The sequence below is a fragment of the Erpetoichthys calabaricus genome, chromosome 3 (genome assembly GCF_900747795.2).
Source record: "Erpetoichthys calabaricus chromosome 3, fErpCal1.3, whole genome shotgun sequence".
Lineage (NCBI taxonomy): Eukaryota > Metazoa > Chordata > Cladistia > Polypteriformes > Polypteridae > Erpetoichthys > Erpetoichthys calabaricus.
In genome coordinates, this window is record NC_041396.2 from 86,359,304 (window position 1) to 86,605,007 (window position 245,704).

The window sequence follows — 245,704 nt, forward strand, 5'->3', positions numbered from 1 at the left end:
GCCTCATATTTTTGTTGTTTGCAGGAAATGTTATCAATAAAGTGCAAGGAATTTAAGCAAAAACGATGTCTTTATCATTGGGTGTAACTTTAATTTCCAGGTGTATTTTGAACCATGCACGTGGCTGATTCCATACAATTTTACATAGCCACCATGAATAAAAGGGATAAACTGCGTTCATATTTCAAATGAACATAAATATTTTGACTGAAACAACATTTTGTTAGTATGCATCATTAATCATTTATATAATGTCCAAACTTTATTCCAATTAATGTTATTCATTCATTCATTTTCCACAGTTTATCCAAGACTGGGTCGTGAGGGCAACAGTCTTAGCAGCGAAGCCCGTACCATCTGGAAGATATAGTGCTTCCAGTAAGTCCTTGGTCTTCCCCTGGGTCTCCACTGTTGGCCCACCGAGGCGTCAGGGAGGCAGCCATATCAGAGGCCCAAACCACCTTAGTTGGCTCCTTTCGATGTGGTGTTACTGAACTCAGATTTCCAGTTCCTCATTATGGAAGGAGTAATATGGTGATGGAGTGCACACTGCTGTAGTTGTTAGCACTGATGCCTCAAAGATCCATCCTTGAAGTTCCAATGCTGTGTGCAGTCATTGTCTTTTTGGAGATTTCACGTTCTCCATCTGTCTCTGTGGGTTATTTTTCTGAGTAGTCCAATTTTGTGATGGCTGGAAACCCACTGAGGATTGGTTTGTACCTTTCACCAAATTCAGCATGGGGTACACTCCAGCTTGCACGTTTAAGACTGGTGCATTTCCAGACACGTTTATTATTACATTTGTTATGCTATAGCTTGGTACCAGTAGATACCAGTAGGTACCAGTACCTGCAGGGATCACATAGTGAGAACATTGAGAACATTGAGGAAGTTGTTGACTGCACTACTGACTACATCAACTTCTGTATGGACATTGTAGTTCCAGTAAGAACTGTACGCTGCTATGCTAACAACAAGCCATGGATTACAAGTGACATCAAGGGCCTTTTGAACCAGAAGAAAAGGGCTTTTAAAAGTGGTGATCAGCATGAGCTCAAGCGCATGCAGAAGGAACTCCGAGTCCAGCTCAGGGCAGCGAAGGAGCAGTACAGGAGAAAGCTGGAGCAGAAGTTGCAGAATAACAGCATGAAGGAAGTGTGGGATGGGATGAAGATCATCACTGGCTGCAGCTCGAAGCGGGGTACCACCATCGAGAGAGACGTGAAGAGAGCAAACCAAATGAACTTCTTTAACAGGTTTGACCACCCTAACCCACTCTCACTCTCACCTCGGAGTACTGCACCCTCCACACATCCTTCTGCTGATACCAGCATAGGAGAGACATCCCCACCCACAATTACAACAGCGCAAGTGAGCAGAGAGCTGAGGAGACTTCGTGCCAGCAAAGCAGCAGGTCCAGATGGAGTATCGCCACGACTGCTGAAGGTCTGTGCATCGGAGCTGGGGGGTCCTCTACAGCACATCTTCAACCTGAGCTTGGAACAGGGGAGAGTCCCGAGGCTTTGGAAAACATCTTGCATCACCCCAGTCCCAAAGGTATCATGTCCTAGTGAGCTGAATGATTTCCGGCCTGTTGCTCTGACATCACATGTGATGAAGACCATGGAGAGGCTGCTGCTTCACCACCTGAGGCCACAGGTTCAACACGCCCTCGACCCTCTGCAGTTTGCATATCAGGAGAATGTGGGAGTGGAGGATGCCATCATCTATATGCTACATCGACCCCTCTCTCACTTGGACAGAGGCAGTGGTGCTGTAAGAATTATGTTTCTAGACTTCTCTAGCGCCTTCAACACAATCCAACCTCTGCTCCTTAGGGACAAGCTGACAGAGATGGGAGTAGATTCATACCTGGTGGCATGGATCGTGGACTATCTTAAAGACAGACCTCAGTATGTGCGTCTCGGGAACTGCAGGTCTGACATTGTGGTCAGCAACACAGGAGCGCCACAAGGGACTGTACTTTCTCTGATCCTGTTCAGCCTATATACATCGGACTTCCAATACAACTCGGAGTCCTGCCACATGCAATAGTTCGCTGATGATACTGCTATCGTGGGCTGCATCAGGAGTGGGCAGGAGGAGGAGTATAGGGACCTAATCAATGACTTTGTTAAATGGTGCGACTCAAACCACCTACACCTGAACACCAGCAAAACCAAGGAGCTGGTGGTGGATTTTAGGAGGCCCAGACCCCTCATGGACTCTGTGATCATCAGAGGTGACTGTGTGCAGAGGGTGCAGACCTATAAATACCTGGGAGTGCAGCTGGATGATAAATTAGACTGGACTGCCAATACTGATGCTCTGTGGAAGAAAGGACAGAGCCGGTTATACTTCCTTAGAAGGCTGGCGTCCTTCAACATCTGCAATAAGATGCTGCAGATGTTCTATCAGACGGTTGTGGCAAGCGCCCTCTTCTACGCAGTGGTGTGCTGGGGAGGCAGCATTAAGAAGAAAGACGCCTCACGCCTGGACAAACTGGTGAAGAAGGCAGGCTCTGTTGTTGGCATGGAGCTGGACAGCTTGACATCTGTGGCAGACTGATGGGTGCTCAGCAGGCTCCTATCAATTATGGAAAATCCACTGCATCCACTAAACAGTGTCATCTCCAGACAGAAGAGCATCTATCTATCTATCTATCTATCTATCTATCTATCTATCTATCTATCTATCTATCTATCTATCTATCTATCTATCTATCTATCTATCTATCTCAGTATCAGTGCTTGACTGTTAACTTGTATGTTGTCATAGTCAAAAATATAGTTTTCAAAATGTTTAGTAAAACCTGTGTTCACAGAAAGAAAGTCTATAATGACAAAATTATTTTTCTGATCTGATTATGATTAAAGTAAGAAATAATTAGGCATAATTTTCAAATTACAATTTCATTTTAACAAAGTGCCAGAAAAAAGTTTCAAACAAATAAAACAATTCTAAAAAAAAATATTGCATAAAATGGAAACAACTACATACAATTGAAGGAATGTTCAAACAAAACATATTTACCTGACCCAGGTGTCCCCTTTGTAGATTTTTTGCACTCCTAAGGTGGTTCGAGAAGAGACTCCAGACCAGAGAGGCAAAGATGGGTGGGTCACATTCAAACATAGGTGCAAGGTAAAGGGTGCACACTGTCCAAGGACATCAACCCCAGAACTGTAAGTGTTAAATGGTTTTCAGGACCTTTCTGGATGATGAATCTGAAATCTCTGAGGTGGTGAGCAAGTATGAGTAGCTCCAATGTGTAACCTCAAAACCAGTCTCCAGAATGAGAGAGGTTGTGATAATGGGGACTCAGTCTTTAGCAGGACTGAGATGCAGATTTGCTCCTGAGACAGAGAGTCTCACACAGTGTATTGCCTTCTGAGTTCACAGGTGACCTACTTGGGAGGATGGATGGCTCCTGGTTAAAGTAGGGGTGGATCCAGTAGTCATTGTCCATGTTGGAACAAATTACATAGAGTTAGGTCCATAAGTATTTGAACAGTGATACATTTTTTATAATTTTGTTTTGGTGCTCACCACAATGGTTTTGAAATGAAGCAATCAAAATGTAATTGAAGTATAGACTTGCAGTTTTGATTTATGGCCTTTAACAAAATCATTGTATGAGCCATTTAGAAAAGATAGCCATTTATACACAGGGTCCCCCATTTTCAGGGGCTGAAAACTATTTGGACAAACTAACATAATTATGAATATAACAATAATTTTCCATACTTCGTTGAAAATCCTTTGCAGTCAATGACTGCCTAAAATCTGCTTTTTCTGGTTTTCCACCCTACTGATGCCAGGCCTTTACTGCAGCTGTCTTTAGGTACTGCTTGTTCATAGTATTTTCTGCCTTCAGTTTTGTCTTCAGCAAGTGAAATGCATGTCCAATTGGGTTGAGGTCAGTTGATTGAATTGGTCATTGAAGAATATTCGACTTATTTGCCTTGAAAAGCACTTGGTTTGCTATCACAGTATATTTTGGCTTATTGTCCATCTGTACTGTGAAGCGTTGTCCTATCAGTTTTGCAGAATTTGTCTGAATCTGAGGAGACAGTATAGTCCTGTACACTTCAGAAATCATCCTGCAACTTTTGTCAGCAGTCATTTCGTCAATAAACACCTGTGACCCCCTTCCATTGGCAGTCACGCATGCCCATGGCATAACACTGCCTCCACCATGTTTCAGAGATGATGTGGTATGCTACAGATCATGAGCCACTCCTTCTCTTCTCTATATTCTTTTCTCTCCACTATTCTGGTACATATTGATCTTAATTTCATTTGCCCACAGAAAACTGTTTCAAAACTGTACTGCTTTTTAAAAATATTTTCTAGCAAAGTCTAATGTGTCCTTCCTATGCACCTTGTGGTAAACCCTCTGTATTTACTTTCATGAAGTCTTCTCTCGATTGCAGACTTTGGCAATGACAGGCCTACCTCCTAGACAGGGTTCTTGGTTTGGCTTAGTTTGTCATGAATTGTTTTTCTTCACCAAGGAAATAATTCTGTGATCACCCAGCACATTTGTCTTCCATAGCTGTCCAGGCCTTCTGGTGTTGCAGAGCTCACCAGTGCAGTCCTTTTCTTTAAGAATAAATCAGATGGTTGATTTGGCCACTCCTAGTGTTTCTGCTGGCTCTCTGATGGGTTTGTTTTGTTTTCTCTGGTTAATGATGGCCTGTTTTTACTTGTACGGACAGCTCTTTGGACCTCATATTGAGAATTCACAGGTTTCAAATTTAGATTCCACACTTGGATTCAACTCCAGACCTTCTACCTGCTTAATAGTTAATGAAATAATGAGAGACCTCCTCACACCTGGCTATGGAACAGCTTATCAGTCAGTTGTCCAAATACTTTTGAGCCCCTGAAAAGGGGAGGGACATGTATAAAAATGGTTGTCATTCCTAAATGGCTCATACAATATTTCAGTTAAACCCTTTGAATTAATGCTGTAAGCCTTATGAAAACTGTGTCACTGTCCAAATATACATGGACCTAACTGAACATATTGTAAGTGCAGACTATCAGTTCTGCAGTCCAACTTTGAACAGTTAGGTGACAAGCTGAGGAGCAGAACTGCAAAGGTGCTTTTCTCCAAAGTTCTGCCTCTGCCATGTGCCAATCCAGTTGAGACTGAAGAAATTAGGAGGTTTAACACATGCCTCATATCTTGGTGTAGGATAGATGGGCATAACTTTATGGCACATTGGGACTCAGATTGAACCTGTTCCTCCATGGTAGGCTACATTTAAGCCAGATGGGCACCAATGTATTAGGAAAGTGTATGAGCAGATTAGTTGAAGATTAGGAAATAGAAAAAACTAGGAAAACTAGGAAATAGGGGGTAGGGAGCTTAGGTTAGGTTTAGAACTTCACATGAAGGCACAAACAGGAGTGTAATAAATAATACACCTTATAACTTAGCTTTTATCCCAAAGTTAAAGTGCCAAATAAAAATGAATGATACATCAAAAATTGCTTAATTGAATTCTAACAATATTAAAAATAAAATAAATGACTTGGAATTGTATGTAGTTGAGAATAATTATGATATTATAACAATAACAAAAAACCTTGCTAAATATCAGGGATGTAACCATCAGTAGATGGTTACACATTTTTAAGGAAGGATAGATAAACAAGAAAAGAAGGGGGGTTGCTATTTATGTAAAAGCAGAAGTTAAATGCAAGTCTTCTTCACTCAGATGATGAGTCACATCTTATTGATGATGTCTGGATTCGGCTAGAAAGCACTAAGGAAAGAGGCCTTAATTTAGGAGTGTGCTACAGTCCCACTAATGTGGATAGTAAAATGTGCATCTTGTTAATAATATTAAAAAGGCAAGTTTTGAAGGGGATATTATAGTCATAGAGGACTTGACTAAACTTACAAATAGCAGAGTACAGGAGCAGGAGTTTTTAGACAAAGTGACTATTTTTTTAATACAATATGTTAAAAAGGACAAAGATGACCCAAAGTGATTTTTTCAATATTTTAATAGTAAAAAAAAAAATCATCAAGGAGGAGGTGAAGTATATCAGGAATACTAAGAGTACAGGTAAGTCAAAATATAAAGACAGTGAAATAGTGAATGCTCTAAACTTGCATTTTTCTTAAGTTTTTACATGTGAAGGAATGCATAAACTTCCAGTAGTAACAGGGGCTACTATGAAGGTACTTAGTGATTTGGAAATTGTAGAGGAAGACTTACTGCCTAGATCAGGGCTGGGCAATGTTGGTTGGTTGGTTTTATTCCAACCCAATTACTTTATTAGAAACCAATCCTTGCCAATGTCAGGCCTTATTTAATTTTATGGCTTGTTAGTCTGCAATATAAGGTTCTTATATTGTAGATTTTTCCTTTCCAAGGATAATATCATTGAAATGATTTGAAGCCTAAAATGGATAATTTTCAGTCTGACGCATTTTGTATTAAGTGTTTTATTAAATCAAACAGTGCATGATGAACACACACAGATATAAATGAAAACAAACTAGATGGAGAATTGCTGGCTGCTTTGTAATTTACATCTTATTGTTAATAAGGAGCCATTAAAATAGTGAATGCAGCTGTTTAAGATTGAAATAAGCAGTTAAGGGTGGGAAACCTTAACAAGCGAGACCACTAACATGAAGGATCAAAATGCCATTTAAGCAATAAGTGCTTCATCAGCATTAATTGACTTCTCATTAAGAAACTGGGTTAGAACAAAAACCTTCTGCCACTGCGGCCCTCCAGGACTGACATTGCCCATCCCTGGCCTAGACTAAGTAGGCTGAAATCTCACCAGGACTAGATAACATTTATCCCAAAGTGGTTTCAGGTGGTTAGTAAGTACATAAATAAACCCCTGACACGTATTTTTCAAGTCATTGCACAATGATAAAAATCCTGAAGGACTGAAGAATAATAAAATATTATCCCATTATATAAAAGGGTTATTAGGCAGATCCAAGAAACTACAAAGCTTAAATTGCATCATGGGTAAATTAATAGAAGGAATTATTAAGGAAAAGACTGAGCAGCACATGGTAAGAAAAGGAGCTTTAGGGAACATCCAGCATAGGTTCAGATGTGGGAGGTTGTGTTTTACTAACATGCTGGAATTCTATGAGGAAACAAAATAAATCACATACTGTATGACCAGAGAGGTGCATATGATATTATTTATCTTGATTTTCAATAGGCAAATGATAAGGTCCCAATGTGAAGCTAACAATAAAACTGAAAGAAGTGGGAGTTCAGGGCATTCTGTGTTCTTCTTCTTCTTTCGGCTGATCCCGTTAGGGGTTGCCATAGCAGATCATCTTCTTCCATATCTTTCTGTCCTCTGCATCTTGTTCTCTTACATCCATCACCTGCATGTCCTCTCTCACCACATCCATAAACCTTCTCTTAGGCCTTCCTCTTTTCCTGTTCCCTGGCAGCTCTATCCTTAACATCCTTCTCCCAATATACCCAGCATCTGTCCTCTGCACATGTCCAAACCAACACAATCTCGCCTCTCTGACTTTGTTTCACAACTGTCCAACTTGAGCTGACCCTCTAATGTACTCATTTCTAATCCTATCCATCCTTGTCACATCCAATGCAATTCTTAGTATCTTTAACTCTGCTACCTCCAGCTCTGTCTGCTACTTTCTGGTCAGTGCCACCATCTCAAACCCATATAACATAGCTGGTCTCACTACTGTCCTGTAGACCTTCGCTTTCACTCTTGCTGATATCCGTCTGTCACAAATCACTCCTAACACTCTTCTTCACCCATTCCACCCTGCCTGCACTCTCTTTTCCACTTCTCTTCCACAATCCCCAATACTCTGCACTGTTGATCCCAAGTATTTAAACTCATCCACCTTCACCAACTCTACTCCTTGCATCCTCACCATTCCACTGACCTCCCTCTCATTTACACACATGTATTCTGTCTTGTTCCTACTGACCTTCATTCCTCTCCTCTCTAGAGCATATCTCCACCTTTCCAGGGTCTCCTCAACCTGCTCCCTACTCTCGCTACAGATCACAATGTCATCAGCAAACATCATAGTCCACGGGGACTCCTGTCTAATCTTGTCTGTCAACCTGTCCATCACCATTGCAAATAAGAAAAGGCTCAGAGCCGATCCCTGATGTAATCCCACCTCCACCTTGAATGCATCCGTCACTCCTACCGCAGACCTTACCACTGTCACACTTCCCTCATACATATCCTGTACAACTCTTACGTACTTCTCTGCCACTCCCGACTTCCTCATAAAATACCACAACTCCTCTCGAGGCACCCTGTCATATGCTTTCTCCAGGCCCACTAAGACGCAATGCAACTCCTTCTGGCCTTCTCTATAATTCTCCAACTGTGTTGATGGGTACAAAATTATTTAAACTTCGGAAGCAAAGGGTTATAGTAGTGGTGTCCTTCTGGGATCAGTGCTGGGACCACTGCGATTTTTAATATATATAAATGATCTGGACAGGAATATAAGAACAAGCTGGTTAAGTTTGCAGATAATCTAGAATCAGTTGAATCATTACAGGATTTAGATAGAACACAAGCTTGGGTGGAAGTAAATGTAAAAGTTTTATACATAGGAGGTAGAAATGTTAGATTTGATTACACAATGGGAAGTCTAGAACTTGAAAGTACCCCTTATCAAAAGGATGTAGGAGTCATAGTGGACACTTACTAGCAATGTCCTGACTGTACACGGAAGCCATTGCAGTAGAAATTCAAAGGAGGTTATGCTTAAGCTTTATAACACTGGTGATGCCTCACCTGGAGTACTGCATGTAGTTTTGGTCTTTGGGCTACAAAAAAAGGCATAGCAGCACTCGAGAAAGTCCAAATGAGAGTGACTACACCGATTCCAGGACTGCAGGGCATTAGTTATGAAGATAGATTAAAGAACTTCAATCTTTTCAGTTGAAGAAAATGTAAATTAAGCAGTGACATGATTGGAGTTTTTAAGAGTATGAAAAGAATTAGTATAGTGAATCCAAGCCGTTACTTTAAAATTAGTTCAACAGGCACACAATTGGAAATTTGTTTAGGGTAAATTTCACATATACATTAGAAAGTTTTTCTTAACACAGTGAACCATAAACACATAGAATAAATTACCAGATAGCGTAGTGGGGAGTAGGACTTTAGGGATATTCAAATCTCAACTTCATGTTATTTTGAAGAAATTAGGTGGATAGGATTGTCAGGCTTTGTTAGGCTGAATGACCTGGTCACATCAAACATTTTCTAATGTTCTAATAATAGTAAAAAAAAAAAAAACATTTTTTGCTTTTTTGGCAATTTGAGTGATTGTATATAGTTGGAGAAAGTATACTTATCAAATGCAGCAAATAATAACTTGGACTTCAGTATTTATATGTATGTCAAATAAATAAAAAATTTGCTCAAACTTTACTTTAAGTCAGTCATACTTGGCATGCTGCAATGTCTTGGCAAAAATAGAATTAAAAATGATCAGAAGTTTCAGTTGTTGCTTTAAAATACAGCAATTCTTATAATAAAAGTTAACTCTTATTCTAGAAATTAATTCAAAGAATGTACATTTTTGGTTTTAATATGTATTGGTCACACTGAATTGAACAAGCTGGTACAGTTTGTGGACGGATGGAAATAAATATACACCATTTTCTAATTACAGATACTGTATTTAATTTTGTAAATAGGCCTGTGTAAAGGCATACCAAATAATAATAGTATAAATTTTATATTCCATAACCAGAATGGCAAACAGTGATGCTGCAGTACTAGACAAATATAAACATCTTTCTTAAAGAAGTTAAAAGGAACTACAAAATACAAAGACCAAGATACTGAGACTGATGAAGAGCAGTGCCCATCTTCACTGTAATGCTTGGAAACATCAAAATTGGCTTCAACAACCTTGCTTGGCATCTCTTAGGCAACTAAATCTACTCCAAATCTAGGAAATATACTTTATATAGACAGAGCATAGTGTAAAGAATTTTTTGAACAGTCTCATTTTAACAGTCCTCTATGTGTTGTCTGAATTTCTGAAATTGTAATTTTTGATTTTCCACAAATTTCATATATGGAAGAAGTATTGTTTTTCAGGAAAAAATGACTTTGGATTTTCAGCAGAAAAATATGTTTTGATATCCCCAGAACATGTTCTGAACATTTTTGAAAGGATGTACGTCAGTGTGTTTTTGTGCCTGTGGTAAAAATTGTGTGAACGCTGTAACTCGAGAACATATGAACAAGCTCTTATGCAATCTTAAAGCATTAGTCTGAAGAGCTGATTACATTTTAGGTGAATTCCAACTATTTAGATTCCAGATTTTAATGTTCAGAGTTTTTAAAGCCAATTCCAGCAACAGCCTAACCACAGCTCAGAGATTCACAAAATTTGGCATAAGCCTTTAAAAGAAAGCCCTTTCTTAATTTTGAATTCAAGCTTTAAGTTTTTAAAGTTTGAAATTTTCAGATGTAGTAGTCATAGAAGCTAAACTCAAATTACAAAAAATCATCACATTACACATCTTTACTATATTACCATGATATATTTACCTTTAAAGTGGACTAAATGTGAAAAAAAACCTCAGGGGTGTTGCATCTTGGGTATATTTTGCTAATTTCATGCCATAGACTGTACTCATGTTGTAAATATGAAGAATGGCATGTACTGGCCCCATTAGATTTTTGTGTGTTTTATTTATATATTTGTTTCCTACTTCACATTAGACTTTCACTTTTTAATATCACAATTGCTTTTGAATTAAATAATGATCTTTACTCATAACAATATATAAGTAAACAGTTTTAAGTAATTAAGAAGTATTTTGTTGCCAATAATTCTTAAAAATAATAAGTTTGTTTCATAACCTATTACTAACTATAAAGTGAGAGCCATTTCAAATATTAGAGAATGATCCCAGTTCTCTTTAGTTTAGGATGACCAGCTCTGTAAGTGGAGCTCAGAATTTTTGGACACGAGGCCATCAGACTGCATTTTAAAAGCGTGCTTGATTTGTTCTTAGAGGCACCCTGGGTCTGGCAGTCATTTGATGCTCAGCTTGACTACCTATGTAGTTAAAGACTAATTCACTTGCTGGAATAATTCAATTTATTGTCAGCTTTAGTTGGTAGTTATTTTTTGTTGAAAGTACTCCCCTCGAATAAGTGAATCATCCAAAAGGATGTGCCTTTTTCAATAAACATGTTATAAATATTTTTAAATCATTGTCATAAAAAAGTATTCATACCAGATTACTGATTTATATGGTGGGGCTGTGATTAGCACTACTACATCACACATCCAGGACAGGGGATTCAAATAAAGGCCCACTCAGTGTCTTGTGGAGTTTGGATGTTCTCCCTGTGTCTGTGTGGAGTGTTCCTCAGTACTCCAGTTCTGTATGTGATTGTGGAATCTAATTTGGTCCTGTATGAGTGTTGATGTGTCCTAGAGGGTGGGCTGTGATTGACTAACACACCGTCCAGTGTCGGTCTCTGCCCAGTATATGCTCCAGCTCCTGGAACTCTGAAAGAGGAGGAGGATAATAAAAAGGTGAATATTTTAAAGAGAACTGTAGGACTGATTTAATAATATTTGTATTACAACAAAAATATGTAGTTTGTTTGGGGATTCAATATAACACATTCTTTGTGCTGTTGATGTTATACAGCTGTTTTAAAAAAAATTTATGGATGTATAATGGTTGCAATTAATATTTGAACACACTGTATCTTTATTTAGTTATCTCAGTTTCTTGTTTTTCTTTGCTTTCACCATGCTAACACCCTATAGTTGTTTTGTTTTTGCTTATATAGATAGACAGGTAGAACTTTATATATCCTCAGGGGGAAATTTGGCTTTGTAGAGAAGATAGATAGATAGATAGATAGATAGATAGATAGATAGATAGATAGATAGATAGATAGATAGATAGACTTTATTTCACCAATAGGGAAATTAAAACTTTAGAGAACTTCAAAAAAAATATTTACATACCTAAAATATATACAGCATATAAACATTTGTAATACAGTATATAAAATATATATATTTATAAGGAGAAGGGTGATATTCAGGATTGTGGAAACTATAGAGGGATAAAGCTGATGTCACACACAATTAAATTTTGGGAAAGGGATATAGAGAGAAGGCAAGGCTTAAGGAAGAGACCATCAGAGGGAAAGCGCAGTTTGGTTTTAGCCAGTAAGAGGAACAACTCATGCAGTCTTTCCATTAAAGCAGCTCATCGAAAAGCATGAAGAAAAACAGAAAGATTTACATATGGTGTTTATTGATTTGAAGAAAGATTATGACAGAGTGCCACGTCAAGACGTCTGAAGAAGCATGAGAGAGAAAGGAGTACCAGAGAAGTTTGTGAGGATTGTCCAGGATGTCTGTGAGGGAGTGAGGACTTGGGTTAAAAGTGGTGTTGGGTAACAGACGAAATTGCAGTTAGAGTAGGTCTGCACCAGGGATCTTCTTTAAGTCCTTACCTCTTTGATCTGGTTATGGATGAGTTGAATCATGGAATAAAACACCAATCCCCCTGCTAAATAGTTAAGGTAGGGTTTTTAAGGCAGTCGTAAGACCAGCAATGGTATATGGAACTGTGACATGGGTAGTAAAGGGAATGCAGGAGAATTTAGATGTGTCATAAATGAGAATGTTGAGATGGATGTGTGGAGTTACAAAAAATGACAGAATAAGCAAAGAGACAATGAGAGGTACAGAAAATGTGGGAGAGATATGTAAAGTAAGAAAGTACAGGAAAGTAGGTTGAAGGGATTTGGACATGTAACGAGGAAAGACAATGAATACGTGGACAAAAGACTGATGGGAGTTGAAGTACAGTGGAAGAGGAAGTGAAGGCCAAAGTGGAGGTGGATGCATAAAGTAAAAGAACACCTGAAGGAAAATGGCTTGACTGGAGAGGAGATGCAGGACAAACAAACAAACAAACAACGACACCCCCCAACACAAATAAGAACTTCTTCCTTGAATAAGATTAAGTGTATTAAATTCATTTATTTATTTTGTTTATTTATTAACTGTACTTTTTATATAAAATAAATACATGTTGCTGTCATGTGGTTAAAAATGTGTTTTCTGAGAAATATGCCCATGACACCTGAAGCAACTATTGCTTTTGACAAAATCTTTAGGAGTTGCTTGAAGAACAAGCAGCAGATGGCGCCATTTTTCTGAGGCTTATTAAAATGTAAATTTTGTTTTTCAATATTCGTATTCAGTACTTTTATAAAAGTTGCTGATGATTGGCTCATTTGAAACAACAGAAAGGAAGCTGATGAGTAATTTAGGGAAATAATGAAGTTTCCTTTCCAGCACAATTTAAATATGTAGCAGTCAGTTCCTGACAGTGAAAATGAAAAACAAAACAGCCAGACAAGGCCGCAGCCATCAGTCCGATCTCCTAAACTTCTGTAAATGATACTAAAAAATGTGTGATCCATACAGAGGCGATAATGGGCATATTGATGGTAGGGTGTTGTAAAAGGCCCGAGTTTTAGTAACTTGCTAGTTGAAACTGCTCACCATGTCAAACGTATGAATCTGAATGTGCCTTTCATAGACTTCTTTTGTGCTAAAATGTGAATGTACCTGGCAGTGAACTGTAGGGTTGGGTTCTTGCCTTGTGCACAGGACTGCTACAGTTTGTCATTGTCCTATTAAAGAACAAACAGCTTCAGAAAACAGAAAATAGCTGAATGTTGAGTTTTTTTGCACATGGTGGAAGTGAAAATGCAGTTTCGATTTTACAGCCTGTGTATAGACATTTGTAAAGTCGAAATCTGTTTAAGGCATTAAATTTAGAAAGAAACTCAGAGCTTGTTGTTTAGTATTAAGAATAGATGATGTCATCTCAAGGATCTAAGCTAAGTTTTCATAGTAGAAAAACATGGAAGCTAAGTCTTGTTTATGTGTGTGTAGATTTAATGCTGGATGTTAAATTTTGATTTTTTTTCTCCTGTCTTAGATTTCTGAAGGGCAGTCTGGTGGCACAGTGATTAGCACAGCTGTCTCACATTCCCAGTTCAAAACCCAACCCAATGACTGTAAACTGCATTGGTGACATGCACAGGTGAGTGTGTTATATGAAGCACTAATATTTCATCAACAGTGGTTTTTTTTCACTGATGCTGCAGTAATACACAGAAACTCTCCTTAATTCTGAATGGGATTAGAGAAGTTTAAAAATGAATAGATGGATCAATGGCTAGATTTCTGAAAAAGACTCCACAAATGTCTGCATGCAGTATGCACTCATCCACTCACTTTTAGGTCCACTTTATCCAATACTGGGGAGCGCATTGATGTTGTTGATATAATATGTGGAAAGATACTTTTAACATTTCTCTGTTTTACTGGCAATCTGGGCAGTGTTTGCAATGAAAACTCATTTTCTTTCTCTCTGTGTATAGACACAAGGTCCAAGCACATAGGCTTTTATTGAGAGGTGGGAAACTCTTTCCCTTCATTTCCCACCTGCATAACACAGTACAGCAAAGGTAAATACACACAGCACTTTCTTTCTCTTCTACTCTCTGTCTCTCTCACTACTTCCATCTCCACTCCTTCTACGGCAAGCTTTGTCCCTCTTCCTCCTGACTCTGGCTCCCTGAGTGAAGTGAGGTGGTCCCCTTTAGGCTGCACCTAAGAGCAATTCAGGTGGCCCATCAGCATTATCAGGATGTACTCCCAGGTGTGGTGGAAGCCCAATGTTGTAGGGCTCCAATGCTCCTGCAGCACCCTCTGGTGGCACCTACAGAACCCAACAGATCTGTGCCGAACTCCAGCTCCCCTGTAGCCCTGTGGGAATCTGAGGCACCACTGCAAACCTGGGGGCTGCCATCTAGCACTCCAGAGAAGGTAGTGCCCTGAGCAAAACTACTTCCCCAGTCCTTCTATTAAGGAGGCATCCCGCCTGGGAAAGAGCCCAGCCTCAGTCACAAATATATTTATATATATATATATATATATATATATACAGTCATATGAAAAAAGTTTGAGAACCCCTCTTAATTCTTTGGATTTTTGTTTATCATTGGCTGAGCTTTCAAAGTAGCAACTTCCTTTTAATATATAACATGCCTTATGGAATCAGTAATATTTCAGCAGTGACATTAAGTTTATTGGATTAACACAAAATATGCAATATGCATCATAACAAAATTAGACAGGTGCATAAATTTGGGCACCCCATCAGAGATATTACAGTACTGTGCAAAAGTTTTAGGCAGGTGTGAAAAAATGCTGTAAACAAAGAATACTTTCAGAAATACTGTATAATGATTGTTTATTGTTATCAATTTACAAAATGCAAAGTGAGCGAACAAAAGAAAAATCTAAATCAAATCAATATTTGGAGTTACTACCTTTTGCCTTCAAACCAGCATCAATTCTTATAAGTTCACTTGCACAAAGTCAGGGATTTTGTAGGATTATAGTTAGGTGTATGATCAACCAGTTCTACCAAACAGGTGCTAATGATCATCAATGTCACACTTAGGTTGAAACACAGTCATTAACTGAAACAGAAACAGCTGTGTAGGAGGCTTAAAACTGGGTGAGGAACAGCCAAACTCTGCTACCAAGGTGAGGTTGTGGAAGACAGATTCATATCATGGCAAGATTGAGCACAGCAACAAGACACAAGGTAGTTATACTGCATCAGCAAGGTCTCTCCCAGACAAAGATTTCAAAGCAGACTGGGGTTTCAAGATGTGCTGTTCAAGCTCTTTTGAAGAAGCACAAAGAAATGGGCAACATTGAGGATCGTAGACACAGTGGTCGGCCAAGGAAACTTAGTGCAGCAGATGAAAGACACATCAAGCTTATTACCCTTCGAAATCGGAAGATGTCTAGCAGTGCCATCAGCTCAGAACTGGCAGAAACCAGTGGGACCCAGGTACACCCATCTACTGTCCGGAGAAGTCTGGCCAGAAGTGGTCTTCATGGAAGAGTTGCAGCCAAAAAGCCATACCTCCGACGTGGAAACAAGGCCAAGCGACTCAAGTATGCACGAAAACATAGGAACTGGAGTGCAGAAAAATGGCAGCATGTGCTCTGGACTGATGAGTCAAAATTTGAAATATTTGGCTGTAGCAGAAGGCAGTTTGTTCGTCAACAGGCTGGAGAGCGGTACAATAATGAGTGTCTGCAGGCAACAATGAAGCATGGTGGAGGTTCCTTGAACGTTTGGGGCTGCATTTCTGCAAATGGAGTTGGAGATTTGGTCAGGATTAATGGTGTTCTCAATGCTGAGAAATACAGGCAGATACTTATCCATCATGCAGTACCATCAGGGAGGCATATGATTGGCCACAAATTTATTCTGCAGCAGGACAACGACCCCAAACATATAGCCAAAGTCATTAAGAACTATCTTCAGCGTAAAGAAGAACAAGAAATCCCGGAAGTGATGGTATGGCCCCCACAGAGCCCTGATCTCAACATCATCGAGTGTGTCTGGGATTACATGAAGAGACAGAAGGATGTGAGGAAGCCTAAATCCACAGAAGATCTGTGGTTAGTTCTCCAAGATGTTTGGAACAACCTACCGGCCGAGTTCCTTCAAAAACTGTGTGCAAGTGTACCTAGAAGAATTAATGCTGTTTTGAAGGCAAAGGGTGGTCACACTAAATATTGATTTGATTTAGATTTCTCTTTTGTTCATTCACTGCATTTTGTTGATTTGATGAAAATAAATGATTAACACTTCCATTTTTGAAAGCATTCTCTGTTTACAGCATTTTTTCACGCCTGCCTAAAACTTTTGCACAGTACTGTATATCAATACTTAGTTGAGCCTCCTTTTGCAAATATAACAGCCTCTGGACACCTCCTATAACTTTGATGAGTGTCTGGATGGAGGTATTTTTGACCATTATTTCATACAAAATCTCTCCAGTTCAGTTAAATTTGATGGCTGCCAAGCATGGACAGCCTGCTTCAAATGATCCCATAGATTTTCGATGATATTCAAGTCAGGAGACTGTGACGGCCATTCCAGAACATTGTACTTCTTCCTCTGCATGAATGCCTTTGTAGATTTTGAACTGTGTTTTGGGTCATTGTCTTGTTGGAATATCAAACCCTACATAATGTCAACTTTGTGACTGATGCTTGAACATTATCCTGAAGAATTTGTTGATACTGGGTTGAATTCATCCGACCCTCGACTTTAACAAGGGCCCCAGTTCCTGAACTAGCCACACAGTCCCACAGCATGATGGAACCTCCACCAAATTTGACGGTAGCTAGCAGGTGTTTTTCTTGGAATGTGGTGTTCTTCTTCTACCATGCAAATCACTTTGTTATGACCAAATAACTCAATTTTTGTCTCATCAGTCCAAAGCACTTTGTTCCAAAATGAATCTGGCTTGTCTAAATGAGCATTTGCATACAACAAGCAACTCTGTTTGTGGTGTGAGTGCAGAAAGGGCTTCTTTCTCATCACCCTGCCATACAGATGTTCTTTGTGCAAATTGCGCTGAATTGTAGAACAATGTACAGATACACCATCTGCAGCAAGATGTTCTTGCAGGTCTTTGGAGATGATCTGTGGGTTGTCAGTAACCATTCTCACAATCCTGCGCATATGCCGCTCCTGTATTTTTCTTGGCCTGCCAGACCTGGGTTTAACAGCAACTGTGCCTGTGGCCTTCCATTTCCTGATTACATTCCTTACAGTTGAAACTGACAGTTTAAACCTCTGAGATAACTTTTTGTAGTCTTCCCCTAAACCACAATACTGAACAATCTTTGTTTTCAGATCTTTTGAGAGGTGCTTTGAGGACCCCATGCTGTCACTCTTCAGAGGAGAGTCAAAGGGAAGCACAACTTGCAGTTGACCACCTTAAATACCTTTTCTCATGATTGGACACACCTGTCTATGAAGTCCAAGGCTTAGCGAGCTAATACAACCAATTTGGTGTTGCCAGTAATCAGCATTGAGCAGTTACATGCATTCATATCAGCAAAATTACAAGGGGACCCACATTTTTGTACAGCCAGTTTTTCACATTTGCTTTAATTTCATACAACTAAATACTGCGTCACTAAAAATCTTTGTTCGGAAAACACCCCAGTACTCAGATGTTCCTAGGAAATGAAAGAAATACCACTGTTATCTTTTTTTTTTTTTTGAAAGTAAATTATTATGCAGGCTGGTTGGGTTCCCAAACTTTTTCATATGACAGTATATATATATATATATATATATATATATATATATATATACACACACACACACATATAAGTATATAGTAAAAGTATACACTACATGTACATTATTCAATTTGTGGAACCCTGCCTTATCAAATTTTAGGGTCAGAGAGAATAAAAAACTAACCCAGGAGCATCAAACTTTCTTTCTTTGCAGTATGTGCACATGAACAAACCCAGAGTCACTCCTCGTGAGCCACTTAATCTAGCATGCATGTCTTTGAGTTGCCTTTCTACTTCTGACCCTGACTTGGAACCCCTACCTGCTACGTCATCAAATTTGTCATCTTTTTTCACTACAAAGAATGTGACCTTTGTGGCACTGTATCAAAAGCAACCAAAGGATTGTGCTGTCTGTGTTTTTTGTTTGGTAGGCAATGGTTTCACAGTAACACAAGAGATTCACTAGAGATGCCAGTTATAATGCATCTCTTATTAATTAAAATAGGAGTTTAAGATCCCGTGTAGTGCTCAGTTTGTTTCTTTCCTTGCCTAAAGTGACTAGATTTGAGTTGTGAATGATTGTTGGAAGCAAAATTAGTTTCCTCCCAAGCACTTACTACCCTGTATGACAGCATGAGAAGCTGAACAATATGGGAAGATGTCAGAGATGACCGACTATTGACTATTGAAGCATGTTAATATATTTGGTAAGGATTCCTCTTTGGTGTACGGTGTAAAAATACACCTGTCAAGCTTTAGTCTGTTTGGTAAGATGTAGTGTGTCGCATGGCAGCAGCTGTAGTTCTCCTCAGAGGGATGAAACAAATTGAGAATTTTTCATGAAAGTACACAAATTTTATCAATAGCTTTCTCATTCCAGAAAATGTTTGTTTTTCATCTTTCCCTGAGGAAAAACATAACATTCTTAGACTTGCTTTTATATATTATACTGTATATATATATAAAATACTGGATATAAGATAATGTGATAGCTACCAGAGTACTTACCTTACATTGGTATTTGATGTCCGGATTTTTCCAATGTGTTTGTTATGATGATGAAGCATCTGCTTATTTCCAGGCCCACCCTCCCTTAATCTGCATCTAGTCATTGGCGGTGTGACTGCAAAAGGATGTGTCCTTAGTTATTATTTATCACCCATAAATGGCTGCCTTTTTAATCAGGACCGGACACAATGTCATTTACATTTGAGGCAGGATACAGTTTAATGCCCAAAGCAGAGTGCAGTTTTGATCACACCCATGCCCGTGACAGGATGCACTTACAGTTTCAGTTGGGAGTAGTGACATTGCAATTTACAATCAGAGCCTGGGGGCAGTTTTGGTCACTAAAAAAAATGGACACTGTACGGCTTCAGTCACCACCAGTATCAAACAGAGCCTCATTCAAGACATGATGAAGTTTAATTTGCGATCAGCATTGGGCCCAGTACATGCTTGTTTGTGGGTGGGATACATTTGTCAGGGAAATGCTGCCATCTCAGTGAACTGAAAGCAGGCCTTCAAAAAGCAGGAACCCGTTGCCGAGTGTTCTGATATCTCCTTGTTTATGTTTTGACTAGCAGCAAGCACAAGGCCGGCATACTTCTTCATGTCAAGTCAGATGCTAGTGTCTGAGTCTTGGACTTCCAAGGTTTGTTATTGTTGTTACCCTGTTCTGTTCACATTTGCTCCCAGTGAATCACAGGTTTCTTTATATAATCCAGAAAAACTTCAAACACAACAAATATAAAGCTGAGCTTGCCCAAGACTGTCTGCGGTGTTTTCCTTTCTTTTTTTTTTGGCATATAAATCAGCAACATTCAAGAAAGGTCCTTAGTGCACTCTCCTTATATAATAGTTTTTCTCAGAGTACAGCAAACAGGACTACTTCAGTGAAGGAGTTCAATTTACAGCACATGTAAGAATTAAATTGAAAAAAATGCTCTGACCAGTATTTAATCACAGCTTCATTAATCTGAAGTGTTTTTTCTTTCTGATTATGACATATCTTGCTTATTTGCACAGATGATCTGTGGCAACAGAAAGAGCAGCACCCACCATGACCACACACTCAAAACCTACAGCTTACAGAATAAGGCACAAAATTGTGACCTTATTAGAAATGACATGCAAATAGCTTGTCTTCTTATCAGCTGCTTTCCTGCTTTGAAAGATGCCTCGTGCTGGTGCCTCAACTTCCTGCCAGACTTGCTGTGATCTTTCTGCACTGAGGTGGCCACATTTGTTAATACTCAATGACAGCTATTTAGTCAGTCATTTTCTGAAATTGTCTTTTCCATTACAGGGATGCAGGGAGACTTGGAAGGATGAGGCATTAGGTAGGAGACAGCCCTGAATGGGATGCCAGCCTATTACTGGGCACTTTTATGCACATACTGCTATGTTCATCCATCCATGATTGGTTTTGCTTAATCCAGTTCAAGGTCATGGGCACCAATGCCCCACTTAACATGTACAGTTTAGTCATCTGGGATAGAGATTAGGCCTGTTAACACATGAATTGTATCGCTATCTGAAATGGTCAAGTAGGACATCTCACACTTGCACTCATTCTCCTCTGGCCTTTTTTATCAAGTACAGTCATTTGCACCTTTATACACATTGTATTCTGTTGCTTTGTCTTGCACCATCATGTTGATATCACATTGTCAAGCACCTTATGAATTGCCCATGGTGACAGGTGCTGTATGTTCTGTAAAATGCAGTAGACTTCCACTAGTCAGTTTTTTTTTACCCTGGTTCCATTCTCTCTTAATCTCCTCAACACCATCTTGGCCTTAACTAATACCTTGTTTGAATCCCTGGTTGCGACGTTGATTCCTTGATGCCTGCACTCACATCTGTCATATGTATAAGCTGTTGAAAATCAGTCAGTTCACAAGCACACTTGCACTCAGTCTAAGCTCTTTATGTCACAACTCACAATGGCAAAGAAGATTTTGACACATCCCTAACCATAAAGAAATCCTCAGCCAGCAGAATCACCCATCTTCTGATATACTTAATCCAATTTAGGAGTGAAAGGGTGTGGGGATTTATCCTACCAGTATGGGAAACAAAACAGGAGGATCTGACCCTGGCTGGGACAACTTTTTAATGTCTGCATTTCTCTAACATGCTGTGAAGAACAAATTATTTAGCCTAGCAAACCTGGCACTCACTATGGGTGAACCTATGCCATAACTGTGCAACCCTCATTCCATCTTCCCTGTTCTCTTCTACTGGAATTGTGTGCTCATTCTTGGACTGACAAGTTCCACTCTATATACATTATGGCACTGCTCACTGACATTGATACTGTTTAAGGCTTATATCTCATCAACCAGAGTATGTCAGCAAGCATTCTAGTTTTTATAAGTTCTCCCAAACATGAACTACACGTTTGGCTCAGCGTAGCCATCTTCACACATTCCTGTGGAAATGAAGCCCAATGAGAATTTAGTTTGTCTAGATTTAGCAATGTTTAAATAAATTGTAACACTGTATGGGAATTGCTCAGGTAGGAATTACCAAACAGATCATCTTAAGTGAGAGTACACATTGAACATTGTTTTGGGTAACGGCAAAGTAACATTGCTTATTTAGTCAACTACCTGTATCACTATGCATGCCATTTCTAATAATAGCAAATCCGTTCTCTCTTATTCCATCTGAAAAATAAATCAGCTGTTAATGGCTCAAGACACTTTTACAGGAATATGCTCAACCATGGCACTGTCCTGATTCCCAACTCCAAAAGCATGTTCTAATTTTGCCTCCATCTCTACACCAGTTTTGCCTTAGGAATATTGCCACCAACCTTACAACTAGTTTTCTGCTGAAGTCTATTCTCTCATATTTAAGAATGCACCTTCTAGTGCCGGATTAACATTTTAGAATCGGTCTGGGGCAGAAATTCCTGTGGAGCGGATGATCAGGGAAATTTTGACCCTGTCACTAACTCTTAATGCACCCCACTTCCATAATAAGTTATAGTTCTCTCAGCTAAATGACAGCATGTTGGTATAAGCATGCCCAGGAATCAATTATATACTGACCTACTCATGAGGGGATGTGGAAAGGGATGAGTTTTGTCAAACCCCCCAACTCTATGTACCAAAAGACTTCCTTTTACTCAACCCAATTCAGTCCCACCCTATCCCACAATTGACCTTAAAGACTACTGACAATGTCACTTTTGCAGGAGGATAAGAAATCTATAGACAGAAAGGCAGACATTAAGGTGTGTAGCGTCTGTTGTCTTTTTTATAAGAACATAATGGAAATTTAAACATTGTGACAGAGGCTTATATGATTTGTGTATTTGCACATCACTGATGTTTGCTTCTTTTCTTGCTGTGCTGATACCTGTCCACATAAAATGGTGGGAATAGTAAAAGTCTCCTCTAGAAAAACATCTGTACGTAAATGTATTGGAGAAATGGGCTTCTGGTGTAGAACCCCTGCTTCAGATGAATAAACATGTACACCACAATATCTGGTAAAGTGAGCCCCCAGAGTAAAAAGAGATCTCCCCAAGTATGTTCTTCATGTTGATTTCAAAATGCTCAGTGGAGGCTCTATGGAGGGTGCAGTCCTGCGGCCAGATGAAAGGCCAGTCCAGAGGGATCTCATGAGAAGTTTTAGGGTGTCGAGACTCAAAGGTCCTGGACGTTTATTTCTTTGTCTTAGTTTGTGTCCATTACCTCCTCTGATGCTTGGGAGAAGCGCCGAGCCACCTCACGCACTATGTTTTCCTTGCTCTCACTCTCATTTTCCTGGGATTTCTGACGTAGCTTCAGCCCAGGGTCTTTCTGCATGGGGACACGAAAACTTCCAATGCTTGGGGACTTCTTGTCTATATTAAGTAAAAAAGAAGAGAAGAAAATAAATAGAAGGAATAAAATACATAGAAGCAACCAGAATAAAATTGGGTGTTCCCTGGAAGCGACATTAACTGTCTGTGCCGCAAAGTGGCACCTGCTCCCTAGAACATTCACTCTGTGCCAGATTTCTCCAGTCAAAAATATAAATATCCTGGGCCCACCCCAGTGTGCTGTGTCCATATGAAATGCATATTTAAACACAAGAAGAAAAAAATGAAAAATAACACCTTTTATTGTTTCCAATGGTAAATGTATAAATAACTAGGATTCATTTATTTCTGTAGGCAAAAAATAAATAATATGTGTCATATTATTTCTGAATATACCATTCAGTGGAAAATTAATTTGACCACATAACTCTTGTTTTTTAGCACAGAAAGGAAAAGGTGTATTTTTGTGTGTTTTGAGCAGTTATTGCCATTTTGTGAACACAATGATATAGGATACAATGACACCCCCCAGGCCCACCCCATCCTGTCTCTCCACTACCGGAGGCTCCATTGTCATCCTTAGGCAGTGACGCCTAGTTCACCTTCTGCCTCTGCTGTATTTACACAGAAATCCCTAGAGATGTGGGAAATTGTGCTGTTAGCGTATCTTTGTACGTGTGTGTATGGTGGGGGGAGTAAGGATGGTTTATGAGTGCATGAGGTTGCTTTTGTGTGGGTGTTGTTAGTGTGTAATTGCATACATGTGTGTAGTTGTGCGTAAGTATAAGTGTGTGTGCTTGCATTTGCATTTGAAAACTTATCATTCATTGATTTTCTGAGCCCATTTGCAGAGACACAGGGAGTGAAGACAGTTTCAGGAGCAACATGTGCAAGGATGGAACCGACCCTGGATGAGATAGCAGTTCACCATAGAACACACCCTATATATGATGTAGATTGTGTATCTGTGTGTTGAGGGGCCTGTATTAATGTGTGTATGCTGTTTGCTATATAAAGGTGGTGTTGCAAATTAACCTAATATGGACATCTGTGAATTGTGAGAAGGAAGCCAAACAGTATAACTAGCTCCTTCAAGTCTTTATCCATCACATAGTTGATGACAAGTAAAAACTTTTCAGCAAGACTGGACACAGAGCATGCTACAACCTGGGTGTATATAGGGTGGTCCAGATCTAACTATGCAACTTTTAATGCAATGCAATAATTGCATAATTAGATCTGGACCACCCTGTACATTTTGTATTCGTATAATGTGTGCCAGAGATGGAATGGGAAGATTAGAGTATGAGTGTGTGCTTGTATATCTGCACATTGTTATGTATTTGTTTTGATGGTAAGGGATCCTCGTAGTAGACTTCTGCACCAAGAATAACATTAAGCTGGTCAAACAATAAATACATATAGTGCTTTAATTAACAAAATTGTAAAGTTGGGGGCCAAAACAATATACTGGCTAACCAAAGAACAAAACAACACATTTGCTGTCTTTTTGGGCTTTACAGTGAAGATGCTGAACCCTTTCTACCAGATGAAGTAACTGAAATGTACTGCTACACTCCCTTCTTTTCTTTCCAACTGTCACTCCCTCTCTGTCTTTCCATGGATGCTAGCTTCTCTTCCTCTTACCAGCTGATCCCTCTCCAGAGGCCAGGAGTTGTGACCAGAAAACAAAATTGCCAAAAAGGGACAGGCAAAAATCACAGGCAAAGGGTCAAAACACCAAAAAACTAAAATTATAGTCAAAAAGTCATTAAAGCTGTCTTGTAGTTTTTCTCTTCTAATGCTATGCAAATGTACTTGCTTTTTGTTAAGCATTGAGATAACATACTGGAAAAGGTCACTCTATATACCAGTGCTAAAAGAGGGAGATATAAGAGTATGCACATTATCACACAGAATTTCCAGATATTCATGCTGGATTTAGGAAAAGCCAAGGCATAAGAGATAATCATTTCTGATGCACGCTGGTTAATTGAAAATGCCAAGGAATAACAGAAGGAAGTTAATATGTGCTTCATTGATTACAGCAAGGCTTTTGATTGCATGATCACATCAGATTATGTAACATCCTCAAGAAAATGGCTATACCTGAACCTCTTGTTGTCCTCATACAGAACCTAACACTAGGCAAGAAGCAACTAACTGAGGATGGAGAAAACGACTAGTTCCAAATCAGCAAGGGAGTTAAGACAATGTTGCATACAGTTGCAATATCTATTCAAATTATATGCTTAACCTATAATGAGAGAAGCTGGGCTAGAAGAAGATGAACATGAATTTAAAACTGATGGAAGAAACATCAACAACCGTTGATATGTGGATGATACCACACAGATAGCGGAAAATGAAGAGGACTTACACACCCTTATAATAAAAGTAAAGGAACAAAGTGAGAAGATGGGACTACAGCTTCAACTTCTTCTAGCCCAACCTCCTCAATGTTCTCACTATGTGATCCCTGCAGGATATCCCAGACTGTAGTTCCAAAGCAGTCTCTCAGAGCATGCTCTGCCTCAGGGGACCACTTCCTGAATGAGTGTGTGGTTGTAGGTAGCTCCCTCACTCTTGGTTTGTAGTGAGGCTGAAGCAGAACCAGGTTATAATCTGCTTTCCCAAGTGCAGGCAGCGGGGTGGCGCTGTATGCATCCTTAACGTTTGCATGCAGTAGGTCAATAATCCTATTTCCCCGGGTGTTACAATCCACATACTGGGAGAAGGCAGGTAATGTTTTGTCCAGTGTCACATGGTTAAAGTCTCCAGCGATTAGCACAAGCGCCTCAGGGTGCTGTGTTTGTAGTTTAGCAACAGCAGAGTAGATAATGTCACCCGCTATCTCCACGTCCGCACGAGGAGGGATGTAAACAATAACGTGTCCAAACTCTCTGAGCAAGTAATAGGAACGCAGACTTATGGCCAACAGTTCGATGTCCCTGCAGCAAGTGGAGATTTTGACATTTACATGTCCAGGATTGCTAGTAGGTTATGGCCAGGTCTCCCATGTACTCGAACATCCATGTTGCCAGTCTCTTCTTTAGAGGGGCATCTGTAGCTATGTAATGGATGTTTTAAAAAGGCAACATTGTCCCATTTCTTTATTTTTGAGACAATGTGATTACAACACCCTAAAACCTCCCCACCCAACTGTGGTCAGGATATGTCCAACCTGTCGTCTTTCCTTTGTGACCTTCCATTCATTACTAACAGAGGGTCAGGTATTTCTATAACATGCTGAGTTACCTACCCTTAGTCTGCCTGAGGAACATGGAACTTCTGCTCACATCACATCTAACTTGTGCGGGTACTCCTGAATATCACCCTTTAAGGGCTTCCTACACCCATAAGGGGCATTCTACACTCTATCGGCTCCCTTGTTTCTTCACTGGCATGACTACATCATCTCCCACTATCTGTGCTGTTTTCAATATTTTAAAAAAATGTACATACTGTAAACAGTATATCTGTGTTTGAATGTGCGTTACTGTTTGTTTATATCTATGTAGGATTGTACATTGAACTTTGTATATGACTGTGTAAGTGTGTATGTCCATTTATCTAAATGTTTGGGTATATACTGTATATGTGTGTGTGTACTTGTGTAAGTGAGACTTTATCACAGCCTGTGTATGATAATCAATGTTTCTGTATATCCATTATTGTACATATGCATATGCATGTAACATGAATGTTTACTTGTTCAATATATATATATATATATATATATATATATATACTGTATGCAGGTGTCTACCTTTGTGTATGCATTGTTATATATAAATGTGCACCAGTGTTTGTATGAATCAGAGGCTATTTACGTAGGAGTGTGTGTACCTATTTTTATAGGACTGTGACTGTATTAGTGCATATTGCTCAACCTGGAAAAAAAATGAGCTTCTTGTGATCCCAGGTAGCCAGCCTGTTTCACTGTCACTAATACCTGCCAAATCTATATACAACCTTGGGGTGGTAATTGATGAGCAGCTATCTTTTTCTGACCACATTTCTACTATTTCTCGTTCATGCAGGTTCACGCTGTACAACATCCGCAAGATCAGGCCTTATCTGACAGAGTACGCAACACAATTTCTGGTTCAGGCTCTGGTCTTGTTGAGGCTGGACTACTGCAACTCACTTTGGCAGTAGTACCCGCATGTGCTATCAAGCCACGGCAGATGGTTCACAATGCAGTGGCCTGTCTTGTATTTAACCAGATGAGACGGGCATATGTGACTCCTCTCTTCAAGTAGCTACATTGCCTCCATGTAGCAGCACACATTAAGTTCAAATTCCTGAATCTTGTCTCCAGAGTCATCAATAGGTCAGCACCTGCATATATGGAGACACTGGTGAGTTGCTGCGCTTTTTCTCGCCCATTCAGGTCTGCCAGTAAACGGCGTCTGGTGATGCCATCTCTGCGTGGTATCAAGTCTCAATCCAGACTCTCTTCCTGTGTAGTTCTGAACCGGTGGAATGGGCTACCCACCTCCATCCGTACTGCTGACTCCCTCAATGTATTAAAGAAGCAATTGAAAACCTACGTGTTCTGTGAATATCTGTCTAATTGATTGAAGAGAAGAAAAAATCTTTTACAGGGGGTCCTCGGGTTACAACACAGTTTTGTTCCTACAACAGTGATGTAACCCGAATTTTGGTGTAAGTTGAAACACTCCCTAGCCTAAGTCACTTACCTATCCTAACACATTTGCAAAATCATAATCTAGAACATAACAACACAACTAAGCCACAGAAAAAGGAATAGGACATAAATATACTGTACTGTACACTGTACTGTAGTAACAGAAAAAATGACAAAAATGAGTGTAAAAAATATTCCTTACATTTATTTCTTCTGATCTCTTTACAATGTCTAATTTCACTTCCATCGTGATGGCTTTCCTCTTCTTCGAAGCACTACCATCTGAAGACTCTGACTTTCATTTAGGAGCCATGATAAGGGCCACAAAGTCGCCAAACAAAGTAACACAAATGGAACACTTCCGCTGCACACAACCAAACTAGTTCGACCACATAGTCTGTAAGTATGACTCTAATGGCATAAGTTGAAACACTCACATCAAAGTTTTTATGGGAGTGAGCATTGTAAACTCGAAACGTCTTATGTTGAGACGTTGTAACTCGAGGACCCCCTGTATATTGTTTGTTAACTTTCAGAGTAACAGTAACAGTTCAGCCACAACCTCTGGAAATAAATTTGGCTCCAGATTAGTCTTAGAAGAGCAGAATTCTTTGAAATACAATTTTAGGTAAGTCAAAAGCAAAAAAAAACTTTCTCAAGCTCTGCCCCTTTACTGACATCTAAACAATGGTTTTAGTGAGGGGACAATGCCATGTTGTGCCACTGACTAAGCTTTCCTGCAATCACAGCAGAACCTATTGTTCATAACAGACAGGGCGAGTTGAAAGTGAGTCTGCAAACTCAGAGAAGTAGTGGTTCACAAAACAAAAAAAAAATCTTAGTCCTACTGGGAAAGTCAATACAGGGTGTTATTACTCATCGTCTACATGAGAGCTTAAAACCAGATACCAGTCTCTTCATATCTTCAGAGGCAGCATCCATTCTGAAATCTCAGCCAATGTGTGAATGGTGTCTGTATGTTTTCCTCCCATATCTTAACCTAACAGGTGAGTTAAAATTGACCTTATATAAGTATGTATGTGGGCATGTGTGTGTATGTATGTGTATTCTGATTTGTGGGTTTTGCAGCCTGAGATGCACATAGAAATGTATATATGTACAGTATGTAGGATTACCCAAAGACATTACATTGCACTATGTAAGGAGATTTACTACTCCAAATGCTGCAATGTAAAATAAAGACTAAACTTAAGGGATTTTTAACATACCCTGTTGTATGTTATTATTATTTGGGAGTTTTGGAATATTCAGATTTCGATTCTTTGTATATTTTTGGGGATAACTTAGCTTTTAGATCATTATTATTGTTATATTATGTAACTTTCGATCCCACTTAATCCAGATCAGAGTTGTGTTTGGGGTTGGTTGGTCTTGAGCCTTACTCAGCTAGCATAGACGCAAGACAGGAACAAACCCCGAACAGGGTGCAAGTCCATCTCAGGGTGAACACACACACACTGTGGCAGGCCGCTGGGGGTAGTACCCAGCCGGGATGCCTGAGAGGACCGCAGGAAGGCTTGCGCTTCCTCCAGACCACGAGGGGGCGACCGCCCTGGTTGTGTTGGGGACCACGGGTGCAGGGCTTGGAAGCCCAACCCTGTAGGGGCCTGTGGTCACCGCCAGGGGGCGCCCCGGTGCCTAGATAGCCCTGGACCTCAGCACTTCTGCCACATCCGGAAGTGCTGGGGGGAAGAAGAACGGGGACACCTGGAGTCCTTCTGGGTGCGCAGCCGACACTTCCGCCACACAGGGAAGTATTGATGGAGAAGTGTCGGGAAGCACCTGGAGCCCATCCGGGTGTGCATAAAAGGGGCCGCCTCCCTTCAGACAGGGACTGGAGTCGAGCGGAGGTGGACAAGAGTCCTGTTGGAGAGGAGTGGAGGTGGCCTGAAGAAGGCAGGCACTGGAGAGAGAGGCCTGGACTTTGGGGGATTGGTGCTGGAGGCACTGGGTTTGTGCTTTAAAATATTGTGCATACTGTAAATAAACGTGTGCTGGGTGACAAATTGATGTCCGTCTGTTTGTGTCCAGGCTGCTTGCCACAACACCCATACACCAGACACACACTAAGGCCAATTTAACATCACCAATTCACCTAACATGCATGTTTATGGACAATGAGAGCACCCAAAACCAGCCCACACAGACACTGGGAAAACAAGCAAACCCCAAACAGGGAGGACTCGGGACATGAACCCAGGTCTCAATACTATGAGGCAGCAGAGCTACCACTGCACCATCATTATCGTTTAACGTCATATTTTTGGTATTACTGTATCACCATTCTGTTTGTTGTTTCAAACTGTGGCTCCTACCATTTTGTATATTTTTGAGTGGACACGACATACCAGTGCTACTACATGGTGATCGGAAGTAAGAAAAAAAAACAAAACAAAAAAAAGACTATTAGCGTTTCTTGTTGATTTCAAGAATTAGAGCAATCGTGAATCTCTTTTTTAAATTTTTTGCATTCCATATGGACTTTTGACAATCACATTTTTCTTTGACTTCCTGGCTATTTGATCACTTTTTCTGTTTTGACTTTTCACCCTCTGGCCCAACACCTAGCTGCCAAAACTTTTGGCTTGCAGTTTTCCCAATAGGCAGAACAATGGACAGGTTCAAAGAAAGGGGTTATACGGTATAAAGCGAAATCTGGTTGACTGTTGTATAAAGCACATTTTAGTAGTTTTAACTAAGAATGCATTATATACAATGCAGACTGACTGATTTTTTCTAGTAGGTTATGCTTGTGCATAGTATGAAGTGTTCTTTATAAAATAAAAACTGCATGACTGATTTTGTAAAGCATTTTTAGACAATGTCCACTGTAAAAGGTAACGTAAAGAATGATTTCTGGGCAACTAGTGAGTACTTCTGCCAAAATCTTGGTATTTAGATTTAAAATGGAGACTGGCCAGTAAAAGTCTGAATTTAAAAGAGTTTTCTTTTTTTAAGGTATATTACTTGAGAGGTCCAGAAAATCATGTATGGAAGTGAATATTCCCCAAAGCCTCACAGAATATTAACAATTTAAGTAGTGAAATTTTGGAGGATTTTTTTTTATATAAAATTCTATCAGATATACATGACGTAAACTAATTAAATGTGCTAATAATGGTCACCTGTTAAAGGCACTGTAAAGATGAAGACTAACAAATATGATTATTAAAGCATTTTGTTGTAGAGATCAATATGAAATGAACTATGTAAAAAGGGTTGTCTGACTTGATTTTTTAAAGTACTGTAGTTTGTAACCGTTCATTTTTTGATAGGCTCAGTATAAAATAAAGACAAATAAATTTAAATACAATAGATTAATTGGATTTGTATACAGCTCTGTGGCACTTTTAACTATGAAAGGCTCTATAGCAGCGGAGTCAGTAGAGTTTTTATCGCCCGTGTCACACATGTGTGCATGGGAGGCAGCTAAAGGGCTTGAATGAGGGCAATTCCAAATCAGACCGGGATGTGGCAGAGTGCACTGATTCTTTTTCTTGCATTTCTGCAGACCGTTCACGGGAAACTCTGCCTGACCCTGTTGACGTCACTTCCGGATCTAAACCTGTGGATGAAGACCTTTCTGGTTCCCGGCCCCCTTGATGTTATTTCTGGGTCTGAGCCTATGGATGAAGATCCTTTTGGTCCCGGCCCTTTTGATGTCACTTCCTACACTGGCCTTTAAAAGCCTCCACCTTTCCCCTATCCCCTCGGTTAGTCTTAGTCTCAGTTAGACTCTGATTTATGCACATCAGTTCTATCACTTATTTTAATTTTGCAGCCAGGAAAATAATATACAGGTGGCTGTCCCAAACCTTACTATGGCTCTTGGTCGAGTTTGTGACACCCGGAACAATCTTTGAGTTTGACACTCCCCAGCCCCCTTATGAAATAAAACAGAATATATATACAAAACATGAAAATGATTGAAATTTTAACTGTGTTTTTAATTATTAATTATGATTGAGGTATTTCAATAATATCCCTCCATTCTTTTTTAATACATCTTCCCTCACCTTTTTCTTTTTTCTAAAAGCAGGACAGCACTCTTTTGTTTGCTTCATCTTGAGACTGAGAGAATAATAAAATATTAATAATGAGATTGAAGGGTTCGTCCCTTTCGGTTGGAATAAGTCAATGGAGAGAGTCTTCAGTCAGAGTAAGTTGGCAAAATGGTCAAGATTTGCATTTGTAAAATGTGACTTTGCAACCTACGTTTTTGTAACAGTTTTTAAACATTACAAATGGTGTCATTTTGACATAGATAACACACATTAGCTTGCCAAAACCCTATCAAACAAAATTGTCAAAAAAGTCTAAAAAGTATAGTACTAAAGTTTATTAAAAAATACCACCCATAAAAAAGTGTTGCCCAGTGCGGACTGCCCCCTCCACCCCTCACTAGCTATGCCAGTGCTCTACAGGAAATACAGGCAGCATGATTTGAAATACAGAGGACCTGGCAATAGTGCTTAATGTGACAGGTAATGGATAAAATAAATACTGGCCGAAATGTTTTGTAAACTTATTGTAATACTGGTAATAGTATGAAATGCTCCATGTAATTTTCAGTCAACAATTAATAGTGCATTTCCTTGTTAAACTAACCCAGTCTCCACACTGCTGTACTCCCTCTCTGCTTTCTAGCAAAAAAACAATCACATCTGAGTGACTAGTTCCTTTTTTATTTTTCATGAAAGCATATAAAAAACACAGTCAAAGAGGAAGAGTCTGGTTATTAACCTACATGAACATTGTTTGGTTTATGGGTTTTCCTGTACTAGCAGCTTAAATCTAAATGCAGTATTTATCAACTGCATGCAGTCAGTACAGCAAAGTAAATCAATGAACAGAAGATGGCCTCTGTCAAAAATGGTGCCACTTTTGTTTAAATTCTGCTCCACAAATTATTCTGTAATGCCATATCCCTGGAAGTACTAAATTCATGCATGTATTTTTATGTGCGTAGCATCTAGCTTTAGTGTTACAACCCTGCAGGCCCAATCTCTAATCGGGACTCACTTCTACGTGCACATCCTTCTCATATTCACAATATTTTAGATTTTTCTTTAGACTTTCTTCATCTAACTTTCCAAGAAGGTGGAACATGTCCCCACCTTTTACTTCAATTTCATAGGATTGACAGCTTCTATTGAAGTGGATAAAGTCCCAAACAATATCCAATCAACATAAAGTCATGTCCATTTTCTCAATGAAACCTTCATAAACACCCACTTAACTACACAAACATGGGTCTCTACTACATTTTAAATTAAAGTTATGCCCCTGCACCTTGAGTCCAAAGACTGGCATTTACTTAAGCTGGATGTTGTAAATAGTTCAGGTGTGAATGAATGTGACCCATTCAGCATCTGGTTCTAACTTGAATACGTTTCTCATTTCTTGAACTAAAAAACAAAAAGGAACATATATTCTTTTTTATCGTAGAATTATTATTATTATGTTTAAAGATAGCCTTTGTCAGGTCCATTCATTCATGACCATATCAGGGGAGTCCTTATACAAATTTGGCTGCATCCCAATCAAAAAGTAAATGATTTAAGGGAGAACCCATGCAACCTCAATCATTTAGTCATTTAACTACATCTAATATGCCCTGCATAAGTAATATCTTCATGAGGACCCTTACTTATTACTGGTGTGACTGTATGACATGGATGTGTAGAATTCATGAAAGACTTTGCAGCACTCACCTAGGCTATACGCTCCCTGCTCTGTAACAATGCCTACTTGGTCTGTACTTAATTTGTCTTTACATATGACCAACTGCATTTTTCCACTTTGGATAAATAAAGAAAGGAGATTTACATGGGCATACTTCAGTTTCTAAAATCAGCTTTTTTCTTTTACGAGTTTGTCATATTTTCAGCATTTATGCCTCTGAAATACTATAGGATATCAAGCCTGTGACTCCCCATTCTCCTGTTCTCTATTATTCCACTCAAGCATTCATGTACACCCAAAAGAAGCAGTGGCTTCTCAAGCAGCGTTCACTCTTGTACTGTAATTCTAATTCACATGACGTTTTCCAGAAAGCAAGACTGAGTTTACCTTTATATTTGCACTTAGTCATGTCCATTTGAACTAATCCATCACTTTAAGAATATAGTGCAAGCACAACATAAACATGCACACTAGCAAATGTAGGATGCAAGAGAGCCTAGTACTCCACATTGAATGATGGTGCTGTATCTGAGACAAAGTTGTAGACTTTGTGTATCATTTCTTTTAATGGGAAATGCTTATATTCTTATGATTTTGTAACATGCTTACCTCCTGGGCCTATGGGGTGCATTAGTCTGTTCATTTGCACATTCCAGTGTTTGACGTTGGTACTGGCTTGGCGAAGTTTCCTCTGGGCAGCCTGGGTACAGGTGCAGAACAGCAACAGAAAAAATAAAAAACAACAAAGTAGGAAGACATAAGGGAAGAGGTAAAAGTTGCACATTATAAAACAGTGAAGGTGTCAGCTTTTATAAGGTAAAGCTAGAGCAGGGGTGGGCAATGTCGGTCCTGGAGAGCCGCAGTGACTACAGGTTTTTGTTCCAGCACAGTTTCTTAATGAGAGGTCAATTACTGCTGATGAAGCACTTATTGTTAAGTGACATTTTGATGCTTCATTTTAGGGGTCTTGCTTGTTAAGGTTCCTCACCATTATTTGCTTATTTCAATTTTAAACAGCTGCATTCTGTGTTTTAATGGCTCCTTATTAGCAGCAAGATGTAAATGACAAAGGAGCTAGCAGTTTTCCATCTGACTTGTTTCCATTTACATCTGTGTGTGTTCATCATGCACTGTTTGATTTAATAAAACAATAGAAAAATGTGACAGACTGAAAATTATACTATTTAGGCTTCAAATCATTTGGATGATATCCTTGGAAAGGAAAAAACCTACGATATTAGAACCTTACATTGCGGACTAACTAGCCATAACATTAAATAAGGTCTGAGATTTGCAAGGATTGGTTTCTAACTAAGCAACTGGGTTGGAATGAAAACCTGTAGCCACTGCAGCTCTCCAGAACCGACAGTGCCCATTATTGAGCTAGAGTATGAATTTATTTGAGAAGCTACTTCTGTGAGCATATGGTATGGCAACTGAGGACTCTTCTGTGTTGAGGACTTTCTCACCATGACATCCATGTCGACTCTCTGTCTGTTCACTCTCACTTCCTCTAGCTGCCGCTGAGCTTCCTCCAGAGCTCTGGTTTTGGTTTCCATCTCCTGTTTCAACTCTTGCTTCTCACGCTGAGTTTTTAGGATATATTCCTCCTGTTCTTCCTTCATCAGCATCAACTGCTTCAGCTTCTCCTCCTCCTCAGCTAGAAGCCTTCAAAGATAGAGATGACAATATGCTAATTAGGAGTTTTTTTCATACTTGGTACTTTCATATACTGTCCCACATCAAATTGGTATACTGTATCAAACCAAAACATCTTCCTGGCACTTTTCAAAACAAATACACTTGCTTCGGCCTATCAGAAAATCTCTGCATTGTCCATCGACATGAAACTTTTTTTTGCAGGTTCTGATCAAAAAAAAAGGGCCACCACTAACTTTCACCTTAAATAGTAACTTACAGTTAAGTGTACCTCCACAACTCTAGAAAATGATATTTTTTATAAATATATGTCCAGATGAAGACTGTTCAGTTCAGGGCCTGCAATATATATATATATATATATATATATATATAGATATATATATATATATATATATATATATATATATATTTTCAATGATTTCATAATGGAAACAGTAAATTCAGAGACCTGATGATTGTATACAGTATATTAGACCTCCAATACAATCTTTAGGGGATACTTAGGCCATATCATGCAGCAGAGCCGGCGCTAAGCTAAAGGCTAAGCAGCTAGTGAGGAAGTGATGATACAAGCCTTCGGTGCCTTCTGTGATCCTGGGAAATGTGAACTCACTACCAAATAAGATTGAGGAACTGGCTGTGATGGTGAAAAATGTCAGGACCTACAGAGAATGCAGTCTGTTGTGTTTTTGTGAAGCGTGACTAACAACTAGCATCCTAGATGCTAACGTGGAGCTACCCGGGTTTAGCACAGGTAGAGTTGACAGAGACGCAAATACCTGCAGGAAGCGGAAAGGAGGAGGACTCGCTCTCTATGTGAACACAAGGTGGTACAACCCTGAAAATGTAAACATCAAAATCTCCACTTGCTGCAGGGACATCGAACTGTTGGCTGTAAGTCTGCGTCCCTATTACTTGCCTAGAGAGTTTGGACACATCATTGTTTTTATTGTTTACATCCCTCCTCGTACAGACGTGGAGACAGCGGGTGACATCATCCACTCCGATGTTGCTAAACTACAAACACAGCACCCCGAGGCGCTTATGCTAATCTCTGGAGATTTTAACCATGTGACGCTGGACAAAACATTACCTGCCTTCTCCCAGTATGTGGATTGTAACACACAGGGAAATAGGACTATTGACCTACTGTATGCAAACGTTAAGGACGCATACAGTGCCACCCCGCTGCTTGCGCTTGGGAAAGCAGATCATAACCTGATTCTGCTTCAGCCTCACAACAAACCAAGAGTGAGGGAGCTACCTACAACCACACCCTCATTCAGGAAGTTGTCCCCTGAGGCAGAGCAGGCTCTGAGAGACTGCTTTGGAACTACGGACTGGGATATCCTGCAGGGATCATATAGTGAGAACATTGAGGAGGTTGTTGACTGCACTACTGACTATATCAACCTCTGTATGGTCATTGTAGTTCCAGTAAGAAAAGTACGCTGCTATGCTAACAACAAGCTATGGATTACAAGTGACATCAAGGGCCTTTTGAACCAGAAGAAAAGGGCTTTTAAAGGCGGTTATCAGCATGAGCTGAAGCGAGTGCAGAAGAAACTCCGAGTCCAGCTCAGGGTGGCGAAGGAGCAGTACAGGAGGAAGCTGGAGCAAAGTTGAGGATAACAGCATGAAGGAAGTGTAGGATGGGATGAAGATCACACTGGCTGCAGCTAGAAGCGGGGTGCCTCCATCGAGAGAGACATGGAGAAAGCAAACCAGATGAACAACTTTTTTAGCAGGTTTGACCACCCTAACCCACTCTCACCTCAGAGTACTGCATCCTCCACCCATCTTTCTGCTGATACCAGCATAGGAGAGAGTTTTCTCCCACCCACAATTACAGCACCCCAGGTAAGCAGAGAGCTGAGGAGACTTCGTGCCAGCAAAGCAGTGGGTCCAGATGGAGTATCGCCACGACTGTTGAAGGCCTGTGCGTTGGAGCTGGGGAGTCCTCTACAGCGCATCTTCAACCTGAGGCTGGAACAGGGGAGAGTCCCGAGGCTTTGGAAAACGTCTTGCATGACCCCAGTTCCAAAGGTATCACATCCTAGTGAGCTGAATGACTTCAGGCCTGTCACCCTGACATCACATGTGATGAAGACCATGGAATGGCTGCTGCTTCACCACCTGAGGCCACAGGTTCAACACGCCCTCGACCCTCTGCAGTTTGCATACCAGGAGAAGGTGGGAGCGGAGGATGCCATCATCTACATGCTACACCGATCCCTCTCCCACTTGGGACAGAGGTAGTGGTGCAGTAAGAATTATGTGCCTTCAACACCATCCAACCTCGGCTCCTTAGTGACAACCTGACAGAGATGGGAGTAGATTCATACCTGGTGGCATGGATCGTGGACTATCTTACAGACAGACTTCAGTATGTGCGTCTCGGGAACTGCAGGTCTGACATTGTGGTCAGCAACACAGGAGCGCCGCAGGGGACTGTACTTTCTCCGGTCCTGTTCAGCCTATATACATCGGACATCCAATAGAACTCTGAGTCCTGCCATGTGCAAAAGTTCGGTGACGACACTGCTATCGTGGGCTGCATCAGGAGTGGGCAGGAGGAGAAGTATCCATATTACTAACCGAGAATGGTAAACCGGATATGGACGCAGGTACATTCCCGTGGACACAGGAGACATAGTGCGCAGGCGCCTACAGTCACGGCTCAAACTCAAAAACGAAACCGCGCGATCCACCGAGAACGCAGGAGTCATGGCTCAAAGATGACACAGCTCAACTAACGTGCGATCCACCGAGAACGAAGGAGTTATGGCTCAAAAACGAAACAGCTCCACTAACATAAATAACAAATGAGGCAACGCGCCCATAGGCAACGACACCGCCACACAAAAAAGAGGACTCATCCCCCCCACCCCAGAGTGAAACGGGAAAGCGAATTGTAGTACAGAAATCGCCAGATACTACGAAAGGCGCATTCGCCTACAACGCGCAACTGAAATAAACGTCCACACTACACAGCAGAATACACGCACTTCTATAAAACCGCAAGCAAAGACCCGACATCATACAGAAACAACACAAATACAAACAGAACAACATATTTGAATCACATTACCCCCGAGTGAAACGGGACAGACTACGGACTCCACAAAGGTTCACAAATCAAGCACGAGATAGTACGGAAAGCGAATTGTAGTACGGAAATGACCAGATACTACGAAAGGCGCATTCGCATACAACGCGCAACTGAAATAAACGTCCACACTACACAGCAGAATCCACGCACTTCTAAAAAACCGCAAGCAAACACCCAACATCATACAGAAACCCCACAAATATGGACAAAACAACATATTTGAATCACATTACAGGAATACAATATTAACAGTACAACCACAGATAACAAGGCGCAACACCTGATGGGTAATACGAATAAACAAATGATCCGTAATAAACGTACGTCATCCTCACACGTACAAACTATACAGCATAGGTGAATCTCATTACAGTGGTGCATTATTAACAGTACAACCACAGAAAACGCTCCATATTAACAGTAAGTGCAATCATCCATATTACTTACCCATATTACTAACGGTAAACAACGGACAAGTAATGGAGTCACGATCACGGGTCAAAAATGAGTAACGGAACTACAAAGACGATCCCGCAGGGAAAAAAACAATAAACGTAGGCGCCTACAACGCGCGTCTGAAACCGCGGAAACAAAACTGACTCGGCTACAAAACCGAACAGCTCAACTAACACAGCTACAGAAACGAGCCCGCATGGACAGATACAATGAACATAGACGCCTACAACGCCAATCTCAAACTGAGGAAGCGAAGCAGGCACGGGTTCAAAACGAAAGAGCTTGAGTGACAGAGATACAAAAACGGGCAAGCCTGGATAAAATCAATGAACGCAGGCGCCTACAACGCGCGTCTAAAATGCCGCAAACCAAGCAGGCACGTCTCCAAAAAGAAAGTCAAACGGACCTCATTTAAAAGATTCAGCACATTGGGACTCGAAAGATACCAAATATTGTTTTTACAGAAGTTCAGAAATAACAGTGAAACTAATGAAATACCAACAATTCAAAGACAAAAAAAGCAAATGTGGGTTGGCGAGCGAAGCCCCCTAGTAGAAACCTAATCAAGGACTTTATTAAATGGTGCAACTCAAACCACTCTACAACTGAACAACAGCAAAACCAAAGAGCTGGTGGTGGATTTTAGGAGGCCCAGGCCCCTCACGGACCCCGTGATTATCAGAGGTGACTGTGAGCAGAGAGTGGAGACCTATAAACACCTGGGAGTGCAGCTGGATGATAAACTGGACTGGAATGCCAATACTGATGCTCTGTGCAAGAGAGGACAGAGCCGACTATACTTCCTTAGAAGGCTGGCGTCCTTCAACATCTGCAATAAGATGCTGCAGATGTTCTATCAGACGGTTGTGGCGAGCGCCCTCTTCTACACGGTGGTGTGCTGGGGAGGCAGCATAAAGAAGTGGGACGCCTCACGCCTGGACAAACTGGTGAGGAAGGTAGGCTCTATTGTAGGCACGGAGCTGGACAGTTTGACATCTGTGGCAGAGCGACGGGCGCTGAGCAGGCTCCTGTCAATCATGGAGAATCCACTGAACAGTATCATCTCCAGACAGAGGAACAGCTTCAGCAACAGACTGTTGTCACTGTCCTGCTCTACTGACAGACTGAGGAGATCGTTCCTCCCCCACACTATGGGACTCTTCAATTCCACGGGATGTAAACGGTAACATTATACAATGTTATTGACTGTTATACCTGCCTTGCACTCTCCACCTTGCACTGTTTAACTTGCACTGTGTTTTTATCACTCTTTAATTAATATAGTTTTTATCAGTATGCTGCTGCTGGAGTATGTGAATTTCCCCTTGGGGATTAATAATGAATGAATGAATGAATCAATAAATCTATCTATCTATCTATCTATCTACTTACTTTATTCAGTCTTAACTGAAAGCTCTAAAGTAGCAGAGCTAAGTGGAGCTGACCGATAGTGTCTCATTTTTCTATGAGTGGTCATTGAGGTTTTGTTTACTTTGAAGTCCCACACACCACTATTCATTTTACTTCAATGTCTAAAATACTTTCAATGACTTATTTTTTAATTTAAAATTTCTACTGCATGTGCTTGTTTTTGTCAATGGACTACCTAAATAGTTTCTCCCATATTTTCTGCGGAATTGCACTTTGTTGTTGTTGGCCTGTTTAATTACTTCTCCAGTTTGTATGGATGTTTAAAAAGCAGTTCAGCCAATTCGAAGATAATTTACTGATCAGAATCAGAATCAGAATCAGCTTTATTGGCCAAGTATATGTACACATACAAGGAATTGGACTCCGGTTTTACCTAGTATTGATGGTGATTACTTACTGTGTGTTTGTATTCTAACATCTTACAAATGAGGAAAAACTATAACAGAGCATCTAGATCTTTCCTAATTACAGTCACATTCAGAAATATTCAACCCCCTCACCTCAAAAGGCATTATAGTGTGTTATGAAGCAAGGTTAATGAACATATATGACAAAGCCTCATTAAATAACAAAAAATATTTATTGACACATTTTTAGAGTAATTTTGAGAACATAAATTGACATAAGTTTGAATTCAAATGAAAAATTTAACTTTTTTCATAAATGTGCAGGTGAACTATTATTCAACCCTGAGCTTCAGTACATTGTGGAGCATCCTTTAGCCTTTATAACTTCTGATAACTATTTTCAATAAGTGGTGACAACCATCTTACACCTCTCTTTTGGAATCTTTGCCCATTCTTCACGTGCAAAAGCCTCCAGCTCAATGATGTTTGATGGCTTTTGTGCTGCAACTGCCTTCTTTAAATCCCACCAAAGATTTTCAATATGAAAGATTTTCATCTATTTCTCAACCAAACTTTGGTTAACTTGGTGGTGCGCTTGGGATTATTGTCTTGCTGGAAAGTCCAATGATCATCAAGATTCGATTTCTGAAAAGAAGGCATCAAATTCCTCTTTAAATTAGCCAGGTATTTCTGGGAATCCGTGATACCAATTGCACAGTCAGCATTGCCAGTTCCTGCAGCTGAAAAATATTCCCACATCATCAATGACCTACCTCCATGCTTGACTGTGGGGATGGTAATCTTTTGAACATAAGCTTGGCCTTCCTCATCACAGTCATACTGCTGGTCTGTGTGTCCAAACAGTTCCAGTTTAGTTTCAAAGTACTGTTTCCCAAAACTCTGCAAGCCTATCCAAATTTTCCTGTCATATTCTAGTCGACCTTTGATGTTCTTTGTGGTCAGGAGTGGAGTGCGTCTTGGAATGTGGCCATTAAGTCCTTGTTTATTTAGTGCTCATCTTACAGTTGCCACTGAAGAACTTGTCCCAGTCTTCGTCAGGTCATCCTGTAGGTGTTCTGCAGTATCACAGGGATTTTTCTTAGTTGTTGAGACTAAGTTGTTGAGTGTTCCTGATGAAATTTTAGGCTTTCTTCCTCGGCAAGTCAGGTTTGCAGATGTGCCATAAGTTTTAAACCTTAAAATGCTCCCAATGGTGCCTCTTGGTATGTTCAGTTTTTGAGAGATCTTCTTATACCTGATGTCCTTCAAGTGCAATGAAATAATTTCCACTCTCAGCTTTGGTGAAAGCTCCTTAGTCTTACCCATGATTGCAACTCACCTTCAACATCTTCATGGGTGGAGGGTTTATACTGTATATGCATCACAGTCAAAGCCAATTAAGTATCATTACTGAATTCCCAAAGACAATCATGTGTTAACTCCAGTTTAGACCATAAAATGTTAGTTCCGGCACCGCCGAGAGTGGCAGCCTTTTCAGCAGCTCCATGTATGACTGTATGTGTATGTGTACTTTTCTACTTTTATTTTTCTATTTTTATTTATTGATCACTCCTATCACTTTATTTTATGTGGATTTGTTCCCTGGACACACTTACTTTTACAACGTGGGCATGGATTTTTACACGCCGAGACTTGTCTATTCAAGTACTCAACTTCGAGCGCTGAGAACAAATGCCAGTATCGGTGTGGTTCCCTATTTACCCGACGAGGTAAGAAGGTGGTATCGTGGCAGCAGAGCTGGCACTAAGCTAAAAATGAGGCAGCTTGCGAGAAAGTGGCGTTTTAAGCCTTCGGTGCCTTCTGTTATTCTGGGGAATTTGAACTCAATCTCAAATAAGATCGACGAACTGGCTGTGCTGGTGAAAAATGTCAGAACCTACAGAGAATGCAGTTTGTTGTGTTTTTGCGAAACGTGGCTACTACCACCATCCCAGATGCTAACGTGGAGCTACCCGGGTTTAGCACAGTTAGAGCGGACAGAGATGCAAGTACCTGCGGGAAGCACAAAGGAGGAGGACTCGCTCTCTATGTTAATACACGGTGGTGTAACTCTGGACATGTTAATGTCAAAGTCTCCACTTGCTGCAGGGACATCGAACTGTTGGCCGTAAGTTTGTGTCCCTATTACTTGCCCAGAGAGTTTGGACACGTCATTGTTGTCATTGTGTACATCCCTCCTCGGGCAGACGTGGAGACAGCGAGTGACATCATCCATTCTGCTGTTGCTAAGTTACAAACGCAGCACCCTGAGGCGCTTGTGCTAATCGCTGGAGACTTTAACCATGTGACGCTGGACAAAACATTACCTGCCTTATCCCAGTATGTGGTCTGTAACACCCGGGGAAATAAGACTATTGATTTACTGTATGCAAACGTTAAAGACACATACAGCGCCACCCTGCTGCCTGCGCTTGGGAAAGCAGATCATAACCTGATTCTGCTTCAGCCTCACTACAAACCAAAAGTGAGGGTCCTACCTACAACCACACGATCATTCAGGAAGTGGATCCCAGAGGCTGAGAAGGCTCTGAGAGAATGTTTTGGAACTACAGACTGGGATATCCTGCAGGGATCACATAGTGAGAACACTGAGGAAGTTGTTGACTGCACTACTGACTACATCAACTTCTGTATGGACATTGTACTTCCAGTAAGAACTGTACGCTGCTATGCTAACAACAAGTCATGGATTACAAGTGACATCAAGGGCCTTTTGAACCAGAAGAAAAGGGCTTTTAAAGGCAGTGATCAGCATGAGTTCAAGCGCATGCAGAAGGAACTCCGAGTCCAGCTCAGGGCGGTGAAGGAGCAGTACAGGAGAAAGCTGGAGCAGAAGTTGCAGAATAACAGCATGAAGGAAGTGTGGGATGGGATGAAGATCATCACTGGCTGCAACTCGGAGCGGGGTACCACCATCGAGAGAGATGTGAAGAAAGCAAACCAAATGAACAACTTCTTTAACAGGTTTGACCACCCTAACCCACTCTTACTCTCACCTCGGAGTACTGCACCCTCCACACATCCTTCTGCTGATACCAGCATAGGAGAGACATCCCCACCCATAATTACAACAGCGCAAGTGATCAGAGAGCTGAGGAGACTTCGTGCCAGCAAAGCAGCGGGTCCAGATGGAGTATCGCCATGACTGCTGAAGGTCTGTGCATCGGAGCTGGGGGGTCCTCTACAGCGCATCTTCAACCTGAGCCTGGAACAGGGGAGAGTCCCGAAGCTTTGGAAAATATCTTGCATCACCCCAGTCCCAAAGGTATCACGTCCTAGTGAGCTGAATGACTTCCGGCCTGTTGCTCTGACATCACATGTGATGAAGACCATGGAGAGGCTGCTGCTTCACCACCTGAGGCCACAGGTTCAACACGCCCTCGACCCTCTGCAGTTTGCATATCAGGAGAAGGTGGGAGTGGAGGATGCCATCATCTATATGCTACATCGATCCCTCTCCCACTTGGACAGAGGCAGTGGTGCTGTAAGAATTATGTTTCTAGACTTCTCTAGTGCCTTCAACACAATCCAACCTCTGCTCCTTAGGGACAAGCTGACAGAGATGGGAGTAGATTCATACCTGGTGGCATGGATCGTGGACTATCTTAAAGACAGACCTCAGTATGTGCACCTTGGGAACTGCACGTTTGACATTGTGGTCAGCAACACAGGAGCGCCACAAGGGACTGTACTTTCTCTGATCCTGTTCAGCCTATATACATCGGACTTCCAACACAACTCGGAGTCCTGCCACATGCAAAAGTTCGCTGATGACACTGCTATCGTGGGTTGCATCAGGAGTGGGCAGGAGGAGTAAAGGGACCTAATCAATGACTTTGTGAAATGGTGCGACTCAAACCACCTACACCTGAACACCAGCAAAACCAAGGGGCTGGTGGTGGATTTTAGTAGGCACAGACCCCTCATGGACCCCGTGATCATCAGAGGTGACTGTGTGCAGATGGTGCAGACCTGTAAATACCTGGGAGTGCAGCTGGATGATAAATTAGACTGGACTGCCAATACTGATGCTCTGTGTAAGAAAGGACAGAGCTGGTTATACTTCCTTAGAAGGCTGGCGTCCTTCAACATCTGCAATAAGATGCTGCAGATGTTCTATCAGATGGTTGTGGCGAGCGCCCTCTTCTACGCGGTGGTGTGCTAGGGAGGCAGCATTAAGAAGAAAGACGCCTCACGCCTGCACAAACTGGTGAGGAAGGCAGGCTCTGTTGTTGGCATGGAGCTAGACAGTTTGACATCTGTGGCAGAGTGACGGGCGCCAAGCAGGCTTCTATCAATTATGGAAAATCCACTGCATCCACTAAACAGTGTCATCTCCAGACAGAAGAGCAGCTTCAGCGACAGACTGCTGTCACTGTCCTGCTCCACTGACAGACTGAGAAGATCGTTCCTCCCCCAAACTATGCGACTCTTCAATTCCACCCCGGGGGGTAAACGTTAACATTATATAAAGTTATTGTCTGTTTTTACCTGCATTATTATCAATCTTTAATTTAATATTGTTTTTTGTATCAGTAAGGTGCTGCTGGAGTATGTGAATTTTCCCTTGGGATTAATAAAGTATCTATCTATCTATCTATGTAAAAACCAAAAACAGCAATATTATATAGGGGTTGAATAACTCTGATGTGGCTATATTAATAAAATATCCTGTTACTCATGAATACTACATTATACACTTTATTTGTTGATTTTATGAATAACTCAACTGATACAGAAGTCATCCAATGCAAAATCTAAATTGATTACAATCTTTGGGAGGTTGAATATTTCTGACTGCAACTGTAAGAAGCTAAAAACCCCTAGAAGGACCTCAAATTATTGACTCAGAAATAACACAAACATTGTAGAGCATCATGAGTCCATGTATCATGCCACTCAAAGATTTAAATTATTTATAATTTTGGGTTCAGGCTGAGTAAAGTATCCCTTTTTACAGTCATGTTTGTGGAATAATTTAGAAGACATGTTGGTAGGGTGAAGATATTTCTTATTACCTAACGTAGGAACTAGAGATGAATTCTGAACTGCTCTTCTTCTCAGCCATAATCTGAAAAGATCTACAAATGAACTTTTAATGCCTCTCACCAATGTGAACTCTTTCTTGGCATTGCAGTGCCTAAATTACTTTTTGCCTCTCAATGGAAATCTCTAGAACTTCCCTCTTTTGACAAGTGTCAATCTTTATTTTTTTATATAATTCTTTTCGAACAGTCTAGCACTTGGATTAATACAGCCTACTTAGAATCCATTGAGAACCGATTCACCTCCGCCTCAGAAGTGAACACTCTATTATTTGGGGCCCGTTTACATTGCTGCTACCGCATATTTAGGTACATTTGCTGATGAGCATAATGCCTTTGTTACCCAATTATTTCCCTCTTCTTCCTCTATGTATTTTGTTGATTTTGACTCTACTCCTAGGCTCTGCTGCTCCACCTTTTTAACTGATGCTTTTTATGTGTTTGTTAAGTTCTTTGAATCAATAAAAATTCAATCACAAAAAAAGATCTAAAAATCACAGTGAACAACAATGTGATGACCTAAAAGGAAGGGTTTTCAGACTCACTCAGAGATGACTTGATTGGAGATAGAGGTCAGTGAGAGAGGGAGAGAAAGAGAGAAAATATAAAGTGGACAGAAGAACGAGAGAAAATGAAATGACACAATGAAATGACAAAGCAAATAGTACATTCAAATGTACTACTTAGAACCTCAACTGCAAGCAATTATGCATGATTTCAGGTACCTTGCTTGATCATATCTGAATGTTTCCTCATCCTGTCTAGCCTTTCTTTCTTGATTGAGGGCATCTTCCAGCCGTTGCTGCATGTCTTCCAACTCCTGAATTCTTTTCCTCTGGCGATCTGCTTCTGCCTCCTTTAGAGCCATCTCCACCTGCATGGTTGCTCTTGCCTGACAGGTAAACAGGTAAGGGAATTGGAAAACAACATGATATTTATTTTATGTTCTTTATTAAAAAACAATTTTTCATTAAAAAGAAGTGAAGAAAAACACACACACACAAATATATATATTTAGATATATTTATGCATGCATGCTTAGAGACCCTCCAGGGACATCAGTTAAGCTGAACAATCCCACCATCAAACAGAAGGGAGAGCGGCAGCTAACTATCTTTGGTTTCCTCCACAGCATCAACCCATCACTAGGAGATGATTCCTACCTCAGTCCCCTCTAGGAGCCACAAGTCCCACCTCTTCCAGGACCGGAGGAATATAAGTGGGGTTCCTGATTATGGAGGTTGCCTTTTAACCTGCTGAGGATCATGGGGGCGGACAGCTTCTGTCCAATGGCATTTAGCTGTTTGAAGAGCATGTTAAGCTTTATTAAACTAGTTGCTGTGGGACTGATTTTTGTTTGAACTTTTTATTTTGTCATTAAATGGGTGTGGCCATGTTGGCATCCCAAAGATTTCTGAACCCTCAGCATTCTTTGCTTCACAATAAATATATATATATATATATATATATATTACAAAAGGAAATCCTGAAACAAGACTTTCTTGGAGATAATTTCAACTCCCGCGAAAGAGAATTTCAGGTCCTGCGAGACAAGATTTTTTGCCAAATGATTTTGACAAGTCCCACCCTCCTCTCAAACATTTACAACCACGCCCACGGTCCACTCACTTCTCATTCGTGTGAATGCTATTGACAGACACAGTTCCTACGCTCTCAGCTCCAAGCGGGGTCGGAAATAAAAAACAAGGAGTAAAGGAAAAATAGAACGTCATAAAGAGGTTCAAAAAACATTGGTTCGATACACATGCAGTGCAGGTTAGAGATTATGAAAGTACTAAAATTCGAAAGTCTCAAAAAACTGATAGTAAAGATCACATTAGCGCTAACAAACGGAAATTATTATTCAGTGAAATAACAGAACAGCAAAAAGAGATTGAATATATGGACATAGGTGAAATGACAGAAGTATGTAGATATTGTTTGGCTTTAAACTTTAAGTTGGGGACTTGTAGATCGTCTAATTTGTGTTGCCAAAAGGGAAAAGTAGAGTTTCTTCCCAATGAAGAGACCTTTCCACGAGAATTAAAAGATTTGTTTGATGAAAATGAAATCCACATACGTGAGCGGCAGATACGTGAAGTGGTGACGTTGCCGAGTGAAGCCCCCTAGTATGTACGAGGGTTGTCTGGGTTCCGCGCGGAATTTTATCGTTTGTCGAGTGTCAGCCTGTCAAAACCTGTTCTGCTGTGTAGAGGGATTATTCAAGTGGTTGCATGTTTTTGTTCAGATGTTTTACTCCCTCTCTTCCTTCAGAATGAACACGACAAGCAAACGAACTGAGAGTGCGCAGCCGGCGCTAGCGGCGAAGCTCCCAACTCTGTGCGTGCGCGACTTTCAAGTGATGATTTTTTACGACTTTTCTGATGGTTTAATCCGCTCGGTGGAACGCACCATGTTTGCCATCTTTTTCAACATCAATGGCATTGTCACGTCAATTCCGCTGATGGAGAGGACAACTGTGACCACCACTCAGTGCCTGCCTGACGTTTTTTCTGCGATGGCTAGAGGCCGGTCCAAGAACTTGCGAAGGCACTTTTTGCATCATGACAATGCGCCAGCCCACACGGCTAATGCGACGAAGCATTTCATTGAAGACAGTGGTGTCAACGTTTTGAACCAGCCACCCTACTTGCCTGATCTTGCACCATGTGACTTTTGGTTCTTCCCGAAGGTGACAGAACCCCTGCGAGGCCACAACTTCGAAACTCGAGAGGAACTGATTGCAGCTGTCAAAGAACAGCTGGACAACCTCCCAAAGACAGCCTTTCGCGAGTGTTTTGCGGCATGGGTCAGAAGAGCCCAAAAGTGCATTGATGTTGGCAGTGAATAAAAAATCCTTGGCTACTTATTTCGAGTGATTCCGCGCGGAACCCAGACAACCCTCGTGTGTGTGTGTGTGTGTATATATATTATATATATATATATATATATATATATATATATATATATATATATATATATATATATATATATATATAAAACTTATTAAGCAAGAAAAATGAATTTGCCAGTTTGTATGTTTCTCTTATTTTTTTATGATTATATGTATACTACATAACTATTTCCTATTCAGTTCAATACTGATTTAATATTGTCTTCTTGAGTGGGACAACACTTTATTGCACCTCCATTATTTATTAGAAAGTAATCAATGAAATATCATGAAAATGTTCCTTTGCAGTGAACACACCTGCTCAGCTTCACGCAGTTGAATTTCAAGAGCCCTCTGCATCTCCTCATGTTGTGCGCGCCTTCGCTGCTCATCTTGCTGAAGAAGAGCCTCGGCCTGCCGTTGAGCCTCCTTCAGCAACTCCAGCTCCTGTAGCTTCCTTTCCTTTTCCTCTTGTAGGGCCTTGAGCCTCTGCAGCTCCTCTTCTTTGGCTGCTTTGCGCCTTTCACGCTGCTCACGTTGCTCTCTGCGCTTCAGTTTTAAGTCTCTATGGAGTGACTTCTTTCCCTCTGCTTGTAAACGAATGGCAGTCTGGATGGCTGGATAAACAAATGAAGAGATGTATAATGAATAATTAAGTAAGCAGATTTAATCTTGAAACCTTACTACCTTTCTTCTTGCCCAGTCCCATTCAGTAGGTTAATATCCTTTTTATTTGTTTGCTTAGTTACTGCAGAGTATTTAACTATTATTCTTGTGGAATGTTAGATTTATTAGTTTGCTCTACATAACGTTTCTTAATAGTGGAATAATGTGGTAAACTGAAATAGACAGCAGAAGCTAACTGAGCGTGAAAATGTGTTTGACCACATAAATGTGTGAGCACATAAAGACAAAAATGTGGCAAACTTTACATCATTTCATCCTGTCTGCTGCATCTGTATAGAAGATCTTCAGGCTAACAAAGGGTAAATGCTAGAGAAAGAGTTAGAGAAAGTGGGGCAAACTATCAGTTGGCACTTAGAGTGTCTAAAATGTATTATAAAAGTACACCAAGGGGGGTTTGTGTAGTGCAGTGCAAATGTTTATATTATATATATATCTGCCTTTTTTCCCCCTTTATTAATTTCTGTTAGCAGTAAGTGGTATGCAACTCAGCCAAACAACACTACTTTTAATGCTTCATGACTGAGGATGATTTAAAAATTTTTATAAGCCTTATTCAAGCAAATAGCATTGTCTAACTAAAATTCAGAATGTACGATATTTAGGCTAAAAAATGAGATACTGGATAACTGTTGCTATTCATTCATTTTACACTTGCATAGATTACTCCAAATTACTCCATCTCTGTGCATAAAAAAATAACTTTTTTACTAATTAATCTAAAGCTTAGGTTACATATCATTGCACTAGTGGCGACTTCATTTTAGCAAAGGCGTAACATCAGTAGAGGTATCCTCTAACATGACCTCCATCCATAGTCAAGTACCATCTATATTAATGTAGTTCTCCTTCATCTGCAATCTCAAATATTAACAGACTTTGACAGGCTCAAAATATAGGTGTTAGAGCCCTAGTGTCAAGAGCAGGTGGAAGCTCAGGTTTGAAATTGGGTTTTAAGAGGCATTTAGTCTGGTAAATGAAGTCATTAATGAAGATCAAAGGAAAGAATAGTAAAGTTAGAAAAAGGAAAGGTGAAAACCAAAAAGATAAGAGGCGCCAAACCTCAATGACAAATATGTAAGAAAAAAAATAATAGTCAAAAAATGATGTAGCAAAAATCCAAACTGTCTAAATATCTTTTTCCTTAGAGTTCACAAATTAGATTTGTATAGTTAATATTCTAAGTCAAAACTTGACTGCTCACAATACTATAATGCCCTTTTAAATAAGGCTAGTCTCATGGGGTCAGATGTGATTCTTGGACTGCCAATCCACCTCTAGCTAAAAATTGGTAAAATCTTATCAGAGGATAGCAGCAGAATCCAAAGCTAAAAGGCCATGCCCATAAGAACACACTCCAGTTTCCTGCAGTCCATGCACTGTAAACAATCAGTGTTATGTTTAAGCCAGTGTCACTACCCTGGCTTACATACTGTTTTTATGTGCTATTTTTCATTTTGGGTCCTTTGCTTTTTATCATTTATATTATGTTATCTTATTTATGTTATTACAGTAATCCCTTGCTATATCGCGCTTCGCCTTTCGCGGCTTCACTCCATCGCGGATTTTATATGTAAGCATATTTAAATATATATCGCGGATTTTTCGCTGCTTCGCGGGTTTCTGCGGACAATGGGTCTTTTAATTTCTGGTACATGCTTCCTCAGTTGGTTTGCCCAGTTGATTTCATACAAGGGACGCTATTGGCAGATGGCTGAGAAGCTACCCGGCTTACTTTTCTCTTTCTTTTGCGCTGACTTTCTCTGATCCTGACGTAGGGGGATTGAGCAGGGGGGCTGTTTGCATACCTAGACGATACGGACGCTCGACTAAAAATGCTGAAAGATTATCTTCACGTGATCTTTTGTGCAGCTGCTTCCTGAAACGACATGCTGCACGGAGCTTCGCATACTTAAAAGCTCGAAGGGCACGTATTGATTTTTGATTGAAAAACAAACTCTGTCTCACTTTGTCTGTTCCTGACGGAGGGGGTGTGAGCTGCCGCCTTCAACAGCTTACTTTGTCTGCTCCTGACGGAGGGGGTGTGAGCTGCCGCCTTCAACAGCTTTGTGCCGCGGTGCTTCACATACTTAAAAGAAAAACAGCCCTATTGATTTGTTTGCATTTCTCTATCTCTGTGACATGATCTGCTCCTGACAAGCACTCCTTTGGAGAGGAAGATATGTTTGCATTCTTTTAATTGTGAGACGGAACTGTCATCTCTGTCTTGTCATGGAGCACAGTTTAAACTTTTGAAAAAGAGACAAATGTTTGTTTGCAGTGTTTGAATAACGTTCCTGTCTCTCTACAACCTCCTGTGTTTCTGCGGAAATCTGTGACCCAAGCATGACAATATAAAAATAACCATATAAACATATGGTTTCTACTTCGCGGATTTTCTTATTTCGCGGGTGGCTCTGGAACGCAACCCCTGCGATGGAGGAGGGATTACTGTACACCATTTAAGTCAAATGCAGATTGTAGAGTTAATTTCTTCATGGACGTATCTGCCAGTTCTTTCACCCTCACATACTGTATATGCTTTAACTGTGTCATTGTAATATGAGTGACAGAGATGACACACAGCTTGGGGCAATGCAACATTCACTTTTATCACAATACCAGTGATGTATTTGAATGCCATTGGATAATCTGGTGTTCCAGGATGTTACCCTTGAAACCTGTTTATTTTAAACACAGGCCTATGTATTGTGTTCTCCTCACACAAGATGTGCATTCATATGATTATCGCTGGTGTTTTTGGGAGACTTTTCATCCATAAATGGTTTAACCATCATATCCACAGGACTGCTATCAGGCAAACAATGTATATAGGAGCACCATTGTTCTTTTCTGTTTATGTCACAATTCCTACTTCAAGCTCTGCCTTCATGAAGTGTTGGATTAGTTTAGAAATGTGACACTCAGTGAACCTTCTACAGCAATTGTTCTACCCACATTTAAGCCAAATTCATTAACAGACATCTAATATATACATCTGCCTTTGCAAGATTAAAATAAGGCAAGTACAAAACCATCAATGATGTAGTGAACACACATCCTTGGGAATGGCATCATTGCTTTGCAACAACAAGGTCGTGACCAAGCTGTGAAAATGTCAGGAATTAAATAACAAAATATAATCATAATGAACGATATGAATCAAAGTAAATGAAAATTATACAAAAAAGGAACTGGGGCTGAAAAATGTCAGTTTATAATACCTAGCCCTAAACGCACCTAGTGATCACGTCTTAACCTTAAAGTATAAGTTTGGTATTTTTCAAGCTGAAGTTATTTCTACACAGTTATGGTATACAGTACATTAGTTTCATTTTAGAATGTAATGTAGCAAAAATATTTTACAAATTTTTAAAAATAAGTAGCCCGCTCTTGCATTTTACATTGAAGTTTATGGGTACCACAGAATCATTATAAAGAAAAGTCTTAAAGCTTACCAAATATGTTCATTTCGCAAGCCAAAAATATTACTGAATATTGATCTACATCTTGAGTTTACGCACTGTCACACGTGCGCATGGGAGGCAGCTACAGGGGCTAAATGAAAATAATTCCACGCCAGACCAAGGTGGTGGCAGAGTGCACTGACCTTTTTTCTCACTTTCCTGCAGACCGTTCACAGGAAATTCTGCCTGGCCCTAGTGACGTCACTTCCGGTGAAGAACCCATGACCGAAGAGACATCCTGTTTTGGTCCTTTTGATGACGTCATGTCCAGGTCTGAACCTATGGAAGAGGACCCTTCCGCTTCCACCCTCGATAACTTCACTTTTTTCTGGCCTTTAAAGCTGCCATATTTGACTAACCTAGTCAGTTCTGTTTTGGACCCTGTTATGAGCACATCAGTGCTTGCAATTTAACCATTTGCAGCCAGAGAGTATTATATGGGTGGCTGCCCCACTCTTATGACTCTTGTGTCTGCTTTTTGTGACAATACATATTTCAAAACATGGTATCCATGTTGTTTTAAGACGGTAAAAAAGCAAAAAGCAAACTATTGTTGTGAGGTTCAGCCATTTTAGCAGGTTGTGCACTTCATTTCACCAACTACACCATTAGTCTTCCACGGCAGCACTGCTGCAGTCCATGGGAGACCATCCTCGCTGCACCTCACAGTATGGAGAGGACGTACTTAGCCTAGGGGTGTAGAATCATCTTGGAAAGACATTACTAAATGCTGTTATTGGCATTATTGACATTGAATGGGGATGCCGACGTATGAATTTCTGTCTCAGTTCTGTAGACAACTAGACAATACAATTGCTTATATTCTTTCACTATATAGAAGCTTATTTCTTAAAATCGCAAAGATCATTGCCGGTAAACTGACAAAGCACACATGTGCTTTAGTGAGAGAAAATATTAAGGAAGCGCGTAGCATGCAATCAAGTGACAAGAACTGAACAGTTGTTACAGGCACAATGTACATTCACCCTTTCATCTGTTTTTCTAATCTGATTATCCAGGGTGGGGTTTGGGAGCAGTTGGAGCCTATCCCAGCAAACATCAGACACAAGACAGGAACAATCCCTGGTCAAGGCACCAGTATACTTCAGGGCAAATACACACACACACACACACACACACACACACACACACATACATAGAAGAGACATTTTAGCAACGCCAATCCACCTAACCTGTATGTGTTTGGACGGTGGGAGGAAACTGGAGCACCTGGTTAGAACATGCAAACTCCATGCAGACGTGAATCCCAGTCTCCTTTACTGCCACCACTTCACCACCTTGCTACCCAATAATATTATTAATTGCTGTCCATAACATCTTCCATCCATTAAACTATTCATACATTTTCTCCACTGTAGACTCAATAATAATAATTCATCCATCTTCCTAATCCACTCTTCCAGAGCAGGGTTGTGGAGCAGATGGAACCTATCCCAGCAAGCACAGGGCACAAGGCAGAAGCAACACCTGGGGCCTCATGTATAAACGGTGCGTATGCACAGAAATGTTGCGTACGAACGTTTCCATGCTCAAATCGCGATGTATAAAACCTAAACTTGGCGTAAAGCCACGCCCATTTTCCACGGTAACTCATACCTTGGCGTACGCAATTTCTCCGCTCGATTTTGCAGACTGGCGGCACCCAGCGTCAAAGCAGTGCTACTATTCCTGTGTGGTCACCCTTTCTTTCTTAACTCCACATTCCTGACGCGGCTTTATAAATACACTGAAACTAACTGCATATTGTTTATTAGTGTAATGCATCTGATTGTAATTAACCTGCAGCAATATAATGGTCCAGGGAATAGCCATAGTATTCCAAATACCATAACTGCTTTAGCGTTGTAACTCTCACTGCATCTTCTTCTTCTTTCAGCAGCTCCCGTTAAGGGTTGCCATAGCACATCATCTTTTTCTATATTACTCTCACTGCACCACTCTGAGTATTTATGTCACTGTATCTGAGTGGGGAATCACAGCAGCAGCTGATCGGAAAGAGAATTATCGGTACACAGCATGAAGCAGACGCTGCCTGAGCCATGGCAAAACGCTTCAGAGACTTCCCTGTACGGACTTCGCGGTTTAGAAAAAGTTTCATCCCAAGAACTATAAACGCACTCAATCAGTCCATCAAGTGCTCCTTGTAGAACTGTTTGTACTTATAAGTACAATCCACCTCACTGTAAACTTGCACTACAGTTATAATATTGCACAACCTGCGCCACTTTATGAAGTGCGTATTTACATATGATGACGATATCATTTTTAAGATGAAATGCAGCAAAATATGTTGATTATATTATACAGATAAAACTTTAACTTCATTTAAATAATCTTTATTATTAATAATTAAACATGTGAGGACACGGTGCCGCAGCACTAGCTAGTTCAGGGATTGTTCCTGCATTGCATTGTATTCTTGCTCATGCTGATGCGACACTGGAAGGATAGACGGATATAATAATTAAACATGTACTACGAAGATATTTCAATGTTCCTTAAAAGTTTTGAAGAATCGGCGTGTTAAGCTTACAGATGCCTTCACGTCTATATAGCTGATTGTGTGGTGATTGGGTTTTTGGAGAAAGAAAAGTAAGGACAGGAATTGGAGGTTAGTACGTTTGAAAGAGACAGTACTTCTGTAATAAATTATTTCATCGAAGTTCGCGCATGGCGCTGCAAGCCTCTTGCGTGAGACATGAACAAGCACTGCACCACCGTGTTCCCATGTTTAATAACATGCTTTCATTCCTATCATCATGAAAAAGATATCACGTATACATCTCAGTATTTTAATTATTCAGAGAGCTGTAATATCACGAATGTAATGGATTATGTGTCCTGTCGGAGAAAGAGAAAGCCCGTTTAAGAAGCAGGTAGTGATTCACACACAGAGCACATAGAAGATCAAATACAGAACAAAGCATTTAATGTGCCACTTTAGTTACAATGGGATTTGAGAAACTAGTAAATTAAACAATTTTAAGATGAAGTTTATGATGTTCTACTTTTAATGGCAAAATAAACTACGTGATTAAAGTGGAAATTTCAAGATTAAAGTTGACATTTCGTGCTTTTTTCCCCCACTGTGTGCCTATTTTTTTTTGTCTGTACCCTAATAAGCTTTCATATGACACTCAGACGTGGGCTACGACTCGCCTTTTCACAGTGACTTTGATATGTGATTTTTATTTTATTTCGGGCACTGTGTGACTTTGTGAACTTGAGCCTTCGAGTTTCTCTGACACTCTGTCACTCGATCAACTTCCTTTTGTTGATTATACCACTGTTTAAACCAACAAATAGTATGTTTTTCCTTTGCCTCCACTTGGTATTCGCTGAAATTCTTATATTTCCCCCCGTGCTTTTCCCATTGTCTTTTCACAGAAGGCTATTTATATTGATTTGCATATTTAAAGAGGCGTAATTCTGGGAGGAGTTGGGGTGGGACAGAAGGCGCGTGCACATACGTTACTTTTCACGCTGATCGGGATTTATGTAGTGGAAGAACGTGAAAGTTTGCGTACGTACAGATTCCTGCGTCTGGATTTTTCTGTGCGTACGCACATTCCCGCTTTTGTGCTTACGCCATGTTATAGTGTGAGTTCTACACACGGCGTTATACATGAGGCCCCTGGAAAGGGCGACATTCCATCAAAAACTGAACACACACACACACACACACATGGACCACTTTTGCAATGCCAATTCATCTACGTTTAGCAAGGCTGAAATTTAGAAAGTTCAGCACAGATGTTTTAGCATAGATATAGTGGTACTGCAGAGCTGTCACTCCTGCCTCATGGTACCAGGTTTGACAAGGAGTTTGTATGTTCTGCTCATGTATTTACTGACTGATTGGCATCAGTATCACTGAATTTACTCATTCAAAAACACTTTGCTCCATTTTTAATTATCATATCCTCAGAAAGAGTGACTTATCATGCATTAAAAAAAATTGACAATTGGCTTTGGTCACATCAATCAGCTCTGTCACACACTCTTACTTTTTTTTTTATTGTGCACATGCAAGACACACTATGGAAAATGTGGCTTAGTTCTTTCAAAAATCTAAGGCTTTCATTAAAAATCTATGTGATGTAATCAGTTCAGATCAGATTTTCTATTAAGTGTACAAAGTACAATAAAACTTATATGTGCTCTTTTCACTGCGCTGCAATTCAGCGTGCATCTCACTCCATAGGCCATGTAAAATTACAGCAAAGACTATAAAAGGAGGGTTTTAGTATTGTGTTGTCATAACTCCACCGATGACAGTTGTGCTAAGCAGACACATGAGCAAGATACATATACAGTGGAACCTCGGGTCACAACCGTAATCCGTTCCAAAGCTCTGGTCGCAACCCGATTTGGTCGTGACCCGAACTAATTTCCCCCATAGGATTGTATGTAAATACAATTAATCCGTTCCAGACCGTACGAACTGTATGTAAATATATTTTTTAAGCACAAAAATAGTTAATTATTCCATAGAATGCACAGTGTAATAGTAAACTAAATGTAAAAACATTGAATAACACTGAGATAACCTTGAAAAGAGAAAACTAACATTGCAAGTTCATGCTACAGCCTTACGAACCGCTCGCTGTAAACATTTTTTTTTTTTTTTTTTTTTTTTTAAGTTTTAAGCACAGGGAAAAAAATGAAAATTTGAAAAATCCTGAATTTATACAAAAACTAACCATAAACAACCAAGAAAACTAACCTTGCATGAGTCGAGTTCTGGCATGAAGGAAGTGAGGAGGAAGAACTAGCCACTCGTAGAAGGATAGTTTTGCAGCAAATCGCCATGAATCTTCCTAGCTTTCTCGCATAGCATCGCCTCACTATCCCCTGCAAGTTGCTTCTCGTTCAACCACACTAGCAACTGCTTTTCCACCTCTTCCAGCACTTGAGGCCTCTGCTTGGTTAACACTGTAGCTCCTTTTGCAACATCAGCTTCTTTAATGGCCTCTTTCTGCTTTAGAATAGTCGAAATCATAGATTTGGACTTCTTGTACTTGGCGGCAAGATCAGTAACACAAACGCCACGCTCATACTTTTCAATAATTTCTTTCTTTAATTCGATTGCAATTTTCTTCGAACCTTTCTTCTCACCAACACTACCACTCTTCACTTGCTTAGAGGCCATGGTTAATTGCAAAATTAATGCAAAAGCACACGAAATAGAGCACAAAGAGTTCACAGCGAATGCAAGCATGTCTGACAGATAACAATGTACTGTACAGGGAGAGACTGAACACGTGCAGAAATCACCGGCGCATACGAACCAGAAGGGAAACTGGCTTGTTCGTCACCTGAGTGTGTGGTCATGAACAGATGCAAAAGTTTGGCAAACGTTTTGGTCATAACCCAATTTGTACGTGTTCCGAGACGTTCGTGACCCAAGGTTCCACTGTATATAGATGAGTTAAGATACATAACCTTAACTCAAGAAAAGAGGGCCAAAAATCTCTGATAAAATGTATTATTTTCAGTTTACTTTTGTTGTCAAAAGGATGACTCAGAAAAAATGAAGGCATGTTTTCTTAAATCAAATCCTTTAAGTGGAAATATTTGGTAAGTTTAAGGGTTTTCTTTATAATAGGACTCTTAACCTGTATTATAAAACACAAGAGCGGGCAAGTTATTATTTTTTTTAATGTATAAAATATGCTACATTTTATAACGTAGTTTCATGAGGCAAACTAATACATACCATTATTGTAAAGAGTAACTTGTTTTGAAAAATACTGAACCTATCCTTTAACTCGCTTCAGTACAGTGACTTCCAGTGAAGTAATGACTGGTCTATAAAACTTTGTTATCAGCTTATAAAGCTGACAACACCAGAAAACCTGCCTGCATTGCTTCCTTTTGTTAACTGGAGACACAACTAAAGTCATCTATCTCTAATCTTACTGACATCCTAAAATCTTATAATAAAATTCTTTGTGAGCTGACCTTTAGTTTTGTGACTGCTACTTTTCACTAAGGCAAGCAATAGTGTCACATATACATGTATATGTATATGTATATGTATACACATATACTATGTCACTGTCCTGCTCCACTGACAGACTGAGGAGATCGTTCCTCCCCCACACTATGCGACTCTTCAATTCCACCCGGGGGGGTAAACGTTAACATTATACAAAGTTATTGTCTGTTTTACCTGCATTTTTTATCACTCTTTAATTTAATATTGTTTCCTTATCAGTATGCTGCTGCTGGAATATGTGAATTTCCCCTTGGGATTAATAAAGTACCTATCTATCTATCTATCTATCGTGTGAATACAAGGGAGCTGTATGGACCAAGTGAGGGTAATTCTACGCCAGGCCAGAGGGTGGCAGGTTGTGCTAAACTTTCTTCTGTTGTCTCTGCACACAAAAAATGGGAAAACCAGTCTGATCCAACTCTGAAGACACCACTTTCCGGTTCCGGTACTTAGAAAACAGGTCACTTCTGGTTCTGGCACCCAAAACCATGTCACGTCTGGTTCTGGTGCCCAGAGGTATGTCACTTCCGGTTCTGGTGCCCAGAGGCATGTCATTTCTGGTACGGCGCCCAGAGGCATGTCACTTCTGGTTACAGCGCCCAGAGGCACGTCACTTCTGGTTAAGGTGCCCGGAAACTTATGCTTCTGGGGTCACCACCAGAAGTGACGTCACTTCTGGGTTCACTATGCCACTTCCTGTCTGGACATTTAAAATAGCCATCTTTTCCAACCATACTCAGTTCAGTTACTGATTTCAATCCATGCACATCAGTGCTATTTTCAAACGCTTTTTGCAGCCAGGGAAATTATACGGGTGGCTGCCCCAAACCTTTTTGAGTGTGTCGAGTCTAATCATTTCACAGTGGTGTAGTCGGCAGGATGATGACCTCCTTATTAGGCTGGAAGTCAAACCTCATCAAAGCCTCGAGACACTATCCAAACCTGCAAACAAAGAAAAGTCAGATGGGTAAGTACCCTTCCCGAGTTGTCAAGCTGGGGTCAGTCGGTGTGTATCGGGGAAAACTGGAGTGTGCTTCGACCCACCAATCTTTCAAAGGCACCTGGGGGTATAGAAAGGGGACCTACAGGATACAGCCCGGTTCAGATGGGAGCACATTGGGAACTTATTATGGACTCTTGAGGAAGGGGACTGTTCCCAAATACCCCACAAAAGAGTAATCTTTTGATAAAGGTGGGGGTGCCTTTTTGAATGTGCCGAGTCTAACCATTTCAAAATAGTCTTGATAACAGGTCTTTTCTAATCAAGGTCTTTTTTTTTCTGTCCTCCCTGGCCATTGGACCTTACTTTTATTCTACGTTAATCAGTATTGCTTAATTTGTATATTTTTTCTTTTTTTTCTTTCTTCATCCTGTAAAACACTTTGAGCTACATCATTGTATAAAAATGTACTATATCATATGATAGTTATAATTTGTTACTAACCCTTACCTATTCTGTTTCTCTTCTTGGTACTCAAATGTGGCACTTGTTTGCCACTGCTCACCTGCCAAGTTGTTTTGCCTGCCTAAGGCAAAGTCATCTCTGATGGAGGATCGCAGGAATCATCGGGTAGAGGGGTTCTTTCATCGGATTGGCTGGCCCAGCACTGAGTCAGCTGTGGAATAGCCAATAGGAGGAGGCAGCTTGATGGCCAAGGTCTCTCAAGGGTGCTTTACATGGCATACAATATATGCATGCAAGATAGCACTAAAACCACACCAAGCTTTGATTATTTACTGGTAGTCCAGTTTCTTCCTACATGTGCATGAATGAGAGGGAAGGTGGTAGAAGGGGGCAACTGCAAGGAAAATACATGGTAAAGGTAAAGCGAGGTTTGGAACATGCACTGATAGAGCATTGCCGCACCTACCACACAACGAACCTCCTGGATTAGGACTCGAGTGCAGAAGGTGATACCTCAGCACCACACTGGAACAGTGTGAGGTTTTTTTTTTTTACAGTGGCCAGAGTGCCAATCGTGCCACCAACCCCCAAGTTTTCCCTGTAAGCGCTGGATGCAGATTAAAGTTATACCCAGGACAAAGCAATTGCAGGCTAAGGGCCTTGCTCAAGGGCCCAACAAAGTAGAGTCACTTCTGATGTTTACGAGATTTGAACTGGCAACCTTCTGATTGCCGGCACTGATTCCTAGCCTCAGAGCAACCACTCCAGTAGTGGTTGACAAATTTAAATACTTGTGTTCAACAGTTCAAAGCAACAGAGAGTGTGGCAGAGAGGTGAAGAAGAGAGTGAAGGCTGGGTGGACTGGGTGGAGAACAGTGGCAGGAGTGATCTGTGATAGAAGAGTATCTGTAAAACGATAGTGAGACCAGCTATGTTGTATGGTTTAGAAACTGTGGCACTGATGAAAAAACATGAGGTAGAGCTGGAATTGGTGGAGTAAAAGATGCTACAATTTTCACTCTGAGTAAGGAAGGTAGACAGGATTAGGAATGAGTATATTAGAAGCTCAACACAGGTACCACAGTTTGTGACAAAGATTGATTATTTGGACATGTGCAGAGGAGAAATGAAGGGTACATCAGGAAAAGAAGAGGTCAAACAGGAGGAATATGGATGTGGTGAGGGACAACATGAAGGCAGTTGGTGTGGCAGAAAATGATGTAAAAGACAGGAAGTGATGGAGATGGATGATCCACTGTGGTTAAACCTAAACTGGAGCAGCCAAAAGAAGAAGTCATCCATTTTTTTTCCTACAGTCTCAAGTTGTACTGTCCTTATGAGTGGTGACTCTAAATTGGACTAGTGAGAGGGCGGGTGTGTGTGAGTGTATTGTCACAGCAATCTTGCGTTGGAAAATTTAGTATACAAAGCAGAAGGATTGAAATCCATACATTTGTTTAACTTTCCATTATCTGCAATTACAAGCATTATTTGGAGATTTCCAAATTTCATCAGTCCAACATTTTACAATTTGGCACATCTTTGAGGGTAAGATCTATTCATTTCTTGTTATTTACTACTGCATAAACTGCAGACTCTGATCTACTTCAGACTACATCCTTTCCACTTTCAACCTTACACTTATAGTAAACTCTTCTTAATTTGTCAACCTTCATCTCCTCTTTTCCATGTCAGCATAATAGAACTCAGCATAACTCTGTTGCCATATCATTTCATTTTTTTCTAGCTCAGCTCTCCTCTCTTTTAAGAACATGTAACTCCATATCTCACATTGTCATCCTCATTTTCTTTCTTTCTAACTGATGTGCCCACAGGGTGCCTCAAAACTGTGGGGAACTGTATGGAATTGATACAGAGACATTTGCTCTCCAACACCTGTGAGTGTTTGGCAAATGACATCCTCTCAAAAAGTCATCCTCTCACTCCCTCACTCAATACCAGCCTGCCATCTTTAATTTCTACCTATACACTATATTTCCCATGTTCTAAATAGCACATTAGGTCTACAATATGCTAAACAAGTAAGCCCGCGATTCGCTAGCGAATCGGAAATCCAAGAATGGCAATCAGTTTCTGTTCCGTCCGATATTTGGATGGATGACATATCATGGAGGGTGGGTGCGTCTGGGGAAATGTCATTTAATTAAATAAGCATATCTGTACTAAGGCGGTTTCGTTTTGTGGAGACGTGATTCCGTTGCCTTTGCTGACACCGACTGCTGGCAGAGTGGAGCACAGCAGGTTTAGTTTACAGGTTGTGGTGTTTGTGTGCCAGCCACTGAGTCTGGGAAGCCGCTGGGTTAGAGTCTGTGACCGTTATGTGATGTATATTACTGGCACAGTGGATTAGAGCAAGTGTAGTGCGCTACGTTTGACTCTGGACTCTGGGGTGGGGGCACTCACAGGTTGTGTTGTTTGGTCGCCACCTACTGACTCTGGGAAGCCACCGCGTTTTGGGAAGCCACTGTGTTTGACTCTGGGGCGGGCGTCACGGCGCAGAACGTTGTGTTATTTGTGCGCCACCTACTGACTCTGGGAAGCCACTGCGTTTTGGGAAGCCGCTGCGTTTGACTCTGGGGTGGGCGCTGCCCCGTTTTGGGAAGCCGTTGCGTTTGACTCTGGACTCTGGGGTGGGCGCAAAGGCCACAGTGCGCATGCGCCTCGGTGTGTCTGCCGTGCGTCCGCCATGGATAAATTAACTGTGGTTTAGTAAGATAGATTGCTAAAATAGATCCAATCCCATTACAGTTTTATTTGCATACAGTAAAATATTCATACATTAAAACATCATGCCATGAACAGTTTTGTAGTTCCATATAGGCAAACAAAAAATAAGTAAAACCACTACTATTGATTGATATTGTTCATTTAAATTAATGAGGCTAGGTTTACACTGAGAGTCCCTTCTGTGCATTGCGGAACTGTAACTTCTGCTTAGCATACATTCAACAGTCAGCTCAGGTATGACAAAAGTTAGAGGGAACACTTTTTATGCCTGTTACAGATTAACAGCTGAATGACTTCCTGCAATCAGTCCAGAAAATTCCATTTGTCACACTCTACTAATGTTTTGGATATTTAAGAAAGACAGCCATGTATGAAGAGATGGAGAAAAGGTGTTTGATATTTAGATTTTCCCACTTAAAGTTATATAAGTATTGTGGCCAAGCAGGACAAATGGTTTCTAATAAAAGTGAGAAGTCTTTTGGATGCAAGCATTTGTATCCAGCACAGATACACTATGGATGCATTAACTAGTGGTGCAGGTTGCTGTTCAATGATTAAACTTTGATTTTAACCCTAGAATTACCAGATCCTACGAGAAAACTCGTAAATCTGGCCCACCTTATATCCGTTCGCACCTCTCCATCAGCGTCTTTTGTCCTGTAAATGTGCCGATTAAGACAAGCAGCAAGCAGCCTGCTATTCCATCCCCCCACCATCGCAGAACGTTCACAAAGTTCTCCCAGCTCATGCCTTGATTGATTATCTGGGAGTGAAGTGCTGGAGTTTTAGAGTGGAAATAATAGATAGTTATTTGGAACACATGCATTTCATGTGTGTTCCGTTTCTACAGTAATCTGTATAAACACATTGTTAAAACAGAAACTTTTTCATATTTTAGTAATAAATGTTACAAAATGTTGGCATAAACTATAGAATGTGTGAAGGCTGAAGTCCAAAGATCAAATAAACACTTTCACAAAAGGTTCAAGGACGATACAGCAGCTTCCGTGGCGTAGCGGTAAGATTTGCTGACTTGTGACCAAGAGTCCTTGGTTCGATTGCGACTGCCTCCTATATTTGTCGTTTTCAGTAGTGAGCTGCTCTTATTGTTAATATTATACAGTACACACATGCATTTGGTTTGTGTCTGTAACAGCCGCTGTACATTTATAGGACTTGTAAAAGTTAGTTTTTTTTTCACTTTTATTCTCTCAGTCACGATCATGCTGTACACCCCCTCCTGATCTGACTCCAAGTAACAGTGCCAGCATAAATTCACACCCGATCTGACGCTGTTCGTTTTCAAATAATATTGCATTAGTGCGATGATGTTTTCTGATTGGTACTAGTCACATATATTGTCTTTTTCTTTCAGGTGTGTAATAGAAACCACAGTATAGAGAGAAGTGTGCAACTTACAACAGGTACACATGTCGTAATTGTAGGAAGGACGGTTCTTGCGTGTGTGTGAACTGTTAACATTGAAGCTGATGAATGCATATAGCGCTGAACTGACCTCTCTGTACTATTCTTTATTCTGCATGTCCTGGAGTACAAAAGAAACATCACCATACAGCAACATGTGGAGACTGGCAAGATCGGGAAAAAAAAAAAAAACGCGGTCAGTGATTACTACCGCAAGATGCTATGCGAATGAATATGAATAATATGAATAATGTTGCCTCCGTGCCACGATGTTTTCCGAAATGTACTATACAGGTCATAAAATGAGTTATTCCAAATATCATATATACCTATGTCTTTTATCCATCCAGATCAGAGAATGTCCAAGTCCATTGCCTCAAAGCACCACTCAGATCTACAGTTATTCTCAGTTTCAGATAAAAAGTAACAGCGTCAGGTACCTGGGTGCAGGGGGCGGTAGTATGCATCGTGGTTGTGACTGAGAGAATAAAAGTGGAAAAAAAAACGGTAACTTTTACAAGTCCTATAAATGTACAGCAGCTGTTACAGACAAAAAACCAAATGTATGTGTGTATTGTATAATATTAACAATAAGAGCGGCTCACTACTGAAAACGGTAAATACAGGAGGCAGACAGGATCGAACCAGGGACTCTTGCTCACAAGTCAGCAAATCTTACCTCTACACCACGGAAGCTATTGTATCGTCCTTGAACCTTTTGTGAAAGTGTTTATTTGATCTTTGGATTTCAGGCTTCACACATTCTATAGTTTATGCCTACATTTTGTAACATTTATTACTAAAATATGAAAAAGTTTCTGTTTTAACAATGTGTTTATACAGATTACCGTAGAAACGGAACACACATGAAATGCATGTGTTCCAAATAACGATCTATTATTTCTACTCTAAAACTCTAGCACTTCACTCCCAGATAAACAATCAAGGCATGAGCTAGGAGAACTTTGTGAACGTTCTGCGATGGTGGGGGGATGGAATAGCAGGCTGCTTGCTGCTTGTGTTAATCGGTTATTTTACAGGACAAAAGACGCTGACGGAGAGGTGCAAACGGATTTAAGGTGGGCCGGATTTACAAGTTTTCTCGTAGGCACTGGTAATTCTAGTGTTAAAGAGTACAAATAAACATGGCTGAAATGAGGATCTTGGGCTGGGTTGCTGGGCTCACTTCAGAAACATGAGAGGACCACGGAATAGTAACCACTGATTCTTTTGATCACTAGGAGCCAGTTGTGCATGTTCTTAGTATGTTCCCCATAGCGGGTGAATCAGGCGTGTCTCTCTCTGGGAGAAGACAGTGGTAGTCTCAGCATGTGGGATGATATCTCTCGGGTGTTTTGGAAATAAATTCTCAGGAGGATTTGCAGATTATTGCTGGGGATATGGTGACCTCCTCTGTTTAGCACATCGTGAAGCCAATCCCATCCAGAAAAGCAAATGGAAAATGAGTGAGTGAGTTAGTCAGTGGATTTTCATCTTGTTGTAAGAGAAAGATACTCACAAAACTGAGTCTGACTTGTCTGATGCCACTAACACACACCAAGTATCGAAAAACAATGAAATATGTGATGGCTTGTTATACACAGAACTACAGGCCACAAAAACTAGACACTAATGTCAAACAGTGAGAAACAAAACCTTTTGTCTCCACTAACCTGAGGTCCACTCTTGTCTCTGCTTAGTATCAGAAGCACTCATTTCATACGTCTTGTTTGGCGTCTTCACACAAAACATGCACCTCTTCCCATCTTTATCTGGAAGCACCTGTGCAAAAGAAAGTTACCCTTTAAAACTCCCATCTTTTTCTAGTAGAAAACATGATTCATATCTGGTCTATTGAGGGAAGAACAACTTTTACTAAGAGATTTTATTTAACAAATGTGCTGTTAGCTGTTCTTAGCTTGCTCAGAAAATTTGTATCTTTACTGGTGGAGTTAGGAAGCTTAGCATTTGTGCAGAACAACTGTAGGACTCTCCAATTCTCTTACCCACACAACTTGTTTTTATCCTACACACCACAATTGTCTAATATGTTTGGATGCATTTCTTTGCAGGCTACAAAATTGGCTTCTATATCTGTTACGATGAACCTGTGTCAATGGAGGTACAGATGGGTGTCTTAGGTGCTTCTCAATGGCAGGAATGCAGAAACATGCAATCAATTTATGACGCAGGAAGTGCATGTGGCTATCAAGTGTACACGTTTGGCAGGATGGCTCAGACAGAGCAACAAGTGATTCAGAAGACCAATTGTACAGTGGAGCTGAAGTAACGAGAGAAGAAACCTTGCCCTTTTGCTCCAGGATGCAGCAGTAAAGAATCAGTTGTGCAAGGACAGATAGATGAATACAGCAGTAGTGGCTTGATGATGAATGTTTGAGAAGGGACACCTGGTCAAAGTAATTATACCTTGGTAGTTTGTCCATACTGTGACTAGAGATGACCATTTATGATACATTATATTTCCTCCATTTCATCTTTTGGGGTTATGTTTACACATAGAACTTTTTCTCATTGAGGAACAGTTGGCTTGCATTTCTTTGGCTGCCATTCTAATTTTAATTTAGTCCACTCTATCTTTGTGTTACAATTTGGAGATCACATTGTTACTTGCTTTTCAGTTAGTGTTTCATCACCATACATCTATCTTTGAAAAAAATAACACTACAAAAGAGATGCCCTGGTGAGCTAATGAGAAATGTAAGCATTATGTGGCTCCAATATGACCATCTGTGCCACTGTGACACTCCAATCTTGGTAGAATTAGGCATAAAGCAGAAATCAACTCCAGACAGACCATCAGTCCATACATTCCAAAGACATGTTGTTGGGTTAAATGGCATTGTAAGTTAATCTGCTATGTCTGAATTGGACAGCGAGGTTAGTTTAAGTGTTCCTTAAGATGGATTAGTACCCAGCACAGTGTTTCTTTATGGCCCACATCCACTGCTGTTGGCTTAGACTCTTGCTTTCCCCAACCCTGTCTTGCACTAGAGTACTCAGAGAATGGATAGATGAATGGGTAGGCAAATGGACCACCATCTGGCTAGTATTTCTGTGCGTGTTCTTTTTAAGACCATTTAATTTACTGTTAAATTCACCCTTGACTGTAAAGTCTATCAGTGAGATTTGGCAATCCAATATCCTGAGAATACTCTTCACTGACTCTTCACTGGCTGACAAGTAGTGAATTGTTCAGGCAAATAAATCCACAAGTAGGGTAATTGATTTTCTACTTTTAGTAACAAGTAAGTTTTATCTTTACCAGCAGCAGAGTCTCAGAGAACTGACCTAGAACCACATAGCAGGCAAGTGAGGAAAAGGGAAAATGTGGCCAGTTGAATCTTGATTCAGCTAGAAGGAAATAATATGGCAGATATTGTTGCTGATAACAATGTTTAGTTTAGGCCTTACTACATGTTCATGGTAGTCATACAGAACAGCTATTTATTTGTCCTTGAATTTCAAAGTCTTAACATTTGAAAAGTGTAAGCGACATTAAAAGCTAAGTGCAGGGACCACCAAAGGGTGCACAGTATTACCATTCTAATGCTGCCACCTCCAGGCTTTACTCCACAATTTCCCAAAGGCATGAAATACAGTATTAGCTTGATTGGCACGTAAACTGGCCCAGTATAGTTTAGTGTGAATGTGTGGGAGATTGTGCCTTGTGAGAGGCTGATGTCCTGTCTATACTTGGTTCCTACTTTGAGCCCACTGCAACTGAAATAGTCACTGGCTCTTCACTATGCAAGACATAAGTGGGCTGGAAAACAGAAGGCTGGGTAGAAGAGTACTAAAACATTTCACAACCTGAGGTGGTAAACGTAGGGGTATAAGTCTCAGATAAAGCATGTATTAAAGCAAGAAAGCATGTGATAATATTAATACATTGCCAAACATCATCATTAATAATGAAGACTATTTTTTAAAACCTCACTCTTACCCAACGCCTGTTATTATATTCAGATTTGTTGCTATACTAAGTGTATGTGACAAATTCAGCTGAATATACAACTAATAATTAACACATTTTCAGTATACCTTTTTTTGCTCAAACTCAAAACAAATTTGATAAAGATAAAGAAAGGACAATACTCATGGCCCAACAAACTGAATGCTCTTGTCATTTTCTATAAAGGTGATTGATCTGGGATTGCCCTGAATGAACTGTTTGTTTGCTTATTGATTCTCTTATAATCACAACAGATGAGCTTTTTTTCAGCTCTTGCATAGACAGCCCAAAGTGATGAATCCAAGAGTTTTTATTTTAAAATAGTGTACGTAGTGATGTCAGGTTTGCCAAGTCAAGTTCTTCACTTCATGATATCCAGACTGAGTGGGCTGCCTTAAAACAGGGGACAAGCTGGTCTTTAAGCACATGCCCGAGCTCTAATAGGGTTTAAAAAGAGTCGAGAGGTGAGGTAAAAGATGTTAGTAATCCTTTGCTGAAAAGGAAATTTGAAAGAAGTACAAGCTCTGCACAGCAATCAGAGATGTGGGCACGTAAGTGGCTGCCTTTTTAGATTTTGCATTATGTAAGCAAAACATTAACAGCCAAACGTACTACAAAAAATAAATCACAACCTCATAAACTCTGTTCATATTTGTAACCAAGGTTAACCATCCTACGAATTTGTTGTGATTCATTCATTTGCACATATCAGAACAACCCAGCAATTTCATAGGATGACAGCATCCACACATTAACCTCATATCCCAGCTAAAGCTGTAGGAATCCTAAAAAGCATACAACAGGTCCACAACCCTCTATTGCATTTTCTGAAAGTAAAACACTCCAGTGAACAACAATGGGCCACTAGTAAATTGAAACTGAAAAAAACAGAATATGCATTAAGGGTATGAAGACATTTTTTAAGAAGTTAATGTACACAGTTCTACAAATGGTCAAGCAAGACTTTCTTACATTATCACCTGCGTCTCCTTTGATTGGTTCAGCATATGTACATGAGGTCAGTGTGGTGGTCTGCATGCATTAACCAAAACATGTCTGGTTTGTCCATGTACACATCAACCCAGAAAATTATGTGAATTATACTATGTTTTACACTTGGAAAATGTCAGATCAACTTTCCTGAGCGTTTTGATGTTGCTTTGTTCACATCTGCTCGAACCAGCTGGCATAACCTACATGGGATTAAAGCGTTAACATACCTTTGATGATTTTATTGACCTACATCTTGCCAAGTCAGAGCAAATGCTGCACAATCATGACTCTCATTTACCTCTACACAGCAGTTTTTGTCTAGAAGGATGCAGCCCTTCTTCTCTTTGCGATCTTCACTGACGTAATAAGCCAACACGCTTGGTCTTAGAGTGAACCATCGTTCTGTCCAGTTCCTCCTCAGCTGACCTTTTTTCCATAAATATCCCTGTGAAGGAAAATAAGTTTATTGCTCAAAAACCAGAAAACCCATTCCATAGTTGAAGAAGCAAAACATGTAAGGTATTGTTAACATCCTCATCCCATATTCTCCAGTTAGCACAGCTTTCCAGCTGCCCAGCTGGTCTTTGCTTAGGTTATTATACACTACTGTGGGCTACAAGACCTATGATTAAGAAGATATGGGTTAGGAAATGAAAATTATTTAAAATAAGAGCCAAGACTTGGGGACTAATCAATAGTGAGAGATGCATGTTGCATTACTGTGACAACTAGATAGATAGATAGATAGATAGATAGATAGATAGATAGATAGATAGATAGATAGATAGATAGATAGATAGATAGATAGATAGATACATACATACATACATACATACATACATACATACATACATACATACATACATACATAATTAATTAATTAATTAATCAATCAATCAATCAATCAATCAATCAATCCCAAGGGGAAATTCTCATTGAAGGTCAAAGGTAAAATGTGTACATAGATTGGCCATTTTCAGACATTGTGTTATCACAGCAACATGAACAAGAAAAATCAGAAAACTATACGTCAGATTGCCATTATACGCATTCCAAAACTGGGTGAAAAAAAGTTGATATTCATTGTGTGCATTTACCTGCTTAAGCATATCCTCAACCATCTCCTGGTATACTTCTTCAATTGCCATGCTGAGCGTATCTCTGTCAATGCCTCGCGTTAATCTTCCAGAGTTCATAAGCTCCAGAAACTGCCAGACTGTGAGGCCATTCTGCGGGGAGGACTCCTGAGCAAAGTAGTCGTCCAGTTCTCCAATGTTGAGCTCCACACTCATGGATGTGCATATCTTCTTTAGCAAGTACTCCATCTGCCAGCAAATAGAGTAAGTTTGAAAGAAATAGAGATGAAAAAAAAAAATGAGCAAAAAGAACAACTGCTTATTTTCTAAGAGAAAAAGAGCAGGGACCCCAGTCTTGCAGCACTTCTATACCATTCATTACCCAGTTTTCCTGCAAGAAAGAAAAACTGACAAAATCTCTAGGAGTTGCAGAAATTGCAGACTAGGCTTGAATTAAGTGCGCTGGTAATGATATTTTATTTTGAACCATGAGCCTCATACAACTTCCTGAGCTGTGAAACCAGCTACCCGCTCCCAGCAAAGAGTAGTATTTTTGTTTATGTCTATCAGAGTGTCATTCAAGCCACAAAAATGGTTTCACCAAAAATAGAATTTGAATCGTTATGTTAGACTCTAACCACAGATGAAAGATAAAAAGTCTTCAACTTTGGGTTACATGATCCTCATAGCCCTCTGAAAGTCCCTCCCTGTATATCCTCCAGATTCTTTACAAGGGTCACCACTGCATCCTGACTATCTAAAATGATTTTACAGTGGCACTACCTGACCTGCAAAAATGGCTAACAAACAAATAGCATTTCTCAAAATAAAACTGAAAGACTCTTAAGTTTTCTGTAAAAATTGATACAGAAAACCTTAGATAATGGGTAACGGAAATGAAAAAGCACTTAAACTTCGATGGATGTCCACAAGGCCAAAGTGGAATAGCACCAAGCCACATCTCCCCTCACTTCCCACCTTCTTAGTGAATAATGCCTGATGGTCCTTTTTATCTCTGATTATGCTGATCCATTAGAGTAGGCTTTTGGTATGCAGTAAGCACTAATTTATTGCATCACACTTGCTTTTTGTTACTATTCATGTGTTTTGAATCACTTTTGCTTAGCCTCAAGATTACACCTTTTATCTTTTCTTCTTTCTATTGATTTTAACAGTTTTTACCTATTCTTCTGCACCATGCAACATGGTCTCCCGCATATTTTGCTTTTGTTTTCCATTCATCCATCTATCCATTTCAAGTTCTCTGTGGGCTAGTGTGTATACTGGCAGCACTGGATGCACAGTAGGAGCCAGTTATTACAGGAGATATTAGTGCACACACCCACACTCACTCACAGTAGGCCAATATACAAATTACTGCTTGATCTTGTCCCCACACTCTTACATTTTCCTTTAAATAATACTTTGAGCACTTCTCATATGCATACAAGACCACTGTGTTCACTTAAAGTCATAGCAGAGTTCTGTCTGATGTGATCTGACAGGTAACATGACTACTAAGCATTCAAGTGTTGCCAGCTTAGAGTCAGTGAGGCTTCTACAGAGGTGATGACTGAAACTGGCTGAAGAAACTTCATGGAGATGGTGGTTAGGCAATTAGTGGACTGCCATTCTTGAAGTGTTTCTTAATTTTTTAGGGTGTTTCTCAAAGAAGTTGCCATTAACTGTTGTATCGTTCTACAAATTCCCCTATGAAGAGCTTCATCTTAATTTTCTTTCCATTTTTCCTGGTGAGGGTCATGACAACAACATGCCGAACAGGGCTGACTGCAACTTCCTATCCTCTGCAATTTTCTTCAAGTCTTCCTGGGGACTGGCCAGATTCTCCCAGGATAATCAAGAGATATAATCATTCTAGTGCATCTTGGATTTGCCCCATCAGGCTTTTCCTAGTGGACTGTACCTTGTACACCTAAAATTAGAGGCATCTAGTGGCATCCAAACTACATGCCCAAACCATCTCAACTGACTGGTTCCAATGCAGAGAGGTAGTGGTTCTACTCCAAGATCCTCATGACCAATGAATCCAGCAACACTACAAAGGAACCCCATTTGGGTCACTTGTACTTGCAATCATATTCTTTCAGTCACTAGCCAGAGCTCATGACCATGAGTGAGTATGGTATGCAGACCAGTAAATCAACAGTTTAAATTTCATTTGTCACTCTCAACATCACGTCTACCTTTACTCATTAATAAGACCTCAAGGTACTTAAAGTCCTCCACTTGGAGCATCTGTTCAACACCTTACCTGCAGAAAACAAGTCACTCTTTTCTGGAGAGAACCATGACCCTAGATTTAGAAGTACCGTATTAAATCTCATCCCATCTGCAAATGGCAAAGATTCGACTCCTCAGCTGTATTTTTATATCCCGTGCATGAAGATCGTGAAAAGGAGAGGACACTAGACGAGGCACATTGAACAGTCTCTACTTAATACCAACTGTGCTAACACAACTCTTGTTCCACATTTACAGGGAAAAATTAGTACACACCAGCAGGCTTTGGGCAACATCGACAAAATATCATGGGGTGCATGGTTATGAACTTTTTCAAGTCCATAAAGCAAATGTAGAAAGAATTATCAAACAACCATTACCCCTTAAGTATCTGTGGAAGGAAAAAAACAGTTGATCCACTGTTCTATAGATAGGATGAAACCTACATTGCTCCTCATGAACTTGATGATTAACTACTGGACATATTCTTCATTCCAATACCTCAGCATGGGCTTTCCCAGGAAGGCTGAGGAGTGACATCCCTCGGTAACTGGAACATCCTTATAAAAAAATAGGCACTGCCACCGCAGTCTGCTAGTCCCCTGGCACTGTCCCCACCTTTCATGCAAAAATGAAGAGACATGCTCAGAGCTTTGCTTCTAGTAGGGTTACTCATAGCAAGTTTGTCTAAAGGAAGAGGTAAGACAAAAAAGAATCCTTAATTTGACCCTCACAAATGTTTTAATAAAGTCTAAGTGAATTGGGTTTGGAATGGGATACTGAGAACAGCTTTTTGAGAACATTTGGTAAGTCAGGTAGCACAAATAGTTTGGCTGAGCACAGTTCAGAAAAGCCGTGTTGAGCTGCCCACAAGACAAAGGGTGAAAGTCAGGTGTTATACCAGTCAGGTGATGGGCAAGAGTGGTATGAACACAGGTATGTTAGACCTTAAGAAGAACAGTTTAAAAAATACATTTCCTTTATAATTAGTTTGTCTCTATGTTCTCAAACTCAGTTCAGCTTAGAGCTGTGAAGGGCTATACTCCGGACATGGTACCAGTCTGCTGCCAGGCCTACTCTTTCTTACACTTAAGAAAACTTAACCTAAAACATGTTGAGATATGGAAGGAAAAACGGAGAACACAGGGAAAGACAGGAAGCCAAGCGCAAACTCTACCATGACAATGACCAGATGCATGATTTGAACTCACAAAACTGGATTCGTAATGGATAACCATAAAGCACCACACCATTTTGCTACTTTTATTTATTTATTTAAACCTTATTTTATTTATGAACCAGTAAACCCCCGATTCTCTAAAGAATCGCAAATCCAAGAATGGCAATTACTTTCTGTTCCCTCCGATCTTTGTAGGGATGAAAAATCATGGAGGGTGGGAGCATCCTGGGAAAGTTTTCATGTAATTAAATAAATATATTTGTACTAAAGCTGTTTCTTTTTGGAGCCGTGACTCCTTTGGTTCTGGTGTTTCAGAAGCGCGTTGTAGACGCCTTCGTTCATTGTTTTTATCCATGCAGTCTCGTTTTTGTTTTTCTATGGGTGTGTTGTTAGCTAGAAGTCGTTTGCTTTTACGAATCATAATTGAACTTACTTTTAACACTGAATTACCTTAATGTGATTCAAATAAGCCACACTGACAGCTGCCACACTGAGTGCTGGCACAGTGGATTAGAGCACACTGACTGCTGGCACTGTGTAGTGGAGTACTGCTGGCACTGTTGAGGCACACTGACTGTTGGCACTGTGTAGTGGAGTAGCTGCTGGCACTTTGGTGCGGAGAACACTGACTGCTGGCAGTGTGGAGTGGAGCACTGGTGGCACTGTGGAGTGGAGTACTGCTGGCACTGTGGAGTGGAGAACACTGACTGCTGGCATTGTCAGTAGTCACCACTACCTCAAGTTTAAATACATAGACATATATAGATAGACGGCGCATTCACTGTGTTTCCCAGTCGACACAATACGTCAGAGCGTCAGCCTTATTGCGAGTGGCAAAAGTGCCATTTAAACTAATGCAGGTAGACGTGGAAACCGGGTTTTCTGATGAAAAAACAATAACGTTTAAAACAGTATCGTTTACATACAACAGATTTTGGCGAATCGTTTAAATGCAATTATTTATACCCATTTATACCCTAATAATGGCAATTTTTAAATAATTATAATTATTATTATTAAATAATTCTTCCCATATAAGTAACATTTCGGGGACTGCCTTCTTTTATCTTCGAAACATTTCTAGACTTCGTCCTGTTCTTACGCAACACAGTACTGAAGTATTGGTTAATGCTCGAGTCAACTCACGTATACAGTTAGGTCCATAAATATTTGGACAGAAACAACTTTTTTCTAATTTTGGTTCTGTACATTACCACAATGAATTTTAAATGAAACAACTCAGATGCAGTTGAAGTGCAGACTTTCAGCTTTAATTCAGTGGGGATTACAAAGCGATTGCATAAAAATATGAGGCAACTAAAGCATTTTTTTAACACAATCCCTTTATTTCAGGGGCTCAAAAGTAATTGGACAATTGACTCAAAGGCTATTTCATGGGCAGGTGTGGGCAAGTCTGTCGTTATGTCATTATCAATTAAGCAGATAAAAGGCCTGGAGTTGATTTGAGGTGTGGTGCTTGCATGTGGAAGATTTTGCTATGAACAGACAACATGCGGTCAAAGGAGCTCTCCATGCAGGTGAAAGAAGCCATCCTTAAGCTGCGAAAACAGAAAAAACCCATCCGAGAAATTGCTACAATATTATGAGTGGCAAAATCTACAGTTTGGTACATCCTGAGAAAGAAAGCAAACACTGGTGAACTCAGCAACGCAAAAAGACCTGGACATCCATGGAAGACAACAGTGGTGAATGATCGAAGAATCATTTCCATGGTGAAGAGAAACCCCTTCACAACAGCCAACCAAGTGAACAACACTCTCCAGGGGGTAGACGTATCGATATCCAAGTCTACCATAAAGAGAAGACTGCATGAAAGTAAATACAGAGGGTGCACTGCAAGGTGCAAACCACTCATAAGCCTCAAGAATAGAAAGGCTAGATTGGACTTTGCTAAAGAACATCTAAAAAAGCCAGCACAGTCCTGGAAAAACATTCTTTGGACAAATGAAACAAAGATCAACCTCTACCAGAATGATGGCAAGAAAAAAGTATGGAGAAGGCATGGAACAGCTCATTATCCAAAGCATACCACATCATCTATAAAACACGGTGGAGGCTGTGTGATGGCTTGGGCATGCATGGCTGCCAGTGGCACTGGGACACTAGTGTTTATTGATGATGTGACACAGGACAGAAGCAGCCGAACGAATTCTGAGGTGTTCAGAGACATACTGTCTGCTCAAATCCAGCTAAATGCAGTCAAATTGATTGGGCGGCGTTTCATGATACAGATGGACAATGACCCAAAACATACAGCCAAAGCAACCCAGGAGTTTATTAAAGCAAAGAAGTGGAAAATTCTTGAATGGCCAAGTCAGTCACCTGATCTTAACCCAATTGAGCATGCATTTCACTTGTTGAAGACACCTTTTATTGGCTAACTAGAAAGATTACAATATGCAAGCTTTCGAGGCAACTCAGGCCCCTTCTTCAGGCAAGATGTAATCAGGCCTGAAGAAGGGGCCTGAGTTGCCTCGAAAGCTTGCATATTGTAATCTTTCTAGTTAGCCAATAAAAGGTGTCATTTTGCTTGGCTTTTCTCTACATTCATAATGGCTAACACGGTACAGCACCCTAGTACTACTTGTTGAAGACTAAACTTCAGACAGAAAGGCCCACAAACAAACAGCAACTGAAAGCCGCTGCAGTAAAGACCTGGCAGAGGATTAAAAAGGAGGAAACCCAGCATCTGGTGATGTCCATGAGTTCAAAACTTCAGGCTGTCATTGCCAGCAAAGGGTTTTCAACCAAGTATTAGAAATGAACATTTTATTTCCAGTTATTTGATTTGCCCAATTACTTTTGAGCTCCTGAAATGAAGGGATTGTGTTAAAAAATGCTTTAGTTGCCTCACATTTTTATGCAGTTGTTTTGTTCAACCCACTGAATTAAAGCTGAAAGTCTGCACTTCAACTGCATCGGAGTTGTTTCATTTAAAATTCATTGTGGTGATGTACAGAACCAAAATTAGAAAAAAGCTGTCTCTGTCCAAATATTTATGGACCTAACTGTAGATTACTGTAATGCTATTCTATCTGGCATCCCACAAAACCTTATCCATCGCTTACAACTTCTTCAAAATTCTGCTGCCAGGATAATAACCTGCTGTTCTAAATCCACTGAGCATATTACACCGATTCTCTCTCAACTTCACTGGCTCCCTGTTAACTACAGAATACAATACTAAATACCACTCTTAACATTTAAAGCTCTCCACCTCACTGATCTCCTACAGATTTAAACTACGTCTCGCTCACTCAGATCCTGTAATTTGAGAGTATTCAGTCTGGCAATATGGTGCAGCCTTAGTTTGTGGAAGACAGACACAACTAAAGACATAAGCATAAAATGAAGGTTGTCAATTTCAAACTGTGTTTCCTCAATGTGCTCCTTGAGAAAAAACATCATCAGGTTTCACAAATGTTAACAGCTAACAACAATCTACATAGGTAGTGACTAAATACGTTTAGCCAAAATGTTGTTTGGAGGCTCACTTGAGCACATAAATGCATAGCTTTGCTAGATTAGCCTGGTTTAGCTAAAGATTATAAAACGGGATTTTCTAATGGCCAAATATAACCAAAACAATTGTTCAGCCTTACCTATGAAATGTAATCCCCCGGGATCTGGTTTGGAGCGTACAGCGGTGTGTACAATCCCAAGCAGCACATTATTCATTACTTCACTCCACAGCAGTGCCACTCACAATATGGTGGCGACGTTGACGTACGATTCTGCTGGTCATGAGGCGTCTAGTTATTCTATGTCTATGTTTAAATATGTCACCATGGCAACTTGTTGGCATGCACGCTTTACCTCAAGGTTAGTTTACAGGTTGTGTTGTTAGGGCGCCACCTACTGAGTCTGGGAAGCCGCTGGGTTTGACTCTGGGGCGCTTCGGTGCAGTGCGCATGCGCTTCGGTGCATCTGGCCTCTGGCATCCGTGCATATATACAACCTTCGTTTAGTAATACAGATGACTGCATTGTCTGATATTTGGTAATTCTATTAACAATCCATGTTTTATTACCTGGTTTCATGTATTGTCTAATTATTTACTTATTTAGTGTTCATGTATGATTGTACTACATAATTTCATCACAAATATATTTTTATTTATTTATTAATATTTATTTGCAGTTTACTTCACTCTTAAATTTTATGTCACCAGCACGGTGTTTTAGTCATTTACAGTATGAATGTATTATTTCAATACTTACTTTTGTCCTATTATATCCTTTGGCTAATCTACATTTTATGGTGTTCTATTAACTCTATTTTTATTATTTGTTTATTTTGCATTTATACTTTTTGGCACTGGGATGGCATGGTGGCATAGTGTTTATAGCACTGCTGCTCCATAGCTAGAGACCTGGGTTGAATTTCTAGTCCAGTCTCTGTCTATGTAAAATTTGCATAGCTTTTTTCCCCCAGGCATCTCTGTGATTCCATATCTTGGGTGCAGATAATCCCAGGATGAAGTTCAAAGTTGCCTCATAGTCTCTTGTGTCCAGAGTATCATTAAAAATTACCAAACACCCAGCTATGAAGAGGAAACAAAAGTGGCCAGCGTCTGGACAGAGAAAAAGACAAATAAAGAGAGGCCAGAGGTAGGAAATGGAGTGTTTAGGTGTGATTCCCTACTTATGGCTAAGCCTCAAAATCACTTTTAGGGTGGTCTTCCATTTACTTCAGGGACAACCATGACATTTCTGGTTTCCCTGCAATCTGCACATATTCTTTATCCTTATTCTTTGGCCTCCAAGACAACTTCTCATTGACCTACACTATTAGAGGGACATCACAGTCCAATACACTCCTTTCTAGGACCATGTGGCCCGCAATTCCTGCTCACTGCTGGTTCAGCTACCACTGAACAATCTAGCAAGCAACCCTGGCCATTTTTCTCTCCTACTTGTGCTGGTATTCATGCCTAAAACCCTCCTAGGTTGCAAAACACATCAGCTATACAAGGTCTACATCTCCTCACTGACACTTGCAGGACCTAAGCCTACATCTTATGAACCTCTACCAGCTTGAGTACCCCCAGTTAATACACAGAAAACTGCACGGAATTCAATTAAAAGAAACTATTAGATTAAGTAAAACATAAATGGAAATTTCCTACTGCTGAAACTCAATTTTAAAGTAAGAGATAAAACGCTTAAAAGATGCTCCTTTAACATTAAAATTGAAGTATTATTGTGCGCAAGAAGAGATCTGCATGAGGGAGCGTTCTCTTGCTGTGAAACGCTTTTTTTGAGTTGCACTGTGCTGCTGGGTATGATGTGTCATATTGAACAATTATACAATGACATATGTTAGGTGGTAAATGGTGGGAATAGTACAAAGTTTTTAGTTTCTAGTTGGCTAAAGAAATGTTATATATAGGCTTTTGACTGATGAGAGGTTGTAGTTTTCATAATGTTTACAATTAATAGTTGACAACAGAATCTCAATTAGTATATTCAACTATTTTTGAAAGACAGGCAAGAAGAGAAGCCACTATTCTCTGGAACTCGCCACAAATAACCACCTAGAGCATATAAAAACTCTAGGCCTGTCTCACAGGAAAAGGGCATAGTTAGGACAGTGCCATATAAGATGGGAAAATTCTATTTTATAGTTAAAGAAATTTATTTCGTTATAGTAGGCCCAAAATCTACATCATGGACCGAGTTTATAGCAACAGTGGAATTTAATACAAAGGCACATCAGTCATATAAATCCCAGGGGATACAACAAGCCACATTACTATCACCAAACAGCTCATCTTTTATTACAGAGTGTTGGTCACATCTTGCATTGCTACTTTGACATTCTGTATATGCAAAAACCACAACGGTCTGTAAATGTCAGAACATGTCGGGCATGTGCATCCACCTCCACTGAACAATGTGTCTGTGTGCTCCTACTTTCTTGCACTAACTAACCTTCCACCTCAAAAGGAAGGAAATATAAAAATAATTAATAACTAAATAAATCAATGGCTTATTTTTCTGATTCAATTCCCACAGTCCCAAGATGGTCTAAAGGAAATGCTGTTAGAAAGTGGACACAGTCCGGCAACTCTGGCTTTGCTCACCAAAAACCTCCTGCAGAGTAATGGTTTGACAATGGCTGTGTGCCATCTCTCTTTTGTGCTGGTCGTTTTTTTAAGCTTAAAATCTCACCACAAAAAAGCAGAACACGTTTCAAAGGTACAAAGTACAATATTCCAGAAAATTAACATAATCAACACTTAACCCTCCACCCCAACAAATTCAGAGAGCTAAATATGTAAACCAAAAACTTTTAGGTTCTCCGACATTACCTGTCAGTTAGCTTTCTGATGTGTGCTCCGCAGGCGAAGGCACAGGAAACCACCAACGCTTCACCTCAGGAGTGCAAGAGAGATGCAGCTTGTGTTAGTGAGACATTATGCCGAGTTTCTATTAATGTGAGGACATGTTTGACACAAATACTCTCTTAAACACCTGCAACAGCAAGCTGGTTGGAAACTCCTCATTGTTGTGTAATCATTCTTGTGACAGTTTATCAATCATTTCAAAGAAAATGAAATACAGCTTTTTACATAATTGTTTATCTATTGCAGGATTTTTGGTAAGGAACCAAATTGTGAATAAAGGAGAGCCAATGGGTATTCTCTATATTTACAGGGGTACAGTTGTATACATTTTATACCCTGTGTTATATGAACAGTGGAATGGAGACTCTTATACGCTTAACAACCCTTACTGCCATTACTGAGATACCTTCATTAAATATGTGCAGAAATTAAGAAGAAATGCCCCTTTGTAAAGATGCGGGCAGGACTCTAGAGACAATGTCAGCCATTTTTCTGGGAAAACCTAGCTACAGTATATCTATACTAATAAAAGGCAAAGCCCTCACTCACTGACTCACTCATCACTAATTCTCCAACTTCCCGTGTAGGTAGAAGGCTGAAATTGGGCAGGCTCATTCCTTACAGCTTACTTACAAAAGATAAGCAGGTTTCATTTTGAAATTCTATGCGTAACGGTCATAACTGAATCCTACTTATGTACATAGCCTGCAGCTCAGTCGCTGTGTGAGGCAGAGTTGTGTCCTGCGTCCCCCGGCCTCCCACGTAGTTGGCTGCCTGCCTATTTTACACGTTTGGAGAACCGCCAATGCCTCTTAAACATCTTAGACTCACAGGTGACGATTTGAGTAGTGGACACTTTGATGTTTAGGAATGTTTTAACTCTCAAAAGCTGGATACGAAGTTATCGATGAAACCAGTTGTATGCTTACAACGCTTGACAGATGCCGAATGTCACTTCAACACAACAAGTCCTGCAAATACTAACGTAATTGAAACAAACCATGAAACTCAAACCGATTATGACAGCAGCAATCCAAGCTGTGAGAAAACAGTAAAAAGGAGGCATGTCAGACGTCGTGGTACATTTTCTGATGCAGCTAGACGGAAAAACTTTGTGACGCTGCCGCCAAATACTCACAGGCAAATCCACAAGTTCATAGAGACGCTGTCGCTAAATACTTGCAGGCAAATCCACAAGTTAATAGAGACGCTGCCGCTAAATATTCGCACGCAAATCCACAAGTTAATAGAGCTTCTGTTTCTAGGTACGATCCCAATAATAAAAAGCGGCTCATACGAAAACAACAGGTTTGACTCAAAAAAGCCGACTGTGGATTTGCGTACAGCCACCGAAACATTGTAACGGCACGAGACTTCAGGTCACGTGTCTGCAAAAGAACCTAATTGAGGCAACTATTTTTACTGGCATTGGCTCAGGGGAGAGAGTTTTTATTCCTCACATCCCCGTTATACCCTCTGATCTCCCATTTCAATTCAAACGCCTCCAATTTCCAGTCAGGCTCTGCTTCGCAATGACAATTAATAAGTCTCAGGGACAAACCCTACAAAAGGTTGGCATTGATTTGAGGCAAAATTGCTTTTCACATGGTCAACTGTACGTTGCATGCTGAAGTGTAAGCTCAGCGCACAGCTTGGTCATATTACAACCGGAGGGCCGAACTGACAACGTGGTATACAAAGAGATCCTTAACAAATAATGATTTGTATATTTTCACTCAGTTTAAAAATGTTTACTTTTCTTCATAATAACAATTTTAAGGCAGTACTTCGCCGCTGCGAAGCGCGGGTATTTTGCTAGTACCAAATAAATGAGATAGCCTGAATAATTTTATAAACTCACTGAACTAGTAATCTTTCTCTCACTCTCGTCAATACCTGCTCACATGTTAGCTTGTGTCTAAGTGCATGTAAAATGTTAGTGGAAAGCAATAATGTTAGATGTAATACGCAATGGGAGATTTAAAACATTTGAGAAACACTTATGAGCCGTTGCAGATTCTTCACAGTCCACATCTAAACAGCCTTTAAGAAGGTTACTGGGATGTTAGATTACATAGAATGAAGGATTCAGTAAAAATCAAGAATCAATCAAGGTTATCCTTAAGCAATACAATGCACTAGTGAGACCTCATCTGGAATATCGTGTGCAGTTCTGGTCTCCATATTACAAACAAATACAGCAGCACTACATAAAGTCCAAAGAATAGCAACTAGGCCAAGACTATGAATTATTGGTTATGAGAAAAGATTGAATCTTTTCAGTTTAAGGAAACATTAAGAGGAGACATGCTCTTTAAGGGGAAATTTCACATAAATGTTAGATTTGTTTTTTCTTCACTGAGAGAATCAAATATCTGTGGAATAAATGACCAGGTTACAGTGATAGACAGTTGTATTATGGGGACCTTTAAAACTCAACTGGATCGTATTTTGCAAGTTAGGTGATTGGAGATTGATAAGCTAAGTTGAGCTGAATGGACTGTCCTCATCAGAATTGTTCTTATATATTAGAACATACAGCTTATACACTTTTATGTTTTTCCTGTTGAGTTTTTACATTCAGGAAATAGATTGTAAGTCATTTTGGGACCACATTTGTGGAGATGGATGCATGTGTGTATGTGGGCATTTGACATACTCATACTTTTATACAAGAATGAGTGTGGGAACTCCAGTGGTTGTGCAAGAAAATGTTCTTGTAATGGTTTATATAAAAAGCTACATAACATGAATGTGTATGAACTTTGTCTTGTAATACTATTTGTAGCTGTGGATTGGTGTTTATTGTTAAATTACCTTAATTAAGTATACATTACATACTTAAATGCAGAAATTTAATTGTCCTTATTCAGAAATTTGAAGTAATTTAAAAGGGTGCATTACTCACTGAAAAGTTTATGTTGGGGGAATTTTTTGTGTTTATGGTTTGCCACAAATGCATTTATGATATTTTGCACATGTGAGCTGTAGAGGACCACTCATGTTTCTTGCGTGCCTCCACATTTGCATTTTGTATTAACATCAAGTTCATCATCCTCCAAGGCAAGAATGACAACCATGGAAAACTATTTCTAATTTTATCATTTTTAATTTTACACTTTTTTGTTACCCTTAAAACTCTATCGATATATTATATATATATATATATATATATATATACAGTGGAACCTCGAGATACGATCACCTCTGTATACGAGAAATTCAAAATACGAGGAAAGTATGAGCGAAAAATTCAGATCTAAATACGAGCATTGGCTCGCGTAACGAGCCACGAGCCAGGCTGTGGGTATAGCTCGCGGCTTAGCGAGGGGGCGTGGTAGCAGTTGCGAGCCGCGATCTGCGGTGTCTGCGTTTCTCACTTAAGTGCACAGGTGGGAAACTGCCCACATCCATGATTGTTCCTGTGGCTGATGGGCTGCAGCTATATAGAGAAGCGCGAGCCGGTTAAGGGGGAGAAGAAGTAAAAGAAAAGAGAGAGAGAGAGCGCGCGAAGGCAGGCAGGCAGGCGGTGCGGGAGAGCGAGCGAGCGAGTGCAGGCTCACGTGTAGCAGAACAGTGAGCTGAACAGGCGAGCCAAACAGCTGAAGCAGGACGGTGCAGAGAAGGTCAGCTGCATTAAGAGTGTCTCGCCTGTTGCAGAGCCCGCAGGTGAGACGCTAACAGAGAAGAAGCACCGGGGATTGTCATCTGTTTTTTAAAGACTGCATCCTTTTGACGTTTTAACCTCGTGTTAAAGGATTGTTATTCTTGTGTATTTTAAACCTCCACTTCACAACTGTTTTAAGGATTATTTATTTAAAGATTTATTGAATGCTCTACTGCACTTTGGACACCTGTTTTGATTCTTTTAATAATCAGTTATATTATTTACCAGTGTTATTTATTAAAGGTAGACTACAGTATATATAATTTATCAGTGTTATTTGTTAGGAAAATTGATTTTTATGTTAATATATTTGGGGTGCGGAACGGATTAACTGGATTTCCATTATTTTCAATGGGGAAGTTTGTTCTAGATACGAGAAATTCGCTATACAAGCTCAGTGCTGGAACGAATTAAACTCGTATATAGAGGTTCCACTATATATATATATATATATGTCCAAGTGTCTGTTGATGGCATTTTCATCTGATAGCCAAGACTCGGCCAACTCTCTGGCGCTTTTTGTACTGGCCTTAAATTTTACTTTCACGTTGTCCCAGTTGAATGTGTGTCCTGTCGATTTAGTATGTGCATATATCAAAGATAGTGCGTCCTTTCTTCTGACAGCGTTGCGATGTTCCTGTACACGTGTTGAAATTCTTTTTGACGTTTGTTCTATGTATACAGCTGAGCAAGAATTGCATGGAATACTATAAACTGCGTTTCGTGTTTCGGCTGTCGATTTCTTGTTTTTAGCATTAAACAGGACCATGCGCAGATTGTTGGTGGGTTTATGTGCTATTTTGATGCCCCACTTGGTCAGGGTGCGTGCCGTGCCTTCTGACACATTATGGTGGTATGGGAGTGAATGCCAGGTGGTGTGGGGGTTCTGATGTACGTCGCTTGTATGCTGATTCCTTTGGCGCCTGCTGTGTAGACTCCGATTAATGAATGAATATATATATATATACACACACATATACATAGACACACACACTCTGCTAAAAAAATCAAAGGAACAGTTTTTAATCCGAGTATAGCATCAAGTCATTGAAACTTCTGATCTGGTCAGTCAAGAAGTAGAGGGGGTTGTTAATCAGCTTCAGCTGCTTTGGTGTTAATGAAATTAACAACAGGTGCACTAGAGAGGCAACACTGAGACGACCCCCAAAACAGAAATGGTTTAACAGGTGGAGGCCACTGACATTTTTCCCTCCTCATCTTTTCTGACTGTTTTTTCACTAGTTTTGCATTTGGCTATGGTCAGTGTCCTCCTGGTAGCATGAGGCGACACCTGGACCCTACAGAGGTTGCCCAGGTAGTCCAACTTCTCCAGGATGGCACATCAATACGTGCCATTGCCAGAAGTTTTGCTGTGTTTCTCAGCTCAGTCTCAAGGGCATGGAGGAGATTCCAGGAGACAGGCAGTTACTCTAGGAAAGCTGGATAGGGCCATAGGAGGTCCTTAACCCATCAGCAGGACTGGTATCTGCTCCTTTGGGCAAGGAGGAACAGGATGAGCACTGCCAGAGCCCTACAAAACGACCTCCAGCAGGCCACTGGTGTGAATGTCTCTGACCAAACAATCAGAAAAAGACATCAGGAGGGTGGCCTGAAGGCCCAACATCCTCTAGTGGGCACTGTGCTCACCGTGGAGCTTGATTGGCAATGGCCATAGAATACCAGAATTGGCAGGTCCACCACTGGCACCCTGTACTTTTCACAGATGAGAGCAGGTTCATTCTGGGTACATGTGACAAACGTGAAAGGGTCTGGAGAAGCCGTGGAGAATGTTATGCTGCCTGTAACATCGTTCTGCATGACCAGTTTGGTGGTGGGTCAGTGATGGTCAGGGGAGGCATATCCATGGAGGGACACAAAGACCTCTACAGGCTAGACAACAGCACCTTGACTGCCATTAGGTATCTGGATGAAATCCTTGGACCCATTGTCAGACCCTATGCTGGTGCAGTGGGTCCCGGGTTCCTCCTGGTGCACGACAATGCCCAGCCTCATGTGGTGAGAGTATGCATGCAGTTCCTGGAGGATGAAGGAACTGATACTACTGACTGGCCCCCACGCTCGCCTGACCTAAATCCAATAGAACACCTCTGGGACATTATGTTTCAGTCCATCTGACACCACCAGGTTGCACCTCAGACTGTCCAGGAGCTCAGTGATGCCCTGGTCCAGATCTGGGAGGAAATCCTCCAAGACACCATCCGTTGTCTCATTAGAAGCATGCCCCGACGTTGTCAGGCATACATACAAGCACGTGGGGGCCATACAAACTACTGAGTATGATTTTGAGTTGCTGCAATGAAATTTCACAAAATGGACCAGCCTGCCGCATCATTTTTTCACTTTGACTTTCAGGGTGTCTTTGAATTCAGCCCTATGTAGGTTGATAATTTTCATTTTCATCAAATGATGTGGCATCCTTCCAGTCCATATCGGCATAGATATCCAGCATGATTTTTTTTCCCTATTGAGATGTGATGTTTTTTCAAAGTGTTCCTTTCATTTGTTTGAGCACTTTATTTTATATATATATATATATATATATATATATATATATATATATTAGTCATACATGTGAGTCGGAGAGCACCTTCTGCATTCATCAGAGGTATGTCATACCACCACAGGACGAGAAGGGGCCATGTTGCTCACCATGTAGTCTCCCTTTCCCTCCAGAGCTCCAAGAAGACATCCCATGAGGGCAATTGACTCCACCCTTCCCAGCTGGAGCATTATACAAATTGAGCTCCCAGACAGAAAGTGCATCTATCTCAACTCTGAGCTGACCAAAGGATGGAGCTCTGTCCTGAACAGGACACTCACCAAAAATATGGATAAAGCCTGCCTTCCAAGGCTGTTTTCTTTGCATTTAATACATTCTATTTTGATCATGCCATTGTGCACTGTTTTTTTCATTTTGTTAATTAAACGGGACAACCCAGGAAGAGTACTAATATTTTGAATCTCTATGCTGTCTTTCCTTATAAAAAGTATTCATCACCTTGGAGGTTTTATTTACATTTATTATTTTACATTGCTTAACATTTTATTTTTCTATAATAAAAATAAATATAGCATTGAAGCACATTGAATTTAATTTGGCTTTTTTGACATATTTGTAATTAATTTAGAGATCACTTTTTAGAGATCTATTTTTACTTTGACAAAATAAAACCACCGTGATTCAATGTTGTATAACAATAAAATGTGAAAACTTCCAAGGGGGTGAAAATATATAGGTTGCTTTTGTTTGTCAGTGAGTGGTTGAAGTGTTGGCCCCTGCTGTTTACAAAAGGCATTATTTTGACACAAAAAACTGGGGTAGTACAGTGGGAGTATATTTATGTCCACACATGTGCTTCTGAAGGTTCAATTTTGAAAACATGTGAGAGCTGGTGAGCATTCATTTGTTGCTGTTTGGATTTATGTATCTGTGTAAATACGTTTTTGTTTATGTAGTCTCAAAATTTACCTCATTTTTAAATGCAAAAAAAAAAGCCAGGATATCAAGGAAACCATAAGTGAAATTCAGGAGAATGCTCTGAGTATCTCCTCTAGAGGGTCCTAGAAATCAATGGGAATCTGACTTATTGAAGTCAACAGCAAGAACTGAAATTCCACCCCTTCCAATTAGTTGACCAAGGGGCAGTTTAAATGGGGACAGGAATCAAGAAGGTCAGTTCACTTCTGGAGATCATTGATGAAGACAACTCCACCTAGGTGTGGCCAAAGGTGTACCACTGAATCTTCAGGATGGTCCCTACACTAAAAACTAAGGAGGAGGCTTTCACAGAGCCTGAGCTTAAAGAGGAATAAAGACAGAAATTCAAAGAATTAGGTAAATTAGGACTTTGAATGAAATATTTTACATTTATTGCCGTGTTCGTGTTACCAGAAATTCACTACTGAAGGAGTTTGTGTTTTGGTTGGTTGAGCCCTCCATAGGAATCAGAATATATGTGACATGTATAGGTATGCTCATGTGACAGTGGCTGTATATGTTATCTTCATGAGTGAATGCATTTACTGTATGTTACTTAGTTTGTGGTACATACATAAGCTGTGCACACACCTATAAACTTTATTTCAGGTGTGTGACATGTGCCCATGTGTCACACTCTTTCATTTACACATTTGCATGTACAGATGAACGAGTGTGGATGTGCATTTTCAAGCTGGATTACAGAGTTGCAGGAATATAAATTAAGGTACTGTACAAGAGACAAGTAAGAATGGCACATATTTACATGCATGTTTGTGTAAGTCTTAATTTGCGGGTGTGTGTATGTATTTGTGCCTAATCATTTATCAACTTATAACATGTATATGGGTATATATATTGTAAGTAGAAGCATCCGTTTATGCAGAACATTTATGTCTGTGTGTTCATGGGAGAACATATCCTCATATTTATGGAAATTGAAAATGTTTGATAACTGCAAGCTATTTTTACTTACATGTATCATTCTTCCACAAATGAAGCACATTAAAAATACAGAAGTTTCACCTGCTGACAAAGCCAAAGTTTTTTTTCTAAAGAAAATGAGTCATTGAGTCCTGAGGGGAGGAAGTAGGAAGCAACAGAGAGAGCACATTACTTCTGTTTCTTTCCCTTCAAAGCTTTTCTCTTGAATCCACTCTAATTTCAAACATCATTGACATAGTTCTCGTTCCATTGCTTCTTTATTTTCACTGAATAAGTATAATCAAAACAATAAGTTTCATTCAGTTTCATATGTTCACATTTCCCATGATCATGAATTCCATCTTGTCAAAAACCTGCTGTTTCACTACAGTACATCAGCTGTCAAGGAATCTTCTGTTATAGAGTGTTTCTGTCTCAAAAGACAGCCTGTGATTCTTTGTGATTAAGTTTGCTAAGTGGATGATTCCAGTTTTCTGGATACCTACAAAGGAGCTCTCAAGTCAAGAAGAAATAGTCTATAATGGATACCAAAGCAAGGCCACTGTCTATCATTTTTAGCGTAATGTGCCTTCCAATACAGAGTGCAAGAGCCATTCTTTAATTCAGGAGCAACAAATCATTTTGCTTCTGTCATTTGACAAGCCAAATAGTGTAGCATCCTTTTAATCTAAACCAAGTGCATTTCACAGCTTTGTAACTTGATCACAGATCTATTGGGTTTTCATTCTGTGACTAGCTTGTGAGCCTGTTTCATTAGCAGCCGCCCACAAACAAATTAATCATATAAATCACGAAGGGTCCAATGCACTAGAGCAATCCCCCTCATGGGGATTTTCAATCTGAAACTCAATCTTCAACTAAAGTGACAGGCATTTGAATTTCTAGATTAATTAGTTAAAAGGAGTTTGACATTCTGTCAAACACAAAACAATATGCACATGTTGGGAGTTTTTTTTTTATTACTTTGCTGCAAGGTGTGGAATCATAATGTTAAACTCCATATTTAATATCCTATATTTACTTGACAATCTACTTCTCTCTTCTGAGCCTCAACATAGTAAAAAACTCTCCACTACACTCAGCACATCTCTTCACAAATTCAGTCCCTTCCTTCTTTCATTCTTTATACAAATGACAACAGCCACCTCTATGTCACTAGCTATGCGACTAAATGTCTCATTCAGGCTCTCGTTTGGTGTCTCTTGTTGTCTTCCTGTTACACCCAGCAGTTGAGCTACTAGTAGTGCTGGCTATCTGACTTGTCCAACTCCTCCAGAATGCTGATGACTGCTTGATTATCAGTAATTTGTTCACTTGATGCAATTGCATTTCACAGCTTTATGCTCTTCATTGGTTTTCCATTACTGTTAGGATTCAGTTCAAAGTACTTAGTTTGATTGACGTGTATCTAAATGGCTCCTGTCTAACTCTAGCCTCTCATCTTTCCACATGTTCTTCCACAATGCCTCCATTCTGCTTGAGCTTATATATGTGTCAAATGTGGCTCTTTTTACTATGCTAACTCCTTCTACCGTCTTTTTCCGAAAATAAGACACTGTCTTACTTTCTTTTTTGGTCCAAAATACGCACTAGGGCTTATTTTCGGGGGAGGACAAAAATAAAAGTATTTTTATATATTTTTATTTAATATTTATTTATTTTACACAGAATACAGAAATTAAAATTGATTCAATTACAGTCATGTCATCTTCTTCTGGAACATCGTCATAAATCAAGATTTACACCCCTGGAGTCTTCCACAATTCCCTTTTTGTACTCGACGGAATAGCTCTTTCGTTTTGTACTCATTTTAACTGCAGTTAAAAATTATTCACTTTATAAAAAATAAAATTACGTATGAGGAAATAATCAGACTTACAAGACTGAAATGAACAAACACTGTATCTGCACTGTCGCTCAATGTAGACTGCTGCCTTAACGAACAATTATTTATAGTGTGCGCCAACGACGCGTTCCGTCGCATTCCGCATATGCATGCCCCCCTCCCCACCTCATTCGACTATACTCTGCGATACGCGCGACGCAGTACAACACAGCAGAGCAGAGCGGACACAATATTTATGTATTCAAGCTGCCTTATGTTGTATTTTTAAGATAAATTCCAAGAATTAATTTGAAACGAACTGTAGAGGTAAACAATGAATTTCTCGGAATATTTTATTTCAAACATTTCTCTGAAATACGAGTATTAGGGAAGCTAAACATACTTAATAAATCAACAGCATTTTTTAACAAATTCTTTTTTTCACATTATTTTAACTAGGGCTTATTTTCGGGGGAGGGCTTATATTACAAAAAGTTCCGAAAATCTCGATAGGGCTTATTTTCGGGGGATGTCTTAATTTCGGAAAAAGACGGTATACCATGAATGCTAAATTCTTCTTTCACTACCTTGCTACTGCTTTTTTCTACCACTAGGTTTATTTAAACCTCTTCCGACTCTGCCTGTAATCTCTAGTGGCCCACATAAAGTCCACACCTCTGTCTTCTACTGTAGTCCTTCTGTTAACTGACGTATAACATTTGCAGTGTTTTGCTACATTGGCTGCTAACATTTTAGAATTTTGCCAAAAAAATAATTTATTATATATACTATGATTTTTGCAAGTTATCTTGGCTAAGGATCTATAATATCTATAGAGAACACAAAGTATTTTGATATACAGATTCATAATATAACAGTTATCATTATAATATGTAGTATTATAATATAATATTTCTATGAACTAAATTAAAATGCACAAATAGTAACTTTTATAAAGTAATACAGGCAAAACCGTGATGAAGGTTGAACACTGATTGCACAATTATAAAAATACAATTTTATAAAAAACACAAACTGGTTTATCTAAAATATTGGCAATAAGATTACAGTAACTAAGAAATACAAACTATATACACAGTCATATGAAAAGTTTTGGGAACCCCTCTTAATTCTTTGGATTTTTGTTTCTCATTGGCTGAGCTTTCAAAGCAACTTCCTTTTAATATATGACATGCCTTATGGAAACAGTAGTATTTGAGCAGTGACATAAGTTTATTGGATTAACAGAAAATATGCAATATGCATCATAACAAAACTAGACAGGTGCATAAATTTGGGCACCCCAACAGAGCTATTACATCAATACTTAGTTGAGCGTCCTTTTGCAAATGTAACAGCCTCTAGACGCCTCCTATAGCCTTTGATTAGTGTCTGGATTCTAGATGGAGGTATGTTTGACCATTTTTCAATACAAAATCTCTCCAGTTCAGTTAAATTTGATGGATGCATGGACAACCTGCTTCAAATCATCCCATAGATTTTCGAAGATATTCAAGTCACGGGACTGTGACGGCCATTCCAGAACATTGAACTTCTCCCTCTGCATGAATGCCATTTTAGATTTCAAACTGTGTTTTGGGTCATTGTCTTGTTGGAATATCCAACCCCTGTGTAACTTCAACTTTGTGACTGATGCTTGAACATTATCTTGAAGAATTTGTTGATATTGGGTTGAATTCATCCGACCCTTGACTTTAACAAGAGCCCCAGTCCCTGAACTAGCCACACAGCCCCACAGCATGATGGAACCTCCACCAAATTTGACAGTAGGTAGCAGGTGTTTTTCTTGGAATGTGGTGTTCTTTTTCCGTCATGCAAAGCACTTTTTGTTATGACCGAATAACTCAATTTTTGTCTTATCAGTCCAAAGCACTTTGTTCCAAAATGAGTCTGGCTGGTCTAAATGTGCATTTGCATACAACAAGCAACTCTGTTTGTGGTGTGAGTGCAGAAAGGGCTTCTTTCTCATCATCCTGCCATACAGATGTTTTTTGTGCAAATTACGCTGAATTGTAGAACGTTGTAGAAGTACACCATCTGCAGATAGATGTTCTTACAGGTCTTTGGAGGTGATCTGTGAGTTGTCTGTAACCATTCTCACAATCGTGCACATATGCCGCTCCTGTATTTTTCTTGCCCTGCCAGACCTGGGTTTAACAGCTACTGTGCCTGTGGCCTTTGTGAAGAAAAATAAACACTTTGTTTTACATGTGCCTCCGTGTCAATCTGTGTCGGGTCGGGTGCAATATAACGCCTTTGCTTACACTGGCATAGCCAGCAGGATTCGTCTTTTGGGCCGGGACCTGTATCAAAAATTGTGTAAGGACCCGGCGCAGCAGTGCGAGTTACACATGCAGCACAGCCACGCAGAAGGTGTGACCCTGAGACAGTGCACTGAAGCGTGCACATGCGGCAGGGAGCTGAAGGATAACCACCTTAGAAGCCCAAAGGACGCTGTGCTGATGGGGAAGAGAAGGTCCGGGCACACTCAAAGGTTGGCCGCCCAATGCCGCCAAGCTGGCTGGCACCACAGGTTGCAGCAAGAAGTAGGTGACGGGCCCTGGGGATGGGCCACTTTCGGGTGCCCAATAAAGGGAGCCAGCGATCACCACTCAGCAGCCAGAATTGGGAGGAAGAGGACGAGGTTGCCGGGGAGGAGTGGTGGAGGAAGAGAGAGTGCTTCGTGTTACTTGAATACTGTGTTTGGGACTGTGTTGTGGCTGGAGGGATTACAGGGAAGACATGCCCTCCAGCTGAAGAAAAATAAACACTATTTGTTTTACACGTGCCTCCGTGTCAATCTGTGTTAGGTCAGGCGCAATATAGTGCCTTTGCTTACACCTTCCATTTCCCGATTATATTCCTTACAGTTGAAACAGACAGTTTAAACCTCTGAGATAGCTTTTGTAGGCGTCCCCTAAACCGTGATACTGAACAATCTTTGTTTTCAGATCTTTTGAGAATTGCTTTGAGGATCCCATGCTGTCACACTTCAGAGGAGAGTCAAAGGGAAGCACAATTTGCAGTTGACCACCTTAAATACCTTTTCTCATGATTGGACACACCTGTCTATGACGTTCAAGGCTTAGCGAGCTAATCCAACCAATTTGGTGATGCAAGTCATCAATATTGAGCAGTTACATGCATTTAAATCAGCAAAATTACAAGGGGACCCAAATTTTTGCACAGCCAGTTTTTCACATTTGATTTAATTTCATACAACTAAATGCTGCGTCACTAAAAATCTTTGTTTTCGGAAAACACCCCAGTACTCAGATGTTCCTAGGAAATGAAAGACATACCACTGTTATCTTTTTTTGTTGAAAATAAATTATTATGCAGGCTGAGGTTTCCCAAACTTTTTCATATGACTGTATTTGCACTTTTAGAATCCCTTGCCATACTGTACACTAGAAACATGCACTACTCAAAAATGAACAGATGCTGGAGTAAGTTAAAGTGCAACACTGTAGCCTTTATAGGTAGGTCTGAGTCAATCCTCATTCTCTTCCATTAGCATATACTGTATATTGAATGAACTGAATTTTGTGCTTAGAAATGCAAATCTTTGGGATGAACTAAAATTAGCTACAAAAATTATACTAAGAATCCTTCAACTGTGAGCTGATGGACCTTAATCTATAAAAGCTCTAAAACAAGAATTCCAAAAAAAAAAAAAAAAACCTAAAAGGTAGGTGTAACCACTGTAGCATATAGAAGACCACAGTTCAATCTACCAATAGAAAGTGGATGAAAGGTTTGATTTTTGAGTAATCCCAGGTCCTCCTTGCATGGATTTTGCATGTTCTCATTATATCCATATAGGTTTCCTCTGGGTCCTCCTGTTTCATCCCACAGTCCAAAGACATGCTAGTTAGATGGATTGACAATGTTACCAAAATATATGTAGTATTAGACGATGCTACCAAAACATATGTAGCATTAGGCTATAACAAGTTTCTAAACAGATTAATACTTTACAATGTTACTATAAGCCATCGGAATTGCAGATTATAAAACAGCTTTATCTGATAATACACCTAACTGGCATTTTTAATTCTGTAAATAAAAAGCTGTCAATATTGTTCATCTTCATTGTTTTCATTTTTATGTATAGCATCATTCATTTTTAGCATGACTCCTTATAAAGCAGTTTAAACAAACAGCACCAAAGACACATATGTCTGCTGCGGCTCCATTGTAATGTACAGAAAGGGACAGATAAAACAACTGTTATCGGAATGATGTAACATACAGATGCGTGGCAAGAGAGTCTCAGGAAGATTTTCAATAGAGATCAATATGTAAAAACTAACTTCTTCTGTGAGACATTATTGCCCATAAAGATGCCTATATGTTTCAGTGTGAAATTAACCTAATTGTAAAGACCAGGCTGGTTAAGTGATATGCTTGTTCGTTTAAATTGCACTTGCATCACATCATGTCATTAGATCAAGTTAAGTTACAAGTGTGAAATGTGTACTGTATGTCCAAATCTGAGACATTGATTAAAGTGGACTGAGAGAGAAAAAAAAATCCCACTTGGCCATAATAATGCACCTCGGTTATATTCAGATGTTAAATCTAGAAAAAAGAGATGCAAACAGTAATCTGTTTGTTATTTTTGATTGAGCATCTATCTGTGAATCACTGCTTCCGTGGCGCAACAGTATCAGTCACTGACTGGGAATTAGAAGGTCATGAGTTCGATCCTGCACAACTCCCATTAAGGGCGGCACGGTGGCGCAGTGGTAGCGCTGCTGCCTCGCAGTTAGGAGACCCGGGTTCGCTTCCCGGGTCCACCCTGCGTGGAGTTTGCATGTTCTCCCCGTGTCGGCGTGGGTTTCCTCCGGGCGCTCCGGTTTCCTCCCACAGTCCAAAGACATGCAGGTTAGGTGGATTGGTGATTCTAAATTGGCCCTAGTGTGTGCTTGGTGTGTGGGTGTGTTTATGTGTGTCCTGTGGTGGGTTGGCACCCTGCCCGGGATTGGTTCCCTGCCTTGTGCCCTGTGTTGGCTGGGATTGGCTCCAGCAGACCCCCGTGACCCTGTGTTCGGATTCAGCGGGTTGGAAAATGGATGGATGGATGGATCTATCTGTGAAGGAGAGGCTATTTTGCTGGCCCCCTTCATCAATTTCACATTTACTCTTCTAGTCTCTCATTCCACTGCACAGGCCTTGTCCCACTTTTCACCTAACTCATCAAAGGTCTCCATGTTCACTCACTCACTTATCCATTCATTCAGCATTACATTCTCTTCCTTCCTCAGTTTTACATTCATTCACTCACTGGCTTGCTTTGTCCTGCACAATCTCTTTCAGTTTTGCACTGTTTTCCTTTCACTAGTCCCTTCATGACCTGCCCATTCTCTCACACTCTCCCAGTGATTTCCAGTTGGATACTTCATTTACATAATGACAGTGCACTTCTGTGGCCACCAGTCATGTGGTACGACATCCTCATCAACTCACTCTGTCAAAATCAGATGTCTTTTAAGTTCTAAAGACTGGCTTGTGTGTAGGCAAGAGCTAATAACCAATGAGTGCTCGGCCAGAAGAACAATGCATTTAGTTCAACACACAATTCAACAGTAAAGAAGGTAATTGCACATTTTGGACTGTGCAAACATCTGGTTGATGTTTTGTGTTTGTTGAAGCATGAAAGAATGGAAAGAGAAAGTGCCGAGATTGCTGCTAAAATCATCATACCTGAAAAACATTTGTACAGGTACTGGTGCTATCAGGCAGCAAGTTAGTTAAGGATTAGAATATAATTTGCAATACATTGGAAATTTAAAACAATGCTGAAAAGTCGTGAGCCAGTTGTGTAATCTGTCCTCATCTGCGATTCTAAGTCATGAAATCAGACACACTCGAGGCAACAAGATCCATCAACTGCAGTTGTTAAGTTTGACAAGTTAGACATTGTGTAATGTGTCACTAGTCTTACTGTTCTATTCACTTGTTTGACCAGTGTTGCCTTACCAGTTACTAGTAGTAGTGGTTTATTTATATAGCACCCTTCACAGACAAAAGGTCAAAGAGCGCTGATCGACAAATACAGTACAAATACAACAGTTAAAACAAAACATAAATAAAACCAATACAATAATAATGGACAGGCACGGACCTATAAAACTCAAAGATTTTTACATTAATGATGTTGGCAACAGGTCAGTAGGACATGATGAAGGTTTCATCTTCCTGAGCAAGTCAGAAAGATCAGAAAGTGAAACTTCTGAGAACACAAAAGACTCAGAACATGAGTGAGTGAGACCACTAGGTAAGACAGCTGGAATAATATTAGCCCAAACAACATTAACCTTGCCAATAAAAAATGTAAGAAAATTATTACAGTCACTATCAGAAAAAACCTGAGTAATAGATTGAGATGGAGAAATAATACTGTGAACAGTATCAAAGAGCACTTTGGGATTACGCTTGCGAGTCTGAATAAGATCAGAAAAAAGAAAAAATGAGCACTTAATCCTAACTTATGTATCACTTCCTCCCTCCGTTTTTCCCTGCCTACTTGCTCAATAGTTTCCCTACTCACTCAGTCTTGCAATCCATCACTCATAAACTGAATCACTGACCCTTATACTCACTTGCTCTCTCTCTTGCACTTGCCAAATCCTGCACCACTTGCCTTGCACTTACTTACTTACTTATTTGAAAATATATGTGCTTGTTTACTCACTGCTTTTATGTACTCTTTCTATACTCAATCTCTTTCAGTCACTGACCTCGCATCCATTTATTCACTTACTCATTAATATCCTTCCCTATATCTTGCCCGGCCACCTCTTCTTTGATCAACAACTCACTCACTTAATACACTCACACTTCTACTCAATGATTATGCCTAACCTCACTCACTCATTCACTTGTACACTTGCTTGCTCATTCACTTCATTATTACCTTGTTTTCTTTCTACCTTATTCTTTCGCTTATGTGCTTTTTGCACTCTCATACACTTTTTCTTTTTGCTTTGTTCCGGTATTGGTAATTCCTTTGCTTACAATATATCCATAATCAGAATTAATCGTTGGCCCTCTATTCACTCAATCACTTGCAACGGCACTTAGACTAAGTCCGCACTAAGTTTTCATTAAAAATGGCATTTTTAAGTGAAATCAATCTCCATCCACATGAGCATTTACACATAATTTATGAAAGTATCTCCTTCCATGCTAAAACAACTGAAAACACATATGAAGTAGATGATCATGTATAATGGGCATGCACGCATCAGAGGAAAAATCTTTGAAGGGATCATAATGTTGTTGGCAATGGGATTTATCATATAAATTTAGTGGGCGATAAATTATTTGCCTTTTGCACATTTATACAGCATTTAAACTGTATGAAACACAATTTACATGCATAGAGGTAAGCAACACAACAAGCGCCATGAAAAGCAACTCTTGTCTGTCCACTATGTTAGAATATCTTTTTCTTCTGTGAAGGATGACCAATCAGGGAATGAGATGTTGTAATGAGCAGAGAAGGGACATGTAATAAGGACAAACAATTCACAGTGCAATTAGAATCTGTGTTTTTGAAAGTCTACATGTCCACCCATCCATGTTGTAGTGTCGACCCATTGTTTTCAGAAATATATAGTTCTGGATTTTTCAAAAGTCTCCATTTTCATGGGTTAAAATGCCAGGTTAGTGTGGACAGAAGGTGAAAACAGAGACAAATGTCTGTGTTTTTAAATATGAACAAAGTAGTGTGGACACTACTCTTGACTTATCTTACTGTCTTAGTCTCACATCAGCTCACTCATTTACAGTATATGCAAATATACATGTTTACTCCCTCGATCTACTGGTCCATTACATTTTCATTCACTACATCTTACACTTATTTGATCTTTTCACTTACTTTCTAGTATCTCCTCCTCACTGTTGCACTCTTAGTGGTGCCCTCATTACTCAGACTTTTTATTAACTGAGGCCTTTACTCAGTTACTTACCTCAGCCTCACTCCTATTATGTAACTCCTTCTTTTGCACACTGTCTGGCTGTCAGTCATGCAATCTTTGTGTTTTTTTGTAATTGAAAAATGCCTAGATTATGTTCTATGTGTTTTTTGGGTGATCCCCAAGGGGTGGGGCCACCTGCCAATCACTGCCCTCCACCCTATATATTAGAGTGCCTTCCATAGTTAATAGCAGTTCATTTTGAACGTGCTAGGGAGTGGAGTGTTTCTTGTGATTACCTGTGCTTTCTGATTTTGTTCTTGCTTTTTTTGTGATTTCTGGATTCTAGAACCTGTGCTCTGTTTTTGACTATACATTTGATTTCTATATTGGTACTTTGTTTGCTGTAGATTACCTTGCCTTCTCGGGCAGATTCTTTTGGTGCTTTTAGGAGCTTCTTGGATTATTGAGCCTTTGTTTAAAGGGCAACATTGAAAGAGTTTTTGGGACTTCTGTGCTTTTGGGACTCCTGCGGCATGACAAGCTTACTTTTGCTGTACAATCCTCTTTCACTGACTCTTTTTCTCATTTTTCTCTCAGTTGTCCAATGCTGAATTGAATCATTAATTTACTGACTTCCTCACTTTTGCCCTCTCTGTTGTGGATTCCAAGTTCTGCACTTACACACCCACTTCCTCATATGAGCTTTTATTTTCCAAAAACAGCTCAATTGGCACTGTAGTAGGTATTGTGTTGCCAATGCATTAATACTATAATAATAATGACTGCAGAGATAAAAATATTTATTTCAGTAAATAAAAAAGGTGGCAAAGTGTCCACTCACTCTTAACTGTGCAACCACTCACTCCTCTGTCACTTAGTCTCACACTTGCTTAGTCACATGCTGATAAACACTTGCAGACATCGCCCTAGTAGCTCGCCTTCTCATTGTTCACTTTACAAATCCTCTCCTTTACTGACCCCCCCCAATCTATTTCTAGATTTTACTCTTTCAGATGGTGTGACCCATTTTTTTTTTTTGCTTCAATGTAACATGAATACAGATTTTACTCTTGGGAATAGGTGGGAGCTTCAAGGCTTGATCTTTAGGGGGAAACAAAATAAAATGTCATCAATCTGCCTCACAGGCTTGGCTTCCATGATTGGCTAAGTGCCCGGTCAAATTGGTTAGTCTATAAAGGTCACTGATATTTGCATTATGAGCAAAGAAATCAAACACATGGTATAATTTCATTGTCAGTGTGTTATGATAGCATGTTTTCCAATAAAAGGCAATAAAGACAAAACAGACAAAGCAAGAATCTTGAGTCAATCTACCTCATCTGGGACGATGACCAAAGGGTATTTGTCTTCAGAAAGGAAATTGAAGAGACACCAGAGGCGGAAAGCATCTTGCCAGGGAATGATGCTTTTGCCATTCTTTTCTGGATGGTAGTTTTTTTTAGCTGTCAGAGTCCAACAGAGTTCATCAAAATTCTCTTTCACAAAAGTACCCTCCTCCACCTAATAAAGGCAACAGAAAAAGTAAGATGTAAGTAGTTGGCTTTGTGGAGAATCAAACACATCTACATTAGCATTCACATTAGCATTTACTTTCCTCCTTCTCCAAAACAAATACATATAACATCACCAACTACAGCAGCTGGTAAGAAACCCTGAGGTTTTGTCTTTTGAGTTACTATGGGTGGTGCAGTGCCAGCGGTGCTGGGTCAGGGGATTACTGAGCTTCAGGCCCTTCAAGAAGGCATCCTGCCAAGCTGCAAAACTCAGACGGACTGTTGCTAGGTTTTCTAAAGCACCCATTCTGGAGAGAGCTGCAACAGCATTTCTAAAAATTGCCCCTCGCTGAGATTATGTCACACACACACAAAAAAAAGAAGAATCACATCCTGTACAGAATACTGAGCTGGTTTGGGTGTGCGCACATCTCAAGTAAATATAAGGCTAGGCATATTTGAATGTGCATATGTACAGCGGTTTTCTTTACACTTGTGTAACTGCATGTAAGTTCACCTGTTCATGTTCATTCATAGTTTGGATGTTTCTGCAAACTTGTGTGTGTCACAGCTACTATCCATTTGATTCTTCATGAATGGAAATGAGAATCTGAAAGTCTGAAGAGCTTTCTGGAGTTCACATTTCCTCTTTATCTACACTAAGTCATAGTCACTGATAAGACTAACTAGTGAAAAATATACAATACAGCATGCACTCAATTCTGTACTGTCATATTAATATTAAAAATTTTGCTTAAATATTCAAAGTCAAGAAGGAAAACATATATGTGAACAAGTAGGAAAGATGGTAACAGGAATTACTTGTTCTAATCAGTGAGATCTAAGTTTGGGTTTCAGGTTCCTTAGTCAGTCAGTCAGTCATTCTCCAACCCGCTATATCCTAACACAGGGTCACGGGGGTCTGCTGGAGCCAAAAATCAAATCAAAAACAGGTATTTTTTTTTCCTCTTCAGAACAAAAATATCTTGAAGCACAACATGACCCAACAAAAGAGTTTTCAGAGCATTTGTAAAAGACTAGATGTCTACTAGTCCATTTTCAGTCTGAGCTATTTTCAAATCTGTTGTGTGTGAAAAAATGGCATGGACTTTTTGGACTTATTTTTCTTGAAATTGTGCATGTTTTTGTAAAGACTAAAAATGTCTATTTGTATTTAAACACTCCATTAGCCTATGAAACCATGTCTTTTTCTTTCCAATCTAATAACATGTAAAATTTCATACAGCCTCCTTTATTTAAAGTATAAAATGAGTCAGTTTCAGAGATAGTTACAGTTTACTCAACCACTGACCTGTTCGGTCACAGCTACTGCTACACAATTATTAATAAAATTGGGCAATGCAGTGGGAATCAAACAGTTATGGCTGAATAATCATGAATACAAAGGTGGGATAACTACAGTACACAATGCATTTTTGCTGTAACTAATACTGTCAGATCACCTTTTGTAAACATGTAGGAAAAATATAAAAATATGTATTAAAATAGAATAAACAATATACTAGGAGGAATACGAAGATACTACTACAAAGATACTATACTAAATCAATTTTAATTGATTTAAAACAATCAATTGCTACAAAGTATAAGGACTAAAATATAGCTAGTAAGTAATTCTTTATTTGACTGCAAGTTTTATAAAACAAAATTAAAAATTTAAAACACTAGGGGGCTTTGCCCCCTGCTTGCTTCGCTCGCCAACCCCTTTCCACCCCTGCTAGCGGCCTCTTCTCCGAAACCCCTTTTAAACACTGATACAATATGAAACAAATACATTGTTTTTTTTTTACCTCCTCTTTGCTCGAGCAGCTGTTGGCTTGCTCCTGCTGCTGCATGCTGCGTGATCTGCATTTAGTGCGGCGCTTTGAACATTTAAAAGCCTGTACAGCACCTAAACATTCGAACTCGATTTTCTGTTTGTTTGCGCTAATGTGATCTTTACTCTCATTTTTTGAGACTTTCAAATTTTCCTACTTCCATTATCTCTAACCTGCTCTGCATGTGTATCATGGGACTTGCTTCTGAAGGTTGAAAGTATGATGTGACTTGTCCGTCTCGCAAGATGTGAATGTGTCTCTGTCTCTGTTCAAAAGATCACGTCTCTTCCCTGGGAAAAAGTCTTGTCGTAAGTTTTTTTTTTATAATAGATTTATGCATTTGGTAGCATTTTCTTAAAGAACAAGATGTGCTGTATTTCACCAGGATGTCTATAATTGGATTGCTTGGATTTAGCGGTGGCATGTCTTTCTGATAAGGAAAAAAAAGTTGAAAGATTATTTCCACGCTGAACAAAAAAGAAGGTAAGAGACACTATGCCTCAGTGACACACCTGATGAAGGTCTCTTATATTTGTTTTTGTTCAGCTTGGAAGTGACCTTTTAACTTTTTTTTCTTTTGCAGATACACATAGGAACAACTCATTACTGTGTGTTATATTGTATCAATGGAAAAAAAACTGCAACACACATAGCCAAATTGGCCCTTGTCATGTTTTCTTCTACCATTCATCAGTCAGTCAGTCATTTGCTACCCAACTTAGTCCTAACCAGGGTCATGGGGCTGTCCTGGAACCTTTCACAGCTAGTATAAGGTAAGAGCCAGGAGGAAACACTGCATAGATAGCCAGTCTATTGCAGGGCAAACACACACACACACCCACACACACACCAGCCACACACTAATTCACCTAACCTGCATGTCTTTGGACTATGAGATGAAACTGGTAAACCCGTGCAGACGTGGCTTGGTTAGGGGGTCGGTGGGGGTCATGTAAACACCACACTAGGAGAACCTGGGACGTGAATCCTATTCTCCTTACTACGAGGCAGCAGAGCTTCCACTGCACCACCATGCTGCCCACGGTTCATCATATTTATTTAAATAAATCAATTTAGAGACTTCGCTCTGTGAGCTGTACATGTTGGGCATTAGCTGTTCTGTGAAAATGTTTTCAAAATGAAACTCTATAGTTACACACGCCAATTGGCCAATTAGAGGAGTGATGCTAATGGATGTTGGCAGTTTCGGGGTAGGAAGGTGTATCTGAGAGGCAATTTGCTTGCTTGAAATGGACTAATCAATATTGGACTAGGTTTTGTAGAATTGGGTGGGATTTTGACTGATTTGGAGGAAAAATACCTGTCAAAGCTGCCAACCCTGACAATGAACGGGGAAACTGAAGAATTCTGAGATGGGCTGAGCACATTGGTGTGTGAGTTGCAACATGACAATTCAGGGTGCAGAGGCCTGGATGAAGTTTTCCCTTTAGGCTCATTTAAGGTTTTAATATTGAGTGATGAGAACTGTATATTGAATATTAGAAAGGATTGTTTACCCAAGGTTTTGTTCGAGTGTTCCTTTGAGATGTTCACTGGAGTTTACAGTGTTGTTCAGATCAGTTGAATCTGCTGAACATGCATGTGAGAGAGCAGAGAAAATAGAGGATGCACGAACTAACCTTTCATTTACACGAGTGGTGGAGTTGGCATTTAGCATTGATCTAGTGATAGAGGGGGAACAGAGAAGAGTGAAAGACAGCATGTGTTGGACTGACCTTCCGATTGACTTGAAGAAAGGGAAGAAGTGAACTAATCTCAAGAGCTCTGAATGAACAGGAGCCGAAGGAGGAAGTGAATGGTTGGGTTGTTGCATCAACGTGTTTTTTTTTTAATTTTAAGTTTCGTCTGGGAATTATTTACTTTTGTTCTTTTTATTTTTTTTTTTAGTTTGCCACCAATTATTTTGACTGATTGTCAAATTTATATTTGGTTTGCTAATTTTGCAGTATTCTGCAGTGGTCTGTTTCCTTCACTGCTGCTTGGCTATGAACTACAAGATACCCAGAGTGTAATTGTCCTGGGGTCTAGTGGCATGGGACATCACAGATACATTCTAATTTCGGTACGAGTATGAGCCACACAAACATGAGTATCTATGGCTATGTAATTAAGTGTAGGGTTGTTGATCTATCCATATGTATCTGAATGCTCACATTGTGTGTATAGCTGCTTGTGTGCACATGTTCACGTAGGTATGAAAGCTTCCAAGAGTATTCATCACTTACCTTGTCAAGGATGTACTTGTTCAAGTAAGGCATGTAGCCCTGACTTGACACAGGACCGTCATCATCATCTCTGAAATGCTCCTCCAAGGCCACTGGGTCATGTGGGATGCACAGAACTGTACACAAGTTGTGTGAAAGGACCTACAAACATCCAAAACATAAATAAAGTTTATTTTCCTGAAACAACATTAAAATACAAGAAACAGTGAGCCACTGATGCAAGGTGTTACATATTAACAGTAAATGACAGTATGAACAGCTGTCATTGGTATGTCAAGTGAGGAGGAATGGCAGACAGAATAGGCAAATCAAGTGGATCCATAAGCTACTTCTGTTTCTGGTTCTTTTAGTTTTTTTTTTTGTTTTTTTTTTTTGTTTTTTTTAATTAAAGTGGGGCACCACGATAACATGCCAAGTAGCACTGCTACCTCTTGGCTTGTGGAAGCTAAATTGGATTTTTTAAGCTGGCATTGTATCCTACGTTTAAAGAGGACCTGCCCACCTATAGTGATTCCAAGGCCATGTGCCTCTCACCATCTCTCTGCTTTCATGCATCTTCTCTGCAGCCATCCTGTGCCTTTTCTTTCTCTAAAAAGGCTGACTGAAAAATTCTCTCTGTTAATCAGGAGCACCACCTGTCAGCCACTAGGTAAGAGCAATTAAGATTAGGTGGTAAAACCAAACTAGAAGGGATATTGAAAGGGAAGGAAATCAAGTGTTTGAGATTTAGCAACAATGTGTCTGTGGAGGAATGTTGTAGAGGAGGGGGTGTTGCCTCAGATCCAGTTATTCTAACAATCACACAATCAATCACTTATTTTTATTTTTGGCTGAACTTAGCCAACTAACACTTCTGGTGAAGCACGTTTTCTAAATCGTGAAATGTCTGGGCCTCCTTCTTAGAACTATGCTATAAAAATAGGAACAGCAAAAATGAAAAGACAAGCTTTCAAACTTTCTGACCAGCTGCTTGTTCACTATGGTTTGAGCACTCAGTGGTGACTCAGCAGAATGGCAGCAGCCTGGTGTGACACTTCAGTGTTAAGGACCAGACAGTGGGCATAGGCAGGCACAATACTGACTAGAAACAACATCCTGTCTCTCTGTCAATACCACAGCTACAAGAGCATAACACTCCGACAGTTCAAACTACCCACTCACACTCAGCGATCCCAGGTAGGGAAGGGTGTTTTACATGTTTGAGTGGCACACTGGTAAGTGCTACTACTTCACAGCATCAGAAACCAGCTTTTGGATCCTGGCCTGCTCACTATAGATGGGGAAATTGCATTTTATCCTCTTTCTGCATTGATTGTTCTTTACATTTACATTTATTTGCTTGGCAGATACTTTTATCCAAAGTTCTTCTACAGGTCCAAGTTAGTAATTTAAATTGGCACTATATGAGTGAATGTGGGTTTGTCAGGAAGCATGCCCTGAAATAATGTAATGGCCACTAGACCTGGATTTTTTCCTGCTTTGCTTGGCAGGTACTGCTGGGATAGACTCTAGTGGATTAAAGCAACTTTAAAATGGATGGCTGGATGGATCATTATTTGTTAAATTAGGTGATTTCCACTCTGGGTTCACCATATGTTCTTGGCACTTTCCAGCTCAAGTTTGAGAGAATACAAGCAAAATTTCAAAACATTTTGCTGGGAGTGATTTTAAGGTGGTACACAGGAACGTGGGAGGTCTGGGCAATATGCTAAGAGAAGCATGTGGCAGTGGTGCTGTCTTAAGTAGAAAACCCATCAGTAATTCAATGCTTATCTGGAGAGTTTCAGCCTAACGCTTCTTTGGGTACTGCACTTGATTCTTCTCTGGTGTCATCAGGGCCACTGCATGACAAGCAAGAGTGGGTAAGTGATGTAAACCACAAGATAGCCAGATACAGAGTCACATTTCACAAGTATCTTATCCTTCCATTGCTCTGTCTGTAAAATACTGAAACATCCATCCATCAATTTTCTAACCTGCTTCATCCTGAGCAGGGTTGTGGGGGGACTGGATCATATCACAGTAAGCACAGGGTGCAAGATCAATTCCTGGGCAGGTTATCAATCATTCACAGGGTGAACACACTCAAAAGCAAACACACACCATACACACATACATACACGCTAGGGCCAATTTAGCATCACCAACCCACCTAACCCGCCTGCCTTTGCACTATGGGAGGAAACTGAAGCACCCAGAGAAAACCCACATAGACATGGGGAGAACATATAAACTCCACACAGGGAGGACTTGGGATGTGAACTTTGGTCTCCTTACTGCAAGGCAGCAATGCTACCATTATGCCACTGTGTTGCCCCACAAATCAGAAATGCACTTGAAACATGCATTTGTGATTTGTAGGAAGATAAGTAAAACAAATAAAATACCATAAATAAATCTAATTTAACACTAGAATTACCAGAGCCTACAAAAAAACTCGTGGCTCCGTCCCACCTTAAATCGCTTCTCACCTTTCTGTCAGCGTCCTTTGTCCTGTAAATGTGTGGATAAGCAGTAAACAGCAAGCAGCCTGCTATCACATCCCCCCACCCCCGCACAATTTTCTCAGCTCAAGTCTGTTTACTTGCGTGTAAGTTGCTTAGAGTTGTATAGAGTGAGAACTCAAGCAAAATGACACCTTTTATAAATACTATATGGTTAGTTGGAACACATGCATTTCATGTGTGTTCCACGTCTACAACGATCTATGTAAACACATCGTTAAAACAGAAACGCTTTTCATGTTTTAGTAATAATTGACAAAATGTAGACATGAAGTGTATAATGTGTGAAGCCTGAATTCCAAATATCAAAGAAACACTTTCACAAAAGGTACAAATATAACAGAACATATGCGCTTTTATTCAAAAATATAACTGCAGAAAATGAACCCGCGTTAGGGTGTGACATTGACACGCATTTGCTACGACTGTTGACTGGTAATCAAAACTTCACAGGTTTGATCCCGGACGAGTCCATTTTGAGAACTGAGCAGCTCGTATTCTTACTATTTTAGAATAAAAACATACATTTGATTTCAGTCTGTAACAGCCGGTGTAATTTATGATACTTGTAAAGGTTAGCTTTGTTTTTTTTTTTTTTTTATTCAGTTTTATTTTCTCAGCCACGTTCACGAGCCCAACCCCTCCCTCCATGCATTTGACACTGCTGTTTTCACATAGACGCGCTATAACAGAGGTAAACTCAAATCATGACAACGGTTCTACATTGGAGCAAGAATGCACATTGCAAATTTGCCATTGCTGTACTTTGTATATGTATATGGGAAGCTCTGCACTTTACTTGTGACTTTACGCTGTAGGAAGTAAGTAAATAAATAAAGGTAAATAGGTAAATAACATTCAATCTGGCTCTTACATACAAAAGACGGTGTATATAAGGACGGTGCATGTGCCCAAAACATTAACATTTATATGTTACTTACATAAAAGCCAGATCGAATGTTATTTGTCGTCCATCGCTACATTTCACATTTTATTTAGTCTTTCACATCCTGACGTTTACCCACTGGACAGAAGCACTCACTCACTAACTTTCTTTTTGCTTTTTTAGTGAGTGTTACAGTGGCAACATTCTGAGCTGGCCAAACATTTTTCAGCAACTTGACTTGGGGAAAGATGTAATCTCTCCAGTCTTAGGTATGCTCCATATGGGTCTTCTCATAGTGGGGCATACCTAATACACCTCTCTTTAGTGTTTTAAGCACCATTAATTAATGTATTTGATATTAAAAGGATTGTCTAGTAGACTTTCTATTTAAAGAACTCATCAAGGAAAGGGTAAGGAGTGTCTTGTAATCAACTAATGGCCCAGTAGTTTTTAACAAGCCACAAATGCATAAGTCACATATAAATGGCACAAAGTTGTTAACCTCTTGCCCATATAAAATAGCATTTACATTACCACTGCTTTTACAAATCTCATACCAAATGGCATACGAGACGCATTACATGGTGTACTGCAAATGTTAACACTGAGGTCTACATCGATTACTTGGATTTCGGAGCACAGCTAGTCTAAATTAAAACACCACGTTAATTTGATTGTGTTCAGTGAAGGCTAATATAATATGTGTAGACAGTTCCCAAGAAAGGTGTAAAAATATCTATATGAAGTCACCTAACAGACTATTAGTCCTCCATGCACCACCAACAAGGTTTGTATAGGCTGTGGCATCTGCTATACCAATGTTTTTGACAATCTACAATATCAGTTTTTAGAGTTGTGCTGAGTGGTAAGGCTTAGTCTTAAAAACATCAATCAACTCAGAAAAAGATAAGATGTTATATGCTGCGTTTAGATCTGGTGATATGGTCATTGTGAATGGATAACTCCACTTTATTGCTTTTTATGCTTATCAACACACTATATCATATCAAATGGTATGTTCAGAGGATACTGCCAGTCAAGGAAGCCACACTAACAGAAAGAATAAATAAATGTTACAACATTGGGTAAAGGTGATCATTCAACATCGAACTGTGATCAATTGATTCGTGGCTGCAGATTTTCCACATGCACACACTGTTGACTACAGCTGCCCCTTATTAATAACGGCTGCCACTCTACACAGATGTCACCTTCAACACGTTCTTTGTAAAGCATTAGAAAGTAGAGCTGTTTTTCTCACTGAAATGTATGCAAATACATCCCACAATCACACTACTTTAGAAAGTTATAGATGTTGTATCTGTTGGCCATTGCAGTGTAATTATTGGCAATGACATCTATCCATCATTTTTATAGCACTGCTGGGATGTTAATCATTTTTTTACCTTAGGAACTACAAGAGTAATAAAAGTGCCTGCTTTATGAGCATCTCATATTTCCACATTTTTTGTTTCTACCTATGACACGTGACAGTAAAGTTAGGTTAGGAGTTGGGTGCAATATCCAGAAGGTGATGTTGAAATACCATATGGCTATCCTAGCATCTTGTGTATCTGTAAAATAAGGAAGTTAGTAGCAATGAGGCAGTGGCTATTTGTGGCAGTTTTAACTCTGGCAAAACAAATATGTTATCTATTTTTGATACATCATATATGTAAAGTAGTTTTGTTTTTTAAGTTGGATAAATATGAAAATTAAACTATTTGATTATTATAGATGAAAAAGGTTCAGTACTGCCACAAATCCAGAAGAGCTTTTGGCCATACCAATTGTGTTTCTTAACATATTAATCTGTTAATGTTACTTTGTATTACGGTCTGCACAATATGGAATTGAATAAGATTCTGTTCATCATGGTTTTTTGACCAGTAACTTATTTTGTGCCGTTCTGCCTTGTTATATCTATTTATATATATGGGGTTGGTTGAAGTCAGGATGTTATTTAATACTGCATTTGCACAATCACCCGTTGCTTTGTGGGTTATATTTGGCTGGTTGTTTGGATAACTGACAGTTCTATATTAGACCAATATGACTGAGCAAGTTTTGATATGTATGTGAGTGTGCATTATGGTGAACTGGCATCCCATAAAGGGTTGGTTGTTGCTTTGCTTAGAGATGGGACTATGATAAGCATCAGCTCTCCATGAAAATAATGTAGAGAGCAAGTTTGGAAAATGGATGTCTGGATAATTTCTAATTTACCCAAACACAAAAATGTGACATTGGTTGAAAATTTAAAAAATTTAAATTTTGCCTTCCAACTGAGTAGATTTTAACATTTTTAACAGAATAACTGACTTTCAAAGATGAAAATAAAAACCTAAAATGAATAGTGAGGTTGAAAGTTTGATTTTCAGATTAATGAACTGAGTGAAACAGTCCTGCTTTCTGTAATTTACAATTGTACTTTGTTTCATTATTCAGTCTCCAGCACAGAAGCAGCACATTAATGGAGTGATTAGCACTGGTGCCTCATAGCAGTTTGAATCTAAGGCGTGGCCCTGGTTTGTCTGGATTTGGCACATTCTCCTGTGCACTTTTCCAAATACGACAGTTTTTGTCTTGAGGTTATGATATTCCTAAAGCGCAAAGTCCTGGAAATGTCCACTAGATGGGGATAGTACCATTGAACCCCAGTTAGTAATAAAGGCAAATACAGGCTATTTATAAAAAGAAAAGGTTGATTATTAATGCAAAATGCACTGTAGCACAAAAAACAGCTCCTTGTAGAATGAAAACACTACAAAATCTAAAGAATAGTTGAGCTACAGAGCACAGAGGTCAAAAATCCAGTAAATAACAATGCAGAAGAAAATTGCAAGAATTCACCACTGCCAAGCACATTCAAATGAACTGCAAGAGACTGTGGGTTGAACCCCCATCGTTACAGAGCTGAGAAGGTGGCACAACCTTTTGGGGAACGACCAACAAAACACAAAGAACACAACAAAGGCATAGGAAATACAGCAAATAATAAACAAAAGTAGCATTAACATAAATCAAAAATGAACAAAAAAGACAAAAAATTGAACACTCAAAATGGTAGGAACCATGGCTGAAACACTTGCACCCTAATGATGTGTGCTCTAGGCTAGCTGGTGACTATAATTTGGACTGAGATGTCCTCTGCAACGCCTGTCCCAGGGTTGGTATTGGTCTTGATCCAGTGCTGCTCAGACAAGTTTCACTTTCCAACATCCCCAATTAAATAAAGCAGCTACAGATAAAACAAAGAATGCTACTTCTATATGACACGCATCACGGCAAACAGTATACAATGTGCAACACAATATGCAGCAACCGACAAACAGGTTAGAAGACTGTGGGCCGTGCAGAGAGCTGGCAGAGGAACAGGAAGTTGTAACTTCGTCTTTCAGTATGGTGCCAACATGGCTGATGAAAGAATAGCAACTACTTTGTTTTTAATAATTAAAAGTTAAGTCACTTACTATTACATTGCCTACCTTTTTATTTAAGTCATTTTGCTTTATCATAAACAGCATTTTTCATAGTGGCCACTATTGTAAAGCAAATAATCTGTTAGAATCAATGTTGCCTTGTTTTTATCATGCTTTTTTTTCATTAGTTTATTTTAACACCCTGCAAAATCCAGTTGAGGGTTGTATTGAATAAGATCCTAGCCTTGAAGTGAAGGACATAAGGTAAGAACCCTAATTGACAGAACATAAGTCCATCACTGGGAATGCTGATACATTCATCTTACAGTTATCTATCAACTTCATTTGAAGGAAATCTCAGGCAGGCCCAGGACGAACAAGCCAATTCTACACAGACAAAAGCACGGCCCGAATAAGAATCCTTGTGCCGGGAGATTTGGAACAGCAAAATTAACTACTCTGCATCTTCCTTAAATCTCTTACATGACTTGCGCAATAGTACTAGGGTGTTGTACTGTGTTAGCCATTATGAATGTAGAGAAAAGTCAAGCAAAATGACACCTTTTATTGACTAACTAAAAATTTATTAATTACATCTTGCCTGAAGAAGGGGCCTGAGTTGCCTCAAAAGCTTGCATATTGTAATGTCTTTTTGCTTTACTTTTCATGACTTGTTCAAGAACACATAAGGCAGCCAATGTTGGAATAAGAAAGAATGACTTTGTATTTTGTTAGTCTAGATCCTTAAACAACATGCCACAGTACCTGAGTGATCAATTAAAAAATCTTTACAAGCCAGTGGTGGGATGTGAAAATAAAATTTGTGTTATCCAGTCTGGCTGTCATTTGGACCACTCTGCTTGCCTGACTGACTGAGCTGATTTTATTGTATTTACATGTACAGTATTGAACTTCAATGTGGAGGAGTGTACACTGCAGTTAAAACGTGAATGTACAGGGAAGAGAACACACTGAAATGAATTTCCCACAGATTATTGTTAATGTGCAGTTACTGCACATTAACTGGATGATTGTTTATTGATTTACTAATGGATAAAGATTTATTTATTAACATGTTTTTTTAAAAAGGGCACTCAGTATCTGTTGTTCAATATGGAGGGAGAGCGTAAGTCATTTTCTGGGAGGAGAGGCTTTATAAATGGCCCGGGTGCCTGCAAGAATTTGAGGTCTTTTTTTTTTTTATTTTTAAACACAAACAAACTTGTTGGCACAGAAGTGAAGTGGGTACCACTGCTGCCTAGCGTATTCCTCATTAAGCTACATTTTGAAGAGACTCCTCAAGTACTATAACTCACTCAGCATTCATTTTGTGGAATCTCATTCTCCATGTAAAAAATTACACTAGAACTCCTATACAGAAATGTTTCATATGTCCTATTCTCTGGCATTCTTAGGAAGGGATGCCAAATTGTGTAGCCATCAGTCAGGGTCACCTAAAGGAAGAATTCTGTCCTTTTACTGTACCAACGCTGACCTACACTGATCCATTAGTTTACTTACTTAAGTATGGCACAGGCAACATTGTCAGCTTCTAAGATCAGACTGATCTACAATGTGCCACACAGCGGAGAGTCAGACTGGCATCTAAAACAAACAAGATCAGAACAATCTGAATTTGTGGAGTTAACATTAAATGCCCAAAATAAAGGATGTTGTGTGCATTCACTGATTAGTGGTGCTCATGCTTTGCAGGCCTCCCATTAAAAGAATCTTTGCATCTTCTAATACTCTGGTGTAACACAACACCTGCCTGCTCAAAGTACAACTTACAACAAATCTCTGGAGTAGCAGAAAAGTAATTAGATCTTGGGACAGAACCAGGTACTATGAGCCAACACCTCGACCACTCGTGCAAACACCTCTTTTACATATTACTGACTAGAAAATGTTACTCAAAAATCAATCAAAGTAAAGTTTTCTTTTCATCGGAAGAATTCATCCTGGTAAATTTAAAGGTTTGATACATCTGTGTCTTCCTTGTACTTCCATAACTCTTAGCTCAACCTTCACTGTCACTTTCTTCACTCCGTAAGGTATGGACTATTAAGTAATTTTTGTTATATTACACTTGTCATGTATAATGTTGTGATGATATTTTACTATGTGTATTGGATGATATTTTTCATTTTGCATTATTGTTTTTATGGCTATAATATCTAATTATTCATTTCACATGCCCCCTTTCTCCAGTTCAGGATGCAGAGACTGAAGCCTGTTCTAGAAGTACAGCCCAGGATGGGTGCCAGTCTGTTACAGGGCACACTAACTGTGCAACAATTTAGAACTTTCAGTTGAACTAACATGCATGGCCTTGGGAGATGGCAGGAAAACCAGAGTACCAGGACAAAGTCCCACCACACAGGAATGAGGAGGCCATCCAAACTCCACCATAGATGGTGACTGAACCAGAATTCAAACCAAGAGAGTGTTGGGTCTGTAAAGCAGCAGCCCACTGATACAGTAAGATATGGTTAATAATTCCATCACATAATATTTTCATACAGCACCTTTCATAATGATCAACATCAAGTAATATCAATGACTACTCCAGCCACCAAGGAGCAGCCTGTCACTAGTGTGTGGAGTTTCCAAGTTACTGAGTTGAACATGGAGCCTCTATTTTTACAATTTTATGCCTTGTGGCATTACATTTCTTGTTTACACTTCCGCCATTTCAAAGTATTGTAATTTCTCCGTTTGACAGATTTGACAGCGAATATGAGACACTTGCTGAAAATGACCAAAGAACTAACAGACAAAGAGAAAAGTCCACCTGCGTGTGACATTGATTTGCAAAAGTCTGAGGCCCGCTTGTCTTTTGATAAAGGAAGAGTGCAAGAGGAAACTGTGGTTTGGTTCTGTGAAGAAAACTTAAATGAGCTTCCTTCTAACAGCTCACAAAACACAAGTTACAAAAAAAAAAAAAGACATACACACATTTTCTATTTTGAATTTGTCTTTCTTCATTTTTGATTCCAGAAACTAAGGAGTTTCTAAATCAATTTCAGGACAGGCAACAAGAAATAAAAACTGCATTCTTTAAACAGCATTAGGCAGGTGTGTTCCTGTGCTGTAGCATTTCTCACATTTACTCATTTGGGGTGCAGCAACCTCTTTGGAGTTTCCTCTGCATAGCATGCAGATAAAAAACTGAGAGACCGCAAGTACCAGGGCCCAGATAGGCCATGTGCACCTGCTGCTGGGGTGGCTTCAGCTCAGTCATTCAGGCCTCATGTCACAGCAGATAAAGAAGAGCTTTTGGGTCATCCCAGCAGAGCTCTAAAGAGCCACATCTGGGCATCCATACATCATTCTTTATTCTGAATCCACTGTTTTGATTGGGTTCCCAGGAGCAACTAATGCAAGGTAAGAATGACCTGTGGAATGTATCATTGCACACACAGGACTAGTGTAAAGTTAATAGTCAAATTAACAGCATGTGAAAGGAAGCCAGCACACCCACATTAAGACAAGGGATAACGGAGTGCCAACATGCCGCCCATAACTCGATATGTTAAACTCATAGAGCACGTGTGTGTATTTAAAATATAAAATAATATCAGAAAATTAAAACATTATACGATATTGGAATACATATATACAAACATACATCTATCTTGGCATCCATTTTCTGAACATGCTCATATCATTATATTGTTGTGGGAAGTCAGAATCTCAATAGAACTGAGCATAAGGCAGGTACCGACCCTAAACAGGATGACAGTACCAAGTAAAGCATGATCATATATGGACAATTTATGGCTTCTAGTTAACATAACTTGCACATTTTTGGACATGGGAGGAAACTGAAATAGCAAGAAAAAGCCCAGTGCTAGTGTTCAGAATTGAGCCCAGATTCTTAAAGCTGTGAGGCAGAAGCACTAATAAGTATACCCCCCTCTACACACTTAATTTATTTGGAATTTTACATTTTATACATTATGTTTTATTAAGCTGAAAACTAAGACACATGAATTAACTAAAGACACAAGAGGATACAAGTCATTTCTGAACATAAGGGAACAACCAAAGTACAGGCCACCCCGGTCAGCTTTGCCTTCATTTCTGTGCTGGACTGATGGATCAGCCAAACGAGTGTGTACTGACAGACTGATAAAATATGGCTTGAAATGAGAAATCCAAATGGTCTTTAAGTGAACACCTATTCTCTTAGTTAGTGCATCTCCATCCTATGGGATAAATGGCACTCAGAAGCTTTAATACCCAAATGAGATTTAAGAAAGGGCCGCAATTTAAGCATCATTTAGTAATTCTTAAAGATGCTTCAATACTCCCTTCCCTATGCTCTCAGAGATCAACCACATTCAAAGACAGATGGCATTTGTAATGTATGGTCCCCATTCACAATTACAGTTTAGTCCCATTCCAACTGTGAGCACTTCCAAAGCTCTCATGCTGACACATATTTAATTCTACTTTTTCATACAGTAAAGCAATTGGCAAATTTTTATCACAATAAAACAAATTTGCATTGAAGAATACAACTGCTACAACATAAGTGAGCAGCCTTCTACATTAAAGTTAGAAGAAATCTGTGCAGTGAACCTAAACAGCAAAGCCGGCAGATATACAGTTGTAACTCAAGGCATCAATCAGTTTTAGCTCACAGTATCTCATCTTAAACTGAAGCATACATAAGACCACATTATTACAGAGGAGGGTAACAAAAAGAAGGTCAAGAAACAGCCATGTATGCACCATCACCGTTTCCTGCAAAATGTATGCCATTTTCTTTACTTTTGCTTATCTAAGGATACAATTAGTGCATTGACATGTACTTCAATAATCTGATTATTCAGAGAGACCTGGTTTCTAAAATGCCATATAAATTCTTATTCTCATTAGAAAAATCGGGTTATTGTCCACTGTGAAACCTGGTTAAGAGAGTTAAGATTTCTCCGTGAATAACCCGATTATGTGGCCATGTAAACTCTTAACCAGTTTACTGTTAAGGATTTTGCAGTCAGTGTGTGTCTGCTGCTCATGTATTTTCTTCACACATGATTACAGCAGCCACAGGTAGAAGTGTCCCCAGCATATATTTCCAGAGGGTTATTCCTTCTCATGGGTGAAATAATCTGTCTCAATATTTTAGAAATTATTAAATTTATTTTGATAAGATGAATGTACAGTGCTAAGCTCAACAACACAATGTCAAGAGTAGTAGGGTAACGCATAAAAGTAACATGAGTTATGTAGTCTATTACTTTTTAAAGTAATAAGTAACATAACAGAATACTTATCTTACAGAAGTAAAAATATCTGTTAATATTATTCGGGTAGTACTGGGTATAAGGCAAGAAGCACACATATTGGGTCCTTTGCAGGACTCGATCACACAACCAAACAGAAAAGAGTTTGCTGCATGCAGTCTGGTAACCTATAAATAAAGCATCAATTTGACTAAACATTTTATAAAACACAACAAATTATCATAGGCGTCATGGTTAATTTTCAGATTCGGCCTGGCCATTGATGACGTTTAACTATTTTTTGTGTAGTTTAATGATATTGGAGCATTTTGCCAAAGGAGAACTCCAGAAGTTTACTTGCGCATATATTATATATATATATATATATATATATATATATATATATATATATATATATATATATATATATATATATATATATATATATATATATACATACATACATACACGTGGATCGTTAAGAAACTGGGTAATTCAACTTAATCCAATTATGTTTGTGCATTTCAGTGTTGTTTCAGGAAACTGAAGAAGCCTGGAGGCCTGAATTGAGATGAGAGGAGAGTTGTTGTATTTTTAAACATTTCAACAAATGAGAAGAGTTCAGAAATAAAAGAACAATATACTGCTATGTTATGGGATGTGTTATTAAATTTTATTCAATATTGTTCATTGTTTGTTTAAAGCTTATACTCATTTTGGAGGTTTTTCTTAGTTAGAAAATCCAGTTCTAGAATTTACTTTTCAATTCTCCACATAGTTGTATAATTTTTGTAATGTTTTGGATGCCATTTTAAGTTTTCACTTTTTGATTTAGAGCTTGGCTATTTCAGTTGTGAAATACTTAGAAATGTTTCCACCAATCACTGTTGAGCTCCCATTATTGGGGATGTGTCCTTTTAGGTTGTGAACTTTTAATTACATTGCTAAAGGATAAATGTCATATCTGGATAAGAGTTCACAGATTCAAAAATAAAAAACAAGTCCTGTGATTTGGGTTTGATTGCTGTATTCTTGATTTACCAGTATTCAACCTATTTGTCTTTTTGACTACATCTTTTCTCCTAGTTACAATTGTTTATGCTTTCTTGCAAAGCATGATAGTTTGTAAAGAAAAAGCGACCAGATGAAGACACGTATATCAGAGTCAAGTTTGCAACCAGAATGTCAATCCTATCATTTATCAAGTCCAAAAACCACAACCAAAACTCTTAGTCAGAATTTCTTCACACTAAAGTATTTGTGTTTTTGATTATGAAATCCTATTCGCCAAAGTAAGTAGTTTCTATTCAGATAACCAGGAAATACACACTAACAACCTTTATGTAGTCACGTTGATGACATCAAGTGCACCACATTCCTGGCAATCCCTGAATAACAACAATATACCAAGCGTAAACAAAATTTTCCACAAAATAATGGCACCCATAGGAAACAATAATGGAGTCAAAGTAAGATGTGGATTAAATATAACCATAAGAAAAAAAACACTGAAAGTAAAATGAAATGTTAAATGTGTGTTTTCTAATATTTTAAACCACAAACAGAACCCAAATCCACCACAAGGGATGGAAAAATGTCAAAATATGGAAAAGTAAACCATATCAGAGCAATAACCATTGGTGAAGTAAGCTATAGGAGGTAAAGTTCCAAAATGTCCATCTTCTGAAAGGAACACATTTACCATGCTGCATATACTTCTATTGAAATTTTTTGTCTCCGAGCATAAGTGTCAAATGTCAGAAAGTTCATAATGAAATGACATTTGATATATGTTTTCTTTTCTGATTTAACAAGTGGAAATCTACTTTTCAACAAGAAACCCAGCATAAGTGTATTCTCAGAAATGTGTGAGAAAACTGGTCAAAAATGTTCACAGGTATTTTGATGACATGAAGATTGTAACAAGTGTGCTTCTGTTTGACAAAGGTCTATTCTCTGTTAGAAAATTTTGTATGAAGGAAAGAGACCTCTGCCTGTGATCAGCAAGACTTAATTTTAGTTTAAGATTGCATAAATTCAAAACACCAACATCTTAAAAACAAGAATGGAAAACATTCAACGTCCAGCATTTCAGGCTCACAACACTCATCAGTTTAAGAACATCTGCACATTTGCCCCCTTTTGGTGACCCTATTTGGAATAACCTATCTATGGAAATCTAGCTTTTCCATAATAAACTTGATCAGTAGCAGCCTGTTAAGAAAGGCCAGAGGCACAAAAAAACAATATGTTTGGAACCAAATGGTAACTTTAAGAGGTTCTCAAGAAATTGCTAGGTATAAAATTGAGTAGATAGGAGCACAGTTAGGGGACAGGCGAAGGGTCTGTTAATCATCCATCTTCATAACCTGCTTATCTAGGGCAGGGTTTTGGGGAAGTTAGAGCCGATTCAAGCAAGCATGGGTTACAAGGCAGGATCAATCCCTGGACAAGGAGACAGTCCATTCCAGGGTGAACACACAAACACATATTAAGGAAAATGTAACAGTGCCAATCCACCTAACCAACATGTCTATGGATTGTGGGAGGAAACCAGAGCTGCCACATGAAAAACATGCAAACTCTACACAGAAGCACCTGGCATGTGAACCCCAATCTCCTTATTGTGAGGTGTCAGAACTACCACTGCATCACCAAACAAGAAATCCAAAGGATCAAACCAAAAATGGCAGGCAGAAATGTAGTCAAAACAAAAATAAAAATGTCAAGCCACAAAATTCTAACACTAGATAGAAATATCTTTCCTTAACTACAATAAATTTTTAGAAAAGGTTTACCATCAGGATGTCGGCAACAGCATGCATACATATGCAAGTTTCAAATCATGTGATCAGAAACAGACATACCAATATGGCCACAGAAACGCAGACATGTCCACAAAAGAACATGGATATCAAACAAACAAAACAAAAAAAAAAGAAATTTTATAAGCAACCAAAAAAAAACACATACAAAATTCCAAAAATGAAACAGACAGAATCTAAGAGAGGCCAAAACACAGATACTCATGTGAGAAGGTGAGGCTGGCTGTATCTCTTGTTGCCCTGACCTCCCGAACTCCCATATTCAGCAAGCCTGCTATGGACTGCAAGGTCCGGCTCTCTCACTAGATGGTTACTCAGGTAGGTGTTTAAATATTCATCATCAATTCCTGGTTCAAATTTAACTGATTAACTGCATTTTTGGCTACACATTATCTCATTTCTGTCCTCCTTTAATTTTTTTTAAGGGAGGAGGAAATACCAGCTGCAAGGCTATTTCACTTTTGTATTTTTGGCCTTGTGTTACTGTTTGCCAGAAAATTACTCTAAAATTCCACATTAATAAAATTCTTTCATATTTTTTAAGAACCCATTTCATTTTAATTGTTTACATTGTTGTAGTTAGTTTAGTTGTACAATTGACAGTTAAACAAGCTACAGTATGTTCTGTCATTTAGTATGAAATGATAATATCAAAAAAAGTGTGACATTGCCAAAGCAATGAGCTACATTTGATTCTGCCAATAGTACACATGAAAATTGAACTGAATGGAAAATTCCACTATAACAAACAAAAAATAGTAGGTTATGAATGCATTTTTAAAATAACTAGTACAATGCTGTTCCCCACCACAGGTTTCTGTTTATTTTAAAATGTCCCATTGTCTTATCAACTTCAATATCTCTGACCTACAACAAAAAAGAAACAGATGGAGAAACTAGCTTTCTCTAAGTGGAAAGTCTTTTCAACAAAGATCAAGCACACCAAGTTTACAAAGATGAACTTTATGACATCATACAAAACGTAGCATACACAGCCCCAGCAACACACAGCATCTCAGCAATGACGACACTGTCTTAGAGCATGACTCAATCCGAGGAAAAACAAAAATAAAGGTGAACTGTTATATAAATAATATTTTTGAGTGGAGTATTCCTTTATTTATATGTTAATTATCCCAGTGGTGGTGGCCGAAAAAAGTATTTAGTGTCATGTTTGCCTGAGAAAAGTACATGACAAAGATTCTCAGTGAAAAGGATTCAATAGTGACCAACACTGAACAAGGGCAAATGTTGTAAAAACATCTATTAAAAAAAGAAAAAAACTCTGATATTAATCATATCATATAATACACATATCCATTATTTTACATTACAAGACACTTTCCAATAATATGATGCTTTTGAATAGAAGACAGCATTCTTGACTAATGAATGAGGGGAAAAGTCACATCTTCAATTTAAAAGCACAGAATTATGGGTAAGCATTTTTCCCATTTATCTTCCTGTTTATCAAAATTCAAAGTAAATTTAAGAGTCACTGCATTTTTTTTTTTTATTTGCATTTCGCATACCGTCCCATCTTTTTCTGATTTTGGGTTGTATTAATGATGTGCTTCATAAATAAACCTACAACTGACTTCACTATGCAAACTTCTTTGTGGATGTTGTGACAGTTTAAGGGTCCCCGTGACCCCTTGAACCCTCAGACCAAATGTCAGACACCAGATAAAAATCCAAAATGTTATTTATTATAATAATAAATGTGCACAAAGCACCCTCCACTCCAATATATCAATAATCAACAATCCTCCACTCCCAGACGCTTAGCCACCCTGCCTCCCAACTCAGCTCACGGTCTGGGATTTCCCATGTTCCTTTTATAGTCCCTGACCCGGAAGTGTTTACAACCCCCCAAGTCCATGTGACTTTCCATCACTTCTGGGTCAGATAAAAAGTTCTCTTCTTCTTCATCCCGGAAGCACGTCATTCCTCCTGTCGCTGTGACTAAGACGTACTTCCGGGGCGTAGGGCACGTAATAATCCTTGGGCCTCCCTGCAGCGTCCTCTAGCGGCCCCCATGGTATCCAGCAGGGCTGTGGATAAAAACCCCATTGTCCAGGATTCCCTGCTGGCCTTCGGGGCACCTCCACGCTGCAGGGAGAGCTCCACCTGGCAGCTTGGGGGTATTGGCCGGGATGAACGGCCGGCCATATTCCACAATGTTAAATAGATTCTCATTTAATGTGCTACAGGAATTATAGACGGATTCACTTTAAAGAAAGCCACAGGATAAACTATCATCAAATATTAGGGTGTATGTGGAAGGTAAATGTTCCAGGCAAGCCCATTTTCTCAAGCAATACCGATGGTCAAATGATTTTTTTTTTTTTTACATTTTTGAATGTAACATTTACTGCATAACTTGGTAAAGTGGCTTCTCCAAGTCAAGCTAACCATTTCCCAACTTTGGTAATTGGTTTCACACTAGATGGAGCTGGAAGGTAAGCTTAAAAAAAGGTTGGTTATATCATTGGCTGGAGGGCTAGTATGAAAAGACCTCCAGAAGCTCCTCAGCCCCTCTCATCATCTATCAGAGATACACTAATCTCTCCTTCAAGAAGAAGCAGAAATTCTGCAATGTGTACTGTAGATATCAATAGAGACCATCAACCTTTCAAGTTAACACATTGGCAATAAAAAAAAAAAAAGATATTGGCATTTCAATAATTTCCTCATGCACTACTATCAAAATGACTCACACTCAAACTAACTGAAAGACTTTAGACTACAAACCAGTAGTTATGCCTTGGCAGACATCACATGCATACACTAGACATTGCTATGAACTATACTTTAGCTGACTGAAGAAAAATGCTATCTATCATCAGGTGGAGAGCAAACTGAAAAACTGAAAAATAATCAGGTTTGTTGTTTATTTTCTTCTAATGAGCTTCATGGACTTCCAATATGACTGTTCATAACGTTTCTTCTGTCTGAATATTTACAACCTAATTCCAAAAAGTGGGGATGCTGTATAAAATGTAAATAAAAACAGAATGCAATGATTTGCAGATCTCATAAACCGATATTTTATTCAAAATAGAACATATCAAATGTTGAAAGTGAGACATTTTACTATTTCATGAAAAATATTAGCTCATTTTGAATTTGAGGGCTGCAAGAGCAAATAATAATAATAATTTACTCTATATATTGTGGCGGACAGCCAGGGTCCATGCCCGGCCAGGACGCCCCTTCACTGTATATTCAGGGGGAGCAGCCCTGGACGGTGCAATACCTCCCCCCTGGATGCTGGATGCCTGCCCCCCTGGGTTGGAGTGGTACCTAAGCTTCCCACAGGGCTCCATGGGAGATGGAGTTCTCCACAGCCCTGTTGGGATCTGGGGTGACCGCCACAGGGCACTGCATGGGGCCCTGAGCCTGGCTGGACGAATCTTCAGCCCCACCCGAATGTGCAACCGGAAACAGGTGATCAAGCACCTGGAGCGCTTCCAGGTGGGCTATAAAAGGGGCCGGCAACCACCACTCAGTGGCCAGAGTCGGGAGGAGGAGGACGAAGCTTGACGACAGGAATGGTGGTGCCAGAAGGGAGTGTGTTTTGTGCTTGTGTTGTTTTGGACTGTGTTGTGCCTGTGGGGTTCGCGGAGAAGACATGCCTCACAGGTAAAGAAAATAAAGTCTTGCTTGTGTTTTTACACGTGCCTCTGTGTGAGTCTGTGCCCGGTTGGGCGCAATACAGCGCCGATTTTAAAATATATATAATCCTAAGCCTAAAAGTGAAAAGATTTTGTGCAATGATTTTATGTGACTTTGTATGTCACTTTTTAAATCGGGCTTATTTTAAAACCTACATATATATGTTTGGTATCATTCTTTTCAGAATTTATCGAAGTTTAATGTGATGTTGTTAGATTTTCAGATTCGTATTCCGTTTTTAAATTATAAACTAAAAAATATCAAGAACTCATGTCCTGTAAGACGAGAATTTGTGCCAAGAGATTTAACCACGCCCGGGGCTGAAAATTAAAGACAGAGTAGGACAGCTGCTGTACAGGCTTTTAAATGTTCGAAGCGCCGCATGAGATGCAGATCACACGGCACGGCAGAAGCAGCAAGCCAGCAGCTGATCGAGCAAAGAGGAGGTAAAGAAAAACTGTATTTGATTCGCATTGTAACACCGTTTCAGAGGGGGTTTCGGAGTAGCAACCATGTCTCCTTGGGGTGCATTCAGCCCCCCTCTTCACAAAGCGAGCAGTAAAGACGTGAAGTGGCTGGCGCGTAGCGCAGTCCAGGGGGTTTGGCGAGCCCACTATAAATAATCATTTTTCTTTTGTATATTTAGAGATTTTACTAATAGTCTGGCTGCAACTGGTGGTTGGGCACCAAAGGCGCCAGGGGGGCTTGCCCCCCTAGTAATAATAATAATATATTTTATTTAATACAGTAGATGCCTTTCTTAACACTCTAGGTCACCTTACAATAAAATTAAACAACATTAATAAAAACAGCAAGTCTCAAAAAAGTTGGGACAGGACAACAAAAGGCTGGAAAAGTACGTGATACTAAAAAGAAACAGCTGGAGGAACATTTTGCAAGTAATTAAGTTAATTGGCAACAGGTCAGTAACAGGATTGGGTATGAAAAGAGCATCTTAGACATGCAGAGTATCTCAGAAGTAAAGATGGGCAGAGGTTCACCAATCTGCAAAAAACTGTGTCTACAAATTTCAGAATAATGTTCCTCAACATAAAATTGTGAAGACTTAGTATTATGTACTGTAGATGATGAGATATTCAATCAAAAGATTCTGAGAATCTGTGCGCAAGGGACAAAGCTGAAAACCAGTATTGGATGCCCATGATCTTCAGGCCCCCGGGTAGCACTGCATTAAAAACAGGAATGATTATGTCCTGGAAATCACTGCATGGGCCCAAGAGCACTTCCAGAAGTCATTTTCTGTGAACACAGTTTGCCATAGTGCCATCCACAAATGCAGGTTAAAGCTCTATTGTGCAAAGACGAAGCCATATGTGAACATGATCCAGAAATGTTACTGTCTTTTCTGGACCAAAGCTCATTTCAAATGGACTAAGGCAAATTGGAAACTGTTTTGTGGTCAGCCAAATCGAAATTCTATTTTGAAAGCATGCACTCTGCATCCTCCGAATTAAAGAAGAGTGGGACCATCATGCTTGCTCTGAGCACTCACATCAAAAGCCTGCATATCTGATTGTAGGGAAGTGCATTTGTGCCTGTGGAATTGGCAGCTTACACATCTGGGAAGGTGTCATCAATGCTGAAAGGTATATATAGGTTTTAGAACAACATATGCTCCCTTCCAGATAATGACATTTTCAGGGAAATCCTTGCATATTTCAGCAAGACAATGTTAAACCACATAATGCATCTATTACAACAACATTGCTTCATAATAGAAGAATCCAGGTGCTGATCTGTCCAGTCTGCAGTCCAGACCTTTCACCAATTGAAAACATTTGGCGCATTATGAAAAGAAAAATACGACCCAGTACTGTTGAGCAAATAAAATCCTATATAAAACAAGAATGGGACAACATTCCTTTCCCAAAAGTCCAACTGACCTCCTTTCTTCCCAGACATTTATGGACTGTTGTTAAAAGAAGAGGGGATGCTACACAGTGGTAAACATGGCCTTGGCCCAACTTTTTTGAGACGTGTTACCTGCTATCAAATTCAAAATGGAACATTTTCTCAGTTTAAACATTTGATATTTTATTTACAATAGAACACAGAAAACATATGGGTTTCTGAGATTTGTAAATCATTGCATTTTATTTGTATTTACATTTTACACAGCATTTCCAACTTTTTTGGGATTGGGGCTGTAGATTCAAACAGACTATTTCTTTACACAGTTACCGTTTTGGTCCTCAACCTGATAATCGTTACATTTTCAGCACAGCCAGGAATATGCTAAACATTTTGATTTTCTTCTGCAATTTGGCATATTTTAATATTTTAGCGATGCCAGCACACTGCTACAGTTGAATGAACACTTGTGTGTATATTGCTCCCTTCCATGCAGGAAGGACATGACTTTGCCATCCAGATTAGTCACCATGCCTGCCTTTTCAGGAAATTGTTTAGTCTACAAGGTAAAGCAAGATCTGTCCACATTCAACATGAGCATGATGGGTTTTTTTGCATTTAGAACTGCAGCTGGAGGTGTAATGGAACGTGTAGATTAAACATAAGTGTATTTAATTCCTAATTTTAGTTCTCACTCACTGTATAAATTGAATACTAAATGTTTGGCTTTGATAACAAGACAAATAAATATATTGGGTAACTGTAGATCATGCAACGTCATTGAATTTCCTTGAACAGCCTTTAAAACTTTCTTGTAATATTTCATTTGTATGGATAAGAATAATCAATCAGCCTTTTAATTTATACATTTCCTTTAACAGCACACACCACCGCAAGTCAAAGTACCAAGTAATCAAGCTTAGAATATACTAATAGGTTGAAATGAGAATGGAATCAGTTTTAGTAAAAGTATAGTAAAGATACAATGTCAGTTTAGGTAGTTTGAGTATGTAGTTAGGACACATCCTGATCTCTTCTGGAGTGTGTACCAGTGCACGCTCACCGGGAGAAGACCTGGAGGAATTATATTTGTCAGCTAGACAGGGAGCATCTGGGAATTCTCCACAAGTCTATAAAGACTGTTGCTGTGGACAGGGTGGCTGGGTCTGTGTAGCTCAGCATGGTGTCAATGCAACTCTTACCAGGATAAGCAAATGGAAAGTGAAGGATACTATAGATGGAAACAGGCCTGAAATATCAAAAATTAATAAAAGGAGATGGGAGACCCATTATCATAAACATAGGACAATACACCACAAAAAAAAGAAAAATATGAAGGTTAATAAAGAGATGGATGGTTAAATTCATTCTTATGGAACAGTATGATGGCTCTGGGAACCTGCGTTAAAATCTGACCAGGTCACTATGTTCATGGCCTTCGCTCATTCTTCCCATTGCTTTTTACATTTCACATGGGTAATGTGGTTTTATCACACATCCTAAATATGGACATTTTAGACAACTTTAAATTAACCTGGTATGAGTGTATGCATTGTGACAGATTAGTGTCCCTATCTAGGCTTGGTTTCTGTCTTGAATCTGATGCCGCCCGGATGGGCTCCTGCTCCCTTTAACCTTCTGTTGCAATAAGTGGGTCTAATACATTGATGGACGGATTTCTTTATAAAATGTTGTATAAAATGTTAAATGAAATAAAGCTAGAACGAGGAACAGAAAGGACATGAGTGAGATAGAAGAGTAAGGCTACCAATCACAATTAGTAAACAAGGTGTAACGTACTCTTTCTATGTGCCTAAATGTGTGCTGGGAATTGAGAAAAAAAGACAATATTGGTGTTAAAGTATGTGAGTTAAAGTTTTGATATCCACTTACTGTACATTGCAATAGGTAGAACAAAGCTTTTTAAACCAATATAATAGCATGAGAAGACCGAGCAATACTGCAAGTGCAGCAACAAAGCTATGAGCCCAAAATTCCTATTCATGCAGAAAAAAAAAAAACAAACTTTAATTCTATTGTATAAAGGAATCAGAAGGGAAAGTTCCCTTTTAAAAGTTGTTTACCTTGGTAACCATGGAAACTCAAGCTCCCCTTACTAAATGAGAGAATGAAGGGTTCAGTTTCTGTTCAAAAAGGCTTCAAACAAGGATAACTGAAAATATATCCTTGTGAGGACGCTGCTCTGGCCATTCATCCCCATGGTGCTGGCACTGTGGTCAAGCGGTTCAAGACACGAACTTAACCACAGTTCCAAATCTCACCATGGTCCACCAAATGGACGAGTCGCTTACCTTGCTTTTTTTTTTTTTTTTTTTTTTTTTTTTTTTAAACTTTCAGGAGGAAAAGGAGCCGTGGCTAACCAGGGAACAGGATTTAGCAAATCATTCTACCTGGGATGATAGGCCAAGACTTATCAAGGCCCAGTCTCTCCATGAGACAATCTGTTCAAATATTTTAAAAATGACTTACAAATTACTTTTGATTCTGTCTCCTCAATATCCATACTCTACACTTGGCCATCTAACTACCTGGCTGCCCTGAAATACTTTAATATGACCCCATACTAACAGTTTCATTTACCATATGCAGTATCTGCTCTATTTGTCATTGGTTCGTATCTAAGGAAGACATTGGACAGACAGTGTAGGATTTAGGGGTCATCTGTACTGGTGTTTTTGACACACATATCAGGATAGCAGCATTGATTGTAAAAGGAATCTTTCACCATTTTGGTTAGACTTAGCGTCCGAGTTGACCATTCTCTCCATATTTGCATGGGCTTTTCACTGTAGTACTCCAGTTTTCCTCCAAGATCCCTATGTGAGTTGGAACAACTAGTAATTCAAAATTGGTACCACGTGAGTGTAAATGAGTGCGAGAATTAGACTGGTTACTGTTTAGCTCCATGACAGGCTCTGAATTGCTTTTAACTGTTGTGGCGACTGGCTCGGACACAGACAGACAGACACACTCATGTCACCCAACACACGTTTATTATACATATTTACAAAGTCTTTAAGTGTACCACAAACCCCAAAGTCCTGGCCACACAACAATGCCTTTTCTCTCTTCAGGCCGCCTCCTTGCCTTCCTCCCGACATCATCCAACTTCCACCCGACTCTTGTCTCCGTCTGAAGGGAGGTGGCCCCTTTTATACACACCTGGATGTGCTCCAGGTGCTCCCTGGCAATCTTCCACCGGCACTCCCCAGTGTGGCGGAAGTGTCGGCTGCGTACCTGGAAGCACTCCGGGTGTCCCCTCTGTTCTTCCCCCCAGCACTTCCGGGTGTGGCGGAAGCGCTGGGGTCCAGAGTCCCCAAGGCATCGGGGCACCCCCTGGCAGTGACCACGGGCCCCTACAGGGTAGAGCTTCCAAGCCCTGTACCCGTGGCCCCCAATATAACCAGGGCGGACGCCCCCTCACGGTCTGGAGGAGGAATGAGCCCTCTTCCTGTCTTCTTGGGCGTCCCGGACGGGGTGCCACACTGTTTAAAGAATATGTTATCTTTCATGGTGAGCACTACCACCATATAAAATATTTTACAACCAGAACATAAGAAACCCAGTAAAATCCAACCATGAGTTACAAATCCATACAAAACTATCAGATTCCAAGATACAATTAATCATGTTCAATAATGTTATAAAAGACTGGAATCTATCCTAGATGAGGTGTCTGACTACTGCTGGGCACAATAAGGTACTCACCGACACTTGGGCAATGTACAGTAAACTAACAATCCACCACATCACAATTCAAACTTTGACAAGGTAAAGAAACTGAAGAAAACTTTAGATAGATAGATAGATAGATAGATAGATAGATAGATAGATAGATAGATAGATAGAGTGGTGTGAAAAACTATTTGCCCCCTTCCTGATTTCTTATTCTTTTGCATGTTTGTCACACAAAATGTTTCTGATCATCAAACACATTTAACCATTAGTCAAATATAACACAAGTAAACACAAAATGCAGTTTTTAAATGATGGTGTTTATTATTTAGGGAGAAAAAAAATCCAAACCTACATGGCCCTGTGTGAAAAAGTAATTGCCCCCTTGTTAAAAAATAACCTAACTGTGGTGTATCACACCTGAGTTCAATTTCCGTAGCCACCCCCAGGCCCGATTACTGCCACACCTGTTTCAATCAAGAAATCACTTAAATAGGAGCTGCCTGACACAGAGACGTAGACCAAAAGCACCTCAAAAGCTAGACATCATGCCAAGATCCAAAGAAATTCAGGAACAAATGAGAACAGAAGTAATTGAGATCTATCAGTCTGGTAAAGGTTATAATGCCATTTCTAAAGCTTTGGGACTCCAGCGAACCACAGTGAGAGCCATTATCCACAAATGGCAAAAACATGGAACAGTGGTGAACCTTCCCAGGAGTGGCCGGCCGACCAAAATTACCCCAAGAGCGCAGAGACGACTCATCCGAGAGGTCACAAAAGACCCCAGGACAACGTCTAAAGAACTGCAGGCCTCACTTGCCTCAATTAAGGTCAGTGTTCACGACTCCACCATAAGAAAGAGACTGGGCAAAAACGGCCTGCATGGCAGATGTCCAAGACGCAAACCACTGTTAAGCAAAAAGAACATTAGGGCTCGTCTCAATTTTGCTAAGAAACATCTCAATGATTGCCAAGACTTTTGGGAAAATACCTTGTGGACTGATGAGACAAAAGTTGAACTTTTTGGAAGGCAAATGTCCCGTTACATCTGGCGTAAAAGGATCACAGCATTTCAGAAAAAGAACATCATACCAACAGTAAAATATGGTGGTGGTAGTGTGATGGTCTGGGGTTGTTTTGCTGCTTCAGGACCTGGAAGGCTTGCTGTGATAGATGGAACCATGAATTCTACTGTCTACCAAAAAATCCTGAAGGAGAATGTCCGGCCATCTGTTCGTCAACTCAAGCTGAAGCGATCTTGGGTGCTGCAACAGGACAATGACCCAAAACACACCAGCAAATCCACCTCTGAATGGCTGAAGAAAAACAAAATGAAGACTTTGGAGTGGCCTAGTCAAAGTCCTGACCTGAATCCAATTGAGATGCTATGGCATGACCTTAAAAAGGCGGTTCATGCTAGAAAACCCTCAAATAAAGCTGAATTACAACAATTTTGCAAAGATGAGTGGGCCAAAATTCCTCCAGAGCGCTGTAAAAGACTCATTGCAAGTTATCGCAAACGCTTGATTGCAGTTATTGCTGCTAAGGGTGGCCCAACCAGTTATTAGGTTCAGGGGGCAATTACTTTTTCACACAGGGCCATGTAGGTTTGGATTTTTTTTCTCCCTAAATAATAAAAACCACCATTTACAAACTGCATTTTGTGTTTACTTGTGTTATATTTGACTAATGGTTAAATGTGTTTGATGATCAGAAACATTTTGTGTGACAAACATGCAAAAGAATAAGAAATCAGGAAGGGGGCAAATAGTTTTTCACACCACTGTAGATAGATAGATAGATACTATCTATCTTTCATTCATTCATCCATTCATTCATTCATTCATCCATCCACAAGGGGAAATTCACATACTCCAGCAGCAGCATACTGATAAAAAAACAATATTAAATTAAAGAGTGATAAAAATGCCGGGATAACAGACAATAATTTTGTATAATGTCAATGTTTACCAAACCCCCCCCCCCCCCCCCCCCCCAAGGGTGTGGAATTTACATGGAATTTACCACAGACTTCAAATTATACTGGGGACAAAGTTCAGTAATGCTAAAAAGTCATGCTCTGCTAGCATATTGAGTATACCAATTAAAGTTAATGGAGAGTTTAATGTTACACATTTTTGCTTATACCCCTTAAATACTTTTTACAGCATATTGGTTCATTAATTTTTTCCACAGTTGTATCCCTTTCTCCTTGAACTCACATAACTAAATTCATCCACCCATTCATTTATTTTCTGAACCTGCTCTTTCAATTTTGATATCCTTGATAGTAAAAGACAGGACTGTATCCCAAACTGGGACACAAGACCATCATGGAGATCACACAATCACTAACACAGTGTTGAGACAGTGTTGAGTCACAGGATATGCATGTGTTCAGAATGAGGCAGGAATCTCAAGTGTCTGCAGAAGACCCACGAGGACATAATCAAACATAATCAGTGGGGTCCAAGCCAGGACCTTGCAGTGGAGATCACTGTGGCAGTGAACTGAATAAATGGATGCCTGCCTTTTGCAACCTTTTTATTAGTTTAATAATTACAGTTAAATGACGGAATTTAGTAAGTACGAATAGATGGCACTTGAGTATAAAAAACAAACGCAACAACAAGAAATTAAGAGTTAAATGCAGACTCTTTTATTAAAATAAAATCCCTGATAAAAAGTTCACCTTAAATATCCATCCATCCATTACCAACCTGCTATATCCTAACTACAGGGTCATGGGAGTCTGCTGGAGCCAATCCCAGCCAGCACAGGGTGCAAGGCAGGAAACAAACCCTGGGCAGGGCGCCAGCCCACCGCAGGGCACGCACACACCCACACACCAAGCACACAATAGGGACAATTTAGGATCGCCAATGCACCTAACCTGCATGTCTTAGGACTGTGGGAGAAAACCGGAGCACCCGGAGGAAAACCACACAGACATGGGGAGAACATGCAAACTCTACGCAGGGAGGACCCAGGCAGCAAACCCAAGTCTCCTAACTGTGAGGCAGCAGCGCTACCACTGCGCCACCTTGCCACTCCACCTTAGATATCAAAGACTGAAAAAAATGAAATGCTTTCTACTAAAATAAAACAACTTGCATGACAGTGTTGAACAGCCAAAAGCATATGACCCATTTTTCTGCCTTAGTTGTACATTTTCTGTTTTTCTTAAATTATGCAAATAATATAATGCTAAACAAATATGGTCATAAACTAGAGGAACTATAAAAAAAAGTCAGTGATTCAAAAATAAGTGCCCAAAAGCCACTGTCTACTCTGCCAGCCACAAAAAGTTAAGACTACTGTCTGATAAGCAAGGGCAACAAAGCACCTCTCAACAAACAGGATGGGTTTACGTGCGCCACTAACTTTTCTAGGATGCCTTAAACTAATCAAAATTGTGACAGGAAAATCTGTTTTAGGTAGTACCTTATATAGTAAGCCTCTCTACAAAGTAAAATTTTACTGGCAGCACTATAGCAAAGTGCTCAATAAAGACATAGGTCTTCTTGTACCTCAATTTTCTAAGCCATTTGTCCTCTTGCTCTCCCATTTTTTTTTTACCAAGACAAGGTTTTGGAGGGCATTAGCCTGCTTACTCTGGGAAGGAAATCCTTACAAACAAGCAGTATATGCATTAATGCAAAACTAGCTGTGCTATCCATCTAAGATTGGTTGAAATCTAATAAGTTGATTTCTGTCAGTCTAATGGTTACTTTCTGTTGTACATATTGGATACAATATTAACATTTGCAGTGCTTTGTCTATTGGAAGGTATGTTGTAATGCATGTAGTAATAAAAAAATTGCATTTTTCATTCCATTCTCATTTCATTAGCACGGCTTTTCCAAATCCCATTCCAAATGGCAAATAACAGAGAAACAGCCACCAGACGCTCAAACACACACAGGAAATGTGCCCTTTTTATTAACATGGATGGTCTTCAACTGGGCTCTGTGTCCTATGAGACAACATTGATGTCTTTTCCAGTAAAGTTCTGGTTCAATGCTAATCCAATACGCTTTAAGCTTTATTTTACATTATGTCTTTGAATGACTATAATCCTAAAATTCATCATAAATTCAGTCATCCTTTTTTGAACACATTTAAATTAATTCCGCGTCAGAGGAACCAGGGCCTGCTGTTTAGCACTGAGCACAAACAAACAACCTTTATTTTATATTGTATGTTTTTACAGGTATTTTGCAAGTGTGGATACATTATACAGCTATTTACACAGTTGTACAGTAGGACAACAGACATGCTAAATGACATACATAACTGGGTCAGGCAGTGAGTCAGGGTCACACAAACACTGAATCAGTGGCAGGAACTGAACTGGCAATTTTGTGGTTTACAGTTCCCATCTTTAAACACTGTATCACACTGCTTACCCAGAAAGTGACATCTTACTCGAAATGGGGCACAAGTCAATCATATCCATTTTTAAAAACCTGTTTATTCTAATACAGGGTTGCAGATAGATAGAACATATCCTGAAATTTACAAATGAACCAGCCCTGGATGGGGCACAAGTCCATCTCATGCACATATCTGTATTCAGTTACAAGGGGGGCAATTAAGCCAACTGAAGTAAAGCTGATGTCATAGAGCATGTAGTATTTTGGGTATTTCAGACTTGCTGTGCGCAATGCTCATCTCATGTCAATTTGCATGGCTGAATTTGCACGTGTGCTCACCCCTTTTTGTGACAGCGTATAGAGTGCTTCCTGATGGAGCCAGGGCTGTATGAAGGGTTAACAGGTACTATTCAGCTGCAATCTTGGTCCTTTTTTCTTTCTGCCATTCTGTCATGGTATGTAAAACATGAGACAACAGACAAATAAGCTTTTCTTTTGTTTATGAGGTCCAAAACATTTTATTCCTCGTCGCTGCATTATTTGCATTGTACTTCCAGATGAACATTCATTGTTTGTCAGCACTCATGCACACAGAGCCCACCCCAATGAATAAAGACAAAATCAAACTGAACTGATTTTGTTGGGGCGAGTCACAGACCAGCTGGAGTGAGTAGCTGGGTATGTCAGACTAGGTGACTACTCTCAAATGGAAATGCTCCTCTGACTAAAATTTTGTAAATGAAGGCTATAACTGAAAATCACTGAAAAATTTATTAGGAATGTAGCAGGAAAAGGAACAGCAGGACACAAACAGGGAAAACATTCTGGCTGCACAGAGACATTGCCAGGAGCAGGACTCAAATCCAGGAAGCCTGTAGCCATGAGGCAGTTTGCTACAGTGCTTCCCAAAGCCAGTCAATAATCCTTTATCTTAGGTGGTGCTTACCTGAGTGAAAAACAATTATTTTACAAATCTGATCAGCCCTTAATTTGCACTGCTCTTTTCTTTGTGTAAATTGCCAATGAATCAACATTTATTTAATATTGGACCTTTGTAAGTGAGCACTGTTACAAAGTGCTTTACAAAACGAGTCAATCAAAGCTTAAGCAATACTGTACCTTTTATTGGGTTTTAAAGGAATCATTTATGAAGCTAGATACTGAAGGTATAATTTTTAAAGTGCTGTTTATGTTCAGTATTTATGTAACTCGATATTACAAAAGAGAGTTTTAAACTGTTCATTGAAAAGTAAGTCAAATTTGATGCATGTGTGGCAAGAGGGTTCTGAACTGCAGACAAAAAACTACAAATAGAAGAAGGGTTAGTAAGGAAAAAGTCAAAACAAAACTACTGTACCAGTGTAGCATACTAAGGCCGCAATGTTACAAATGGAGAGTTACTTATTAACAGAGGTACTGATTGTGGAAAGAAAAATCCAAGTCCAAGACAGGAAGGAGGGAGGTTGCTGGGGTCAATCCGATTTGCAAATAAAGAAAAATGGCAGGAACAAAGAACTCAAGAAATAGTTGCCGATTTGAACAAATTAACCCTATTAACTCCGTTTGCTTTTTACACAATATGTCATCCCACAAACAATAGGTGTTAAGCACTTTAGAAAAATCTGCATAAAAATCAGCAGGGGTAGCCTGCTTCATTATCACAGCAAACTACCTTCTTTTAATTCACTCATACTGTGTTTCATAATAAGCTCACACAGTATAAACAATGACTAGATGGCCTTAGAGTATTATAGTTGAAGACAGTGAACTAATGTGGCAGGTGAGTATGTTCATTGGTGTGTTGGAGCCAAGAGGAGTTGGTGAAGCAGTTAGACTACTGGCGAATACTCGTTATTGGCCACACTGGGACTGGGAATCAACCAAGATAAAGTAAGACACACAGTGACTGTTTTTTCCACTGACATTTTATAGGAAGAGATTCTGACACCAGAACCACAAGCTGACTCACCACCACCAACTACATTACCAGCTTGACTCTCCCATGAAGTTCTCCTGTGTTCTTCCAGCGATAATCAGTCCTTAGGCTATGTCTTTTGACAACATTGTTTACAGAGTTGGGACATTTCATGTCAATCGATTCCAAGATGTTTGTTCACTAAACAGAACAACTCTCCCTGGAAGCCTACAAGATCTACATCAGATGACGGAGCATGGACCATTACTTTGCTCAGATGTCTTTGTAAGGAAAATTAATTGACTTACCAACTCCATCCACTTTTGTTTGTAAATACCACCCCCCCCCCCCCCTTTTTATAATGGAAAAGCATCTCTAATTACTTCTCTTCATAAGTAGCAGTTATTTTGTGAGTATAGAAAACATACACACTGAAAAGAGAATAAAACTAGACCCCCAAAGAAGGCAAGACCAAAAGGCACACCTTGTGCAGCTGGGACAGGCTACTGCTACTGTTTGCATCAAGGGTTTGCTCTTGAGCTTTAATAAAACAGGATGCACTCTTTAAAGATACTCAAGCCTGCCAAAAGATCAGGATCAAGAGAATAAATGAGGAAAAGAAGAGAACTGGATTTATAATTTTACCAGGCCAAATAAACGCACTTACTTGGACCTTATCTTTCGGGCTAATATAATTGTGCAAAGACTTACATTGCTCTTTCTTTGTAAACTAAACATCACTTGACAATCCAGAAATTGAAATATAAAGACATAGGTGTCAGATGGCCTGTTCTGCTTTTTTTGCTTCCTGTATTACATTTCTGAAAGCAGTTTATAAATATGAAAATTATAGCTCTAATTATGAAGTACCAGAATTATGGAAATGGTTTTGTAGCTTTTATACTGATACTGTAGATACTTTTTTCAGATTTTTTATACTGATAGATACTTTTTCTGATTTCTTAATATTAATAATAACTAATTACATTTATATAGTGCTTTTCTTGCTACTCAAAACACTCTGCACAGACATGGTTGACGTGGTTCCCCCCTCACTGTGATAAAACCCAATGATGCGACAGCAGCCATTACGGAGCCAGTAGGCCCACCACACATTAGCTAGAGACAGGGGATGATTAGGGTGCCAGAATGGACAAGGCTGTGATGGGTAGCTTAGACAGGATATCGGGGTACACCCTACTCTTTTCAAAAGAAGCCTAGGGATCTTTAATGACCAGCCAGGACCTTGGTTTCATGTCTCATCTTAAGGACGGTGCCATATTTACAGCACGGTGTCCCTGTCACTGCACTGGGGCTTTGGGATCCACAAACAGACCACGGGGTAAATGCCCCCTGCTGGCCTCACCAACACCTGTTCCAGCAGCAATCCAAGCTTTTCCTACACGGTCTCACATCCAAGTACCGGCCTGACCCAAACATACTTAGCTTCAGGTGGATGGCCTGTTCAGAAGCGCAGGTGGTAAATTTCCTCTTATCATGGCATTATATACTTATTGAACCTTTGTGCTGGCAACTTGTCTCATAGTAAGTGTCAAAACAAGTCAGCATTACATTGAACATGACTGGCTATAATCAAGCCTAATTGTGTTCAATTAACTGACTAAAATTGTCTCTAATTGATTTGATTTAACAGGGGTATTACTTTTTCACACATTTTTTAATATCTTTGTTCAATAAATAAATGAAATATGATAAACAAAAATGTCTTGGGGCGGCACAGTGGCGCAAGTGGTAGTGCTGCTGCCTTGCAGTAAGGAGACCCAGGTTCGCTTCCCGGGTCCTTACTGCGTGGAGTTTGCATGTTCTTCCTGTGTCTGCGTGGGTTTCCTCCGGGTGATCTGGTTTCCTCCCACAGTCCATAGACATGCAGGTTAGGTGCATTGGTGATTCTAAATTGTCCCTAGTGTGTGTGTGTGTGTGTGTGTCCTGTGGTGGGCTGGCGCCCTGCCCGGGTTTGTTCCTGCCTTGCGCCCTGTGTTGGCTGGGATTGGCTCCAGCAGAACCCCGTGACCCTATGTTATGATATAGCGGGTTGGAAAATGACTAACTGACTGAAAATGTCTTGTTTGTTCAATCAGGTGTTCTTTAGCTAATATTAGATTTTTGTTGAAGATCTGAAAATATTTGTGCCAAATGTGTTGTCAAGAGTGTGTGCATTTCAGAAATGATTTATCAGCATTTTTGCGGATTTTTAATGTTATGGTAATGTTATGGATGTATTTGTAGCAAAAATTCTGACTTGCATGTGACAGAAAAATGCTTTTGTAGGAGGTTTTATTTGAAAAAATAAATATTCAAAAGGCACACAAATACTGCCACTATGAAAGCTCCAAAAGGTCTCAATACCAAACGCAATGAGTACAGGGAGTCCCCAGGTTAAGAACATCCAACTTACAGACAATCCATGTTTAAGAACAGACTGCCAAAAAGCCTATTATATTAAAAATCCATGAGTTAAATACAATGGTTCATAATAACAAATGCGCACACATTTGTGAAAAATTTCATGAAAACTGAATGGTCTCCACCGTCAGTAGTTCATTGGTATGAGAAAGGAAGTCGAATCATGTTGTCACTAACACTGTGTTGATTGTTCAATATTGTATTTGACTTAAATTTTTTTTATTATTTACCCTTGTCATCATGGCTCCAATGCGTAAATCTGTTGTAAGCACTGGTGATGTATCAAAGAAAAAGAAAACAATCATGGCTGCAAATAAAGTACCTGCAGATGTAATAAAGCAATCAGAAAGAGATGAAACTCCATCGGTCACTGGGAAGGCATTAGGCTACAGTTGGTCTTTTTACTTTTACTATAACCATATTATTATTATGCACTATTTTATTATGTTTAAGATGTTTTTGTGAATGTGGATATGTCTCTTAAATGTTTTGTATACATAGAAAAGATAAAAAAATACTATATACTAAGACAAAACATTTGTCTAACTGATGCTAAATTAGAACCATTTGTACCTGTTCTGACTTACTTACAAATTCCAAATAAAAACAGACGCAGGGACTATCTGTATAAATATTTTAAGGACTTGTAAAAGTGTGATTGACAGCAGCACTTCTGGTTTCAAATTTCACTTTAAAAGTTATCAAATTCGCAGCAAATTGTGAACCACTATATTTGTGCCAATTTTATATGAGAATTTATAGATAATGGCAAACAGTGAAAAGCATAGGAGAAAAAGGCGATGGATTTCTTTTTGTTGATTAACTAACCACTGCTGGTAAGAAGTTAATGTGATACTCATCTTTTAGAAGATTCGAAGTCCATGTTTGCTCCCTAACAGTGAAACTGAAAGTTAAGAAAAGGCGAACCTCTCTCTACTTTATGTCTATGAAGAGATTTTTTCCTTTAACTGAGGACTTTACCCTTTCCACGTACTGTATATGATGTTATAATTTCATCTAATTTTTTAATGGAGCATTTATTTATAAACACGAAGATGTACCAGAAAGTTGTACAAATTCAAGAATGTCTTTCATGTTAAAGAAACTGCTAATATTAGATGACTATGACAATATTTTGCAAGATCTTGTTTGACTCACTATAGAAGGCTACTGATTGAGAGTGAAGCTGAATTAATCCTTAAACCATTGTGTAAAAATGCTTCCTAAGTGTTTAAAATAGTAAGGCAGTAAAGGGGACATTTTCAATATTGTACTTACATGCAAGACCATTTGTAGGAAGCAAGAGCCTGTGCCTATTCCTGCCCAGTTGAAGTAAGACTTACAGGTACACACTGAACAAGACCATTGGCAGGATGTAATACACATAACATTCTCAAATAAATTTAATCTGTTTAAAAGCTGAGGGGAGCCAGAGCCTACTCCTGCCTGGTTTACCTACAGTATGTCTGTAGTTTATGTGTTCCTCTTAAATTTATTTGGCATTTTTTTCCAGGTACTCTGGTTTTCCTTCCACATCCCAAACATGTTCAAGTTCTCTTGCTCATATTAAATTTTAAACTTGTGGAACTTATACATTACATTTAACACATTTGGAAGTGAAGAGTCTGTTTTGGCTTGATAAAGCAACATGTGCAATCTTCTGCTTGAAGAGACAGTATTTTGTTTGTGCTCATTCCTTTGGGATTCTACAGGCTGTTGGAATGGCTCGAAAGCAATGACAAACAAACAAGGATGAAGAACCTTTTAAATGTAAGCGACAGCTCATTAGGAGGCAACACCATACATGCAGACAATGCTATTAAAAGCAGCTAACCATGTATTAACAAATATATGTTTACAGTTTAGAAAGTGAAGATTTAATTCATTTAGGCATTGGGTGTGCCGAAACTGGTGAATAAGAATGAAAAATCGAGTTCGGCTATCATGATCAATAGGTGTATAGAGAATAAGCCACCATTCAAAAAAAATTTTGCGAGTTGTGGTAATAAGACCAGGAACACACAATGGATGAAAAAGGAAGATGGCAGCTGATGCATCATGTGCAGATCAACAGATCAGCTATACAGTAAATTCACTGACTGTAGCCTAACACAATGCTGGTAACAAAATCATGTATTTTTATGTCCTTTTCATGGACAGGCCATATAGTCCATAACTCAACTGATTCCAATACCTTCTAATAAAAAACTAAAGTGAGGTTGCAGGAGACTAAGGAACAGAAACCATGAAAAGTTGGAAAACAACATCTTGTGTGATGAATCTGGGACTAGGATATAGTAAAAATGTTAATAGTTGAAGAATCTTCCCTGTTGTACCAGCAACGCAGGCTGAGATGTCGGTGTGAGGTGCATTTTCATGGTACAAATTTGGTCCTTTGATTTGAGAAGAAACAACGATATTGCAAAATTGTTGCTGATCAGCCATTCTTCCCTGATGACAGAAGTGTCGGAAAATGAAATAACATTTCGAACATGATAATACTTCATTTTACAACTCAAGAAACTCCTTTAGTGGTAAAAGGAACATGACAGTGAACTCATCTTAACGGAACAACGCTCCTGAGTTTGTACATATTTAAAGCAGAGATTTACAACTGGGTACTTTTCAACAATCACAGGAGGTGATAAGTACTGTGCCACCTTTCCAACATCTTGCTGAGTGTTTGTAATCAAAAACAAAATATTCTGATAGTAAATGGGGGACTGACTAACTATTAGGTGTGCATACTTTATAAGGTGCTCGTTCAGTGAATAAAACCTGCTCCCTCCAACACAAATGTTAGATTTACAAGAAAACTTGAGACACAGCCAGGCTGCTCCTGGATTCACTACAATAAGATTTTCTTTCTTGGTCATGGGACTAGAAAAGCCCTCATTCCTCACCGACCGTTAATCTTCTCAATCTGATTCAGCATTTTTCTCAGATTTCATGATCTAATCAATTTAGCTGCAGGATTGGCTTCTTATAAAATCAAGCTTCTGTTGTGTGCCTCAAATTTTGCAGTTACTTTTTTCGACAATCACATGAAATTTTCCTTGATCTGTAAATGGATTTCATGGTGTCTAAACAGGAGTGGCTTGGCAATCTTGAGTTGGTGGGACAGAATATCAACTGTTGAAGGACTAAAACCCTTGTATACACTCATAGTTTCCCTTCATGGCACACAGACATTCAAAGCAATACATACCAGCACACAATTCAGAATGATGAAATGCTCTGTTACCACAGTAACTTGTTTTTGAAACAGACGCCAAGGAGACATATTTGTCTCCAATTGCTGACAATGGTTACGCTATACTCAAAACATTAATTAAGAGCCATAAAACCTTTCTACCTTTTTATCTATTTTATCTATTTAACTGATCACTCCTACCAGTTTCTTGTATGTGGACTCGTTCCCTGAACACTTTTTACCTGCATTTTTTATCACTCTTTAATTTAATATTGTTTCTTTATCATTATTCTGCTGCTGGAGTATGTGAAGTTCCCCTTGGGATTAATAAAGTAAGTATCTATCTATCTATCTAAAACAGCTTTGACCAAATTTTCAGTGAATGAATTTCTGAGCCCAAGTTGAAGACTATGTAGGTTTTAAAATCTGTTCTTTAATTCAATACACAAGGAATTTGACCAGTGAACACATAACTGTACAACAACAACTACAATATTGTAGTAGTAACTGTACTCTTTATGTGACCTCAAGGCCCAGCTGGGTCTGCAAATGATTGGATGCGAACTAAATCTCATCCTGGAGGCGCATAAAGGGCGACATGGACTAAAACAGAATGGACTGAGAATCAAACCTGCATTCCTGTAGCAGAGTTTTACTTTTTCTGCTACAGAGGTTTATCACATACATTTGAAGCTGACCAATAGATTAACTGTGATCATTCTACATAGTTAGAAAGGTGCTAAATGTAACTAATAACAATACTATCAATAATATAAGCCATTTTATTTGCTATAATATTACTAAAGCCTTAGTAATAATACAATAGTTAGCAATACTAACTTCAGCTAGCAATCCAAACCAGTATGTTGCATTTCTAAAATAAGTTTGAAAAAAGCAGTGTTTGCCTTCAAAATCCCTGAAATTTCTTGCCTGCCACACATTTCACGTATGCACAACATGAATACAAAATCTCCTTTATCCTTTCAGTTTTGCTAGAATTCATATCTGCAGTTAAAGAATGGTGCTGGTTTAAAATACAATATTGTAATAAAAATTAAGAATTGATAAACAAGCACATTTTAATTTTCAATCCAATTACATTCATTTTTGTATGGTGCTAATCACTGAAACCCCTGTTACCTGGGATTGGAATAATGTCACCATCTCTATTGCTTGTTGTAACTGATGACTAAAGTATGTTGGTATCATAAAGAACATCTGACTGTAAAACTCTTGCTCCAGTACCCACTCTGAGGAAGCACCCTGCCAACCTAGGTGAATCCAGAATATAGAAGTTAATATATAAATAACTGCTGAGAGACAGCAGTCTTTACTGAATACGGAGAGCTTGCTCATACTTACTATTATAATGCCAGAAACCATTAAACTAATAAACATTATAATATACTTTATGAACAAAGCAGCATATCTCCTCTCTGACACACTAACACGGAGTACTTTGAGCCAACAAACTATTCAGCAGAAGCACTACTGAGTCTCCTTTATACCAACAGCAATATGTCTGTAAAATGCCACATTGTCACTATGACTGCCAAATCCGAAGTTTTCTTTCTTTTTAATCCTCTTCCTTTTTGTCATTCTGATGCTTGTTCAGACCATGGTGTGTGTGTGTGTATCTATCTATTTAAAGAGCGTCTGTAAAAAGCCAGATTTCCCCTGGGGACAAATAAAGTTCTATCTACTGTATTATATACAAAATATGACTGTACACACATACTATATACAGTTAGGTCCAAATGTATTTGGATAGTGATACAATTTTTGTAAATTTCTCTCTGTATACCACCACAATGGATTTAAAATGATGCAATCAAGAAGTGACAGAAGTATAGACTTTCAGCTTTATAAAACCCTTCATGGCATCTAGGCAGGTCAAGAACACTCTTGAGGAGGTTGGCGTATCACTTTCAAAGTCTACAATCAAGAGATGCCTTCATAAATGTAAAGACAGAGGGTTGACATCTAGATGCAAACCACTGGTAACACTAAAGAACAGGAAGGCCAGATTAGACTTAGCCAGAAAACATTTTAAAAGCCTGCCTGATTCTGGAATAAAGGTTCTTTGGACGAATGAAACCAAGGACCAAGTTGTACCAGAATGATGGGAAGAGAAATGTGTGGAAAAAGAAAGGGACAGCTCAAGATCCGAAGCATACCATATTGTCTGTCAAATATGGTAGAGGCAGTGTTATGGTATGGGCATGTATGGCTACCAATCGAATCGTGTCACTGGAGTTTATTGATGATGTGAAAGCTGACAGAAGTAGCAGGATGAATTCTGAAGTGTATAGGGCTATACTATCCATTCAGATTCAGCCAAAACTGATTGGAAGGCACTTTACAGTGCAAAAGGATAATGATCCAAAACATACTGCGAATGCCCTGCCCAGGGATTTTTTCATGCCTTGTGCCCTGTGTTGGCTGGGATTGGCTCCAGCAGACCCCCCGTGACCCTGTGTTAGGATATAGCAGGTTGGAAGATGACTGACTGACTGACATACTGCGAAAACAACCCAAGAATTTCTCAAGGTAAAGAAGTGGAATATTCTTCAATGGCCAAGTTAATCACAAGATCTCATCACAACTGAAGACAATACTGAAGGCAACAAACAAGCAATAATTGAAGGCCTGGCAAAGCATCTCAAGAGTAGAAACCTCAGCATTTGGTGATGTTCCAGACTTCAGACAGTCACTGAATGCAAGTATTAACACAATACATATATTTTATATTATATTACTTTGTCCAACTACTTTTGAGCCTCTGAAAAAGGAGGGACTCTGTGACAAATTACTGTAATTTCTGAAAACTTAATGCAATAGCTTTGTAAAACCCCATAAATTAAAGCTAAAAGCCTATACTTCGTCACATCTTGATTGCTTAATTTAAAAATCCATTGTAGTGGTATACAGAGAGAAAAATAACAAAAAATGCTATTTTTTTCAATTTTCAAATACTAATGGACCTAACTGTAGGTTTGTCTAAATCCACTGTAGGGATAATTTCAATGTTCATCTCATTTACAACATATCTAACCTTCCGGTACAAAAAAGGTGTTGGTTTGGGGACATTTTAAAACTGAAATTTCAATTTTTCTCTGGAAAGTTATTCAGACACCTGTGTTTCCTGTTTCCTGCATTCTAAGGATATTAGTGAGCTGCTCATGCAGTCCTTCCTAAAGAAGAGCTTGCTGTGGTCCATTTCATACTTTACTTGGCTCTGACAAGCTGTCAAGCATCATATGAAGTATAAATGGTGCAATTAGATATGTCTAGATGCTCGTGGTAGGGATTTGTAAAAAGCAGGACAAAACTGGTCAAAAATCATTATTAAGATGGACCACTCCATGTGAAACATGCTCTAAAGCTGTTACTTGCTGGACATAAAAAGTGCTTTCTTGCGCAAAGGTCCATATTGTACCTTCACTAGATCTAAAACAGGCAGTCACTGCCTCACTATGTCTTTCTTTTAATAAACTGGTTATAATTAGTAGCATCATCACCCAAATTGCATACTAAGACTGAGTTTGTTTGTTCAAACATGCGCTTTTAAGCCGATTAGTAACTCTAAATTGGCTTGGTGTTAGTAAGCAATCATGGAGTGGATTGTGCGAGTGCACCCTGTAATAAACTAGCATCCAATCAAGGGACTCACTCCTGCCTTGCACCTGCTGCAAACTAGGCTTTGGCTTCTTATGACTCTGTTTTCTGCAGTATAAATTGAGAGAATACAGTAATCCCTCACCTATCGCGGGGGTTACGTTCCAGAGCCCCCCCGCGATAGGTGAAATCCGCGAAGTAGCGACCTATATTTATTTTATTATTTATACATATTTTAAGGCTTTATAAACCCTTCCCACACTCTTATAAACCTTTCTCACTCTCTTGTTAACCTTTCCCACACTCTTATAAACACTTCCTATGCTCTTAAACACTTTCTACATTCTTAAACACCTCAGACCAACACTGCACACTGCCTGCACGCAGCGATCAGACGTCAATGTGTCTGCACTCGCTTTGTGAAGGGGGGCAGCTGAACTCACGCTGAGCAGAAATGGACTTTGTGCTGCTTCTGCCAAAATGCCTGCTTGTCGCTCTGCTCGAGGAGTGTGTGTGTGTGTGTGTGGGTGTGTGAGAGCTGAACGCACCTTCGCTCAAACCCCCCTCCCCGGAAGCGCAGTTCGCATTGTCAAGGGGATGGGGAGCTGAATGAACGCTAAGGAGAAGTGGACTTTGTGCTGGGTTTGTGCTGCTTGTCGCTCTGCGTGTCAATAATTTAAAATCCTGTACAATCAGGCTTTTAGGTGTACATCACCAATTTTCCTGTCTCACTGTCTTGTCTTGCGTGAAGTTAAAATGTTTTATAATAGTGAGATGTTACTCATATCCTTAGCCCGACATCCACATATCATATGTGTTAACAAAGTGTGTTTTATAAGTTTACATGTGTTTAAAGCATGTGGGATGGGTATTTTAAGGCTTAAACTAAAAAAATGTTTATTTATATGGTCTTTCTATATCACGGATTTTCTCCTGTTGCTGATGGGTCTGGAACATAACTTCCGCGATAGGCGGGCAATCACTTGTATTTAAAAATCCGCGAAGTCGTGAATCCGCGAAAAGTGAACCGCGAAGTAGCGAGGGATTACTGTAGATGCATTATGGCATCTATCCTGGCAGACACACCGAATATGGTTAAATGTTAGAAAAGGACAAACTCATGAAAATATGTCATGGTGCACATTTACAGGACTGAACATAAATGCATGTTAATACAGCCTACAGACCCACCCAAACTGAGACAAACAGTTGGAACCCATTTATTTGAACATAGTTACATATACACACATAGACACCCCCACGCCAGTTTGAACTGGTATCCCTGTGGTAACCTTCTAATACCTCCAATGTCATTTTCATTACGGATTCCTGCCATCATCTATTCTCTAAACTTAATCTAAGCACAGTTCTCAAATAAGTAAGAGCTGACAAGAAATTAATATAACAAGCTCATTCTATCATTCTGATTTTAGGAGGACACTCATGGACCCTGTGATCATCAGAGGTGACTGTGTGCAGATGGTACAGACCTATAAATACCTGGGAGTGCAGCTGGATGATAAATTGGACTGGACTGCCAATACCGGTGCTCTGTTCAAGAGAGGACAGAGTCGACTATACTTCCTTAGAAGACTGGCGTCTTTCAACATCTGCAATAAGATGCTGCAGATGTTCTATCAGACGGTTGTGGCGAGCGCCCTTTTCTACATGGTGGTGTACTGGGGAGGCAGCATAAAGAAGAGGGACGCCTCACACCTGGACAAACTGGTGAGGAAGGCAGGCTCTATTGTAGGCATGGAGCTGGACAGTTTGACATCCGTGGCAGAGTGACGGGCGCTGAACAGGCTCCTGTCAATCATGGAGAATCCACTGCATCCACTGAACAGTATCATCTCCAGACAGAGGAGCAGCTTCAGCGACAGACTGCCGTCAACGTCCTGCTCCACTGACAGACTGAGGAGATCGTTCCTCCCCCACACTATGAGACTCTTCAATTCTACTCGGGGGGGGTTAAACGTTAACATTATACAAAGTTATTGTCTGTTATACCTGCATTTTTATCACTCTTTAATTTAATATTGTTTTTTATAAATATGCTACTGCTGGAGTATATGCATTTCCCCTTGGGATTAATAAAGTATCTACCGTCTTTTTCCGAAAATAAGACACTGTCTTACTTTCTTTTTTGGTCCAAAATACGCACTAGGGCTTATTTTCGGGGGAGGACAAAAATAAAAGTATATTTATATATTTTTATTTAATATTTATTTATTTTACACAGAATACAGAAATTAAAATTTATTCAATTACAGTCATGTCATCTTCTTCTGGAACATCGTCATAAATCAAGATTTACACCCCTGGAGTCTTCCACAATTCTCTTTTTGTACTCGACGGAATAGCTCTTTCGTTTTGTACTCATTTTAACTGCGGTTAAAAATTATTCACTTTATAAAAAATAAAATTACGTATGAGGAAATAATCAGACTTACAAGACTGAAATGAACAAACATTGTATCTGCACTGTCGCTCAATGTAGACTGCTGCCTTAACGAACAATTATTTATAGTGTGCGCCAATGACGCGTTCCGTCGCATTCCGCATATGCATGCCCCCCTCCACCCCCTCCCCACCTCATTCGACCATACTCTGCGATACGCGCGACGCAGTACAACACAGCAGAGCAGAGCGGACACAATATTTATGTATTCATGCTGCCTTATGTTGTATTTTTAAGATAAATTCCAAGAATTAATTTGAAACGAACTGTAGAGGTAAACAATGAATTTCTCGGAATATTTTATTTCAAACATTTCTCTGAAATACGAGTATTAGGGAAGCTAAACATACTTAATAAATCAACAGCATTTTTTAACGAATTCTTTTTTTCACATTATTTTAACTAGGGCTTATTTTCGGGGGAGGGCTTATATTACAAAAAGTTCCGAAAATCTCGATAGGGCTTATTTTCGGGGGATGTCTTATTTTCGGAAAAAGATGGTATCTATGTCATTCCCACAGAATCATATTATTGTCTTTGTAGAAGCATATTTTCAGACTTAATGTTACAATGACGGCTTGCCTCCCACCTTCTAAAAACATATTTGCTAGATAAATTTTAAACTCTTACTGCAGCTGTCAGTAAGTGCATGTGTTGCAATGAGACACAGAGCTCACTCCTGCCTTGGTTGGATCCTGAACTCAATGTCCAGGTATAGGACAATGATAAATGTAAAAAATTAAAAAACACAAAAAACAGATGGATGGCAATACATACCCTACTGACCTCACTCATTTACTTTCTGAACAAGTTAAATCTAATATACTGTAGGTTCAAGACAGGTCAGAGGCTGTAAATACATATGCCACCCTCTACAATGCAAGACCCTCTTGATTTTGTCTGGGTGAGTCGTAGACCAGTCTGACTGAATTGCAGGGGATGATAAGCCTCATAACTGGGGTCACAGGAGAGTGCTATGACTGCCCTTGACTTTGTACCATTATGTAAATGAAGTCTATGCTTGAAAATTTCTGTAAAAGACGTATAGTGTGACATGACCTTTAGTTCCCAAAGAATAAGTTTCAAATCATCTTACTAAGCTTAATTAGTGACTACTATCAACACAACTGCTATTTAATTTTTATGAAATCTCTGATTTAACATTCCGTCTAGTTGTGTGACACAGATAACACTCAGGAGAAAGCATAAGATGTTACTTTTTGTATGAATGCACTTGAACTAATTATGCTGCTCAAGGTATTTCTCTTATGGTGGTTAACCTTCTAATTCTTCAGTTATCTTTGATACGAGCTGTATATACCCGGCGTTGCCCGGGGCAGAAGTAACCTAATCGGTCAAACACTTACATATATACCAAAGTAAACCTAATCGGTTAAACAGCTTCATATATACAGAAGCGAACCTAATTGGTCAAACAGTTATGAATGTGCAGAATGATTTTACAAACATTATGCGTGTTAACAATCATTAAAAAGAAAAGATTGAGGAACTGTTCTTCTATATGTGATGAAGCCACTAATAAGACAGATTTTTTTCAGGACCCAGCTGTTTCATAACTAAACTACTGCCACCCCAAAGTAATGCCTAATACTGGTTTTTGGGGTAGCTGTGGAATAAAAAGGGTGTTTTTTAGTCAGTAACAATCTGACAGTACCCTTCAGTACGGGCTGAAGGGTGCCTATGTAAGGTTTTACATCCTTCCCGTATGGAAAAAAAAAACATACTAAACTTTTTTTTCATCATTACAGATAATCTCAGTCAAATCGAAGTACGCATTCTCAATTTATTTTTATCTAATTTTTACTTTTTCACAAAGCCATCCCATGCCAATTTGTATGAATAAACTTTTGCTAGAGAGTTACCAAAAGTTTATTCATGCACATATTTTAATACAGATAATCTATCTCTAATCAAGGTTGTCATTTTCATTGTAATTTAAAATAATAATAGATACTAATTTTTTTCTTCTGTTTTAGAAAAACCAATCTATGCCACCTACGTCTTCGTCAAGTCAGCTTCATCCAGCTTCATCACATATAGAAGAAGAGTTCCTGAATCTTTTCTTTTTAATGATTGTTAACACGCATAATCTTTGTAAAATTATTCTGCACATGCATAACTGTTTGACCAATTAGGTTTGCTTCTGTATATATGAAGCTGTTTCATCGATTAGGTTTGCTTTTGTATTTATGTAACTGTTTGACCAATTAGGTTTACTTTGGTATATATGTAACTGTTTGACCGATTAGGTTACTTCTGCCCCGGGCAACGCCGGGTATATACAGCTCGTATATATATATATATATATATATATATATATATATATATATATATATATATATATATATATACATACATATACACACATACATACATACATACATATACACACATAGATGCACTTACAATAACATAGAAATCAATATAAACAACATTAACATCATTATCATATGAGAATATGAAGTAATATATAAGAAGCACATTTCATATAAATATAAATTATTAAACAGTAAAATCTTCTTCTATAATTTGCTACCGTGGCTTTTCGTTGGTCTGTCCAGGATTTGAAATCACATGTAGCTTGCAAACCGTTTCACGTATTGACTTGAAATGTGGTACACATATAATACGTCACGTCTGCTATCAGCTTTATGGGTGATGAATGTATTACTCTTTTTATGTTTATTTTATTTTAGAATCAACTCCTATCTGCGCACACCAGGGTGGCCGTGGGCGGATGCGTATGGTGTATTCACTCCATGTTATCGTGCATTGCGCTGTCACTGGTATTTTGATAAAAGAATTTGAACAATATATAAGAAGCGTATAAATTATTAAACAGTAAAACATTAACATTTAAGAAGTAAAGTTACATTGAGTACTACTGCAGTGCCTTCGGGTATACCTCATTTTTTGTTTGCCCATTACATGCTTAAATGTATACATTTTTTGGTGTACCTACCCGAGAACACGCGACATATAACCGACCGTGGGAGAAGCATGGATTTTAAACACGCGTTGAGTTCATCTGCTGGTCTCCCTCGTGGAATAACTGGTAATGTTTGAGTAAAATCTACAGCGAATAAAACGACATTACCTCCTTTTTTTTTTTTACGATCTGTGAGATCTTGCTTTTTTCGGTTCAAGGCTTCATAAGCTCTTTTATGTTCAATGCTGTACTTAATAAGTAGTAATTATCCCAAACCATGATCTTTGAATGTTGCAAGACTTTCGCCTTGTATGTAGATCGGGGTAATTACATTCATTGCATTCCTAGTCTGAATCACAATCTGATTGTATGGGTGGTTACCTGGCACTGTAGGGTTGCCACCCGTCCTTTAAAATACGGAATCGTGCCGCGTTTGAGAATGAAATTGCGCGTCCCATTTTCAATCAATACTGGACGGGATTTATCCCGTATTTTTTGTATCATTTTTTTTTTAAAGCAGCGTCTCATGCAAATCATCCCACACGCATTTTATGAAGATGCCTCCTTTCCTACTTTTGATTGGGTAATACTTGATGTCATCGTTAGTTTGATTGGTGTTTTTAACTGTCCAGTGAGTAGGGCGTGTCTTTCAACCGTAAGCAGATTTTTTGCAGTGGTATGACTGACCTCGACGACGGCGACGTTATACGTCAAAAATAAATTACGATAAATGACGATTTTAGCGATACTTTATTACGACGGCGGCTACATAGACACGATCAAATAAAAACAAAAAAAATCAAACAATCATTCTACATTTTCAAAACGTCGAAAAAACGACGGAATGAAAAAAAGGCCCACCCGACGACCCACCCATTCCATTTTTATATATATAGATAGCATCTTTTGCACCGAGCCCTTTCATAAATGCTTAGATGATAACTCACCCAGACAGACACAGTGAAACACTGCCTGACTATGTGGCACTTTAGTTGTAGAATCTTTTCTTGTATTAATTGTACTCCAATTTAATGCTATGATTAAAACTCCTTTCCATATTGTAAATTCTGGAACAGATGGCTATTTAACTCCTTATCAGTTGCTTCTGCCTCACTTGTGGGTACAGCTCCAACTACTTGGGTCTGACTACCCGAAACAGTAGCACAACTCACTAAACTAAATGCGATTTCTGAAGAAGTTTTGGGGTGAATCTGATAACCTTCAAAAGGCACCCAATCCCCCCATTGAATGTCTTCTCTTTTTATTAAAGTTTCACATATTTTATGGGATTAAGTATATGTTCGTCTTTCTTTGAAATTCTTTTTACTTACTTAAGAAACATACAATTTAGTAGAGTGTTTCTCAGCAATCTCAGTGAGATTGCGCAGGTGGTGAACCTGCTGAGGGTAGGGAAGGCTGCCTGCAGGGATCTGTGGTATCCGGGGTAAACTTCTCCGGGCTGGTGGTAAGGATGTCCTCCTGGCATTGCAAGCAATCTTTGCTTCCATTTGGGAGACTGGCATCATCCCATCTGACTAGAAAATGTGACTTGTTATCCCAATCTGGAAAGGGAAAGGTGATTGCCTGGATCGTGGCGACTACAGGGGAATAGCACTGCTTTCGGTGCCGGGTAAGGTCCTTGCTAGGGTCATCCTCAAAAGGATCCGTGATCACTTGTTCACCTACCAGCGACCAGAACAGTCTGGTTTTATGCGTAAAAAGTCTACCATCGACCGCATCCTGACACTGAGGGATCTCATGGAGCACAAACGTGACTATCAGCAGAGTTTCTTTAAATCCTTTACCGACTTTTGTAAAGCGTTTGACTCAGTTGATCGAGTTGCCCTATGGGACATCCTGAGACTTCGCAGGATCCCTTCAAGGTTGCTGGATATCATGGCTGGCCTGTACACTGGTAATGTGAGTGCTGCATTTTTCCCAGTTGATTCTGGGGTTCATCAGGGTGTTTTCTTGCTCCTATTCTGTTCAATGCATGCATGGACTGGGTGTTGGGCAAGGTCGTGGGGTCCAGTGGCTGTGGGACATCAGTTGGTGAAGAAAGAATCACTGATCTTGACTTTGCTGATGATGCTGTGATCTTCACTGAGTTAATGGAGGCTCTGATAGGGGCTCTCAAGAGACTGAGCAAGGAGTCTGAGTGTCTGGGCTTGCGAGTGTCCTGGATAAAAAACCAAGATCCAGACCTTTAACGACCTCTTAGACACAGCCATCGGCAGTGTGTCCGTCTGAGGAGAGAGTGTCGACAGTGACATTCATGTCTCTGGCGACTCTTCCTATGAAGTCAGTAGACAGATTGGGAGAACATGGGGTCTCTGGAAAGGGGAGTGTGGCGCTCCCAATATCTATGCAAAAGGATGAAGGTCCAAGTCTTTAGAGTTCCAGTGCTTTCTGTCTTGCTATATGGTTGCGAGACATGTGACTTGAGACAAAGAGACAAAGACTGGACTCCTTCGGTAGTGTGTCTCTTTGGAGAATCCTTGGGTACCCATTGGCTTGACTTTGTGTTGAATGAGCAGTTGTTCACAGAGTCCTGAATGAGGCACATTATCTGCATCGTGAGGGAGCATTAGTTACGGCACTACGGCCATGTAACGTGATTACCCAAGGGTGATCCAGATCGCAGGATCCTCATTGTTGAGGACCCGAGTGGCTGGACCAGGCCAAGGGGATGTCCATGTAACAGCTGGCTGCGGCAGATAGAGGATAATTTCCAGAAGGTGGGACTGGACTGGTTTTCCTGGGGGGTTGCCACACAGGATTACGAGCTATTTTGTCATTTGGTGGGTGTGGCAACACGCTGTACCAGTGCATGCTCCCCATCCTGACCTGACCTGTTTCACAGCAAGGAGTCCATATATTGATGCAGTGTTTGGCAAGTGGATCTTGGGTAAATAATCCATCACATGCTTTGGCTTGCTTGACTGTATTGGAGTCAATGATAATAAATCTTTGCTTTCCACAAGGGATATAGTCTACGTCCACATTTCCATATCATGACCACCATTTATTTCATAGCTTCCAACCAATAAAACTCCCTGAGCAGAACAGTTAAACTCACTATGTGCACTCCAGGAAATCATATTTACCACAAGCTTTCATTAACTTCACTGCAATGATGCTACATGTAAGACCACAGAATCTATAAGAAATGAATTATTACTGTGCAGCCTGCCAAGTCCTGCTTCTTTGTTGTTTGTAAGCAAAAATAACCTTACAAAAAAGTTATATCAAAATAAAAACTGATGTATTCCCAGCTATTTATGTAAGTAAGAACCCATGCTTTATGTTGAAAAAAACTCATTAATAACCTAATGAAGGATTAGAATTTGAAATCCCACATTGCATGTATACGTCAATAGGATTATCTAATGAAAACCACAAACAGGTCAGCGAAAATATGCGTTTAATAGGATTAAATATGTTGTTCACTCTAGGTGCTTGAATATTATTTTCGGAAAAAAAAATAATCAGATAATCAAGAAGCTTTATTTCATGTAGCTAAACAATGTGAATTTTTACTATATTCAACTTCACCCCCTCTAAGAGCCTTTCTTTTATCAATCTGCAAAAATGCTTTTATTATGTTAGTTGATTGTATAAAAAATTATTTTCATCCTGGGGGTGGCACAGCATTCAGAGGTGAGTGCTGCTGCCCCACAATTCCTGGTGCCACGATTTGAGTCACAGCACAGTAACAGCCTGAATGGAGTTTTCAGATTTTCTCTCTCACAAATATGAGTGACCTCACAAGTACAAAAAAAGAGCATCTTAAGGTGACTGAAGACTCTAAACTGGCTTGGAATGGATGGATATAAATGTTTGTTCTGCAGTGGACTGCATTCCACCCAGGGTGAGCTCTCACCTTTTATTTAGTTCTGTGGGGGTGAACGATTTACAGTAATCTATGAAATTTCAGTTTTGTCCAGCTACAGTACATAAAAGAAACATACTGCATTTTAGTAACCAACCTTTAATGCATATAAAGCATTAATAGCATGTGCTATCAGATGGTTTAAACCAATTACAGATATGCCTTATAGTATGAATGACCAATAAAAAGAACTCAAGAAGTTTTAGTTTCAGCTACAATCCAGGATATTTTATATTGTTACACTCTTCTTAGTCAGATGTATTATCACCTGCACATAGTTTATATTACAGTGATAATTTAAAAATACTCTTCCTTGTGTTTGATGCTGCTGGAATAGACTCCAACTCTTACTAGCAAAAACTGAAAAAAAGGATTCAAAAGAAAGATGGATAAATAATAAATCAGCTTTAAATACTGTATATGTTTCCATATCTGTCTTAAATAAGGTGGGAACAATGGCGCAGTGGTAGCACCGCTCCCTTGCAGTAAGGAGACCAGGGTTCACGTTCTCTGGGCTCTGGGTGGAGTTTGTCTACATGGGTTTCCTCCTACAATCCAAAGATATGCAGGTTAGGTGGATTGGTGAAAATAATTTGGCTCTAGTGTGTGTGTGTGTGTTCACGGCCTGGTACTCTATCCATGCTATCCTTGCCTTGTGCCCAATGGTTGCTGGGATGGGGTGCTGCCCCACTGACTAAGCTCAGGATTAAGCGGGCTTAGAAAATGGTGTCTGTAGATATATAGATAGTAAAACATTATTAAAAATGAGAGATTATATTATTAGATATTATAGACTAACTATATAAAATCATGAATGACTGGATGGATAGTCTCTTAATTGTTCACACTAATTTTAGCCAACTACTGCTATATCAAATGTTTGTAAAATTTAAAAAACATAAAATTTTATATTGACTGTCTTTATATACCTTAATTGTACCAACCAGAAGGTGCTTTAAAAACCTGTATGATGTGGATAGTCTATATCATTTTATGAAATGAGAATATTATATACAGTACTATAATACTTTCTCTAGAAACCTCTGCTTATTCCAATTATCATACATTGTTACATGCTGGTCATATACTTAAAATAATAATTTAAATTGGATAGGTACATAAACATACAGTGTATACATACACACACACGCACACATAGATACTGTATATCATCCACACTCTCCTCCACAGCACTAAATTGGACAAAACGGTGACAGATCATGGATAAAATAAGGGACGGCATTCACCTTTCAATATTCTACTACAGTTCAAGTAATACTGCAAGCCCATTGCGTTCATTTTCTCAACAAATCATGCATATCAAACTGCGTCTATGTTGTATTATGCAGTTTAAAAGCGTATTACATACAATAAAACCTGATTAATGTTTGGTCTCGCACGATGTTAAAAACGAATTGAGCCCTTCACGGCTCCACGTCACCAATTATTTGGGGTAATGGTGGTGGCTGAACCTTGTTCTTTATGACTTTTTTTTTTTCAAACTGACAATTCCTAATAGGTATATACAAAGCAAAACGCTTTTATGTAAATATTGCAGGGAATGCGGAGAAAATTGGCCACATTCTAAAAATCAATTAGCCCGACAAGATCAAGACGAAAGCTCAAGAATGCAATAAAGCGTGTCCCTTCCAGGTCAGAAGACACTTCTATAGATTTCAGTCCGAGGAAATGGCAGCACAAGCACACTTCGCACCAGGTCTGTACATCTGATTAGGTCGGAAATGACAGAGCAGGTCCCCGACAGCTAGCTACGTGATGCTCAGCAAACAACTTTTTGCCCAGCTGATTAACATACGAGAAAGTGATTAATCACATTAAAAGCATACCTTTAGTTGTGATTTGGAAACTTTCCCACTCTTCTCCACATCCAGAGCGGTGAAGGCATACCAGATGGACTTTAAAAGCTCCGACTTTAGCTCCATTACTGCCGCATGACTCTCCTTTTTATACGAGCAACAGTTGTCTGCGAGAAGTCGCAGTGAGTCTGTCGCTTTTTCATGCAATTCTCGCACATCCTGCGGTCTCCATGGCGCATTCACCCCCTCTGTTGGAGATACATGGAATTGCATGCTTTTTGTTCAACGCCTCTGTGCAGTAGCCACGTGCTTTAACAGCAATAGAGAAGAATGTGTCACTGGGCTTCCATAATGTGCTAAGTCCATTATCTGACAGAAAACGAATGAACTGTTTGCCTCATATTAAATGGAGTTCTGACCTGTTGGTCTACGACACACGTTTTTCAAAACTAAGGAAAATTATACTGTATCTGCTGTAAAGACTTGAAAAGTATGCACATTGTTTGTTGGCACAATGCGTAAAATTGTCAGGCTGAAATTGATTAAACTGGTTTGTGAATGTTGTGTTAATAAAACTTCTATATAGACAGAGTCAGGGAGCTGAAGCTAAAAATCTCACAAATAAATACAAATAATATATATATTTTTAAATTGCACAGAATATATTATGAAAGCTTAGTTATGAGCCAAAAGCAAGCCTGAATGGCTGGATGTTCCCTCTCCTAATTTACAACCACTAATCAACCTGGTGGCACATATGTAGACCGTGAGAGAAAAGTGAAATCGTCACCTATTTTTGTCAATTGTGGACATAGAAAAACAGTAAGTACAGGTTAAGAAAATAATAAATAAACTAGATCCTCTTGTTTCTTGAAAAATGCAGCAAGCAACTGAATGTTTTTGTACTTTCCTACTGCAAAAAAAAAATCTCTCTGGGATATGAAACTATACCTAACCTAACCTTGAAAGATCTCTGCCTTCCTCTTAATGATCTAACAAAGGGGTTTGACACAGTGAACAGAGATATCCTATTAAATATTCTCGATAAATATGGATGTCCACCAACTTGAGTGGGTAATTTGCCGTTCTTCCATGAGAGTATCAATAGGAGGGAATTTATCTGATCCATTATCTGTGCAAGTTGGAGTGAAACAGAGCTTTTCAGCCCCTGTCTTGCTGGAGTCACTCTTTCAATCAGAAATATCTCAGTAGTGGAGCATGGCATTGGAATCTTATACTGACTGGATGGCAACCTTTTTAACCTTCAGCGTCTAAATGCAAAATCCAAGACCTCTACAATGACAGTTATTGAGCTTCGATATGCCAATGATTCTCCTGCCATATCCCTCACTGTTACAGCTCCTCAGAATATTGTTCCTTCTTTGGACTCCCAATATTATCATGTTGGATTGGAAATAAACTATCAAAAAACAGTTACAATGATGACTAATTTCAACACTTCTGGCTGCCCAGTTGTCATTAATGTAGGCAACAAAGTGCTTGAGAACATCCACTCTTTCACATACTTTGGAAACATCATCAAAGAAAATACACTGGTGAATTTGACAAGATTCAAAACAGACTCAAGCTTATGTTTTCCTCCTTTTGATGTTTTTGAACAGAGGCCTTCGTTTGTCCACCAAGATTGCTGGATACCATGCTGATTGAGTGTCTCCACCTTACTGTATGCCTCAGAGACATGGACTCTCCATTACTGTCACTTAAAACTCCTTCCATATTCTCTACATCCAAAAGATTCTGGGGATCAGGTGGCAAGACAAAATCACCCATACCAAGATCATCTGAAAAACAGGAGCTCATATTGTGAAGTCAATGACCATCCATTGCTATTTCAGTTTCTGTATTGTATTTATCCCATTTTATGACACCCATTACACCCCCTACCTACCTGGAAGGGGATTTCTCTCTGAATTGCCTTTCCCAAGATTTCTTCTATTCTTAGGGAGTCAAGACTGGGGGACTGTCAAAAAACAGGACCTGTTAAATCCTCATAAAGACATTCCTTGTGTGATTTTGGGCTATAAAGAAATAATTGCTCTTGTTGTCATCGTCAAGTGTGTTGGACATGTCATATGGATGCCTCAATCTCATCTCCTTCATATCATTTTGAATGGAGAACTTGATTCTGCCAATAAAAAAAAACCTGAAGGACAACAAAATCTCTTCAAAGATTAAGAAATCCTTGAAGGTATGTAATATCTCATCAGACAAAGTGGAGAAATTTGCAGCAGATTCTAAAATGTGGAAAACTGTCTGAAAATACAGTAATAGCATAATGTATTTTGAAGCCACAAGAATATGACATTCTGAGGAGTATCGTCGATTAATTCGCCAGCAACAGCTTAATCCTCTGATGAACCTGACTTTTCAGTGTCCTCTTTGTCCTAGAATGTGTGGCAGTAGTATCAGCTTTTTCAGCCACTTTACTTACATCATGGAGGAGTGGATAGACAACATCGTCATTGCATTATTGGCAGACTGCCATAATCACAGTAAGTATGACATAAATAAACCTGAAAAATATCTAGAAAAGATTTTCCAATTTAATCAGAAAACCACAACAAGGCTATTATGATATTTCATAGCGTGTACCATGCAGCAGTCACTTGAAGGGAGTGAAGGGGAAATAAAGGCAGAGCATACGCCTGTGTATGTGCTATCATATTATATTTAGCAACCTATGTAGTTAGGATATAGCGGGTTGGATAATGGATGGATGGATGGATGTGAAACTTTTCTTTTGGACTAGTATTTTGAGTTTATTTGAGAGACTATACCAACCTTTTTAGAGATAATGCTATTTTTTCTTACATCCAGTTACTTAATCATGAGACAGTCCCATCTCTCTGGAGGCTATCACTTGTAGCAATAAGCACAAAGCAAAAACCAACCCGGGAAAAAATGCCTGTCCATCACAGAGCACTCATAAAGAAACACATACATTTTCAGTAATTCTTGGTGAGTTTAGTATACCCAATTAGCATGACAACAAGCATTTGGTCTAAAAAAAGAAAAGTTGAGCTGGCAGGAGGAAGCTCATGTGAACACTCCTATCAAACAAAGGTACTCTATATAGAGTGCAGTATATAAACAATAGCAGTTAAACTGGGGTTTCTGGTTTAATAGAACATGCTGTTTATTTCCATATACTTACATATTACTACATGAAGTCTGTTAATTCATAAATACCCAATAGTATGGATTTTACTTTTTCAGAATTGTATCAACCATTTGCATGTTATGCTATACAAAGGAATGAGTTAACTGTTTTATTTCTGTCTATTTGATTGTTTAAAGCAAATTTTGTTGAATTCACCTGTCCTCTATGGGAAATTGCATTATGGGCTCACAATGTGTGTTTTTCTTTTTGAAAAAAAAATGCAGTTTCTGACTGAGGAATGCATTTGTTGGGTGTGTTTTTCTATATTTCAACCCTTGCATTTTTTCTTGTATCATTACCAGAAAAGTCACTTACTCCTTTGCTTTCTGATACAAAATACAGTATTGTTTTGAAGTCTAACAAAGCGCATGAACAGTTGCAGTTCTGAAAGTCCTACAGTATTCAATATTTTTGTGTCAGTTTTTAGTTAAATTCATGCTTTTAAATAAAAAATGTCAGGGAAACCATGCAAAACACATCAAAGAAAAATGCAAGTAAATAAATATCTAGCCTGAATTAATCATTTTCTGTTTTAATTAGATCAATTATTTCCAACACAGCAACTAATTTCTGATTAAAATAAATACCGGTGTCAAATATACATCATCATTTATATAAGTTTCAATTTTTTTCTTTTAACTAACAAATCAACCCATCCATCTATTTATCCAATGCTATTTCATATATACTGTAGTAGTACATTTCACAGACAGTAACATCACAAGATGCATTTACAAACAAACAAAAATACAATACTTTACAACATCTTATGTTTAAATGATAGTTAAAAACACAAAACTATGGGAACTTCTCAGAGGATAAATTAGCATTACATGGTGCTCTTGTGTCTTATCAGTTTCTTGCATGCAATTTTGCTTCTTCTTTTTTTTTTTTATAAATTCAGCTATACTGCATTTGTAATAGTGTATAGTACTTTAGACTTTTAAGTAGAACATTTTATTATAATAAACAGAGCTGGATATAATCCAATCTGAACAGAAAATAATTGAATGCACAGAGGGGTCACTTGGCAGTGGGAAATGATATACATTGGAGTAAAATCAATATTAGTACAGTTTTATATGAACAGAAGCAGTAAGCATCATAGCAATCTGAAATGTCTGAGGCTTAAAGGCTGAATTATCTAAAATAATTTAAATATTATTAATTATATTAATAAAAATATGCATATCCAAGGGAAGTGGAGAGTATGAATTATATAAGTGAATGAAAATTGGGGCATTATCAGGTCTTTTTGAAGATTTCAGGTATTTTATGGTTTTATACTGGGTAAGCAGTAATGTCAAGTAGAGAAAGTTGCTCATACTAAGAATTTTAATGGTGTTATTTTTTGGTTTTTCTACCTCGACATTAAGAGACGGGGCCACCCACTAGCAATCCCTGGTCTGAGAGACGCCTCACGTAAAATAAAGACCTGATTTACCTTGGGTTAAAGAATCTTTCGGGTGCAATGAAACACGAAAAAGCACAGCTTAGGAAACACCACCGACATATCTTCGAGTCTTATAAAATAATAAAAAATAAAAGCATACCGTGGAATAAATCAGATAATAACCCACCGACACGCACCCAGATTCTTACTCAAAAAAAAACTAGGAGGGCGGTACCCACAGCGACCTTTCCACCAATCCGTGGGTAGAATTGAGAATGACGAGCGATATTCTGGCCAATCAACCACTCACGATTCCTGCTAATAAAAATACGACCAGCGTGAAGAGGTCTGTGTCATTTGGTGGTTTCTGGTGTTCTTTAAAGACTTTTTAGAAGGTGTGTTCCCTTTATTTATTTTACCTATACTGTCACCTTTTGTAATGTCAATCGATGGCTTCCGAAATGGCCGTTAACATGTTGGTACTACCGCGAGCTTTCTGTTTTTAATCTCTTTAGATCGTGTGATGAAATATTTTAGTTACTGTCATTGTACTATTACATATTATTGCCGTTCTTATTTTTAGTTCAAGCTAAAACCGCCACTTTTGCAGTGCATACCGAAGACAGGTTACGGGAATGCAACTAACAATAGTAATAATTTTGTTTGTGGCTGCCTATAATGTGCGATATAATAATAATAATAATAAATAATAATAATAATACATTATATAAGCCCAATCAGACACGGTATTCATTTTATTTTTTGTCACTTTAAATCTTGCAGAATGAAAGATCGTCTTTATCGCATGCATATCTAGAATGGGAAGGCTGAATAGACTGCCTTGGGCAAAGGCCTTTGAGTTGATGGACGACAGTATAATGATTAAATTAAGCTGTTTTATCAATCGGAGTCTTATTTACTTTCATAATGCAGTAAACGGAGATATTGTATGAATGTATGGTACGATATACTGTAATTATGCAAAAGACAGATGAGTACATTTTGAACTTAAATAATATCAGTCCGGTTTTCTTTTATATAGCGCCTTCTACTCATCACAAGAAGTAAGTAAAATGCTACAAAGCATGAAAAGGTACATGTAATATGCATAACAGAAGAAAGCAGTGCACTATAGAAGGCTGAACATTCTGATACTCGGGTGATCTCATGCCTCAGATCAATACATAGGACATCTGATAAGGGTTGAAGCATGACTCACAATGCGCATTTTTATTGTACGCTTGTTTAGGTGGCTTGTCTGCTGCCAAGACCGCCTTCAAGATGTTGAAAGTCCACTGCAGTTTGATGTTGACCACCTGGATGATGATGTCGTGGGCTCCCCAAATGACTATCAGTAAGGTAAAACGTGACGCGAAGTGTGCGTTACTCTAAAGTTTGGAAATGTGATGCAGTTAAATCTTCAGATTACAACATCTGTCAATTAGTTAATTAAGGTACATTACAAAATGTCATATACAGTATATATATTTTTCTTGATATATTTATACATTTGTATAATACATGATTTATGATACATTAAAAATATTTCTTATGGGGCACATTAGTATAATTGAATAAAAATTCAGTTACATGTATTCATTTTGGTGTTTATGGAAAGCTAATTAAATAATACTGTATGTATGAGATGAATGTTTACACATTAATTAAATGAAATGGAATCCAGTTCAAATCATACTAGCTATTTGAATGTACATTTATTTGTCCATTTCAGATAGTTTTTTGTAAAATTCGTTTTTCTTTTGACCCTTCAGAACAACATAAGTGGTAATCATACAATATAACGCTACAGTATATACTGTAACACAGTGAACACCAATGACAGTTATATAAAGTGCTGCTTGCTTTCCTTAGGACACGATTGTGTACTGTAAGAGAAATTAAATTAATTGTATATCGCTCATGCTTATGTAAAGAGCCGTGCCACTCAAATGCTGGTTTTCCAAAAGCTTCCCTATTTCTGTGTGTATATTAAACATGTTGAGTTTGATGATTTTCAAATTATGCCGTCTCAGTTTAATATTTTTTAAAGTGCTTGTTTATTGTACATTTTTACGGCGCACTGAACTACAGTATATGCATTTTATTCTGTATATTGATCAATGCTGTTTTTCTACCTTCTACTACAATGTACACATGACAATAAACGTGAACCTATTTAGTTTCACCTGGAGATGGCGCTCTTTTACTTTAAATGTAGATGACTCTTCAGAGATTGACACATGGCTTTATGCAGCCTGTTTCTGTGGTACATACAGTACTTTGCATTTCACACATTATTATGTCTATCATAACAGTAGCTTTTCAAACAGGATATGCCCCTTATTTCTCTATAAAAGGTGTACAGGACTGAAAAGAAGAATCAAACTCACCAGTCTTTATTTGCTTCTTGCTACTTACGTTTTTTAGTAGCGTTTTTGTTCTCTTTGACAATTTTTTGTGAAGTTTTTTTAATAAAGAAACAAAATATTTAATATCAAATAATATATTACCCAAAAGAAACATACAAAAAGGAGGTGCAGATGAGTGCACAGTCATATCTGTACAGGAGAAAGCTGGAGCAGAAGTTGCAGAATAACAGCATGAAGGAAGTGTGGGATGGGATGAAGATCATCACTGGCTGCAGCTCGAAGCGGGGTACCACCATCGAGAGAGACGTGAAGAGAGCAAACCAAATGAACAACTTCTTTAACAGGTTTGACCACCCTAACCCACTCTCACTCTCACCTCGGAGTATTGCACCCTCCACACATCCTTCTGCTGATACCAGCGTAGGAAAGACATCCCCACCCATAATTACAACAGCGCAAGTGAGCAGAGAGCTGAGGAGACTTCGTGCCAGCAAAGCAGCGGGTCCAGATGGAGTATCGCCACGACTGCTGAAGGTCTGTGCATCGGAGCTGGGGGGTCCTCTACAGCGCACCTTCAACATGAGCCTGGAACAGGGGAGAGTCCCAAGGCTTTGGAAAACATCTTGTATCACCCCAGTCCCAAAGGTATCATGTCCTAGTGAGCTGAATGACTTCCGGCCTGTTGCTCTGACATCACATGTGATGAAGACCATGGAGAGGCTGCTGCTTCACCACCTTAGGCCACAGGTTCAACACGCCCTTGACCCTCTGCAGTTTGCATATAAGGAGAAGGTGGGAGCGGAGGATGCCACCATCTACATGCTACACCGATCCCTCTCTCACTTGGACAGAGGCAGTGGTGCTGTAAGAATTATGTTTCTAGACTTCTCTAGTGCCTTCAACACAATCCAACCTCTGCTCCTTAGGGACAAGCTGACAGAGATGGGATTAGATTCATTCCTAGTGGCATGGATCGTGGACTATCTTAAAGACAGACCTCAGTATGTGCGTCTTGGGAACTGTATGTCTGACATTGTTGTCAGCAACACAGGAGCGCCACAGGTGACTGTACTTTCTTCAGTCCTGTTCAGCCTATATACATCGGACTTCCAATACAACTCGGAGTTCGCTGATGGCACTGCTATCATGGGCTGCATCAGGAATGGGCTGGAGGAGGAGTATAGGGACCTAATCAATGACTTTGTTAAATGGTGCGACTCAAACCACCTACACCTGAACACCAGCAAAACCAAGGAGCTGGTGGTGGATTTTAGGAGGCCCAGACCCCTCATTGACCCAGTGATCATCAAAGGTGACTGTGTGCAGATGGTGCAGACCTTTAAATATCTGGGAGTGCAGCTGGATGATAAATTAGACTGGACTGCCAATACTGATGCGCTGTGCAAGAAAGGACAGAGCCGGTTATACTACCTTAGAAGGCTGACGTCCTTCAACATCTGCAATAAGATGCTGCAGATGTTCTATCAGACAGTTGTGGCGAGCGCCCTCTTCTACGCAGTGGTGTGCTGGGGAGGCAGCATTAAGAGGAAAGACGCCTCACGCCTGGACAAACTGGTGAGGAAGGCAAGCTCTATTGTTGGCACGGAGCTAGACAGTTTAACATCTGTGGCAGAGCGAAGGGCGCTCAGCAGGCTCCTATCAATTATGGAGAATCCACTGCATCCACTTAATAGTATCATCTCCAGACAGAAGAGCAGCTTCAGCGACAGACTGCTGTCACTGTCCTGCTCCACTGACAGATTGAGGAGATCGTTCCTCCCCCAAACTATGCGACTCTTTAATTCCACCCGGGGGGGTAAATGTTAACATTTAACATTATACATAGTTATTGTCTGTTTTTCACCTGCATTATTATCATTCTTTTATTTAATATTATTTATTGTATCAGTATGCAGCTACTGAAGAATGTGAATTTCCCATTGGGATTAATAAAGTATCTATCTATCTATCTATCTATCTATCTATCTATCTATCTATCTATCTATCTATCTATCTATCTATCTATCTATCTATCTAAAGATCAGGAAAGACAGAGCCAACAATGCAATGGCTGGCCTTTTGTTTATTTAAAAAAATGCTGTTTTCTTTAATTGAACACCATTAATAAACATCCATGCATCCATTTTCCAACCCGCTGAATCCGAACACAGGGTCACGGGGGTCTGCTGGAGCCAATCCCAGCCAACACAGGGCACAAGGCAGGAACCAATCCTGGGCAGGGTGCCAACCCACCGCAGGACACACACACTAAGCATACACTAGGGACAATTTAGAATCGCCAATCCACCTAACTTGCATGTCTTTGGACTGTGGGAGGAAACCGGAGCGCCCGGAGGAAACCCACGCAGACACGGGGAGAACATGCAAACTCCACGCAGGGAGGACCCGGGAAGCGAACCCGGGTCCCCAGGTCTCCCAACTGCGAGGCAGCAGCGCTACCCACTGCGCCACCACGCCACCCCATTAATAAACATTTTTGTGATATACCATATTTGCATCAGCTGTCTTCCAGTAAAACATAAAAAGAGGGTTATTACTATTAAAAATAAATTATTCATATCGATTCTCTGGGTTAGCATAAGTTGAAAGTATCTCAATTATGAAATGAAAAGGATTACGAATAAACTTCAGTGTTGTTTTTAAGGGTATTGGTTTAGGGCCTCTAAAATGATCTGAAGTCTTAATGAATATCAGCATCACACACTTCAGTAAATCCTGATAAAAGATAGCTCCTCTTAACACCCCTTTATCAGCAGACATCAAGAATACAATATTTAATTCTGATTGTCTTCTGGATTAACAAAATATATAATAACATAAAATAGTTACTGTAACTGGTGGTTAAATCAAAAAACCTTTTAACAGTTAGTGCTGCTGCCTTGCAGATCTAATCTAATGTTGTAGGTTTGAATTCTACGCCTGGTTGTGTCAATGAATGTTATATTAATTGCTGATTGCAGATTGGCCCCCCTATGAGTGTGGGTTTTTGAAGGGGCCCAGGGATGCCTCTGTCTTTTCCTGAGTGTAGCAGGAGCAGGGAGAGGCTCTAGCTGAGCTCCTCCATGACCCTGAAATGGATTAAAGCAGATTTGAGCGTGTACTGTATATTGAGAGTGCACACTGGGTACCAGGCAAATAATAGCACTAGTTGTGGTACCAGTTCATCAAAGAGCCCAATTATGAACCCACACAACTTTTGCAACACTCACAACTGGCCAACTGTGATATTATGTAATTCAAGCCTCAAATTATTCTTTGTGATTCATTTTTCATACGTCATTATTCATTCAAATTTTAAAATGGCTAAAAAACAAATGACATAATATTAGTACTGTTTATTTATTTTTCTCTTCTTCTGAACAGCACTTTTCTACTTTCTTTGGAGGTAAAAATGAGTATTTGACTAAAACACTAATGAGCCCTTTTGTGTATTTATTCTGTTTGTATTCATTCACAAGTCAGGGTATATATAAATTATTTACTTTACTTATTTCACTTTAATAAACTTTAATATATGTTTGTCAGCCTAGCCAAAATAATCAATCATCCATTGTACACATTAAACAATAACAGAGTGCGCTAATTTGAAACTCAAGTACGAGTAGAATACACTGCATAAGATGAATGTGGCTGCCTCTTTTTTGCTTTCTTCAATTGTATTATGATTTCTGTGAATAAACCTTTAAAGAAGTTAATTGATATTGCAAAAAAATCTTAAAATATGTATTTGTGTGAACTGAACTCTACCTAATGTACTGTGCAATGAGTCAGAGAAAAAATATGTGGAGCATATCCCTGCTTTGTATACAAAATAAGGTAAGCACAGAACAGCTGGCATAAAAAAGTATCCTCTGCATTTCAGAGCTTCGAAGATGTTCGCTGTAAATGCATCTGCCCTCCATATAGGGACATAAGTGGCCATATCTATAACAAGAATGTATCTCAGAAGGACTGGTGAGTTTCCACTGAACCTTTCTGGCTAAAACAATACCTTGGTGCTTTACGAGAATTCATATTAGTGTTTGATTGCACTTGTGTCTTCATCGTTTAGATGATTTTGAGTGTTCAGTTTAGGTTAATTTCCATCTCTCAGTGAAAAGCAAAATATTTTACTATTCAAAATAATGAGCACTGTGACCTTCGTTTTTGCTAGGTTATTAACCACACTATTTATTAAAATATATTTTGCTGAGGTATGCTGATAGTCATAACTTAATTTTTTTTTCTATAGAATGACTTACTAAATGATACCACTGCTTTATAAGGTTCCACTATTGCAGCTTTGCTATTTCCCACAGTTACTCTTACAACACTGCATTTATATACTGCATAATGCATATATTGTGCATTTTATATATACAGTACAGTCACGGCGCAAATTATTAAGAACACTTGTACACCTTTTTATCCATTCAATTATCTCATTAGCCAGTCATGTGGCAACAGCCAATGCAAAAAACATGCAGATAAATGTCAGGAACTTCAGAGATAGTGTTTACACCAATCACCAGAATGGGGAAAAAATGTGATCTCATTGATTATGACAGTGGCATGATTGCTGGTGCTAGACAGGCTTGTCTGAGTATTTCTGTAACTGCTGATCTCCTGGGATTTTCAAGCACAACAGTCTATAGAGTTTACTCAGAATGGTGTGACAAACAAAAAACATCTTGCAGATGGAAATGCCTTGTTGATGACAGTGGTCAGAGGAGAATGGCCAGACTGATTTGAGCTGACAAAAAGGATACAGTAACTCAGATAACCACTCCCTACAACTGTGGTGAGAAGAAGAAATCTCAGAATGCTCAACACGTTGAACTTTGAGGCAGAAGGGCTGCAGCAGCAGAAGAGCATGTTGGTTTCCAATCCTAACAACTAAGAACAAAAAGCTGAGTCTGAAGGATGTACAGGTTCACCAGCTGAAGATTGGAAAAACGTAACCTGGTCCAATGAATCTGTATTTCCGCTGAGGCACACAGATGTAAGGGTCAGAGTTTGGCACAATAGTATGATTCCAGGCACCCAACCAGCCTTGTGTCAACAGTCCAGGCTGTTCGTGGTGGTGTAATGGTCTGAGGACCATTTCTTCTTGGCATACTTTGGGTCCATTAATACCAATCAATCATTGCTTGAATGCCTGCCAAGGTCTGTTTGAATATTTGTTTCTGACCCTGTGCATTCCTTCATGGCTACAACTTCTAATGGCTATTTCAGCATGATAATCTACCATGTCATAAAGCAAAAGTCGTCTTATACTAGTTTCATGAATATTACAATAAACCCAGTGCTCTTTACTAGCCTTCCCAGTCATCAGAATCTGGAAGATGGTAGCATGAATGTGCAGCTGACAAATCTGCAGAAATTGTGCGATGCCTTCATGGAGCAGAATCTCAAAGGAATGTTTCCAGTGTCTTGTGGAATCCATGCCACAAACAATTGAGATAGTTTTGAGAATAAAAGGAGGCCAGTATTAGTATAGTGTTCCTAATAATTTGTTCAGTGAGTGAGTATATATATATATATATATAAAACAATTCTTTATATATAAATAATTGTTATATATATAATTTCCACATATTTCTGAGCTACTTAATATGTATGTGCGTTGTGTTTCAAGCAATTTTAAGAAATTTAAATAACTAATTAATAATTGTTTATGGTAGCAAAGAGACCTTTGTACTGCTGTTAAATATTTTTAAGACAGTGTAAATAAATAATAAATAAGAATAAATAATAAATACATTTATAGTTACAAGGTCCAACGGTCTAGCAAGATACAGCAGTAATCCTGATGTCTTGGTGGTCTCACAAGTGGCACTGGCTGATAAATCATGAAACTCTAAGTCCTGGTAGACAAACATCTTCTTAAAGATTTTGGTATGCATATAGTGTTTGCATTACACACACATCTGCGAGAATGACAGTGTGAGAGGGCACATGTGAATCAATTTTAAATGAATTATTTAACATTTATTTTAGATATGTTTTTATGTAATTTTCAGTGGCTTACTTCAAGAATAGGATATTGATGGCCTAATGGATTGAGATCAGTATGTCATAAATTTCTCATAAATCCCCATGCCAGCAGGTTTTGGTTGTTTTATAAACTGCTAATTTTGGACCATATGTTGGAGATTACTTCACATCCCTCATGTTTTCTGTATAGTGCACACTTGCCACAAAACACAGCCAGGAATGATAAAGTAGCATAAAACTAATGGAAGCAGATGTTTGACAAACTCAAATTGCTAAGCTGTGTGTTTTGGGTATTTCTTGCAGCATTCTAAGTACCAACAGCATAATTAGTATAAAAAATCAACTGCTTCATGATTTTCATTTAAATGGTGTGCATGAAAATCTCCGTGTTTCAGTTCTTTACAGCCTTGTGGTCATGTGTTTTTTTAGAAAACGAAGGAAGAAAATTATGAAGTAATGAAAAGTTATAGAAGGCTGTATATTTTGAGTACATTTGATGATGTCATTACAGCTGCTCAGGATATATAAAATTCCCCACCCAGTTTAATGTTACTTTAATATAAAAAGAAAAAAAAGATGAAATGCTGATGCTTTTATGACACAAATACTGTACAGTGAATATATACAGTATATACCGTTTTATTGGAGTAGTTTATTTTTTATTGCCATAACTGGAATGATATAGTACTTTTTGCATTACTCAACTACTCAATTCTCTTTATTGCCAGCAGTTTATTATGGTGTTCTCTTGCAACCGAGGTTAATGTTATTTTTGTTTACAAAGCATTTTTACATTGCATACTGTTAGACAAAAATATTCTTTTCCAAAAGTCTCAGATTAGAGATATTTTCACTGAGTTTTCTGATTGCAGTATATATTACTTCATTTGATTAGAAGGTATTTCTTTTTTAAAGATAAAAATACACAGTAACAAAGACTAATTAAATAATATTTTGAAGAATAGTATTAAATTTGATCCATAAAGATTATGATTTTATTCTGAAACTTTTGTAAATATTTGAGTATTTAAGTAAATAACATATTTAGGAAAAATTTGTTGGATTGTATATGCCCAATTTTAAAATAACATGTTTTTTGGTCAATATTTTTGACACTTTTGACACTTAGCAGTTGAGGGGGACAGTATTTGTCTTCTACATAGCCAAATCAAATGGAATTTTATTTTTAGAATAAGGCTTGTTGCATTCCATCATACCACCATGTTGTTGGGAAACCACACATGAACAATGAAAGAATGTGCAAATTTCATACAAAGACTTAATCCAATCACAAACTTAACGTGGGTCTCAAGAGCAGCAGGTTAGGTGCTGTCCCTAGTGTGTGCTTGGTGTGTGGGAGTGTGTGCCCTGTGGTGCCCTGCCTGGGATTTGTTCCTGCCTTGCGCCCTGTGTTGGCTGGCATTGGCTCCAGCAGACTCCCTTGACCCTGTGCTAGGATATAGCGAGTTGGGTAATGGATGGATGGATAATGATATACAGTATCTACCCAGTTTAACATGCATGATTAACTTCTATAATATACAGTATATCTGCTCATTGTAAACAGAAATTTTGTTTTAATGTTTAGAAAATGTTTTTGAAGCAAGCAAGTTGTGGAATTTTAAAGTACTTCTTTTTGACTAAAGGTCATAACAGACATTCTTTTAATTTTTTGAAAAAAATTTAACTTTTAGTATTTCAGTTTCTACTTTATAAATTGACAGGGAAATACACTGTTTAATCAGGATAACCATTTAATTGGATGAATAGGCCTTTTTCATTACAGGAAAAGAATGGCAAGTAATAGTAGCAACATTGGACACCACTGATTTTAATGTATGCTGTCAGAAAACATTTTAAATATAGTATTTCAGCTGCCCTCTGTCTGTAGGTCAAATTATATCAGCTAAACCTGGCTTTAATTCAGTTATTGTAAGTGAAAGGAGCACTCCTTATTGCATACATTTTAAAATAGGGGGTTTATACAGTGTTTGTAAAATAGTGTAGTATTTGTTTGTAAACATACCCAATAAAATGTTCAAATTCAATTGCCATTTGTCTGCTGCCCTAAATAGCCTGGCCTGGTTATGCTAAATGTTATTTGTAAACCTTTATTGATAAAATGAATAAGCAGATTTTGAATATGTTGGCTGGATTATTGTGTGTTCTGCAGCAATTGCCTACACGTGGTGGAGCCCATGCCTGTACCAGGAAATGACGTAGAAGCCTATTGCTTGCTGTGTGAATGCAAATATGAGGAAAGAAGCAGCACCACCATCAAGGTAACAGAGTCTCCTTGGTTCACTTAAATATCTATGGTGCACATTTCTCAAGTGAATAAATTAAATAATTACTTGAATTTAAAACAATCTGCACATTTAGATACTTTTTAATAATTGACTCAAATTGCTAATGCAGAATGCAGTTTTAAGTTATGTAGAAGAACAGTATACCTAATTACTTTGAGGTTTAAAGTTACACAGTGGATTCATTATGAGCATAGCAAACCAAAGTATATTTTTGTCAAATTCATTTGTTTGTTTATTATGTAAGACTGTAAATGATTGCTTTGTAAAATATTTTGTCATATTATCATATATAATAATGCTGACCCTTAGTTTATTTTTCACAGTTCATAATGCTTGCCAGAGAATGACAGATTTTGTTTTAAGTTTCTATGACACACATTTAAATTTAAAATTTTTGAGTGCTTTATTTTTTTACTGTCACTGTGCATACGGAAAGGAATGAATAATGAAGGAGCAACAAATCCAAAAGAAATGTTGGCTTCCTTGTAGTTCCTTCCTGAGGTGTTAGTTTCTTACACTGTAATGCTAGAAAACTTGTTCTGTTTCCCACAGTTGGACATCAATGCATGATATTTTCAGTCTCTTATTTTTTACTATTCTCCATTATTTTCCCATTTTATCATTACGCTACGTTTCTAGCAATACATCTTCAGATCATTTCCTGGCTGTAAACTCACTAAACTAAGTAGTGCAATCCATTTTATACACACACTTAGAAATCCTGTTACAAGTATGATCTGTTTCGTGAGTTATTTTAAAGGACTCAGAATAATCATCTCCTGTTTATTATCTTGTGAGTGTCCTAACCAATATTAAACCCACTGTTTTTAAAATAGCATGCACAGAATAACTGCATTATGTAGCCTGAGCTGTTACTTCTTCACTGGAACCTTTAATTATATCCAGTTTATTTGGCTCTAGGAATGTTTTAGAGATAGACCATTAACATACACAATTAGTGGCTCATGGTAATCCACAATGTTTATGGTTGAGTAAAATATAACACAAAAATGTAACCTAAATAATTGGTGCAAAGTGGTACCATACTCTTCCAGTTACTTTGAAAGTCAGCCACCATACAGTAAAAAAATTTTGGTACATTGCAAATGATCTGTTTGTTGAATGATAAACAAAAGTCAAATTCATCTTACAGCCCAGTTTAGTGCAAAAGAACTGTCAAAAATGAGAAATGTTCTGAGGCCCCTATCAGAAATAAAGGAGGATGGAAGCTCATGTAAGCTGGAAATCTCATCTATAAAAATATCAGCAAATTCCCCATCTGAGGGTAACTTTCTAAGGGGAATAAAGTGAGTGCATTTCAAGACCTGGGCTAACATACAGTGTTAACAGTTTAATAAATTGATGATAAAATTTGTGGTGATTGCCTCCAAGTCTCAACAAGAAGGAAGCACAGGATGCAGCAACCCTAAAAGAAACTGTTGAGCTGGTTTAGCCCTATTGCATACATTACATACCAGAACCAATTCTTGAAAATTTACAAACATATAAATATATCTCAATATTCATTTATGTTTGTTTGATAACAGGATAAGCAAACACCTTAGATAGTGTGCTCATTGTAAGATGTCTTTTCTAATTTTGGGTAGAACATATAGTTTTCCTTTGGGTGTTTTTTTTGGGTTATGTCTGTGGAGGCAATGGATTCAGGAATTTTTAGATATTAATTCACCAGGATTTGTAAAAATGGTGGCTGTTAAAAATTTCCCTGTGAAACATATAATATCTTTTTCCATAGTCAACGTTTTGGGTTTATATTGTCTTGGGAGAGAGTCATCTATACCATTCTTTTCACCCAGTCTATATGAAATGCCATATTTAAACCTATTGAAGAACAAGGTCCATGAAGCTTGCCCAGAATTAGCAGACTTCAAATAAACTAAATTTTTATGATCATGAATAGGAATTTGCTACTCTCCAGCTATTGACACTACTTTCACTTGATTGCTAAAATCTCACAATTTCCAATATCATAGCATTGCTTAATCAAAGTTAATTTTTGGTTGAAAACACACATGAATGAACATTCCCTCTGTGTGGGAATTTCTGTGACACATGGCTCCCTCCCAGACAAAACATTTACCCTGATCCAAGCTTTTCTATGATTTCCAAAAGATTATGACAACAACTTCATCTTTGTCAATAGTAATTCTAGTACAGGAATTCTCATAACCCCAAAATACTACTGAGATTTGTAAAACTCACATTTCTCTAATTTAATATATAGATTGTTATCACAAAGTTTTTGCAACACTTCTCATACATGAAACACATGCAAATCTAATCCATTTGAGACAATCTAAATGTCATTTATATAACCCATGGTATAGATTCCTAAAACAAGTGTATGGGGACATTATTGTGATTTGTAGAAAGTGCAGTGAAATTCTTACTTGCATATGCTAATCAGTATCCAATGCATTGCCACTCACTGGTGCCATGAGTAGTGAACATAACTACCTTACCTCGAAACAGCTGTCTTTGTTACCTGAAAATTTCAAAACATATTTGTCATTTTATGACTACAGTCTGATTCCGTCTCCTATAGAGACACCACAAGTATGAATTTAAATTTCATTACAAAAGCTGCCATTAACAAAATTTTGAAAGATTGCTGGAGCATTATCCTGTCCACATGGTATCACTCTGTACTCATGGTGCCAACATAAATGTTAAACACAATTTTCCATTAATCTCCTTTCTTTATGCGGATTAAGTTATGGACATTTTGAACATCAACCCTGGTGAGAACAGTAGATCCTGTGACCTGGTTTAACATGTTGACTGCCACAGTGAATACATGGAAAATTGTTCCTAATACCAATGTAAAATCAGGGTGTTATTCTAATAAATTTATTAAATGCATTTTGTTATTGAGCAAAAATTACAGTAAAAAAGTGTTTTCTGTATAAAAATCTTATTGAATTATCTTGTAGTTCCTGGAACAGAAAATTCTTTGTGCACAATAATAAATTTATTAAATGCATTTTGTTATTGAGCAAAAATTACAGTAAAAAAGTGTTTTCTGTATAAAAATCTTATTGAATTATCTTGTAGTTCCTGGAACAGAAAATTCTTTGTGCACATCAGCTCTTTGTGCACCTGTTGCCACCTGTTCAATAATGGCATTGTGCACACCAGCTGTACAATAACTTGGCTGGGCCTAACAAGTCAGATCTTGCAGATTCATTGCAGTTTAATGTCACTGTATCCATTTGAGTTTTGTAGTGATGAGACGCTAATCGGTGGGAAATCTATCCAATATTTACGTGTGTTACCCACGAATGTGCTCAGTCTGAAGATGGTTTTATGAGATAACTCATAGGTGGTGTCCGTCTATAGATCACCTGCTATAAGTTAGTTTGAATTTCAAAGTTAACGTGTTCATAGGGAGGAGATGAGTAGAAAGGGATAAGTGTTCTTAACCTTTACGAGGGTAGTAAAAATTTTTGGCTGAAATATACAACTTACTTTACATATTAAAAATTATTTTTTGTATTTTTTAAATTATTTAAATAGAATGATACAAAACCAGTGCTCCACAATATATGGATCAGCTGCAATATTTTCTATATTTTATAGAACTGAGAGGTCTAAAGCAAGGTTTTTGACTGTCCAACATGATCTCTCAAGATCAAATTTGGCATTGGTGACACTGGGTCACAATGACCTCTTCTATGTGGCTTTTGTAAGTGAAGTTTCTTAGGTGACACTTTATTTAGTGCTTAAAAATAAATTAATAAGCTGCTCGATGTACCATTTCATATGAGATGAGTGTGTTGTTGGATTTCTCCTTTTTCAATGCTTCCTTCTGTTGTTTCAATTTGATTTCAGGTAACAATAATCATATACCTGTCGGTGGTGGGGTCCTTGCTTCTGTACATGGCATTTTTATTAGTGATAGATCCTTTCATCCGGAAGCATGATTCCTACACTCAGCCCCTACAAAACGAGGAGGAGAATGAGGTATGCTTCAATATTAAAAAAATCATTGATTTATCCTTCACTTGTGTCCATCTAAAAGTGCTATTCTATTTTAGCACATACTACTGAATAGTAACAGTTAAAAAAGTATATGATTATGGCAGAGTGAGAAAACCCATGAAGGATTTGTGCCAGCCTTTCAGCTAAATAGTGACTCACTGATACCTTTAACTTCAAATGTGGCATAGGAGAGTGAGGATTTAATTTCATTTTTAAGCTACTCTTACCTTTGCAAAGCTCTAAGTAGGATCAATGTTTGATTTTTAAAGTTTTAATGGAAAAATAATCTTATAGTACATTTCCATCCATCCATTATCTAACCCGCTATATCCTAACAACAGGGTCACGGGGGTCTGCTGGAGCCAATCCCAGCTAACACAGTGCACAAGGTAGGAAACAAACCCTGGGCAGGGTGCCAGCCCAACGCGGTATAGTACATTTCAAATGTGCAAAAGGTTTAGAATTTAAAATATTCTTTTTAACACAGACAGGTTTAGTACATGTACAGCAGTCAATGGCAGTTTGTGTCTCATTGAGTACAGAATTTCATTCTTCTGTACATTAAGTGTTTATTATCTGTCAAAGCCAATTTCATCACTTTAATTTTAAACTGAAGGATTAAACTTTACTTTTAGACAAAAGTACTATTGAAATGTTTCATAACGGGGCGGCACAGTGGCGCAGTGGGTAGCGCTGCTGCCTCGCAGTTGGGAGACCTGGGGACCCGGGTTCGCTTCCCGGGTCCTCCCTGCGTGGAGTTTGCATGTTCTCCCCGTGTCTGCGTGCGTTTCCTCCGGGCGCTCCGGTTTCCTCCCACAGTCCAAAGACATGCTGGTTAGGTGGATTGGCGATTCTAAATTGGCCCTAGTGTGTGCTTGGTGTGTGGGTGTGTTTGTGTGTGTGTCCTGTGGTGGGTTGGCACCCTGCCCAGGATTGGTTCCTGCCTTGTGCCCTGTGTTGGCTGGGATTGGCTCCAGCAGACCCCCGTGACCCTGTAGTTAGGATTCAGCGGGTTGGAAAATGGATGGATGTTTCATAATGTTTTATTATTGCAGTTACTTTACATTGTTAAAAAAGCAAGCATTTGTCAGATATGGCTAATCATTTTCAAGAAAATCAAGTGATACTTGATGGGTTTTTAAATTCCTAGTTAAACTTTTTAGCTTTTTTCAGTAAAATGTAAAGTAGCAGAAATCAGAGTAGTTTATACTATAACCCATAGTGTGCAAAAATCTTTACTTCCTGGAATGTTGATTCATGGGTCTTGAGGGTAGTTGGGGTCCAAAGGAATATGTTAACTTCCATAATAAGGGGTTAGGATATCCAGCAGAGAAAATGTATGCTTCTTTAAGGTAATTTTACTTTGATCATAATTTCTTACCATTTATGCATAGCTGCATTGTTTGTTTTTTGAATATGCTTTGCAAAGTTGCAGTGCCCTTAAGATACAATTGGGGTGGTTTCTAATGTCTTGCCTGTTTGTGCCCATTCCTCAGAAATTCTGTCATGGTGGTTTCATCACCATTGACAACTCAGAATACTATAGTGCAATGTAGAAAGAGTGGCTTTAGTGAACTTTTCAGTAAGTGGTCTTATTTAAATATACATACGTATTTTACAAGATATGTACTCTTTGGGTTGGATCTGTGTAAAGCTGGGTGGTCTTGTTTCAAGAAAAGACAATTTGGACTGTAGAGGAAAGGTAACATTTTCTGGTAATGCTGAGGCGTACAGGTTAAGAGATGAAGATATATAATTTGCAGAAACTGTAGTATTGTGGCAGGTTCAAGAGGACAGCACTGACCACCTAAGTAACCTTTGGAGATAACAGTGAGGAACTGTATCCTTTACTTACTGTGAAGTCAAATTTAGTACAATATATTTTCATATTTATATTAAGTTCATATTTTGAAAAATAGATGAAAGAAAATCCATTGATATTCTATCTTGAGATTTTAATTCAGGGTCATAGAAAACTAATGCTTATCCCAACATCACTGGGAGTCACATGAAGATGCTTTCCATGTTTGAAAAAACTTCAATATGTGCTTTCTTGAAATAAACAGCAAAAAATTTAATTCACTAGTATACAATTTGTTTTTTTATATAATAAATGCCTAAACATTTCTGACTAAACTTGGTGACATATGAAGTATTGTGCAAGCTGTTTCTTAAATATTAACAATTGTGTCAAAGAAGGAATATATCGTCCATCCATCCATCCATCCATCCATTCTCTTCCGCTTATTCAAGGTCAGGTTGCGGGGGCAGCAGCTTGAGCAGAGATGCCCAAACTTTCCTCTCCCTGGCCACTTCTTCTAGCTCGTCCCGAGTCGAGGTCAGCAGTGCACCATCCCCACTGCACACTGCTAGTCTAGATCTTTTTTTTTTATTAAGAATTACTTTTCCATTCATCCAACGTTTATGTTTTCTTAAATTTGTAGAACAAAAAATGTATTATAAAAGAAGGGCATTAAACAAAACACTGATTATGCCAAGTAATAGTATTATTATTTTGGTGGTAAAAATATGAAGGTTGTTTCGGGCTACACATTGTTTGTTTTTCAAACTCTTTTTGACTTTATACAATGTATAGACATGCATGATAGTCTGTCATTTACACAAGAAATACAAATTAAAAATCCCCTTATGGGCAAGAAATATGGGCAAGAAAACTACTGAGGCCTCATTAAGCTCTGTATTGGCTCAAAGCCTTATCTCTTTGCAAGATTTACATTTAGACTTTGCAATAATAAATTGTAATCTAAGTACAAAATTAAGTTTTTCCTTTCTACAGTCTCTTGCCTTTGGGTTACAGCTGGATGTGTAAGGCAAGATCTGACTAGCCCTTCTAAAAAGAATATAATTCAACTTTTAATTTCAACCAATAAAATATGTACAGTATTGTGTATAGATACTTTCATCATGCTCCCTTGCATTTTTAAATTACTCGTAGCTCTGCTGTTGTCTCTAATATTGAAAGATTTCTTCAATACAGGGCTGCTTTCAGATGGCCATTCACTTAAAGAAACAATCTGACTATGAAAAATGATATGCGGTATAAGTTGATGTCCTTACATATAGGAACCTATTATTGCTTTTTTAAGAACATCAAAAGGTCAGTCATTCATCAGTCAAACATCACAGTGAAATTTGAGATATATCCAACTCTTTGTTTAGGCAGAAGTAGAGACCGTCAGCAACAATCTGCTTAGGAGGCACTGTGACATACAGTAGATCACACCAGGCCTGCCCATAGCATGTTTGTATTGACTGGGTGAGCAAATCTGAAGAATACTTAGTTTTATTTTAGGTTTTCCACTGTGTTGTTTTTATAGACACTCTTTTACATCCTTGCAAGATGGTGCAAAAGGAAAAAGGAGAAGTTTATAATGTTAATGTTGTTCAGTTTACCTGGAAGTGAAATAAGGTCAGTGTGTATGATTAAGTTTGCCGTAGTCCACAAATTGACAAAACAGTGAGCTCAATAAATGAAAAAAAGAAATGATTCAAAAAAATAGTGTATGTCCATGAAATATATGAACAGTATTTCCATACGTATTTTAAGGGCCTCTGAATATTTCGTGCAATCTTGATAGTCACATCCAAGTATAGTTGTTACTAATTATTTAAAATGTATTCAAATTTTAGCAATTCTGGTATGATTTTACAAAATGCTTTGTAAACTTTTTTATTTAATAAATAATTTCTCTTTTGGAAAAGGCATACACTTAGTTAATCCTTCGGAACCATTGTTATATATTTTGGAATAGGTAGAATTGTAAATCACAAGCAGCAGGCATAACATTTTACAAATACAATACTTTTAACAAGTTTAAAATGGAGAAAAAAGTAAATTTGTATTGTTGTGACAAGTCACTGATTTATAACAGAAAAATCGTTACAGCTTCAAAATATCAGCTTAGCTTTAGTGATATGTTAAAATCCTACAAGCTCTGAATGTTTGATTGATGCAGCAGAATACTGAGCTGATGTGAATGGTGTATTATCAAGGGATGAGTGTGACACATTCGTTATTGATTGGTATACTTTTGCACGTTACCATTAACATACACCCGGAGATCCTGTTCACACAATTACGTATGAGTGATGCCTAACTTACAGTCTCTCTGTAGTATTCCACAGATAATCCCATTCATGTACTATAAGTATGAATAAGTGATGCCTACAATGCCTGTCACTCCTCAGTACCCTACTTAGGGACTCACTAACGCTGGGACGAACAAAGTGCAGGTGTCCTGAGACACACGAATGCTCATACACCTTTAGGTTGTATGCCACTTACCAACCAGTGGAGTCTTATTCTACTGCATTTGTTTTTTCTATTGTGGTGCGACCTCTCAGCCTTAATAAACCCTGCAAGGATGGGCAAATGGCAATCTCCCCAGCACCAGGTGCCCTAATATTTACTTTATTACTTCAGTTACACTAGGTATAAAGACAAAGTACAGAAATGTAAAAGCAATATTGAATTTATTAAAGTAAAATAATACCAATAGAAGAAAGTACAATAGAAAATAAAATAGATAGCAAAGTCTGGATATATATAAAGTTTTAGAAAGTCTTACTAAAAACCATCAGTGTCAAAGAGTGGATGTTGTCCTCAGTGGCTTTTTGATTCAGCAATCATACATTTAACACAAAATTTTACACAAACAATACAACACAAATCAGTCAACTATACCATTATACTATTTACAGTATATAATTATACAAACATTATGTTTGAAATACAAATTCCATCCAACTAACAACATATGATGAAAGAGACAGTCTGCTGTGGTTCTTTATATTAATTACAACAGCAGGAATGGTTTGATGCAGACAGAGCATGCTTATTTTAGAAATTATTTTTTAAATACAGTGATCCCTCGCTATATCGCACTTCGCCTTTCGCGGCTTCACTCTATCGCGGATTTTATATGTAAGCATATTTAAATATATATCGCGGATTTTTTGCTGGTTCGCGGATTTCTGAGGACAATGTGTCTTTTAATTTCTGGTACATGCTTCCTCAGTTGGTTTGCCCAGTTGATTTCATACAAGGGACGCTATTGGCAGATGGCTGAGAAGCTACCCAACTTACTTTTCTCTGTCTCTCTTGCGCTGACTTTCTCTGATCCTGATGTAGGGGGTGTGAGCAGGGGGGCTGTTCGCACACCTAGACGATACGGACGCTCGTCTAAAAATGCTGAAAGATTATCTTCACGTTGCTACCTTCTGTGTGCAGCTGCTTCGTGAAGCGACATGCTGCACGGTGCTTCACATACTTAAAAGCTCAAAGGGCACGTATTGATTTTTCACTGTTTTGTTTTTCTCTGTCTCTCTCTCTTACCCTGCTCCTGACGGAGGGGGTGTGAGCTGCCGCCTTCAACAGCTTTGTACCGGCGGTGCTTCGCATACTTAAAAACCAAACAGCCCTATTGATTTGTTTGCTTTCCTCTCTCTCTCTGACATTATCTGCTCCTGACGCGCACTCCTTTGAAGAGGAAGATATGTTTGCATTCTTTTAATTGTGAGACAGAACTGTCATCTCTGTCTTGTCATGGAGCACAGTTTAAACTTTTGAAAAAGAGACAAATGTTTGTTTGCAGTGTTTGAATAAAGTTCCTGTCTCTCTACATCCTCCTGTGTTTCTGTGCAAATCTGTGACCCAAGCATGACAATATAAAAATAACCATATAAACATATGGTTTCTGCTTCGCGGATTTTCTTATTTCGCGGGTGGCTCTGGAACGCAACCCCCGCGATGGAGGAGGGATTACTGTACTTGTCAAATTCTGAGAAAAAAAAACTTGAACCATTTATTGTAGAGAACATGTTTTTTTCAGTTTTCCATTTAGTTATGATAAGTTGTATAGGATTCTTCATGTTAAGGAAAATATAGTAATTCTTTGTGCAAGTAATTTAGTGTAGATACTACAGCAGATTTTTTACTGTTACTGCTGTTACTCCTACTATTGCTGTTAAAGGAGTGGGAGTAATTTTTGATCCAAGTCTACGTGATGGTTTTTGCAAATTTATTAAAAATAACAAAACTGATAAATCACTTGTACATAAGTATTCACAGCCTTTGCTCAATACTTTGTTGATGCACCTTTGGCAGTAATTACAGCCTCAAGTCTTTTTGAATATGATGCCACAAGCTTGGCACGCCTATCCTTGGCCAGTTTCGCCCATTCCTCTTTGCAGCACCTCTCAAGCTCCATCAGGTTGGATGGGAAGCGTCGGTGCACAGCCATTTTAAGATCTCTCCAGAGATGTTCAATCGTGTGTGCCTTTCCAAATCATGTCCAATCAACTGAATTTACCACAGGTGGACTCCAATTAAGCTGCAGAAACATCTCAAGGATGATCAGTGGAAACAGGATGCACCTGAGCTCAATTTCGAGCTTCACGGCAAAGGCTGTTAATACTTATGCACATGTGCTTTCTCAATTTTTTTATTTTTAATAAATTTGCAAAAACCTCAAGTAAACTTTTTTCATGTTGTCATTATGGGGTGTTGTGTGTAGAATTCTAAGGAAAAAAATGAATTTAATCCATTTTGGAATAAGGCTGAAACAAAACAAAATGTGGAAAAAGTGATGCGCTGTGAATACTTTCCGGATGCACTGTATATGCAAAACGTTTGAACCAAAATGATATGAGCATAGAGCACACCTAAAACACTTGACATAGTGCAGTGGACACTTAATGATATTGTTCACAAGTTGGGTGTTCTCCTAGATGCATTTTAGACAGTTTTAAATGATAATATGAATTTATGGTGTATTCATGAGTTTCTTGATTTTTTTAAAGTAAAATACAGTCAGGGATTATCCATAACCACTCACTGTTAAATAACATGGTGCCCACCTTGTGAAAAATTGACATATATGTCTCTTAGGCTTTGCAAACAGAAAAGCACCACTAGCAACTAATGTGATGCAGCCTTGAGTGTCCTTATTCAGGACTAAATAAAACAGATGCAAAATATAAATAGAAATTAATTTCGAAACATCCAGATTAGAAAACAAATCCAAAACACTCAACATGGCTATTAAATGTTATGATCTTTCGCAGTTTACTACAATTCCTCTCCCACAGTAAAATTAAAATTTAGTCTTTGATAGTAAAAGATCTGAAAAACTAGATATGTCAGTGAAGTTCCAGCGAGTGACTTCAAATAATTATTTCCACTCAGCATACGGATAATGAAGCTGATTTATCCATAACAATGTTGTTATTGTCTGGATCTGCTTAACACATTTATAGTGTGAAAAATTATATGGAACCTAACCCACCATTTTTGGGACAATGCAGGATCCATCCTGGGGTGAGGTGCCAGTCTCTCATATCTAAAATTTAAATGGAAAAAAGCAGGTAAAATATCTTGTTCAAGTTGTAGTAATTTATATTGAAAATGCCATGCTGTACCACCGATTGAAGGTTTTGCCGATGAGAATTATTTGCAGTCAGACTATTTGTACAGGTCCCTTAGCTGCCAAGATAACCAATAGCTATAATTTCAGTTTATTTAGCTGTAGGTTGCAGTTGCCATAAAAGAAAATAAATAAATGACTAATTACTTCCCAGGTGGTACTGTAATATTCTGTAATCTAGTGGTATAGTGGTGAGCATAGCTGCCTTCTAAGCAGTTGACCCGGGTTCAATTCCCAGCCAACGCAGAGTGTGACAAACCTTAACTGCTCTGTAAATTTAATGCCCTCACTTTGGGGTGGAGTGGTGTCTCTGAGGCTAAGGATCTGCACCAATATCTGAAAGGTTGCTGGTTCCTACTCTGTTGGGCCTTTGAGCAAGGCCCTTAACCTGCAATTGCTCCGTCCTGGTTGTACAATAGCTCAAGGACCCAACGAAGTAGAGTCACTTTTGGCGTTTACGGGATTCGAACCAACAACCTTCTGATTACCAGTGGAAATCCCTAGAATAATGTGTGATAGCAAAACAGCCTGTTCTCTGTGAGAGCTGCATATTGCCACTTTAATCATTTGGTCATGGCTGGTTTGTGAAGTTTCTGATATCTGTATAATTCTGACCTTGACTACTACACTGTTAAAATCAGTTTTGCTTTAATGTTCATCAAACTTTGATTGGTGAATTTTTTTACAAGATCTCTAGGAGCAACTCTAGATTCGCTCATTTTGCCCAATTGTATTTGCATCCAAGACACTGTATTTAAACAGGGGTGGGCAAAATTAGGTTTACAGTTGTTAGTGCACGAAGCCGGCAATTATAGCACTTACAAGACTATACCTAGGTGCACTGTGCCACTGTGACATTCTTTTGAGTTAATACAGTTAAAAAAGCTATTGAGTTAATAACGCTATTGTAATAATCATTGGTCCACCTCTGCATTGTTTATCTGTTGTATTTATGTTAATGTGCAAATATTTATATATTATTTTGTCATCCTAATCTATCAATAATGTCTTTCACACATGCAGAGTATCCTAGAAATTTACCAGTAAAGTTTACATTGTAAAATGTAACAAATGTACATGTGTACTAAACACAATCATTAATCCTAGGAAAGTCGAACTGGCAGTTTCCTAGGTCAAGACCTCATACAATTCCTGGAATATTTCCTGTTTAGTGTATATAAGAACAATGGCAGAAAAAAAATCAGTTTTAAACATGCAACAGTCTCAGCATCAATGCCTTAATTGTAAAGTATCTGCCACTCTGTGTTAGATGTTTTGAGAAGGCCTGACATGCAGACCTTGCTAGAATAAATTTTGCTTCCACTAATCTCCAATCCCCTGACAACGCTGTTTGGGGTAATGTCAACTGGGACACTATCCATCCATTTTCCAACCCGCTATATCCTAACTACAGGGTCAAGGGGGTCTGCTGGAGCCAATCCCAGCCAACACAGGGCGCAAGGCAGGAACCAATCCTGGGCAGGGTGCCGACCCACCGCAGGACACACGCTCACACCCACATTCACACACCAAGCACACACCAGGGCCAATTTTAGAATCACCAATCCACCTAACCTGCATGTCTTTGGACTGTGGGAGGAAACCGGAGCACCCGGAGGAAACCCACGCAGACACGGGGAGAACATGCAAACTCCACGCAGGGAGGACCCAGGAAGCGAACCCAGGTCTCCTTACTGCGAGGCAGCAGTGCTACCCACTGCACCATCATGCCGCCCCAACTGGGACACTACCACACAGTAAACAGGCTATTGTGATAATCTACACCAGCGTTTCTCAACCTTTAAGTATTTACGCCCCGAGTTTTCATAACAGTTTTAATCGCGCCCCCCTAACATTTTTTTGAAAGGAGCCCACTAATACCAATTTGTTCTTTTTTAATTAATGATATATCATAGATGCGTATTTTATTATACCTACTTAACTTTTATCAACATTTATATAACTCTATATTTATTTTTCTAGTATCAGAATGTAGTTTAAGTTAATTTGTTTTGGTTTCAATAGATGTATTTTTCATATTTTCGATTCTTGTTTTCTTTTTTTCACATCTTCACACCCCCCTTTTTGTTACTTCATGCCCCCCTAGGGGGGCCTGCCGCACAGTTTGAGAACCACTGATCTACACTATGCTACTAGCACATTGCCTCTTCATGCTTCACTAGAAGAGTCCTAACTCATCCACCATAACAAAATGGGAAAGGGATGTCCTGTTATAATTAATATTAAAAGTGAAAAAAATAACTTATGAGGAAAAGTCCAGATGTTCTTTAAAATCTGGCAGGAATTTATTAATGATGTACTTGATGAATGAAGCAGGCTGATCCTCTGCTAACTTTCTGGATACATTACTCCGTATTCAATCTGTTTGTTTTTTTTTTTTTTGGCTAGTGCAGGGGCTATTTGATCTACTGATATAGCAAATGTCTTATTGGGTTGTAACTTACTCACTAATGTTAAAAAAGGAATCACAGCATCTTTGTTTATTAAAAGCTAAGGTTCATGTGAGTAAACCAAACTTAAGAGACCAGGGTAATGATTAATGGAAGTCATAATTTTATCATTAACATGGCCATGTTTGGGCAACACAGTGGTACAGTGGCAGCAATGCTGCCTCACAACACAGAGTTGAAGGTTCCTGTCCAAGGTCCCCTCTGCATGGATTGGCAATGCTAAATTGGCCCGTGTTTGTGTGTGTGATCACCCTGCATTGGAATTGTGCTCTGTCTAGAGATTGTTCCTGGCTTGTGCCCTGTGTTTCCTGGGATTGGGTCCAGCTTTTCCACAACAATGGTCAGAATAAAGCAGGTTTAGAAAATGGTTGGATGACCATGTTTTCTTAAGCTAACTTTTAAAATCAATCTGGTTTTTAAATAGTGGAAGTACTCTTCTTCATCTAAGCTCAGGAGAACATTTGTAGTTGTGCTTACGTTCAGATTTAATTTGTGCACTTCCTCTTCAGGTGCTATTTGCTATATATTTGCATGCTTTGATAGTTGAAATGTACTGTAGTACCAAAGCTGTGGGGAAACAGGGTGCATGATGTTTTGTGCGTTCTTTGCAGAAATTCCACCGAGTGCAAATCCATCCATCCATCCATTTTACAACCCGCTGAATCCGAACACAGGGTCACGGGGGTCTGCTGGAGCCAATCCCAGCCAACACAGGGCACAAGGCAGTAACCAATCCCAGGCAGGGTGCCAACCCACCGCTGGACACACACAAGCACCCCCTACACACCAAGCACACACTAGGGCCAATTTAGAATCGCCAATCCACCTAACCTGCATGTCTTTGGACTGTGGGAGAAAACCGGAGCGCCCGGAGGAAACCCACGCAAACACGGGGAGAACATGCAAACTCCACGGAGGGAGGACCCGGGAAGCGAACCCGGGTCCCCAGGTGTCCCAACTGCGAGGCAGCAGCGCTACCCACTGCGCCACCGTGCCGCCCTATGCATATCATATCATAAAGTTAAAACATGTATATTTCTTACTGTATGTGCCATAAGCAACACAAACATATCCATCTAGCAAGTCAACTGTTAGGTTTTAAAACAATGTAAAGAGTAGTCTCTTTGCTCAATATTTTACTTCAGGTGCTCATATTATACCAGTGTGCCAGTGAGTTCTTTCTTTTGTTTTTGAAGTACAGGGGCAACATATCTACATCATAAAACTATTTTAGTCAATAAATAAAATACAGTCCTTCTAGTTTAGCTATCTATGTGTGCTTGTACTTATATGCTATACACTTTTGCAGTTTCACAATTTAAAATATAGGCTACATGCAGTATCAGTTTGATTTTAATTGAAAATGTATAACCTATTCTTCATTGTTGCTATTCTATGTAAACTATATGCTATATTATTAACATATCCATAATTAATTGTAAACCATTAATTAAGTGAGATTGAATGTGTTTTTAATGTAATATATAAATGTACCTTTTAAGAGAGGTTGGAAATTAATATTCATTAAGTTCAATCTATTTACTTTTTCTTTACTTAATAATTACTCTGTCTTCATACATCTTGTACTTTTGTGAATTGTAACAGAACAGAACATTCCCATGTATACATACCGCACATTCACAAATTCATCCAGTTTAGGGTTGTGAATGCAAAAGCCTCTCCTGAGGGCACTGACCACAAGCCAGGAACCAAACCAGAATTAGCTTCAGATCCACCACTGAGGCAGTTTCCATCCATCCATCCATCCATTTTCCAACCCGCTGAATCCGAATACAGGGTCACGGGGGTCTGCTGGAGCCAATCCCAGCCAACACAGGGCACAAGGCAGGAAACAATCCCGGGCAGGGTGCCAACCCACCGCAGGACACACACAAACACATCCACACAACAAGCACACACTAGGGCCAATTTAGAATCGCCAATCCACCTAACCTGCATGTCTTTGGACTGTGGGAGGAAACCGGAGCACCCGGAGGAAACCCACGCAGACACGGGGAGAACATGCAAACTCCACGCAGGGAGGACCCGGGAAGCGAACCCAGGTCCCCAGGTCTCCCAACTGCGAGGCAGCAGCGCTACCCACTGCGCCACGATGCCGCTGAGGCAGTTTCAAACTGCCAAATCATCTAACTTGCACTGCATGAATTTTGAGCAGTGGAATTACTCTGAAACAAACAGCAGTTTCAAGAGCTGGATGACTGTGATTTCCTGGTACTCAAACAGGAAACGAAGCTTTCCAAGTAGATATTTCTGTGTAACTGGCATTTCGAAAGGATTTCTACATGTTCCATTAGGAAATCTTTGAATCTGATGTACTTTATGTCATTTTTGAAATTTTTAGTTTTTTTACTTGGGGCATAATGCCTAATGTAGTACTTAGCCTGAAAATGTTAAACTACATCCTTACGACATGCACTATGCACAGGATAATACACAAAGCCCAAAAGAGACCATAGCCTGGCTTCCTTGCATATTACCATCTGCCTCAAATACCCAATCCACAACTTCACCTGGTATTTCAGCAAACTGTACACCTAACATTCTACTGTCTCCCTCTGGTACTACTTAGGCATCCTGTTTGTCCCTGCAGGCTGATTTCAAGAACTGAGTGAGATTCTCTCAGCATTCATGAATCCTCTCATTAACTTCACAAACATTAATGAAAATCTGGAACCATAATATACAGTCCTGAGGTGGGTTGGCGCCCTGCCCGGGATTGGTTCCCTGCCTTGTGCCCTGTGTTGGCTGGGATTGGCTCCAGCAGACCCCCGTGACCCTGTGTTCGGATTCAGCGGGTTGGAAAATGGATGGATGGATGGATGGATAATATGCAGTCATATGAAAAAGTTTGGGAACCCCTATCAGCCTGCATAATAATTTACTCTACTTTCAACAAAAAAGATAACAGTGGTATGTCTTTCATTTCCTAGGAACATCTGAGTACTGGGGTGTTTTCCGAACAAAGATTTTTAGTGAAGCAGTATTTAGTTGTATGACATTAAATCAAATGTGAAAAACTGGCTGTGTAAAAATTTGGGTCCCCTTGTAATTTTGCTGATTTGAATGCATGTAACTGCTCAATACTGATTACTTGCAACACCAAATTGGTTGGATTATCTCATTAAGCCTTGAACTTCATAGACAGGTGTGTCCAATCATGAGAAAAGGTATTTAAGGTGGTCAATTGCAGTTGTGCTTCCATTTGACTCTCCTCTGAAGACAGACAGCATGGGATTTTCAAAGCAAATCTCAAAAGATCTGAAGACAATGATTGTTCAGTATCATGGTTTAGGGGAAGGCTACAAAAAGCTATCTCAGAGGTTTAAACTGTCAGTTTTAACTGTAAGGAATGTAATCAGGAAATGGAAGGCCACAGGCACAATTGTTGTTAAACCCAGGTCTGGCAGGCCAAGAAAAATACAGGAGTGGCATATGCTCAGGATTGTGAGAATGGTTACAGACAAACCACATATCACCTCCAAATACCTGCAAGAACATTTTGCTGCAGATGGTGCATCTGTACATTGTTCTACAATTCAGCGCAATTTGCATAAAGAACATCTGTATGGCAGGGTGATGAGAAAGAAGCCCTTTCTGCACTCACGCCACAAACAGAGTTGCTTGTTGTATGCAAATGCTCATTTAGACAAGCCAGATTCATTTTGGAACAAAGTGCTTTGGACTGATGAGACAAAAATTGAGTTATTTGGTCATAACAAAAAGCGCTTTGCATGAAAAACAACTGCTACCTACTGTCAAATTTGGTGGAGGTTCCATCATGCTGTGGGGCTGTGTGGCTAGTTCAGGGACTGGGGCCCTTGTTAAAGTTGAGGGTCGGATGAATTCAACCCAATATCAACAAATTCTTCAGGATAGTGTTCAAGCATCAGTCACAAATTACAAGTTACGCAGGAGTTGGATATCCCAACAAGACAATGACCCAAAACACAGTTCGAAATCTACAAAGGCATTCATGCAGAGGGAGAAGTACAATGTTCTGGAATGGCCGTCACAGTCCCCTGAGTTGAATATCATCGAAAATCTATAGGATGATTTGAAGCAGGCTGTCCATGCTCGGCAGCCATCAAATTTAACTGAACTGGAGAGATTTTGTATGGAAGAATGGTCAAAAATACCTCCATCCAGAATCCAGACACTCATCAAAGGCTATAGGAGGCGTCTAGAGGCTGTTATATTTGCAAAAGGAGGCTCAACTAAGTATTGATGTAATATCTCTGTTGGAGTGCCCAAATTTATGCAACAGTCTAATTTTGTTATGATGCATATTGCATATTTTCTGTTAATCCAATAAACTTAATGTCACTGCTGAAATACTACTGTTTCCATAAGGCATGTCATATAGTAAATGGAAGTTGCTACTTTGAAAGCTCAGCCAATAATAAACAAAAATCCAAAGAATTAAGAGGGGTTCCCAAACTTTTTCATATGACTGTATGTGTCTTATATTTATAAATCAACAAATAAATGCAAAAAGGTACCAAAATAAATGCCCTGTGGGCTAATGATAGGGACAGGATCTGCAGTGCCTTCCTCAGGTGATCCATTACATGACAATTGATGTGGAGGAGGTGAGTGAGCTAATCTTTTCCTTAGTTTTGGCAGAGGTTCAGAGCAAAAGTGTATAGGCTTGGAAATCCCGGCCCTTGGCGCCACTCTAGTCCTAATCCCCATTAAGAGGTGGCTTTAGCCTCTTGGTAAACATGGAAGCAGGTTAAATACAGGTGGTCACAGTATGAGGTTGGGAAAGCTTTTTAATTAAGGAAACACCATCCGGTTTGTGGCTTTGGCATTATCGCATCTAAAAGTAGAAGCTCGCCTGATGTCAATCTTATTTTTGCAATGCCCACAAAAATTACCTGATTGTGTACATCTTTACAGTATGTGTATTACTTACAATAAATTTACACTGCATCACATAACAGGAAATCTGGTTTACTATAATTTGCTTGAAAGAAGTCCTCTGACATGCTAAAGATGAAATGGAGGAGTTTAAAAAGCAAGGAATGCACTAATAAAGGTGAAGAAGAATGTGCTGCACATAGCTACTGATTTCATTCTGTGCATGTCAGAGATTAAAATGAAGATTCAGAAAAAAGTAATCAATGAAATGTGAAATACCAGTCTCAATTTAGAGAATACTAGCAGTTGTGAAAAGACAATTTCCCATCAGGGATCAACAAAGTATATCAAAGCAGAAGCAAACGAAGAATGTGCAAGAGTGTTGATGCAACAGTTATGGGTATAGTAATAAGGATAAACATGGTAAAGAGGGATAGGTATAATAGATGTAAATAAGACTGTAGTGGCAGAAGGAGGGGCATTGATGAAGTGGGGGGAATGGAAAAATGTATCCTGGTCCCTGAGCTAGTGGTAGGGCTCAGGATGGTCTATGCAGAAATTTGTTTTTGTCAGAGCAGCATCAGTAACAGTATCAGTACGAATGGTGGCGACAACTGTATGGAGCTACGAAAGGCGAGTATGCATAACGATTTGAACCTAGCGAACCATTATGCAAATCAGCTCCACTATGTCACAGGATAAAAGCAGCCCACCACTTCAGCTAGATTTCAGTTATTCTATATTAGATGACTGAGTGGTTCTTTTACAGATAATCTACCCATAATAAATGACTTACTTCTGCACAACAATGTACTTAGAAAGACTGAATATGAGCTTGCACATCATGTGAATTTTGAGGATGTCATTAATGATTTTACAACTGTGAATGCTTTGGAGTGTACAGTATTGAGTAAAAGTTAGTGCAGTGAAACTGAACATGCTATGTACTATAATTGTTTTACACAGCATTGAGTAGATATTTTGTTTTAATTTGTTTTGCAGTGTTGCAAAATACATGTTGATAACTTTCTTTTAGTAATGGTGTTGTCAAATGGCCAATACATTGTGGGGCAGTTCTGTCTCGGCCCCTGACCTATATAATGTCGCCCCTGGCGACAAGTAATATTCAGCTTTTAATTTCCGTTTGTGAATGAGTGACAGTTATCTCACCTGCATCAGAGATCTTTGAGATTAGTGGTGTGGCTACGTTCAGTGTAGAGTCTTCTTTCATGTGTTCTTAGCTGAATAGTTTTCTCACCATTCATTCCATCTCACAGCAAAATAAACCTTTAAGACTTTTTTTTGGCACAGCTATCACATACCCTGCCTATGTCTAGGTTTTCTTGTTGCTTATTTCTACACAGCACTGTATGTCTTACTACCTCTGTAAATTGTCTGTTGAAAGCGCTGAAAGACATTCAGAGTGCATCCTGACAGTCCGTCTACACCAACCACAACTCACTGTCATGTAACCATAGGATCGGAGAGTGACGGCAACTATTTCTGCTGACTGATGGCTGTCTGATCTCACCACAGGGAGCCTGGGTGAGATTTGTTTTTCCAGGATGTCTCTTAAATGCATCATCATGGCGAAGAGTGATTTTTTTTTTTTAATTCTTAATTTTTTTTCTGTGTCTATATTTAACTTCCAGAGAATTACACGTTTGTGCCAAGATTTTAAAGATGCAATTGAAGACATGTTAAAAGTGTGATTTGATGAAGGTGTTCATCACTTGTAAGATCCAGAGCAGCTGCTCACTGTTATCAAATTGCAGTCAATATAAGAGAGACTGGGGAGGAGGATCTAGAAAGCCAGCTATCTCTCAAACAATCATTGTTCTATCATTACCATACGACTCCTTATTACCATCTTGTTGGTACTGGGACATAGACTTCCCATAGACTTCATGCTTGTACCATGTTACTCAGTCAGTTATTACATAACCTTTCATAAACTAGTATTAGTGTTGTTTCTTCACAGTTGTCAAGCTGTAGTCTCAGTCTTTGGCTATAGTTTGCCTTTTCCCTGAATTCTTCTCAGAAAGTACTTCAAACAAATATTTAGATTTTTAGTTTCCATTTTTTCACGCCATTCATACTAATTATTACTCTACATTTGCATGTGTATATCAATTGAAAAACTGTAGTTTCTACAAAAGAATACCAATCCAAATGTTGCAGCAGTACTTTTTCCAGTATTAAAGAGGGCTATTCATAATGTAGCCCTGCTTTTCAAATTAAGTAGGAGTAGGGCCTAAGCATGCACAGGCCACTGACTAGCATTTGCAATGCATACTGTATAAAAAAGCAGAAGTATATTTGCACACAAGACAGAAATAAATGCAAGTGTGTAATCTGAAATTGAGCCAGCTTCAAGTTTCATGATTTTCTATAGCACTAAAGGCCTGAAGCTCTCGAACACAAACTTATCCATTATTACACTGCAGTTCGGAGCATTTGATGTAAATAACAGATTTTGTTTAAAGCAAACTAACATGTTTTTATTGTAATTTAGACAGCTAGCAATTGTTCTAAATACGTCCCTCTCACAGTCTGGATATCACACATGCACTTATCTTTAACTTAGACAACCTAGGTTTCACGGTGATTCTTTCTGAAACAGTGACATCAGTGCCTGAAGTGCGCCAGTACTCACTGGTACTCCAAACCAGCACTTCTACGCTTTGCTACTAAGAGCACTGGGAGGGTTTCCTGTGTACCAATACTGTTTGAAGTCAGCTAGTATTCACCAGGGGCGGCACGGTGGCGCAGTGGGTAGCGCTGCTGCCTCGCAGTTGGGAGACCTGGGGACCCGGGTTCACTTCCCGGGTCCTCCCTGCGTGGAGTTTGCATGTTCTCCCCGTGTCTGCGTGGGTTTCCTCCGGGCGCTCCGGTTTCCTCCCACAGTCCAAAGACATGCAGGTTAGGTGGATTGGTGATTCTAAATTGGCCCTAGTGTGTGCTTGGTGTGTGGGTGTGTTTGTGTGTGTGTGTCCTGCGGTGGGTTGGCACCCTGCCCAGGATTGGTTCCTGCCTTGTGCCCTGTGTTGGCTGGGATTGGCTCCAGCAGAACCCCGTGACCCCGTGTTCGGATTCAGCGGGTTGGAAAATGGATGGATGGATGGATAGTATTCACCAGTATGCAGTATCACTGCTTCTACTTTTTGCTCTTCAGAGTATGGCCACTTTTTATTTTACTACTCCACACTAGCACTTCTCACACTTCTCCTCCCAGTACTATAATGCTACTACATAACCAACAGCTCTCTCCTGGGAATTGCAGTGAGGAAAAAATCTACAGTTTCTTTACCCAAGCAATACATTTGTGACATTTGTTTTAAAAGTGTCCTGAAAAGTTTGCAAATATGTTTTAACTTGATGCTATTTTGTTTTCCTTTGGGCCCATAGATAATTATATATCAATGTTTCCCAATATTCCCTGGTGCTGCACAGTGCGTGACATCATCAATGAGGTCAGCATGAACACCTCTGAATTTTCTGGGATTAGAATAAAACTATTTTTTGTAAATGATTCTTTGGTACGTATTTCTGGTATTAAGACTTTTTCTTATGACTTTTTGTTTTTTGTTAAGCACTTTAGTCTTGAGGAAAAATATGCTTGATTTTTGGCTAATGAGCTTAGCACAAACTCTGTTTACATCACCTTTCCTGTTTCTTTCTCTAAAACTTACTGCATGTTTGAGTCAGTCAGAGACAGTACATGCCTCCCCTCACTGCTCGTCTCCCTCCATAGCAACAGTTCCACTCTATGGTTTTCTCTGGCATGTACTCTTCACTTTAAAAAATCTCACCCAAGTGCTGTTATTCAAATTATTGAATGTTATGCCTAGATGTGAATTGCTGTCTCTGTTCCGTAGACAACTAGACAATAACCAGTAAAAAACATCACATTTAGTCACTCGCAGTCTTTCACTACTTGTGAGACTACTACTGACAACTGTCTGTCCTCCACTTATTTTAAGCCGTTATGGATACATAAATATTGCTGCAGGATGGGACAGGGGGCAGGACCAACAGAGATTCTCAGTAATACTTTAATAATAATTCAAAATAATTTTGTTTCTTTAACATTGCTGTGAATCACAACTCAGAACTACAGTACCTATTCATACTATGGGCTTGAGTAAATAACATACCTAGAAGAAACAGTGAAAACTGCTAATTACTTTCACTCACTTAAAAACATTGTCCTCAGTTGTTATTGTATTACCATATCCTCGGCAAGAGCAACTCGGCATGTGTTATAAAATGTAATAATTGCTTTGTGATGTTTCAATGTGTTTCACAGTGGTTTAGTTCTATTGCACAACCCACTTTTTCATTTCCCTAGAATTTATTGCAAGTGTATACAACATGCCACAGAAAATGTGGATAATGTGGAGTGTTTGGCATTGTGAACTTAGTATTGACTTACAGATGGCCTTGGCTCTTTCAGGAATCTAAGGTTGGATAAAAAAATGTAATGTATTGTAATCAGTTCAATTCAGATTTATTTTCATGTGTACAAAGTATAAAAGAACTCTTATGTGCATTCTTGACTAGCACACAGCATGCTGCCACAGCTTGAATCTTTCTCCATACGCAATGTAAAATATAACAAACAATGTAATAGTAGAAATGCCACCAATTTCCGAAAATGCAATAATAAATAAGTGGTTTTTCTTTGCATGATGCAGGCATGCATACAAGATTGCAGTGAGACTGAAACCAGAAGGACTGATGTAATGTGGAACATGTCTGAATATGAAGTGCTATTTAGGAAAAAAAGAATTCATGATTTCTGTGTGTATCTGTTGTCAAACCACTGTCTTGGTGTGTGTTACCAGCACTGCATATTAAAAATGATTTGAGTAGACATGGCATAGGAAAAAATATGATTTGAGTACACGTGTCAACAGTACTGGTACACAGTTTGAGTCCAGAAATAACAATAGTTTGATGGCCGGTGCATAACTCAGATTAGATGATTTCATGGCATTCTGTCTATCTATCTATCTATCTATCTATCTATCTATCTATCTATCTATCTATCTATCTATCTATCTATCTATCTATCTATCTATCTATCTATCTATCTATCTATCTGCCACTGAGCTTTTGTGCAGAGCATCATATATTACAAGCCATGGCAGCATAGAACTGTGAACTAAAACAAACTGGAGTGACAAATTGAGCAACATAGCTTGGAGCTGAATATAGTGGATACTCAAAGTAGTCAGACTCTTACACTTTCTACACAATTTTTTATATTGTAGATTTTAATTTTAAATGAATACATTTTCCATTTTTGCCCATCAATCTACACTCAGTAGCCCATAATTCAAAAGTAAAAACTTGGTTTCAGAAAAGTTTGTCCTTTGCTGTGGCACACCAAATTATGGTCAGGTGCATCCTGTTTGTTTTATGATGTTTAAGATTTGTCTTTAACTTGATTGGAGTTCACCAGTAGCAATTTGAATTGATTTGATAAGGATAGAATGGCACACGTCTGAATATATAAGGTCCCACAATTCACAACACATGTTAGCACTAAAACAAACCATGAAGTTTATGGCACTCTCTCCGAGCAAGAAGGAGCTTGATCACTGAGGTGTGCAAGAACACACTGGCCATTCTAACAGAACTTCAGGAGCCCTTTTTCTGAAATGGGAGAACCTGTTGGAAGAAGAAACATCTCAGCAGCACTGCATCAATCATGCGTTTATGGCAGAGTGGCTAAATGGTTGCCATTCTTGATTATAAGGCATAAGACAGCTTCTTGGACTTGGAGAGCTTGAGGAAGAAAGGGTCTTTGGGCAGAACTCCAAGTACTATGTCTGGCAAAGACCAGGCATAGCTCATCATCTTCTTAATACTATCGCTACAGTAAAGCATGGTGATGGCAGCATCATACTATGGGTGTGCTTCTCAGAGGTAGGGATTGGGAGACTGGTCAGAATTAAGGGAAGGATGAATGCAGCAAAATATAGAAAGGTCCTTGAAGAAAACCTGTTCCAGACTGCATGTGACCCCAGACTGCGGCAACAGTTCACCATTCACCACCTAAAGCATACAGCCAAGACAATGTTGGAATGACTTTATGACAAGTCTGACTGTCCTTGAGTGGCCCAGCCAAAGCCCAGACTTATTCCCAATAGAGCATCTGTGGAGAGACTCAAAGATGGCAGGTTACAGACACTTCCCATCCAATTGTTCAGAGCTTGAGAGGACCTGCCAGGCAGAATTGGATAAACTATGCAAATCCAGGTGTGCAAAGCTCATAGCAATGTACTAAAGAAGACTCAAAGCTGTAATTGCTCGCAAAGGGGCTTCTACAAAGTATTGAATTAAGACTCAGAATACTTTTATGGTGGCGCAGTGGTAGCGCTGCTGCCTCGCAGTTAGGAGACCTGGGTTCGCTTCCCGGGTCCTCCCTGCGTGGAGTTTGCATGTTCTCCCTGTGTCTTTGTGGGTTTCCTCTGGGCGCTCCGGTTTTCTCCCACAGTCCAAAGACATGCAGGTTAGGTGGACTGGCGATTCTAAATTGGCCCTAGTGTGTGCTTGGTGTGTGGGTGTGTTTGTGTGTGTCCTGCAGTGGGTTGGCACCCTGCCCAGGATTGTTTCCTGCCTTGTGCCCTGTGTTGGCTGGGATTGGCTCCAGCAGACCCCCGTGACCCTGTGTTCGGATTCAGCAGGTGGGAAAATGGATGGATGAATACTTTTATGAATGAATACGTGCGCCTTTAGAAACATGAAAAACTATACCTACAACAGCCAATGTGAGCAGACAAGTGAACAGAAACTTTATCTTTACCTTAAGAAAATAGTATCAGGTATCTGTGATCAAATTTATTACTTCCTGTTTACTTTTATTGTCAACAGCACACTTCAGATATGTGAAAAGCATATTTTCTTAAATTGAAAACCTTCCCTCTTCAAAGTGGACATATTTGCTAAGTGTAAAAGATTTCTCCCCGTGTCTGCGTGGGTTTCCTCCGGGCACTCCGGTTTCCTCCCACAGTCCAAAGACATGCAGGTTAGGTGGATTGGCGATTCTACATTGGCCCTAGTGTATGCTTGGTGTGTGGGTGTGTTTGTGTGTGTCCTGCGGTGGGTTGGCACCCTGCCCGGGATTGGTTCCCTGCCTTGTGCCCTGTGTTGGCTGGGATTGGCTCCAGCAGACCCCCGTGACCCTGTGTTCGGATTCAGCGGGTTGGAAAATGGATGGATGGATGGATGGATGTTTGGACACCTGCCCCTTGAGCTCCATTGTAAAACACTAAAACAGGCTAGGTATTTTTTTAATTTATAAAAAAGTTTCATTGTAAAATATAAGTTCATGTGGCAAATTAATGATGAATTACATTGATTGTGAAGAAATGACATTGACCTGAAAAATACAAATGTTAGGAAGTTTCTCATCACACAGAGGATAACAGATACATGGAAGTTACCAAGTAGTATGAATGACTTTATGGACTTTGAAAACCTAACTTGGTTGTTTTGCTAGAGTTAGGTATGCTTGTTGTAATTGTTTGAATGTCCTAATTATGAAATTAGTTGGAAGCCCACATATTTCAGACTTTCCAGTAGCATGATTTTTTAAATGTGCTGACTTTTGAGGTGTTTCCTAATGGCCTGTGATAGTTAGTTGAGTGCAGATTTTGTTAGAAGGTAGCACAGTAGTTAGCACTGTTACCTCATTCCTTTAACAACCTTATTTCAGCTCCTGGCATAGTCACCGCTGGTGAGCAATTTGTAGTTTCTGAACTTGTTGTCCTAGTGTTTTTTCCTGGAACTTTTGATTTTTTCCCAGACTGCAGGAATGATGGTGTGTGTGTAAGGGCTGTACAGATGACAATTCCTATGTGCCAGGGAAATGTGAAGCCTATACTGGTTCACCAACATTGTTTGTTCTTATCTTTTCTTAAACCAGCACATCACAACAGTACTATGTATTAAATGCATGTATTAAATACATGCTTGCAAAGCACAGTGTTATAAAAAATATCATGGTGAAGGCTGTCAGCATTGCAGAATCACCTCATACAAGTGTAATTCATGGAATTTCAGTGTAATATATTTTATAAATACAAGAGTACACAGGAAGCACTGCAACTTTGCTCACCAGGATAGATGGTTGACCTTTGAATTCATAGTCAGTGGAACATTCTGTAATTATTCTGTAATGCATTTTTTACACAGCTAAATATAACAGACAGAGTTCACAAATTTTTTCATAACCTTTCCTGAAGTTGACTTGACTATTCAGAAGCATTGATGGAGGAAACTAAAGGAGGAATAATAGTTGCAGTCTTAGCAGTACAGTTAGCTTTGGTGTGAATAAAGATGCACAGTTAGGAGTAAGAACTGAAATAAAGGCAAGATATAAAGTAATGTAAATTAATTTTTAGTTTGTGCCTATAATAAGATTTTTTAGCAGTAGACTGTAAAATACCTGGCATGTTTTCACTAATCTGTTTTTCCAATACAACACCCTGATCAAAAACATACACTTTTATCATTTTTAGTCCTTAAACTGACACAAAAACTATTTTTTGTCAGATTCATTTTGAATTCCACATAAATGCTTAAACATAAGTTGTGTATGAAACTTTTTTTAAAGATATTTATACAAGCAACACCCTGAAGTAACAGCAATTCACAAATGTTATACTGTCTAGACATGTGATATTAAATATATCACACAATTATCATAACAAACATGATTAGCATGGCAGCAATTGAGTGCCTTTTCCTGTCCTTAAAGCATTTAATATTTTGTAACCCCCTTTGGTCAAGTCAGCAAATATTTCTTCAAATATGGTTTTATTTCTGCAACATTTGTGTGGTTTTGCCTGCAACTGGTACCCCTTTCTCCAGTTTGACAAAGAGAACTTAATTCTTTACGTCCACTAATGTCTATCATGAAGCATTTCATCTATCATAGAGCATCATCTGATAATTCTAATCATCCCTGTTACACAGAAATTAGTAAGGAAAATATAATTTAGCTTTCAAAAATCCCTGTACATGATTCATTCTGAGAAATTAAATCTCTGTTTTTGTTCTTTGTTCTGAAAAGAAAAAGTCACCCATTTCAAACATATATGTATACTAAATCACCTCAATGTCCTTAATGTATGAGTCAATATCTAGTGCTTGTGTGCGGTCCCCCTCCACTGTACTCCATGACAGCCACCCAGACCAAGATGCAGTTGTTTTGCACATTGAGCAAATGGATATCACACATTTTCTGAGAAATTTAAAGTCAGTTTCAGAAAATCTTCTTCCGTTCTGTCACTTAGATTCTTTATAGCAAAGAATATCTAGGAAGACTGAATTATGTAAGGTATGGAAAGTATATTGGACTTTTTGTGCTATTTTGTGTAGAACCAGCTAACATTCAGAATTCCTAATACGCTAACTTCATGAGAACTCCTGATTTTCATCTCTGTGGAGCTGCTTTAGTTTTCAGGGCTTGCGTTTCCCAGAATTACATTTTTTAACTTTGTAAGTATTTTATGTATTGAGCAAGACTTAACAGGCTTTTTAAGATTTTCTGATACTTTTGGTATCAGAAAACAAGTTTGTCATTTTTATTTGCTGTTGTTTTATTCTTATACTTTTCTTTGAAGCCAAGTCTCTTTTTCTAAGATATGTTTTGTATTTGTCATGCCCATTGACAGAATAATATACTTTTAACTGTCCCATAAACAACTGATGAGAGAAACTCATTGCCACACATCACTCACGTACACTGTCATTGATGAAAGCAACTTTGCTTTAACTTCTACGTCTTCTACTCAAATTGCCTAGTTTGCATCTAGGAACTCAAAGGGCATTTAGCTTACATGTTGCTTAAGTATTTGTGTTTGTAAAGCATTTTGAGCTAAATCCTGTTTATGAAAATGTGCTTTACCAATAAAAATATTATTTGTGGCCTTTTCTGTTTAAAGCCCCAGTGTTAACCAAGTATGTACAGTAGTATTTCCTGTGAGGGAGGTGTTTAGAATAGACAGACAATGTGATATACTGTAGTTTATTTCAGTCTGATGCTGCTTACATTGATTAGGACCACCCATGTAACTGGTGGTACAAAGCATTAGTCTTGTAGCTCAGATTAGTTTACAAGTACAAGCTTCAATCCATCAATATTATGACATCTCTTTTTTTGATTTATGTGGTCACTGGGTGTTGAAGCCTTCCTTAGCAGCATCTGGTGTAAAGAAGGAACCATCCTAGATGCAACCACAAACGCTCCTAACCTATACTGTGCCTATTTACATTTGCTAGATGCTCCAGGAGGGGTCGTTCCAAAAAATTCAAAAAAACATACAGACTTACCAATGTTTTATTAACTGCAACATTTTCATGATGAACACTGTTTCAAATCAGTATACTGCCATGGAGAATAATAGATGTTGTGCACTTTCTTGTGCAAGCATAAAATTCGGGTGAAATTTAGTTCTTCATTGTGGTTCATTATTTATTGTGATTTTTTTTTTTTTTCTTTTAGGATGTTCGCCCCTTTAGGGCTCAAACTCAAGCACGTGTCAACTCTGTCCTGGAGAGAGTAGAAGGGGCTCAACAACGTTGGAAAAGACAAGTTCAGGAGCAGAGGAAGACTGTCTTTGACCGTCATAAGATGCTGAGCTAGAGTGCAAGCAGTGATATCACTGTTGCCCTTCAGGCCAATGAAGCTTTCAGCTGGAAAAGGCCTAGTTTCTTTAACTGCTTAGTGGAACTTCACTCTTCCAGCAGGGTTGTATCATACTAGCGCCACTTTGTGTAAATTTTTAAAACTCTGAGATGAAGGCCTATTCTAGGATCCCGGAACTGCATCTTTGTTAACATACACTCAGATAGTCTGGGATATAACACTATAACAAATTAGAAAACTTAAACAAAAAGATTGTTAAGGTTAGTCAGATTGAGTATAAATAGAGTAAGTGTATCATATGTGTTACAATTCTGTTAATTTATATAATCTTCTAAAACTTGTACTGTATGTCTCTGCATGTGTCTTGGGGTGCCTAAGCCTGGATCTATGAAACTAATCTTAAACCAGAATCAATGCAGTATCTCTTTTCACTATATACTTAGGCTGTCAGTATTCAGGGCCCTGCTTCTACTGTATCAAAATCTATCTTAAGAGACTGCACATTGTAACAGTTCTATCTGTAAGGTGATCATTAAGACAGTCAGGCCATCTTATAAGCACCCATGTTTTTAATATCTGAGTAAGTCTGGGCTTCAGAACTGTGCTTTGCCTGTAAAAGTTAACAATCCGCTGACTAACATCTCTGCCCGTCCAGATGTCCAAATTAGAAAAAAATACTTAATAATTTCTGAATTTTCTCACTGCTTGATGCTTTCGTCTTTTGAAAGTTTTCTTTTTTCCAAAAGTGGTAATAATAATTTCTGTAATGAGTGCTACCATGCTTTTGTTAATAATTATTTGTGGATGATAATGATCCATTAATTTTATGTACTCTGTTTATCACTGGGTGACAGGGCAATGATAATAATATCTTTTGAGAACGAGGCACAAAAAATAAACCAGCCCTATGTTGGGGTATTATGCATCATAAGGCAAATTCATGCTTATATCAGGCTCATTAATTCTAATGCGAATATCTTTATATTAAAAAACTGTATTCCTAAAAAAATATACACACATACTTTATATTAGTAGTAAAATCTGAAAAAAGGGTGTAACCAATATCCAGATTCTCTCTGAGAGGTGGTTCTTCTCAGAGAAACTCAAGTGGTTTATTGTTTTTATTTTGCTTGTCAATTCAATCAAGCAACCTGCCTACTATGTACTTTGGATCTCTGTCATCAATATTGGTATCTCTTAATAATATACAGTATGTAATGAAGACTGATCATTTAGTCTTACTTCAGTCACAATGAAGGCAGTCTAGTCTATATCCTGAAAAGGAAGAATGGGAATGACAGTAACACATAGTCACACTATATATCATGTTCCTTAACCATTAAACACTTCAAGAGGATAGTTTCAAACTTAAGTAATAGCTTTTTAGGAAACCTTGACTTCAGATACCAAGTCTTGTGCCTATATATAGAAAACAGGGCAATTTCTATCTGTCCTGCTATGTTCTGCAATGCTGACTCAATCATACAGTTTGTTTACCATGTGATTTTCACAGATGATGGGATGTACTTTGTTCAATGATCTCTCTCATAAATTTGTTGTTTGATTAAGAATGTGATTTGAGTAATAAACTGGACTATTTTAATAACCCACCACTTCTAGGTCCTTGGGATGTACTGAACCTCAGTGCAGTAGCCATACCAAATTATAATACAGCTAATTCACAGCCTCCTGAAAAGGTGTAGGTACTGCTGAGCTTTGTTAGCAAAACAGGGGGCATTCAGAGATCCTGGGTGAAGTGCGGCCCTGAGAATTCAAAGCTGCTCACTCTTTTTACAGTTACCCAATTAATATTAAGTATGATCCTCCCTGATAATCCTGATAGTCCAGTTGCTTAGGTCCTCAACAATGAGGATCCTGCAAGCAGGAATACCCTCAGGGAATCACACAAAATGGCTGATGCTCCCTCACAATGCAGGTAATGTGCCTTATTCAGGACTCCGTGAGCAACTGCTCATTTCGATACAAAGTTAAACCAGCAGTACCCAAGGATTCTCTGAAGAGGCACGGTACTGAAGGAGTCCTGTCTTTGTCTCAGGTCACTGGATAGTGTCCATGTCTCACAACCATATAGCAAAACAGGAAGCACCAGGATTCTAAAGACTTAGACCGTCGTCCTTCTGCAGTGATATATTGGGAGCACCATGAGGCAATTAAAGGCCTGGATCATAAATTTTATCCAGGATACTCACAAGCCCAGACACTCAAAATCTTGAAGATCACTGTTCTGTGTTGGAAGATCAAATACAGTATAAAAGACGCTTTCTTACTTCTGTGAAATATGAAAAAAAAATGTCCAATAAAGTATGAAGTATGGCTTTTTTTAATTTAATGTTAAATGTGTATAGCTTTGTAGGTTATTGTGAATTTCAGTGTGTTTTGGTAACTGAAAATACATATTTTCAAAGAGAAATATAAATTGTTTAAATTCAAACAACCGATAAAAATTATTTTGAGTACAAACACAAGCCTTGGTAAGTATGATAATGAGGCCAACACCTTGCTTTTTTTAGAGAATTTTATTCAAGAATGAAACCTAGAAGTGTTATGAAAACCAGGTACAGACTTACAAGTTATTTACAAGTTATGTGCACTAAATAAACAATTCCCTAACATCTTTAAACAAATGTCTGTAAGAGAACCTTTAAAGAGCTTTGCAATGCTCTTTTGAAGCTGAGTGCCAGGAATGTTCTAGGGCAGGGGTAGGCAACGTCGGTCCTGGTGAGCCACAGTATGTGCAGGTTTTTGTTCCAACCCAGTTCCTTAACGAGAACTCAATTATTGCTGATGAAGCACATATTGCTTAAGTGACATTTTGATGCTTCATTTTAGTGGTCTCGCTTGTTAAGGTTCTCCAACCTTAATTGTTTATTTCAATCTTAAACTGCTGCATTCAGTGTTTTAATTGCTCCTTATTAGCAATAAGATGTAAAAGACAAAGCAGCCAGCAGTTCTCCAGCTAGCTTTTTTCCAATTACATCTGTGTGTGTTCATCATGCACTGTTTGATTTAATAAAACACTTAATAGAAAAATGTGACAGACTGAAAATGATCTGTTTTAGGCTTCATATCATTTGGATGATATCCTTGGAAAGGAAAAAAATCTACGATATAAGAGCCTTACATTGCACAAACTAACAAGCCATAAAATTAAATAAGGTCTGAGATTGGCAATGATTGGTTTCTAATTAAGCAATTGGGTTGGAATGAAAACCTGTAGCCACTGCGGCTCACCAGGACCGACGTTGCCTACCCCTGTTCTAGGGTTATTGCATTTAATAACTTTGGGTATTTCCAATAAAAAACACATAGTTTCTCCTCCATCATTTGTGAAGGAGTAAAATGACTTTCTTCTTAAATTGCCAGTAGCTCAGTCTTTAAGGCTGTATATTTCACATCAAGTCATGCTGCAGTTTTTTCTAGTGAGGTAATTTTTTGTCTGTAAAAAGTATAATATCTGCTGATTTATACTATGTTATCAAGTTATAAAGTTCACTGGTTTCAACAATTAGTCTTCTAAGTTTTCTAGAGTATTGAAATAAATAAGATGTGTAGAGATCTTTCAGCTGTGCTTGCTATAGCAAAATTGCTGAAAGTAACTTCTGTTAGATGCAAACATAATTCATACTGCTAGGTGGTTCTTTTATAGGTGTACATAGGTAAACAAGGAGGAGTCATATGTAAGATGTTTCAAGCAAAGGCTGTGGTACTAGGGTGTTGTACCATGTTAGCCATTGGATGTAGTAAGAAGTCAAGTAAAATGACACTTTTTATTAGCTAAATAAACGATTATAATATGCAAGGTTTTGAGGCAACTCAGGCGCCTTCTTCTTGGATGGAGTGGTGGCTCTGAAGCTAGGGATATGCACTGGCAATCGGAAGGTTGCCGGTTCGAATCCCGTAAATGCCAAAAGGGACTCTGCTCTGTTGGGCCCTTCAGCAAGGTCCTTAACCTGCAATTGCTGAGCGCTTTGAGTAGTGAGAAAAGCGCTATATAAATGCAAAGAATTATTCTTCAGGCAAGAAGAAGGGCCCTGGGTTGCCTCAAAACCTTGCATAGTATAATATTTTTAGTTAGTCAGTAAAAGGAATCATTTTGCTTGACTTCTCATTAATCAAAGGCTGAAAGTGGCTGCTGATTGTTAAATGGGAATCACAAAAACTGCAGTACTGTGGCACCACCATCCATTTCCCAAAAGTGCTTTATTCTTTAAAGGTGCCAAAAGATATCTTAGCAGCATCAAGCACGAGGCAAGAAATAATTCTGTACTGGAAAACCACTCCATGGCAAGGCAAACGCCAGCAAAGAACACTACTAGACAAGGCAAAGATAAGAGTCTACAGCTGACCTAACATGTCTTCAGATTTTGAGAAGGGAACCCATACAAAAATCTTCATAAGACATCTCGCTTTGAATGGCTGTGACAGTGTAATGACCTCTGTACTCATCCTTGGGGTGATCTAGTGTTATAGACTTCCCTTAACTATATTGTGGCCATCATTTTAATTATCACAGAGCTCTATGTTATCTTCTTTTTAAGTGCTTAAAACATTTCTGTTAGAATTATAGCTGCTTATAAACTGCTAATACAACTAATTATGGACATATACAATACCTGCTACCTTAGAAAGAGAAATGGTATAATAAAAGACCCAATCCATCCTACAAAGTCACTTTACAGTGGATCACTACCACTAGTACCTGTAAATTCAAGGACAGTTTAGATGATAAGGTTACTGAAATGCCAATCATAAGAACAAAAACAAATAATGTAACCTAACAAACATCCATCCATCCATTATCCAACCTGCTATACCCTAACTACAGGGTCACGGGGGTCTGCTGGAGCCAATCCAGCCAACACAGGGTGCAAGGCAGGAAACAAACCCCGGGCAGGGTGCACACACACACACCCAGCACACACTAGGGACAATTTCGGATTGCCAATGCACCTAACCTGCATGTCTTTGGACTGTGGGAGGAAACCCACGCAGGAAGGACCCGGGAAGCGAACCCAGGTCCCCAAACTGCGAGGCAGAGGGAGAGAGAGAGAGAGAGTGCTATATACTTAGTTGTTGTGAGTCTATCCCTTTGTTACTATTGTGTTATTGTCAACTGATGTAAGGAGACATGAAAGAAAGAGTTTCACCAAACAATGTACACATTACAATAAAATCGGACCTGAACATTAAAGTACAGTTGAAATACAAATCAAGATATTAGTCAGCTTGATGTAATCATTCTACTTAAAAAAACAAAATAGGAGATCACCAAGATTTAATATTCTGGTTTGATATGGGATTGGAAGAAAATAAAATATTTAATTAGATATTTATGCAATCGTTTCCCTTTGTGCTAAAACGTATCTATCTATCTATCTATCTATCTATCTATCTAAAACCAAATGATAAATGAACTGTTAAACAAGTATAGAAAAACACCCATTTGGTTTCAAATGCAATTGAGACTGAACTGCGCAGCAGGTTCAAAGAGTGTGTGCGAGCTGTAGCTTGCTCATTATCATCCTAGAAATAAATTTCTGTTTATCGTAGTACAGTTAATTATAGGTCAACAATGGGGGGATGGGGGCAACCAGACATGTTAATTGTTGCTTCACACCGGGAGAGAGATTACATGTGTAACATCTCCACTCTGATGTATTGAATACCAGGAACTGTTTTGAAGTTAAACCCAGTTCCTATCAAACTATTTTCAGCATTAAAAAATCATATTCTAACTTTAACAAAAAAGTTAAAGAAGATGTGTCTTGGTGAATGTAAAAGCCAATCTACTGTATAAAACAGACCACAGTTGGTGAATAAAATGATACAATTAAATATAATGAGTATTTCAGGTAGGTAATTAGTAAATGAATTATTCAGACAGGGCGGCATGGTGGCGCAGTAGTAGCGCTGCTGCCTTGCAGTAAGGAGACCTGGGTTCGCTTCCCGGGTCCTCCCTGCATGGAGTTTGCATGTTCTACCCGTGTCTGTGGTGGTTTCCTCCCACGGTCCAAAGACATGCAGGTTAGGTGGATTGGTGATTCTAAATTGGCCCTAGTGTGTGCTTGGTGTGTGGGTGTGTTTGTGTGTGTCCTGCGGTGGGTTGGCACCCTGCCCAGGATTGGTTCCTGCCTTGTGCCCTGTGTTGGCTGGGATTGGCTCCAGCAGACCCCCGTGACCCTGTGTTCGGATTCAGCGGGTTGGAAAATGGATGGATGGATGGATGTTGTTTGTTGATTATCTGTATCCACCTTTAGCGCTCTTATTTGCTTCTAAAATATACGAAAACTGTTCGCGAGTGTTTTGATTCTACGAAAGATGATAAAAATAATAAGGGCTGGTTTGTGCAGATCAATAATGGTGGGAAAACAATGCGGTGGCAGCGAATAATGGTGGTTATAGTGGTCTGGTCTAGGTGGTGGGGGTAACGACGGAGCTCAGTCACTTACTTCCCCTCGGATGGTAAAGGTTAATAATTATAAAAATATAAATAGTATAAATATGCAATCATTTCTCACGGTCCCACCGAAACCACTTCACGGTCCTCAACCCCAGTTTGAGAACCGCTGAGTAGCGGGTTGGATAATGGATGGATGGAGTATTTCAGGTCACCTGTTTGCCTGTCTCCTGTAAAGAGCTATTAATTTAAATAAAGTGGCAATTCATTTTAAGCTGAAGATAACAGTATTCTGCGGTGGGTTGGCACCCTGCCCAGGATTGGTTCCTGCCTTGTGCCCTGTGTTGGCTGGGATTGGCTCCAGCAGACCCCCGTGACCCTGTGTTCGGATTCAGCGGGTTGGAAAATGGATGGATGGATGGATAACAGTATTGTATAGTGCACAGGAACTGAAATAAATACTTGCTGTAGCTATATCTTATGTGTAAAATGTTTTAACTGTTGCCTACTTTCATCTTTAGTATTGAGTTTTTATGTCTCTTCAAGGAAAAGTAAAAAAAAAGTTATTTTCTACTCTTGCTGCTGTGTTGTACGAAAACATATATACGTATAAATCTATATAAATCTGTGCCTTATGCAATCCAATAGAACAAATGCTACTGAAAGAATACAATTTAAAATTATTCAGTCTAAAAAAATCAACAGAAATTTAATTCTGAACACACCTGCTTAATCACCCCAATTAGCCACACCAAATCAGGTGCACATTATTAGAATAGCACTGGACAGTGCTTTGAAGGACTCAATTTTATATGTAGATGCAGTACATACAGTATTTGAGTCCTAACAGTACAGGACCAAAATGTGCCAATCCATAATAGAATGGCTAACAAAAGTAAGAAATGCAGAGGAATGGAATGACTAAGGTAAAGCCCAGACCTAAATCTTTTGAAATACTGTCAAGGAAACTTGAACCAGGTTGCATATGTAAGAATGAAGCAGTCTTATACAGTGGAACAGGAAAAGATGCATCCAAGTTGATGTGCATAACTGATAATCTGTTAAAATAAATTAAGTTAGAAGCAATGAACAAAGTGCCTCTTTTTGAGCTCATCTGCCTGCAAAAATTAGAAAATGTTTGTATCAATTAGAAAGATTCCCGAAGTCAAGGGCTAAACTGCAAAATTGGTAAAAATCTGTCTAATTTTTCCCTTCCAGACAGGCTCAACAAGGGACATGTCCCCTTTGTCTCCACTTTCATCTATGTAATACAAAGGAAATTTTAAACAAGCCTTGATCTGCAGACATCCTTTGTAATTCCCAGAATTAAAAGGAAAAAGGAATAAAAACAACAGCATGATATTAGCAACCAACCTGCTATCTTCTTCTAAGCTGAAGACACTGTTAATGCCTGGTGTTACTTAAGTGACAGATATCACAGCTTATATTAAAATCGGAAGTATGAAAGACAAAGCAGCACCCTCTATCTTCATCAGTTAACCAGTTGTCTTGCTTTTCAGAAAATAATTACAGGCTGACATAACCTCTAGAAAAGTGCATCTTTAAGATACGTTGAGCACAGGTTGATAAAGAAAGAATCAAATAAGTGATTTGACTGCAAAAGAGAAATGAATAACTAGTTTTATATCGTTCCTTTCATAGTATGGTATATCATAAAACACTTTACAGAGCAATTTCTAACAATTTATGCAGAAAAAGCACTATCTATACAGAAAGCAGGAGCTATTAAGTCCAGGCTGCAAAGCAAAGCCACATATGATAGCTCCTCTGTGAAGAAAATGAGGCATAAGCAAATAGCACAGCATTGCTCTATATAAAACACGGAAATGATAAGCTCAACATGTTCCATCTATTGGCTACAATTGCTTTTGCTCACAGAGAACTAATGCTAAAAGGCAAAAAACAACCCTGGATGGGACAGGATTTATTATTTCTGGGCAATGAATCACACTCATACTCACCCATAAAAGGCTAGAGTCACCAGTTAACTCGGTACTTTGGAATGTTGAAAGAATCAGATAGCTTGACAATTTTTAGGTTCTACTCCTGTCAGAGTCTTCAGATTGAAAAAGCAAAATAAATTAAGGATCCATATTGACATGATAGCATCATGCTTTTGCTGCAGATTTGTCGGCTGCACATCCATGATTCAAATCTCCCATTCCACTGCATTCCAAAGGTGCTTTACTGGATTGAGATCTGGTGACTGCGAAGGCCATTTGAGTTCAGTGAACTCATTGTCATATTCAAGAAACCAGTTTGAGATGATTTGAGCTTTGTGACATGGTATGTTATCCTGCTGAAAGTAACCATCAGAAGATGAGTACACTGTAGCCATAAAGTGATGGACATGGTCAACAACAATACTCAGGTAGGCTGTAGCATTTAAATGATGCTTAATTGGTACTAAGGGGCCCAAAATGTGCCAAGAAAATATCCCCTACAACATTACACCACAAGCAGCCTGAACCATTTATAAAATGCAGGATGGATCCATACTTTTATGCTGTTGATGCCAAAATTCTGAGCCTACTATCTGAATGTCGCAGCAAAAATCGAAACTTATGAGACCAGGCAAATTTTTTCCAATCTTGTCCAATTTTGGTGAGCCTATGCGAATTGTAGCCTCGTTTCCTGTTCTTAGCTGACAGTGGCACCCAGTACGGTCTCCTGCTTTAGCCTATTTGCTTCAAGGTTCGACATGTTGTGCTTTTAAAGATGCTCTTCTGCAAACCTTTGTAACAAGTGGTTAATCTGAGTTACTGTTACTTTTCTATCAGCTCAAACCAGTCTGGCTATTCACCTCTGACTTCTGGTATCATCATGGCATTTTCATCCAGAGAACTGCCGCTCACCAGATATTTTCCCTTTTTCTCTGTAATCAATAGAGATAGATAGATAGATAGATAGATAGATAGATAGATAGATAGATAGATAGATAGATAGATAGATAGATAGATAGATAGATAGATAGATAGATAGATAGATAGATAGATACTTTATTAATCCCAAGGGGAAATTCACATAGAGATGGATGTGTGTGAAAATCCCAGTAGATCAGCAGTTTCTGAAATACTCAGACCAGTTTGTCTGGCACCAAAAACCATGCCACATTCAAAGTCACTTAAATCACCTTTCTTCCCCATTATAATGCTCAGTTTGAACTTCAGCAGGTCTTCTAGACAATGTCTACATGCCTAACTGCACCGAGTTGCTGCCATGTGAATCTCTGTTTAGATATTTGCGTTAACAAGCAGATGAACATGTGTAGCTAAAAAAGTGGCCATTGAGTGTATGTTTTCATTCAATTTCAGAACACATTCAGGTTCATGTAAGTAGTTTGGAGATTAACTCTTAACCACAAGGATGCCAGTTGATATCTTGGTCACTGTCTTTCTATTCAGTCACGAGCAAGCCATTTGCCAATGATCCAGACCTAAAAATATGGAAACATTTTTCTATGCTGTATTTGTAACAAAGCAGCTGTATAGAATATCATTTAAAAAACTAAACATGCAAAAACTGACAACCTATATTGAACTGAATAATAATTTTTTTTATCAAAACTCTTTCTTCTGTTATATACCCTCAGTATTAAAATGTAAATGGATGGGCTGAATGGTTATCTAGCCTAGGACACCATTTAACATCTGTATAACTCCATTAAATATTATACAGTCACTTGAATTGCCAACCATCAGGATTTAAATAATGTCAAAAGTGGTGTCCTTCATGGCTCAGCGCTTCAGGCACTGCTCTTTCCAAAATATATAAATGAAGTTGATGAAGATAGAAATAACAAACTGGTTAAGTCTGCAGATGATACCAAACTAGGTGGAAGAGCACACAACCTAGTTTCAGCCAAACCATTACAGATGAACCCAGACAGAACTCAGACTCATGGTAGATGAAATTTAAATTAAATAAATGTAAAGGATTACATATAGGAGGGAAAAATATTAGATTTCAATACATAACTGGGTGATCCAAAACTTCAAAGTACTCCTTATAAGATGGATTTATGAGGTGGATATAATTACAAAAAAACATAATTAATCTAACAATCAAGAGGATACAACTTAGTCCATCAAGCTCTTTTGATTTGTTAAGAGCTGGGCGATTCCGCTAATTTATCTAGAACTCTTTAAGTTGTTTAGGTTTACCCTTCAGTTAAATGATTTAGTAGTTTGTTCCAGATTATCACTACCCAATTTGCTTCCTTGCTTTTCTCTGAAGTCCACTTCCCCCTAATTTCCATTTGTGTCCTCAAGAACATGACCATGGTGTTTATCTGATTTAGACCAATATATTGATAATTTGCTGTGGCTTTCAAGTTATTCCTTACTTTTATCTCACCCATTCTGTCTGCCAGTTTTCATTTAATCTGGACTACCGCTTTTAGGTGCAACTTCATTTTACAGAATGCACGTATAAACTCACCAATTGAATGGGTTTGAAGTAGTACTTTAACAAACGTTTTGCTTATGTTGTGGCAATGGTTGGCACTTCTGTCTTACAGCTTTAGCAAACTGGATGTGAACCCCATGCAGACACTGCTTGAATTGAGTTTGACTGTTCCTCTATGCTTGCATAAGTTTTCCTCCCACATCCAAAAGTCTTGAATATTAAGAGGATTGGTGGCTTTAAATTGGCCTTGTATGAGCGAGTGTGTCTTATAAATGAGTGCCATCTTTTCCAAAAATGCTTCCTTGTGCCTGATGCTGTCAAGGATGTGGCTCCCCACAATCCTGAACTAGATTAAGTTGTCTCAGCAAATGGATGCATATTTTAAGTTGTGCAATAATCAAGTAATGTAAAGATCTAAAGAAAAGTACCAGGACAACCTCTTGGCTGTTATTTGGCACCATTATCCAATCCACCCAGTTTAGGTATTAATTAATGTTACAATCAGGCCACATTGATTTTTAAACTAAACAAAATTGTTTATAGTAAATTCATCTGTTATATTCAGTTACAATTTCAAGTTCCATCTTCGGTGATCCCAGCCCATAATATTTCTGTAAAACATTTTTGTAAAGCATGCAGAGAGAAATGTCTTTATTATTATATTCTGTACAAATAAACTTTTTAAGTTAAAATCAATAAATTAAACTGGCTTTCTCACCGTCATGTAATGAACCAAAGTGGGATTTGAACTTGCATCCTTTTTTGGTTTTAAAACAAGGTTTGGATATTGTGAAACACATTTTGTGGTAAATCTGACAGCTGAAACTTTGAAAAGCACTGATTAGCCTAATATATAAGTGTTATTATAAGGCACAGTGCAGTTCCAACCACAGAAAAATGACAGTAAGTTATAAGTCAGTCTTAAACCAGTCTAAGGAAGCCATAGTACTCAGAGGAAACAGGCAATGCTGGTAAAATTTGCAAAAATTCACTAAAATCTAACTAGGTTAGGAATCAAAATTTGGTCCTTGTACTGGTGCCATAGTGATAAATAAAAAATATCACTACTGTAAAGATATACAGTAGCATATATACAGTATGTGTTGATTGTATATGAGAACACAGTGCTTTCTGGTACACAGCCTGAGAACCCACACATGGGTTTAAGAAACATCCTATTTTTATTTATTGTTAAATGCAAGCATATTTGCAGACAATAATTTTTCATTTTTATTAAAACAAAGGGATCATAGCTGGAGAATGGATACGGCAGCAAGTTAATATAATGAGATAACACCAAACCTAATGACTTAAAGAAAAATACACATTCCATAACTGCAATGCAGAAGCACATGCTAACATTAGGCAGAGTGCGGATTAGCCAATGCATAACTGCATCTATCACGCTACAGCACTAAATACTTGGGGGGCAACACAAAGCAACAATGGACAAATTTTGTTCTTTTTCGACTTTTAGCTTTAGTGCAAAGACTCTAAGCTTTGTATGTCCGCCTCTCCTTGGTCACTAGGTGCTTAGTCAAAGGAGCTGTTTGCTTTTCTAGATCAAGGTTGATGAAGCTCTGATTAATGCCACTCACCCAGGACTTGCACATAAACTGATGGACAGACTGCATTTAACATACAATATGTTTTGTGAAACTGTCTGCATTGAACTGAATTTAAATGTAAATCTTTCTGCCAGCTGTGGCCCTGCCTTCTTCCTTTTAAAGTTATTCCACCTCCATTTCTAGGGTTTGTCAGCCAACCTCCATCTCCAAGGTAAGGGGTGGAGTCGTGGCTGTGTTTGAAGTGCAATCAGGTAAGACAGGTAAGTGATTTCTACTGTCTGACAGATGGGATATTTCCAGACCTGCAGTGTAGTCTCACCGGAGGAGAGTAACATTAACCACACAGTCAAGAATATGGTCTAAACCCTGTAGGTCTAAGGATACCTTCCATTATCAGAAAACGTCTCAGGCTGAACAGGTAAGCCCTGAAAGCATAAAAAGTCATATCGAGATTAGAAAGACTAATGACTATGTGGCAGTCAATAACAGAAATAGCAATGTCTAGTAATGCAAAGGATTTCTAATATGCATTTCATAAACTGAACCAATGATCCTACAATCTTTACGGCATGGTGGGTGAGATGCTGAGTTTATCGGCAAACTTGACAAAAAATGAGCACCCGCATCTCGTTAGCAATACTTGCAGATTTAACAGAACCAGGAAGTGAAGGCGCACAGACAAAGCAAGCCATCCAATAAAATAATAACCATACAGATAATGTATATATATATCCGCATTCAAATTTTTGCTTCCGAATTAAGGAAACCTGCACATTTTAACTAAGCTTTACAAAGAAGAGGGCGAGGACGTTATTGAGGCATTTGTCTGCTTTCCAGCTTCAGCAGAGTGTGGGTCTTTTTACTTTGGGTATAAAAAGGTGAGGAATGTGAAAACAGAACAGCGGCTCTGTGGACTGGAAACCAGTATTTTCCCGCAGATGCTAGGAGCTCCGCAACTTCTGCAAACGATGAACTAGCAGGAATTGATCTACTCTTAACCATTTCAATGCATTTTGTAACTAACTTACTTGAAATAAGTAGGCTACTATTAAGGTATACATATATACCTTAACCTTCACAATATATACATTAAAACAATTGTTATTAGTTAAGTATATGTTTCTATGTTATCAAATCAACTTAGTCCAATTTCTGGATACAAAAGGACGGGGGGAGTGATGTAGAGAATCAGTCCTGAACAGCGTGACAGTCCATCGCAGGACTCACTCGTAAACCCTCCTAATTGCACTGCACAGGGCCGTAAGGAATCAAGAATCAGAACCTAACACGCATTTCTTCTAGAATGTGCAAAGAAAACTTGAGTACCTGATGTTGCTGGATACATTGATGCAGCAGCGCTGAAACAAATCCATTTCGATCAACAGAACTCTTCAAATACAAATTATTAATGTGAGAAAACCCAAACTCATTTTTTATGTGATTAAGCTCAAAACTTGACAAACCTTTCCATGTCAACCATTCTTGTCACGCGACCGATATGTGATTACAAAAATGTAGGCAGGCAATGTGTTTCTTTTTATCCAAACACACTGCTGCGTTTGAACCCTGAGCTAACGGAAAGTTGCTGTGTCAGATGCCCATATCGCAGGCGGATAGGTGACGTCTGGCCATCATTCAACGCAACTTAAAATAATGAAGAAGGTCCAGCAATAACATCATAAAAAATGAATCCTCCTATTTTGTAATACCGATTTCTCTACTTTTTATGGTATGAAATAAAAATAAATGTGTTTATGTTATACAAAAATAATTCTGCACATATCTGTGTAGTGATGTAATCCTAATCTGTGCCAAAGGTTTCCCCATGATTTATTTTAGATGACAATGTACAGAAAATTGATTAACATAAAAAGAAAAAAGTTTCCTTCAATGTACACCCAGTGCTAAAATACTGCAACTCAAAATTGCAGCAGCTCTTTACAGTTTTTTTTCAATCACCCGTCAGGATTCTTAGCACAGGTTATATATCCATAGCGAATTAACTATTAGGATTAACAAAAATGCACTCATGAAAAAATCAAGACGCCACTTCTTAAATTCAAAAGTACCCCCGACCTTAAGATAACTGAAGAAATAGGTCATAAATTTCCAATGCCGTGTGTGACATGTATTTGGGAGAAAGTTCATTATGGTTTGAATGAAAGGGTAGTCCACAGCAGGGCACAGCCATGAAACTGTGCTAATTTAGAAAAACAAGCTGGACAAAGTGGGGGAAATAAAATCCGGATAGATAGATGGGTGTTTCAAAGAGAATCTCAAGCACATCTCTTACTATTATGTACACACTCTTAAAAATAAAGGCGCCAGAGTGGTTCATGGAGGGATGCCATAAAGGAACCATTTTTACTTCTTAAAAGAATCATACTCATGAAGGTTCTAGAAAGAACCTTTATTTATTTAGATCTGTAAAAGGTTCCACAAATGACTATGAAAAGATGTCAGATTTGTAAAATCACAGTGGGTTACTGAATTTAAAAGGGCCCTCATTGTATATATTAACACAGGCTAACTTCAGGTTTTCTTGATCTGTTAGTTAGCTTTCTATCCATTACAGATTTCTGTTTTGTCCACATGTTAGGAACCATTTGAAAGCTCAAAGAACAATTTCAAATGCAAAGAACCTAACACAGAATGAAATGATTCTTTGTCAAGCAATAGATCTATGTGGAACCACGCAACCCAGTAAAATGCCACTACAGAAACAATGTTTTTGAGAACGTAGGTAACTATAAGTTGACCATCACATTTAATAAAAAATAATTGTTTAGTCTGTATTTCAAAATGTCTTGTGGCCCACTGTTTTTACACAGAACTTTTAATAACTTCATTGATCTAAAGAGAGATGACAAAATTGGTTTGCCATGTTGCTGACCAATAAAAGGATAACTTAATATAATTAACAGAATACACATACACATACATACACACACAATATGAAACACAGGAATCCAAATAGCCTTAGGCAACAGCACTGTCTGTGATCTTTAAAACAGGGTGTAGACAGAGGATGTCAACCACTGCTCTTCCTGAGCCAAAAAAGTAAATGAAAATCAAAGTGACAACAAAGCAGTTATCTGTGGGTCCAGCATACAAGAGGGGTGCAACTACACTATGTGCTGTTACTTACGACCATTTTAGTGTTAGGAGCTTTCCACTCATTGCTTCTTTCAGGTCCTCAGTTACATCTCAGCATAGAAGAGAAAAGGTGACAAATGACCAACAGACATAGGTACAGCAACTAATCTACAGGAAAAACCCAAGCCTTTCTTTAAAAGATGTACAACATCTTTTTCTTGGTATCAGAAGGTTCAAAAAACAGATACATCTTTTCAGTATGCCCAACATTTACACGTGTCAGTTCTCCTCATTCAGTTCCACAGGTTTTTGGAGACATTTCTCCTGCTAAAAGTAGATGTTAATGCATATTTACAATTTTTTTTACTCACTTTATTAAAAGCAACCCATAAATCACAGTACAAATGATATAATATTTATGCAGTTTAAGTCCATGGCACATGAAGTCATCACATGCTCAGGATAATATAGTAAGTAAATGGTGAAGACTGAGCTGGGAACCTTGTGCTTTGTAGTCCAGTACCTTAGCTGCTTTAACACCACTGCCCATTAGACAGACAGACAGACAGACAGACAGACAGACAGACAGATAGATAGATAGATAGATAGATAGATAGATAGATAGATAGATAGATAGATAGATAGATAGATAGATAGATAGAACTTTATTTACTTTTATTTTTCCCGGGGAAATTTGGCTTTTTACAGAAGCTCTGTTTAAATATTATATATGGCTTAATACAATTTATTGATAATTCTGGTTTCCCCCAAAGAAATAAAGTTAAGGTGAGATGTTACTTTACATTGGTTGGGTGAGGGTGTGTGTGTGTGTAAGTGTACCTTGTGAGAGACTGGTGAGATACAACTTCATGACCCTGTAAAGAGGTTTAATAAAATGTATAAAGAATTAAATGCATAGAGATTAATCAGAAAGCACCATAACCCACTTGTCCTGCTTACCCTCAAGTTGTTGTACAGTATCATAATTCCAAAGTTTTTTAGTAAGTTTGAAAGTTTTAGTTCTGGAAGGTTTAAATAAAATATTAAATATTGTATTTAAGTTATTTATATTTTATTTTGCAATTATAAGTATGATTATATGTTAAGTTACTAGTGAAGCAGCAGTCTCACTTCTTTCTGTGTCTGCTGGTCTTTGGATTAATATAATTATACACTTAATAATATATTGACACCAAATATCTCATTTTTGTCTTAGTGTATTCATTTATCTTAATTGTGAAAAGTGGTAGCCATAATGGCCCCAGAGTCCTGTGTTTGAACCTCAGTCCAGGACATGTGTGTCATTTACATTCTCCCCAGGACTCCATGAGTTTTCTTCTAGGCACTCTTTTCCCACGTGCCAAAAAACACTCCTAGAAACATTAGTTGATTTTGCATTCATTTTCCAACCCCCCACAAAACAATCTGTTAAATGGATTAACAGGTTAGAAAATGGATGGATACGTGAGTAGCAGAAACTTTTATACCGTATATTAAAAATGGACTGATTCATGACAGGACAAGCATTGCTACTTCACAATTTAAACTGGACTGGGTTTAAATATCAGCTTGGCCACTGTATATGTAGAGTTCAGTCCATTTTTGTGTGTGTTTTTTCTCAAATTTCATTCTAGCTGTCAAATATGTGTGGTAGGTAAACTGATGACACTAAAATGACCTGGTATAATATACTGTATGTGGTACAACAAATGCCCCACTAGACTGGTTTTTGTCTTGTGCCCAATGTAGCCTGCATAGGCTCCACTCTCCATTCGCCATTGTATTAAGCAGGTTTAGACAACAACTGAATAATTCTTTGCAGTGTGGTACAGTGGCTAGTTTAACTGCCACAAAATTTCAGAGACCTCAATTTGACTCTGAGCTTAGTCACTGTGTGCTTAAATTTTGTTTACTCTGTAAGAATGCTAGGGGTCGCTTTCGCCCCTTTAAACCCAACAGACAGATGCAGACACAGGTTAAAAGCACTCAGAAGTATTTTTAATTCTTCCTCTTTCTAAGCAGTACCTCCAAAGCACCCCAGCCACAATAAACAGGCAATACATTAAGTAAACACACTAATCCTCTCCTCCACCTCCCAGCAAGTTCTGTCACACTTCTCCCAACTCTCCAACAGTCCCTTATATAGTCCTTGACCCGGAAGTGCTTCTGTCCTTACGTCCACGTGACTCGTCATTATTTCCGGGTTAGATGGAGAACTTGCCACTTCCTTAGCCCAGAAGTACATCTGTGCTTCCATCCTTGTGACTTTGAAGTACTTCTGGGCTATGTAACCAGTAGGGAATCCCCAGTCTCCCTGTAGTGTCTCCTGGCGGCACCCACAGTACCCAGCAGGGCTGTATTGCCAAACTCCAAATTCTATAGTGCCCTGTGGGCATACGGGGCTCGCTACAGTCCAGGGAAGCTGCCATCTATCGTCTTGGGGGAGGCAGTTGCTTTGATCAGTTGCCTTCTCCCATCTTTCCATTCCAGGGGTGTCCCGGACGGATTGAACTGCCGGCAATCTCCCACAGTTCATATGGGGTCGGTATGAATTGCTTCTGAGTACCCTGGTTTCCTTTTCATTCCAATAAGGTGCTTTTTAGCTTAAACAGTGACTCTGTGACAAAGTATGACTGAGAGTGAATCTGATGAAGTGGTTGCATATCCATGATTAATAAAGATACCACAATATACTATACACTGCAGAATGACTGAGGGTGCCTCCCTTAAACAATATTACAAAACAAGTACAATTTTGTGCTTTTTCTGAAAATATTCAATTGAGTCTTAGATTTATACAAATTTCCCCCCAATCAAATTAATATAAGTGCTTCATACATTAGGTTGTTGTAATGTTTTGTGTGCATGATCTAGTAATTTTATGGCTGAGCTTACACATGCTATTATATGTTTTTCAGGGACATATTAAGACTGTCATTCTCACATGACCTTGATCAGGTAGTTTACAAGAGTTGTTGTTACTTGTATATAACAAAAAGAACAATAACTATTTCTGTTACCTAGAGGACATTTTAGGGCAGCTGAATAGCAATTAAAGGCACCTTTAGAGCATAAAACATTGCATTTGCTGAAATCCCCCATGGAATGGAAATTTCAAATGGCTCTTGTAGTAAATACAGAAATGTAATAATTACTTAGTGTTTATTTTTTTGTGAAAATTATAAGAAGCCCCAGTTCAAAGCACCACACAAGACATACATACATTTCTGTCTTGCAAAAGCCCTGTCATTTCTTATAGTGTACTGCAATCATCATTCTCACCAATGGCTACATAACTAAAGAGAAAAGCTTAGAGTGATCATTATTTTAATATATAACTATTTATCTGCTCCATCACACTCAAAATGAGCATCATATTGGCATAGTAGATGACACCTGGACTGGTCATTATGTGTCTGTAGAGTCTCTCTCTTTCTTTCTGTGACTCAGAAGTGATTTTGAATGTTTATGTATGAGAATGTGCCCTGTGATGAAAAGATGCTAGTTTCTCCCTGCACATAATGTTGTAAAAATACTACTCACCTGCTTTTGACCATGTACTGGAAAAATCAGGTTTGGAAAAAATGGATGACTATAGTCCAAAACTTTTTACAAGTCACCAGCAAGTAAAACAACAGATTTCCACTGAGAATCACCAATAGAATAGTAATTTGCATAATGAGTCAATGGTGAGGATCGATGTAATTGCCTTTCATTTCATAGTTCAATATATTAGCCACCAGGACACAAGACCTGACAGTTGTATTCTGAATGAAGAAAGTAGAAAGTCTGGACTAAATATCTGAAGTCTGAAGAATAACGGTGATACTTTATTCAACAACAAGAATAAAAATGTTATTGCATTCTTACGTGGCAAATATTTAACTATTCATAAAGACACAGACTGTTGAGTGTAGATAAACAAGTTAAACATACTGCATTGGAAATATTTAGTAGAAACTGTCAACAGTGCAGAGGTAGATTATTGTAACAGGGCAGCAATTGCTCCCAGATATCATGTGCAATATTCCTTTAAAAGTGCTTACATTCCATCTTGAACTTTTGATGTGGCCTGTGCCTTCTTATTTGGATAACTAAAAGCTGCTCACAGGGCTGCTGCAACAGTCCAAGGGGAATTCCAAAATATGTCTATGATCCTCTTCTCAATCAGACAAGAAGCCTGTGGGTGTGTTCAATGGCAAGCAAGCTCGTGTTTCTATGTTTTAAAGTACTGTGGTGTACACAAGGAGTTCATTGGGCAGTTAAGTACAGTGTTCGTTTATGTGTGCATAAAGTAAAAAAAAATGACGGTGTTGAAGTTTATGTTACATTACACATTATATATTATGAAACATTAAATGAAACAGGCACAAGTCTGAATCCCATCGGGGCTCATCATGTAACAATAACATATTTCCCTACTTGCCTGTAACCCAATTATAGAATTCATGTGAACCAATTTAATATTAATGCTAACTACAAACATTGCTACTGAAAACAAGAAAATGATTGATGAGTATAAATACAAATTAATGCATATTCCTGACAATGGGTGACTGGTTGGTAAGAGGCTACCAGGAGAACAGCTACCACCAAGTCTGGTGTAGGGCAAGATAAATAGCACCTATGATCATTGGTAAAAAGAGAGAGATTAAATTCAACACCCTCTAGGAGGTGAAAGGAGCTGTCATATATAGTGCCTCAGAAATACAATAGGTACAGATATATATGCAAGAAAAATACAGTCCCATTCTGCAGATGCCAGGGGTTCTTGAACCCCAACTTTGAGCAAGAGATAGGGCATGGAAGCCTTGTTAGAGGCCACAAGACTTTCTGTTCAACTGGTGGGAAGATATGGTCCCTAGCTAGGGAAGCTGGGTATATTTTGTTAACTGAAGGGTGTATTCAGGGGATTCCTGCACTAGACCTTACTCTTACACCACTGCTACAGTATGATTCATCACATAGTTACTGAAACAGTGGAGTGGTACTGTGTTTCCCTTTAAAGAAAAGTGACAGCTGGAAACATGGATTGGAGACCTGCTTCATTAAAATATTACTCAGATGACAGTACTGCAGGAGCACCAGATGCCACTAAGAACTGTTCTAGCCTTCCTTTCAGCCAAGGAAGGGCTGTCCTTGATCCAGGTTGACAAAGTTGATGCTACCTCATGCTACCAGAGGGGAATGCTTTTGTGTGGTACTTCAGAGCTGGGGAAGGCAGTGAGCACCCAACCTCTTACACATAGGCAACTACATGTAAAAAGATGCAGAACAGGATATATGTTGTCTTTATTTCCTTCATAGTATGCATTCTCACTATTATCCTTCCCTTGTGTTGTCTATTTATTTTTTAATAAACACATTATCGTTTTATATACTGTATATGAGCTCTTCTAGATACTTCAAGTATGGACAGATGCTCCTGTTGCTTTATGTATTTTTGGCTTTGGACTTCAAACCCTGAGGTTGTGGGTTCAGATTCTGTTACTGACACTGTATGGTCACTTCACCAACCTGTGTTCCATTTATAAAAACAAAAAAGAAACATAGCTAATTGTATATCAAATGTTGTAAGTCACCTTGAATAAAGGCTTTAGTCGAATGATAAGTGATAATAATATACGTTCTTATACTGTTTTCTTCTAATGGGGTGTTCTACTCATAGAACATGCATCTATACAAGGGCATGTTATGTGCGTTAATATATTATGTGTGTGCATGTGCTTAGAATGGACTAAGTACGAAATTCCCGTACTGTTGTGTGTGAATATGTACAGTATATTGCATTTAAGGTGTGTGGGTGCTGGGACAAATAATATGCACAGGTAGTTCATTTAGCATGTGTAGGGCACAGCTACAGTTAGGTCCATAAATATTTGGACAGAGACAACTTTTTTCTAATTTTGGTTCTGTACATTACCAAAATGAATTTTAAATGAAACAACTCAGATGTAGTTGAAGTGCAGACTTTCAGCTTTAATTCAGTGGGGTGAACAAAACGATTACATAAACATGTGAGGCAACTAAAGCATTTTTTTAACACAATCCCTTCATTTCAGGGGCTCAAAAGTAATTGGACAAATTCAATAACTGGAAATAAAATGTTCATTTCTAATACTTGGTTGAAAACCCTTTGCTGGTAATGACAGCCTGAAGTCTTGAACTCATGGACATCACCAGATGCTGGGTTTCCTCCTTTTTAATGCTCTGCCAGGCCTTTACTCCAGCGGCTTTCTGTCTGAAGTTTAGTCTTCAACAAGTGAAATGCATACTCAATTGGGTTAAGATCAGGTGACTGACTTGGCCATTCAAGAATTTTCCACTTCTTTGCTTTAATAAACTCCTGGGTTGCTTTGGCTGTATGTTTTGGGTCATTGTCCATCTGTATCATGAAACGCCGCCCAATCAATTTGACTGCATTTAGCTGGATTTGAGCAGACAGTATGTCTCTGAACTCCTCAGAATTCATTCGGCTGCTTCTGTCCTGTGTCACATCATCAATAAACACTAGTGTCCCAGTGCCACTGGCAGCCATGCACACCCGAGCCATCACACTGCCTCCACCGTGTTTTACAGATGATGTGGTATGCTTTGGATAATGAGCTGTTCCACGCCTTCTCCACACTTTTTTCTTGCCATCATTCTGGTAGAGGTTGATCTTGGTTTCATCTGTTCAAAGAATGTTTTTCCAGAACTGTGCTGGCTTTTTTAGATGTTCTTTAGCAAAGTCCAATCTAGCCTTTCTTTTCTTGAGGCTTATGAGTGGCTTGCACCTTGCAGTGCACCCTCTGTATTTACATATGCATATTCACATATGCAGAGAACACTAGCTCCTTGGGGTCCTTCCGATTTTAAATATTTTGTAAACATGCAAACGTCAAACTATCTTTTGTTAAAAGGCATATCCATAATAAATCTTTTCTTATGTTCTTTCATGCAGTCTTCTCTTTATGGTAGACTTGGATATCGATACCCCTACCCCCTGGAGAGTGTTGTTCACTTGGTTGGCTGTTGTGAAGGGGTTTCTCTTCACCAAGGAAATGATTCTGCGATCATCCACCACTGTTGTTTTCAGTGGATGTCCAGGTCTTTTTGCGTTGCTGACTTCACCAGTGCTTGCTTTCTTTCTCAGGATGTACCAAACTGTAGATTTTGCCACTTGTAATATTGTAGCAATTTCTCGGATGGGTTTTTTCTGTTTTCGCAGCTTAAGGATGGCTTCTTTCACCTGCATGGAGAGCTCCTTTGACCGCATGTTGTCTGTTCACAGCAAAATCTTCCACATGCAAGCACCGCACCTTAAATCAACTCCAGGCCTTTTATCTGCTTAATTGATAATGACATAACGATGGACTTGCCACACCTGCCCATGAAATAGCATTTGAGTCAATTGTCCAATTACTTTTGAGCCCCTGAAATGAAGGGATTGTGTTAAAAAATGCTTTAGTTGCCTCACATTTTTATGCAATCATTTTGTTCACCCCACTGAATTAAAGCTGAAAGTCTGTACATCAACTGCATCTGAGTTATTTCATTTAAAATTCATTGTGGTAATGTACAGAACCAAAATTAGAAAAAAGTTGTCTCTGTCCAAATATTTATGGACCTAACTGTATGTTAAGCAAGCTTTGATAATGAGTTGATAGTGTTCACTTTCTTCCAATCCGATCCATTATAAAAGTCGTGAAGGGGGTTCTGTTTTGCATGACAAATAACACAGTTACAAATAGCTTTTGGTGGCTGTGGTCCTCATGATTCACATATGCAGAGAACACTAGCTCCTTGGGGACCTTCAGATTTTAAATATTTTGTAAACATGCAAATATCAAACTATCTTTTGTTAAAAGACATATCCATAATAAAGCTTTTCTTATGTTCTTACCATAATGGATTAACATGGGATTTTACTGTCTGCTACATTCTTTCACTACAATTGTATAATCCTCTGTTCTATCTTTTGACAGTGCTTTCAGGAGGATGAGCCACAGGGATATAAAGTGATCTTCCAACCGCTGTGTGCCTTTGAGGTTGTTAGTGACAGTTTGCCTCGGCAAAGAACCTGCTGGTCAGCACTGAGTGTCCTCCTGCTCCAGAAAAATAGAAAATGAACAGTAACTTCTCTCTTTCGTTGATGGAGTGCACACCTACTGTTGTTCCTGGTGGTTGTGTACAGTATGGGATCACACCTTCAACTACCTGCTCCTCTTCTCAGCACCCTGCACATCAGCACCAATCTACCAGAGGTCAGGGTGACTCCTTGGCTCGTGTGCCTTTCTTTCTATACCCTGCTAACTTCGAAACCAGCTACTATGATGCCTCTTATGGAAGTGCTTTATTTCCTTATGTCCCTTTCCATGGCCATTTTGGGGTGTATGATTGCCCTTTTGAACCAGCTTTCATTCAGAAGCGGAATGAACGGGAGAGACAACGTGTAAAGTGTGTGAATGAGGGCTATGCCAGGTTGCGGGACCACCTTCCTGGCCCTGTCTCTGATAAACGCTTGAGTAAAGTAGAGACACTGAGGGCTGCTATACGTTACATCAAGTATTTGCAAGAGCTTATCAGTAGGACACCACCTGAGGGTATTGGTTTAGAGCATGAAAATGAAGACAAAAATGCAAGGACAAACAGGGGATGCAGGGCCAATACAGTGGAAAGTAATTCCAGACTGGACCATAATAGTGATGGTGAATGCCACCTTCTATCCTTTTCCTCTTCATCTTCACCATACTGTGAATCAGAGGATTCTGGCAATTAGAAAAAGCAAGAGACTGTAAAACATTCTTTATACTGTGATATTGACATCTGGAATGAAACAGTTTAGCTAAATGAATTACAAGCTGTAATTGGATGATGACAGCCAGAAGTCTGTTTATTAAACATCTGATATAGGACAAGAGTTGTATACAGTATAGATATGTTTGTCAAAAAGAACCGAGTGATGAGAATAAATGCAGAACACTCTTTCAGGTGTTCATTGACAGTGTATTATCTACAAGCTAAGGAGAAGTTGCTGCCAGAACCATAGCTTGCACTCAACATGGTGTTTGCAGCTGTTATCTTGTTAGTGTAGTGGGAACCTTGTCTAAAGGCTACACCTACTTGATATAAAGTTCTGGAAGGTGATCAGCACTGGACTGATCAGGTGAAACATAAGCCTGACTTGTTATTGAGACTGGCATGAGAAGGCAGAATCTTATGACATTATTGTTAACTTCAGGAAGCCAGCTCAAACCGCCACCAAGAATAAAAAAAACTCAAAACAATGTATTGTTCTTTACATCCAGTGATGTGCATTAATGGCTGTTTTTACTATGCTTTCAGAATCTATTTTGCTTCTAAACCATCTGCACCATCTGAGGTAATGCATACACCTCTTCAAAATTATAAATGCTCAGCATCTTGGTTCAAATATGGAAACTAGCCTGTAGCACTTGTATTGCTTTTCATCCCATGTAAACTACATACCATTGTCAAACACACATAATCTGGCCCTGGACATCATGTCAACCCACTACAGAACCATATCACATTCACATCTTTACTCACAAATTTCTAATCACCAGGGATGTGCAGTCATGAAAAGTAAAAAAAAAACTAATAATAATAAAATAAAATAAATTTGTCCACTGGTCTGTGCTATATATTTGTTTTCTGTATGATTCCAATAATTGTGATCATTTTAATAGTCAAAATCGCTGAATTTGTGCATTTCCTGTTTAAATAGAGGAGAGAAACGTGAGGTGTGGCAGCGATGAGACAAGCCTCACCTCACCTCGGACTGCGCTCTCCCTCACACACTGGGTTGATGCATGCAATTGGCACGTGCCTGTTGCTGTCTCTCTGTTTGTCACCAATATATTGTTTGCAGACATGTTCATTATACACCCTGACTTTCCACAGTCTGGAAAATATCTTTAATGAATGTGCGTGACATATTTAGTCTTGATGAGCAGTGAAAAGGGACAAGGTGAAGCAGAAAGTACCGTGCCGCACTGAAGGGGGCGGATGTGAGCCCAACGGGTGCTTGTTGCTGCTGTTCTTCTACACAGACACTCTATAAGTTAGTGATATCAGAAAGTCCAGTGCACTGCAGCAGTCTGTTTATTTTTATTTTTTGTTCTGACTGACTGCCAAAATAGAAGATTAATATTTTTAAAACTAAAGGAAAACAAGGAGGGACTTTTAGAAGAAAGTGACATTTTCGTGGAGAAGGATGGGCGTATGGACTTCATTTACAAAAAAAGGGTAAGACCATAAACGTTTTCAATTTTATAAAAAAATAGGATCAGACTAAGAAAAAAAAATCCAATATTATATATATAACTAAATTTTGTCCTTAAATAAAATAGTCTTTTGTTTTCGTTATCCTTTTGTTGAATAGTCTCTATTAAAATTGCTTAAAGCATCAGAATAAAAAACTTTAAAAAAAAAACTAAATATTTCAATTAAGGTCAAATTGAAATCAGTTTTTTTGTATATAACTCAATACTTTCATTTGTGTTGAATGAGTATGAATGGTGGAATTGCAACGGCAAATTTATAACACATGGAATGTGCAGAGCAAATGCGCTCTCTCCACTCTCTCACTTGCCGCTATAAATTTATCGTTCTTTCTTAGCCAAATATGTACCTTACCTATGTGTGTGTAAAGAATGCTGATGAGAAGTGAAACATAACCAGTAGTCAATGTGCATGCTGCCAATTGAACAGTGAATAAGTTACTCTTTTGGGTTCATATATTTGTAAATCTGACTCTGAAGGAGTCAGTGCCTCACCAGCCATGAACCTCACCGCACATCACTGCTAATCACCAGTCAACCTAACCAGCAAGCCTTTAGTGGTGTAGGATAAAAATCTATACAGACTCTGGGTAAATGTGCAGACTCAACATAATCCACATCCAGGCATGAAAGTTAAACCTACTGTGCCATATATATATTACCAGAAATAATTATTTATGTTTGCACAATAACATGATTTTTCCCTTCAATATTTGCAGAAGTTCTTTTTGACAAAATTAGTCCACTAATGTAGGTGCTTGGTGGAAACTATAATGCTGTTATTTCAAAAAACACAACAATGATATGAACTAAGGAACTTTGTGAAGGACACTATACAAAGAAAAAACATCAGATAGTACTCCCCTAAAATTAGTTTTATATAAGAATTCTGCAATTGCAGAGAACTCATGGTGTGTCTCCACACCTAGTATAATTTCAAGGACTTTATCAATATTACTCTACTTATTCTAAATAACAAGCACACTGGGCAGAGGTAAATATGACACATACAAAGGAAAAAAATAAACAAATCAACTTGCTCCCTTACTCTAGTTCCAACCTTCTTAAGCCATTGTCTATTCTGTAAGGTGTCTTATTCTTACAAGGTTTACCAAAAAAAACTTTCTCTTTCACAAGCCTTGCCTTTACATTCCACCTGTTGGTTTTGCTTTAACTTTCTTCTGGTAAGAACTATCTTTATATCTGTCACCAAGTTTAATTATGGTGAAGCTTTGGAATCCCTTCTATGGTTAGTGTTGACCCTTTCGTGGATACAAAGGCATTGCACTAGAGTTCCTTTTTGGGCCTCCTGTGTTTCAACACCCCTGAGCACGCAGTCATCCTTAAAAGGCCAGGTCTCTCCACTACCTCCCATTAACTTGTTCTAACTCTCCAGAGCTAGAGAGTGCTACCTGTACAGGCTGTGAGTTATGACCTGCTGTGTTGGCTCTTCTGGTCCCTTGAAAGATCTTCATGTTCCCTGGCATCTGCTGGCCAGGCTGCTCTTTGGCCTCCTGGGAGAACAATACACATGTGCTCCCAGGGTTACCAGTCTCTCTCTTGCTCTTTCGTGGCATGGTGGTATACAAACTTGCTGCATTTCCAAAATTTCATGTTTTGCAAGGTTTGCCATTCCATAACAGCCCAGGAGTTTCAACATTGGCAAATACTTTTCAGAAGAATTCAGTAAATAATATTTATTGCCTTAAACAGAGACTGAAACAAAGATCATACTCTTTATGGAAGGTAGTGTATAAAATAATTGCTTGATTAATGAATCTTACTCTAACTCATTCATCATCTCTGGCCTATTAATGGTCTAAACAAACAGTGGAAAGGTATCTACCAGCACAGACTCAGCATACTTTGTTCTCCTGGGGCCTCACAATGCATAACGCCGTGCGTAGAATTTGCACTATAACATGACGTAAGCACAAAAGCCAAAATGTGCTTAGACACAGAAAAATCCACATGCAAGAATCTGTGTGTAAGCAAACTTCCACATTCTTCCGCTACATAAATCCCGATCAGTGTGAAAAGTAACGCTCGTGCATGCGCCTGCTGTCCCACCCCAACTCCTCCCAGAATTAAACCTCTTTGAATATGCAAAGCAATATAAATAGCCCTTAAGCTCAGTGTTCTGTGAAAAGACAATGGCAAAAGCAAGAGGGAAAATGGAAGAATTTCAGCGAATACCAAGTGGAGGCAAGGAAAAACGTACTATTTGTTGGTTTAAACAGTGATATTAACAACAAAAGAAAGCTAATCGACTGACATAGCATGTCGGAGAAACTCGAAAGCTCAAGTTCACAAAGTCGCACAGTGCCCGAAATAAAAAAGAAGTTGTCAGATATCAAAGTCACACTGAAAAGGCGAGACGTAGCCCACCATCTGAGTGTCATATGAAAGCTTATTAGGGTACAGAGAAAAAAAAGGCACACAGTGGGGAAAAAGCACGAAATGTCAACTTCAATCTTGAAATTTCCACTTTAATTACGTAGTTTATTTTGTCATTAAAGCAGAACATTATAAACGTCATCTTAAAATCATTTAATTAACCAGTTTCTCAAATCACAACGTAATTAAAGTAGCACATTAAATGCTTTGTTTTGTATGTGTTCTTCTATGTGCTCTATGTGTGTGAATCACTACGTGCTTCTTAAACCGGCTTTCTCTTCCTCCGACAGAGTCCATTACATTCGTGATATTACAGCTCTCTGAATAACTAAAATACTGAGATGTATACATGATATTTTCATGATGATAGGAGTTAAAGCACTTTATTAAACATGGGAACACGGTGGCGCAGTGATTGTGCGCGACCTTCGATGAAATAATATATTGCAGAAGTACTCAGGGGCGGCTCTAGGCTCGTGGCGGCCCTGGGCAGAGAAAGAATCAGTGGCCGCTTCGCCCGCCAATGTCAATATGGTATTTTATGCACGGCGGATGGCCGCGTCCGTTGCAGACACTGCATAGCCGCCTCATGCTCATGACACAAGCGTTTAACTTTTGCCGAAATTTGCCGCTGCGTTTTTAGCTGTGTCGTTATTTTCTCTTTCTGTATTATATTCAATATATATTGCCGTGGCGGCCCCTGGGATTTGGCGGCCCTGTGCAGGTGCCCCTGCAGTACTGTCTCTTTCAAATGTACTAACTTCCAGTTCCTGTCCTTCCTTTTCTTTCTCCAAGTAACCGATCACCACAAAATCAGCTCTGTAATAGACGTTAAGCCATCTGTAAGTTTATAACGCCGATTCTTCAAAACTTTTAAGGAACACTGAAATATCTTCGTAGTACATGTTTAATTATTCTATCGTTCATGCCTGTCCCAGTGAAGCATACAGTGCTTTTATCTGTATAATATAATAAACATATTTTGCTGCATTTCATCTTAAAAATGATATCATCATCATATGTAAATACGCGCTTTATAAAGTGGCTCAGGTTGTGCAATATTATAACTGTAGTGTAAGTTTACAGTGAGGTGATTGTACTTATAAGTCCAAACAGTTCTACAAGGACTAGTTGATGGACTGATTGAGTGAGTTTAGAACTCTTGGGATGAAACTCTTTCTGAACCGTGATGTCCGTACAGGAAAGGTTTGAAGTGTTTGCCGTGTGAGAAGCAGTTCAAATAGGAAGCATGGCTGAGGCAACATGTGCTTGATGCTGTATACCGATAACTCTCTTTCCGATCAGCTGCTCCGAGTGGTGCAGTGAGAGTAATATGAAAAAAGATGATCCACTGTGGCAACCCCAGAAGGTGCAGTTAGAGTAGCAATGTTAAAGCAGTTATGGTATTTGGAATAGTTTGACCATTCCGTGGACCATTATATTGTTACTGGTTAATTACAATCAGATGCATTAAACTAATAAACAATATGCGGTTAATTTCAGTGTATTTATAAAGCCGCGTCAGGGACGTGGATCTGAAAAAGAATGATAAACCATACAGGAACAGTAGCACTGCTTTGACGCTGGGTGCTGCCAGTCTGCAAAACCGAGCGGAGAACTTGCGTACGACAGGGTATGAGGTACCGTGGAAATGTGCGTGGCTTTACGCCAAGTTTAGGTTTTATTCATCGCAATTTGAATGTGGAAACATTCTTACGCAACATTTCTGTGCGTACGCACTGTTTATACATGAGGCCCCTGGTCTCTTGAGTGACTTAAGAACTAATTTAGGAATGCTCCCTAAACAAATCTGTTTTGTCATAGGTTTGTTGTTTGTTATTTTTTTTATGTCAGTGCAGATTTCAAATTATACTAGAGAGAGATGTGTTATAATAATGATATCCAGATATTTAAAATCCCAAATATTTATCTGATTTCTAAACAGGTTAAAATTAATTCTTATGAGGTAACATAATTAACTTAATTATTAAAGAGGTTAAAGACGGGGATGAGCTTAAAAGTGTTGTTGCTGTTCTTTAACTCTCACCTACTAGTTCCCTGATTGATAGCTGACTGAATGCAATGCTGCTTTCAACCCCTCACTCTTCCACACAGTCCCTATAATGTTGTTTATGAAGAAGGGTCTTTTATGGGATGAGACAACTGCAACCTATTCCAAAATATTTATTTAAGTGTATTTCATGTTTAAAAAATTAAATAGTTCATGCCTTGGGCTGGATGTATTTTTTTCCATTTAAGTGACCTCTTTTTAAGAGATCTGGAGTGTGTACAGAGAAACATGTAAATGACATCTGAAACCTGTCAGATGGCTCCTAATTATAGGCTGAGTGGAGACGAACACAGCAGCTTACGTTATAGTTCTGTGTCTTACTCTTGCAGCCATAAAAGTAGCCTTTATCTACTGTCAAAATGATCAGTGTTTATAGTTTCGGGGTGTATGCATACCAAAAAATATTGCCTGATGGGAAGAGAAGCACAAAAGCAAAAGCCAACAAGTGTATTTTCAGAAGGATTTAGAAAAAATACAACACAGTCAAAGGCACAATTGATCAAATTACCAAATAAGCAAAATGTCTACAAAATCATTGTATAATGAGAAGAAGGTGACTATTTGGAATAGATTATGAAAAAGGAGAGGGGAACAGAGAGAGAGAGAGAGAGAGAGAGAGAGAGAGAGAGAGAGAGAGAGAGAGAGGGAGGGAGAGAGGAGTGTAAATATTTGGCACAGCTACAGAATTTCACTGGAGTTTGTTTAGGCTCTGGTTCATTTAATTCAAATGCCAAAGAATGAGTGTCATAAATAAAGGGCACACTCTGACCCTCTGACTTGAATAGTTAAAGGGACCTGGGCCTGTCATAACTGTGCTTAGTTTAATTATTAAAACATGATCATCTGACAAGCATCCTGGACTGTGTGATTTCTTGTGTCTAATTTCTTTAATCTGATTTGTCATATAAAAAGAAATCCTTTATAACATTTTACGGTATATGCTTTTGTAAAAGTGTGAAAAATCTTTCTTTAACAATATGTGTATAAGGTTGATTATATAGTCATGTAATGTATATGACAGTGAAGAAAAAATGTATATTAGAGTAATTTAGATTTGAGATGAAAAGACCAATATGAAGAAAAAGTATAGATTATTATATAAAAAAAGCATGAAACCAAAATTCCGCTATCATTGTTTGTTGTGCAATATATTCAAACATCATTTTTAAGTGCAAAGAAAAGTTATTGTTTAATTTAGTTAATAATCAGGGCTGATTAAGGCAAGCATATAACTTTGGCTCTTGCTCATTGAAATTAAGCTGTAAATACCCTATACAGGTTCTAGAGGAACCTCATGTAAAAAATAAAGAGTATATATAGACAGCATCTTGGAAAAAAGAATGTTGTCTATTAGTCTAGAAAAGTTTTAAAAGCCATTTGTAAGATAGTAGGGTTCTACTAAAACACTCTTAGAGACATATTATTAAAGCAGAGGATGTCTGAGATAGGACTGTTTCCATGAAGTCAGACCAAGTGCAGGATGATTTTAATGAGGTTCCTGAGAACAGCAAATTAGGGATTTATAGCATTTTCTTAGACTTCCTGTAGTACTATTATGTCAATCTTGTAATACAATGACAGTATCCTAGATGAGGCATTGTGAATATGTTGTACACCTTGGTAATAACATTCTTTGCTTTGTATTTAACATATGGTTCCATGCAACCCAACATCCAGGCTTTTTAATTACGTCTGTACACTATTGGCCTATATCCTAGCCTATACTAGGATAACAAAGTTTTTTCATACGGTATCCTTTCAAGTCTAAGTACCACCATTGAATCAAAGTAGATAACCTTTGTATGTAAAATATCCTTGTGTAAAACCTAGGTCAATAGTTAAAGGAAATTGCTCAATTATTTCTGCTAAAGGTGGTATAGCCAATTATTAACCCCAAGGAGACACCTTAATGGGGCACTGGGTATTGTATAACCTTCTTCAAATAAATAACTGAAATGTGTAAAAAAAAAAGTAATTTTATCACTCAAAGTTAGTTTTATATATTTTGTGTTTTCAACTTACATTCCACTTTCCTAGATCACAAACTACTATACCAATTTGTAATGGAAAACACTGGTTTGCAAAATGGATATACCTAAGAATAGCAGTGGTGCAGTGTTTAAAAAATCTTAAAAAGTAGTTTCAAAGTCTCAATGTGTTTCCTTTGAAAGTAGCACTTACACAACATGCTTAATTCTACTAAATTAATAAGAATCAGTCATGGCTGTCCATCAATCTGAGAGTTATGCTGTCCAGTCATTTGTCCATCTCTGACACTATGCCTCCTGTGTGTACAATGGTGGGAGAAAACCCGATTTGTGAAATGCACACCTGGGGGTATGATGGGCAAGGGAACTGCTTTCCATGCACAGCAGGCTGCCGTTGATACAGCAGTCTTGCTGCTCTCTTCTCCTCTTGTTGATGGGTCCGTTGCTGTTCAAAGTGACAGACTCCTTTGATGTGAGTCACTCTCCAAAGCAGGCAATCCCCAGAAAGTGTCTCAAGCTGCCTATGTGAAATGAAGCAGACCTTCAGAGAATGCGTTAATGGTCCTTCCAGCATTTCTCTGGGCCACCCTGAGCTCAGGATCCTTTGACAAGTTCACCATACAGGACCATCTGGAGAAGCTGAGACTCATCCATGCAGCTAAGGTGACTAGTCCTGTGGAAGACATGGCTGAGCAGTATGGCCTCAATGCTGGTTGATCATCAACATTCCAGAATTTTAATGTGTGGAATACTGTCCTTCCAAGTGATGGCTAGGATCTTCTGAAGGCAGCAGATACTGAACTCTTCTAGGAGACAGATTTTCTTGCAGTAGGGAATCCAGGACTCACATCCATACATGAAAATTAATATGCACACCAAGTAATAAACCACGACCTTGGCTGCCATGGGTAGATTCTGGTTAGAGAAGACACATTTGCAGAGTTGACCAAATGCAGATGAGGCTTGTCAGTGGCGATTTGCAATCTCCTCAGTCAAAGAGGCATTACTACACATTATGCTAAGGGAAGGATTGCGTATCCTCTAGTGTCGTACTGCCAATCTTGATGTCCACTGGATGGTTTATGTGCTGGAAGGCAAGCTGAAGGGAATGGGACGAGTGTAAGGACTCAATATTCCTCTGAAGAATACTGCAGCTCACAAATGATTGTTGTAGAGGTTTTTGAGTGGGGTGACAATTGTCAGAGATTGAAAATATTGCATTCCAGTCGACACCAGATCTGAACTCTATCAGTGGCAACACATTTCTGTAGAGAAGAGTGACTGCAGAAAGGTAAATGTTGAAGATGACTGGAACTAAGATGCAGCCTTGCTTAATGCTAACAGTGTTTTCAAAGGGAGCAGATGTTTCACTGCCAACAAAGACCTTCGCCCTCATTCTGTCTTGGAAGAAACAAAGCATGGTGAGGAATTTCGGGGGACATCCAAACTTATGGAACATAATTTCAAAGCTTCTCAATGTTGACTATGTCAAATGCTTTCCGCAAGTCAATGAAGGCGAAGCTGATGTCTCGCTGGTGTTCTAGAGCCTTCTCCAGGAGTTGGTGGAGGACAGAAATCATATTGATTACAGTATGCTGTGTATGGGCCGAAGGCCAACTTGCAACTCCAGAAGTACTATGTCTGTAATGTGATGGAGTAGCTGGAGAGGCATGACACAGTCAAGGACTTTCCCAGTGATATCTAACACTGAGATACCCTGGCTGCTGCCACAGTCCGATTGGTCCGCCAGGTTATTGTAGATAATATCACGCCAGTGATCCAAAACAGTGTGAAGAAGTCAGTCAAATTGATTAGAAAATTTAGTTCCCCATATTTATATATTTCAGCAGATACAGTGTCTTTATCGGGAGCCTTCTTGTTCTTCAGGGTTTGGACAGCAGATTGGACTTTCTGGAGAGTTGGCCTCTCATCTAGTTCAGTAACTTGGGGAAACATGGGGATCTTCTCAGGGATCTAAGGATCTGGTGCTTTGATGGAACTGTAGAACTCATAGGTCTTGTTCTCATCAGCATAGCGTTGAATGTCAGCATCCTTGTTGATTCACCAGTTGTTCTGGATTTCATGCAGCCTGCGTTGTGTAATTGATCTAATTTTTTTCCACTTCTGCAAAAGAAAACTAATGATGGATTCACAAAGTGAGCTTCAAAGGCTGCATTCTTGGCCTCCAGGAAGGGGATAGTCTCATCTGTAGCCTCATCAAACCAGTCTGAAATCTTTCTCTTGCAGAATCCAAGGGCTTTTTTGGAGGAGGACTGGAGGACTGTGAGAAATGAGGTCTATATTTCATCAAGATCTGGATGGTAGTCATGATGTTACTATCCGTGGTTGGGATTGGGAAACGTTCAAGTTGAGTACGAAGATGAGCTGGCAGTGGGTCTCTGGTATCGATGATCACAAGGGATGCAATGTTGAGGTGTGGCTTAGGGTATTGTCTTCTAGTAGGTGGTCTGAATACAGCACGGTGGATGGACTGGACAAGTCTGGGGTCTACCCAGCATTCAGCACCTTGCATTGCTTGTGTGATCAGGACATTCTGGAGATCACACTGACGAACAATGATATACAGTAGTCCAAAGGGTGTCAGTTCTTTGATCTATTCTATGCTGTCCTCAGTTTGTCTGGGAGCTAAAACATTGTGCTGATAATGGACAGTTGGTGCTTCATGCATAAGGGCAAGAGATGGAGCCTTTTAGTGTTTATGTTTCCACTCGTGCATTTCCCAATCACATCATTCCAGACATCAGAGCTCCTTCTATCTTGTGCATTGAAGTCTTTAAGTAAGGCAGTCTTGTCTGAGTCCGGAATGCTTTGTCAAGGGAAACAGAAGTCATCCTTTTCTTCATCTATAGAATCCAGCATGGGAGCATATGCACTAATGGTTGTCTTATGTGAGCCTTTTGCCAGTGGAACATGCAGTCATTAAGCACGAGATGATGCAGTCGGGACACTGTGGATTTTTTGGGAAGAGTTAATTCTTGACATCAAAGGCCAGTTCCATGGATCTCTGATTGTGGCCAGACTTTCCAAAAGAGTGTATAGCCGGCTGTGGTGTCAGAGATGGATTCTTCATAAGCGTGGCGAGTCTCACAGAGGGTGTAGATGTCTACCCTGAAACTCTGGAGCTCCAAGGGTTGTTCTCCAAGGTGGTTAGTCAGCAGTGGTCAAATCTAAGAGTCTGCAGACATTACCAGAAAGTGAGGATGTGAGATTTCAAGGTTTTTCAACCACATGGAAAGGCGTGTGACTCACCAGGTACAGATGCCTGGCCAAGTACTGGTGAGATAAACTTTGTTTGGGATCCCTTTTATTTTCCCCTCCTCTTTAAGGGTAGGCAGTGCTATACCCACCTAGTCATGTCAACAGGACATAAAAGAGGCCTTTGATACAGAAAAAAGTTTGAGATCGAAGGGTGGAAGGAACAATCTGTGAAAAACAGTTGTTGATATTAGTGATAGTGATGGTGCTCAATCCTCAGTCACACTGCTTCACTTAATTTCGGGACTCCACATGGCAAAACATGTGCAGGATGAAGAGAGACAGCAGTAAATTTCACCACTTTGTATGGACCCATGGTGGTATGGTGGATGGGGGGGTGGTGGTTGAGTGAATCTTAGTCTGGACCTCACTACTCAGATTTTTGACATAGCTTGGTACAGACTCACCTGTAAACATAAAATGCTATATGAAGAGAAAAATTTATTTCTGACCTAAGAACACCAGACTATTTAATATGGAGGACCTGAGACTCTACAAAGGTAAAACAACACAAAAAAATCCAGCATTTTGAGGCAGCACGATTTTCAGTCAGCAGACAAAACCACTTAATTCACTAGTTATTACAGAATGGCACAATAGTCTCAAATCCAGAAGCACTGTGTAAAGTTTGTACACTACCTGGGTCTTTTTCCAGTATCCTAAGTATGAGCAAGTTAGGCTAAATAGTAGCTTTAAATTGGTAAGCATGAATTAGTGCAGTAAGCAAAATCAGATTAAGATATGTAGATGCTAAAAATTTTATGGCCTGCGGTGGACTGGCACTCCATCTAGGGTTGAATCCTGCCTCAGAATACAGCCACCCTGCCCATAACCTTGAACTGATTTACGTGGGTCTGATAATTAATAGATAACAAAAATACATTCAAAATTTTTAAAATGTCCTTTCATTTTCTAACTTACTAACCCAGGTCTATGTTGCAGACAAATGGTTGCTATCCCAGCACCATAGTGTGAAAGGTACGGACCTGGGGCCTCATGTATAAAAGGTGCGTACGCACAGAAATGTTACGTAAGAATGTTTCCACGCTCAAATCGCGATGTATAAAACCTAAACTTGGTGTAAAGCCACGCACATTTTCACGGTAACTCATACCTTGGTGTACACAATTTCTCCGCTCGGTTTTGCACACTGGTGGCACCCAGCGTCAAAGCAGTGCTACTGTTCCTGTGTGCTCATCCTTTCTTTCTTAGCTCCATATTCCTGACGCGGCTTTATAAATACACTGAAATTAACTGCATACTGTTTATTAGTGTAATGCATCTGATTGTAATTAACCTGTAGCAATATAATGGTCCAGGAAATAGCCATAGTATTCCAAATACCATAACTGCTTTAGCGTTGTTACGCTCACTGCATCTTGTTCTTCTTTTAGCTGCTCCCGTTAAGGGTTGCCACTGCGGATCATCTTTTTCCATATTACTCTCACTACACCACTCGGAGTATTTATATCACTGTATCTGAGTGTGAATCACAGCAGCAGCTGATCGGAAAGAGAATTATCGGTATATAGTTTCAAGTACACACTACCTCAAGCACAGCAAAAAGCGTCAAAGCCTTTCCTGTACGGACCTTGCGTTTCAGAAACAGTTTCATCCCAAGAACTATAAACGCACTCAATTAGTCCATCAAGTGCTCCTTGTAGAAATGTTTGTACTTATAAGTACAATCACCTCACTGTAAACTTACACTACAGTTATAATATTGCACAACCTGCGCTACTTTATAAAGCGCGTATGATGACAATATCATTTTTAAGATGAAATGCAGCAAAATATGTTGCTTATAGTATACAGATAAAACTTTAACTTCATTTAAATAATCTGTATTGTTAATAATTAAACGTGTGAGGACACGGTGCCGCAGCGTATAGCTAGTTCACGGATAGCTCCTGCCTTGCGCTGTATTCTTGCTGGTGCTGACGCGACACTAGAAGGATAGACGAATAGTATAATTAAACATGTACTACGAAGATATTTCAATGTTCCTTAAAAGTTTTGAAGAATCGGCATTCTAAGCTTACAAATGGCTTAACATCTATTACAGAGCTGATTGTGTGGCGATTGGGTTTTTGGAGAAAGAAAAGTAAGGACAGGAACTGGAGGTTAGTACGTTTGAAAGAGACAGTACTTCTGTAATAAATTATTTCATCGAAGGTCGCACATGGCGCAGCAAGCCTCTTGCGTGAGATATTAACAATCACTGCGCCACCGTGTTCCCATGTTTAATAACATGCTTTCATTCCTATCATCATGAAAATGATATCACGTATACATCTCAGTATTTTAATTATTCAGAGAGCTGTAACATCTCGAGATGTTGGAGAAAGAGAAAGAACGGAAGCACATAGTGATTCAAACACATAGAGCACATAGAAGATCAAACACAGAACAAAGCATTTAACGTGCTACTTGAGAAACTAGTAAAATAAACGATTTTAAGATGAAGTTTATGATGTTCTACTTTAATGGCAAAATACACTACGTGATTAAAGTGGAAATTTCGAGATTAAAGTTGACATTTTGTGCTTTTTTCCCACTGTGTGCCTATTTTTTCGTCTGTACCCTAATAAGCTTTCATATGACACTCAGACGGTGGGCTACGACTTGCCTTTTCACGGCGACTTTGATATGTGATTTCTTTTTTATTTCGGGCACTGTGCGACTTTGTGAACTCGATCTTTCGAGTGGTGTACTTTGGACATGATGTTGTGAATTCAAATCCTGCTACTGGCATAACCATGAGCAAGTCACTTCACATGCCTGTGCTCCAATTGGAAAAACAAAAGAAACATAGTGTATCTCGTATATTGTAAATCGTATTGGACAATGCATAAACAATTTAATGCATCATGAAATTTACCTATTTCTTTATGGATATATTTAATTATTTCAGTAACATAGCACACTACATGAAATACAACTTGAAATTAAAAGTGTTATTTACACAAGTTAAAGTTTAAAAGGTGATAGCGAGTAATGTTTTTTAATTGGTGAATTGTTAGTGGATACAAAAGGTGATACTGTAGACCTTTGTTGATGAATTCAGAAATTCTTGAGTTTAAGTAGCCACTTGGCACTGTAATTCTGGGCAGCTTTTTCTTGCACTCTTGCCTGCTACAGATGCGTGTAGTCACAATTTATAGCATGCACTTTACAGAACATTCATCAATTCATACAAAAAGAAATGAGCATAACACATTTCATTATTTGTGCTGACTTATGATCGTGTTTTTATGCATTTATTGTCACATTTCATAATAAAATAATTTTTTTTTGTATTATTTTATTTTACCCTTAGGTACTGAAAAGGACTCCAGTCTTTGCTGGGCGCTCTCATAGAAGGCCAACATTGAAATAACCTAACCTGCACTTATTTAATGTGATGAAAAGCCAAAGAAAGATGCATGGAAAGCTTACAGACTCCTCACATAACCAAGGACTTTGGAGTTCTGGGACCACAGTGTTCACCCCGCCGGTTTTTAAAAATCACTTTAATTTATTTTATACACCGCCAGTTAGGCATGATTATAAATTCAAAAGCTGGGAACGCTAAACTGTACTTGTTCTGCCAAATACATGAAAAAATAACATTCTTAATGTATGAAGTTATCCAGAAAACGGTTATTACTTCACTGGAGTTCATAATAATGGGGGATGTCTGAATGCTACGCAAGGGGGAAAAGCCATTCAGTTTTACAACAGCTTCAAATCTTTTAACTCTTGCCTAAAAATATCCGAAACGCTTACCGTTACTGGACACTAGTAATGACAAACTATGTTAGCGCGGGCAATAACTTGGCCTTCGAGTCTTCTGCCGCCTCCACCCCTGGCGTTTCACTGACGAGCCCGCGCGCCTCTGTCAGCGTGAACACGCGCATTCTGTTCATTCACCGCGCTCGTCGGGACACACAGAAGATGAATTGTCGCCACGGCCAGTCCCACACGAGCGATTCAGGTGATTTCCCCAAATGTCCAACTGCGTTCAGGTCTCGTATTTATGTATTTAATTTATTTGTTTGTTTGTTTGCACGTGTATGTATTTCTTTATGTATTTGTTTGCTTGGGACTACTAAGTATCCACATTGTTGTGGGCTGGCAATGGAAATTAATTTAAACTTACAGTAAATTTAGCGTTTCTTTGAACCATATTAACGTGTATATTTCAAGCCAATGCACAAAGTTAGTTTAATGTGCCGCAATTACCGGTACATATTTTTCAATTCTTTCCAATCTATGTGACAAACTGATTATTAATGCTATCTCACAGCTCTAAAGTCCTGGGTGTTAATATTGACCCAACACTGTATGTAGCAAGTCTTATCATTCAACCCATGCGTGTGCAAGTTTTCAATGGTTGCTCTTCCCTTTCTGTTAATTAGTAAATTCAAATTGGTCCTATAAATAAATGGACTACAGGATCAAAAATTGTTCCACCACAATCAGCTGTGTGCCACATTCTTGACCCCCCTCCCTTCAGTTTATGTGCACATCATATTAAAAGCAGTACAGGCAGTGATGGAACAAGGGGTTTGAACTGATAGGGCTGAGCTCGTTAGTGGGTTCCCCTCTTAAAGGGGTTGTTACTTGATCTTCTTTCAGTTGCAATGAGAGGTTTCTGTGGTGGGTGGCATCGATTGCAGAAAATGGTTTATCTGGAGATGTGAGTAAAACTGTCTCATTTAGGTGGGGCCTAGGGCAAATGCCATTTCTGCACACTTCCATATACTGTCACAAAAACATAGGCTGTATGCAGTGCCTAGGAAAATATTCATTCCCTTAGAAGTTTTCACAATTTTTTATTATACAATGAATTTTATTTGGAATTTTTGATACTGTGCAAAGCTGATAGACATTTGTTTACACAGGCTCAAGGCTTTCAAACGTGCATCTATTAAATACTGATATGAATACTAATGCAATTAATTACCGTGTGTGTTATATTTGTAATTAAGTCAAAAAAACAATTAAATTAATTGTGATTCAATGTTGTATAATAAAAAATGCAAAATCTTCCAAGGGGTGAATACTTTTAAAGGCACTGTAGATTTTGCACTATCCACCTGACTTTCCCTTACTATGGTCTCCTGTGCTGATGCTGCACTGTCCTACTAACTATCTAATACTCCTGCATCCTGTTTGTGTACTTACCTCTCACTAAAGGCACTCTGCTGCCCTTCATTTGTCACATGTGGCTAAACCTTGACAATAAATTAAAAATATGTGAAGATTTAATACATAAACATAAGTATGTTTTACAAGTACTGTAGTACTAACTAAGCTTCTGTTCCCTACTTTCTAGCTAATGTTACATTCACTTCACATGTTTTAAAGTTGTTGTCCTTGTAAAGTAAAGCATGAAATGGTTTAGGTCTTTGGCAACATCAAATGAGAGAAAATAAATCAATGAGAAGTCTGTTAATTACGACATTGTGTTAGTTAACAGCATGATCCTAAACATTCAACATACACTTCACCACTACAGTTGCTGGTTAATCAGTCATTTAAAGTGTCTATTAATTTTCTAATGTACTGTTGTGGATTGGACAATGCCATGAACAGTCATTTTAAACAGACTGCTGAGCTGACCACTCTTCTACATTCTTGCCCTATTCCAGTCCATCCATCCATCCATGATCCAACCCGCTATATCCTATCTACAGGGTCACGGGGGTCTGCTGGAGCCAATCCCAGCCAACACAGGGTGCAAGGCAGGAAACAAACCCCGGGCAGGGCGCCAGCCCACCGCAGGGTGCGCACACACACATATACACACACCCACACACCAAGCACACACTAGGGACAATTTAGAATCGCCAATCCACCTAACCTGCATGTCTTTGGACTGTGGGAGGAAACCGGAGCACCTGGAGGAAACCCACACAGACACGGGGAGAACATGCAAGCTCCACGCAGGGAGGACCCGGGAAGCGAACACGGGTCTCCTAACTGCGAGGCAGCAGTGCTACCTACTGCGCCACCGTGCTGCCCCCTATTCCAGTCCCTTTCTCGTAAATCACTAATTTTTCTAAAACAGTGCTGCCACTTGTGTTAGTGTTTTCAATTTTTATCAGTTAGTTTTCAGTCTGTTCTCTTTCGGATGTTTCAGTTAGACGATCAAGTGAGAGTGGTAGCTAGTAGTTAGTCTGATCATGTGATTGGACAGGTTCACTGAAGATGCAATGTTGGCCACTCACGTCTCTCTCTATCTGTCTCTCTATCTCTTTTCTCTCACCCACTCACACAGTCATACAGCTTGGCCCACAGAGGGAGAGAGGGGATAACCAGGTAGTCCATATTGCCAAAAAAACACTCATCCTTTATTAATGAGTGTGCTTTGCAGTGGATTGGTGACCTGTCTAAGATTTATTCCTGCCCTACACATGATGCTTCTGGGATAGGATCCAGCACCCAAAACCAGGGTTAGAAGACTGATAGATGACATACTGTATCTATTACTCATTCTCCATTGCCTTCCCTATACAATATTTTTATCTTCTTTTTCATGAAAAAACATAGAAATCTACCCATCTATCTATCTGTTTCCCAAGCTCTTTCAATACTGTGGATAGCTGGTGGTTATCTTGCAATACTGGGTACAAGGTAGGTAAGAACCTTGAATGGACCTTAGTCCATTGCAGGGCACAATCAGAAAGACACCTACAGTTACACATAGTCTCCAACTGATATATTTATCATAATTTTGGTCTGTTAAAAAATATGGCAGGACTGAAACTGTATCTCAACTATAAAATCATGGTATGCAGCCATAAAGTTCAGTCGGTATGTCAATATAACAGTCTAGTCTGTGATTTCGTTATGCTTTATTAAAATATTATTCTTTTACATACCATACATATTCTTTCAACTTATTATTATTGTTTTTATTATATTCCAAGTATTTTCTTCTTTAGTCCTGTTGCTACCGCCTATATTGGTCTTAGCCAAAGACACAGGACAGTTGTGTGTATGTGTACAAGTGTATATATTTTATGGAATCATGTTTGTGTTAAGGAATTTCCTCACTGTGCAACATATATTTAAAATGGCTACTTTCTCTAGTTCTATGTATGTACAGTTTATACAGTTTATTTTTGTATAGCCCAAAATCACACAGGAAGTGCCGCAATGTGCTTTAACAGGCCCTGCCTCTTGACAGCCCCCCAGCCTTGCCTCTCTAAGAAGACAAGGAAAAACTCCCAAAAAAATCTAGTAGGGAAAAATAGAAGAAACCTTGGGAAAGGCAGTTCAAAGAGAGACCCCTTCCAGGTAGGTTGGGCGTGCAGTGGGTGTCAAAAGAAGGGGGTCAATACAATACAATACACAGAACAGAACACATCCTCAATAAAAAATAAAAAATAAAAATTTTTTACAAGTATAGAGCAGAATTTAACAGTAGATGATATCACATAATAAGATTTGGATAATTTTAGACTCTTGGAGACCTCATCCATCAAGCTGCCTCCCCCATTTGGCCATTCCACGGCTGAAACAGTGTTGGACCAGCCAATCCGATGAAAGGACCCCTCTTTCTCACAATTCCTGGGATCCTCCATCAAGGATGACTTTACCTTAGGCAGGCAAAACAACTTGGCAGGTGGGCAGTGGCACCAAGTGCCACATTTGAGTACCGAGAAGAGAAACAGAATAGGTGAGGGTTAGTATCCAATTCTAACTATCATGTTACTTATGTTTTAGTGCTAGTGACTATCAACAGAGATGCAGTATGTACAGTTAATCAGCAGCTCTAGTCAGGATATGCTAAACTGAAGTAGTGAGTCTTCAGCCGGGATTTAAAAGCTGAGACCGAAGGGGCATCTCTTATAGTAGCAGGCAGACCATTCCACAGTTATGGGCCCCTGTAACTAAAAGCTCGACCTCCCATTGTTATTGTATTAATCCTTGGAACCATAAGCAGACCAGCATCTTGAGATCTTAATGTGCGCTCTGGTTTGTAAGTCATGATAAGTTCAGACAAGTAAGCCGGACCTCGGCCATTTAATGCTTTATATGTTAAAAGAAGGATTTTGAAATCTGCCCTAAACTTAACCGGGAGCCAGTGTAAGGATTTAAGAACTGGAGTTATGTGTTCGCATTTTCTTGTTCTTGTAATAATTCTTGCAGCCACATTTTGTATTAACTGGAGGCTGTATAAAGAACAGTTTGAACATCCAGTTAACACCGCATTGCAGTAGTCAATCCTACTAGAGATAAATGCATGAATTAATTTCTCAGAATCCTGTTTATTTAGAAAGCGCCTTAATTTCCTAACATTTTTAAGATGGAAGAAGCATGTTTTGGACAACTTTGTAATATGCGCTTTAAATGACATGGAAGAGTCAAAGATAACTCCTAGATTGCGGGCTGATTCAGTAAAATTAATTGAGATTCCAACTGAGTTAAATGATGACAAAATATTGTTATGATCAGCGTCATTCCCTCCAACAATTAACATCTCTGTTTTATCTGTATTTAAAGACAAGTAGTTCTCATTCTTCCACTCCTTTAATTCACTAACACAACTAATTAAAGACAACATTGGAGAAACTTCATCTGATTTAAATGAAAGGTATAACTGGGTGTCATCTGCATACGAGTAAAAATTAACATTATGTATCCTAATGATAGATCCCAGTGGAAGCATGTAAAGTGAAAACAGTAAAGGTCCCAGTACTGAACCCTGCGGGACACCATATTGAATTTCTGTGTATAATGATGGAGTACTGTCAGCACATTTCTGTACATATTGGAATCGATTTGATAAATAAGAACTAAACCAAGCGAGCACGGTGCCTGTAAGCCCAACATCATTTTCTAGCCTGTGTAGTAAAATTGAGTGGTCGATGGTGTCAAATGCTGCACTTAAGTCCAACAACATAATTACAGTGGAGTTTCCTTCATCAGAGGATATCAGAATGTCGTTTACAACCCGCGTTAGTGCCGTTTCTGTACTATGACCAGTGCGAAAACCAGACTGGAATTTCTCACATAAATTGTAATGTGTAAGGTGTGACTGAAGCTGATTGTCAACTACTTTTTCTAGTATTTTAGAGAGAAACAGTAGATTTGAAATAGGCCTATAATTATTTAGTATGTGTGGGTCTAGGTCTCACTTTTTAAGTAATGGTTTAATGACTGACACTTTTAGTGTATCAGGTACTGTGCCATGCAATAATGAACTACTGAAAATGTTTAGAATAGGCGCTGCAAGAATTCATTGCACTTTTTACTAGTTTTGTTGGCACTGGATTTAGGGAACACGTAGTGGGCTTCATTTTAGAAATTAAAGTTAAGACTTCCTGCTCAGGTACAGGATTAAAATTACTAAAGTGCTGAATGCAATGTGAGACAGGGTCTGCTAAGCTAGTATTTGGTTTGTAGTGTGATGCAGAGATCTGGGATCTTATATTTTTAATTTTCTCATTGAAGAAGTTCATAAAGTCTGTACTGCTAATATCTGTTGGTATTTTGCACTGTTGATCTGAATTTCCATTTGTTAATTTAGCCACTGTTCTAAACAGTATCCGAGGATTTTTATTATTGTTATCTATTAATGTAGAATAGTATTCTCTGCGAGTTTTAAAGAGGGCCTTTTTATATTTATTAACACTCTCTGTCCATGCAATTTGAAAGACAAGTAGCTTTGTTATTCTCCATCTGCGCTCCAGTTTTCGACACTCTAATTTAAGAGCTTGAGTGTTTTCATTAAACCAGGGAGAGTTTCTATGTGCTTTGATCACTTTTGTTTTAAGGGGAGCCACTGTGTCCAGAGCATCTCTCAAGGTCATATTATAATGTGATGTTAGCTGATCTAAATTGTTTTCCACAATTACACTTGACTTACTCAAAGTATCTATAAATTTTGAAGCAGAATTACAATCTAGATGTTGCACTGTCTTTGTTTTAATCTGGGAGTGTGCTGACAAGGGCAGGACTAAATCAAATGTAATTAAGTAGTGATCGGAAATAACTTCATTTAATGGAGTGATATTTAAATTTTGAATTTCAACTTTGTATGTTATAATTAAATCTAATGTGTGGTTATGATTATGAGTTGGACTTTTGACAATCTGACAAAATCCTACTGAATTTAACAAATAAGTAAAACATTTGCTAAAAGTATCAGTTTCCACATCAATGTGTATTGGTTTATACAGTATGTAACGTCTTTAGACCTTTTTTGCAATGCATACGGGATGTGATCACCTTGTCCATTCTCCACATGTAGCATATTTCTTTTGTCAGTTCTTTGTACTTTTGCATTTTATTTTTATGTGACTTTTGTATGCCTTGCAAGGCAGTCAATTGGTGCAGTGGGTAAGACTTTGGACCTTTAACCCTGAGGTAGTGGGTTAAAATCCTGCCCCTAAAGCTGTGTGATCCTGAGTAAGTCACTTGACTTGTCTGTGGTCCAATTGGAAAGCCAAAAGAAATCTAACCAATTGTATCTCAAGTGTTTTGTGTTGCTTTGGATATAGGTGCTGGCCAAATAAGTAAATGTAAGTTGTGTGTAATGTGTTTGGTATGGCATTATAAGTAATGTATGTAATTTTAATTAGGTTTTTCCACCAATGTTATGTCTGGTCTGTTATGATGGATGGTTTAGTCTGCCAGTATAGTTCTGTCCTACTATGAAGTTTATTATGAGGTGGGGGTGTACTTATAATATGGTTTGTAGGTGTCTAGTAATTTGTGTTGAAGTGCCAGTTCTTGATGTATATTTGCCAATTGATTGTCTCTGTGCATGTAGTCTGTCTGTGTCAGTAGTTTACATCCTGATGTGATGCATGTTGGAATGTTTCTTGTTCCTTGTGGCAGTATCTACATGGACTGTTTGTAATGATAGCATCCATAAGAATATATTTTCTGTACTTTCTCATGTTTATAACTTCATCTTCTATAGTTAGCATATGACCATGCTATTTGGTGTAATCTCATCAACAAAAGGCAAATCAAATTCATGAGGAAGTCTTTCATGCAATGTTTTCTGGGTCCATGCTTATGTTTTAAGTTGTGTGGTTGTTAGGATGTTTGTGATATTTTATAGATAGATAGATAGATAGATAGATAGATAGATAGATAGATAGATAGATAGATAGATAGATAGATAGATAGATAGATAGATAGATAGATAGATAGATAGATAGAACTTTAGTTTGTGCCTGCATGAAATATTGCTTTATGTAATGATAATATATATTTTTTTGTGTGGAAGAATTTTCTTATATTATTAATCTGTACATATTATAAATTA

The 245,704-nt window shown here is 38.9% G+C and overlaps 3 protein-coding genes across 4 annotated transcripts; 2 read left to right on the plus strand and 1 right to left on the minus strand.

Moving 5' to 3' along the window:
- Window positions 1-20,809: 20,809 nt before the first annotated feature.
- LOC114648165 (differentially expressed in FDCP 6 homolog) lies at window positions 20,810-154,383 on the minus strand. Its single transcript, XM_028797037.2, has 11 exons — window positions 154,224-154,383; window positions 103,428-103,568; window positions 99,165-99,350; window positions 70,172-70,399; window positions 69,373-69,519; window positions 65,782-65,890; window positions 48,676-48,974; window positions 46,190-46,356; window positions 34,860-35,058; window positions 34,000-34,090; window positions 20,810-23,072 (listed from the first exon to the last, which is right to left on the minus strand). The coding sequence occupies exons 1-11, from the start codon at window positions 154,317-154,319 to the stop codon at window positions 22,903-22,905; spliced, it is 1,833 nt and encodes a 610-aa protein (XP_028652870.1). The 5' UTR covers window positions 154,320-154,383; the 3' UTR covers window positions 20,810-22,902.
- A 4,667-nt stretch (window positions 154,384-159,050) lies between these two features.
- On the plus strand, window positions 159,051-199,841 carry tmem9 (transmembrane protein 9). Of its 2 annotated transcripts, none has more exons than XM_028797038.2 (6): window positions 159,051-159,162; window positions 160,017-160,126; window positions 165,020-165,111; window positions 169,307-169,415; window positions 173,295-173,426; window positions 198,761-199,841. In XM_028797038.2, the coding sequence occupies exons 2-6, from the start codon at window positions 160,049-160,051 to the stop codon at window positions 198,899-198,901; spliced, it is 552 nt and encodes a 183-aa protein (XP_028652871.1). In that variant the 5' UTR covers window positions 159,051-159,162; window positions 160,017-160,048; the 3' UTR covers window positions 198,902-199,841. The 2 variants fall into 2 exon arrangements, with proteins under 2 accessions (XP_028652871.1, XP_051780624.1); XM_051924664.1 differs by having other exon boundaries at window positions 160,017-160,121.
- Window positions 199,842-222,388: 22,547 nt separating this feature from the next.
- LOC114649304 (achaete-scute homolog 5-like) lies at window positions 222,389-223,569 on the plus strand. The gene has a single exon (XM_028798808.2). It carries the CDS (start codon window positions 222,522-222,524, stop codon window positions 223,173-223,175), a length of 654 nt encoding a protein of 217 aa, XP_028654641.1. The 5' UTR covers window positions 222,389-222,521; the 3' UTR covers window positions 223,176-223,569.
- The last annotated feature ends 22,135 nt before the right edge of the window (window positions 223,570-245,704 follow it).

What these genes read in the sequence shown, in the direction of transcription:
- LOC114648165 (XM_028797037.2), bottom strand. Translation starts at nt 154,319, where the DNA reads ATGGAGCTAAAGTCGGAGCTTTTAAAGTCCATCTGGTATGCCTTCACC. An exon ending in TTCAGATATGATCAAGCAAG is followed by an intron (nt 35,059 to 46,189) that starts GTACCTGAAATC and finishes CTATCTTTGAAG; the next exon opens with GCTTCTAGCTGAGGAGGAGG. An exon ending in GCACCCCATAGGCCCAGGAG is followed by an intron (nt 23,073 to 33,999) that starts GTAAGCATGTTA and finishes TACTTAATATAG; the next exon opens with ACAAGAAGTCCCCAAGCATT.
- tmem9 (XM_028797038.2), top strand. Translation starts at nt 160,049, where the DNA reads ATGTTGAAAGTCCACTGCAGTTTGATGTTGACCACCTGGATGATGATG. An exon ending in CCCAAATGACTATCAGTAAG is followed by an intron (nt 160,127 to 165,019) that starts GTAAAACGTGAC and finishes TCTGCATTTCAG; the next exon opens with AGCTTCGAAGATGTTCGCTG. An exon ending in AAAACGAGGAGGAGAATGAG is followed by an intron (nt 173,427 to 198,760) that starts GTATGCTTCAAT and finishes TTTTTCTTTTAG; the next exon opens with GATGTTCGCCCCTTTAGGGC.
- LOC114649304 (XM_028798808.2), top strand. Translation starts at nt 222,522, where the DNA reads ATGAACAGTAACTTCTCTCTTTCGTTGATGGAGTGCACACCTACTGTT.